Below are 288,358 nucleotides of genomic sequence, written 5' to 3'. Positions count from 1 at the left end.
GGTCGCAGGTTCGAATCCTGCCTCGGGCATGGATGTGTGTGACGTCCTTAGGTTAGTTAGGTTTAAGTAGCTCTAAGTTCTAGGGGACTGATGACCTCAGATGTTGAGTCCCATAGTGCTCAGAGCCATTTGAACCATTTGTCTCCTGACCTTTTACTCATGCTTGGCACGCAAAAATATACATTGACGGAAAAGAAAAACGCAACAACGAAAAATAATCACTGCAGAGTAATGAAATTACGGGAACACATTTGTCTAGGTATGATAGTTAAGTGAGTAAAATTGCAAGATCACGGATTAATGTAAGGGCGAGATAGGCCACTGCAAATGTGAAATGCTGGTATATTAATAACTACCGTAACCGCCAAGATATTGAATACGAGGATGCAAACATGTACGCACTGTGTTGCCATGGTGCTGGATATCAGTTTTTGGGATAGAGTTCCAAGCCTGTTGCACTTTGTCATTCAATACATCGATGGAAAATCTATTTGAGGATGATCCTGGAATTGTAATCCGATGATGTCCCATATGTGATCGATTGGACTCAGATCTTTTAACCGAGCAGGCCAGGTCAACATGGCGACACTCCATAGAGCATGTTGGGCTACAACAGCCGTATGTGGACGAGCGTTATCCTGGTTGAAAACACCTACTGGAACAACAGGCCGAATCTCTAGACTGATGTGCAAATTTGCAGTCAGAGAGCGTCGAATAATACGAGAGTGCTCCTGCTGTCATATGAACCAGCTTCTATCAGAAAACACAATGAACCTCCAACCCGCCCTCCAATGAGCTCTCGTTTGAAGTCACAAATGGCGGTTGTTTGGGGTCAGTGGAACGCGCGGTACGAGGCGTCTGGCTCGGAGCTGTCCTTGAAGTAACCAATTTGTAACATTTCGTTGTGTCACCGTGGTGCCAACTGCTGCCCACACTGCTGCTGCAGATGCGGTACAATTCGCCAGAGCCCTACGCCGGACCAACCCCACCTAGACTACAGGCCTGCGCGCACACTTGTGACGTCACATACTGATGGCCGGGTCTGTATCGAACGCTCCTGTCAAGCACTCTGCAGCTATACGAACTTTACGAGTTTCAGAGCTGGGACCGCATAGAGATTCTCGTGCTTTTCTCTTCTACATGTCCTTGTAATGAAAGTGTTGAAATTTATATCAGTGCCTAAAGTAACTGAACAAAACTGTCCTATGTTATTTTAAGATGTAAAATTATTTTGACGATTTGCCTTAAATACGCGTTTCTAGGCTTGAATACAAACTGTAATTTCTAATTCTGTCTTTTACCTCAGGAGCTACGCTTTCTTGCAGTAAAAAATCGGCAATATGCAACAACTAGCAGACGTTTTCGGTTTTAAATAAGGCAGCTGGAGCTCCTACAGAATTTAAGAATTTATTTCCCTGGTTATTTTCCTAAATTTTCCTCTCCACTTGAAAATTTGCTGATCTCACAAGAAACTCAAATCATTCGATGAAATTGAGCACCCCCTGACATAATGTTTAATAAATCAAAAAACCCGAAAAAATATTTTATTTCCCTGTTTCTCCAGAACTTTAGAACCTTAAACATGAAAAGATCGTTTCTCCTATATCCTTGATTGAAATTCGTGTCACAGAGTGCTGTTAATTTAATCATAATGCACTTACCTCGAAATTCTGTTTTCTATACTGCTTAATCTGTCCAACACTGAATTCATTAAGGCAATTTTCTAAGGTAGTTTATTGAAATTAAAATTATTTCCGAATAGCTGTAGGTATAAAACTGAACAAAATTATTCTGTAGCTCTTCCAAATAAAATTACTGGAATCTCAATAATCTGGTAGGTATGATAAGGAATAGTAGACATTTTCGAGTCACACTAATTAATATAACTATTCTGTATGACCATAGTTGCAAATATGAGAGACATTTCACAGCCAGCTTCGTATTAACCTAGCAGCAATGGTCCAGAATTAAGAAACGAATGATACTGGTATGTGATACATAACTGCTTTTAAAAACAATTGGCAAATGTGGTGCAATGGAAACAAATAACCCGCTACAAATTTTTTGTCATTTGCTTACCCTTGAATGATGTGTAGACACAAATTCCTGTATGGGAATAGCTGCAATCCAGCGATTTCTCAACTTCATACGTTTGGGAAATCGAAACATGTGCACTTTCATGCCATTTTGGGATTTATAATTTCCCTGGTAAAATGGAACGCAGCACTTGTATCCCATACTTCGAAGAACTGTAGGCGAACACTGTATAAAATATATATCACTTTCACGTGTCACACACTTTCAACACAACATACATGCCAACAGGACTGCCGACTGAAGATAACACGGCGAACAGTTTGTGACGTCACGTGCCAATATGGCCGCTGTGCGTAGGCCTTGTATCTAGAAGGCTTTGGCCGGACACGGTGGTCTCCCCCCTCGGTAGTGCCACGTGGCTATCCGGTGCTTGCCTTTTTCCGACCGTACTTTCTTGTGATCATCGCTGCCAGCAATCATGTATATTAGGTACATTTCTAGTAAGTCTTTATTCAGTATCGCAGAAGGAATATTCATCTTCGCGTAGCCCCATTAAACGACCTCTTTCAAACTCAGTAGGGTGTTGATTGTGGGGTCTTTGTAGCCTTAAAGGCGACTCGCCGCTTCCAGTCTCAAAGGTAACTAACACTCACGACCGTTACGGTGTGTATTTAAAGCAAACCTGATTAGCGTCCTCATAGTGGCGCTACTACAGTATAACCTCGTTAGCGCGGACTCGCATCAGACGAACTCGCGGTTAACGCGAAAAAAATATTGGTCCCGCCAGGAATACATTAGTTCTTATGGTATGTTTTGTCGGTTAACACGAACTTCGGTTAAGGCGAATTACGAACTCTGTTTCAGTTCCTAGCGTAATTAAATTTCACTGTAACATAAACTTACGACCTTAGAGTGTTCTAAAGCGTAATTTTTTTCCGAAATGAATGTAGGAAATGTAGCTACAAGGCTAATTATACTTACTGTTGACTCGTTTTTAACGTATCGCATGTCGGTAGCCGCGATTATCACCTCAACAATCAGTGTATGCTGTACATTGTAAGACATTCAATAATGTGTGCAGCAGCATTTAGGAACGTACTCAGTGCCAGATTTGACAGGTGTTCTGTTAGTCGTAGCCGTATCGAGTTGGAATACTGAATAAAAACTACAGTTACAACCGGTACCGTAGCATGCAAAACTGACAAAGAGGAAACCGACAGCTCTAAATGTACAGTTAAAGCTTAAGATTCTAGATGAAGTGGACCGTGGTACCAAGAAAACAACAATTGCAGAGCAGTTTGGAATACCTAAGTATACTTTATCTACGATTATTAAGAATCGAGAAAAAAATATTACTGCTGCGCCATCAGGTTCTGGAAACAAATCTAAACGACTTCGTACCGCCAAGTATGAAGACATCGAGATGTTACTGCTAGAATGGTTCAGTCACATGCGTGCATCTAACATACCTTTAACTGGCCCTGTGATTCGGTCAAAAGCAAATGAGACTGCTAAAGATATGGGCATCGAAGACTTCCGTTGTTCTGCTAGTTGGTTGTATCGATTCCAAAAGAGACATTCAATTTCATCTGTACAAATTTGTGGTGAAGCAAATAAAGTTGATGAAGGAAGTGCGAACAGCTGGTTGCATGAATTCAACCGAGTGAGGGAAAAGTGTGCCTCGTGTGATGTGTTTAACAGGATGAAACTGGATTTTTCTACAATCTTTTTCCAAATCACACCCTGGGGATAAAAGGTGATAAGTGTCACGGTGGAGCACGAAGCAAACAACGTGACTGTTGTACTGTGCTGTAATGCTGACGGCAGTGAGAAGTTCGTCCCTGGGTTATCGGTAAATCCCAGAAACCACGTTGTTTTAAAAACATAAATATGGACACTTTACCTTGCATCTACTCTCGCCACAAGAAAGCTTGGATCGATGGCACATCATTTCGCAAGTGGCTTCTTCGTTTCAACAGTCGAATCGTTGCTCAAAATAGACATGTTCTTCTTACATTGGACAGATGTACGGCCCATAACGTTCATGATCTGAACCTATCAAACATAAAGGTTCAGTTGTTTCCACCCAACGCCACAAGCCGCCTTCAGCCTTTGGACCAAGGCATAATCTGTCTCATAAAGAGAGCGTATCGTAAGCGACTTGTAAGAGCTGCAATTCGTGTTGCTGAAAACAATAGTGCAACCCCAAATTGGAATCTGCTTGACGCAATAAAAGCCATCGCAGCAGCCTGGAACTCAGTATCGCCACAACATATAGGGAAGTGCTTTAACACAGCTTGGAGACATAGCAACACTGAAGATGTCCACGAGTTAGAAGATGCCACTTCACCTGATGAATGGACAGTTCTACAGGACGTTTCGAACCATGGGATTAGTTTCGAAGAATTCATTAGCGTAGAAGACGATGTTGCCGTATGTGCTTCTGTGGAATCGGATGTGCCAAAAGCTGTGAACGAGGTGCAAGAAGGGCCATCAGAAGAAAGTGAAGAGGAAGAGAATACAGATACCATTCCACCTACCTGTCAGGAGATGTTTACAGCCTTGGATTGTTTAGAACGGTTCGCTTCAACATCCGACGTCACTGCTGGGTTTACGGACGCTATCATTACAATTGGTTGTGAAATTACAAAATATTATCGTTCCCATGAACGTCAGCGAACCATGACCGAATTTTTTCCAAGAAAGTAACGTATATAATTTGTTAGTACTTGGATTGTACAATCACTTTATAGTGTTATAAGTCTACAATAACGTGATTGTTAGTGTAGTGTATTACACATTAGTGTACTGTTGTACGTGTATACTTATTAAAATCTGTATTTCTCACTTAACGCGAATTTTTTTAACACGAACTCCTGATTTTTCGGTCCCTTCGGATTCGTGTTAACGAAGTTTTACTGTAACACCATTTTCATGCGACAGGTGTGAAATCTGAATAGACATCATCCCTGAGATGTAGAAAAACGCCTAATAACTTTCGTTAATATCACACAACTGCTTCTTGGTGTTGTGAATTTTTTCCGTCAGTGTAGTAACTATTTCGCAAATTGTGAAGGAAAAGAACTGAATTCAATATTAGCGCAAATATGTTGTTAAGCGACAGGCGACTTTATCACAGCTTAGCTGTCAGATGGTCGCAACACACATAAAAACGAGTGTAGCGAGTATTTATGTTAGATAGGTCACCAGTGAATCGTCGCCGATGTTGGGCAGGCGACACTGGAGATACACAGTGCTGCCGACGACCTCAGTGACCAGGGAAGACGAGTAGCTGTCGGAGGCGCTGTCTTCCGTGCTCTGCTCTTCAGAAGGGCCGTCCACACGGCTCAGTGACCCTGCAAAGACAACGGCCCAACGCGGCTGCTATACTAAGGACAGCGCTGGTTATTATCATGCCATCAATGTTGATGCGTCCTGTGCTGTACACCAGAAACGCCCTCAGATCACAGGAGAAGATTCCTGGCGGACTGGAATCAATCAGTTGAATGTGCCCTCATATTCATTTCCAGAAATCTAGAATGATCCCAAGAACAATAAATTGAAATTTACAAGTTGTGGTATGGTCACAAAAGAGGTTTCAGCAACCCGGGAAAATATTTGCTTTATTATAATTCTAGTCTTCGATCACAATGTTTATTTGTAACCAGGTAATTTATTTCGGTCGGTTATGACCATCTTCAGACCCGAGCAGAAGCGTGTTGCATTATAAATATCACGCCATTATATGTTATGGGTAATGATTTTGTGTAATGTAATGTAGTGGACTGATATGTATAGTGCAACACGTTTCCTCACATGCCTGAAGATGGTCGTTACCGACCGAAACTGATTACCTGATTACAAATAAATATTGTGATCCAAGACTGGAAATAACGACAACAGTGATGAAACGCACAGTTTTTACAATTAAATACTCGCATAGGATATTTTGGAGGCTAAACGGCTTTAAAACTATGTCATTTACAATGGGCCTAAAATGTTTAAAGAGTAACACACATTTTTTTCTGCTTGTGCCACAGTTTTTATTTTATTATTTTAGGACTTTTGAGTAAAACCTACGTTGAAACCGGTTTGGTCAATAATACATTGTACGTGAGTATTTGATTGTAACAAATTTTATTGTTAAAAGAAATTTTCGTTGCTGCTCGTCGTTAGACATACGGCAATGTGAATAAAACATTAAGCACAACATTAAACAAAACTACCACTTGAAGCGATGTGTATAAGTGTCTAAGAGATCATTTACTTAGTCCAAAAAAATACAACGTTCTCCTTCCTTCAAAGCGTTCTTAGAGTGGCAAAATACTCGTGAATAGAATTTCTTTCTTTATTTATTTATTTCATACACGGTGGCCTGTTGGCTGTAATTAAAATACAAACTGTACTCATGCTTGCTTATGTTACAAGGGCGTGCTGAAAATTAATGCCTCCGAATCTTTTATGTGGAAACTCTTAAACCTTTTTAAATAAAACAAACGTTACTAACATTCTGCTGCGAGCTGCCAAAAGAAACATGTGTTCACATACAGAGACACGTAAACAGGCAGAATACGGCACTGCGGTCGGCAACGCCTATATAAGACAATAAGTGTGTGACGCAGTTGATAGATCGGTTACTGCTGCTACAATGGCAGGTTATCAAGATTTAAGTGAGTTTGAAGGAGGTGTTATAATCGGCGCACGAGCTATGGGTTACAGCATCTTCGAGGTAGCGATGAAGTAGGGATTTTCCCGTACGACCATTTCACGAGTGTAACATGACTATAAGGAATCCGGTAAAACATCCAATCTCCGACATCGCTGCGGCCGGAAAAAGATCCTGCAAGAACAGGACCAACGACGACTGTAGAGAATCCTTCAGTGTGACAGAAGCGCAACCGTTCCGCAGATTGCTGCAGATTTTAATGCTGGGCCATCAACAAGTGTCAGCGTGCGAACCATTCAACGAAACATCATCGATACGGGCTTGAGGAGCCGAAGGCCCATTCGCGTACCCTTGATGAGCTCATGACACAAAGCTTTACGCCACGCCTGGGACCATCAACACCTACACTGGACTGTTGATGACTGGAAACATATTGCGTGGTCGGATGAGTCTCGTTTCAAATTGTATCGAGTGGATAGACGTGTACAGGTACGGAGACAACCTCATGAATCCAGGGAACCTGCATGTCAGCAGTGGCCGTTTGTAGCTGGTGGAGGCTCTGTAATGGTGTGGAGAGTGTGCAGTTGGAGTGATATGAGAGCCCTGATACATGTAGATACGACTCTGGCGGGTCACACGAACGTAAGCATCCTGTCTGATCACCTGCATCCATTCGTGTTCATCGTGCACTCCGACGGACTTGGGCAATTCCAGCAGAACAATGCGGCACCCCGCAAGTCCAGAGTTGCTATAGAGTGGGTCCAGGAACACTCTTCTGGGTTTAAACACTTTAGCTGCCCACCAAACTCACCAGCCATTAACATTATTGAACACAATTGTGCTGTTCAGAAGAGATCTCCACCCTCTCGTATTCTTACGGATTTACGGACGGCGCTGCAGGATTCATGGTGTCAGTTCCCTCCAGCACTACTCTGGACATCAGTTGAGTCCATGCCACGTCGTGTTGCGGCACTCCTGCGTACTCGCGGGGGCCTACACGGTATTAGACAAGTGTACCAGTTTCTTTGGCTCTTCATTGTATAACTTCATTCTTCATGTCCCCATACATCGATGTGCAACATTATGAGCACCCGTTTAATAGCGTGTTGTTCCATTTTCAAACACAGTACAACAGAGATTCTGCTAGGCATGGATTCTAAAAGTCCCTGAAAGGATTTCAGAAGTATGTGGCTCCAGATTTCTACACTCAGGTCAAGCAATTACGGGATGGTGGTTTACAGGCACGCAGCTTGTGCCCGATATAAGTTCCAATAGGTACAGCTTTGGCACATTTTCAGGCGAAGACATCAATGTGAGTTCGCTATAATGACCCTCAAACTACTGTAGCGTGAATCTGATCTTGCAACAAGGATAGTTATCCTAGTGGAAGATTCCAAATTAATAATATAAGTGTAGACCAGATGTGGCTTGAATTCAAAGAAATAGTATCGGCAGCAGCTGAGAGATTTGTACCAAATAAATGAACAAACGACGTAGCTGATCCTCCTTGGTACACAAAACGGGTTAGAACACTGATGCAGAAACAACAAAACAAACATGCCAAATTTAAACAGACGCAAAATCCCCAAGATTGACGATCTTTTATAGAAGCTCGAAATTTAGCGTGGACTACAATGCGAGATACTTGTAACAGTTTCCACAAGGAAACTTTGTCTCGAAGCCTGGAAGAAAATCCAAAGAGATTCTGGTCGCATGTGAAGTATGTTAGCGGCAAGAAACAATCAATGCCTTCTCTGCGCGATAGCAATGGAGATACTATCGAAGACAGTGCTGCCAAAGCAGAGTTACTAAGCAGAGCCTTCCGAAATGCTTTCACAAGAGAAGACGAAGTAAATATTCCAGAATTCGTCAAGTCTTCTGGTCAAGACTGTATACCAATTAGGTTCCTTTCGGAGTATGCTGATGATTTAGCTCCATATTTAACAATCATTTGCAACCGTTCACTCGACGAATGATCCGTACCCAAATCCACTAAATTATAGACCCATATCGTTAACGTCGATATGCAGCAGGATTTTAGAAAATATGTTGTGTTCAAACATTATGAATTACCTCGAAAAAACTGTCTATTGACACTCAGTCAACATGAGTTTAGGAAAAATCGTTCCTGTGAAACTGAATGATATTGATAAGGGATTTCAGATCGATTCCGTATTACTGGATTTCCGGAAGGCTTTTGACACTGTGAGCAGTGTGCTGACCACACGCCCCTCCTATCCGCATCCTCTTCTGAGGATGACACGGTGGTCGGACGGTCCCGATGGGCCACTTGTGGCCTGCAGACGGAGTGCTTTGACACTGTACCACACACGCGGCTTGTAGTGAAATTGTGTGCTTATGGAATCTCAGTTATGTGACTGGGTATGTGATTTCCAGTCAGAGAGGTCAGAGTTCGCAGTAATTGACGGAAAGTAATCGAGTAAAACAGAAGTAATTTCTGGCGTTCCTCAATGTAGTGTTATGGGCCCTTTGCTGTTCCTTATCTGTATACACGATTTGGGGGACAATCTGAGCAGTCGTTTTAGGTTGTTTGCAGATGACGCTGTTGTTTATCGACTAATAAAGTCATCAGAAGATCAAAAGAAGTCCCAAAAAGATTTAGAAAAGATATCTGAATGGTGCAAAAAGTGGCAGTTGATCCTAAATAACGAGAAGTGTAAGGTACTCCACATGGGTGCTAAAGGGAATTCGTTAAACTTCGTTTACACGATAAATCAGACTAATCTAAAAGCCGTAAATTCAACTAAATACCTAGGTATTACAATTACGAAAAACTTAAATTGAAAGGAACACACAGAAACTGTTGTGAGGAAGGCTAACCAGAGACTGCGTTTTATTGGCAGGGCACTTAGAAAATGTAACAGATCTACTAAAGAGACTGCCTACGCTACGCTTGTCCGTCCTCTTTTGCAATACTGCTACGCGGTGTGGGATCCTTACCAGATAGGACTGACTGAGTACACCGAAAAAATTCAGAGAAGGGCATCACGTTTTGTATTATCGCAAAATACGGGGAAGAGTGTCACAGAAATGATACAGGGTTTGGGCTGGACATCATTAAAAGAAAGGTGTTTTTCGTTGCGACGGAATCTTCTCACGAGATTCCAACCACCAACTTTCTGCTCCGAATGCGAAAATATTTTGTTGACACCGACCTACAAAGGGAGAAACGATCACCACGATAAAATAAGGGAAATCAGAGCTCGTACGGAAAGATAGAGGTGTTCGTTCTTTCCGCGCGATGTACGAGATCGGAATAATAGAGAAGTGTGAAGGTGTTTCGATGAACCCTCCGCCGGGCACTTAAATGTGATTTGCAGATTATCCATGTAGATGTAGATGTAGATGTAGGGGGAGGCTTCAAGCATGAAGCGATGCAGATGGTCCTCAGTACTTTTGACGTACTTCACTGCTGTCAGGATGGCTTCGAGTACCACATCAGATCCCATGGAAGCCCAACTCAATGTGCCCAGTAGCATAATTCTGCCCTCATCGTCCTGCATTTGTGTCGTGTTGCATTTCTCGTGTAGCCATTCGCCTGGATGAAGGCATGTAAAGACCCAACCATCAACCTGGTGAAAGCAGAAATGCGATTCGTTCGACAGGCAACACGTTGCTATCGATGCACGATGAAAACAGGAATGCTATGCCCATTGCAATCATAAGTGACGAGGTCGCTGGGTCAAAATAGGAACACATAGTAGGTCGTGTAACGTGGAGCTCCATGTTCTCGGCATGCTCCCAAACACTTGTGAATGGGCCACCGCTGTACTCTGCCGTGAAATCTGCCACAGATCGCTGCCTGTCCTGGATGGCAGAGTGGGGGATCCTCCTCTCTCTGCGTTTGATGATCAGACGTGGTCGCTGAACAAGAGGGTTGTCCAGAAAGTAAGTTCCGATCGGTCGCGAAATGGAAACCACTGGGTAAATCCGGTTTAGCTTTGCACAGATGTGTTGGGCAGTGTCTCTAGTATGCTCTTTTCAGTTCTGAGTGAACAGTGAGCACGTAAAGATGCGTAGGGAGCAGTGTCTCCCGCCAAGAATGAGGGCCTGGTTGGAGATTTCGCCTGAGTCATGCAACCCACATAACACAACTGTCGAGCAGTTCATTCTTCATGCCAATTCTCGGCTGCACGCTGCATGGGGCAATGAAGACGCTCCTGCAGCGTTTCCGATGAGACGTATTTGATCACCCACAATACAGTCAGTAATTAGTTCCCCCTGATTCTCTTTTCTGCTCACAAGAACCGCTGGCTATGAAGACAAAATTTTTCCACAGACAACGAGCTGCAGATCAGTGCAGATATCTGGCCGAAAGCACAGGCGGCTGCTTTCTATGACGAGGATATTGGAAAGTTGATACAACACTACGACAACACTCGAAGTTGGAGCGGCGACTATGTAGAGTAGTAGGTGGAATGTGTACCTAACTGTTGCAAATAAAACGTTTCTGGGTTTCACTGTGGTTTTCATTTCGCGACCGATCGGAACTTACTTTCTGGACAACCTTCGTCTCATAAGGGCTACGCGTTATTTCACCAGCCTTAAACCACTTTCCGTAGGTGCTCACGACAGTAGTACGCCAGCAGGAAACCAGCTTCGTCATTTCGGAGATTCTCGTTTCCAGCCGTAGCGCCACACCAACGGGCCGTTTGTCAAAACTGTTTATATCAGTGAATTTCAGCATTTGTGGACCGCATCTTCGCTATAATGACTGCCGATTAGTGTCTCTTTCGCTTACATTCTTTCCTTACTGCTTCTTGCACCCGCAACACCACCAGGAGGCATTTAGCCTCGCAATGGGGAGTGGTCAAAAATGTTTTGGCTCACCAGTGTATCTTCAGCCTTCTGCCACTACAGTTCTCCGAATTGTAGCGTGTAACATGGTGGTGTGTATTGACGGGAAGGTGTCGTCATTGAGTGACTGTAGGAGGATACAAGATGACTTGGACAGGATTTGTGATTGGTATTACCTCTTGAGTCCCGAAGATAAAATAAGTGAGGATAATTGTTTTCAGTGTTACATTCAGGATTACATTATTTGTATTTTTATTTTTTGTACAGTCCAAAATATTTTAGGTACACATATGTGGACTTCTGGTCTTAACTGGTAAATAAATAATACATTGAAAAACAGATTAAAGTTTTTGTTGACGGAGTTTTACAAAACAATTGTTTTTAGTCACACATAAATAAACATTGCACTTATTTCACAAGGTTCTTGTGCGGGATTTGCAATCTTCAAAACGACATTTAGAAGCATTCTTTGCCTCTACATATTGGGGAAGATGATCAATTTGGTCATATCGAGTTGGCTTCCTTGGCATGGAAACAACCTTTCTTCTTTTGGGTTTATTATCTTCATCTTCTCCTGAGCTGTCAGTGATCTCCTGTTCATCGAAGGTTCTTTCTTTGGAGAGTTGTGAGGCCCCTCTGACATGAGAACCCTTTATCAGTACATTGGCCACATTCAGCCTGAAGTTTATTAGGGACAGTCTGTTACACTTTGGTACTTCTTCTTTTGCACAGGTTCTTTTGTACATAATCCAGCAATTAATAATAGCTAAATCAATAAAATGGTTAAACAGTCTGATTGTCCATTTTCTTGTTCTGGTATTTGACCTGTAGTAGCCATGAATCTGTCACATAGGTCGATACCACCCATGTTACAATTATAACTCTTCACAATAGCTGGTTGTGGTACATGAATACTTCTGTTCTACGCCTTTGACCATCGCTTACAAGTAACTTGCGGCTCACTCACAACACAAGATGATATCAAAATGACAGCCTTGTTATCTTTCCATTTAAGTGCACACACCTTTTTGTCTTCCCTCACATATTCATCCCATTCACCTCTGTTTAGATCACAATCAGTTTTGAATTTTGAAGCCACATCAGAAATTCTGTTTTTCATTACAGTACCTGTTCGATATATGTTGCTGCTTAAGAGAAGCTCAACTGACTTAATGCCTGCAAAAAATCTGTCACTATATATCACATGCTGTCCATTGTTTGGAACTGTCACAGTCAACAGCTTAATTACACTTGCACCTAAACCTATTTCTAATAATTCAGTGTCAGGCACTGTTCCTTTGCCAGTACATATTATGAAGTCAAGAACTAAACCATCTGAAGATGCCAAAATAAAGTTTTTCAACCCAAGAGGATTGGGTTTCGATGGCACATAAATTCTCATTGCACATCTGCCAGAGAATGGAATCATCTGCTCGTCAATTAATAGGTACTTAGATCGTGGCAAAGCGAGACACTTATTCCTGAAAACATTAATCACCGGCCTCACTTTCCAAAGTTTGTCACTCCTATCTTGGTCACGTAAATTATTTACAAAATGTAAATGATTCCATAGCTTGAAGTATCTGCCCCGAGTCAGAGTATCACTGATGAGAGGCAAAACAAGTAGCCTACTCCAGTACATCTTGGCTTGTGGTAGCTTGAGCGTACCCATTAGAATTTCAATCCCAACAAAGGAAAGAATTTCGTTCATATTTGTGTTCAAATTCTTACTATTCCTTTGCACATGATATAGATTTGTCTGTTCTGCAACAACATTCCAAAAATTCTTATCATAATATTTGAAAAAGTATTCAGCAGGATCCCTTAACACACCATCCGTCATATCTGCGAAAATATCTTCACCTGGTTCCTTGTTTTCAATTTTTGAGCACTTCCATTTTAACTTACATTTAGGTCCACTGTCCTGCGACGAACCAGGCGTGGGGTCTTCTACTTCGATGTCTGATTGTTCAGTAGTGACTGTAGATTCAGGGACAGCCTCCTCATCTGACAACTGTTGACTCTCATCATCTTAAAGTGAACTGAAGTCACTCTCCTCCAGCATCCGAAGTACATATTCATTGTTGATTACTGAAAATAATGTCATAAATTAATTTTTGATGTTTAAATAATCGATATCGTAAACATTATATAACATTTTGCCACAATAATTGGATAATTATGAGGATTTCTTAACACAATACCATAACAACTAAACCTTCACAATGAATAAGGTAAGCAGGAAAACTTTGAGGTTGAGACCTGAAGTACACATACGTGTAATTCGACTTTCGATGTCCACTGTATTCACAATAAGAGATAATTTGAAAAAAACATATATCAATCACATTTGTGACTATTTTTACATAAGTAAAGCAAAAAATAAAGTAAAGTTAACGTATAGAATAAGGTATTATTTTGAATTACATTCAGAGCGTGTGCCGTGTGTAGCCACTTCGCCGACCCGTATCTTCAAAACATCACAGACGGCACTGCAAGCAGATTGTGGTGCGATCTGGTGGCATAGACTGAAACCACGAAGCTTCCACAAACGTGTACTAGAGGTATTTAGTCGACAGAAACTGTTCATAAGCTTTACGAAATAAAACCGCGAAGTCCACGCATGTGGACCCACGGACTGAGGAAGGTAAAGAATGGCAGCTAACTCTAAATATAGATAAATGTAAATTAATGCAGATGAATAGGAAAAAGAATGTTAGAATACTCCATTAGTAGTGTAGCGCTTGACACAGTAAATCGATTAAATATTTGGGCGTAACATTTCAGAGCGATATGAAGTGGGACAAGCATGTAATGGCAGTTGTGTGGAAGGCGGATAGTCGGCTTCGGTTCATTGGTAGAATTTTGGGAAGATGTGGTTCATCTGTAAAGGAGACGGCTCACAAAACACTAATATGACCTATTCTTGAGTACTGCTTGAGCGTTTTGGATCCTTATCAGGTAGGATTGAGGGAGGACATAGAAGCAATTCAGAGGCGGGCTGCTAGATTTGTTACTGGTAGGTTTGATCATCACGCGAGTGTTACGGAAATGCTTCAGGAACTCGGGTGGGAGTCTCTGGAGGAAAGGAGACGTTCTTTTGTGAATCGCTACTACGAAAATTTAGAGAATCAGCATTTGAGGCTGACTGAGGTACAGTTCTACTGCCGCAAACTTATATTTCGCGGAAAGATTACAAAGATAAGATAAGAGAGATTAGGGCTCGTACAGAGGCATGTTGTTGTTGTTGTGGTCTTCAGTCCTGAGACTGGTTTGATGCAGCTCTCCATGCTACTCTATCCTGTGCAAGCTTCTTCATTTCCCAGTACCTACTGCAACCTACATCCTTCTGAATCTGCTTAGTGTATTCATCTCTTGGTCTCCCCCTACGATTTTTACCCTCCACGCTGCCCTCCAATACTAAATTGGTGATCCCTTGATGCCTCAGAACATGTCCTACCAACCGATCCCTTCTTCTGGTCAAGTTGTGCCACAAACTCCTCTTCTCCCCAATCCTATTCAGTACCTCCTCATTAGTTATGTGATCTACCCATCTAAACTTCAGCATTCTTCTGTAGCACCACATTTCGAAAGCTTCTATTCTCTTCTTGTCCAAACTATTTACCGTCCATGTTTCACTTCCATACATGGCTACACTCCATACAAATACTTTCAGAAATGACTTCCTGACACTTAAATCTATACTCGATGTTAACAAATTTCTCGTCTTCGGAAACGCTTTCCTTGGCATTGCCAGTCTACATTTTATATCCTCTTTACTTCGACCATCATCAGTTATTTTGCTCCACAAATAGCAAAACTCCTTTACTACTGTAAGTGACTCATTTCCTAATCTACTTCCCGCATCATCACCCGACTTAATTCGACTACATTCCATTATCCTCGTTTTGCTTTTGCTGATGATCATCTTATATCCTCCTTTCAAGACACTGTCCATTCCGTTCAACTGCTCAAGTCCTTTACTGTCTCTGACAGAATTACAATGTCATCGGCGAACCTCAAAGTTTTTATTTCTTCTCCATGGATTTCAATACCAACTCCGAATTTTTCTTTTGTATAGGTATATAGGCATATAGGCAGTCATTTTTCCCTCGTTCTGTTTGGGAGTGGAACAGGGAGAGAAGATGTTAGTTGTGGTACGAGGTACCCTCCGCCACGCATCATATGGTGGACTGCGGAGTATGTATGTAGATGTAGATGTACCTGTATCGGTACGTGAGATACAGTGTGCTGCAGTCAAGTTAAGAATTCGAAGAGCTCGTCGATACATTGAGCCTCCCACAGCATGACAATTTGAGACCACACACGAGAGCTGGGACATCTGTAGCGGTCCGACGCCTTGGATTCACTGACAGCGATCATCCTGCATACAGTCTCGACTTTGCCCCAACCGATTTTCACCTGTTTCCATAATACCTTCGAGTACATCACTTTGGTAGTGATGATGCGGTGCAAGCAGAGGTGAGGTTGTGGATCCGCCAGCAGAGTCAAACATTCTACAGTGACGCTGTCAACAAACTGGTCTTTCGTCGGCAGGGTAACTATGCTGAAAATTTATACGTACATTCGAAGAGTTCCCCCCGCCCCCCCTCCAATGAACCGTGGACCTTGCCGTTGGTGGGGAGGCTTGCGTGCCTCAGCGATACAGATGGCCGTACCGTAGGCGCAACCACAACGGAGGGGTATCTGTTGAGAGGCCAGACAAACGTGTGGTTCCTGAAGAGGAGCAGCAGCCTTTTCAGTGGTTGCAGGAGCAACAGTCTGGATGATTGACTGATCTGGCATTGTAACACTAACCAAAACGGCCTTGCATCGCTGGTACTGCGAACGGCTGAAAGCAAGGGGAAACTACAGCCGTAATTTTTCCCGAGGGCATGCAGCTTTACTGTATGGCTAAATTATGATGGCGTCCTCTTGGTTAAAATATTCAAAAACGGTTCAAATGGCTCTGAGCACTGTGGGACTTAACATCTGTGGTCATCAGTCCCCTAGAACTTAGAACTACTTAAACCTAACTAATCTAAGGACATCACACACATCCATGCCCGAGGCGGGATTCGAACCTGCGACCGTAGCGGTCACGCGGTTCCAGACTGAAGTGCCTAGAACCGCACGGCCACACCGGACGGCAGGTAAAATATTCCGGAGGTAAAATAGTCCCCCATTCGGATCTCCGTGCGGGGACTACTCAAGAGGACGTCGTTATCAGGAGAAAGAAAACCGGTGTTCTACGAATCGGAGCGTGGAATGTCAGATCCCTTAATCGGGCAGGTAGGTTAGAAAATTTAAAAATGGAAATGGATAGGTTAAAGTTAGATATAGGGGAATTAGTGAAGTTCGGTGGCAGGAGGAACAAGACTTTTGGTCATGTGAATACAGGGTTATAAATACAAAATCAAATAGCGGTAATGCAGGAGTAGGTTTAATAATGAATAAAAAAGTAGGAGTGCGGGTAAGCTACTACAAACAGCGTAGTGAACGCATTATTATGGCCAAGATAGACACGAAGCCCACGCCAACTGTAGTAGTACAAGTTTATATGCCAAGTAGCTCTGCAGATGATGAAGAAATTGCTGAAATGTATGATGCGATAAAAGAAATTATTCAGTTAGTGAAGGGAGATGAAAACTTAATAGTCATGGGTGACTGGAATTCGAGAGTAGGAAAAAGGAGAGAGGGAAACATAGTAGGTGAATATGGACTGAGGCTAAGAAATGAAAGAGGAAGCCGCTTGGTAGAGTTTTGCACAGAGCATAACTTAATCATAGCTAACACTTGGTTCAAGAATCATGAAAGAAGGTTGTATACATGGAAGAATCCTGGAGATACTAGAAGGAATCAGATAGATTATATAATGGTAAGACAGAGGTTTAGTAACTAGGTCCTAAATTGTAAGACATTTCCAGTGGCAGATGTGGACTCTGACCACAATCTGTTGGTTATGAACTGTAGATTAAAACTGAGGAAATTGCAAAAAGGTGGGAATTTAAGGCGATGAGATCTGGATAAACTGACTAATCCAGAGGTTGTACAGAGTTTCAGGGAGAGCGTAAGCGAACAATTGACAAGAATGGGGGACAGAAGTACAGTAGAAGAAGAATGGGTAGCTCTGAGGGATGAAGTAGTGTAGGCTGCAGAGGATCAAGTAGGTAAAAAGACGAGGGCTAGTAGAAATCCTTGGGTAACAGAAGAAATATTGAATTTAATTGATGAAAGGAGAAAATATAAAAGTGCAGTAAATGAAGCAGGCAAAAAGGAATACAAACGTCTCAAAAATGAGATCGACAGGAAGTGCAAAATAGCTAAGCAGGCATGGCTAGAGGACAAATGTAAGGATGTAGAGGTTTATCTCACTAGGGGTAAGATAGACACTGCCTACAGGAAAATTAAAGAGACCTTTGGAGAAAAGAGAACCGCTTGCATAAATATCAAGAGCTCAGATGGAAACCCAGTTATCAGCAAAGAAGGGAAAGCAGAAAGGTAGTAGGAGTATATAGAGGGTCTATACAAGGGCGATGTACTTGAGGACAATATTATGGAAATGGAAGAGGATGTAGATGAAGATGAAATGGGAGATACGATACTGCGTGAAGAGTTTGACAGAGCACTGAAAGGCATGAGCCGAAACAAGGCCCTGGGAGTAGACAAAATTCCATTAGAACTACCGACGGCCTTGGGAGAGCCAGTCCTGACAAAACCTTACCATCTGGTGACCAAGATGTATGAGACAGGCGAAATACCCTCAGACTTCAAGAAGAATATAATAATTACAATCCCAAAGGAAGCAGGTGTTGACAGATGTGAAAATTACCGAACTATCAGTTTAATAAGTCACACTTGCAAAATACTAACATGAATTCTTTACAGATGAATGGAAAAACTGGTAGAAGCCGACCTTGGGGAAAATCAGTTTGGATTCCGTAGAAACACTGGAACACGTGAGGCAATACTAACCTTACGACTTATCTTAGAAGAAAATTTAAGGAAAAGCAAACCTACGTTCCTAGTATTTGTAGACTTAGAGAAAGCTTTTGACAATGTTGACTGGAATACTCTCTTTCAAATTCTAAAGGTGGCAGGGGTAAAATACAGGGAGCGAAAGGCTATTTACAATTTGTACAGAAACCAGATGGCAGTTATAAGAGTAGAGGGGCATGAAAGGGAAGTAGTGGTTGGGGAGGGAGTGAGACAGGGTTGTAGCCTCTCCCCGATGTTATTCAATCTGTATATTGAGCAAGCAGTAAAGGAAACAAAAGAAAAATTCGGAGTAGGTATTAAAATCCATGGAGAAGAAATAAAAACTTTGAGGTTCTCCGATGACATTGTAATTCTGTCAGAGACAGTAAAACTTGAGCAGTTGAACGGAATGGACAGTGTCTTGAAAGGAGGATATAAGATGATCATCAGCAAAAGCAAAACGAGGATAATGGAATGTAGTCGAATTAAGTCGGGTGATGATGCGGGAAGTAGATTAGGAAATGAGTCACTTACAGTAGTAAAGGAGTTTTGCTATTTGTGGAGCAAAATAACTGATGATGGTCGAAGTAAAGAGGATATAAAATGTAGACTGGCAATGCCAAGGAAAGCGTTTCCGAAGACGAGAAATTTGTTAACTTCGAGTATAGATTTAAGTGCCAGGAAGTTGTTTCTGAAAGTATTTGTATGGAGTGTAGCCATGTATGGAAGTGAAACATGGACGATAAATAGTTTAGACAAGAAGAGAATAGAAGCTTTCGAAATGTGGTGCTACAGAAAAATGCTGAAGATTAGATGGGTAGATCACATAACTAATGAGGAGGTATTAAATAGAATTGGGGAGAAGAAGAGTTTGTGGCACAAATTGACAAGAAGAAAGGACCGGTTGGTAGGACATGTTCTGAGGCATCAAGGGATCACAAATTTAGCACTGGAGGGCAGTGTGAAAGGTAAAAATCGTAGAGGGAGACCAAGAGATGAATACACTAAGCAGATTCAGAAGGATGTAGATTGCAATATGTACTGGGAGATGAAGAAGCTTGCACAGGGTAGGGTAGCATGGAGAGCTGCTTCAAACCAGGCTCAGGACTGAAGACCACAACAACAATAACAACAACATGAAGAATAAAGATGTGGAATGTTAATAACCTATGTTTTATTTAAAAACCTTTATGAGTTTCCACATAAAAAATTCATAGGTGTTTTATTCAGCACGCCCTCGTATTATATTCAAAGACTAATATTATTTTCCATACATCAGCAACCAATGAAACTACTCGTACATGTTACTACAGCTAACTTGATTCGACTCCCCATCACTATGATATTCGTAATCTTAAGACTACAGGCGCTACTACAGGTATCTATATCTACAACTATTATTGCACTACAAATATTTTCACTACCGTCCATCTACTCTGCACACTGTGTCTAATTGAAATACATTGTTAATTTATCCATGATAATGGTGGCTGGGCTCCGTGGCACTGAACTAAGTTGCCTTAAGGCACATAGCAACCTGCAACATTTTTTTACACTACTGGGCATTAAAACTGCTACACCAAGAAGAAATGCAGATGATAGACGGGTATTCATTGGACAAATATATTATACTAGAACTGACATGTGATTACATTTTCTCGCAATTTCGGTGCATAGATCCTGAGAAATCAGTACCCAACACAACCACATCTGGCCGTAGTAACGGCCTTGATACGCCTTGGCATTGAGTCAAACAAAGCTTGGATGGCGCGTACAGGTACAGCTGCCCATGCAGCTTCAACACGATACCACAGTTCATCAAGAGTAGTGACTGGCGTATTGTGACGAGCCAGTTGCTAGGCCACCATTGACCAGACGTTTTCAGTTGATGAGAGGTCTGGAGAATGTGCTGGCCGAGGCAGCAATCGAACATTTTCTGTATCCAGAAAGGCCCGTACAGGACCTGCAACATGCGGTTGTGCATTATCCTGCTGAAATGTAGATTTTCGCAGGGATCGAATAAAGGGTAGAGCCACGGGTCGTAACGTATCTGAAATGTAACGTCCACTGTTCAAAATGATGTTAATGCGAACAAGAGGTGACCGATATGTGTAACCAATGGCACCCCATACCATCGAATACATGCTTCCAATGTGCGTTCACCGCGCTATCGCCAAACACGGATGCGACCATCATGATGCTGTAAACAGAACCTGTATTCATCCGAAAAAATGACGTTTTGCGATTCGTGCACCCAGGTTCGTCGTTGAGTACACCATCGCAAGCGCTCCTGTCTGTGATGCAGCGTCAAGTGTAACCGCAGCTATGGTATCCGAGCTGATACTCCATGCTGCTGCAAACGTCGTCGAACTGTTCGTGCAGATGGTTGTTGTCTTGCAAATGTCCCCATGTGTTGACTCAGGGATCTAGACGTGGCTGCACGATCCGTTACAGCTATGCGGATGAGATGCCTGTCACCTCGACTGCTAGTGATACGAGGCCTTTGGGATCCAACACGGCGTTCCGTATTACCAGCCTGAACCCACCGATTCCATATTCTGCTAACAGTCATTGGATCTCGACCAACGCGAGCAGCAATGTCGCGATACGATAATCCGCAATCGCGACAGGCTACAATCCGACCTTTATCAAAGTGGTTCGCATTTCTCCTCCTTACACGAGGCATCACAACAACGTTTCATCAGGCAACGCCGGACAACTGCTGTTTTTTGTGTGATAAATCGGTTGTAAACTTTCCTCGTGTCAGCACGCTGTAGGTGTCGCCACCAGCGCCAACCTTGTGTGAATGCTCCGAAAAGCTAATCATTTGCATATCACAGCATCTTCCTTTTTTTTTTTTTTTTTTTGGTCATGAGTCTACTGACTGGTTTGATGCGGCCCGCCACGAATTCCTTTCCTGTGCTAACCTCTTCATCTCAGAGTAGCACTTGCAACCCACGTCATCAATTATTTGCTTGACGTATTCCAATCTCTGTCTTCCTCTACAGTTTTTGCCCTCTACAGCTCCCTCTAGTACCATGGAAGTCATTCCCTCATGTCTTAGCAGATGTCCTATCATCCTGTCCCTTCTCCTTATCAGTGTTTTTCCACATATTCCTTTCCTCTCCGATTCTGCGTAGAACCTCCTCATTCCTTACCTTATCAGTCCACTTAATTTTCAACATTCCTCTATAGCACCACATCTCAAGTGCTTCGATTGTCTTCTGTTCCGGTTTTCCCACAGTCCATGTTTCACTACCATACAATGCTGTACACCAGACGTACATCCTCAGAAATTTCTTCCTCAAATTAGGGACGGTATTTGATATTAGTAGACTTCTCATGGCCAGAAATGCCTTTTTTGCCATAGCGAGCCTGCTTTTGATGTCCTCCTTGCTCCGTCCGTCATTGGTTATTTTACTGCCTGGGTAGCAGAATTCCTTAACTTCATTGACTTCGTGACCATCAATCCTGATGTTAAGTTTCTCGCTGTTCTCATTTCTACTACTTCTCATTACCTTCGTCTTTCTCCGATTTACTCTCAAATCATACTGTGTACTCATTAGACTGTTCATTCCGTACAGCAGATCATTTAATTCTCCTTCACTTTCACTCAGGATAGCAATGGCATCAGCGAATCGTATCATTGATATCCTTTCACGTTGTATTTTAATACCACTCCTGAACCTTTCTTTTATTTCCATCATTGCTTCCTCGATGTACAGATTGAAGAGTAGGGGCGAAAGGCTACAGCCTTGTCTTACACCCTTCTTAATACGAGTACTTCGTTCTTGATCGTCCACTCTTATTATTCCCTCTTGGTTGTAGTACATATTGTATATGACCCGTGTCTCCCTATAGCTTACCCCTACTTTTTTCAGAATCTCGAACAGCTTGCACCATTTTATACTGTCGAACGCTTTTTCCAGGTCGACAAATCCTATGAAAGTGTCCTGATTTTTCTTTTGCCTTGCTTCCATTATTAGCCGTAACGTCAGAATTGCCTCTCTCGTCCTTTTACTTTTCCTAAAGCCAAACTGATCGTCACCTAGCGCATTCTCAATTTTCTTATCCATTCTCCTGTATATTATTCTTGTAAGCAGCTTCGATGCATGAGCTGTTAAGCTGATTGTGCGATAATTCTCGCACTTGTAAGCTCTTGCCGTCTTCGGAATTGTGTGGATGATGCTTTTCCGAAAGTCAGATGGTATATCGCCAGACTCATATATTCTACACACCAACGTGAATAGTCGTTTTGTTGCCACTTCCCCCAATGATTTTAGAAATTCTGATGGAATGTTATCTGTCCCTTCTGCCTTATTTGACCTTAAGTCCTCCAAAGCTCTTTTAAATTCCGATTCTAATATTGGATCCCCTATCTCTTCTAAATCGACTCCTGTTTCTTCTTCTATCAGACAAATCTTCACCCTTATAGAGGCTTTCAACGTATTCTTTCCACCTATCTGCTCTCTCCTCTGCATTTAACAGTGGAATTCCTGTTGCGCTCTTAAGGTTACTACCGTTGCTTTCAATGTCACCAAAGGTTGTTTTGACTTTCCTGTATGCTGAGTCTGTCCTTCCGACAATCATATCTTTTTCGATGTCTTCACGTTTTTCCTGCAGCCATTTCGTCTTAGCTTCCCTGCACTTCCTATTTATTTCATTCCTCAGCGACTTGTATTTCTGTATTCCTGATTTTCCCGGAACATGTTTGTACTTCCTCCTTTCATCAGTCAACTGAAATATTTCTTCTGTTACCCATGGTTTCTTCGCAGCTACCTTCTTTGTACCTATGTTTTCCTTCTTAACTTCTGTGATGGCCCTTTTTAGAGATGTCCATTCCTCTTCAACTGTACTGCCTACTGCGCTATTCCTTATTGCTGTATCTATAGCGTTAGAGAACTTCAAACGTATCTCGTCATTCCTTAGTACTTCCGCACCCCACTTCTTTGCGTATTGATTCTTCCTGACTAATGTCTTGAACTTCAACCTACTCTTCATCACTACTATATTGTGATCTGAGTCTATATCTGCTCCTGGGTACGCCTTACAATCCAGTATCTGATTTCGGAATCTCTGTCTGACCATGATGTAATCTAATTGAAATCTTCCCGTATCTCCCGACCTTTTCCAAGTATACCTCCTCCTCTTGTGATTCTTGAACAGGGTATTCGCTATTACTAGCTGAAACTTCTTACAGAACTCAATTAGTCTTTCTCCTCTTTCATTCTTTGTCCCAAGCCCATATTCTCCTGTAACTTTTTCTTCTACTCCTTCCCTGACAACTGCATTCCAGTCGCCCATGACCATTAGATTTTCGTCCCCCTTTACATACTGCATTACCCTTTCAATATCCTCATACACTTTCTCTATCTGTTCATCTTCAGCTTGCGAGGTCGGCATGTATACCTGAACTATCGTTGTCGGTGTTGATCTGCTGTCGATTCTGATTAGAACAACCCGGTCGCTGAACTGTTCACAGTAACACACCCTCTGCCCTACCTTCCTATTCATAACGAATCCTACACCTGTTATACCATTTTCTGCTGCTGTTGATATTACCCGATACTCATCTGACCAGAAATCCTTGTCTTCCTTCCACTTCACTTCACTGACCCCTACTATATCTAGATTGAGCCTTTTTTCATTTCCCTTTTCAGATTTTCCGGGCATCTTCTTCCTGTCGGTTAAATTTCGCGTCTATAGCACGTCATCTTCGTGGTGTAGCAATTTTAATGGCCAGTAGTGTATATCTTTGAGTAACAAACATATTATGGAATTAACACAAACAGATTTTTCGCTCCAGATACAACAAAACATTCCATCGCACCTCGGTAGGAACATCTTGATGGTTCCTTGACGACTGCAGAGGGCGCTATAGTGTTATCTGCTTGTTCACTTTTGTTTCCTGCCTCACTGGATGCAGGGGATGACTGCCCAATTCCGCAGAAGTGTCATTACGTAAAGCGCCGCCTTCCCAACTTGTACCCTTGGATGCTGAGGCAAAGATCCACAAGTTGGCTGCCGATCTACTGTTGCAGTTGCGTCCGCCGAGAGTGTGTTGTTGGCTGTTCGTCTGCAGTGGATATCGACCTCAATAGTCATTAGTGCACTGCTTGTTGGCCTTTCATGGAATCTTCCGGAAATGGTGCAGGAGTGACTTGATAAATACTATGTCGCTATGCAAGCCTTTCTTGAAATGCGTGCGAGCGGTCTGAGGCGCTGCAGTCTTGGACTGTGCGGCTGGTCCCGGCGGAGGTTCGAGTCCTCCCTCGGGCATGGGTGTGTGTGTTTGTCCTTAGGATAATTTAGGGTAAGTAGTGTGTAAGCTTAGGGACTAATGACCATAACAGTTAATTCCCATAATATTTCACACACATTTTTTGAAATGCGTGGTCAATATTACTCTCGATCAGCAATATTGTGTTCCAGTGCTCTATCTCCCTGACATAAGGTAGTTCATAACGATTCAGCTGCTTCCGAACGGCATCGACACGACACAGGCACACCGGAGACATCCCCCGAAGGTTTTTCCTCTCCAAGTTGGATACCGGTAGGTGGTTTAATGACAGTGTACCGTCAATATCAGAGTGAGTGCTGCTGACAGATTCAGCTGCCTCATCTGTTTTATGTCGAAGAAGAAGCTGCAAGTGCACCTCGCTGTTTGTGTATCATCCCATCGTCTGTCCAAGTGGAGGAGCATTTGACTGCGATATTGCTGTTTGTGTGGGGCCCATATTCCTATTGCGTTTTGGCGTTGATGGTACTCTTCTCCCTTCAGCCAATACACTGTTTCGTTCGTGTTTATAGACAGAGTGGATATGGTCAAAGTATTAGCTGAAGTCTAATTTACGCAGTATCAAAAGTACCTGTTAACCTAAGAACTGCGTGTGCTGATGTTAAAAGCAGGAGTTGCGCCCAAGCACTGACGCAGTATGCGACTATGCCATTAGTACATTGTTTCTGTTGTTTCCATAGGATGTGCTAATAATTTTGTTCCTTATATCACGCCAATATGCACACTTGCTCTATATGCACACTATAGTTTTCTAGGTCTTTCTAAACTATGGCTAGGTATCTGGAGGCGGTATTTCTTATTGTGGACCAGTTTGCTTAATTTCACTACTGAAACTGTTGAAGCGTTCGCTTTCAATAAATGTATATGGTCTGTTATGATGATGGACGTATCGTCGCCAATGTGAATGACTGGTGACCAATTCTAAATAGAAACATACAAATCTCTTCTTTGCATATACAGCAGGTTTGTCAGTGAAGTCGATAAGGAGCGGGCTCCATGGTCTGGATCTACAACGACTAAAATAAATAGAAGTCGTTGGTAAAAAATAATATATTGTACTTTACTGGTGGTACAGGAGTCTTCATAGTCAGGAGGAATATAAAAACAGAGAGCTATAGAGGCATCACATAGGCCATACATTAACTAAGCTCCTTGTTAGAGGTTGTTTCCTATCAGCTGAAGGTTGTAGTACTTTCCTACTTGACGTCCCGAGCAAGAGTGGCCGAGCGCACGCTAGAGACTTGTAGAAAGCCGCGGAGCGGCTCTAGCGGCGCTAGTCTCGACTCGTGGGTCCAGCGATACTATTACGGACCGCAGTCGATAACTGCAACTCCTAACAAGTGTGGTATCGAACGTTGATACCACATTGTCTTTTCAACCACGGCAGATAATATGACGACCTTGCCCAGCTGATGAAATTATTGAAGAAGTGTATTACATTCTTTTTCCAAATTACCTGTGGAGTTTTCCTTCCCTAGAATCATCACACTGACGGCTTTTGCTACTAAGCTACCATTGTTATTCTACAGTTTTTCCAATGCAAGATCGGGTGTCAGATGCCAGCAGCTGCAACTACGTATGGATCCCTGTGGGCAGCTATTAAGAAATTTCTCTTGTAACACTCTGTCTTAGGCATGACACAGCTACTTTACTGTTTAAGCAGTTGTTTTTAAATCAATCGAGTGTCATTTGTGAAGAATCCAAACGTCCAATTTTCTGTCGTCTCGTTTACAGTGTCTTCTGTTTCTTTCCCTCCTCTCCAATATTCTTGGGAGTTCATTCCATAGAGCAATTTTTTATGTGGCCGTCTACTTCAGATTAGCTTCTCCCACACCTTACCTATGGTCTCGAAAAAGCAAACTTCTGTAGCTCTTTGAAACAAGTAGATATATCTTTTTGCCCTTTTGCAGGATTGCAATATTCGCAGTTTGGTAAATATCTGGTATTCTTCCCTGCAGTAGATGCCAGGCTTGGAACAAATGCGGACTTTTTGCGTACGAGAGGCTCGTACGTCTTCAGCATCGTTGCCATCAGTTTTGCGCGACTTATTCGTTTACAGTTTCAAGATTTCTTTACTGCTCCTACCTTGGAAGAACCATCCCTGTTCCACCAGCTCCTTTCCTGCTTTTCTTCCACAGTTCCCTGTATTCATCATATTCATCTATTCCGATGTCATCAGGAGAAAGTGTATTCATTAGTAGTTGTGCTGATTATTGTCAGCTTCTGACATGGTCCGTTTACTAGTTTTAATGATGATAACGTTGTTGGTGATTTTCTCTATGGCAGACATTGTTATACGGCGTACTCCATGAGTCACATTCTGTACCACAAGTCGGTGTCAGCTCTCCATTGAGCCTGGTGCAAGCGGTCTTTTTTTTGTTTTCTAAAAATGGCTCTGAGCACTATGGGACTTAACATCCATGGTCATCAGTCCCCTAGAACTTAGACCTACTTAAACCTAACTAACCTAAGGACATCACACAACACCCAGCCATCACGAGGCAGAGAAAATCCCTGACCCCGCCGGGAATCGAACCCGGGAACCCGGGCGTGGGAAGCGAGAACGCTACCACACGACCACGAGCTGCGGGCGCAAGCGGTCTTTAAATTGCTGCTTAAGATCCCTGTACATGCTTATTTTTCATATTCTTTATTCCGTCATGCTGCGTCATACAATCTTCCTGCTCTTGCAAACGCGGTGAAGTTCACAAGAGCCAAGGAAAATATGTCTGCAATGAGAGAGAACCGAAGTGAGAAGAAGTAGAATAGCGATTAGTAGCATTCGTCACGCCATCATCCCAAATAAGCGATCCCAAAGACACGGGTTGACAGATGCAATTCGTTACTCTAAGAAACAATTTGTTGACTGTTAGGTATTCTGCTTTTAAAACAGCCTCTTATTGGCGTAGGTTAAGTCGATTACGAGGAAAATCCTGAAACGATAATCGCATAAAATATGTATGTTTATAGATGCTGTTTGTTTCCTCGTGATAACGTTGCATTGGTTTAGCGGTGGACTATTGCCAGGGCGTGGTGACGTAACACGTGTGGTACCAGTTCGTGGTTTAACTGTGTCCGAGCCAGCTCTGCTTCGGCTCTAAGGGTAGCGTGACGATCATTCGGTAAGCAAATTCAGCACGCTGCATAACAGGATAACTTTGACGCTTGGAAAGTTGTCGAGGAAAATCCGTGAATTCATCTTCCTTCAAAATATTCCACAGCTGCAAGCATCTCACGCCCTCTGCACGAACCACACAGTTACCTCGCCTTCGTGATAACTGACACCTACCCTTCATCAGACATACTATACAGCAGTACGATGACAAGTGAACGTCAAAAGACTGTATAACCTCATGTTTATTGAATTATTAGACTAAAACGTTTGTTGCGTAACTCATCTCTACCTGGGTTATATGCCTTTGCAACATTGTCTATGCTCACATGATTTAACTGTGACGTTGTTTCTATTTCATTCATTTCGGTCATCGTTATACCTTGCCGTCTTCCAGTGGAACTTTATCACCGCACTGAATGTCCCACTGAATAACCGTGAGGCTACGAAGATTGGCGCAGAACGATGATCCTTGTTTTCGACCGTGGCAGAAGTACCGAGGCGCCAGAGTTGCCTCTAATACGCCTTTGAAGCTCAAGTGAACATGGCCACTTTTCGGTTGACGACAATCTAATGCGAGTTTACGTCGAAACGAAATCATAAACAGTTTGAACTGGTCAGGTTTTGGAAGCATCGATATTTTACATCGACTCTGAATATCGACAGTACACATTGGATTTCAAGACAGAGTGACGTACTGGTTAAGGAGCATGTGCTGCGGAGGAGAGAATTTCAAGCCATCACACGGTCAACCGATTTCGATCTTGCAACACCCCTTTTCGTGTGTGTCCCTCTTTGTGCCCTCATAACCGCGACTAGAATACATATCGTTACAAAAGCTCTATTATCATGCTACTCACTGTGAATTGTAGCATAACGAATCGCCTGTTGAAAAGTGAGCGTAATTAACCTTAGATGTCCGCAGCTCGTGGTCGTGCGGTAGCGTTCTCGCTTCCCGCGCCCGGGTTCCCCGGTTCGATTCCCGGCGGGGTCAGGGATTTTCTCTGCCTCGTGATGACTGGGTGTTGTGTGATGTCCTTAGGTTAGTTAGGTTTAAGTAGTTCTAAGTTCTAGGGGACTGATGACCATAGATGTCAAGTCCCATAGGTCTCAGAGCCATTTGAACCATTTTTAATCTTAGATAAATAACTGAAGAGCCAAAGAAACTGGTACACCTGCGTAATATCCTGTACGGCCCCCACGAGCACGCAGAAGTGCCGCAACACGACGTGGCATGAACTCGACTAATGCCTGAAGTAGTGCTGGAGGGAATTGACACCATGAATCTTGCAGGACCGGTTATAAATCAGTAAGAGTAAGAACAGCACGTTGCAAGGCTTCCCAGATGATCTCAATAATGTTCGTGTCTGGGGAGTTTGGTGGTCAGCGGAAGACTTTAAACTCAGAAGTGTGTTCCTTGAGCCACTCTGTAGCAAATGTGGACGTGTGGGGTGTTGCATTGTACTGGTGGAATTGCCCAAGTTCGTCGGAATGCACAATGGACGCGTGTGGATGCGCGTGATCAGGCAGGATGCTTACATACGTGTCATCTGTCAGAGTCGCATCTAGACTTATAGTGGTCCCAAATTACTCAAACTGCACACACCCCACACCATTATAGAGCGTCCACCAGCTTGACACGCAGGGTCCAATGATTCATGAGGTTGTCTCCACACCCGTCCACGGTCATCCACTTGATACAATTTGAAATGAGATTCTCCGACCAGGCAACATGTTCCCATTCATCAACACTCCAATGTCGGTATTAACGGGTACAGACGAGGCGTAAAACTTTGTGTCGTGCAGTAATCAAGGGTACACGAGCAGGCCTTCGGCTCCGGAAACCCGTATCAATGATGTTTCGTTGAATGGTTCGCACGCTGACAATTGTTGATGACGCAGCATTGAAATCTGCAGCAGTTTGCGCAAAGGTTGCATTTCTGTCACGTTGAACGATTCTCCCCTGTCATTATTGTTCCCGTTCTTGTAGGATCTTTTTCCAGCCCAAGCGTTGTCGGAGATTTGATGTTTTATCGGATTCCTGATACTCACGGTACACTCGTGAAATGGTCTTACGGCAAAATCCCCACTTCATCGCTACCTCGGAGATGCTGTGTCCCATCACTCGTGCGCCGACTATAACACCAAACCCATTTAACTCCCGATAACCTGCCGTGATAGCAGCAGTAACTGATGTATCAACTGCGCCAGGCACTTGCTGTCTTATGTAGGCGTTGCGGACCGCAGCGCCGTATTCCGCCTGTTTACATGTCTCTGTATTTGAATACGCATGCCTCTTGAAAGGAGGATATAAGATGAACATCAACAAAAGCAAAACGAGGATAATGGAATGTAGTCAAATTAAATCGGGTGATGCTGAGGGGATTAGATTAGGAAATGAGACACTTAAAGTAGTAAAGGAGTTTTGCTATTTAGGGAGTAAAATAACTGATGATGGTCGAAGTAGAGAGGATATAAAATGTAGACTGGCAATGGCAAGGAAATCGTTTCTGAAGAAGAGAAATTTCTTAACATCGAGTATAGATTTAAATGTCAGGAAGTCGTTTCTGAAAGTATTTGTATGGAGTGTAGCCATGTATGGAAGTGAAACATGGACGATAACCAGTTTGGACAAGAAGAGAATAGAAGCTTTCGAAATGTGGTGCTACAGAAGAATGCTGAAGATAAGGTGGGTAGATCACGTAACTAATGAGGAGGTATTGAATAGGATTGGGGAGAAGAGAAGTTTGTGGCACAACTTGACTAGAAGAAGGGATCGGTTGGTAGGACATGTTTTGAGGCATCAAGGGATCACAAATTTAGCATTGGAGGGCAGCGTGGAGGGTAAAAATTGTAGAGGGAGACCAAGAGATCAACACACTAAGCAGATTCAGAAGGATGTAGGTTGCAGTAGGTACTGGGAGATGAAGAAGCTTGCACAGGATAGAGTAGCATGGAGAGCAGCATCAAACCAGTCTCTGGACTGAAGACCACAACAACAACAACAACAATGCCCTATATCAAATTTCTCTTTGTTCAATATCAAAATTACTTTCATAACCATGAGAGTGGACCTAACCATTTGCAAACTAGGGCCCAACAGAAGCAGTCAAAGTGCGCTAAGGCAGAATTCCTCCAGCCTGCACTGTTACTATAAATATAACTCGTATTGTTAGTGTTACTCAACCGTTTTTGTCTAGACTACCACATACCACAATCAAATTCCATTAAATTGATTAACCCAGTCAATGTAAAGTAATTCCAAGCTAGAAATGAGAGTAAAAATGTGGTTGAAGATAATATCAGCGATTGCCATATTTACCCTCTAAATTTCTTTATTAATTTTTATTCTGGAGGATTTTTTAAATGAGTAGTTGGGAATCCTATTGACTGCACTTGAGCAGAGGGCAGCAGAACAGGAGAGATCGAGCCAAGGCCGGCCATTTGGCGGCGGAGGGGAGAGGGGAAGGGCGCAGTCCTCTTCAAAGGATAGGCACAGCCACTACGTCAGGGGAAGGGGAACCAGGTAGAACTTCGGACCCGTATACTGTACGCCGGCCAAGCTCCATTGAAGAGGCGTCACACGCGTTGGCGTCCTAAATGATGGGAAGCTATTGTGTACTGTTCTTAACGTCGTGTGTCCACTGGCACTAGGTGGTGCACTGCGTGTGAACAATGATGAGGAGTACATTATCGCAATGCGCTGGCACTCTGCAGGAAGCTCGTATTCTGGGAACCGCCAGGCCCCGGATAGTGCGAATGTAAATCCTTTTCGCTTTAGTATAATTCTTTCAGCATTTTGATGTGCCACCATTTAACACACACAATGAAAATGTTTTTTTATACTCGTATCTGCACACAGATGGATTTCGATTACTTTTGTTTTGGTAGACGTGTGTTATTTGTATTCGGATGTACGTATATGTTATCAAAGAGTGTGAGTGACAGTAAATTTTCAACTGGGTAAAGTAAGGGTGACTGTGACTTGACAGTTCTATGTTTAATAAGGAGAACCATTTGTCATTCTGTATAATCTCGGCTTCTTCACAGGGAAGTTAACGGCCACTTTAAATCTTGTGAGACTTGCAAGACAAGTTGACAATAAGTGAATTTGAAATCTCGGTTAACAGAGCGATAGCGATTCCGGAAAGATAACATACGCACACACACACACACACACACACACACACTAAACACTTACGTCATCACAGAACCAGAGATGATCACACCAGAAGTTATAGAGAGTGGAAGTTATTAAACAACGGCTGTGATGGCATAAACTCTGTTCCTCTGTTTTTTGACAGGGGAGCGAGCAGGATTCCTCGCAGAGTTAAGCAAAACTTTCCAACACTGTTTGCTAGGTTACGTGCTAACTTAACCTCAACTGCCTCCTTAATAACCAATACTTGGAAATGGATGTCAGAATCTCCACGTTGTTGTACGAAGTCTGTTCAAAAAGTCCCAGAATATTCGTAATTTCGCGCCAATGATGTGTTGAGCGAAATGCGGTTGGCATCCCTGCACACGTCTGTATTTAATGTGTAACTTGCGAAAGTTTCATTGTTGTATGTCTGTTGGTTACAATTCAGTTCTGTATCGAGTGGAACTTTGTGTCGCACAGTTTGCGAATTTAGATATGGCAGAGTCAGAGGTGCAATGGGTCTGCGATAAATTTTGCCTGAAACTCAAGAAAACCTTTAAAGAGACATACCAAATGATGCAGGAGCCTACGGTGAAGAGTGCTAAGCCGTACTCGGCATTAGGAATGGTTCACACGGTTTAAAAATGGCCAGACGGAAGTTACAAATGACTCTTGTTCAGGACGCCCTTCGACGTCTACCGAGGAAGTTCATGTAAGGAACGTCAACGAATTGTGCGTGCCTACATCTACATCTACATCTATACTCCGCGAGCCACCTTACGGTGTGTGGCGGAGGGTACTTATTGTACCACTATCTGATCCCCCCTTCCCTGTTCCATTCACGAATTGTGCGTGGGAAGAACGACTGCTTGTAAGTCTCCGTATTTGCTCTAATTTCTCGGATCTTTTCGTTGTGATCATTACGCGAGATATATGTGGGCGGTAGTAATATGTTGCCCATCTCTTCCCGGAATGTGCTCTCTCGTAATTTCGATAATAAACCTCTCCGTATTACGTAACGCCTTTCTTGAAGTGTCCGCCACTGGAGCTTGTTCAGCATCTCCGTAACGCTCTCGCGCTGACTAAATGTCCCCATGACGAATCGCGCTGCTTTTCGCTGGATCATGTCTATCTCTTCTATTAATCCAACCTGGTAAGGGTCCCATACTGATGAGCAATACTCAAGAATCGGACGAACAAGCGTTTTGTAAGCTACTTCTTTCGTCGATGAGTCACATTTTCTTAGAATTCTTCCTATGAATCTCAACCTGGCGCCTGCTTTTCCCACTATTTGTTTTATGTGATCATTCCACTTCAGATCGCTCCGGATAGTAACTCCTAAGTATTTTACGGTCGTTACCGCTTCCAATGATTTACCACCTATGGCATAATCGTACTGGAATGGATTTCTGCCCCTATGTATGCGCATTATATTACATTTATCTACGTTTAGGGAAAGCTGCCAGCTGTCGCACCATGCATTAATCCTCTGCAGGTCCTCCTGGAGTACGTACGAGTCTTCTGATGTTGCTACTTTCTTGTAGACAACCGTGTCATCTGCAAATAGCCTCACGGAGCTACCGATGTTGTCAACTAAGTCATTTATGTATATTGTAAACAATAAAGGTCCTATCACGCTTCCCTGCGGTACTCCCGAAATTACCTCTACATCTGCAGATTTTGAACCGTTAAGAATGACATGTTGTGTTCTTTCTTCTAGGAAATCCTGAATCCAATCACAAACCTGGTCCGATATTCCGTAAGCTCGTATTTTTTTCACTAAACGTAAGTGCGGAACCGTATCAAATGCCTTCCTGAAGTCCAGGAATACGGCATCAATCTGCTCGCCAGTGTCTACGGCACTGTGAATTTCTTGGGCAAATAGGGCGAGCTGAGTTTCACATGATCTCTGTTTGCGGAATCCATGTTGGTTATGATGAAGGAGATTTGTATTATCTAAGAACGTCATAATACGAGAACACAAAACATGTTCCATTATTCTACAACAGATTGACGTAAGCGAAATTGGCCTATAATTATTCGCATCTGATTTATGACCCTTGTTGAAAATGGGAACGACCTGCGCTTTCTTCCAGTCGCTAGGTACTTTACGTTCTTCCAGCGATCTACGATAAATTGCTGATAGAAAGGGGGCAAGTTCTCTAGCATAATCACTGTAGAATCTTAAGGGTATCTCGTCTGGTCCGGATGCTTTTCCGCTACTAAGTGATAGCAGTTGTTTTTCAATTCCGATATCGTTTATTTCAATATTTTCCATTTTGGCGTCCGTGCGACGGCTGAAGTCAGGGACCGTGTTACGATTTTCCGCAGTGAAACAGTTTCGGAACACTGAATTCAGTATTTCTGCCTTTCTTCGGTCGTCCTCTGTTTCGGTGCCATCGTGGTCAACGAGTGACTGATAGGGGATTTAGATCCGCTTACCGATTTTACATATGACCAAAACTTTTTAGGGTTCTTGTTTAGATTGTTTGCCAATGTTTTATGTTCGAATTCGTTGAATGCTTCTCTCATTGCTCTCTTTACGCTCTTTCTCGCTTCGTTCAGCTTTTCCTTATCAGCTATGATTCGACTACTCTTAAACCTATGATGAAGCTTTCTTTGTTTCCGTAGTACCTTTCGTACATGATTGTTATACCACGGTGGATCTTTCCCCTCGCTTTGGACCTTAGTCGGTACGAACTTATCTAAGGCGTACTGGACGATGTTTCTGAATTTTTTCCATTTTTGTTCCACATCCTCTTCCTCAGAAATGAACGTTTGATGGTGGTCACTCAGATATTCTGCGATTTGTGCCCTATCACTCTTGTTAAGCAAATATATTTTCCTTCCTTTCTTGGCATTTCTTATTACACTTGTAGTCATTGATGCAACCACTGACTTATGATCACTGATACCCTCTTCTACATTCACGGAGTCGAAAAGTTCCGGTCTATTTGTTGCTATGAGGTCTAAAACGTTAGCTTCACGAGTTGGTTCTCTAACTATCTGCTCGAAGTAATTCTCGGACAAGGCAGTCGAAGAATTTCTCTCCGAGAGATTGCAGAAGAATGTAATATGTCAGGTGGATCGTGTCGTGAAATGCTGACAAAGCGTCTTGGAATGCATCGCATTTCCGCCAAGTTCGTCCCACGGCTCATGAGTCAAGAGCAGAAAGACCGCTTCGTAATCTGTGAAGAGCTTTTGCATCTCGCAAATGGTGTTCCTTAAGAGAATCATAACTGGTGGTGAGAGATGGGACTACGGGTATGATGTTGAGACTAATGCTCAAAGCTTCAAAGAAAGCTCGTCGGGTCAGGTCAAATGTCAAACCCATGCTGAAAGTTTTCTTTGACTTTGGAGATTAGTTCATTACGAATTCGTGACACGGTGACAAGCTGTTAGTCGATGATACTATCGGGACGTGTTGCGATTCCTGTGAGAGAATGTGAATAGGAAACGGCCAGAGATGTGTCTAGACAATAAAGTTGAAAATCCCGTTGAAAGGACGAAGATCTGCAACAATAGACGATATAAAGGAAAGTTCACTGACGGCGCCTCGCGCTATCCAGCAAAAGGCTTACCAAGAATGCTTCCGGAAGTGGAAATGGCGTTGGGAGCGATATATCAATTGTAGAGAATAGTATTTCGAAGGAGACCATGAACAATAAGTAAATGCTAACTGTAGAAAAATTTTGTGGACAAAGTTTCGGAATTTTGTTGAACAGACCTCGTATTCATACGATGACCGGTGCCAAGACAGTGTTCTGCAATAGCCGATATGCCCGGCTGTTGTAAGCGTATGGTCGGCCGCTGTGGCCGAGCGGTTCTAGGCGCTTCAGTCTGGAACCGCGTTGCTGCTGCGCTCGCAGGTTCGAATCCGGCCTCGGGCATGGGTGTGTGTGATGTCCTTAGGTTAGTTAGGTTTAAAGTAGTTCTGAGTCTAGAGGACTGATGACCTCAGATGTTAAGTCGCAAAGTGCTTAGAGCCTTTTGAACCATTTGTAAGCGTGTGTTAATATGTGACGCTTATGTTCAGTACACCGCTCCTCCACGGTCCTGATAGTCTCGTCTGTGTATGACATGCCACAAATGCAAGGAATACTATAGACGTCGTCAAACCAAGATCCTCCTTAACAGAACCTAAAAGCACTCTCATCTTAGATGGAGATTTTTTTCTGTTTTGTCGCACTATGAAAAATTAGCATTAGCAATGTTTTTGGGCGTTGCTCTTTCTTCGATATGTTTGGTGAGATTTTCCAGTGGTTTATTCAACATTTCATTCGATGTGTTAATAAAATACACGAGTAGTGCAGTAATTTACCGTATTACAGAATTCCAGAGCGACTGTGGGGAGTTATTTGTCTTAGTTGCTGAGTAATACTTTCCAGTCACTTCAGCGCAGAGTAAAGTTTTATAACTTTTTTAGTTATTCCAACATTAAATACGACAGATTTTTTACTGGTTCCGTTGATCAGTCACGTTTCTGCCCCTTTACTTGTCAAGGAGATTTCACTTTCATTTAAATTTTGCTGGATTCTTGCACGAACGTGGTCATTACTGGTAGAAAGATTAATTTAGGGCGGAATCCTGTTTTACTACATTCTCTTGGCAGTAAATTATCTATACTCACTTTTGTTGCTACTTCACTCTATCTCCTTCTGTTTGCACTTTTACAGTTACTACACTCAGTTCCCATATAGCAACCCCCTTTGACCTCAATTACTTAATTATTTAACGCACTCTCAGTTTCTGCTATGTCTTCTCCGATTACAGACAGTATTGGTCTTTGTGAGCAGTCGCTGGTGGACTGCCACTCACATTATACAGGCGATCAACATTAATGGTGACAATTTATCTGAGCTAGTTTTGGTTTTAGTCACTAATCACAGCCAATACTTTGCTATACACTTGAACACTAACTCGAAACTGCTATTAAATAAACTGAATTTATTCTCAGTATTGGGGGTGCTGTGAAACTGTGGCTGTATACGTTGCTATAACAATAGCGTTAGGAACTATTTAAGGAATGGTGACTTTACTAAATCACTTACCGTTATTCTTTTGTCAGCATTAGCGGAGATGACATGACTGAAAACTACTCTTATTTTGGACTTGCTTCGAGCCTAAGTTCAAGGACTGAAAATACGTCATTAGCAACAGCAGCTGTTTGTAACTGGAAAAGCGACATACGTGTTGTTGAAAAGTCATCTTCGAAACCACGCACAACGTCGCCTCTCCCACTTAACGTTACTGCTCCTTGCATTTACCAATCACTCACGTAACCTTGTTACTCTTTTTTCTTTCTTTATTACTTGAGTTGCAATATATTCCCCCGTTACCCTGCCGCATTCCTTCCTATCTTCCATAGCTCAGGGTATGAGTCCATGCAATTGTAAACTATACGTATTGCTTAGTTCGTCACAGATAGCTTATTATATCTGTCAATCTACCATGTACTTCCACTCTTCCCAAGCTTTATCACTGCCTTCAAATCCTGAAAAGACACGCTCCGTGCTTCACTTTGTTTACCCATCTACCTAAGCCCACACATATACCATACCAATTCATAAAGTTTCCTCATCTTCTCCAACATCTATGTCGTATTTTCTTCTCCGACATCTACCTTAAACTTGAGCGACAACAAGCTATATTCCCTGAGTACTTGAGAACCCTGGCGTGCTGCCCGTCTTTCTCATCTCATGCTGCCTTCTCATTTATCTCCTAATACATGTTCTTCTTCGTAGAGTTTCAGTCGCAGTTCATTCCAGGACCACGATTTCACAACATAACCTACTCATGCCACGCCACCCTAAATGAAACTATCCTTTTCTTGCCCAGCTGATATCCCATGCTCACATTCATCCTTTCAGTTCGTCTCCACATGAGTACCCCCATCGTTTCCATCATAATATCCTCCCCAATATTTCCCACATCCTAACCCCTACCTACATTCAGCAGGAAACTCCGTCGTATCATTCTCAACAAAGAGAATGTACATCGTATCATAATCTTCATCTTTTCATGAACACAAACACCTGGTTTTAGTTCTCAGATTTCTATATGAAGATTATAAATTTTATATATATATATATATATATATATATATATATATATATATATATATATATATTTTGATTTTTTTTTTTTTTTTTTTTTTTTTTTTTTTTTTTTTTTTTTTTTTTTTTTTTGCCTGAGGAGCAGAAATTTGATCTCTGCCAGACTATCCGCAGTTGGATATTACATAACGCGTAAATGAACTGAAAACTGTAATGTATGGCTGTAATGTCTGCTGTAACTATTTTCAAGTTTCGGCAGTCGAAATCGTCGTCACATATGCTGATGACATTCTGGTAGTTGTCTCAGAACATTCCAGGCTAAGCTGCAGGCAAAAGTAACATGTGCTCTATTAATGATGCAGCAGTGGTATTTTAACAATAAACTCATAGCAGCTAACCATAAGAGAAATCTTGTGCTTCTAAAAGATAGATAGCCCATTAAAAAAAGTTCTATGCCAAAAAGGAGGTATTTAGATTCGTAGGACTCAAGTGTGCAGGGATTTTGATTTACCCATAGACCAAAAAAGAATTTCCTCCGGTACACCTGAGTAAAATCACTGAGGATGTATGCAAAATCATCCACAAGTTAGCCGGAGATGGAATTGGGACCTATAAATTACTGTTGACACCTGTGAGGCAATATCAAAGACAATATGATGGATGAGAATGTGGAGAGGTCAATACGCGCAGATCATGTTGTATTACAGTGTCCTCTAAACTATGACATTAGGAGAGCCAATTCTGTAGATCTATTCCTTCACTATTCACTAACACAGACAGATTCCTCTCCTGCTGTACATAGTTTTGCCAACTAAATATCCCACAGTGAACTTGTAAGGCTCAGGGCACAAAGGAATAAAAAATATTTGAAGTGTCAAACACTTAAGATTGCCTCAGTTACATTTAGGGACATCGTTTGGTATAATTACTGTTTCCGTGTTCTTTTTGCATATGTATCTTTTTTATAATTGGATTTCAAATGTTATAATTTTTACATCATACCTTCTGTCATAAAAACTTAGTTATTGACAACTCAGTTAGTTCCACTGAGACCCACAAAACCACTGGGCTTCATTTGGGATACAAAAGTCGCATACTAGCAGTATCAGTTATGTGTGTTAAGTTTTGCCTTTTGCAGCAAAGAACTGGTTGGCAACACAGTTTGCATTTAGAACTAACTGAAAAAGGTTCATTTGTAAGGAATACATATAAATTACTTTTTGGGACGTAATTATAGGATTGAATCTTAGTGTATTTTATTTTTGATCATCATTATTTCAGTTTCCTTCCTTAGATTTTTATTCTATTATTATTATTATTATTATTATTATTATTATTACATCATACCTTCTGTCATAAAAACTTAGTTATTGACAACACAAAGTTAGTTCCACTGGGAACCACAAAACCACATCATTATTTCTTCTTGACAACTACTGAGGCTCTCATGGAGAATCCACGTACAAAACGGACCTCGTGATGGTTGGAGAAATGTCGGTATTTCGGAGAATGGATGGCTCCAAAGGAAGAACTTCCGCCTGGACAATCGGAGAAGTGGTCAATATGGAGATCTCTCAGTAGATTACGATCAAACACAACGAGATGCAAGACTAATTTGCGGACTTAGGGTTTCTCTGTGGACTCAGTTCTTTGCCAGTGTGCCGTTGGGCAGACTAACAGCCATTTCCATCTGTGTTCCTCATCACCAACCACCTGCGCCGGCCGCTGTGGTCGAGCGGTTGAAAGGCGCTTCAGTCCGGAACCGCGCTGCTGCTACGGTCGCAGGTTCGAATCCTGCCTCGGGCATGGATGTGTGTGATGTCCTTAGGTTTAACTAGGTGTAAGTAGTTCTAGCTCTAGGGGACTGATGACCTCTGATGTTAAGTGCCATAGTGGTTAGAGCTATTTGAACCACTTGAACCAACCACCTGCACCACGCAAGACCTTATGAGAGCTACACCAAATGCACTTGAAGTGTCCAATTTTTGGTCTTTTTTGTGTAAAATTTATATATATATATAATTTATGTTATATGTTATAAATATTTATAGAGCTACTCTTGTCTTCACTACTTATGTCACTAGTATGACATACTTAAAGCAAAACATATTGTTTATTACTAATTATTGGTTAGATGTAAGAGAGGGCCTATTGAATCTAAAATTTCCCCGGTACATCCACAAATTAAATGTGCGTGGCTTCCCAAAGCGAAATTTCTCCATGGTCGAAAGTCCAATTCCTCAGAACGCATTTGACTGCACCAGCAGCCATACCGAAGCGATGAGTACCTACAATGTTCAGGCCTGATCTCCTGCGTGCTGTGCTGTCTCGGGCTCTCAAAAGCTGGCTATGGATGAGCAACGTAATCACATACGCGCTGAAGTGGCATCTAACTCTTCGGATATTGTCAATAAAAGGAATTCTTGGTTTGAAACTCCCGTTTCTTGAGCCTCAGATCAGTTCCGCAAAAATAAAAGCGTGTGTCTCATGTGTCAAGTGATCTCAGTCTTCAGTGGAGACTCTACACTCCACTGCCTGAGGCACAGCTCGAAGAAAAGACATACGACGAAAATATTACAAAACAAGTAGACATCACAGAAATAAAAATTATAAAAGGAACCAAAATCATGAAGGGGCGGGTAAAATGTCATTGTGATTATTTCCACGATGGACGCAGAGCAAAACGAGGTGAATCCCTAAGGGTGAAACAGAAAAGGACCTTCTTACGGCAAGAAAGAGACCCTGGTTTTCGGTGTGATCTCTCGAAAGAGAGCAACATTTCTCAGAGCGCTGTTCTAAACGCATTTCAGAGAGTAGCAATCGCAATAAAATTAAGGCATCAGATCGGATCAAATTCTTTCGACTACGATTGCTCTTGAGGCAATAAAGGTCAAATGGGAACTTCAAACAACGCTATTATCCGATACTATAGTGGCAGTCGACGGTATGCACCTGTTAATTAAAAATTTTCATCTACATCGCAATTGGTAAATAATTGCTAAACAGTATCCCAATCTTAATGTTAAAGCTACTTGTAACGCGACAAACTGGTTAAATACTTTAAACATATCCCGTAAGAAATGTATTATTTTCTTTTTTATCATTTTTACGAAGCAATCATCATTATGTGAGAACTTTTATGTCACAAAATGTGTATTTTACATCACAGATTGAATAACTTATGCCAGTTATAACTCAAAGACTATTTGCATAAAGCTAATAACGAATCTGTCTACTATATTCATTTTTTGTGAAATAAACGGCGTTTTGGAGTTCCTGTTCTGGCTGCTTGTATCCATTACTGCTGGTGTCTGCATTCATTGTAGAACCTTTCGTCGCTACCAAATTAATTTTATTCCGATGATTTCCTGGGTTCCAGGAAAGGTATCAGTAAATTCTGAACGTATTTTTTTGAAAGCAGAACAACCGACTGCTCATCGCATCGCCTCAGGTAAGCACTGCAGTTTTAACAAGTCGAACCTGCAGATCACCTTTTATGCAGTCCGAATTAATCTTCATTATCACTTTTTACGTGGTAGTCCCTGTCACGGTCAACGAGCCTTCATGCAATAGCCACCACGGCATGATACATCAAAAGATCACAACGAGAGGTAGTATAGTATTTAATGACAGTAATTCAGCGCTGTAGAAAATTTTGTTGCACCTTTTGTGCCAAATTATTAACCACATTGTGCCTTCACATTTGCGGCGTGGCTTTCCCGAGGCAAATCTTCATTCACGCACTGCATAATTTCAGCACCGTTTAAACATTTCACTTAATTTTATCTGCCAGAAAGGAGAGATACTTTACGTAGTGTTAGTGTGACCTGGCCTCGATAGGTACACGAGTCAGCGTGAAAGCTGCTGGTCACAGTATCATCTTCCAAAATTATCCTTTCTTCTATGTCTTTTGAATTACAATCATACTGCAAAGACGCTCTGACCAAAGTAAATTACTGAAGGTATCACAAATGGTTCAAATGGCTCTGAGCACTATGGGACTTAACTTCTGAGGTCATCAGTCCCCTAGAACTTAGAACTACTTAAACCTAACTAACCTAAGGACATCACACACATCCATGCCCGAGGCAAGATTCGAACCTGCGACCGTAGCAGTCGCGCGGTTCCAGACTGAAGCGCCTAGAACCGCTCGGTCACACCGGCCGGCGAAGGTATCAGAGTCATGGACTAGCTGAGTAATGGTATTTCTATCATGAGGTAATTTGGTGAGTAGGGTTGTGAGCCAATCGCTATTGAGCATTGCAGCGCAGTCTCAGCGTTTTGCTGCTTTAGAACACACAAAGTATTCCAGCCTACTCCTGTCTGCGACTCCGGGTGGTCTTCCACGAGCAGCACTATTTGTTGCTACCACGTTCATGCTACGTACGACTGATGTAGTGACTTCCTCTGACGTTGCTTTGTGATTGTCATTCTCAAGAAACGAGTTCTAAAAATATGGTAAGAATGCAGCTAGCATTTTGACATCTTAGCGTATTATATGTTTACAGCATTTTCATATCTTCAATGTGCTTTTACTTGTGCTCAAAATTAGCATTCATTGTCCACTAAGGCAGTCAGTTGACAAGCTACATGTTACTGAATTGGGATTTCATTAATACATCCGTAACTCAAAGTCGTAGGTGTGTTGAATACATCACATTCACATTTATTTACAAAATATTTGATCAGCCGAACATCCGCAACTGAGGAACGTATTAATAGGATAAAAATCTACTTCAGTTCCCAGTAATTTTTTGTTTGTTACACGACCGGTTTCGAAGCCTGACCTCCATCTTCAGGAACTACAAAATACTTATGGAAACATAAATGTGTATCAGTCTGGCCAGTCAGTCATGAGGGGTCACATTCACGCCAAAACAAAACGCACGGGAGTGTAGGACCAGCAGCTGGGGGAACCTGCCTTACAGCCAAAACAGGCACCTGAAGATGGAGTTTTCGGTTACGAAACCGGTGGTGTAACAAATAAAAATTTACTCGCCACTGAAGAGGGTTTTTATTCTATTAACTCATTTATTTAAATGATTACTTATATGAATGCATGGTGTCAGTTCTTTCGGACATGTCCGAAACAAGAAACACCGTGCATTTATACACTCCTGGATATGGAAAAAAGAACACATTGACACCGGTGTGTCAGACCCACCATACTTGCTCCGGACACTGCGAGAGGGCTGTACAAGCAATGATCACACGCACGGCACAGCGGACACACCAGGAACCGCGGTGTTGGCCGTCGAATGGCGCTAGCTGCGCAGCATTTGTGCACCGCCGCCGTCAGCCAGTTTGCCGTGGCATACGGAGCTCCATCGCAGTCTTTAACACTGGTAGCATGCAGCGACAGCGTGGACGTGAACCGTATGTGCAGTTGACGGACTTTGAGCGAGGGCGTATAGTGGGCATGCGGGAGGCCGGGTGGACGTACCGCCGAATTGCTCAACACGTGGGGCGTGAGGTCTCCACAGTACATCGATGTTGTCGCCAGTGGTCGGCGGAAGGTGCACGTGCCCGTCGACTTGGGACCGGACCGCAGCGACGCACGGATGCACGCCAAGACCGTAGGATCCTACGCAGTGCCGTAGGGGACCGCACCGCCACTTCCCAGCAAATTAGGGACACTGTTGCTCCTGGGGTATCGGCGAGGACCATTCGCAACCGTCTCCATGAAGCTGGGCTACGGTCCCGCACACCGTTAGGACGTCTTCCGCTCACGCCCCAACATCGTGCAGCCCGCCTCCAGTGGTGTCGCGACAGGCGTGAATGGAGGGACGAATGGAGATGTGTCGTCTTCAGCGATGAGAGTCGCTTCTGCCTTGGTGCCAATGATGGTCGTATGCGTGTTTGGCGCCGTGCAGGTGAGCGCCACAATCAGGACTGCATACGACCGAGGCACACAGGGCCAACACCCGGCATCATGGTGTGGGGAGCGATCTCCTACACTGGCCGTACACCACTGGTGATCGTCGAGGGGACACTGAATAGTGCACGGTACATCCAAACCGTCATCGAACCCATCGTTCTACCATTCCTAGACCGGCAAGGGAACTTGCTGTTCCAACAGGACAATGCACGTCTGCATGTATCCCGTGCCACCCAATGTGCTCTAGAAGGTGTAAGTCAACTACCCTGGCCAGCAAGATCTCCGGATCTGTCCCCCATTGAGCATTTTTGGGACTGGATGAAGCGCCGTCTCACGCGGTCTGCACGTCCAGCACGAACGCTGGTCCAACTGAGGCGCCAGGTGGAAATGGCATGGCAAGCCGTTCCACAGGACTACATCCAGCATCTCTACAATCGTCTCCATGGGAGAATAGCAGCCTGCATTGCTGCGAAAGGTGGATATACACTGTACTAGTGCCGACATTGTGCATGCTCTGTTGCCTGTGTCTATGTGCCTGTGGTTCTGTCAGTGTGATCATGTGATGTATCTGACCCCAGGAATGTGTCAATAAAGTTTCCTCTTCCTGGGACAGTGAATTCACGGTGTTCTTATTTCAATTTCCAGGAGTGTATAAGTAATCATTTAAAGAAATGAATTAATAGAATTAAAATCGTCTTCAGTTGCCAGTAAATTTTTGTTACCCATCCGGCCGCAACGCGTTCTCTGCCCTGGCGCCGCACAGCTTCGAAAACGAATTCGCCTTACCTTGTACCAATTCTAGGCAACCAATTATCTCGATTGCATTAGCATAATGTCAGGTGCTGACCTCATCTGCCACGTGGATCGTTTGCGGACAGCTGTACTCTTTTGCATCAATGTTTATAGTTTGATTCGTAATAATTACACAATGAACTGAAGCTCCTATGATTTATTTACATTCCAATTAATGAATTCATGTTTAAAGAAACTACTATTTACACGGCATCATATGCATTTTGCGCTCTGCTCTTAGCTTAGAGTAAGAACTCTCATCCATCCTCTGCCCTCATTGGAATGTTAGTCAATGTGAGGCAAAATTGCAATCAGTATAAGCTCTTTTTTCAGAACTGCTATCAGTAGAAACCTTTGGTTATCCTTTGCTTGCTTTTCAGGTTAGAAGATAAGTGACAGCATGGAGATCAGAGGAACAGAAGAGTGCCTCCTGCTGATCATACATTCGACATGCCTGCATAAGCACAATATTCAGCGTAACTGCAATTTAAATTATCTCTCATCTTATCCTGTTATCTAATGCATTGTATGTGCTGTCTGCTAGAATATATTCTTCATAATATTCTTATATATACCTGGCTGCAGCTTTAATGTTTATGTGTTTCTTTAATGCCCGAATTTTTTCATATCTTGATAATTGACGTGTGTGGACATTATTCAGTGTAGTTCAGGATCTGAAGCTGTTATTTTCTGTTGTCGGTGAAGATCCCACTGTTTCTCACAGTTTTTATAAGATGAATGTGTTGCACAGGTGACTTACTTTTTTATTTGTACATAAAGTAGCAAATATGGAGACTTTTTACAAAGTGAGAGAAATAGTTAACATATCTGCTTGTGACATATTAGACGAAAATTCAAGTTTCATCTCTAAATTGGTTAATACTGGCATTCAAGTATCATCTGAGAAATTTTGTAATTCAAGTTGAGGTTTCTCTGTTAGTTTAAGTGATACTTAAGGTATACCCAAATGTTTTGAGGGAATGTTATATTCTGCGCCATGAACATGATGAGGTATTTGTCAGACTTTGCAGTGTTGGTGGTGTATGAACAACCATATTAAGTGAAGATAATTTTGTGGCACTGAATTTCTTTTTCGATGATTCTATTGATACTATGTGATATACTCTGAATTTTGAAGTGAATTCTAATTTCATTTTGCACTAAAATATTATTTTTCAATTTTAATTTGAAAGGTTAATTTACCAATGTGAACTGCTGTGTGGGGACCTCTCTTGAAGTTATGATTGCAAATTTTCTTTATTTAAATGTATGTATGAAATATTACTGTGCATTTAATGTACACTATTGCATGGGACTTAGGACTGAAATTTTCACTGTTGATTCTTAGGAGTTGTGTGTGTGTTATAGAGTACTCATGTGAGTATGCAGTTTATTAGTTAATAGTTGGTTGCTTCTGTATCGTTAACGAAATTTAGTAGTGAACCTCCTGTAGGATGTTCCAACAGGCAGATTGATTACAGTGGAATAATAGAGGCAAGTTTGACTGTCGGTCCCATTCTTTTACTCCGTAGTGGGAGAAATTCTAGCTTTGGCAGAGTCAGAAAGTGAATCAAAGTGCCCATCCAGTGGCCCCTTTCGCTGTTGGTCTTGAATATGACTTGTATAGAATGCAATGTATAATCATTTTCACATTTCTTAAGGATGAATTGAAATTAATGGGTACGATTATTTTATTGAAATCATTTACTCATACAAAGTGCTTACTAGACTTTGAAATTTTAATTTGTTGAATTTTTTTTAATTTTTATAACTATCGCTTTAGTTTGGATTTCAGATACAGCTAACGATCGTGCTAAGATCCTGAAACCATGTTGGTGTATAGTGACACACTGTGTAACACTTTAGTCAGTAAAAGCATTTTACAACTGTAACCAATTTGTTGACCATGAACTTTATGTTTCTATGATTTATTAACATTCCTATGTCACTAATGAGTTCATGTTTAAAGATGTGGTTATCTACGTGGCACTAAATACATTTTGCATCTGCTTTCAACTTTGGGTATGAGTTCTCAGCCACCCTCTGCAGTCATCCTGAAGGATTGGCCAGATGAAAAATCGTTTCTCAATTTTACAATAGAAAGACTATTGGCCACAGCGTACCTTCTGTAATTTTAATGTGGATGGATCCACACAACGTCGCTAAACATCCAGGATTAAGGATGAAGACTATGAAATTGCGAAAATGGAGGTAGGCAAAGATCGAAATGAAGCAGCAACAGATGAGGTGGCGTTGTTATTGTTGTTGTGGTCTTCATTCCGAAGACTGGTTTGATGCAGCTCTATCCTGTACAACCCTCTTCATCTCCGAACTGATACCTGCATCTTTCTGAATCTGCTTACTGTGTTCATCTTTTGGTCTTCCTATATGACCTTTACCCCCTACACGTCCTCCAGTATTATACTGGTGATCCCTTGATGTCCCACAATGTGTCCTATCAACCGATCCCTTCTTTTCGTCAAGTTGTACCACAAATTTCTTGTCTCTGCAGTTCTATTCAGTATCTCCTCATTAGTTACATGATCTCCCCACCTAATCTTCAACTTTTTCTGTAAACCACATTTCAAAATCCTCTATTCTTTTCTTGTCTAAACTGTTGTCCATGTTTCACTTCCATAGATGGCTACACTCCAGACAAATATCTTCACAGAGAATCTCCTAACACTAATCAGTATTCGATGTTAACAAATTTCTCTTCGTCAGAAACAATTTTTTTGCCATTTCCAGTCTACACTTTATATCCTCTCTGCTTCAGCCATCATCAGTTACCTTGCTGCCCACATAGCAAAACTTATCTATTACTCATCAACTGCTGTATGTTTCCTGATCAGAATCACCTAATTTAATTCGACTACATTCCACTATCCTTTTTTGTTATTTTGTTAATGTTAATTTTCTATCCTCTGCTCAAGATGGTGTCTATTCTCTTCAACTCCTTTTCCAAGTCCTTTGATGTCTCTGGCAGAATTAGAATGTAATCGGCAAACCTCAAAGAACCTTACTGCTTGCTCAGTGAACATATTGGACATCATCAGGGATAGGTTACAGCCCTGTCTCACTTCCTTTTCAACCACTGTTCCGCTTTCATGCCCATCGACTCTTATAACTGCTGTCTGGTTTTTGTACAAGTTATATATAGCCTATTGAAACTTTGTTTTACCTCTGATAGCTTCAGGACTGCAACGAGAGTATTCCAGTCAACATTGTTGAAAGCTTTATCTAAGTCTACAAATGCCATAATCGTAGGTTTGCCTTTCCTTATCCTATCTTCTAACAGAAGTCGTAAAGCCAGTATTGCCTCACGTGTTCCCAATACCCTCAGGATACAAATCAATCTTCCCTGATGTCGGTTTCTACAAGTCTTTCCACTCTTCTGCAAAGAATTCGTGCTAATATTTTACAACCACGACTTATTAAACTGATAATTCGATAATATTCACACTTGGTAGTAGCTGCCTTCTTTGTAATTCGAATTATTACGTGCTTCTTGAAGTCTGAGGGTATTTCGCTTGTCTCGTGCATCTTGCACGCCAGATGGAGTAGCTTTGTCAGTGGTGGCTCAGGGGCTTTATTACGATGTAGGTCTTTCAGTGTTCCGCAAAATTCTACTCACAGTAACATATCTCCCATGTCATCTCTATCTACGTACTCTGTCCTTTCTGTAGTGTTGCCTTCAAGTTGATCTCCCTTGTATAGATCCTCTATGTACTCCTTCCACGTTTCAGCTTTCTCTTCTTTGCTTGGTAATGGTTTTCCATCAGAGCTGTTGATATTCATATAGCTGCTTCTCTTTTCTCCAAAGGTCTCTATAATTTTCGTGTAGGCGGTATCTATCTTCCTCCTAGTGAAATATGCTTCTAAATCCTCGCATTAACTGTTATGGTCATTTATGCTTAGCCATTTTGCACTTCCCGGCAGTCTCATTTTTTAGATATTTTTATTCCTTTTCGCCTGCTTCATTTGTCGCATTTTTATACTTTTTCCTTTCATGAATCAATTTCAGTATCTCCTGTGCTATCCAAGGATTTGTAACAGAAGTCTTTTACTTATTTGGTCCTCTGCCGCTTTCACTACTTCATTTCCTAAAGCTACCCTTTCGTGTTCTGATGTATTCCTCTCCCCGGTTCCAGTCAATCGTTGCCTGACGCCCCCTCTGAAAGTCTCAAGAACGTCTTGTTCTTTCAAGTTATCCAGGCCCCATCTCTTTCATTTCCTACCTTCTTGCAATATCTTCTGTTTTAATCTACAATTCGTAACAAATGTGCTGACTCCACATATGCTCCTGGAAATGTCTTAACGTTTAAAATCAGATTCCGAAATCTCTGTCTTACCGTTATGCAATCAGGCTGAATGCTGTCGGTGTATTCAGGTCTCTTCCATATACACGGCTTTCCTTCGTGATTCTTAAACCAAGTGTTAGCGATAATTAGATTATGCTCTGTGCTAAATTCTACCAGGCGGCTTCCTCTTTGATTCCTTTCCCACAGTCCATATTCACCTTCTATTTTTCTGCTCTTCTTTCTGGAACGTGTCAAACAGGCGCGACAGAACTGCGAGATGGATAGATTTGACCATGTATGCTGTTCTCATACTGCAGCGGTGTTTACGTTAGTCTCGAGTCACTTTTTGTTTCTTGAACACTAATGTTTGAGTTTCAGGATTTTAATAATTTGGTTGGATTGTGATACATAGAAATTTAGTGTATCTAATCAATCATAGTCTTAGCGATTTCAATTGTTATGTAACAAATTAACAAACCGAATCATTAAGTAGGGATCTCACAAACCACACACACACACGCACGCACGCACACACACACACACACACACACACATATATATATATATATATATATATATATATATATATATATATATATATATATACATGGTGTGTGTATTTACGCTTGTACCATGTTGACGGGCCACTTACCTGGAGCTTCTACTAGGGTTCGTCCCAATATCCTGTAGAACCCGGTCCTACTAATCTGGCATACGCATAGTCCACCGCCTCCCTGCATTTCCGTCCGCCTGGAATGACCCATGATCGCACAAACGCCCAGACAGGGGCATGAAATATTGTGTGATGTGGTTGGTGTCTGTGGGGGTACTTGTTTTGGTATAGCTGTGCTGCCTCTCGGCCGTTTCCATCTTCTTGGCCTTGCACAAGCACCATCCCTGGTTGTTCCCTCCATGAATACAGACCTTACTACTGCTTACAGTACACTGCATCAGTCATCCAGCCTGGGATACACAAGGAACACACGCCACACTGTCATTCGTCAGCACCATCTACCGTGGCAACGATGAATTTCCGAACACATGTTCATAGGACCTTTTTTACTCCGTCTCCAGTCAGGAATCCGTCCTTGCAGTTTGTCGGGTTTATTAATATTTACCCTGTGTACATATATGTCTTAACACAGCATCAATGACCGAATAACGTGGCGTAGTGACTAGCACGCTGGACTCGCTTCCAGGAGGACGGAGGTTCAAACCCACGTCCGGCCATCATGATTTAGGTTATCCGTGATTTCCCTAAGCCGCTTCACGCAAATGCTGGGATGGTTCCTTTGAAAGGGCACGGCAGACTGCCTTCCCTGTCCTCCCTAATCCAATGAGACCGATGACCTTACTGTTTAATCCCCTCCACCCCCCTGCCGAAACCAACCAACCAGCAGCAACAATCAGTCAGCGGTGGCTGTCATTAGAAAACCTGCAGATCTACTTGTCGCTGAGAAACAAATAATTTGCTACTAAAAATACCTAGATGAACAGAAATTGGAAATTTTATTATAACCAAAATGCTAAAGATACAAACGATTACACGAGGCTATGTATGCGTTCATTTTCATTCTGCCTCAGTTATTTTCCTTTCATCCACATGAGTCTTTCCTTTTCTGTGTGTATTACCAATACTTGCAGTTTGTTTGCGTACTCTTGCGTCGCAAGGACTTACTTGACCAACCACTGTACTCGTAGTTTAGTCAGTCAGCCCTCTCTTCATTCGTTCTCATCAACCCTCTCTTCCTTTCCGTCACTTCTCCTGGCTTCCTCAGTAGGTATGAGGTTCCACATCGTTGAGAGTCACATTCACAGATGATTGTTCTGGATCATTAGTTTCAGCTTGAAGTCGCCCTGAAAAAGCCACAGTAAACTTTTACAGCAGAAAATATCATACTTATTGAAATATAAGGGGCGATCAAGAAGTTTCTATTTGAATACAACGCTACAGCGTATACTCAACGCATCGCGACTCCGGTGCGGGTATATAAGCACCGACATGTAGGAAAGTGGCTAGTGTGGCCTTCGAACGGAAACTTTTTGATCGCCCCTTATATTCCTGGCTATTATACCGTGGTCGGTTGAAGTTCAGAATGAAACCCAATGTTTCGTCCGCATCTCCGGAGGACATCTTCAGTGGGGGTTGTAGCTACCTCGAAGTTCGGATGAACACCCTGGTTCGCTGTTAATAGAAGTGAAATTCCGTTTCCAAGTGCTCCCGTACAGAGGCGTGACGTTACCTGTTTGGAATACACGAGCTCAGTTGGTCGGAGTCTGTTACTGACGTGCGCTGTTACTTCGACCCGTTGGTGGAATACTGTACACATCTTTATCAGCACTGGAATCCAGATATCATTCAATTGTACACCCTACTCCTTTCGATCAAGATTGTTGGGGTGGTTAGCAACTTCTATTGCTCCCTATATAGTTTTCCATGGTATCCGCTTCTGGCTGCCAATTACCTGAATTTTATAAAAACGTATCCGGCGGTCCGCTGGCTGCAGTGCGTGTTCTGCACCAGCTGATCGGTCTATTTCTCTTTTTCTGCAGTCGGACATAGAAATATCTGACCACCTAAGCTACTTTAAACGAAAGGACGAAGTTATAAAACTGAATGACATCTGAAATCTGATGCTGAAGAAGATGTGTTCCCCATGGTGACCACGAGGCAATAGCAACAGCGGACGACAGCAGCCGACAACGACCAATTGAAGAGTATTCAAACCACATGAGGCCACGCCTCTGCGCGGTAGCACGTGGAAACAGAATTTCACTTCTTAAAATGTATTCCCAGTTGTGAACAACCGTCAGCTGTATAATGGAATGATGACGATGAAAATATGTGACGGACCGAGACTCGAACCCGTATTTTCCGCTTATCGTGAGAGATCGCCTTACCATTTGGCTTCCAAGTACGTCACACGACTAGACTCAAACTTGCATATGTCGTCAACCATGTGTCTGCAACATGTACTCGCGCATCCACTACGTATGCTTGAAAGCCGTTCGCCCGGTGTCGACAGATAAATATGATATTGCAGTCCCTGTGTTATTTCAAATTATGATGCAATGTTCCTGCGGACATTGCATCGTAATTCGGGTTAACACAGGCATTGCAATATCGCATCGAATTTCACTTCTGTCAGTAGCGAGCCAGGGTGGGTACAACCCCCACAGAAGCCTTCTGCAGACTGGGACGAAACTCTGGGTTTTAATATAAAATACATCCGACCACTGCATAATACCCCGAAGTATGTTAATAAGCGTGAAAGTAATGCCAGTGATACCACACTGGCCGGCCGGAGTGGCCGAGCGGTTCTAGGCGCTACAGTCTGGAACCGCGCGACCGCTACGGTCGCAGGTTCGAATCCTGCCTTGGGCATGGATGTGTGTGATGTCCTTAGGTTAGTTAGGTTTAAGTAGTTCTAAGTTCTAGGGGACTGATGACCTCAGAAGTTAAGTCCCATAGTGCTCAAAGCCATTTGAAACATTTTTTTAAATTCCATACTTGCTTGTATTAGACGTACGTCGAAGATAGGTTATTTTTATTGCACAGATACAGAAATGCTTCCTGCCACTGCTTTAGAACAAGTGGTTTGCTGCCTGTCAGTTTAAACCCTGATTTTTGCCCTGTCTTCCTTTAATTGCTTCTGATTTCTGTTAATTGCACACGGAACTCAACACTAAGGGCTCCACATCTTTTCCTTGTATAAGCTCTTGTATTTCATGGCTAAACCTTACTCTAACACACTGCCTCTTTCATGGCTCCATTACAGCTTTACAAGATTTACCTTTCAATTTCTCTTGGATTGTTCAAATATGCTCCTGTTATAGTCCACATTTCTCACCCATATGTAACAACCATGTGTACAAGAGAATCGTATACTCTTAATCCTTTCAGACCTTAATTTTTTTTCTGGAATAAGGAAAATTTTTGTTTATGCTCTCACCCTTTAAAGTGATTTTTTAAATAATTTTATAAGCAAGATTGATACAATTATATGTGCCCATTTTTAAAATATACTTCGTACACAACGCACCATTTTATGGACAAAAATAATAAAAATTGAAATATTCAGTACTGTAATAAATAGACTGATCTTTCAATAATTATCATAATAATAATGTTCAGTTACACAACCAACAAATTCCTTGTATTCTGACAGTCATAAGCTGCTGCACATTGCTGCATTCACGTGTTGATATTTTTATAGGGATTCCCGACAATTGGAGGCAATTGTATGTGATGAAAAGATTGAACATTCACAAATGTGTAAATGAGTTTTCGGTTGAGGAATAATGTTTCTGTTGCCACTAATACACAGTAATGATTAATGTACACAATTGTAGCTAGCGGGTCTGAAAGGGTTAATTTAATTGTTCTTGCGGTTAGAGAATTCTTGAATACCTGTGTGCTTGCCCAATAGGCTAGTTTCCTGCTTGTATCTTTTCTCTAACACATTATCTCATATTATTATCGTTGGTTAAGAGGACACCTAAATAATGGAAAGAGCTGACAGCTTTAAAACATTTATTAAAGACCTTCAGCACATACGGTGTTCATCTAGCCTTGATCTCGTTTTCGTTTATGAGTTCACTTTTTGCTCCTTCTGCTTCCATATTTCGTTCATTTCTGGCCACAATTGCAGTATCACATGTGTATACATATAACTGACTAGATTTCATAATTATTGTTCCTCGCTTAGTAGAAGAAGAATGGGTAGCTTTGAGGGATGAAGTGGTGAAGGCAGCAGAGGATAAAGTAGGTAAAAAGACGAGGGCTAGTAGAAATCCTTGGGTGACAGAAGAGATACTGAATTTAATTGATGAAAGGAGAAAATATAAAAATGCAGTAAATGAAGCAGGCAAAAAGGAATAAAAACGTCTCAAAAATGAGATCGATAGGAAGTGCAAAATGGCTAAGCAGGCATGGCTAGAGGACAAATGTAAGGATGTAGAGGCTTGCCTCACTAGGGGTAAGATAGATACTGCCTACAGGAAAATTAAAGAGACCTTTGGAGAAGAGAGAACCACTCGTATGAATATCAAGGGCTCAGAGGGAAACCCAGTTCTAAGCAAAGAAGGGAAAGCAGAAAGGTGGAAGGAGTATATAGAGGGACTATACAAGGGCGATGTTCTTGAGGACAATGTTATGGAAATGGAAGAGGATGTAGATGAAGATGAAGATGAAATGGGAGATATGATACTGCGTGAAGAATTTGATAGAGCACTGAAAGACCTAAGTCGAAACAAGGCCCCGGGAGTTGACAACATTCCATTAGAACTACTGACAGCCTTGGGAGAGCCAGTCCTGACAAAACTCTACCATCTGGTGAGCAAAATGTATGAGACAGGCGAAATATCCTCAGACTTCAAGAAGAATATAATAATTCCAATCGCAAAGAAAGCAGGCGCTGACAGATGTGAAAATTACCGAACTATCAGTTTAATAAGTCACGGCTGCAAAATACTAACGCGAATTCTGTACAGACGTATGGAAAAACTGGTAGAAGCCAACCTTTGGGAAGATCAGTTTGGATTCCGTAGAAATATGGGAACACGTGAGGCAATACTGACCCTACGACTTATCTTAGAAGCTAGATTAAGAAAAGGCAAACCTACGTTTCTAGCATTTGTAGACTTGGAGAAAGCTTTTGACAATGTTACTGGAATAATCTCTTTAAAATTCTGAAGGTGTCAGGGGTAAAATACAGGGAGCGAAAGGCTATTTACAATTTGTACAGAAACCAGATGGCAGTTATAAGAGTCGAGGGACATGAAAGGGAAGCAGTGGTTGGGAAGGGAGCGAGACAGGGTTGTAGCCTCTCCCCGATGTTATTCAATCTGTATATTGAGCGAGCAGTAAAGGAAACAAAAGAAAAATTCGGAGTAGGTATTAAAATCCATGGAGAAGAAATAAGAACTTTAAGGTTCGCCGATGACATGGTAATTCTGTCAGAGACAGCAAAGGACTTGGAAGAGCAGTCGAACGGAATGGACAGTGTCTTGAAGGCAGGATATAGGATGAACATCAACAAAAGCAAAACGAGGATAATGGAATGTAGTCGAATTAAGTCGGGCGATGCTGAGGGAATTATTAGAAAATGAGACACTTAAAGTAGTAGATGAGTTTTGCTATTTGGGGAGCAAAGTAACTGATGATGGTCGAAGTAGAGAGGATATAAAATGTAGACTCGCAATGGCAAGGAAAGCGTTTCTGAATAAGAGAAATTTGTTAACATCGAGTATAGATTTAAGTGTCAGGAACTCGTTTCTGAAAGTATTTGTATGGAGTGTAGTCATGTATGGAAGTGAAACATGGACGATAAATAGTTTGAGCAAGAAGAGAATAGAAGCCTTGTGGTGCTACAGAAGAATGCTGAAGATTAGATGGGTAGATCACGTAACTAATGAGGAAGTATTGAATAGGATTGGGGAGAAGAGGAGTTTGTGGCACAACTTGACAAGAAGGGATCGGTTGGTAGGACATGTTCTGAGGCATCAAGAGATCACCAATTTAGTATTGGAGGGCAGCGTGGAGGGTAAAAATCGTAGAGGGAGATCAAGAGATGAATACACTAAACAGATTCAGAAGGATGTAGGCTGCAGTACGTATTGGGAGATGAAGTAGCTTGCACAGGATAGAGTAGCATGGAGAGCTGCATCAAACTAGTCTCAGGACTGAAGACCACAACAACAGCATACTTATCTACTTTTTTGCATCGGACTATACAGTGCTAAATTAAACAGAACTACAGAGAGACCCGAATCCTGTTTCACCTCACTCGTAAATTTGGAGCTCGTGGTCATTTTCTTGTTAACTTTTACTTCTACATTTCTGTCCTTCATTGTTAACTCAACTAACCTTCTTAGCTTGTCATAGATGCCCAAGTCTTTCAGCGATTTATACAATGCTGGTCTGTTAACAATAGGTATTTTGCGTTTTGCTGATTTTTTTCATCTCTCCTTTACATGATAGAAACTCCTTGTTTCATTCTGTTGATTTATTTCTTCTATCTCTTGAAATTTGCATGTAAACATTCCATTTTCCTACACATCCTATGAGCATTATACCTTAATTCTTTATACATCTCATTTCTTCTTGTCTTGCTCTGTAGCATTCTCAGTTTTCCTGCATCATTACGTTCTATTGCCAGTATATATTCATCATTACACCATTCATTTCTTTCTTTTCTTGTTATCCCAGTTGTTTCTTCTCCTGTACCTTCCACCACTTTCTCGGTCTTGTTCGATCTACCTTGATTTGCCATTGTTTTCTCATTGACTGTCAAGATATCTCTCACCATATGTTCTGCCCGGCGTATTCGTTGAGATTTAATAAATTTCCCTTGTATAAGCTCTTGTATTTTTACAGCTCCTGGGCCGTCAGTTTCTCTGCATGCGAAGTTGCTTTTTCTATTACGGTTTCGTGTATTACAGCTAACTTCCCTCTCATTATGGTTTTCACAGCGTAGTACTCAGGATCAGAGTTCGGGCCCCTGCAACTCTGTACACCTATGACTGACGTGGCATATCGTGCTTTTATTAACAAATGGACTACTTGGTTAATTACTCCATTCACACCTGACATCCATGAGCCAAGATGTATTCTTTGGTGTGGAAAAAGGTACTCCTGATAACTAAATTATTTCTAGCAGAAACTAATAAAAAATATCTCCATTCTCATTGCTTTCTTCACGTAATGCGTATCTCCCTGATATTCTTTCACATTTATTTCGCCCTTACGGTACATTACAGTCTCCCAAAACTAGCAGTAGGTCGTGGTGTCGTACTTTCCTAGATGTACTTTGAAGGTCTTCTGCTCTGGTTGGTATGGCACTCATAAGATACAGGGTGGTCAGCATCTCGGGACCACCTACGAAAAGCGCTGTGTGATGTCCCGCTGTAGATATGTACAATTAGACACTATGAACCAACACCACAGACGAATTTTCTATCAAAACTGACCAGTGGAGGAAAACGAGTGAGATCAGGCCGCATACTTGTCAGTTGTCGTAAGGGACTTCTGCTGTCAGTCAGGCAGACTTCTAAAACAACACAAACCTTGTGGAGGCGGTGGAACTGTTATCATAGTCGTGCCATAGCCTAAAAGTCAGTCATCATGAAAATTAACGCACAGGTGTTTATGAAAATATTTTAGACAATATGCTACTTCTTCAGTGTAGCAAATTTTTGGCTCTCCCTCCGAATTTTCCTGACACGGCGCCCTTGAATGAAGAAACCATTGCTGGGGACACTTTAAATGAGTTGTCCAAACATCTGTGTGGAAATGGAAGCCCAAGCCGAGCCAAGTTCAGTATTAAATTCCGATTAAACCTTTTTGACAGCAATATTGTCAGTGGTCCTTCTAATATCTTTGAAATGAACCGGAGTGCCTATGAGGGGGCCAAAGTAAATTGCCGAAAAAGGCATCAACAAATTTATTCATGCTTCATTAAGAACTTGACGGAAAGCTCTCCCAGAAGGTTAAAGGCTACAACCGTATCTAAAGTGCTCTGAGCAAGTTATTTGTTAGATAGCTGTCGTCCTTGGAGCGAGCAGCAATTTGTGTCTGAAGATTTTTGGGCTCTGAGTGGAGTTTTGACCATAGGCATCAATGCTGCGACTGGGCATAATGAAAGGGTGAGTGGTGAGGCGTATCATACTCACTATGTACTACGTGAACAGCGACGGTTGCTGAGCTGTTGCCTTCAGATGGAGTGCAGGTGTAGTTTCCAGATTCCACCAGCTGGATGTTGTTGATCACCAAGGTGCCCTTCAAAGCTGTACCTCTCTCTTCGATGGTGGTAATGCGTTCGTTGTGATGGAGGTGGACGATCTCCTAAGACAGGCAAAATATTATCACTCTCACATTCTGTGTATTAAATTTTTTTGGACAAGTTGTGGGGGTATACACCCCACACCAAATCAAATGGAAAATGTCATTTGAACATTCTATGGAAACGCTTCGTGTTTGAGTTATTACAGAGATAAAATTGCACAGTGACACCTTGCGTTGAACAGGAAAAACCCTGCAAGAATCCAGGATGAGTCGATGGAAGTGTAGGGCCACACTGTGCACTCATTTTGAACAGCGGTTAGATCACACAGAGGCTCCAGTGTGGCCAAACACGTCTTAACGACGAAGAAAGCAGTGGCACACCATCTCTCTGTGAAGAACCGAGGATTGCAGTAGAATCGGACGCCCTGTTGCTCGAATCCCAGCGCCGAGGCTATACAGATAAAACTGAAACCTAATCATGGGCCAGTTTTGAAAATCTGGCACGAATTTTGAACATGGCAAAGGCCGCCACCAGCTGAGTTCCACGAGTACACACATTCATTAAAAAAAACCCCTTCCCCCCCCCCCCCCCCAAACCGTGGCACCAGAAAGGCTGCTGATGTGTTAGACCAATCTAGGTGGCTCCTCACTCACATAATCACCACGAAGAAATGGTGGATATACGACTATGACCTCCAGACAAAAGAGCAAAGCAAGTAGTAGGAACACTTGGAATCATCGCTGCTTATCCAGCTGGAAATTCAGTCATCATTAGACCTGGCGATGTTGAGTGATTTTTGGGACTGTCATAGTGTGTTGCTAATAGAATACGCTTAAAGGGGGCAAAACTGTCACAAAAACTTACTACCGAAATCTGTTGACAAAGTTACAAGAAACTGTCAAGCCTTTGTTGTCCACGGAGATGAGTATGCTCGGCGTCAACGCTCCACCTCGTTCTGAACAGGATAAAGCCACACATGCTGCTTCTTCAGGGTAGCAAATTTTTGGCTCTCCCTCCGAATTTTCCTGACACAGCACCCTTGAATGAAGAAACCATTGCTGAGGACATTTTAAATGAGGCGTCCAAATGTCTGTGTGGAAATGGAAGCCTAGGCCGAGCCAAAATTAGAGAAGGTCTGATGTCTGGAGTGAAATCGACGATCTCACTCATCCAGAAGATGTTCCATTGGGTTCAGGTATGGACTCTGCGTAAGCCACTCCATTTAAGGAATGTCCTTGTTCACACAGACGGTGCCTTACGACAGAGTGCATTTTCATTCCGATGCAATCAATCATCGTCTCCCAATTGTTCCTCTATTGTACAGTAGTACATAATGCTGTAAAATGTATTCATATTCGTCTGTATTTGGCGCTTTCTTAAGCGCAAAAAGAGGACCACACCCTAACCACGAAAAACACCCTCATTACTCTTTACTTCACGGTTGGCACTGCTCATGACAGTAGGTAACGTTCTACAGGCATTTGCGAAACTCAAGTCCTCCCATCGGACTGCCAAAGAGTATAGCGTGATTCATCACTACAAACTCAATTTGCTTCTACTCATCCACTGTCTAGTAGTCTAGTACCGTCGCTTTTTACGCCACCACAAGCTTTGCTTAGCACTGACTTCAGAAAAGTGTGGCTGACTTGGAGCACTCCTTGATTTCATGCGAACCACCATCCGTTACGTTCGACATTCGCTGTCTGTCGGCATATGAGGTCTCCCTGGTCTTGATTAGCTGTGGTTGTTCCTCCGCTCTCCCACTTTGCAGTCACACCAACATTCAAACTGGGCAGCTTTAGAAGGGTTAAAATGTCCCTGATGGATATGTTGGTCAGGAGATTTCCAGTGATCTGTCCATGTTCGAAGTCACTGATCTCTTGCGATCAACACATTCTTCTGTTACTGTTTCTTTACTGCTGAAACAATCTTATCCATCTCCCCTTATACTGTCGGTTCTACATCATGTGACCTCTAGTGGACAATTCCGTATTACATAGGTGCGTTCAAATACTTTTGACCAGATGAGGTTTTTCGAACTTCCAATGACTAAACTAATTCTTCTGGTAGCCGCTACAGAAAAAAAGTTATCTTACCCGTGATTATACCATGTAACAGATATTCCCATATCTATTCATTCAGCAAGGTATCTCCAACAATGTGAATACAAATCACACGACTTTTCCTTCCCGCCTGATGTAAAATCTGTAGAAGGCTTTGGATAAGTCATCAAAACATAGATTTTGGCGAAGTACAAGATTCCCAATGTATTGTGTCTGGTGGCCACCAAATTGGATATAGTCAAATCCCGATGCTGGAAGGAACTATTTTGGCCGCAAGAGGAGGACATCTGGCTGCATAAAGTTTCTGTTCACAAATCTAATGTCCTGGACTGCATTCCAAACCTAGTCACAGTGTCTGATGGAGTGAGGTCATTCAGACACAGTTGAAGATGATGCGGTTGGTGGTCCTCTTGGTATTATTTAAGACTTGTACTTTATGTTCAGCATCAAGTTCATCTTCTTTCTACTCTCATCCATATACGCACGCCACAGTTTACACACAATTACTGAAGTCACCTACACTCAGCAGACGCAACTGACAATAAGTCCTATTTCTTAACCCCCATGGAAAGGGCCATTACGTGTTTTCCGGTTTTATTGGCGCAGATATATGTACTGTTCTGTGCTAAGCACCAGAAGCATGATGTCACAAGGGTGAGATTTCTGCATCCGTGTTATGTCCATCAGCAACACACCCAAACATATATTCGTAATATTATGTGGCACAACGTCTTTTCCACGTCTAAAATATCTTTATTATTTATCAAAACAAATGAAAGACGTCGACAGTATTGGTGCAACTTACAATATTTTCACATCTAAATTGTATTATTATTTATCTGAATGGAATCTAGAAGCGTCTGTCAATCGATTAAAAGCCTTGGCTGAATAAGTAGCTCCTGTACGGAAACGCAAGAAACATGCTTGGTGGAATGAGGAATGCGATGTAGCGATTCAACGTAGACATAAGGTCTGGTTAAATGACCAACAAATGAACTGAAGCTCCAGGGAGGAATTAATAAATGCTAGACGATCAACCACCAAAGAAATTAGAAGGGTCAAAAGGCAATTTCATAAGGATTCGCTAAAATCTATCGAGGATGCTTTCAATCGCTACAAGACAAGAGATTACTATCAGACATTCAGACAGTACCAGTCGAAATACACTCCACCTACTCTTATGATGAAGGATACAAACGGAAAGGTAGCACATAACAATTATGACAATTCAATCATACTGGCGAAATATTTCAAACAGTTATTACGTAGTGCGGAACCTGGAATTTGACCCCTATCCAAGAAATAAAACGATTTTGAAAAAGTTATACCACCACAGCCAGATGAAATACAAGCAGCGATTAACTCACTTCAGAATTATATAGCAGCAGGTGAGAACCAACTAAGGCAGAACTTTGGGAATACGCAAATGTGCAAATTTTTCTGAACTTACACGAACATGTTAATGACATCTGAAATACTGAGAAGTTACCAGAGGAATGGAATGTTGCAATAATCCATCCATTACACGAAAAAGGAGATAGATTGGATCCAAATAATTATGGGAGTATATCCCTGCTGGATATTACTTATAAAAGATTTTCCAAGGTTCTGTAGTTCAGAATTCATGAAAAGCTTGATGGTGAACTAGGCGAATATCAAGGAGGCTTTCGCCCAGGACGAAGCTGTCCTGATCAAATTATTAGTCTCAAATGGATAACGAAAAATCAAAGGGTCAGGGACAAGAAACTAATGATCACATTTGTCGATTTAAAAAAAGCCTACGATAGTATCCATCGTGATTCTCTATTGCCAATTATTAAGGAATTCGGTTTACATCAGAAACTTGTCAACCTCGTTGCAGTCAACCTTCGAAATATTAAAGCTACAGTAATGATCAGAAATGAATTCTCTGAACCTTTTGAGATTCATACTCGCCTTCGACAAGGCGATGGATTGTCTCCATTATTGTTCAGTTGTGTGCTGGAGAAAATCACGAGTGAATGGAACAAGATATGCCCACCATCTGTTAAAATTGGAAGAAAGATTCAACTTAACTGCCTTGCATTTGCAGATGATTTGGCGCTGTTAGCAAACAATGTTGATGAAGCAACGGTTCAGATAGAACAACTAGAACGATTAGTGGCAAAGGTCGGATTGCAAATTTCGTTTGAGAAAACAGAAATGATGCCCAGCTTCCCAGTTGACACATCCCATATCATACTCCATAATGATCAAAAAATTATAGTAGTAAAAAGGTTTAAATATCTTGGTGAGATTATTACCTGGAATGTTAATGAAAGAGCATCAATAGATAGTAGAACATTAAAACTTCAGCGAGCGCAGAGAACCACATGGCCAACTTACAAAAAACGAGCTCTCTCAATGAATGCTAAATTTCGACATTACTCCTCCGTCGTTAAACAGGAAGCAACATACGCAAGTGAAACACTATTCAGACTAGATACTCAAGCAGCAACTGACAAACTGCAGAAAGTTGGTAGAAGAATACTCCGAACAATTATCAGTAAGAAACACCAAGTAAATGGGCAGTGGAGACTTTCGCCCAATTCAGTAGTGTATAAAGAAAGTGAATCCATTATAGATAAAATGCGGAAAAGAAGGATTGCATTTTTCGGCCACATATCTCGCCTACCAAATACTGGAATCCCGAAGCAGCTTTTTTACTACTTCTGGAACAGTAAAACCAAAAACATCGGGTTTAAATAAGTACAAAGTGATCTGGATACACTGACCATCACAAAACACCAAATTCAACAAAGCGCAGAGGAACTGCTTCTGAAGAACAAATACACACGGCTAACATTCACACCATCAGAACGGAAGAAGTATGTCATATCTGCAGAAGAACGAGCAACCAGATCGCAGCGAATGAAGAAAATTTGGGAAACGAAAAAATTGCTGACTGCTAAGATCTAAACTTAATCATTGTAGACTCTGTTGTGTTATGTTTGATTTTAGTGCTCCAATCTGGGCGAAAACTATGTAAATAAATAAATATCTAAATACATGGAGCACAAATTTTTTTTGTTAATGAACAAAGTTTGATTTTGTACCATACTTGGTGCTAGGCACCTTGAAGCCCTAAACTTAAAATTTACACAACAATCGTTTGTATTATTGTTCAATAAGAGTGCAAAACACATATTGGATAAGATATGCTAAGAAGGAAAGTCTGTGATAGTTGACAGTTCCAAACAAAGAAATTATTTTTCTATAGCTGTACAAAAAACGTTTGCCAAAAATAACATATTAAAGCAGTATTAGTTAACAGTTCCTCCCAAGCCTAAATGAGGCTGTGTTATTGGTGGTACAAATATGAAGTGTCATAACCTGACTAAGCACCATTTTAGGGGGAAAAAGATAATTCACCATGTTGTACACTAGAAAAATATAATTGACTTTTTCGACTACTTAATATAAATCATGTTAATTACTTTTGCTCTTGGACCTATCTGGGGCAATGGGTTACTGTTGTACAAGAACGAAAGTTTGAAGAAAGCTGCAGGATTTAGGAATCGGAACTAGAGAGCCAAGGCTCTCTAAAACAGTTCAGAGACTGTATCTCAACAATCAACCAATAAATAATACCAATATGTATAGCATGATTATCCACCAACGTTACACTTTTCTGAAATTTTAGCACAACTAACCATACTAAATTGATGTGTTTTGAAGAGGTCTTTAACACAGTGGTTTACTTAAACCGCAGTATACAAATATAACTTCAGAAAGCAACTGCTACAATACTTTACACCTGGATAAATGTGCTGGCTACTTAGTTTGACTATGTCAAAAAGAATGGTTGTTAAGGCTCTACACAGATGAAAGTCAGATCTATAAAAATTCAATTTTTTGCACCAAAATAAGAAATCAAACTGTGTAAAGATTTCTTCTAAAACAGTACAAAACTCATGTGGCACTAGTGATCTAGCTTACAGGTTCGAGTGGACTTGGCAACGGAAATACTTTAATATATGTACCAATTTTTTTAAAATCAAAAAACTGTCGGTATTATTTTTTTTTGTTGGTACTACTGATTTAACTTAAAGTACACGTCTCAATGACAGAACTTTAATGTTTGAACCACATTTGAAGCAACAACTAAATTGTAACAAATTGCCCCATACATCAATATATTGTATTTGGTTATGTTACAGTTTTGTTTTATGATTATCTGTAATCAAGTATAAAATGGTGGCATATGGGACAGTCTGTTACAATTTTGTTTGACGTTTATCTATGAGTGAAAGCAAAATGATGGTATGTGAGACAAATTGTTACAATTTCATTTGATGGTTATCTGCAACTGAATTTAAAATGGCAACATATGGGGAAGTTTGTTGTGGCTTTATTTAATGCTTGTCTTTAACCAACTGTAAAACGGCACTGTATGGGGAAGTTGCATTGGGGCTAGTTTTTGTGAACATAATGTGGCTGTCTACAGAGTGCCTTTTTTACAGTTATAGAATAATAAAACAAATAATTTAGATGTGAAAATATTTAATTTGTGGCATCATTGTGCCTTACAGGAAGTGTAACACAACGATAAACCTTTTCTCGTAGCCAAGTGTAGGTTAATCCTTCTACAGCTATGGTCACACATGTATGACTGGTAGGTGGAACACCCACATGGCTATTGGTGTACTTGTGCACCTGGCACTTAAAACGTCCAGATGGATATGGGCATTCGTTTATGCCTGGCACGGGGAAGGCCTAACAGCTAAAGACATTGGTGTGAGCCTGTACATGTGACCGGGTAAAACTCGCAACAGAGTGGTGACTCGCTGATGACTGCGTTTCAACATTCCTTTCAACACTGTCATTACCTACTCTTATTTGTAAGGTTGTAAAGCACTACAGGTTTCACCTTTCCCTGGTTCCTTTCTGCTTAAGAGTCAATCTAGTAAATACAATTTTATTTCCCAGCCCACACAAGACAAAAGATCAAATGTATATAATCTGTAGGGCATGAATTACCATAATGAACTGCCACATCAGATGTTACAAAATAGAAATGTGCAACAGATGTATGCAGTATACCTGTAACACACACTGCTGACTGAAACAGAAAACGGCTTGCACAGCTAAACAAATAAAACTCGATTTCCTAATCTACAAAGTACCCTACAGAACTGACCGACCAAATTCTGCGAAAGGCGAATAGTGCAATAAAATAAGTGCAGCTTTGTAGCAACACTCGCTGCCACGTGGAACTGCAAACGTTGCGTACAGCCAAAGAAACGTAATTTGATACCCTAATCTACAAAGTACACATTATATGAACATCTGAAGTGGAATGAACTATCCTGCAGAACTGACGTATCAAATGTTGGAAAAGGCGGAAAGTGCAGCAAGAAATTAGCAGTTTTTCAGCAACACTCACTGCTGTACAGAAGGGCAAATTCTGCACACTGCCACGTACATGTAATTTGCTTGCCTATCTTCAAAGTGCGTGTGACACAAGTAAGTATAATCCGAAAAGGCGTGAGATACACTACACAACTGACGTATCAGATGTCGCAAGAGGTGAAAACTGTAGTAAAATTTGTGCAGTTTCTCTGCAACATTCGCTAATGCACCGAACAGAGGACGCTCCGAGTTTTGGGCACCTTCGCTAGAAAGCTATGTAACCTGGAACGTATTTTTCGGATGTTAATGAAATATTAAGGGGCTATAGGCATAAATTTTAACAGTTTATAGACATATAAGCTAAAGAGCCAAAGAAACTGGTACACCAGCCCAATATCGTGCAGGGCCTCGCGAGCACGCAGAAGTGCCGCAACACAACTTGGAATGCACTCGACTAACGTCTGAAGTAGTACTGGAGGTAAGTAACACCATGAATCCTGCAGGGCTGTCCATAAATCCGTAAGAGTACGAAAGGGTGGAAATCGCTTCTGAACAGCACATTGCGAAGCATCCCAGATATGCTCAATACTATTAATGTCTGGGGTGTTTAAAGGCCAGCGGAGTGTTTAAGCTTAGAAGAGTGTTCCTAGAGCCACAATGTAGCAATTCTGGACGTGTGGGGTGTCGCATTGTCCTACTGTAATTGCCCAAGTCCGTTGTAATTCACAATGGATAACACCGTGGTCTAGGGCTGCCGGCACGGTAGCTCAGCGTGCTCGGTCAGAGGGTTAGCAGCCCTCTGTAATAAAAAAAACTGAGCTAATCGATCAATGACGAACTTAAACGGATGTCTTACGACGTCCGCCCCGAGCAGATGCAACGAACAAAAGCGAACAAAATGAGACAAAAAAAAGGGGTAGCGTCTTTGATTCATAACCAAAACGTCTTCGGTCCCGGGTTCGATCCATGCCACTGCCTAAATTTTGATAAATCATCAGCATTGGCGGCCGAAGACTTCCGGCATAAGAAGTCAGCCTCATCCTGCCAACGGCCTTGTCAAAGAGGGCGGAGGAGCGGATAGAGGTTCAGGGCACTCTCTTGTCCTAGGGGTGGGAAATTGCCCCTAAAGGCGGAAGAATCAGCAATGATCAACGACATGAGGATGCAGAAGGCAATGGAAACCTCTGCATTAAAGACACGTAACGTGTATCCACAGGACATGTGGCCTGTAATTGAAGAAGTCTCATGATGATCTCTCCATTGGCAAAAGATTCCGGAGTAGTCCCCCATTCGGATCTCCGGGAGGGGACTGTCAAGGGGGAGGTTACCATGAGAAAAAGATTGAATGATCTACGAAAGGATAACGTTCTACGAGTTGGGGCGTGGAATGTCAGAAGCTTGAACGTGGTAGGGAAACTAGAAAATCTGAAAAGGGAAATGCAAAGGCTCAATCTAGATGTAGTAGGGATCAGTGAAGTGAAGTGGAAGAAAGACAAGGATTTCTGGTCAGATGAGTATCGGGTAATATCAACAGCAGCAGAAAATGGTATAACAGGTGTAGGATTCGTTATGAATAGGAAGGTAGGGCAGAGGGTGTGTTACTGTGAACAGTTCAGTGACTGTGTTGTTCTAATCAAAATCGACAGCAGACCAACGCCGACAACGATAGTTCAGGTATACATGCCGACGTCGCAAGCTGAAGATGAACAGATAGAGAAGTGTATGAGGATATTGAAAGGGTAATGCAGAATGTAAAGGGGGACGAAAATCTAATAGTCATGGGCGACTGGAATGCAGTTGTCAGGGAAGGAGTAGAAGAAAAAGTTACAGGAGAATATGGGCCTGGGACAAGGAATGAAAGAGGAGAAAGACTAATTGAGTTCTGTAACAAGTTTCAGCTAGTAATAGCGAGTACCCTGTTCAAGAATCACAAGAGGAGGAGGTATACTTGGAAAAGGCCGGGAGATACGGGAAGATTTCAATTAGATTACATCATGGTCAGACAGAGATTCCGAAATCAGATACTGGATTGTAAGGCGTACCCAGGAGCAGATATAGACTCAGATCACAATATAGTAGTGATGAAGAGTAGGCTGAAGTTCAAGACATTAGTCACGAAGAATCAATACGCAAAGAAGTGGGATACGGAAGTACTAAGGAATGACGAGATACGTTTGAAGTTCTCTAACGCTATAGATACAGCAATAAGGAATAGCGCAGTAGGCAGTATAGTTGAAGAGGAATGGACATCTCTAAAAAGGGCCATCACAGAATTTGGGAAGGAAAACATAAGTACAAAGAAGATACCTGTGAAGAAACCATGGGTAACAGAAGAAATACTTCAGCTGATTGATGAAAGGAGGAAGTACAAACATGTTCCGGGAAAATCAGGAATACAGAAATACAAGTCGCTGAGGAATGAAATAAATAGGAAGTGCAGGGAAGCTAAGACGAAATGGCTGCAGGAAAAATGTGAAGATATCGAAAAAGATATGATTCTCGGAAGGACAGGCTCAGCATACAGGAAAGTCAAAACAACCTTTGGTGACATTAAAAGCAACGGTGGTAACATTAAGAGTGCAACAGGAATTCCACTGTTAAATGCAGTGGTGCTATAGACGAATGTTGAAAATTAGGTGGACTGATAAGGTAAGGTATGAGGAGGTTCTACACAGAATCGGAGAGGAAAGGAATATGTGGAAAACACTGATAAGGAGAAGGGACAGGATGATACGACATCTGCTAAGACATGAGGGAATGACTTCCATGGTACTAGAGGGAGCTGTAGAGGGCAAAAACTGTAGAGGAAGGCAGAGATTGGAATACGTCAAGCAAATAATTGAGGACGTAGGTTGCAAGTGCTACTCTGAGATGAAGAGGTTAGCACAGAAAAGGATTTCGTGGCGGGCCGCATCAAACCAGTCAGTAAACTGATGAAAAAAAAAAAAAAAAAAAAAACGGATTCAGGTGGTCAGACAGGATGCTTACGCACGTGTCACCTGTCAGAGTCGTATCTAGGCGTATCAGGCGTCCCATATCACTCAAACACTCAAACTGCACACGTCCCATACCATTACTGAGCGTCCACCTGCTTGAACAGTCCCCTGCTGACATTCAGGGTCCATGGGTTCGTGAGCTTGTCTCCATACTCGTACACGTCCATCCGCTGCTTTCAATTTTAAGCGGGACTAGTCCGACCAGGCAACATGTTTCCAGTCATCAACAATACAACGCTGACACTTTTGCGATGACCCAGCATTGAAAAGTGCAGCAATTTGCGGAAAGGTTGCACTTTTGTCACGTTAAACGATTCTCTTTAGCCGTCATTGGTCCCGTCCTTGCAAGATCTTTCCCCGGCCGTAGCGACGCCGGAGATCTGATTTTTACCGGATTCCTGATATTCAGGGTACACTCACGAAATGGGCGTAATGGGAAAATCCCCACTTCATCGCTTCCTCTGAGATGCTGTGTCCCATCTCTCGTGCACCGACTATAACACCACGTTCAAACTCACTCACATCTTGATGACGTGCCATTGTAGCATCTGCAACCGATCTAACAAGTGCATATCTGTGTATTTGAATACGTGTGCCTATTCCAGTTTCTTTGGCGTTTCAGTGTATGTTGGTAGCGTAAATCTCAAGTTTCTGAATTTTGCAAGCACAAATAAAAATGATCTTATCTCTTTTCTAAAATAAATTTTCCTCACCCTGGGATAAACTCATACCAGAAAGCTTGAATTAGTACTGAAGCACTCATTTGTGGTTATCAGAAACTGTAACGACAGTGATCGTACAATATGATACTGATTTTATAAATAATGTTAGTGGAGAGTGGTTCTGTGCACACTGTAATATGCATTTAGCCTACAGTGGCCATAGCCTGCTGTGGTGGTCGGGCTGAGTTAACAGTACACCAGCGAGATGCACATTACACTTGCCCCCAGTAACCGGCTGAGCAGCCCTGGCAGCCGTGAAGAGGTTAAGCTGTAAGTTACTTCATTACTGATACACGTAATTTGATAAATAAATAAATAATAAACGTTTTACAAGTGAAAATTCTGTGAAGTGCACCAGTATTGTCAGTATCCTTACAAAATTCTGCTAAAAATAGGACATTTTAAATGTGGAAATAACATTGTGACACTTGACATACATTGTGTGTGTGAGAGAGTGAGAGAGAGAGAGAGAGAGAGAGAGAGAGAGAGACAGAGACAGAGAAATAGATCATATTTACTGACAAGTCAGAATTTAGAATTTTTGCTGGGAAAACCGTGTCAGATAGCTGCTAAAAAGCATTTTTTTCACTCTCCTACCACTGCATGTATGCTCCCCTCTCCATCAGATGTCTTAGTTATAGTACTCAGCACGCTCCAGTGCATACGTACGCACTGAAAATGGGCTAGAAAGTATCTTACTCTACTACTGACATGGTACGCTCTCGTCTTCCTCCAACCATTGAATTGACTTCAAGGGGAGTTGGAACGTCCTATACCGACACTGTTAAATCTAGTGACTTGGCTTCTCTGTATTTCAGGAACCACTGTAGCCACTGACATGAAACTTTTGCAGGGCATTAAACTGTACGTTCTCAGTCCATTGAACAACAATAATTGCATTTAAGCCACTGCTTTCGGAAATGCAATTTTTTAACTACGCAGTTAAATTTTTGTGTACTTTTTTGTACGTTATCCTAAATAATTTTAATTATACATAACATTATGTTCTTCTTTTAGTTCAGTAGACTCAGGATATTATGTTATTATTCCCTGAAAATTTGAATACTGTACTGGAAGTGGTTTCTGAGATTTAGGAAAAAATACAACAGAAAATGTAAATTTTCAGGAACGGCTTCTAAAGTTTCAGAAGACTGTAACTCACTTAATATATGCTTATTTTTTTATTTTTCTTCTTTTCTTCTTTGTGAACTCCTTAGTGGCCAACTGTACTGCATACTCTGCTTTATCAATGCGAACCTTGTCCATCCGTTCAAGTTCTCTGATGCAGTTTGCTCCAGTATTAATTCACATATGCTGTAGCACTTTCACCCTGCCAATGTTGCCATCATTGAAAGCTAAAAGAGCTTCACTGACCTCCCACTTTACTGTTTTCATTCCAACAAAACCATTTTTTGGTAAGCGAGTACACATAAGATTATTAAAGTACTCATTGGGGTTTTGAGTCTGACCATGCAGACATTTCTTCAGTAATTCATGATTTGCCAGATCTCTGTACACAGGTTTTATGATACCCATGACTGCTGCTGGAATGGAATTTTTATGGCTGTATGAACTGTTTGAGTATTGGACATTATGGTAATTGCACCATGAATGACGTCCAGGAGGACAAAAGGTGGTGTACTGGTTTTTCATCATAGTCTGTGGAAGAAGGTAGCCCAAACTGCCTGCTTCAGTTTCAATAAATCCTCAGTATTATTTCTAATGACCATCCCATAATACTGCTGTAGTTCATCAATCATTTTGTCTGTCAGCCTACCTCTTATGGTTTTAACATCAGAAGGTTTCATGTCTCTCAAACATTGTTTCAACTTCCTCAACCTGGTGTCCAAGCTCTTCTGAAAATGACCAACACATTCCAGTTTTGTGATAATCTTCTCACCATAAGGCTGAGTGGTTACTACACTGTTATATGCATTTGAGTCTCCATCAGCAAAGAACTTAGTGCGACACACTCCCCTTTCGTTCTCAGATCGACCAAAAATTTCAATAGGTGCAGTGGTCTCCATACCACCACTTGTTCCTTCATAATTTCTGTCACAGATATGCCTTTCTTCATTCCCTGATTTACACTTATAACAGTGTTTGGTTAAAATCTGTTACCTTTCCAGTATCAACATTGGTCACTGTAGCAACAGAATTCCTAGGACTGTAGCTACGCTTCTGCCAAATGCCATCAAAAGCTACTGGTATGTCAGTCACACCATCATTTATTTCAACAGCTTCGTTTGCAGCACCCTTCGTTGACTCACATGCAATAGATTCCACAGCAGCTCCAACAAATCCTGCAACTTGTCGATTTTACAAGGTGGGCGTCGCATATTCATCACGGCACACATTGTTTCTGCTGCAGTGTGTCCTTTGCCAATAGCTCTCAATCCATAAAACCACCTAACATTTACTTAAAAATAATTATCTTTATACTTAGCAGAATTCCAAAATAAATGATTATTTTTACAAGTGGTACAATTAATGATAACTTTCCTGGGTAGTCCATTTGATACCTCATTGCCTTCATGTAAACTAACTGGCCCTCCACATACTTTACAACACACACATTCACCTAACACCCTTGTTAGGATGTGTAAATCTATCAGAAAATAACCTAACCTACAATTTACATCACTTTCATTTTTAGAAAACTGTATCACAACGTTTTATTTTAATCTTAGAAGCACTAATAGTTGTTTCTCTAGATACTGACAAGTTTGCATGTATTTCGTTGTCTGTAACTTCACACAACACATGTTGAACACAATGTTTCCGTTTATTCGAAAATCTATTGTCAAGAAACCCACATTTCTTGAAAACATTTCGTTTTGGTTTCATACTTTGCTATTTGAAGATTTACCAATCATTTCGACACTTTTTCTCGGAAAAACGTTATTACGCGTGTTTATACTATGAAACTATACGATGATGTTTTAGACAGTGCTATCACTACGAACACGTAATTTAACCTTTATAACACAGAAATCCACAGCCTTCTATATAAAAAATTACCGATTTTATTAGATTTTGAAGTAATGCACGTAAAAATTTTAACATTTTCAACTGGTGTACATTATATTTAAAAAAATAATAATTCCCATGTGAGTTTACAAGTGATATACTGTATATATCATTTTATTCGGAAAATTGCAAATTTTATAATGAGATAAAAATCCGACAATGTGAAAAAAGTTTCCGTTCTAACTCCCCTTAACAATCGAATGACAGCCATATCTAAAGTTTGAAGTGAACTTCGAACAATAGAGCAGTTTTTCATTTATGACATTATAAGCTTCCGATGGTGCTGAGCCACAGTCATACATCATTTTTTAAAGTAATATACCGCTATTTAATTGTATATTTCTTGTGTGCAACATAGATTTCAGCTTGCACCCCATTATCCAGTACAATGCTAAAAGCAAAAATATTGTAAAACATATACATATATATTAGATACAAGCTGATATAAAACTACGAGATATGCACTTACATCTTGGACTATTAACATCATTCTGCTGTGTAATGTGCAGGATGACATATATACAGTTCAACAATGGGCTTTACATGTTACACATGGTACAAAATTAACGTCTTATAGGAATGCAGCATATTATCGTACAAACACAGCATGCCTGGGAATATCAGCCCAAAGCAGGTAAACACATGACTAGCATATACCTTTAAGATGGAACTATAAGAGTGATGTCAAAGAATGTAGACTCTATAAGGCAGATATAAGATTACTAGAGTTAGGTGTCATCAGATCATATCCAATCACACTCTTCACCTTCTTTTTCTTAATCTTATTCCACCTTCGCATAACAATATATTCCCCTGTTTCTTTTTCTCACCTTTCCCACCCCCCCTCCCCCAATTTATACGAATGTCGCTTTTTTATATTATTACTGGCGCTCGCTGTATCGTTAAGTGTGATTAATTGAATTTTGTTTTTATTTCGTTTGTTCCTTACATATATATATTTCTTATTATTAATGATCTCAAGTTTACATATAAATACAAAGATGAAGATTCACAGTGCCGCCTCAAAAGGCAATCACATATGGTCCAATGACACCTGACTCTAGCAGGCTTATATATGTGGTACTTCTACATTTTAATGTATCAGATTTTCTAGAGTCTACATTCTTTGACATCATTTTCATAGTGATAGTCTTGTGTTTACCTGCTTTGGATTGATTTTCCCAGATATTATGTGCTTGTACGATAATGTGCTGCATTCGCACAAGGTGTAAATTTTGTACCATTTATATCAATGTTAAACAAACTTGTTGAACTGAATTTATGTCATCCTGCACAGAACACAGTAAAATGACGTTAATGGTCTAAGAAGTAAGTGCATCTCTCGTAACTGTATACCAACTTACATCTAATACTTTTACCTTATGACCTATCATTTGCATGTTTTGCTTTTAGCTTTGTACTCAATAATGGCGTAAGATAACATACCATCCTGCACAGTACAGAGGAAAATACGTTAATGGTCTCAGATGTACGCGCGTATCTCGTAATTTTATATCAGCTTGCATCTAATTTTTTTTTTTAATTTTTCAGTTTTGTACTTTCTGTCATACTATTTGCACAGCCTTGCTTTTAGCATCGTACTCGATAACGGGGTGAAAGCCAAAATGTAGATTGTACACGGGATATATATAGAAGTATACAGGCAAATGGCGTTTTATACCTCAAGAAAGAGGTGTAACAAGTGGTAAGTGAAAGATCAGAATCGTAGGACGAACAGAACGACCGATCTTTGGATTCATATTCTACCATTTAACTTTTGAGACACCGACGCAAAATATTCTTTCAGTAATAACTCAAAAGCAAATCTTTTGTGTAACGACTACACATCCAAAGTTTACACAGACTAAAATGGAAGGCAGATTAAAGTTCAACGCCCAAATAACGACGAAGTCCATATAGACACAACACAAGTGCACATTGCAGAAAAATGGAGCGAGAAACTGCATGTAGCCTTTCTAACGGAACCAAAAGAACACTAAGGTAGGACCATTAAGTGTAGCCCCCGAAAAACTAAATCTGCATGGCCGGACAGGGATTTGAACGTTACTCCTCATGAATACGATTTCGTAGCCTGAACCGCATGGCCACATCGCTCGATAATCTGTCCAGCTGGTTTTCGCACATCTTGTGTCATTTATTTCATCTGTACCAAGGGCTGAACAGCAAGTTACTGTTTGTTCATTTATTATAAGTGACGTGAGGAATTATTTACTTTCGAACCGCTGTCGTTTACTTTGGGCATAACAGGAAACAATTCTCTCTTCGAAATTTCCGTTACGCGACATGCTTCAGTTTCAGGAAATTTAGAAACCCAGTCAGCCCTTTAAGGCATCGCAATCCAACGCCACTCCCATCCTCTTTATTCGATTACCCATCTAGCCGAGCAGATCCTGTTTTCCACTGAGTTACTACACTCATGCTCAGAAATTAAGGATAATGCTGATACATGGTGAAACAACGCCCTGGTGGGCGGTTGGCGGGTTTAAATCACCTCGGGCTATGACCATACGGTGCATTTGACCCGCGGTCGTCGCACGGTGGCTCTGGCAGCAGTCCACATTCGCAGAGGTGTGTTGGTGAATGTCGGTGTACAGTGCACCGAGTAAGTGCCCAGACTATGTGTTGAAAATGGCTCAAAGAACACACATTTATGACGTTATGTGGGGTAGAATACCAGGGCGACTGGAGGCTGGTCAAACACTGCAGGTCATAGCACGGGCCCTCCGTGTGCCACAAAGCGTGATCTCAGGATTATGGCAACGATTCCAGCAGACAGGAAACGTGTCCAGGCGCTGCAGTACGGGACGTCCACAGCGTACAACACCACAAGAAGACCGATATCTCACCATCAGTGCCCGCAGACGGCCACGGAGTACTGCAGGTAGCCTTGCTCTGGACCTTACCGCAGCCACTGGAACACTTGTCTCCAGACACACAGTCTACAGTCGACTGATCAGACATGGTTTATTCACCCAGAGACCTGCAAGGTGCATTCCACTGACCTTTGGTCAGAGGTGAGTTCGTAAAGCCTGGTGTTAAGAACAGAGTACTTGGTTATTGGAACAGTGCTCCCAGGTTATGTTCACAGACGAGTCAAGGTATAGTCTGAACAGTGATTCTCGTCGGGTTTTCATTTGGCGTGAACCAAGAACCAGATACCAACCCCTCAATATCCTTGAAAGGGACCTGTATGGAGGTCGTGGTTTGATGGTGTGGGGCGGGATTATAATTGGAGAACGTACACCCCTGCAGGTCTTCGACAGAGGAACTGTAACAGGTCAGTTGTATCGGCACGTCATTTTGCACCAGTATGTCCGCCTTTTCAGTGGTGCAGTGGGTCCCACCTTCCTCCTGATGGATGATAACGCACGGCCCCACCGAGCTGCCATCGTGGAGGAGTACCTTGAAACATAAGATATTAGGTGAATGGAGTGGCCTGCCTGTTCTCCAGACCTAAACCCCATCGAGCAAGTCTGGGATGCTCTCGGTCGACGTATCGCTGCACGTCTTCAAACCCCTACGACATTTCAGGAGCTCCGAAAGGCAGTGGTGCAAAAATGGGAGGCTATACCCCAGCAGATACTCGACCACCTGATCCAGGGTATGCGAACCCGTTATGCGGCCTGTGTACTTGTGCATGGTGATCATATCCCATATTGATGTCGGGGTACATGCACAGGAAACAGTGGTATTTTGTAGCACATATGGTTCTGGACGGTTTTCTCAACTTATCAACAATACCGTGGAATTACAAATCTGTGTCGTGTGTATTCGCTATGTACCTATGCTATTAGCGCCAATTTTGTGTAGTGCCACGTTGTGTGGCACCACATTCTGCAACTATCCTTAATTTGTGACCATGAGTGCAAGTCACTATTGGGTTATTCTGGGATGATTCCAATCGACAAGTCGACAACCAGTTTCTAGCCCCATCCTTCTCAAATTCAGCCGTTTACACAATGTGGTGACAAAAGTCATGGTACACCTCGTAACATCGTGTGGGATCTCCTTTTTCCCGGCGTAGTGCAGCAACTCGATGTAGCATGGACTCAACAAGTCGCTGGAAGTCCGCTGCAGAAATATTGAGCCATCATGTCTGTAAAACCGTCTATAACTGGGAAAGAGTTGCCAATGCAAGATTTTGTGCACGAACTGACCTCCAGATTATTTCCCATAAATATTCGAAGGAATTCATGTTGTACGATCTAGGTGGCTAGCTCATTCTCTCGAATTCTTCAAACCAATCGCGAACAACTGTAGCCTAGTGACATGACACATTGTCATCCATAAACATTTTATCGCTGTTTGAGAACATGAAGTCCATGAATGGCAGCAAATGGTCTCCAACGAGCCGATCATAACCATTTACAGTCAATGATCGGTTCAGTGGCGGACACAGTCCATACAATGTAAACATAGGCGGCACCACTATGGAGATACGACCAGATTTCAGGGTGCCTTGTCGACAACATAGGTTGTTGGCTTCATGGGTTCTGTGCCACTCTAGAACTCTACCATCAACTGTTACCAACTGAAATCGGGACTCATCTGATCAGGGCACGGTTTTTCAGTCGTCTAGGATCCAACCGATGTAGACACGAACCGAGGATAGGCGTTGCAGGCGATGTCGTGCTGTCAGCAAAGACACTCGCGTTTGTCTTGTGCTGCCATAGCCCGTTAAAGCCGTATTTCGCCATACTGTTCTAACGGATATGTTCGTCATAGGTCCCACAATAATGTCTGTGATCACTTCACGCAGTATTGCTTGTCTGTTAGCACTAACAACTCTACGCGAACGCCGCTGCTCTCGGTCGTTAAGTGAAAGTCGTTGGCCATTTTGTTGTCAGTGGTGAGAGCTAATGCCTGAAATTTGGTATTCTCGGCACGCTCTTGATGCTGTGGATCTCGGCATAGTGAATTCTCCAACCGTTTCCGAACTGGAATGCCCCATCTATTTAGTTCCAACTACCATTCAGCGTTCATAGTCAGTTAATTCCCGTCGTGCGGCCATAATAACGCTGGAAATCTTTTCAAATGAATCACCTGAGTGCAAATGGCAGCTACGCCAATGCACTGCCCTTTTATACCTAGCTGACACGACACTACCGCCATCCGTATATGTGCTTCTTGTTATCCGATGACTTTTGTAGCCTCAGTGTAGTATAGCACCTGTAGCGATCTCATTGTTGTGGAGACATCAACGTTAAACTTAGTTCATTTTCCTATTTCCACCATCCAAAGGTCACACAGCGGAAGAAGGCGTTGTTAAAGCAACCCACATCTCCAGCATTTCGCGTCCACTCGATGTTGACCTCCGATGTAGGAATGGGGTCGAGGACACACATCAGGCTGACGGAGTCACCATCCACAACGGATCTGGTACGCTCCCCCAAAATCTCCGGCTCTGGAATAAAGAAAATAAACCTTTAGATTACTGGAATCATGTCAACACACACTGCAACATCTCGTCTTTCATAAACAGTCTTCCAGATGCGAAATTGATCGAGGCGTTGCTATATCTTTAGGTATTCTGTTTCGTTATTTAGAAGGTACTCTCTGATTTTCCCGTACATTCTACCATCTAACAGGGTGCTGACCCACCTTTTCCTTGTGAAACAGCTGCAGTTATTAGGTTGGTGCATAAGTTCGTAGCGTTTTTGTTTTACATGTTAGTATTCCGATTGCTATGGGTTTATTTACCGATTGTCACTTTCTGTTTTTAGTACACTGTTGCTATTTGAGTTTGCACATTGGCATTTTGTCATTTGTAGATAGTGAGTGGAGGTGTGGACGGTAGAAAATTGAGTGCCAAATGGAGAAATCGGAACGTTTCCGACATATTTTTCTGTTTGAGTTCAGTTGAGGTGCGACAGCAGCGGAGGTAGCCAGAACATTTGCGTCGTGTATGGGGATCATGAAATTGGACAGGGCACGGCAAGAAAATGGTTCTCTCATTTTAAGAGGATCTTTTTGACATTAGTGACTCCCCACATTGAGGAAGACCTTCGGGGTTCAATGAAAATCGTTTAAATGCGTTAATCCACAATGATCCACGTCAGTATACTTGAAAACTGTCAAATCTGATGAACCGTGATCATTCTGCCATCGTGCGACATTTGGATGCAGCGGGGAAGGGTCAAAAAGCGGCTGTACAGGCACAGCATCCTCTAAGTCAGAATCACAAAAATCAGAAGGTAGTCTTATGTGGGTCTTTGCTTGCCCGTCGTCAATTGGATCGTGAACAACACCAACCCTTCCTATCCTGTGTCTTCATGTTAACGTAAGGAAAATAAAGGATCGTTGAACTCAAAAAAGGCAGCAACGCCCCGAACAAAGAGCTGTGCGTATCCACAGAAGATAATGTTATGCATCTGGTGGAACAGTGACTGTGTGGTGCATACGAATTGCATCCCCGAAGTGTAGCCATCACTGCGGACATTTATTGCCAACAACTGAGACGTCTTGTAGACGCAGGTCCGAGAACAACGGAACGAAGACTGCGTGAAGTGTGGCACTCGACGACAACGCTCGCCCGCATTCTGCTAGACTGAGAAGAAACACTGTACAGGAAATGGATTAGGAAACCATTCCGCACCCGCCTCATTCACCTGATCCGGGACGCTCACATTTTCACCATTTACGCTCTCTATGGAACAACCTTGAAATAACTTCCTTTATGGATGAAAATGCGCTCCGATCATGGCTCGACGAATTTTTCGCCTCAAAAGCACGTGATTTCTACAGTCGCGGGACCGAAAAATTACACCAGCGTTGGCTTTCTGTTCTAGATATTTGAGGAGAATATATTATTGATGACTTAAGTCACTGTTACATACAGGGTGTTACAAAAAGGTATGGCCAAACTTTCAGGAAACACTCCTCACACACAAAGGAAGAAAATATGTTATGTGGACATGTGTCCGGAAATGCTTAGTTTCCATGTTAGAGCTCATTTTATTACTTGTTGTGACTGAAATTTTCCCACCACCGAGGGCAGCACGTACAACTCGGCCATGTCGCGCATGTCAACACCTGACGCATGCGCTGTAGGATACCAGTACATTTCGCATGCGCGAGATTCGGCATAAATACCGCGACTGCACCTGGGCTCTTCAGTAGTTGTGTACTCACCTGATGATGGCCGGACGTCTCTGGGCTGAAATATCGTGGCAGAATGTCGACGGGATCCGGCTGCATACCCGGAAATTATTAGAAGACATTTTATTACTTCTCTTCAAATCACATTAATCATGGAATGGAAACACACAGAAACAGAACGTACCAGCGTGACTTCAAACACTTTGTTACAGGACATGTTTAAAATGTCCTCCGTTAGCGAGGATACATGCATCCACCCTCCGTCGCATGGAATCCCTGATGCGCTGATGCAGCCGTGGAGAATGGCGTATTATATCACAGCCGTCCACAATACGAGAACGAAGAGTCTCTACATTTGTACCGGGGTTGCGTAGACAAGAGCTTTCAAATGCCCCCATAAATGAAAGTCAAGAGGGTTGAGGTCAGGAGAGCGTGGAGGCCATGGAATTGGTCCGCCTCTACCAATCCATCGGCCACCGAATCTGTTGTTGAGAAGCGTACGAACACTTTGACTGAAATGTGCAGGAGCTCCATCGTGCATGAACCACATGTTGTGTCGTACTTGTAAAGGCATATGTTCTAGCAGCACAGGTAGAGTATCCCGTAAGAAATCATGATAACGTGCTCCATTGAGCGTAGGTGGAAGAACATAGGGCCCAATCAAGACATCACCGACAATGCCTGCCCAAACGTACACAGAAAATCTGTGTTGATGACGCAATTGCACAATTGCGTGCGGATTCTCGTCAGCCCACACATGTTAATTGTGAAAATTTACAATTTTATAACTTTGGAATGAAGCCTCATCCGTATAGAGAACATTTGCACTGAAATGAGGATTGACACATTGTTGGATGAACCATTCGCAGAAGTGTACCCGTCGAGGCCAATAAGCTGCTGATAGTGCCTGCACACGCTGTACATCGTACGGAAACAACTGGTTCTCCCGTAGCACTCCCCATACAGTGACGTGGTCAACGTTACCTTGTACAGCAGCTGCTTCTCTGACGCTGACATTAGGGTTATCGTCAACTGCACGAAGAATTGCCTCGTCCATTGCAGGCGTCCTCGTCGTTCTAGGTCTTCCCCAGTCGCGAGTCGTAGGCTGGAATGTTCCGTGCTCCCTAAGACGCCGATCAATTGCTTCAAACGTCTTCCTGTCGGGACACCTTCGTTCTGGAAATATTTCTCGATACAAACGTACCGCGCCACGGCTATTGCCCAGTGCTAATCCATACATCAAATGGGCATCTGCCAACTCCGCATTTGTAACCATTGCACTGACTGCAAAACCACGTTCGTGATGAACACTAACCTGTTGATGCTACGTACTGATGTGCTTGATGCTAGTACTGTAGAGCAATGAGTCGCATGTCAACACAAGCACCAAAGTCAACATTACCTTCCTTCAACTGGGCCAAGTGGCGGTGAATCTAGGAAGTACAGTACATACTGACGAAACTAAAATGAGCTCTAACATGGAAATTAAGCGTTTCCGGACACATGTCCACATAACATCTTTTCTTTATTTATGTGTGAGGAATGTTTCCTGAAACACCCTGTATATCTGTTGTAGTTATTAAACTTATGGAAAAAGGTTAAGAACTTACGCAGCAACCAAATAGTTCTGGAAAAATGCTCCATCGGCGCTTGGTACGCGGCTAGAAGTAGAAAGTTCCAGATGTATGAGCTCAGAACTTACAGTTCATGGAGACCGCAAGCAAGTGGTTTGGTGCACCTCAGCGACGGGATGGTTTTGCTCTGTACGGCTCGTTACCGGCAAGTTTGGTTGTGTACAGACACATTCCGACGCAGAGAGATACAATACTTTAAAGTCTGCTCCATAGATTAAACTGAGAGGACTGTAGGATATAATCTCTGTAATGTTCATATTGGATTCTCTTTTGTTTCATACTCAAAGAAGGAGTTAAGATACACTTTCGATTATCACCTTGTAGGGGATGGGTAATTTTTGGTGTGTGCTGACAGGCTGCCATCTTGTTAGTATTTATGGTTTGTGCGATGGGCAGAGAAAGTCTTATTGTGTTGTGAATAAAAAATAGTGAAAATTTTCTAAGTTTTACGAAAATTATTTAAAGCGACATAGCATTGTATTCCTTTGTTTCCACCGTCTTCGTGAAGGAAACCGATGCCGACTTACGAAGGTACACACGGTCAACAAAGATGGCGACTAATGAATTAATATTGTGGCAGAAGGGCTAATTCTACGTCTAAGGTGAGAACTCTGAATAAATCAGCAACGACGTAGAATTGAAAAATATTGCTAATCGGAATTGTAAATTATATTACAGGAAAATTTCACGCAGCACTGAATTTGTCCGCATTCAAGCCAGTCAATACAGTATGTAAAAAAGGATTTCAAAAATTCTAAAGTTAAAGTTCCATATCCATAATTTTTTCTCTTTTCAAAAAAATCAATAAATTTATTTTTTTATTTATTTCGCCACAGTTGCTATGTTATCGAAGCAAATTCATTAGAATGCTCCTAATGAACTGTAGTAGATTCTGGTACTGTGAAATGGGCAACTGTCGTGCTGGAAGTCTTCTTGTCCGACGGGAAAAAGTTTCGGCTTGAGGCGATATGTGTAATAAGCAGAAATACTGACCATAGGTTTCACACTGCTATGTGTGAAACGCATGTTACCTTAGAGAGCTGATGTAAACCCTCCCACTGGCATCTTACTGTCCCTCTAGGCGTACGTACTCCCCTAAATAAATGTGTTGAGCAGCGTTCGTCTGGAACACCGTCACCTGTCCAATTTCAACAGATACTGACGACAGCAGCAAACAGTCATACAAAATGGCTGGACAGATCCAAGTAGCGCTTTCGCCTCCCCACACAAAATCTTTCATATTGTTTTTCCCTGTCCCATGCAAATTCTACATGGGCTATCCCTAGTCTGTTTTGTGAGTCATTTTTGTCGAAAGAGACCTATGTAGAATCCTTTGGATACAAATTGTGGAGGACAATAGTTAATGATGAATGAGACGAGCCTTATGCTGTGTGGAATATCCTGGAAACTCGAGATAACGAACAATTGAATTATACAAGGAAGACGATAAAAAAAGTTCCCGTCGTTCAATGCAGCTCTCAAAATTGAACATTTTTGTCTCGAGAAATTTTATGGTATGTTATACCAATATAATCAAAACATTTTGTATGGATGAAACGCTGGACAGCGCTTTAGGGAAAAACGGATGGTGAACAAGATCTTAGCACCTTTCCAGTCTTGTAGTGAAGAACATTAAGTAGATGTTGCACTGTAGTTTCAATTACTCTAACATGCAGTAAAAGACTTTGTAGAAGGATAATCAACCTCTAACAAAGTTTCTAGCTTGGTTGCAACAAGATGGATGGTTGGCTCATTTTTCCATGCTGAGTAGATGTATTTAATATCAGCCTTCACCTGAACAGTGCATTCGGAACCAGAGAGGTGGCTGCTATGGAAGTCAGACTTGACTTTCTTTGATCGAGGTCTGCTGCAACGGAAGACGAAATTAAGACAGAATTTAGAAAATAAGCCTCTTTGCTGACTCAGCGTCAAACAAAGCCGCATTTGTGTTTAGATCTGAGTTCGTTACTTCTCGAATATTTTAGTAACAGGTGTCTGCGAGGAAACTGGACAATAATAACTATTGCCATATTTGCGATTTGGTTTAAGAACGTTACATTTTAATGCCTGGAAAATTCGGTGTGTTCGTTATGTATTACATATACTGCTAATGACATGATTAAATTAGAGTAACTTCTTAGAAATCTATTACAGATACAATCAAAACATTATGAGATTTGAATTTTCAGCACTTTTATTCATGTTAATTTCAGTAAGCGATGTTGCAGTTATTTAGGGTTGTGTAAATGTGTCTAAAAGGCATTTTCATTCCATCCCTTTCGTCTTCAATTAAACTATTTGTTCTTGCCTTTGCTAATATCTTTACAACGTAATTATTCAAATTATTTCAGTTTTTGAAGTATTAGATGCAGTACATTCATTCCGTTTATGTTTTATACCAGTTTGTGCACTGGCTGTTTGATATATTTCTCATCTCACTACAGTTAATATAGTTTCAAATGTACTATTAACATTATTAATTTGTCAAGATACGTCTAATACAGGACCTTTCAGTATGTTTTCCTTAATATATTGCGCAAGTGTATGTAGAAAGTAAGAGCTTCTCAATAAGTATTGGATTGAGCAGTTCATCTGGCTGTGGTTTACTAGTTTCTTTTTTTATGGTACTGCTGGACAGTTCTGTGATAGTTCCTTTCAAATACTGATGCAAATTTCAATTAGATTTTACATTACCATCTCATTCCTAACCAGCTCTTTTGTCCTGTTCTTAATCTTTGTACACTCCTGGAAATTGAAATAAGAACACCGTGAATTCATTGTCCCAGGAAGGGGAAACTTTATTGACACATTCCTGGGGTCAGATACATCACATGATCACACTGACAGAACCACAGGCACATAGACACAGGCAACAGAGCATGCACAATGTCGGCACTAGTACAGTGTATATCCACCTTTCGCAGCAATGCAGGCTGCTATTCTCCCATGGAGACGATCGTAGAGATGCTGGATGTAGTCCTGTGGAACGGCTTGCCATGCCATTTCCACCTGGCGCCTCAGTTGGACCAGCGTTCGTGCTGGACGTGCAGACCGCGTGAGACGACGCTTCATCCAGTCCCAAGCATGGTCAATGGGGGACAGATCCGGAGATCTTGCTGGCCAGGGTAGTTGACTTACACCTTCTAGAGCACGTTGGGTGGCACGGGATACATGTGGACGTGCATTGTCCTGTTGGAACAGCAAGTTCCCTTGCCGGTCTAGGAATGGTAGAACGATGGGTTCGATGACGGTTTGGATGTACCGTGCACTATTCAGTGTCCCCTCGACGATCACCAGTGGTGTACGGCCAGTGTAGGAGATCGCTCCCCACACCATGATGCCGGGTGTTGGCCCTGTGTGCCTCGGTCGTATGCAGTCCTGATTGTGGCGCTCACCTGCACGGCGCCAAACACGCATACGACCATCATTGGCACCAAGGCAGAAGCGACTCTCATCGCTGAAGACGACACGTCTCCATTCGTCCCTCCATTCACGCCTGTCGCGACACCACTGGAGGCGGGCTGCACGATGTTGGGGCGTGAGCGGAAGACGGCCTAACGGTGTGCGGGACCGTAGCCCAGCTTCATGGAGACGGTTGCGAATGGTCCTCGCCGATACCCCAGGAGCAACAGTGTCCCTAATTTGCTGGGAAGTGGCGGTGCGGTCCCCTACGGCACTGCGTAGGATCCTACGGTCTTGGCGTGCATCCGTGCGTCGCTGCGGTCCGGTTCCAGGTCGACGGGCACGTGCACCTTCCGCCGACCACTGGCGACAACATCGATGTACTGTGGAAACCTCACGCCCCACGTGTTGAGCAATTCGGCGGTACGTCCACCCGGCCTCCCGCATGCCCACTATACGCCCTCGCTCAAAGTCCGTCAACTGCACATACGGTTCACGTCCACGCTGTCGCGGCATGCTACCAGTGTTAAAGACTGCGATGGAGCTCCGTATGCCACGGCAAACTGGCTGACACTGACGGCGGCGGTGCACAAATGCTGCGTAGCTAGCGCCATTCGACGGCCAACACCGCGGTTCCTGGTGTGTCCGCTGTGCCGTACGTGTGATCATTGCTTGTACAGCCCTCTCGCAGTGTCCGGAGCAAGTATGGTGGGTCTGACACACCGGTGTCAATGTGTTCTTTTTTCCATTTCCAGGAGTGTATCTTGGTATCGTTGTTTTCTACGGACACGTGTCAGAACTGTATGGTTTTATATTATATATTTCATTAGGTGTTCACCATGGTCAGCCACTGCAGTATCATAAGTTAAACCTTATTTTTTTACTATAAAAACTGTGTATGAAAATTTTGTCTATCTGAAAATGGGTCCCACTATGTCACTTTAAACATGTTCAAAGATTCACTATTGCAATCAGAGTGTAACACCAAAACAATGTTTACAGGTTTTGTTAAGATCTTATAAAATGGTATTCTGGTATGCATATGGACTAAGGAAGGTTTCACAGCATTATTAATGGTTTCCATTGTTTATGTATACCTGGTCGCTTTTTCAGCTATATTTAGATAGATTGTAGCATAAATATGTGAATGTGTTCACTCTTCCCAGAATTTTATTTTTCAGACAGATCTTACTCCGACTTGTGTATTTTCCACAAATGGCCATAGATTTTTATCTTTCATATAATCTGTAAACTGTGTAGAGAATGCAGCATGTCCTCAAAAAATGCTAAAAGAGCTGAATCATTTGAAACATGTAAAGTATCTAGCTTCATGTTTATGTCGATGCTATGGAATTCTGTAGCATTCTTGATTGATTTTATTCATATAAATAATAAACAAGTGTGTTGTAAGGTTGCATCTCCATCACACTCCAGCATGGGTTCTGCTCCACTCTCATAATTGTCCTCTTTCTTGAAACAGATTAAATTTGTTGAAACATTTTGTATATACTTTCAATGAGTTATTCTGGGATATGATCAAGTCCCAGAATTTAAGTTTGTTTGTTTCTGTTGACTTCATCAGCAGCTTACTTGAAGTCAACAAAGGCAATATGTGTTTCTAGCTTACAGTCTCTATGTTCTCTGTTGGAATTTTTTAAGAAAAATTGCGATCGCAGCATTATCTTTCTTTATAAAAGCCAATTTGTTTCTCACCCATGATTCTTACACAATGGCTGTGCATTGTATTTTTGATGATGATAGATACGCAGCACCACAAAAACGGCTACATGCGCCAATCAGGTGCCTGACAGGAAACGTGGGAAACGAGTCATATTTGTGGTTGCTGGCCACGTGTTGGAGGGCAGTCCGCAGCCCAGGCGCTGTCTTGGTTTTCAGTCTTCCGACAGCACAGGCACTCATAAGCGTCTGAAACTTCTTAGAGAACAGATGGCTTTATGCAGTCGGCCTTCGCTTCTCTTATTTATAGTTTCTTAAGGAATGGATGGCGTAAGTCACCCGTCATAGACTCTGCTCGTCTGGACCTGCCACGAACTAATTCGGACGTGAACCACCTCCTCTCATGCTTTCTATTCCCTTTATCTCATGCGACCTCCTGGAGCCTCATTCAACCCTTTCTCCCACACCAGATGATCCCATCTGTAAATCTAGTTTCAGAATACACCCAAATGCTCAGTGTATTTCTCTCTTTGATTTCCAGCCTCTCTTTGGACTCTCCTTCTCTCCCACCCCGGCAAAGTTCCACGTTACTCGTCTGTACAGTTGACTTCATCAAGAAAGTTACAAAGATACAAGATTTTAGCTCAGCAGAGCGTGGAAACTGGCGTTGGGCGGGAGGGGGGGGGGGGGGGAGGGGGGTAAGACATTATAGGTCGCAGAGAAAAAAAAACCTGCCGAGTGCACACTTATGCGTGCCTGAAAGCACGACAGCTACGCTGGGCTCGAACAGCTTGCCAAAAGCATGCACATGAGAGTGTGATTTACTGCGGGGCTTCTCGTCCCAAGCAGCATCATGATGTTCGTTCTTCAGCAATAACGTCGGACGTCAACATCCACTGCTGTAACATAATAAGCCCCATCCCTTCCGATGCATCAGCGCCTGCTGAGCTAGCAGATAAACTGTCTCGCTGCTACAACTCTCCAGTCATATACACGGTCCAGTCACATTAATTTGACCACCGCCTATGTTCGGCGGCAAAGTGGAACAGTCACACCCAGACGGCAGGAGGTAGTACTTGCAGTGGAGGATATACACGGTGGTCGGAAATTCCCGTTACAGACTTCTACGACTTTAGAGGGGAGTGACTACGTCATATTATGAATGGGAACCCATGTCCGGAAACGTCATCCAACGAGACAACAGAGCGTCAAAGTTATACGCGCGGGCGTCTGTTAATGTACGTATACATGGGGTGATTCCGTGATGATGTTACAGACTTTCTAGGATGATGGAGAACGACAAGTGTACTAATTTGAAGTAAGGATCCCTGTACTGGAAGCGAACGAGTGGAAAGTTATAAACGGAAACCGCTCTGATACCTCTGACAGATGAATACATATACCGGTTCTTGTGTTGCGAAGAGTTTAGGGTTGGTAACTTTCAGTGATGGTGGTGTGGACAAAAACGAGAAAATATGTCCAATAAACGTGGGCTCTAAAGTGCGTAGCCGAACAGCTATGAACACCTGCTCACATTAGCGAAGATGAACGAATGGTCATAGCTCCTCAGGTATGCAATTTAAAGCCCACGTTTATAACTTTGAGGCTCTTTAGTCTTGTTGGATGACGTTTCCGGACATGGGTTCCCATTCAAAATATGACGTAGTCACTCCCCTCTAAAGTCGTAGAAGTCTGTAACGGGAATTTCCGACCACCCTGTATAAAGCGCGTCTGGAAGAAGCGGAAAACATGGAAGCATTTCCGAAACGACTTAGTCCGTAATTTTTCGTGTGAGGCCGTGGTTAAAACATGCCGTGAATGGCAAAATGGCGCTATCCAAAACCGGTACTGATGCAGGTGTGCTGCACCCTGCGCTAACATGGCAGGTGTTAACGTTGGCTGTGGAGATGTGTACGGGCGAACGTGCGAGCAACTGCCGAGCAACTGATGGGTGAGATGAAACATAGGCTACCGACAGTGTCTCCTCAACGACCTTTCAGCGAACGTTGCTGGGTACGGGCCACTGCATGCATCTCCTTTATGCGCTCATGCTGAATGCTTCTCGTTAGTGACGAATACTGGAACTTTCACGCTAGTACCGTCAAAAAAGGATGTATCTATCCTTGGGGATGATGTCCACCCCTACACGCACTTTCTTTTTCCTCAGCACGGTGGCATTCACCAGATTGGAGCTCGTCACACAGCTCACAGTGTACGTGCGTTGTTCGAAGAGCGCCAGGACGAGTTTACCGTACTCCCCTGGCCACCTAATTCCCCGAATTTAATCCCAAACGAGAATATGTAGAACGACCTCGATAGGACTGTTCAAGCCATGGATCATCAACCGAGAAACGTAGCGCAACTGGCCACAGCACTGGAGTCGAACGGCTCCACAGCTCTGTCGGTACCTTTCAGAAACACACTGACTCTCTTCCTGAACGTCTCGCAGCGGTACACACTGCAAAAATATGATTGTTCAGGCATCTGACTAGACAGTGTACACTGAGGTGACAAAAGTCATGTATCTGCGATATGCACATAAACAGGCGACGGTGGTATCGAGTACACAAGGTACCAGTTTTGGATAGCGCCATTTTGCCATTCACTGCAAATTTTAACCACGGCCGCTCAGGAAAAATTTACAGACTAAGTCGTTTCGGAAATGCTTCCACCCTTGGCTCGAAAGTCAGAGATCAAGCCCGTTTTGACGTCAGATAAATCGCGCCGTTTTTACACTATAACAGGTGCCCTGTTTTCCGCTTCTTCCAGACGCGCTTTATAAAGGTTGGTCGGAAATTCCCGTTACAAACTTCTACGACTTGTAAAGGGGAGTGAGTAGAAGGACAGATTAAGGCCATACGACATGGAATGGTAGTTCGAGCTAGACGCATGGTTGTCCGGGCGGGAAGGCGCGCCGGTCCCCGGCACGAATCCGCCCGGCGTATTAGCGTCGAGGTCCGGTGTGCCGGCCAGTCTGTGGATGGTTTTTAGGCGGTTTTCCATCTGTCTCGGCGAATGCGGGCTGGTTCCCCTTATTCCGCCTCAGTTACAGTATGTCGCCGATTGCTGCGCAAACACTTTCTACACGTGCGCGTACACCTCCATTACTCAACCACGCAAACATTGGGGTTACACTCGTCTGGTATGAGCCGTTCCCGGAGAGGTTGGGGGGACACTGGGGCCTGAACCGCACAATAACTCTAGGTTCGGCGTGGGGCGACGAAGGGGTGAGTGGAATGCTGTAGCCTTTTTTGGGATTGTGTACCACTGAGGCTACGGCGGGGATGAAGCGTCTCGGTCGTTTCTAGGTCCCCAGTTCCATACAATACAATACAATACAATAGACACATGGACAATAACGAGATTTTCACTCTGCAGCGGAGTGTGCGCTGATATGAAACTTCCTGGCAGATTAAAAATGTGTGCCGGACCGAGACTCCAACTCGGGACTTTGCCCTTCGCAGGAGAGCTTCTGTAAGGTTTGGAAGGTAGGAGGCGAGGTACTGGCAGCAGTAAAGCTGTGAGGACGCGGCGTGAGTCGTGCTCGGGTAGCTCAGTTGGTAGAGCACTTGCAAAGTCCCGAGTTCGAGTCTCGGTCCGGCACACAGTTATAATCTGCCAGGAAGTTTCACATGGACAATACTTTTCGGAAATCGTTTGTAAATTTAATAAACCGCGATCCACAGCGTCAAAAGCGTGCCGAGAATGCCAAATTTCGGGCAGTACCTCTCACCACGGATAACACAGTGGGCGGCGGCCTTCATTCAACGGCCGAGAGCAGCGGCGTTTGTGTCTAGCTGCCAGTGTTAACAGACAAGTAACACTGAGTGAAAGAAAAGCAGAAATCCGCGTGGGTCTTACGACGAACGTATCCGTCAGGACAGTGCGTCGTAATCTAGCGCTAATGGGATATGGCAGCAGATGACCGACGCGAGTGGCTTTGCCAACAGCGCGACACCGCCTGCAACGCCTATCTTGGGCTCGTCACTATATCGGTTGGACCCAACACAACTGGTAACCAAGGCTTGGTCACATCAGTCCCGATTTCAGTTGGTATGAACCGATGGTAGGGTTCGGGTGTGGTGCAGACCCACGAAGCCATGAACCTAAGTTGTCAACATGACAAGGCAGTGTGCTAGCTGGTGATGGCCCCATAATGGTGCGGTCAGTATTTACATGGAATGAATGAGTTCCTCCAGTCAAACTGAACCGATCATTGACTGGAAAAGGCTATGTTCGGCTACTTGCAGACCATTTGCACCTATTTGTGAACTTCGTGTTCCCAAACAACGATAGAATAATGTGGATGGCAATGCGCTTTGTCATCGGGACACACAATTTTTCGTGAGTAATTTGAGGAACATTCTGGAAAATCCGAGCTGATGAACTGGCCATCCAGAGCTCCCGACATGAAACCCATCGAACATTCAGAACATAATCGAGAGGTCAGTTCGTTCTGTACCGGCAACTCTTCCGAGATTATGGACGACTACATAGGTAGCATAATTCAGTATTTCTGCAGGGGACTTCCAATGACTTGAGTCCATGCCACGTCGAGTTGCTCCCCAACGCCAAACAAAAGGAGATCCGACTCGATATTAGGTGGCATCCCATGACTTTTGTCACCTCGCTGTATAATACGCTACTGGCCATTGAAATTGATACACAAAGAAGTAATGAAGATGATAAACGGGTATTCATTGGACAAATATATTATACTAAAACAGACATGTGATTACATTTTCATGCAATTTAGGTGCATAGATCCTGAGAAATCAGTACCCAAAACAATCATCTCTGGCCGTAATACCGGCCTTCATACGCCTAGGCATTCTGTCAAACAGAGCTTGGATGGCGTTTACAGGTACAGCTGCCCATGCAGCTTCAACACGATACCACAGTTCATCAAGATTAGTGACTGGAGTATTATGACGAGCCTGTTGCTCGGCCACCATTGAGCAGACGTCTTCAACTGGTGAGAGATCTGGAGAATGTGCTGGCCAGGGCAGCAGTCGAACATTTTCTATATCCAGAAAGGCCCGAACAGGACCTGCAACACGCGATCGTGCATTATCCGCTGAAATGTAGGGTTTCGCAGGGATCTAGTGAAGGGTAGAGCCACGGGTCGTAACACATCTGAAATGTAACGTCCACTGTTCAAAGTGCCGTCAATGCGAACAAGAGGTGACCGAGACTTGTAACCAATTGCACCCCATACCATCTCGCCAGGTGATACGCCAGTATGACGATGACGAATACAAGCTTCCAATATGCGTTCACCGCGATGTCGCCAAACACGGATGCGACCATCATGATGCTGTAAACAGAACTTCGAGTCATCCGAAAAAATGACGTTTTGCCATTCGTGCACCCAGGTTCGTCGTTGAGTACACCATCGCAGGCGCTCCTGTCTGTGATGCAGCGTCAATGGTAACCGCAGCCATGCTCTCCGAGCTGATAGTCCATGCTGCTGCAAACGTCGTCGAACTGTTCGTGCAGATGGTTGTTATCTTTGCAAACGTCCCAATCTGTTGACTCAGGGATCTAGACGTGGCTGCACGATCCGTTACAGACATGCGGATAAGATGCCTGTCATCTCGACTACTAGTGATACGAGGCCGTTGGGATCCAACACGACGTCCGTATTACCCTCCTGAACCCACCGATTCCATATTCTGCTAACAGTCATTGGATCTCGACCAACGTGAGCAGCAATGTCGCGAGACAATAAACCGCAATCGCGATAGGCTACAATCCGACCTTTATCGAAGTTGGAAACGTGATGGTACGCACTATGCCGTCTTACACAAGGCATCATAGGAACGTTTCACCAGGCAACGCCGGTCAACTGCTGTTCCTATATGAGAAATGGGTTGGAAAGTTCCCTCATGTTAGCACGTTGTAGGTGTCGCCACCGGCGCCAACCTTGTGTGAATGCTCTGAATCGCTAATCATTTGCATATCACAGCATGTTCTTCCTGTCGGTTAAATTTCGCATCCGTAGCACGTCATCTTCGTGTTGTAGCAATTGTAATGGCCAGTAGTGTAGCTACGAAGTATATCAAACAGAAGAGTAAGACACATGTCGTCACTAAAGCTTAACAGTGTCAGCGATCATTAAAAACATGCTACAAATCGTTGACAGAAGATAACTTCGGCGCTCCCGATAGTTGCAACTAAGGAAGATGCACAACTGTCCGTTTGACATTTTATGTAATTCCCCCGACCACACACCACCATTCCAGCAGTTATTACGTCCATACTGTCTCATGCAGCATAGATAATAGATACTGTAAACTGTGCTCGCAATTGCGTTTTCATTGGGATCTATTATTTGGAATTAATGGCGATGACGTTGAAAGTATCTGGCCCATGAAAGTCGATCTTATTTTGATCGAAGTAAGGTAATGCAGACCCCAGAAAATTAATCCACGACTGGAAGAAATTCAGTGACAGTACGTGGGATACAATTATTGGCATTCACAGTACGTAAATCACATGATATAGCCATGAAACTGATATAAAATTTCGCAAGAGAAGGAAGTAAAACTTGAATAGTGACAGGGAGAAGAATCTGTTGTTTTATGAATAGCGATGGTTCTGAATGAACACACGATGAGGTGACTAGTGAATGTAACCCCTGGTTGTTGTGGAAGCTGGTGATCGGTCGGGTATTGAGAAAGATGAGACCAAAACAGCCCCCACAGTTTGCACATACGCAGATTTTCCATGCTACTGGCACCCTAATGATGTTTTTTAGGGAAAAAAGAATTGACAAAATTGAAGGTATAGCGACAGAGGTCCATAACATTGAGGACACTTACTAGTGAATCTGCTTCAAAAATACGAGTTTTTTTTGCCATCTTAAATCAATATTTAGAGCTTTATGAACAAATTGGTAGTTAAATGAATCGATTTAGTCATCGGGAACATCTTTTAAAACAAATTTAAATATATGCCTGTATATGTCAACGACCGTGTTTCCGCTGCGGTCGGATGTCAAATGGAGTCATTATTATTTGCGTTACCTAGAAGCGTGAGACGCGGAAAGAAACAAGGTTTCACAGTACAATTGAAGAAAAGTAACGGAAAGAGTTTAATTTGTAATTACAATAGACGAAAAAGCAGCTTTTCTCTGAGTTCCTTTAATTCGTTTTTCGGTTTGTATTTGCGTCTGTGAGAGCGTTTTTCCCTAGCAAAGTAAGGGTGTATCGAGTTGAAATTAATATCACGTACTAAGGTCTGTGGTCGCTTGGCGGTGTAAAAGTTTTAAGCTTGTAAGTGAAGGCAGTGAGGAGTTATGGTCATTTATGTCGCATGTTTTCAAACACGAAGAGAAGAGACGCACCTTCTAGCCCAGTAGCTTAGTTTGCTTTGACTCTGCAGATGTTCGTGAATCGTTTAATGTATGCGATTGTCTCGCTGTCTCTTGTTTGAACTGGTCGCGTTATAACGGATCTGGTATTGAATCAGGGAAACCGTGAAACGAAAAATTCCGCACGTGGCCCCAATACCATGAGAGTACGAGCATTAGATGCAGTTACTTGCTTTAATGATGGGTCAGTCAGCAGATGTAATTCTTTAGAGTTCTTGAGAAATGAAATATTCCCCATCCGGCTCCAACACCATGAGATTAGGTGCAGTTATATTCTTTAATAATTGGGGTCAGTTAGCAGATGTGATGCTTTAGAGTTATTGGGACCAATATGAGACAAGCACTGATGGCAATTGATTGCTTGAGAGTGGCCGAAGGCGAAAAATGGGCTCTTGAGGCAACTAAAGAGGCCACGACAGCAAAGAAGAGCTATAAAAGGAAGAGAGAAGATGAGGAACACAAAATCCAAGAATATAATGCAACTGGAGGGCTCTAAGAACAAAAGAGGTGAGTAACAGATGAAATGTACCTTTAAATTGAATTTCCCAACAATCAAATTTCCTGACATTTTTATTTTACGCAAAAAGAAAAAACAATTTGAGCTAGAGGTCTGAAATTTTTGGTGATATTTCAGGATACCATTTGGAGAAAAGTAGGCTACAGGCACCAGCTTACTATCACCAGGAGGAAAAATATACCCTTATTAATTATAAAAAATTACCTTAATTTTGATTGTGTAATTTATGTATTTATAGTATAAAAACTATTGATTGAAATCATTTGATTCAATTCTGCTTGTTAGATAACAATAACAAAAATGTGATCACAAAGTTTTAAGCACCTAGTTGATAAGTCTATAGACTTCGAACATAGATTGGCAGGAAAAATTTTAAATTACTGACCGACATAAATGTTTATATAATAAAGTTTATATCAAAGCTATTGTGATTATTCTTATACCAAAATCTTCATCCTTAAAACACTTTCATTGTCCTAAAATATCTTTGTATTCAGAGTTCACATTATGCAGTTAGACCCTCATAAACTTTATGAAAATTGCTACTGTTTTTCCAGCGGTTTACTGGCAAGTTACCTTGAGACTGACGAGACTGTAGCGATTATAAACATCCTATAATAACGGGTATGTAATACAATAAACTACAATGTGCGTATGAAAAACTGGGGACCACGCATGATGTGTATCACATTTGTTGACTACAAACCTGATTTCGAGGAGGAACATTCCGGAATCTTGTATGGCGAAAGCTTTGCATATTCTGAAGGCTTTCTACAGTGGCTAGACGAAACGTACCACGTGATTATAACTGACGTGTAGCTACCCACGGAAACCCAGTATGGGTTGTAATTACCGTATGGTAGTGAAACCTGGTAGGTTTGCTTACACGTTAATGCGGAACCGATTTACGATGGAAAAAAATTGGTTCCACTTATGGTCACCAGGCGCAACTCCGGCGCTGTACAGCATTTCGGCCGGCCGAAGTGGCCATACGGTTCTAGGCGCTGCAGTCTGGAGCCGCGAGACCGCTACGGTCGCAGGTTCGAATCCTGCCTCGGGCATGGATGTGCGTGATGTCCTTAGGTTAGTTAGGTTTAACTAGTTCTAAGTTCTAGGGGACTAATGACCTCAGAAGTTGAGTCCCATAGTGCTCAGAGCCATTTGAATTTGAACAGCATTTCGTCGACGTCTACGGGGCTCAGACTGAACAAACTTTGTTAAGTGGCGGTTAATAATAAAATTAACTTGTGTCTTTCTTACTTATTTGACCTTTTCTGCCCATGTCCTGTTATTAATTCATTACATAAGGAACATTGCCGTACATCTTTCTTGCATTCACAGCGCCAGATTTGCACGTGGTGGCCAAAATTGGAACTAATTCTTTTCCCATCGTAAACCTCTTCTGCATTAGTGCAATGGAACATCTATAAAGTTTCGATGCCATACGATAATTACACTATAAAGTGTGAGTAACTGCACTTTAAATATAACCACCTGGTAAATCCACAACTACAACCTTCACACAAATGTAATTAAAATAGAATGGGAATGAAAGTGAAGTTGCACAAGAAAATATGAAAACCCTACTGTCGAGGGGAAAATTGGTGGCATTTGTTTTTACATACAATCAGGGTCTGATCATTACCGATTGTAACTAAATCGACAAAGAAGTAGTCCTTAGTACGTAACATTACTCGTCTGCTTCCACAGAATGTTGGAATCGACGTGACCAAGAGAAAAGTGCTGGTACACCAGGAAGATGCGGCTGTTCACACAACAGTCGCCGTGCTGCGAACGGCACAAGCGCTCTTTCGGACTACTCTAATACCCACCCTGTCCACAGATTTAGACTCGTGTGATGTTTTAGCTGAATTTTAATCACAAACAACTGCTTGAGAGCTGAGAAAAAATCATCTATTGAAGGACGTATCTTCTCTGAGAACAAGAATTGCGAAGAGTCTTTGTAAAGGGCTAAAAAATAATGAAATCTCACATAACTTAATCAACTAAGTGCAGAGTATACTAGACTGAAAATAAATATCTGCTTTTATAAAATAATAATTTAATATTTCTAACCTAACTGGTCATTCCAGCCTCAAACAAACTTACCGACGACAGAGAAATGTATCGTGTGTCGGCCGTTTGCCACACCGGGGAAATAACAGTAGTAGATGCCCGAATCCTCCTTTAGCACTGAACTTATCTTCATATCCAGTGTATCAGACTGATTGTTCATCACTCCGCTGACACGGTCAAACGTGGTGCTTGTGTCCGTCTCGAGTCCATCCCGAGTAAATACCTGTTGACAAGATTGATATAATCACCTGACTTAATGGTGATATGCGATGCAAGTTGTTATTAGTATAGAGAGGCTGTTGTGAGACACTGACATATCGACATTACGTATGTTTACAATGTAATTTTATAGTGAGCAGCACATCGCCAAGCAGTTATCATGTAGGTGGAAAACACATGTCCTATGAAGACTGTGACATTACACACAGAAAGCTCGCGCCTGAGATGTGTATGGCCCGCCGTCTGTCAGTGTGAAACCGCTAGCGCACTTTGATGCGTCGAACTGTCTAGTGACGGTATTGGGGTGTTCATGTGCACGGGAAACCCAGGACAGGAAGATGGCGCCAAGTCTACTGTCTTTCTAATGTGTAGGTGTACCTGATTACAAACATAGTTGCAGAGTGCACTATATGTCACGTTAAAAAGCAGGATGCAATGATCAGTTGAATACCAATTTTATGCAGGTCACATACAAATCACTAAAAACACGTACACAAACTGAAAAAAATACATAAAAGACAAATAATTATGAATTAATAACAATTTAAAAAGTGTCACAACTGCGAACAAAATGTCAACTTAATGAGATCTTCGAGACTCATCTCGACACACAGGCACACACATGCACCCGCACATCCTTGTCAGCATTCAAATATTTCATTAAGAAATGATGATTATTTACAGATCAAGACAAAATTAATCAAAAAGATAAGATAGCTGCAAGTAACAGGAATGTGGTATGTTCAAGCAGACGTTAGTACACACAAATCTATATTTTTGGTTGTTTTTAGTTTTTAATAGTTTTTCCCACGTTCGAAAGAGTGCTGATACCTTAACTGTCTGCTTGATTAATGAAAACCGCACCAAGTGCTACTGAGAACTTTACTGAGTCCACCACCGATTTCGGTCTTTACATGGGGCGAGGTAGCGCAGTGGTTAGCACACTGGAATCGCATTCGGGAGGATGCCTTTCAAACCCATGTCCGGAAATCCTGATTTTTCCCTAAAACGTTTCGCACAAATTCCAGGGTGGTTTCTTAGAAAGGGCAAGGCGATTTTCTTCCACTTCCTTCCCTAACCCGAGCTTCTACTCCGTATCTAACTGCCTCATTGGCGACGGGACGTTAAACATTAATTTCCTCCTCGGCTTTTACGTTAAGCCATTTTCATGTGCTTTTCAAAATCGACATAAATCTGATAGACGAATAAATAATGTATATAATAGAAGACGAAAAAACTTGGCTCACACATGTACAGTGTAAGTATAAATAGATGATACACTTAAGCACCAAAGAAACTGGTATACGCACACGTATTCATATGAAGAGATGTGTAAACAGGCAGAATACGGCGCTGCGGTCGACAACGCCTAAGTAAGACAAAAAGTGTCTGCCGCAGTTGTTACATCGGTTACTGCTGCTACAACGGCAGGTTGTCAAGATTTCAGTGAGTTTGAACGTGGTGTTATAGTCAGCGCACGAGCGAAGTGCGGATTTTCCAGTACGACCATTTCACGAGTGTACTGTGAATATGACGAATCCGGTAAAACATCAAATCTCCGACATCGCTGCAGCCGAAAAAAGATCCTACAAGAATGGGGCCAACAATGATTGAAGAGAATCGTTCAACGTGACAAAGTGCAACCCTTCCGCAAATTGCTGCAGATTTCAATGCTGGGCCATCAACAAATATCAGCGTGCGAACCATTCAACGGAACATCATCGATATGGGCATTCGGGGCCGAAGGCCCATTCGTGTACATTTAATGATTGCACGACACAAAGCTTTACGCCTCACCTGGTCCCGTCAACACCGACATTGCACTGCTGATGAATGGAAAGATATTGCCTGGTAGGACCAGTCTGGTATCAAATGGTATCGAGCGGGTGGACGTGTGCGGGTATGAAGACAACCTCATGAATCCATGGAACCAGCACCCGCGCGGGGTAGCCGCGTGGTCTATGGGCCTTGCCACGGTTCCCGCGGCTCCCCCCGTCGGAGGTTCGAGTCCTCCCTCAGGCACGTGTGTGTGTGTTGTCCTTAGCTTAAGTTAATTTAAGTTAGATTAAGTAGTGCGTAAGCCTAGGGAACGATGATCTCAGCAATTTGATCCCACAGGAACTAACCACCAACAAACATGGGCCCTGCATGTCAGCACGGGGATGTTCAAATTGATGGAATCTCTGTAATGGGGTGGGGCGTGTGCGGTTGGAGTGATATGGGACCCCTGATAGGTCTAGATACGACTCTGACGGGTGACACGTAGGGAAGCATCCTGTCTGATCACCTGCATCGCCGCGCGGAGTGGCCGCGCTGTTTTGAGGCGCCATGTCGCGGGCTGCGGGGCTCCTCCCGCCTGAGGTTCAAGTCCTCCCTCGGGCCTGGATGGGTGTGTTCTTCATAGCATAAGTTAGTTTAAGTAGTGTGTAAGTCTAGGGACAGATGACCTCAGCAGTTTGGTCCCTTAGAAATTCACACACACATTTCACCTGCATCTGTTCATGTCCATTGCACACTCCGACGGACATGGGCAATTCCAACAGGACAATGCGACACCCCGCGATTCCAGAATTGCTACACAGTGGTTCTAGGAAGACTCTTCTGAATTTAGAAACTTCCGCTGGCCAACAAACTCCCCAGATACGAACATTATTGAGCACATCTGGGATGCCACGCAACGTGGTTCTCAGATGACATCCTCCAACCCCTCGTACTCTTACGGATTTATGGACAGCCCTGCAGGATTCATGGTGTCAATTTCCTCCAGCACTACTTCAGACATTAGTCGAGTCCATGCCACGTCGTGTTGCGGCTCATCTGCGTGCTCGTGGTGGCCCTACACGATATTAGGCAGGTGTGCCAGTTTCTTTGGCTCTTCTGTGTAAAAGATTGAGCAGTGCAACAGTAATTCCAAATAATGAAAAAGAACAAGTCATGTGGATTTTAGAAAAAATGATATGCTCAATGACATCGTGAGAAAAGTGGGGACGTAAGGATTACAATCTCCAGATAAAAGGCTGTAACAGATCGTGCAGACACGTCTCGATCCCTGAGTCAACAGATGCGGCCGTTTGCAAGACAACAACCATCTGCACGAACAGTTCGACGACGTTTGCAGCAGCATGGACTATCAGCTCGGAAACCATGGCTGGGGTTATCCTTGACGCTGCATCACAGACAGGAGCGCCTGCGATGGTGTATTCAACGACGAATCTGGGTGCACGAATGGCAAAACGTCATTTTTTCGGATGAATCCAGGCTCTGTTTACAGCATCATGATGGTCGCATCCGTGTTTGGCGACATCGCGGTGAACGCACACTGGAAGCGTGTATTCGTCATCGCTATACTGGCGTATCAGCCGGCGCGATGGTATGGGGTGCCATTGGTTACAAGTCTCGGTCACCTCTTGTTCGCATTGACGGCACTTTGAACAGTGGACGTTACATTTCAGATATGTTACGACCCGTGGCTCTACACTTCATTCGATCCCTGCGAAAACCTACATTTCAGCAGGATAATGCACTACCGCATGTCGCAGGTCCTGTACGGGCCTTTCTGGATACAGAAAATGTACGACTGCTGCCCTGGTCACCACATTCTCCAGCTCTCTCACCAACTGAAAACGTCTGGTCAATGGTGGCCGAGCAACTAACTCGTCACAATACGCCAGTCACTAATCTTGATGAACTGTGGTATCGTGTTGAAGCTGCATGGACAGCTGTACCTGTACACGCCATCCAAGTTCTGTTTGACTCAATGCCCAGGCGTATCAAGGCCGTTATTTCGATCAGAGGTGGTTGTTCCGGGTACTGATTTCTCAGCATCTATACACCAAAATTGCGTGAAAATGCAATCATATGTCAGTTCTACTATAATATATTCGTCCAATGAATACCCGTTTATCATCTGCATTTCACCTTGGTGTAGCAGTTTCAATGGCCAGTAGTGTAAATTCATTCTTAGTAACAATATGCTTAGTCGCTGCTGCTGCATGCTGCTGCGCATTGCTGTAACCCACATGGCAAAGGGCAGTCATCTAAAGAGGTGAGTGCAAAACAGAGACCTTGACACACTACAACATGTCATGTACTCTAATCCAGTAAATTCCGTTCCACAAGTCAGATTCTGTATCACTTGTAATTTCTTGTTTAAAAACGCAGTCAGATAGCTTAGGTATCCATTGTTAGAGGTTCATTTGTTCGTGTAGTTTTCCATATTCAAATACGCAGTCAAATAGCTTACCCAAATATTAGTTTTAAGTTTTCATGTAACAATCTGCTGAGGGCTTAAGTGACAGTGAAACTGACACTCATACAAAACGCACACAGTGTCAATCAGGTTAGATTCCGTTTACTGATATGTCAGGTTCCTTATCGAGTCACTTTTCATTAACGAACGTATGTATATTTGTTGTAGCTACACACATATTAGTTGCATATACGTTACAATCTTCAACTTGCACTTGTTTCTTTATCCCTAATCCCCAAATAATACTACAATCGGTAGATAGATAAGCATATATATGAATGTTGTTAATTTTTTTCCTTCTGAAACAAAACTGAGTTTTAAAATAATTAACATGCTAACTTCACTAAATTAGTACACAGGTTTCATTTTAACCTAACGGTTAACAATATTCCAATTAAACTACAAGGTTTATTGAATTTTAACTTATTATTTGATTAAAATCTTAAAAATATTGAGCTGGAAGTATGTGTGGCTCACACGATAGTCATGTACTGAGAATGCGGCGCATCGGTACTAAAATGTTGCCAATCACTGTTTTAGATGCCACTACTACATTTGACTGTTACGAACTGAATGAAACACTACTGACCGTTTCGAAACTCCGTCAGTTTCTTGAGGGTACAATGCGAATACAGGAAACCATATGGGTTCCTTATTTCTAGACTTTCAAAGAGATTGAAAGTTTACCGTCTAACCTCCTTGCCTAGGGACGCCAGATGAAAGTTGATGTCGTCAAGCCCTGAATGAAAATTGCGCAACGGATAACTGGGGAGGGGAACTTGAGAGCGCTACCTAGAGATCGTGCCCTTTCTGTGCGATACTAGGCAAGGGGCTGGAGGGCTCACACGCTGATGTGTGGGTCCCTGCATTCTATAACTTTTATTTTAAATAAATTCCTTTAATTTGACTTCTTTGTGATTTTTAAGGTATATTAAAGATTGATGACAGTTGATTAACTATTTATTTTAAACATTATCACTCGACTTTACAGCGATTGCAGCAATTGTTCCAGTTTACAGATATTACAATTTTACAACTTATAGCTCGGGTATATAATATACTAATCTGCACGCACATTTCTACGGGTAAGACGGAATTGCGTTGGCCAAATGTATACCACCAAAGTCTCCCAATATTTTACATAGGACATTCACTATGTGAGGGGGATAACGGGCAAACTGGGGACCATATACTTTAACACAGGGGGTCAAATTTCCGGAATTAAACGAGCGCATTCATTTCCTTACACAATCCGAAACTGGAAATAAAAGAATTAGTACAAATATTCAAATACCTCTCTTCCATTCGTGAACATTGAGACAGACGGACTGAGGGCACGTCTGCTCACTTACTCGTCTTCTGTAACCCTCCTTGAATATGGCGGGCACCCGGAGGTCTTCCTGGGCCCCGGTGGAGGGGGTGGTCGAACCACTTGGCCGTGACCAACATCTCCACCCCAAATCTTATGACACTGGAAAGTCTTTGATTTTTACCTGCCTGTGCTGTCTCTCTGATCCCCTACCCAGGAGTAAGGTTGGCACTACTATACTACAGAACTACTTCCCAACAAAGATTTGGCCCCGCTTTACGGAAATGTGTGAGGAGGTTAGGAAAGATCATCTGCAGATTCACATTCACGTGCAAGAAATGCATAATACACAACACATATAAATAGGTATTATGAAGCCTGATACGTTTCTTTCCACCCGTCCACATGGGTTCTCTTGCACCCGCGGCCGGCCGCGCCGTGTAATAAAATTGGCTGCGGAGCCGCCTCTGTTTCTATTTCCCGGTGCGAGCGAGCAGCGGATCCTGCTGCTTATACAGCGGAAACTACTGTACCGTTTCAAGATGTCTATTCAACATTGTCGCAGTGCACATCTTCCTTTGTTTGATACTAGATTATGGACTTCTTGACAGATTACATTAGCCTGCGTGGAGAACCATCAACTTACAAAGAAATAAAATATTATGCGCTCATGGCAATTAACGGCATGCTACGTGGTGCCAAGTAGCTAGTTGCAGTCGCCTAATATTCACAGAAGATACATTTATCGATTGCAAAACTGCCCAAATATATATATTTTTTTTTTTGTAGCTACTTAGTATGCGATAAAACTCGCCACTGTCTAACAGAGCTCCGTCGCACATTTAACGAAAATCAACATACAAGTGAAAAACAAACGCTGAACGATGCAAGAATCAGTGTAAGGAGAACAGTGGGAGAAGCATTCAATGAAAGTAAAGTTTTGCGAACCCACCTCAGTAAAAGTTTTTGTCTTAATATCGCTAAGCATGTCGAAATCATCTACCCAGTCACTCAGTGACAGTGTGGTCAAAACGGTTTCACTGTGGAGAATCATAATACGATTCCCCGTTTCAGTCATCATACAAATGCCCAAATTGCACATGCTGAGATAAGTGATCGCGGAACAGAAAAGCGGTTACAATCGCTTAAAAGTGGAAAGCCATGTGGACTAGATGAGATCTCTCTAATATTCTACAGTGATTACGTGAAAGAACTTGCTCCGTTTCTAGCAGCATTATCGTAGATGCACGTAACTGAAAGCCTATATCACTCACCTATTATGACGTTTTTAGAGAACTAAAATCTCCTCTGCATAAGTCATCTAGGATTTCGAAAAAAGAGATCTTGTGAAACTCAGCTCGCTCTGTTCCCCCAGCGCTGTAGACATGGGCGCTAGGTTGACTCTATGTTCCTTGACTTCAAGAAGCCATTTCGCACAGTTTCTCATCGAGGTTTAGAGGGAAAAAATACGAGCACACAAATATCTGACAAGATTTGCGACTGGATACAAGACTACCTTGTACACAGAACTCAACACGTCGATCTTAACTGGAAAAAAAATCAACAAATCTTAGGGTGATTTAGGGTGCATCCCAGAGAAGAGAGAAGAGAACCGTTACTTTTTGCCGGCTGCTATGGTCGAGCGGTTCTAGGCCCTTCAGTCCGGTACCGCGCTGCTGCTACGGTGGCAGGTTCGAATCCTGCCTCGGGCATGGATGTGTGTGATGTCCTTAGGTTAGTTAGGTTTAAGTAGTTCTAAGTCTAGGGGCCTGATGACATCAGATGTTAAGTCCCATAGTGCTTAGAGCCATTTGAACCGTTAGTTTTTACAATATATATTAGGTTGGTGCATAACTTCGTAGCGTTTTTGTTTTGTATGTTGTTATTGCTTTCTATGCGTTTATTTATAGATTGTCATTTTTATTTTTAGTTCATTGTTGCTATTTGAGTTCACATATTGCCATTTTGTCTTTTGGAGATAGTGAATGGAGCTGTGGACGCTAGAGAATGGAGGCAGCCACAAACATCTACGCCGTGTATGGGGATAATGCCATTAGACAGAGCAAGTAAAAGTTTCCTTGTTTGAAGAAGGATGGTTTTGACATTAGTGGCTCTCCACGTTCAAGAAGACCATCGAGTTTGATGAAGATGACTTAAAAGCATTAATCCACAATGATCCACGTCAGGGTACTCGAGAACTAGCAAATGTGATGAACTGTGATCATTTCACCACCGTGCAACATTTGCATGCAGTGGGGAAAGATTAAAAATCGGGTGTGTGGGTACCGCATGCACCAAACCAAAATCACAGAAATCAGTGGGTGGCCATTTCTGCATCTCTGTTTGCTAGTCATCTATTGGCACGTGAACAACAACGACCATTCCTATCCTGTATCGTTACAGGTTACGAAAAATGGTGTCTTTATGCTAACATAAGGAAAATAAAGACGGTTGAGCCCAAACAAAGCAACAACTCCCCATATAAATTACCTGCATGCATCCATAAGGATAATGTTATGCACCTGGTGGAACAGCGACGGTGTGGTGTAGGCCTACTACGAATTGCTTCCCACTGCTGACATTTATTGTCAACAACCAAGTCGTCTTGCAGACGCAATCCATGAAAACGACCAGCAAGACTGCTTGAAGTGTGGGACTCGACGACAACGCCCGCCCGCATGCTGCGAGACTGACAAAAAACATTATACAGGAGTCGGACTGGGAAGTCTTTTCGCACCCACCTTATTCACCTGATATTGCACCATCAGATTTTCACCTTCTCCACTCTCTCTATCGAACAACGTTCAAGGATGAAAATGCGCTACGAACATAGCTCGATGAGTTCTTCGCCTCAAAATAACATGATATCTACAGTCGCGGAATCGAGAAATTACCGCAGCATTGGCAGACTGTTATAAATAGTGAAGGAGAACATATTATTGACGACTAAAGTCTGTGTTAGCTGTACCTATTGTGAAACCTCCTGGTCCTGGCGGTGGTTCGAGTCCTCCCTCGGGCATGGGTGTGTGTGTTTATCCTTAGGATAATTTAGGTTAAGTAGTGTGGGACTGATGACCTAAGCACTTAAGTCCCATAAGATTTCACAAACATTTGAACATTTTTTTTGAAACTTCCTGACAGATTAAAACTGTGTTCCGGACCGAGACTTGAATTCGGGACCTTTGCCTTTCCGCGGGCAAGTGCTCTACCATCTGAGCTACCCAAGCACGACTCACGCCCCTTCCTCACAGTTTTACTTCTGCCAGTTATCTCGTCTCCTACCTTCCAAACTTCACAGAAGCTCTCCTGCGAACCTCCTGCGAAGCTGTGAGGACGGAGCGTGAGTCGTGCTTGGGTAGCTCAGATGGTAGAGCACTTGCCCGCGAAAGGCAAAGGTCCCGAGTTCGAGTCTCGGTAAGGCACACAGTTTTAATCCGCCAGGCAGTTTCATATCAGCGCACACTCCGCTTGCAGAGTGAAAATCTCATTCTGTACCTGTTGTGTTTAGCAAAGTTATCGGAAAACGCTACAAATGGCTCTGAGCACTAACTTCTGAGGTCATCAGTCCCCTAGAACTTAGAACTACTTAAACCTAACTAACCTAAGGACGTCACAACGTCCATGCCCGAGGCAGGATTCGAACCTGCGACCGTAACGCTCGCGCGGTTCCAGACAGAAGCGCCTAGAGCCTCTCAGCCACTCCGGCCAGCGAAAAACGCTACAAACTTACACACCAACCTAATATAAACGATCTAGTAGGTCACTCGGAAGGTCCCAAAAACTGTTCGCAGATGATGCGTTTGTCATTAAGAAGGTACCAACTTCAGAAAATCTTAGCGAACTGCAAGAAGTCTGTAGAGAATTGATGACTGGTGCAGTGACTGGCAGTTGACCATGAACGTACATAAATGTAGCAAAATGCTCATACATACAAGAAGAAATACACTACTGCGCAATTGCACTACTGCTGGAAAACTTATCAATACACTGACTGCTGTAAAATTGCTAGGGGTAACCACATAGTGCGACTTGAACTGAAATGACCACATGAATCAAAACTAGGAAAGGCGGATGCTAGATTGAGATTTATAGGAAGAACCATCCGGTCTCCGTAGCGTAGCACTAGCGTTACTGCCTACCACGCAGAGGGGCCCGGGTTCGATTCCCGGCAGGGGACTGGGTGTTGTGTGCCCTTCATCATCATTGACTCGCAAGTCGCCGATGTGGCGTCACCTAAACAGGGCTTGCAATACGGCGGCCGAACTCCCCCGAATGGGGCCTCCCGGCCAACATTGCCATACGATCATTTCATTTCATAGGAAGAATCTTAGGGAAACCGCGAAGCAAGTTGCTTATAAAACAGTTTGTACAGGGGATCTCAAGTTGATTCCGTATTTCTATATTTCCGGAAAGCTTTTGACACCGTTCCTCACAAACGACTTCTAATCAAGCTGCGGGTCTATGGGGTATCGTCTCAGTTGTGCGACTGGATTCGTGATTTCCTGTCAGGAAGGTGACAGTTCGTAGTAATAGACGGCAAATCATCGAGTAAAACTGAAGTGATATCAGGTGTTCCCCAGGGAAGCGTCGTGGGACCTCTGCTGTTCCTGATCTATATAAATGACCTGGGTGACAATCTGAGCAGTTCTCTTAGGTTGTTCGCAGATGATGCTGTAATTTACCGTCTAGTAAGGTCATCCGAAGACCAGTATCAGTTGCAAAGCGATTTAGAAAAGATTGCTGTATGGTGTGGCAGGTGGCAGTTGACGCTAAATAACGATAAGTGTGTGGTGATCCACATGAGTTCCAAAAGAAATCCGTTGGAATTCGATTACTCGATAAATAGTACAATTCTAAAGGCTGTCAATTCAACTAAGTACCTGGGTGTTAAAATTACGAACAACTTCAGTTGGAAAGACCACATAGATAATATTGTGGGGAAGGCGAGCCAAAGGTTGCATTTCATTGGCAGGACACTTAGAAGATGCAACAAGTTCACTAAAGAGACAGCTTACACTACACTCGTTCGTCCTCTGTTAGAATATTGCTGCGCGGTGTGGGATCCTTACCAGGTGTGATTGACGGAGGACATCAAAAGGGGGCAAAAAAGGGCAGCTCGTTTTGTATTATCACGTAATAGGGGAGAGAGTGTGGCAGATATGATACGCGAGTTGGGATGGAAGTCATTAAAGCAAAGACGTTTTTCGTCGCGGCGAGATATATTTACGAAATTTCAGTCACCAATTTTCTCTTCCAAATGCGAAAATATTTTGTTGAGCCCAACTTACATAAGTAGGAATGATCATCAAAATAAAATAAGAGAAATCAGAGCTCGAACAGAAAGGTTTAGGTGTTCGTTTTTCCCGCGCGCTGTTCGGGAGTGGAATGGTAGAGAGATAGTATGATTGTAGTTCGATGAACCCTCTGCCAAGCACTTAAATGTGAATTGCAGAGTAATCATGTAGATGTAGAACTCATTCTCCAGTATTGCTTATCAGCCTCGGACCCTTACTGGGATGGATTAACACAAGAGACGGGCAATATCGATCGAAGATCGGCACTTTTTTTATGTGGTCGTCTAATCGCCGCGGGAGTGTTACAGGCACGCTTAAGAAACTCCATTAGCAGTCACTACTGGAGGGGGTTTGTGTGGCATGGAGAAGTTTACTGTCAGAATCGCGAAGAGTAGGACTACATTACGGCGGGACCAAAACGTTTCCTTTCAAAGGCCGAACAGTACAGAATTGGCATCCTAATCCAAAAAAAAATCGCAGTGAGGATTGAGGCAATCATCACATCGACGCATTAGGCTGAAACACCATGACCTGCCGCGCGAAGAAGTCCGTAACTGCCTGCTGCACACATCGTACAACAGGAATCGTCGGCCCTTCACGACCTTTCTTAAGGGAGTGAAGGCTTGAGGTAATCGGATGGGGAGAGATCAGGGCTATAGGGCGGGAGCTCGAGTAACTCCCACAAGAGTTGGCGTAACTTCAGCATTACGGCATTTGCGATGTGGGGATGTGCGTCGTCATGAAGTGTCAGCATCTCTTGACGCACCATTCCACAACGGCGGTTTTCGATAGACATGCTGTAACATAAACTTTCTTTATTCTGCGGTGGATGTCTACCGGTCTTTGTCTTGCGGCAGCCAAGGAAGAATAACATCACGTTGGTCCTGTTTGGGCGTATTTGGTAATAATGTCGCCAAAGTTCACGTTTGCGCATTTACTGCACGCACGTCGGTGCTTACACACATGCATCTGAGTCGCGCTACTTTTCAGGTGCGCTGCAGCAACGCTATCAAACGGAAACTTCTTGATCGCTCCTTATATTACTTATTCCCACATACGTCTTGCGAAATTACAATCTATATCTACATGTACATCGATATTCTGCAAATCACATTCAAGTGCCTGGCAGAGGGATCATCAAACTGAGCCGTCCCCTTAGAAAAATTAGTGAATTACTGTGCTGATAAACCTCTTACGTTACTTGATTTTCAAACAGCTGAGCAAAACTGAACGTACTCAGACATTTCTCTCTTTACGTATTCTGATCATCACTAAACTGACATAGGCCTACAATATTTTTAGCGCAACGCAATCTGACTTTCAATAATCCCTACAAAAGAATGGCCCTGACTAACAATAGCCGGCCGTGGTGGACGAGCGGCTCTAGGCGCTACAGTCTGGACCCGCGCGACCGCTACGGTCGCAGGTTCGAATCCTGCCTTGGGCGTGGATGTGTGTGATGTCCTTAGGTTAGTTAGGTTTAAGTAGTTCTAAGTTCTAGGGGACTGATGACCTTAGAAGTTAAGTCCCATAGTGCTCAGAGCCATTTGAACCATTTTTGAACTAACAATAACCTATACCTTTCATGAATCACTTACCTCACAAAAATCTTCGTTACTCGAACTACTGCAATACAGCGGGCGCCACTACAGCCAGCTAAGTAAAAGATTCTAACTACTGAAGGCACTAACTACTGATAGGCATAGTTAGCAAATGAAAGATTTTGATAAGGAACAAACAATGTATTTACCTTAATAATGTTCAAAAGCCATCATATATATGTATCAGTTCATGATATCCAATAATACAAATTTACTCTTTCTGACGGACACACGTCCAGATCGTCCGTACTCAAAATTCTGCCATCCCTCTCCTCACATCCACCACTGTAGGCGGCTCACCTCCAACTGCGCAACGCTTAACGCTGTTCACATCCAACTGCCCAACACTACAATAGAGAATATTTCAACAATGCCAACCAGCCACAGATTGCACACAGCACAGCCAGTGATTTTCATACAGAGCGCTACATGGCGTTACCAATATAAAAACCTGAACAGGCTACTTACAAAACCACCTTCACAATTCTCTATTATTTCAATCTCGTATAGCGCGCGGAGAGAACGAGTACCTATATCTTTCCGTACGAGCTCTGATTTCCCTTATTTTATCGTGGTGATTGTTTCTCCCTATGTAGGTCGGTGACAACAAAATATTTTCGCATTCGGAGCAGAAAGTTGGTGATTGAAATTTCGTGAGAAGATTCCGCCGCAACGAAAAACGGCTTTCTTTTAATGATGTCCAGCCCAAATCCTCTATCATTTCTGTGACACACTCATATTTCGCGATAATATAAAACGTGTTGCCCTTCTTTGAACTTTTTCGATGTACTCCGTCAGTCCCATCTGGTAAGGATCCCACACTGCGCAGCAGTATTCTGAAAGAGGAAAGTGTTCTGCCAGTAAAACGTAGTATTTGGTTAGCCTTCCCAACAACATTTTCTGTGTGTTCCTTCCAAGTTAAGTTTTTCGTAATTGTAATACCTATATATTTAGTTGAATTAATGGCCTTTAGATTTGACTGATTTATCATGTAACCGAAGTTCAACGGATTTCTTTTAGCACTCATGCCTCTGACCTCACACTTCTCGTTACTTAGAGTCATCTGCCCATTTTCGAACCATTCAGATATATTTTCTAAACCGGTTTGCAATTTGTTTTGATCTTCTGATGACTTTATTAGTCGATAAACGACTGCGTCATCTGCGAACAACCTAAGATGGCTGCTCAGATTGTTGCCCCCAAATCGTTTATATAGATAAGGAACTGCAAAGGGCCTATAACACTACCTTGAGTAACACCAGAAATCACTTCTGTTTTACTCGATGACTTTCCGTCAATTACTACGAACTGTGACCTTTCTGGCAGGAAATCCAGTCCCATAACTGAGACGATATTCCATAAGCATGCAATTTCACTACAAGCCTCTTGTGTGGTACAGTGTCAAAAGCCTTCCGGAAATCCAGAAATAGGGAATCGATCTGAAATCCCTTGTCAATAGCACTCAACACTTCGTGTGAATAAAGAACTAGTTGTGTTTCACAGGAACGATATTTTCTATACCCATGTTGACTGTGTGTCAATAGACGGTTTCCTTCGAGGTCATTCATAATGTTTGAATACAATATATGTTCTAAAATCCTGCTGCATATCGACGTTAACGATATGGGCCTGTAACTTAGTGGATTACCCCTACTACCTTTCTTGAATATTGGTGTGACGGATCTCTCGTCGAGCGAACGGTTGTATATGATTGTTAAGTATGGAGCTAATGCATCAGCGTTCTCCGAAATGAAGCTAATTGGTATACAGTCTGGACCAGAAGACTTGTCTTTGTTAAGTGATTCAAGTTGCTTCACTACTCCGAGTGTGTGTGACCACAAAGTGAAAATTCGAGAAATTAGAACAAGGTTTACCATCGAACATTCTTTCCAAGCGCCATTCGTGAATGGAATAGGGAAGAGAGGATCAGTAAGTGGTACCGTAAGTATTCTCCACCACACACCGTCAGTGGAGTACAGACGTTGTTGAACGCGTAGATGTAATGAAGTCAACTATAGGAATGTATCAGCGTTTAGCTACGCATTTCTCATTCATTGGGTTTCCTAAGGACCATGAGACGTATGAAACATCACACCACAAAACCGTTTCGGTAGCGTATTTACCCGTGAAAGGTGGAGGTTCCATGTTTGAGTATTGGTCCGGTACATAACGTAGCCAACTAGAAAGTACCAAATCGCCGAACTGCTGTATAGATTGACAATTAACTCTGGATGGCTGTTCAGTAACAATTCTCTTCAAACCTACAGGTATTTAATAAAGATTAACGTTTCTTTTACGGAACAAGAAATAGCTAGTAAATAGTAGAGAACATGGCCTGTTACATAACTGTACAGCAGCACGAAACTTTGTTTGCTCTAGTTCGAGCCAAACAAGTTCATAATTGTGCAACACAGGAAATTCAGGATCTAAATCGTGTAACCTAAGAAATGAGCGTCCACAGCTGACGCGTAAGAGAAAACTGACGCAAATTTTATAATAAATTGTTAAAAGCAATAAAACTGTTTCCATATGCAGAAGAAACCATTTTCACAATTGTTGGTACATCAGAGTCACAAACATAAGTCTCTCAGCCGTGCTACGATAAATAGTCGCGTGACGACTTTAAATTTGATCTTTGTCCGAGAATGCGGAAGTCTGTGTAGGCTGTCAGGACGTGTAGTGGACCTCAGTGTGTGGCTAGCAGGGCTTCGAGGCGGGGCAGGGCTTGCGATGGTGAAATTGCTGCGTCTACTTGTGAGGCGCCGATGGTGGCGTGTAGTGGGTAAGATACTGATGTGAGACATGCGGGACACGTTCTTGTGTATGCGAGAAGATGTTCGCAGTTTTCGTCCTGTCAACTGTGAGTCTTCCATGAATCGGTGAGCGCCATGGCCACGACCGCTCGTGTCTACGCCGGCATTTGTCTGTCCAGACATCGCCCTAGACTTTTGTAGCGTATCGACTGTATACAGTAAAAAAAATACGTCAGAGCAGACGTGAGTCGCAACAGAGCAAGCCGCAGGAGCAAAGCAAAACACGGCCGACTGGCGTTGCGGAGTGGAGCCAGTCGGGTGCGATAAAACAACAGCCGATGCTGCATTACGTTAGCAGTAGGATGGAAGCCTCTCCTCACTTGCCGCCATGGGAGTGTTTGGAGTAATTGCCTTAAACCCAAAACGAACATAGTCTGGCTGCTACAGGCGCAGGTTCGAATCCTGCCTTGGGCATGGATGTGTGTGATGTCCTTACGTTAGTTAGATTTAAGTAGTTCTAAGTCTAGGGGACTGATGACCTCAGATGTTAAGTCCCATAGTGCTTAGAGCTATTTGAACCGTTTGAACATAGTCTGGATCCTATAAGTACTAAGCCAGTCATGTACTAAAGGATTCTCATCTCAGTATCACAGCCTACGCCACGGGCCTATGACACCGGGAGCGACATCCTGGAATGCAATTCGTGGTCCACTGTTCAACCACGGGACGGGGCAGCCTACCCGCTCAGTGGAAAAAGTTCACGGCTATCGCCAGCTGCGCCCCCGCGCTGTCATCACGGTCGCAGCTGGAAACGTCGCTCAAAGTCTCATCCGAGTTACGCCATTGTGAAATCAGCAAAGCTGGACATCTATTGTTTCGCATGAGAGGCAAATGGATGCCTTCCCAAGCTGCTCCAGACATTCTACGGCTGAGCGCTCCATCTTCAGGCCACAAGTGGCCTATCGGGACCATCCGACCGCCGTGTCATCCTCAGCTGAGGATGAAGATAGGAGGCGAGTGTGGCCAGCACACCGCTCTCCCGGTCGTTATGATGGTTTTCTTTGACCGAGGCAGATACTATTCGGTCGAGTAGCTCCTCAACTGGCATCACGAGGCTGAGTGCATCCCGAAAAATGGCAACAGTGCATGGCGGCCCGGATGGTCACCCATCCAAGTGCTGGCCACACCCGGCAGCGCTTAACTTTGGTGATCTGACGGCAACCGGTGTATCCACGGTGGCAAGGCCGTTGCCTCTATGTCTGAGGGATGGAATAAAAATTAATTAATCGTATCTACAGTCGGCCTGATGTCTCATTTCACTCTCCATGGATAACAATCCAAGGGTCATTCAACATTAATGTAACGTATCGACCGCATTCGGTTAAAATATACGCCAGTCGGCTAGATTTGCTTTGCAACACATTACACTCTCGTCCACCTGCGGCTCTGGCACAGTTTTTGACCAAATATGGTCGGCACAGCACAATATTGTGAATACATTTTTAAGTATTTCTTGGTGATTTTTATGCTGCTTAACATTCCCAAATTGTTTACAGAACCTCTCATGTTGGTGTGTAAGTCAATACGCCTTGGGCTTTTAAGACGTTTTTAAATTAAAAGGTGTTAATGCTTATATATTGTACTGAAGTGTGTTTCTTCCCAAGTGACATATTTTACGTGAAGAGGTATTTTCTAAATCTGGCTTTTATTATGACACTGCGGTATTGTAAGGCACCACCTTAGTCCTTGTGAGTTTGCACACGGAGAGATTAAGCTGTTTTTGGGTGTATTGTTTACTGTATAGCTCTTGGGCGGGGTTTCCTTACGTTGGGTTTTGTAGCCTCTGCACTGTCTGCTGCTTTTGTGACTGATATCTAACACTGTTTTAATATAGTCATCTTTGTTTTTAAATTATTTACTGTATGTTATAGAAAGCAGAGGTCTCAGTACACCCCAGGTTGTGTGTGTTGTAAGGTATCCCTATATTTTCTTGTGGTGACATCAGAGTGGCTCTGGTGTGTAATAATTCTGATTTCGTCAGGCAGCATCTTAGTCCTTGTATGTTCACGTACAGCGAGCGTAAGCTACTGTTTTGAGTGTATTATTTAATGTTCACTACTGGCCATTAAAATTGCTACACCAAGAAGAAATGCAAATGATAAGCGGGTATTCATTGGACAAATACATTGTATTAGAACTGACATGTCATTACATTTTCACGCAATTTTGGTGCATAGATCCTGAGAAATCAGTACCCAGAACAACCACCTCTGGCCGTAATAACGGCCTTGATATGCCTGGGCATTGAGTCAAACAGAGATTCGATGGCGTGTACAGGTACAGCTGCTCATGCAGCTTCAACACGATACCACAGTTCATCAAGATTAGTGACTGGCGTATTGTGACGAGCCGGTTGCTCGGCCACCATTGACCAGATGTTTTCAATTGGTGAGAGATCTGGAGAATGTACTGGCCACGGCAGCAGTCGAACATTTTCTGTATCCAGAAAGGCCCGTACAGGACCTGCAACATGCGGTCGTGCATTATCCTGCTGAAATGTACGGTTTGGCAGGGATCGAATGAAGGGTAGAGCCACGGCTCGTAACACATCTGAAATGTAACGTCCACTATTCAAAGTGTCGTCAGTGCGAACAAGAGGTGACCGAGACGTGTAACCAATGGCACCCCATACCATCACGCCGGGAGATACGCCAGTATGGCGATGACGAATACACGCTTCCAATGTGCGTTCACCGCGATGTCGCCAGAAACGGATGCGACCTTCATGATGCTGTAAACAGAACCTCGATTCATCAGAAAAAATGACGTTCTTCCATTTGCGCAGCCAGGTTCGTCGTTCAGTACACCATCGCAGGCGCTCCTGTCTGTGATGCAGCGTCAAGGGTAACCGTAGCCATGGTCTCCGAGCTGATAGTCCATGCTGCTGCAAACGTCATCGAACTGTTCGTGCAGATGGTTGTTGTCTTGCAAACGTCCCTGTCTGTTGACTCAGGGAACGAGACGTGGCTGCACGATCCGTTACAGCCATGCGGATAAGATGCCTGTCATCTCGACTGCTAGTGATACGAGGTCGTTGGGATCCAGCACGGCGTTCCATATTACACTCCTGAAACCACCGATTCCATATTCTGCTAACAGTCATTGGATCTCGAACAACGCGAGCAGCAATGTCGTGATACGATAAACCTCAATCGCGATAGGCTACAATCCGACCTTTATCAAAGTCGTAAATGTGATGGTACGCATTTCTCCTCCTTACACGAGGCATCACTACAACGTTTCACCAGGCAACGCCGGTCAACTGCTGTTTGTGTATAAGAAATCGGTTGGAAACTTTCCTCATGTCAGCACGTTGTAGGTGTCGCCATCGGCGCCAACCTTGTGTGTATGCTCTGAAAAGCTAATCATTTGCATATCACAGTATCTCCTCCCTGTCGGTTACATTTCGCGTCTGTAGCACGTGATCCTCGTGGTGTAGCAATTTTAATGGCCTGTAGTGTATTCCGCTTGGGTGGTGTTTGCTTAAGTTAGGTTTCATAGATTCCTTTTGAGGCTGATATTTTACCTCATCTGTTTTAACATAGTGGTGTCTGTGTTTAAAGTTATTTACAGTATGTTATACGAGGGCTGTTCAGAAAGTAAGTTCCGATCGGTCGCGAAGTGCAAACCATTGTGAAAATCCGATGGTGTTTTGCACAAATGAGTTGGGTGGTGTCTCCAGTATGCCCATCGCTGTTTCAAGTTCTGAGTGAACAGAAAGAAAAATAGTGTCTCCCGCCAAGTATGAGGATCTGATCAGAGATTTTGGCTGATATCGTGCAGCCCACATAACGCAACTGTCAAGCGTTTCGTTTGTCATGAGAATTCTCGGCCGCACTCTACAGGGGCGATGAAGATGCTCCTGCAGCGTTTTCGATGGGAACTGTTTGATCACCTACAACATAGCCCATAATTGGCCCGTCCTGACTTTCATCTCTATTCACATGAACTGCTAGCTATGGAGGTAACATTTTGGCACAGACAACGAGCTGTAGACCTGCGTAGTGAATTGGCGGAAAGAACAGGCGGCTGCCTTCTGTGACGAGGGTATTGGAAAGTTGGTAAAATGCTATGACAAATGCCTTAAGTCGGAGTGGCGACTATCTACAGAAGTAGCTGTAAGGTATAGCTAACCATTGGAAATAAAACAGCTTTGATTTTCACAGTAGTTTCCATTTCACGACCGATCGGAACTTACTTTCCGAACAGCACTAGTAGAAGGCGGAGAGTCCAGTATTCGCCAGGCTGCCCATGTTGTAAGGCATCCCAATATATATATATATATATATATATATATATATATATATATATATATATATATATAGGGTGAGTCACCTAACATTACCGCTGGATATATTTCGTAAACCACATCAAATACTGACGAATCGATTCCACAGACCGAACGTGAGGAGAGGGGCTAGTGTAATTGGTTAATACAAACCATACAAAACTGCACGGAAGTATGTTTTTTAACACAAACCTACGTTTTTTTAAATAGAACCCTGTTAGTTTTGTTAGCACATCTGAACATATAAACAAATACGTAATCAGTGCCGTTTGTTACATTGTAAAATGTTAATTACATCCGGAGATATTGTAACCTAAAGTTGACGCTTGAGTACCACTCCTCCGCTGTTCGATCTTGTGTATCGGAGAGTACCGAATTACGTAGGGATCCAAAAGGAAAGGTGATGGACCTTAGGTACAGAAGAGACTGGAACAGCACATTACGTCCACATGCTAACACCTTTTTATTGGTCTTTTTCACTGATGCACATGTACATTACCATGAGGGGTGAGGTACACGTACACACGTGGTTTCCGTTTTCAATTACGGAGTGGAATAGAGTGTGTCCCGACATGTCAGGCCAATAGATGTTTAATGTGGTGGCCATCATTTGCTGCACACAATTGCAATCTCTGGCGTAATGAATGTCGTACACGCCGCAGTACATCTGGTGTAATGTCGCCGCAGGCTGCCACAATACATTGTTTCATATTCTCTGGAGTTGTAGGCACATCACGGTACACATTCTCCTTTAACGTACCCCACAGAAAGAACTCCAGAGGTGTAAGATCAGGAGAACGGGCTGATGCGTCCTCCACGTTCTATGAAACGCCCGTCGAACATCCTGTCAAGGGTCAGCCTAGTGTTCATTGCGGAATGTGCAGGTGCACCATCATGCTGATATCACATGCGTCGACGCGCTTCCAGTGGGACAGTTTCGAGCAACGCTGGCAGATCATTCTGTAGAAACGCGATGTATGTTGCAGCTGTTTGGGCCCCTGCAATGAAGTGAGGACCAATGAGGTGGTCGCCAATGACTCCGCACCATACAATTACAGTCCACGGTCGCTGTCGCTCTACCTGTCTGAGCCAGCGAGGATTGTCCACGGATCAGTAATGCATGTTCCGTAGATTCACTGCCCCGTGGTTTGTGAAACCCGCTTCATCGGTAAACAGGTAGAACTGCAACGCATTCTCTGTTAATGCCCATTGACAGAATTGCACTCGATGATTAAAGTCATCACCATGTAATTGCTGATGTAGCGACACATGAAACGGGTGAAAGCGGTGACGATGCTGTATGCGCATGACACTACTTTGACTCAGTCCACCGGCTCTCGCAGTATCCCGTGTTCTCATGTGTGGGTTCATGGCAACAGCAGCTAACACACCAACTGCTCCCGCTTTTCCTGTGACGGGCCTGTTACGGACCCGTTTGCGTCCTACGACCATATCTGTTGCATACAGTTGGCAGTAGATGTTTTGCAATGTGCGGCACGTTGGATGCTCTCTGTCCGGGTACCGATCTGCATACACCCTGCAGGCTTCAGCTGCATTTCGTCGACACTCGCCATAGATTATCATCTCCGCCTTTTCAGAGTTCGAATACACCATGGTCACAGTTCCGACAACACTACACTATCACAGACGTCTGGTAACACGGTGTACTACAGTTGGTCTGCGTGCGGAGACGAATGCAGAAAAACAATAGCAGCAAGCGCTACATGCGGACACTGCGACAGCTAGACCAAACCACAACAGTGCACTACAGCCACACTCGTAAACACGGTCGTCATCGTAAACATGTCCCTGCAGATGCTGCTCGCCGACCGTGGACCGTGTTTGTTACAACACGCAACTGAACGTCGGAGGTTTCAAGCGCCAACTTTAGGTTACAATATCTCCGTATGTAATTAACATTTTACAATGCAACAAACGGCACTGATTACGTATTTCCTTATATGTTCAGATGTGCTAACAATACTAACATGGTTCCATATAAAAAAAAGTAGGTTTGTGTTAAAAAACATACTTCCGTGCATTTTTGTATGGTTTGTATTAAACAATTACACTAGCCCCTCTCCTCACGTTCGGTCTGTGGAATCGGTTCGTCAGTATTTGATGTGGTTTACGAAATATATCCAGCGGTAACGTTAGGTGACTCACCCTATATATATATATATATATATATATATATATATATATATATATATATATATATATATATATATATATATATATATAATGTTGGGATAACGCTGCTCCACCTGTGTTTTTGGCGTTTCTAAAATTGAAGCCACACTTCACAATTATGAGGCAGAAAGTTGTTGGTTTCTGTTATCTGGTATTACCTCCCATGGATGGGAGAACCTTGGAAATTTATTTTTATAATTTTTGCTGGAGTTATTAGTCTCTTTCATATTGATTAATTTTATTAGGCTTGATTAGATATTTAAATCATGAAAGTTTTTTCTTAATTAACACTGTATTTAATTACTGAATTTTATTATTTTGATGAAGTTTTAAATTATTTTGAAAGTCACAAAATTCAACATTTCAATCTTCTCTTTTTTAATCAATGTGACTTGCTTTAATTGAAACAGTTGTGATTTTAATAAATTATGTTGACATTTATGAACGTTACCAATGATGTTCGATCCCTTATGGCCCAGTCCTTCCTTCCAAAAAAGAAAAAAAAAAAACCTCGAGAAATGCGATACAAACTCCTTAATAAAGACGACTTTTGAAGATGATGTGATTAGACTAACTAGGTCATTCTCGCATTGAAAAGAGAGTGAAGTGTAAGAGCGTAAAAATCATTAGACAATGTTAAATTAATAGAGAAGTATTTCAGAAGCATTTGATTTAGTTGAAGATCCGTTAGCAAAATCACATACAGCTGCAGAAGATGCAAGTGTGACGGAAAGATAGCCATGTAGTGCTTCTGTGGAAACATTTCTCACTACTGATACCAATTTGTTAACTGTCTTGACAACAAATATGACTGAAGAAATGTTGAAACAGGTAAGGTGAAATGCTTCCGCTCAAGACATTTGGATATAAGTGCATAGATGCATGACACTTGTTCCCCGTTCTTTCATTTTAAGAAAAATTTCATTGATGATATTGGTATCAATATACCGTACGTAAACTTGAAACTTTGACAATTGATTCGAAGCAACAAGTGAACAACGACGGTACGAATAATTGTAAAATATCTGATTTATTTTTTAATAAACTGATACACGGTCTGTGCTTTTGAGAGGGATTTCTAAAGCAAAGAAAAAGAATATACTTCGCAAGAGGAACTTACGTTAAGTTCGAAAGAACAAAAAAAAATATTCTAAGGATTTCAAGGAGGAGGATAAAATAATTTGCAATTTTGCAAAAAGCAGATTCATATGATCAAAGTGAATAGCAGATGGAAAGCTACCAAAATGATAGACATGCTTTAGTCTGAAGTTAACAATGTTTCAGACAAGAAATTTAGTATGAAGCTGCTTCCTATGACATCTGCCGTGATGTATTCTGACTACAATGAAGCAAAATAGGATATGGGTACCTGAACAATACGTTCCCTATGACAGAAGGAACTTTAAGGTTTTTGAATTGTTACTGTCAACACACATTGTTAGATAGTAGATAGAAGTACTGTTGAAGCGTTTGGTAAAGGAACTATAAATACCGAAACAACAGTAAAGGGAAATTATTAGAAACTAACGATAGACTTACGGTATGTACAAAAACTAATGGAAACGTATCTTCCGTAGTTGCTTTAAAAGACAAGAATATAGCTAGATATGTCGTCTGTGGAAAATGCGCTCTTAAAATTGGTTCAAATGTCCAACTTGAGTGGATTACCCTTTCGCTTCAGAGACTTATTCAAAGTGACTACGAGAAGTGTTAAATGTCAATTTTCTGTTGTAGGAAATGCACTCAATCAACAACAATTACAGCAGTTGCATCATGAAAGATTTGAACATCAGAGTAAACATCAGTTGATAGAAAATATCTGCAAGGAGATGAATGTCAACTGGACCTGCACTTTGACTTATGTGAAGATTTTGTTTATGGTAAACGTCATCGACTTCCCTTTGGAATAAGACAAAAAAGCTACCATGCTGGGAGAGCGTCATACAGATACTCGTAGCCTATTTCAAAGCTCTGTGTCTGGATATAGTTTTTTGTGTTTTTGAAATTTTTGTTTCGTAGGAGCAGTATCTGATTTTGTTCGTAAACCGAGGTAATTTATAGCTCAAGCAAAGATTGTTGTTTTAGGTGTTATGATTCTTTTCAGTGATAGTGGTGGACAGTCAGACAACAACGTGGTTAGAGAGGTTCTACACAAAGAGGGCATAATTCACCGTCTGACATTTTTGTGTACTGCACAGCAAAATGGCTGCTGTTTGAGTGAGAATCGTACCGTTTTGGAAACAGACTGAGCAGTGATGAATGTTCACAGTGATATTCCAGGGTGTTTTATTCGGCCGAAATGATACGTCCAGCAGCTTACATTTCACATCGAATACGATCTTCCATCGTTTCTGGATTATCTTCATATGAATTGTGGTATTGAGAGAAACCTGAGACAAAGCCTTTGCATATAGTAAGATCTGTTTGCATGCTAGTGTTCCCAAGGAAAGGAGAAAGAAGATGGACCAGAAAGCCGTAAAAGTAATTTTTCTTGGTTGTGATGACATGAAAGGTTATCTTATTTGGTCAACAGATGACAAGAAGTTAATCCCATACGAAATTTCATTTTTGAAGAAAATACTTTACTTTAGCAGGTAGACGAGCTTGTTACAGTAGCTATGAATAATCCTGCTGAAGAATTCCAAGACTCGATAATTCTCAAAAAGCTATTTAAACTGAAGACAACGACATGAGGAAATAAATGCTATGAGAAAATAAATGGGAGAATATAGTTACGTGATTGATGAAATCTCCCATAAGATGTGAAGGTTATGTAGTTTCTACTTTACAGATTGTGAAGAGCCACATATATTTCAAGTAGCTATGATGTAAGATCAATAAGACAAGTAAAAGAGAGCAATGGATCAAGAAATAAAAACATTGCAGGACAAGTAGACTTGGGTTTTTCAGCTACTTCCTTTAGGAAAAAGACCCGACAAGCCGTTGGAAGCCCCTGCAGAAATACTGAGCCTTGCTGGCTGTATAGACGTTCATGACTGCGAAAGTGTTGCCGGTACAGTATGTTGTGCACGAACTGACCTCTCGATTATGGCACATAAATGTTCGATCGGATTCATTTCGGGCGATCTGGGTGGCCAAATCATTTGCTCGAACGGTCCAGAATTATCTTGAAACCAGTCGTGAACAATTGTGGCCCAGTGACATGTCGCATTGTCATCCATAAACATTACATCGTTGTTTGGGAACGTGAAGTCCATGAATGGCTGCAAATAGTCTCCAAGTAGCCGAACATCATCATTTCCAGTCAATTATCGGGTCAGTTGGACCAAAGGACCCAGTCCATTCCATATAAACACAACCCACACTACTACGGATCCACCACCAGCTTGCACAGTGCCTCTATGACAACTCGGCTCCATGGTTTCGTGGGGTCTGCGCCAAACTCACGTCGGTCGTCTGCTGCCATAGAACATTAACGCCAGATTTTGCCGCACTGTTCTAACGGATACGTTCGTCGAACGTCCCAGATTAATTTTTGCGGCTGTTTTACACAGTGCTGCTTGGCTCTTAGCATTGACAACTCTACGCAAAAGCCGCTGCTCTCTGTCGTTAAGTAAAGGCCGTCGACCACTTTGTTGTCTGTGATGAGAGGTAATGCCATAAATCTGGTTATTCTGCACACACTGGACGCTGTGGATCTCGGAATATTAAATTACATACCGATTTCCGAAATGGAATGTCCCATGCGTCTAGATCTATCTACGAGGTGCATTCAAGTTCTAAGGCCTCCGATTTTTTTTCTAATTAACTACTCACCAGAAATCGATGAAACTGGTGTTACTTCTCGACGTAATCGCCCTGCAGACGTAAACATTTTTCACAACGCTGACGCCATGATTCCATGGCAGCGGCGAAGGCTTCTTTAGGAGTCTGTTTTAACCACTGGAAAATCGCTGAGGCAATAGCAGCACGGCTGGTGAATGTGCGGCCACGGAGAGTGTCTTTCATTGTTGGAAAAACACCAAAAGTCACTAGGAGCCAGGTCAGGTGAGTAGGGAGCATGAGGAATCACTTCAAAGTTGTTATCACGAAGAAACTGTTGCGTAAAGTTAGCTCGATGTGCGGGTGCGTTGTCTTGGTGAAACAGCACACGCACAGCCCTTCCCGGACGTTTTTGTTGCAGTGCAGGAAGGAATTTGTTCTTCATAACATTTTCGTAGGATGCACCTGTTACCGTAGTGCACTTTGGAACGCAATGGGTAAGGATTACGCCCTCGCTGTCCCAGAACATGGATACCATCATTTTTTCAGCACTGGCGGTTACCCGAAATTTTTTTGGTGGTGGTGAATCTGTGTGCTTCCATTGAGCTGACTGGCGCTTTGTTTCTGGATTGAAAAATGGCATCCACGTCTCATCCATTGTCACAACCGATGAAAAGAAAGTCCCATTCATGCTGTCGTTGCACGTCAACATTGCTCACACGGTCAGCCATTTGGTCGTCCGTCAGCATTCGTGGCACCCACCTGGATGACACTTTTCGCATTTTCAGGTCGTCATGCAGGATCGTGTGCACAGAACCCACAGAAATGCCAACTCTGGAGGCGATCTGTTCAACAGTCATTCGGCGATCCCCCAAAACAATTCTCTCCACTTTCTCGATCATGTCGTCAGACCGGTTTGTGCGAGCCCGAGGTTGTTTCGGTTTGTTGTCACACGATGTTCTGCCTTCATTAAACTGTCGCACCGACGAACGCACTTCCGACACATCCATAACTCCATCACCACATGTCTCCTTCAACTGTCGATGAATTTCAATTGGTTTCACTCCACGCAAATTCAGAAAACGAGTGATTGCACGCTGTTCAAGTAAGGAAAACGTCGCCATTTTAAGTATTTAAAACAGTTCTCATTCTCGCCGCTGGCGGTAAAATTCCATCTGCCGTACGGTGCTGCCATCTCTGGGGTGTATTGACAATTAATGCGGCCTCATTTTAAAACAATGCGCATGTTTCTATCTCTTTCCACTCCGGAGAAAAAAAAAATCGGAGGCCTTAGAACTTGAATGCACCTCGTACAATTCCGCGTTCAAAGTATGTTAATTCCCGTCGCGTGGTCATAATCACGTCGGAAACCTCGCCACATGAATCGTCTGAGTACAAATTACGATACCTGCCCCTTTATATCTTGTGTACGGGATACTATCGCGATGTGTATATACGCATATCGCTATCCCATGACTTTTATGCCGGCCGGAGTGGCCGAGCAGTTCTAGGGTCTACAGTCTGGAACCGCGCGACCGCTACGGTCGCAGGTTTGAATCCTGCCTCGGGCATGGATGTGTGTGATGTCCTTAGGTTAGTTAGCTTTAAGTAGGTCTAAGTTCTAGGGGACTGATGACCTCAGAAGTTAAGTCCTATAGTGCTCAGAGCCATTTGAACCATGACTTTTATCATCTCATTGTATATCAGTAGTGGGTACAGAGAAACAACTGGCAGACATCTGGACTAAACTGTTCCTGACAGCTAATATTTCACTTGTTACTCAAGAGTCTGAACGCCGACAAGAGTATATTGGTACTGCCTGCCGATAAAGGAAAATCGATCGTCATAATGAAAACCTAAGCTCATGAGCAGAAGAACCGCGACATATTAGATCCAACGACTTACAGAAAACTAAGCGCAGATCCGACGCATCGGATCATACGAAATACGAATCGGTTAATCAAGGCGTCTTTCCTCTCGGCGGAGATGCAGAGGAACCTGCGTTACATAGAAGCCCCATCACCTTCGCTGTATAGATTACCAAAGATCAATAGGAATAATGTTCCATTAAGACCTATTGTTAGCCCCCCTGGCACACCGACGTATAAACTGGCGAAGCACTTGGCCTCTCTGCTCCAGCTGCAAATGGGGAAGACTGACACATACTAAAGGACTCAGGATATTACTTTCAGATACTGAAGAAACTAAAACTTGGACCACACGACATCCTGATAAGCTCTGATATTGTTTCTTCGTTTATGAAAGAGCCACTCAATGACTCTATGGAGAACTTCGGTTCCATTTTCGCGCAAGACATCACCAAGTTCTCATGAATATCTCACCACGATGTGAGCGTGTGGGTGCTATGCTGTCATTCTGCGCAACGGATTAATCTGAGATGTACCCTTTACCCTGTGTCTCCTGCAAGATGCAATTTCCACCCCCACACTACTACATAAGTCAGACAGACGCTTATAACGTTCTAAAGAGAAATGCCTGAGAAACTTTCAGCAATAAATATCTTCTCGAGTCGTCCGCTGTAAGTAAATGACACAAAAATTCACAAAATTTCTTATGTAACTAGTGAGATACTTGGGTAATGGAGTAGTGCTAGTTAGTGTAAGTAAACATGAAACTAACGAAAATTATTTATTTTGCAAAAATTCTGAGAAACCACAATGACACTTTTAGTTATGAACTCAACAAGTTATTTCCGGGTTCTTTTCGGAATGTGAAGTTACCTCTCGAGGATAGGATTCGCTAATGAAATTTCTATATAAAGTTTAAGATGGTTATTTACTTGGCAGAATGGCTGAGAGCCGCGCCTACTCAACTTGAATAATTATCCGTTAGAATGTTGCTAGGTACGGTCGAGGCTGTCGTGTGTGAAATGCAGTGAAGTGTACTGTTGTGGAGGAAATATGAGGCTCGCAAGAGCTGTAGCGCACAATACGGTAAGCTGCGATGACTGCTGTCTGCGCCGCTCGCTGCTGACACATAACTCCCGTCCTATCTGGATTGACTTCGCCAATCAAACTCTCCCTATGCCTTGAAGTCAAGGACTCCTATTCGCCCCTAGTCCAACTATTGGCGTGGTACACCGGTCAGATAACCAGTCCACCGCGATGCCACTCAATTCGCTCGCAGGCGTTTAACTATAACTCTGTCCGCTCACGCCGCACAACAAGTGTGGCGGCCAACACAGTGAACAATGCTTAATCGCAAGCACTCAATATAGAGTCGCACTTCGATTCGCTCTTGACAGAGGTGCTCTCCCAGTGATGTTCTGAGGAGAGACTTGTTCCTCGCTCTTTGAGTACACGTACGAGGGCACATACTCTCATTATGTGTTCTCACTCCAAGAGCGACAGCGAAACGGCCCCTCTCCACACCAGACGTGAAGGAGTATATCTTTCGGTCTCTTCCATCACTTCTTAAGCTCAAGGCGCCAGGAATATCGTCTGCCAATCAGCATTGCTCTTCTAAAACGGGAGAATGACGTTTCGTTTAAGGCGACCAATCCAGAAATCTGTAGCACCGGCGTTTGGCGTTTGCGGTCTCCCTGTGAAAACCTCTGAAACTCCATGCTATGTTTGCAAACAATGCGTAGGCTGGGCGCTTCCACACAATGTAGCGGAATTTGCTTTTAAGCCAAACACGGGGTCGTTCTCCCTTTCACTCGGACAAATGCTGTCTGCTCTACGGGCAGTCGCCAGCCGTCGTAGATAGGTTGACTCGTACTCTGAAGAGTCCGGCCCCACGGCGTGCGGTTTGCCTCTCCTGAACTAAAAGCCCCTGCGACCATCGTGTCTTGACTGTGTGTGGTTACGTCAGCCTCGAGTATTTCAATCTCGGTGCGCACTTACGATTTACTAGTTATTTGCATATCGTTTACATGAATTCATACAACATTGACTTTATCTTATCGAGTTTGGGTTCGAATGAAACGTCTTGATGTGCGGAATATGATTGTGAGGGCGTAATATGTAAGCAATGAAGGTCAGGAGACCACGACGTCTTACAACGAGCTATTTGACATGGTATGGCAGCTTCTATGAACTGCTGGAAGGCGTCGCCACGAGTAGTCCTCTTAGTCCACTGGCGGCCAACATCTTCGTGGAACATTTTGAAGCACAAGCACTGGACTTGGCACCTTGTAAACCTACGGTGTGGTACAGGTACGTCTACGATACCTTCTTTGTGTAGAGCCATGGTGAGGAACAGCTCTGTGACTTCCTAAGACATTGGAATAGCCTCCATGCCAATACAATATTTACAGTGGAACTAGAAATGGAATAACAGCTACCCTTTCTCGATATGCTGGTCACAAGGGATGGTGAAAACCTGGGACACAGTGTATATCGAAAACCGACACTCACGGACATATACCTGCATAGTCTATCAAATAACCACCCGAGTCAGAGAAAGAGACATGATTAATACGCTCGTAACGCGAGCAAGACAAATACGAGAGCTGCAGCACCTCAGACAAGAGATGCAAAACCTGAAAAGCGTTCTGTGGAGCAATGGGTACTCCACCAGCTATATAATAAGTGTAACAAAGGTCATACATTCGCAGAGTGACGGACAGAATCAGCCTCGTAATACGCAGACATGGCGTAAAGACTATCTACAAACCGTCAAAGAAGATCAGAGAGAATCCCAGTTCGGAAAACGTGAAAAGGTATCCACTTCCAATGTCGGGAATGTACGCGCATATCTTGTACACGCGGAAAAGTTTGTACTGGAATGACTGGACGATCAATCAACACCAGTATCACTGAACATAAGCGGCGTTGCAGATTGTGGCAGGTGGAGAAATCTGCTGTGGCAGAGCACGCGCCGTGTGAGACGGACCACGTAGTAAATAAAATAAATGTCGTGTGACTAGGGCCTCCCGCCGAGTACAACTTTCGCCGGGTGCAAGTCTTTCGATTGGACGCCAGTACGGCGACTTGCGCGTCGATAGGGATGAAATGATGATGATTAGCACAGCACAACACCCAGTCCCTGAGCGGAGAAAATCTCCGACCCAGCTGGGAATCGAACCCGGGCCCTTAGAATTGACATTCTGTCGCGCTGACCACTCAGCTACCGGGGGCGAACGGACCACCTAGTAAAATTCGCCGACACGGGAGGTCTGGCGGTAGCGAAATGTTCAAATGTGTGTGAAATCTTATGGACCTTAACTGCTAAGGTCATCAGACCCTAAGTTTACACACTACGCAACCTGGATTATCCTAAGGACAATCACACACACCCATGCCCGAGGGAGGACTCTAACGTCCTCCGAGACCATGACTGCAGCGCCTAGACAGCTCGGCTAATCCCGCGCGGCGGCTGTAGCGAAGAGCTATGACACCCGGTTGTCCAGAGAAGCTACAGAAATACACAAACATGAGAATAGCTTCAACAAGAAAGAAGAAAACCTCAAGATGAACGGATCTTGGATTCCCGTGCTGCAGCGAACGACCTTTGCTCGTAGCAAGAGGAGAGCCGCACAGGGAATGATCATGGAAAAGCCCTTGGACGTTGGCGCGTCAGGCAAATACACCTGCGGCCGCGAGCTCGACTCCAGGCTACCACCGGGAATGCAGAGTGAAGTTTTGACAATGCCAACCACTCGTACTGGCGAAACGTCAGAAAATTATCAAACCAATGTCGGCCGAAGAATCCGAGATTGAAGCCAACAGACAGTTTTTCAGTATGGGAATTACTGCATGCAGAAGACTGGAAGACACTTCTTTTATTTAATAACCCGACTACAATTACAAACTCTGTAGACGGATGGGTCACATGGTTTGCACAAAGAGGGATGGAGAATACTTTGCCAGTGTCACGAATGAGTGATTTGCCTGCCAACAGGCTCCAGCCGTTGCTTACCCTGTTAAATGACAACGTTGGGGTGAGCGCAAAGTTGGGCCACTGTTTCTGCATCTAACTCTACCTAGACTAATTCAAGGGAACATTTGTTGAAGGTGACTTCTAACAGCCGTCAAGTAATGTATGAAATGGATGTTTGACCATCAGCTCCTTTTTTATTTAAAACCCAAATATCGACCGGTTTCAGTCACAGACCAACTTCACGGCTAAGGGTTAAAACAGTTTAGGCCACAACATCTCATCTATCGTGGCCATGTATCATATATATAGCATGGTGATGATGTGGCGCAGACGAATAGCGAAATTCTGCATGAACCGCTGAATTTTGGGAATACCGATGCTGTTGATGACCTCCTGAATGGCTGTTTTCAGCTCAGCAGTGGTTTTGGGGATATTGCTGTATTGCAGTCGAATTTCCGGGAGAGAATATGTTGTGGATAGATGCACTCCACTCAACCACATATGGATTGCAACTGGCTCGTTCTGGCTTTTCTCCACTTTTCGCTTCTTTATTGTAGGCTGTTTTCAGGTGTGTGCACTCTTCAGAACTCTCGAACTTGGATGTGTCAAATTATCCCCAACGTATGTTGCCAGATTCACAGTGTCTGCTTCTACACGCGAGCTAAAACAAAGCTCACAGGCAGCGCCATTCTCAGTTGGTTAGTCACTAAGGGTATCGTGTAAGAATGGTGCATTGACAATTGGTAAGGATTTGTCTAATGCGCAACTGTTTAAACTAGATGCTAGCTGTGTTAAACTTACTCAAAATTTTTGTTCACGGAGCTGGCTCAAAAATGTTCAAATGTGTGTGAAATCTTATGGGACTTAACTGCTAAGGTAATCAGTCCTTAAGCTTACACACTACTTAACCTCAATCATCCTAAGGACAAACACACACACACCCATGCACGAGGAAGGACTCGAATCTCCACCGGGACCAGCCGCACAGTCCATGACTGCAGCGCCCTAGACCGCACGGTTAATCCCGCGCGGCGCGGAGCTGGTGAGATGTGATAATAAAACCGTTACAATCCTCTATTTTAAGCTAGAATTTTGATGTTTCCAATTAATTGTGTGTTATATGTGATTGTCTCGGGGTTTTGGAAGTTTATGTGATGCTGCATGTGCTAGTTACTTCATGAAGCGTTGTTTTAGACTTGTTCATTGCCATTTTCTTGTAATTTTTGTCACTGAGGTGGAAGTGCCATCTTCAAATATTATGGATCTTGAATGAACAGCTAGAAGAAATTTAATTGGCACACAAATGAGACCATGATAGCTGACACCTTGGACAAATCTATTCTCCGGATGAGCGTCGTATCCGTTGTGTGCAATATTTAAGTCCGTGGTTAACAAGGGCCACATGTAACTGGCTACCTGTAAGCTGCGAAGCAATGTTCATTTCCAGTTACTTATTTATGGATATCGCTGTGGCTTGCAGTTATTTGATTTCGTATCTCAGAATTATTATGGAAATGGAAGAGGATGTAGATGAAGCTGAAAGGGGAGATATGATAGTGCGTGAAGAGTTTGACAGAGCACTGAAAGACCTGAGTCGATACAAGGCCTCGGCAGTAGATAACATTCCATTAGAACTACTGACGGCCTGGGAGAGCCAGTCCTGACAAAACTCTTCCGTCTGGTGAGCAAGATGTATGAGACAGGCGAAATACCCTCAGACATCAAGAAGAATATAATAATTCCAATCCCAAGGAAAGCAGGTGTTGACAGATGTGAAAATTACCGAACTATCAGTTTAATAAGTCACGGCAGCAAAATACTAACGAGAATTCTTTACAGACGAATGGAAAAACTAGTAGAAGACGACCTCGGGGAAGAACAGATTGGATTCCGTAGAAATATTGGAACACGTGAGGCAATACTGACCCTACGATTTATCTTAGAAGAAAGATTAAGGAAAGGCAAACCTACATTTCTAGCATTTGTAGACTTAGAGAAAGCTTTTGACAATGTTGACTGAAATACTCTCTTTCCAATTCTGAAGGTGGAAGGGGTAAAATACAGGGAGCGAAAGGCTATTTACAAATTGTACAGAAAGCAGATGGCAGTTATAAGAGTCGAGGGGCATGAAAGGGAAGCAGTGGTTGGGAAGGGAGTGAGACAGGGTTGTAGCCTATCCCCGATGTTATTCAATCTGTATATTGAGCAAGAAATGAAGGAAATGGAAGAGGATGTAGATGAAGCTGAAAGGGGAGATATGATAGTGCGTGAAGAGTTTGACAGAGCACTGAAAGACCTGAGTCGATACAAGGCCTCGGCAGTAGATAACATTCCATTAGAACTACTGACGGCCTGGGAGAGCCAGTCCTGACAAAACTCTTCCGTCTGGTGAGCAAGATGTATGAGACAGGCGAAATACCCTCAGACATCAAGAAGAATATAATAATTCCAATCCCAAGGAAAGCAGGTGTTGACAGATGTGAAAATTAGCGAACTATCAGTTTAATAAGTCACGGCAGCAAAATACTAACGAGAATTCTTTACAGACGAATGGAAAAACTAGTAGAAGACGACCTCGGGGAAGAACAGATTGGATTCCGTAGAAATATTGGAACACGTGAGGCAATACTGACCCTACGATTTATCTTAGAAGAAAGATTAAGGAAAGGCAAACCTACATTTCTAGCATTTGTAGACTTAGAGAAAGCTTTTGACAATGTTGACTGAAATACTCTCTTTCCAATTCTGAAGGTGGAAGGGGTAAAATACAGGGAGCGAAAGGCTATTTACAAATTGTACAGAAAGCAGATGGCAGTTATAAGAGTCGAGGGGCATGAAAGGGAAGCAGTGGTTGGGAAGGGAGTGAGACAGGGTTGTAGCCTATCCCCGATGTTATTCAATCTGTATATTGAGCAAGAAATGAAGGAAATGGAAGAGGATGTAGATGAAGCTGAAAGGGGAGATATGATAGTGCGTGAAGAGTTTGACAGAGCACTGAAAGACCTGAGTCGATACAAGGCCTCGGCAGTAGATAACATTCCATTAGAACTACTGACGGCCTGGGAGAGCCAGTCCTGACAAAACTCTTCCGTCTGGTGAGCAAGATGTATGAGACAGGCGAAATACCCTCAGACATCAAGAAGAATATAATAATTCCAATCCCAAGGAAAGCAGGTGTTGACAGATGTGAAAATTACCGAACTATCAGTTTAATAAGTCACGGCAGCAAAATACTAACGAGAATTCTTTACAGACGAATGGAAAAACTAGTAGAAGACGACCTCGGGGAAGAACAGATTGGATTCCGTAGAAATATTGGAACACGTGAGGCAATACTGACCCTACGATTTATCTTAGAAGAAAGATTAAGGAAAGGCAAACCTACATTTCTAGCATTTGTAGACTTAGAGAAAGCTTTTGACAATGTTGACTGAAATACTCTCTTTCCAATTCTGAAGGCTGAAGGGGTAAAATACAGGGAGCGAAAGGCTATTTACAAATTGTACAGAAAGTAGATGGCAGTTATAAGAGTCGAGGGGCATGAAAGGGAAGCAGTGGTTGGGAAGGGAGTGAGACAGGGTTGTAGCCTATCCCCGATGTTATTCAATCTGTATATTGAGCAAGAAATGAAGGAAATGGAAGAGGATGTAGATGAAGCTGAAAGGGGAGATATGATAGTGCGTGAAGAGTTTGACAGAGCACTGAAAGACCTGAGTCGAAACAAGGCCTCGGCAGTAGATAACATTCCATTAGAACTACTGACGGCCTGGGAGAGCCAGTCCTGACAAAACTCTTCCGTCTGGTGAGCAAGATGTATGAGACAGGCGAAATACCCTCAGACATCAAGAAGAATATAATAATTCCAATCCCAAGGAAAGCAGGTGTTGACAGATGTGAAAATTAGCGAACTATCAGTTTAATAAGTCACGGCAGCAAAATACTAACGAGAATTCTTTACAGACGAATGGAAAAACTAGTAGAAGACGACCTCGGGGAAGAACAGATTGGATTCCGTAGAAATATTGGAACACGTGAGGCAATACTGACCCTACGATTTATCTTAGAAGAAAGATTAAGGAAAGGCAAACCTACATTTCTAGCATTTGTAGACTTAGAGAAAGCTTTTGACAATGTTGACTGAAATACTCTCTTTCCAATTCTGAAGGTGGAAGGGGTAAAATACAGGGAGCGAAAGGCTATTTACAAATTGTACAGAAAGCAGATGGCAGTTATAAGAGTCGAGGGGCATGAAAGGGAAGCAGTGGTTGGGAAGGGAGTGAGACAGGGTTGTAGCCTATCCCCGATGTTATTCAATCTGTATATTGAGCAAGAAATGAAGGAAACAAAAGAAAAATTCGGAGTAGGTATTAAGATCCATGGAGAAGAAATAAAAAACTTTGAGATTCACCGATGACATTGTAATTCTGTCAGAGACAGCAAAGGACTTGGAAGAGCAGTTGAACGGAATGGACAGTGTGTTGAAAGGAGGATATAAGATGAACATCAACAGAAGCAAAACGAGGATAATGGAATGTAGTCGAAATGAGTCGGGTGATGCTGAGGGAATTAGATTAGGAAATGAGACACTTAAAGTAGTAAAGGAGTTTTGCTATTTGGGGAGCAAAATAACTGATGACGGTCGAAGTAGAGAGGATATAAAATGTAGACTGGCAATTGCAAGGAAAGCGTTTCTGAGGAAGAGAAATTTGTTAACGTCAAGTATAGATTTAAGTGTCAGGAAGTCTTTTCTGAAAGTATTTGTATGGAGTGTAGCCATGTATGGAAGTGAAACATGGACGATAACTAGTTTAGACAAGAAGAGAATAGAAGCTTTTGAAATGTGGTGCTACAGAAGAATGCTGAAGATTAGATGGGTAGATCACATAACTAATGAGGAGGTATTGAATAGGATTGGGGAGAAGAGGAGTTTGTGGCACAACTTGACTATAAGAAGGGATCGATTGGTAGGACATGTTCTGAGGCATCAAGGGATCACCAATTTAGTATTGGAGGGCAGCGTGGAGGGTAAAAATCGTAGAGGGAGACCAAGAGATGATTACACCAAGCAGATTCAGAAGGATGTAGGTTGCAGTAGGTACTGGGAAATGAAGAAGCTTCCACAGGATAGAGTAGCATGAAGAGCTGCATCAAACCAGTCTCAGGACTGAAGACCACAACAACAACATCTCAGAATTTGTAATAGTTAATACATGTTAAGTAGCCAGTTTGCATTGTATTTACTGTTCCCTCTACCAATCAGTGTAACAAAAGTTTTTATTGAGAAAACTCCTGTTTTGGGCAAAAACACATCAACAGTTGCGACAATGAAGTAATAAAGGAAATTCGAAAACATTTTATCTGAAACAGGTTGTTGTTTACTCATTTCGTACACCAGTTTTAAATCTGTGTGAATTTACTTTACAACCATTCATTTCTCTTGGCAGTTTGCTAAAGCTTGGGATACAAAAATACAGTACATGTTCTAAATTATGAAGGAAAAGATTTAACATCTGTATTATTTGTCGTGTCCATATATTGTTAAGAGACAGCCAGACTTCTGGCAGGTTGGTTCGCTAATGTCGCCCCAACTGTCAGCCCATAACAACTTACACAAAATGAGTCTAGCGACTATTTAAGTTAGACTGTGGCTCACCAATGAATTGTTAGTGTCGGGCATATTACACGGGAGATAGGCAGTGCTGCCGACAACCACCGTCACCACGGAAGACGACCGTTCTGCGCTCTGCTCGCCAGAAGAGCCGTCTGAACCTGGAAAGGAAATGCCCCAACGTAATGACGCTTTTGGTTATTATAACGAAATCACGGTTTGAGTGTCCTATGCTCTACACCAGGAAATAAAAATGGCTCTGAGCACTATTCGACTTAACTTCTGATGTCATCAGTCCCCTAGAACTTAGAACTAATTAAACCTAACTAACCTAAGGACAGCACACACTTCCATGCCCGAGGCAGGATTCGAACCTGCGACCTTAGCGGTCGCTGGGCTCCAGACTGTAGCGCCTAGAACGGCGCGGCCACTCTGGCCGGCACCAGGAAACACCTCCGGGGTGGCAGGAAAAGATAACAACATAGTCCTGCCGGATAGCTAACAAGCAGACAAATGTGACCACAGAGTTTTACTCATTTCTTTAAATGCAGAAGCGTGACAAGAGAAATAATATAAATATTATGCAATGATGGTGATTTATATAACATTTTTCAATAATTTTCATGCGTTTATTCATGGAGTATTCTTATTTTCTGGTGTGAATAGTGTATCCTTGGGCGAATTATGTAATTGTGTTACATAATCAATATCCACTTCAGGAATATATCCATGATTAGAATCATTCTTCACTTTCTTTCTATTTCTCATGTTGTTGTTGTTGTGGTCTTCAGTCCTGAGAATGGTTTGATGCAGCTCTCCATGCTACTCTATCCTGTGCAAGCTTCTTCATCTCCCAGTACCTACTGCAACCTACATCCTTCTGAATCTGTTTAGTGTATTCATCTCTTGGTCTCCCTCTACGATTTTTACCCTCCACGCTGCCCTCCAATACTAAATTGGTGATCCCTTGATGCCTCAGAACATGTCCTACCAATCGATCCCTTCTTCTACTCAAGTTGTGCCACAAACTTCTCTTCTCCCCAGTCCTATTCAATACCTCCTCATTAGTTACGTGATCTACCCACCTTATCTTCAGCATTATTCTGTAGCACCACATTTCGAAAGCTTCTATTCTCTTCTTGTCCAAACTAGTTATCGTCCATGTTTCACTTCCATACATGGCTACACTCCACACAAATACATTCAGAAACGACTTCCTGACACTTAAATCTACACTCGATGTTAACAAATTTCTCTTCTTCACAAACGATTTCCCTGCCATTGCCAGTCTACATTTTATATCATCTCTACTTCGACCATTATCAGTTATTTTACTCCCTAAATAGCAAAACTCCTTTACTACTTTAAGTGTCTCATTTCCTAATCTAATTCCCTCAGCATCACCCGATTTAATTTGAGTACATTCCATTACCCTCGTTTTGCTTTTGTTGATGTTCATCTTATATCCTCCTTTCAAGACACTGTCCATTCCGTTCAACTGCTCTTCCAAGTCCTTTGCTGTCTCTGACAGAATTACAATGTCATCGGCGAACCTCAAAGTTTTTATTTCTTCTCCATGAATTTTAATACCTACTCCGAATTTTTCTTTTGTTTCCTTTACTGCTTGCTCAATATACAGATTGAATAACATCGGGGAGAGGCTACAGCCCTGTCTCACTCCTTTCCCAACCATTGCTTCCCTTTCATGCCCCTCGACTCTTATAACTGCCATCTGATTTCTGTACAAATTGTAAATAGCCTTTCGCTCCCTGTATTTTATACCTGCCATCTTCAGAATTTGAAAGAGAGTATTCCAGTTAACATTGTCAAAAGCTTTCTCTAAGTCTACAAATGCTAGATACGCAGGTTTGCCTTTTCTTAATCTTTCTTCTAAGATAAGTCGTAAGGTTAGTATTGCCTCACGTGTTCCAACATTTCTACGGAATCCAAACTGATCTTCCCCGAGGTCCGCTTCTACCAGTTTTTCCATTCGTCTGTAAAGAATTCTCGTTAGTATTTTGCAGCTGTGACTTATTAAACTGATAGTTCGGTAATTTTCACATCTGTCAACACCTGCTTTCTTTGGGATTGGAATTATTATATTCTTCTTGAAGTCTGAGGGTATTTCGCCTGTCTCATACATCTTGCTCACCAGATGGTAGAGTTCTGTCATGACTGGCTCTCCTCCCAAGGCCATCAGTAGTTCTAATGGAATGTTGTCTACTCCCAGGGCCTTGTTTCGACTCAGGTCTTTCAGTGCTCTGTCAAACTCTTCACGCAGTATCTTATCTCCCATTTCGCCTTCATCTACATCCTCTTCCATTTCCATAATATTGTCCTCAAGCACATCGTCTTTGTATAAACCCTCTATATACTCCTTCCACCTTTCTGCTTTCCCTTCTTTGCTTAGAACTGGGTTGCCATCTGAGCTCTTGATATTCATACAAGTGGTTCTCTTCTCTCCAAAGGTCTCTTTAATTTTCCTGTAGGCAGTATCTATCTTACCCCTAGTGAGACAAGCCTTACATTTGTCCTCTAGCCATCCCTGCTTAGCCATTTTGCATTTCCTGTCGATCTCATTTTTGAGACGTTTGTATTCATTTTTGCCTGCTTCATTTACTGCATTTTTATATTTTCTCCTTTCATCAATTAAATTCAATATTTCTTCTGTTACCCAAGGATTTCTATTAGCCCTCGCCTTTTTACCTACTTGATCGTCTGCTGCCTTCACTACTTCATCTCTCAGAGCTACCCCTTCTTCTTCTACTGTATTTCTTTCCCCCATTCCTGTCAATTGTTCCCTTATGCTCTCCCTGAAACTCTCTACAACCTCTGGTTCTTTCAGTTTATCCAGGTCCCATCTCCTTAGATTCCCACCTTTTTGCAGTTTGTTCAGTTTCAATCTGCAGTTCATAACCAATAGATTGTGGTTAGAATCCATATCTGCCCCTGGAAATGTCTTACAATTTAAAACCTGTTTCCTAAATCTCTGTCTTACCATTATATAATCTATCTGATACCTTTTAGTATCTCCAGGATTCTTCCAGGTATACAACCTTCTTTTATGATTCTTGAACCACGTGTTAGCTATGATTAAGTTATGCTCTGTGCGAAATTCTAGAAGGCGGCTTCCTCTTTCATTTCTTCCCCCCAACCCATATTCACCTACTATGTTTCCTTCTCTCCCTTTTCCTACTGACGAATTCCAGTCACCCATGACTATTAAATTTTCGTCCCCCTTCACTACCTGAATAATTTCTTTTATCTCGTCATACATTTCATCTATTTCTTCATCATCTGCAGAGATAGTTGGCATATAAACTTGTACTACTGTAGTAGGCATGGGCTTTGTGTCTATCTTGGCCACAATAATGCGTTCACTATGCTGTTTGTAGTAGCTAACCCGCACTCCTATTTTTTTATTCATTATTAAACCTACTCCTGCATTACCCCTATTTGATTTTGTATTTATAACCCTGTAATCACCTGACCAAAAGTCTTGTTCCTCCTGCCACCGAACTTCACTAACTCCCACAATATCTAACTTTAACTTATCCATTTCCCTTTTTAAATTTTCTAACCTACCTGCCCGATTTAGGGATCTGACATTCCACGCTCCGATCCGTAGAACGCCAGTTTTCTTTCTCCTAATAACGACGTGCTCTTTAGTAGTCCCCGCCCGGATATCCGAATGGGGGACTATTTTACCTCCGGAATATTTTACCCAAGAGAACGCCATCATCTTTTAATCATACAGTAAAGCTGCAGCTCTATTTCTCATGAGGTACTAAATTCAAATTCTGTATAATACACCTATATAAAAGCATCAAATGCATGTAGATTATTGACATCAACATGGATTGATAATTTGCTTCTTTTCTTGAGTATTAATTTTTTTTTATATATGCCAACTGAATAATAATTAATCATATATCTGTTGCTTGTGAACTTATCTTTCCCAGCACCATGATAATCCTTCTCTCATACATTCCTCAAGAATTAAAAATCAAACTGTAACTATGTAAAGATTTCAATAGCTGTTTGGTTTTTTCTTTATTGCATCCCATCACAATCTTGGTGCAGTATATCATATTTTCAAATCATTGTGGTTTATAGGTGTTTCTCCAATTTTTTCAAACATATTAGCTAATAGCAAACCATCAGTTATAAACATAAATTTTAAGTTCTCCAAAATTCTTTGTATGAAAATTTCTCATATACTTTTAGCAGGTTTCAATTCTTACCAGTTATATCATATTCATTCAGCTCAATGAAAAATTCACTGCAAGAATTATACTCCCATTTCTGAATATTGTGAAACGCCAGCTGCAAAAATTTTTTGGTGACAAGGAAAATTTGTGCTAGACTGGAACAGGATTTCCCACTTTACATGAGCAGTTACCTTAGCTGCTTCACATATCCGAGCACTCTTCCTGGACAGACACGAACTTCCACATGTCACCGTTTTGTCTACATGCTTCAATCACACAGATACTGTGAATCCCATACAGGGAAAGATCTGTAATTAAAGTCTTGGCCTTACTTTGAGACATGAAATACTATATTGCAACGGCTGTGTTGGACTTGATGAACTCTGCAATGTCCTTCAGTCAAGCATGCATGTGTGTGTGAGTATAGGAAAACGGTGACATACAGATGTCCGGGTCTCTCTGGGGAGCATGTTCAGATAGCTGAAGCAGTTAAGGCGACCACTATTGTAAAGCCGAAAATGCAAGGTCGAGTTCTGATCCGGAACAAATGTTCATTGTCACCAGTAAATTATGCAACAACAGTCCGTCATATTCGCAAATGCACATATAAATCTTGTATTTAACAAAGATGACGATCGCAGCAGAACCCATACCTCCAAACATGCGTGCATGTATGTAGGACATTGCAGTGTAAATTGAAAGAAGTAAGGCACTGCAGTATAATATTTCATAGGTAAAAATGAGGCCACGACTCTAAATCATTTGTCTCATTCTCCATGGATTTCAGAGCAGCTTTGACGGTATAGGACGCAGACAAAATGGTGACACAAAATGTTTTTGTCTGTTCGGGGAGCGTGCTTATATAGTTGAAGTGGTTAAGACAAGCACTACTGTAAAGAAGGATATCCGGGTTTGATTGTGGTCTGGCACAAATTTTCGTTGTCAACAATAAATTTCGCAGCTGGAGTTCACTGTATTCGCAAATGAAAATACAATTTTTGTATTTCATCCAACTGACGACTGCAGCAGTGCCTGTTCTCTCTGACATGCATTCATGCATGTAAGAAACACATTGCAGAGTACATCGAACCAACATGACCACTGCAATATAGTATTTCGATCCTAATAAGAAGGCCATATCTTTAATTATATGTATCTCCCTGTATGGGATTCACAGCACCAGTGCAAGTATAGGATGTAAACAAATCAGTGTCATATAGAAGTCTAGGTCTGTCCTGGGAGTGTGCTCAGACAGCTGAAGCAGTTAAGGTGACCGCTCGTATAAAGTGGGAAATCCACTTTCAAGTCCAGGTCTACCACAAATCTTCATTGTCACCAATAATTTGTGCAGCTGGAGTTTCAAAATATTCGCAAATACGTATATAAGTCTTGTGTTTCATGTGGCTGATCATCACAGCAATGCATGCATATCTGAAGCACAGTGCAGAGTACCTCAAACCAACACAGGCACTGCAATATAGTAGTCTTTAATGGCAGAGATTCGTCACATGCTTGCATTTCTGCAGTTAAACCAAGGTATTCTTATATACTGGAAAATATGTTCTAATATTTTTCATTAGTTCTTCTGATGAATTTGACAGTTATTTGCCTAAAGATGAAGATATAAATGTTAAAGTGAGTATAAAACGTATCGTTTTATGGCATCAGCCTGTTTTTGATAAATTTATGTGTTTCACTTCAGTATTTGGTTTTTTTTTCACATCCAACTTTTCTCTTGCAAAATTTTGTGCACGACAACCAGATTGATTCCGAAAATGTAATGGAAGGATTCTTCAGTTTCGGATTCTAGTTATATCAGGGTGATGGCATTAAGTCTCCAATTAAATGAACATAATGATATATTCTTTTTGTATAAATTGTAGCAGAGGGAAAAAGTTCTTTGACTTTTTGTACCTGTGTTTTTCCATGGAAGTTAAAGGTTTGATGCTAACATCTGTGAAGACAGCCATCCAGTTTCTTTCTTAATTTTTTTAAAAAATATTCATGTGCATTTTCTACTTTATACATAACATTTTCTCTATAATGAGCATTATGCACAAACTTGGCTGTTTAATATTAACTGAGTAAGATTCATTTGGTTTAATATATATCTAATACCATTATTTTATCATTGGTGACTCAGCCTGCATGATTCCTCACTGGAAATAACAGTAATTTTACATACCGGACTGTCTTAATAGATTATATCTGTTAACTGGCAGTTGCTCTGTCCATTTATTGAATCACCAAATTTGATTATTATTTAAACATTGACGGAACAATTGCTATGAATCACAGAAATGTGTCAATAAGAGCATGGACTTTTAAAAATACAAATTTGTAACTTGGAACCTAGTGGATCAAGCACTATTCAAGTCATAAATTTCATTCATACTCAGAAAACTATTCAAACTAGAAATTAATGAGAAATATTGAGACAGAGATACAACATTTTGTAAAAAAAATCATGGTATTCCTGACAGTGAGAAAAACCAGATAAATTTGTTGGTAAATGTAATGATGAAATGTTGAATTAGTGAAAGAGGAAAACCAGTATTCATTGAACGCAATGATTTGGAAACATGAATCATGTAAATTGTATATACGATACTGCATTTAGGAAATGTTAACACTGACCATCTGTAGTGGAAGTACAAAATAATCCTTGATATCCATTATAATGATTCGTTCAGAATAATGTGCTTGTGAAAGATGTCTCTGTATTCTTAGGTGAATGGCTAGAGAAAATTTGACAGTTCTGTATTACTTCTTTAAGAAAATGTATGTGTAACTGCAAAATACTCTTTTAAATTTTTTTTGCAAAAAGTGACTATTGTAGCACAACAATTAAGGAATGACAAAATTTTTCATCCATGCATTGCATCCATTTGGACCACTATTAATGTCTCTCTGGAAATTTTATTTTCTGAAGGGTTATCATTCTAGATTTTAAGAAATAATAATTTGTGAAGACAATGACTTCTATTACAAAAATAAAAGAAGGGTACAACTGCGATATTTTTTAATGTGTGGCACTGAAAAAAAAGAGATTAATTGTATGTCAAACATTGCAGCCAGACTCTTTCTCAATAACTGAAATTCGCTAAGAACTCAATATATTTCAAATTATTTTATAAGATTAATAACGTTTCTTAATTATTTTAGGCACTGTCTGCAATTAAAATATCAAGTAAAATCATTATTTGATGTAACCATTCATATTGAACAGTATAGTTTCATTGAATACAAAATAAAATCCTTTAAATACATGCTCCCCACCATTTCCCCTTCTATCAGCAATATTCAATGGCTTTTGGACATTATATCAGATGTTGTGGAAAAACAAAAGTATTTCAACTAAGCAGTTGTATAACATCTTCAGCAGCGACTTTGCGTATCAGTAAAGGTAAGGTAATATACTCATATATGCCTGCTTCTTTGTTATAAACATGTCTGTACAAATTTTAGGGTTTTATATAACATATTATTTCGAAATTTTTCCATCAAATCTTCCAGTCAATCTCCCACAATTACTTCACTGTGGCCTACGTGTCTGATAACACATGTAACTGTCGGCATCACCCTATGCTTTTCACCTTCGCTGATAAAACCGGCTACACACAGCACCCAGGTGACCTTTAAAAAAGCAGTGTCAACATCAACTGAGATTCAGTATTTCGGTTTAGTTGAGCGTGGAAACAAGCGTTGACTTCGAAAGACACCATCGGTTATAGAGGAACGAATCTGCCGAGACCACATCTAGTGGTGCCTGAAACGACACCTACGCTGGGCTGTAACAGTTTGCCAAATGCACATGCTCGTGTTTGCGGCTTACTGCGGGACTTCCCGCCCCAAGTACCGTAGGACTGTCTTCATTTCTCCAGCATGGACGATGGATATCAAAATCCCCTCCACCATTCTCAGGGCACTAAAGCCTGTCTACCGAGCTAATATACGAGGGGGAGATGGAAAATAAGTTTCCCTTGTTGACTGTGGTCAGAGTTGTGTGTGAAAGGAAAAAAACGAAAATGTCACATTAAAGATAAGACATGTGTATATTTTTCTACATAATTTCCAAGTACACTGAGACATTTGTCATACCACTTTATAAGCTTCAAAAAGCTTTCCAGGAAAAAATCAGGGCATTGCATACGGAAGAAGCGTTGAACGGCTTGTTTAACATCAGCATTGCTGCCAAAACGCCTTCCGCCGAGAGTCTTCTTCAAAGCAGGAAACAGATGGAAGTCGCTTGGTGCGAGATCCCGACTGTAAGGCGGATGGTGTAGGCGCTCCCAACCAAGAGTTGCAATATGGTTTTGCGATGCCGTCGCCGTGTGTGGTCTCGCATTCTCATCCAACAGCAGAACGCCAGATCTGAGAAGGCCAGGCCGCTTTTCCCGAATCACCTCTTTCAATTTCGACAGAGTGGCACAGTACCGCGCAGCATTGATGGTTGCACCCTCCAGAAAGTCCAGCAGCAAAACTCCATTGGCGTCCCAGAAAACGGAGACTAGCACTTTACCTGCAGACGCAGTGCTTTTGAACTTCTTACGGACAGGTGATGACGGATGTTTCCATTCCATGGATGTGTAATGGTGGACCCACGTTTCATCCCGTGTCACAATCCGAAACAGAATGTCATTGCCAGAGTCATGGTAAGGCATGAGCTGTTCCAGACTGAACGCCATGCGTTATTCCATCTGTGTCGGGGTCGTTTGGCGCGGCATCCATCGTGCTGACACCTTCCTGTATGAAAGAATGTCGTGGATGATTTTGTGAGCTCGTTCATGTCCGATTCCAAGTTCTACCGCTACTCCATCGATGGTGATACGCCGGTTCGCTTTAATCATGTCGTCCACCTTCTTGATATTTGCATCTGTAGTGGCCGTGAGCGTCCGTACAGGTCGCGGTATGTCCTGCACTTTCTGACGTCCGTCACTGAATTGCTGGCACCATCTCCGCACCATTTGCCTTGACATCACACCTGACCCATACACTTCAACAAGGCGGTCATGAATTTCTGTGCCTGATACTCCACGTGCCCATTAATAGCGGATAACAGCTCTCACTTCCGCCTGTGATCCACGACTCCAAAACGCACCTTCTCTCCATAACTCCGGGAAAAGACTGAGCGGCTGGACTCCGCTTTGCGCAGGCACTGCGACAGCGCCATCTGCTTGATCGCGGTCCACCTCTACCCAGTAGTGTATCGGTGTCTTGCACGTGCGCTGTGTCGTCTTTCGCCCATGTAACACAACTCTGCCCACAGTCGACAGGGGAAACTTATTTTCCAACTGCCCCTTGTATAAATCGTCTCGTTGCTACGACTTCCCACAGCCATGTCTAATGATACCGAAAATATCAAAGTGAAGTCTGAGAAACACATACATACTTCTACTTAAGGGTAGTGGACAAGTTCTAAAATGTACAGAATTCTACCAAACCAGTAAAAGCAAGGTACAATTCAGTACTGAAGTTTGTCTCGAAATTCCTGGTACTCGTAGCTGAAGGTAACACACAACTGTATAGCCGAAGTGGTATTTAATTTCCACGACCACACGAACATCATCCCTGAGATCCGTTCAAACAGTGGAGCATTCAAACAGCAGTCGAGAATGCATCAGACAGTGTAAATGATAATAAGAAATGTAAATTGTGATGGCACATGTGTTTTCATTGGACTCTGCAATGTGTGGAGACCATAGAAGTCTTTCTTATTTTGTTCGATGTGATGTAATGCAGAAGGCAAAAAATTGATCCTTGACTATATCACATCCAACGGCAGTACGTTTCCAAGTTGACAAAACTAAACTGTGATTCTGGCTACAATGATTGGTATTCGTGGTACACAAATCACAGAATATTGCCAAACTTGCTTAAATTACCCAAGTAAATTTTACATAGTGGCAGGTGGAAAAGATGGTTGTTGTATAGATAGTGACGATCGTGACTGAAGACTCATCGAGGTGACTGGTTGCTGTGGAAGATCATCACTGGTCGGCTATTGAGAATCAAGAGATCACAATAGTTTGCGCAATGGCAGATCTCCACACTACTGAAATTGTTTTATTTCTTATGGGAAAAAGAAAGGATAGAATTCAACGTATGGTGACAGAATACCGTAATATTAAGACTGATGAGATTGTAGTGATTATAAACATGTTACAGTAACAGGTGCATAAGATACTAAACCTCGTTCTGCATATGAGAAACTTGGGACCACACATGATGTGTGTCGGATTTGTTGACTCCAAGCAACAAATTTTCGAAGAGGGACGTTTCAGAAATTTATAAGGGTAGAACACAGCAACATCTGAAGCATTTACTGAGTGGCTAGGTGGCATGTATATCCGTAACTACAACCTACACACAAAACTGGGCGCGAAATGTTGGCAGCAGGTTCAGCTCTCACTTCGCCGTTCTCCGAGTAAATGGGCGGTGGGGTGGGGAAGGGTGGGGGGAAGTAGTGTAAGGTGAGTGTAGTGAGAATGCTTACTACTGCAGATAGACCGTTTTTAATGTAAGATGTTTTCCGTGCAGGAGGAAACGGTAGAGAGCATCTGAATCGGCAATTTAGATTGCGTTTTCCTACTTCGATGTGTCCGCATCGTGACACTGCGCGTGATTTACTTCACAAATTCCACATAAAAGGTTCAGTTCATGATGTACCACGAACTGGTAGGTCCACAATTTTAACAGAACGGAAGCTTGACGACATTTCGGACATCATGTTGTGGAGTCCAACAAAATCAGTAAGGAGATTAACGCAAGCGGCTAAATTCACTCGTACCACAGCACATAAGGCTGTAACCAAAGAACTGGGGATGTATCCACATAAAATTACTGCTGTGCAGCAATTAAATTGTATGAAGCATGCGAAACGAATAGCGTATTGTGAATTGTTTCAGCGATTTGTTAACCGACATGGAGTTGGTGTTTCAGATCGAACGTTTTCCACTGATGAGTCTTGGTTACACCTAGCTGGCTACATTAATCCTCAAAATTCACGAATTTTGTCATCATAAAATTCACGTGTTGTATGCAGAGAAAATCGGAATTTGTGTTGCCATAACGCGAGTGCGAATTACAGGGCCGACATTTTTCGATACTACCGTCATTTCCGACATCTATTATTCCTATACCATTCATCCATTTATTGTTCTGCTGAATGAAAATAAGATCAAACAATCATTTATCCAATAAGACAACGCTACTGCTCATATTGCACACCAGTGTGGAAAGAAAGTAATTACGAAAGGCCTCTGGCACCGGCGCTCACCTGATCTGTCTCCGCCCGACTATCCCGTTTGGGATGCTGTCAAAACATTTGTGTAACAAAATAATCCAAAGAAAATAGATGAACTGAAGATAGCGGTAATTGATTGTCTGCATTCGATTACACGTGAAACATTGGTAAAGCTGTTCGCAAACAAATGTGAACGTGTTGAATTATGCCTTCAAGAAAGAGGAAAACATTTCCAGCACCTACTGTAATACTGGTGATTAGAGTGTATTTAATTGTAATTAATCTAATATAATTAAGGTCATTGTTACGATTGTAATAATGTTGAATCCAATCCACCAACGTAAATGCAACCACTAACAGTGAATCTCGGACTCTAGGCCATACAGCGACATGAATGCGCTGCCAACTTTACGAGTCCCGCACGCCGAGACACGTGGAACTCGCCGTTGAGGTAAAACTTTGCGGATGCACTGTAAAATCGTAACAGAATGGTGATGAAAGTGAAGTTGCACGGGGAAATACAAAAACCCTTTGGTCGACGGGAAAATTGGTGGTATTTGTTTTTTAGAGACACGCAGGGTGTCATTGTTGTTGATAGTGATTAAATGGACAAAAATGGAGTTCTTAGTACGACACTTAATTCATCCGCTTCCATAGAGACTTGGAATGGACGTGACCAAGATCGGTGAAGAAAATGTGTCCTTACACCAGGAAGACGCTTCTGTTCACACAACATCCGAAGGACAGCAGATTTCAAAAAGATCAGGAGCGAACTACGCCAATCCAAACTTCCGACCACCTAAGGATAAAAAGGAAATCGGTATAAGACATTATGGAGATGAATGTTCTAAATCAGCTGCAATAAGATAATATGTTTTTTTAATGACAGGCCAGTTTCGAGTTAGTGCCATTATCAAGTCGTCCTCTAAATAACATTAGTAAGATTATTTGTATAAAAACTGTGGCTGTTTTACATTTGCGCTGGTACTTACGTCTAGTTGGAAGTGACGACCGTATTGCACCTATAGTAAAGTCTTTCTGTCATGTCTCGGTAAGTATAACAGTTCTTGCAGTGATCGAAACGTAAAAATACGTATTTGTCAGATGTTCTGACAATTCAGTTGTGACATTTCTTTACTATGATGCTATATGTTTACAAAGTATATACAGCTTACCAGAGATGACGTTAACTATCGTTGTTCTTATTTTCTTTTAAAATTTATCTATGGTCCGTGTGAGTTTTGTTTACCATTTGAGTATGTCTTTTCGTGTTCTATATAATTAAAGTTTTCTTGATAGTATTTATGTTTAAAATCTGTGTGTTCAATTAGAACTTCTTGTTCGTGTTCTTTAAGTCTGGTGTTAAAATTTCGTCTGATCTGGCCAAGAGACATTGTTGCAATCGTCACTATATATACATATATGAATAGATTTAAAGAACACACTAGAAACAGTGATAGTAATCCATCAAGCTTCTGTTTACACCTGTAATATCAACACCACAAAGCGAAGAAAGATGAAACTGCGCTAGAAATGTTACACAAAGTTCCGAAAGGACTTACGATGAACGTTCTCGAAGAACTGGAAATTCATATTCATACAAGGAAACATCCACAAGACATTTTAAATGAACACACAGATTTTAAGGAAAAAACTTTGTTGACATAACAGAACAAGAAAAGACATAGTCAAATGATAAACAAAACTCACACGGATCATAGATAAAATTTAAAGGAAAATAAGAACAACGATGTTGTTGTTGTTGTTGTTGTTGTTGTCTTCAGTCCTGAGACTGGTTTGATGCTGCTCTTCATGCTACTCTATCCTGTGCAAGCTTCTTCATCTCCCAGAACTTACTGCAACCTACATCCTTCTGAATCTGCTTAGTGTATTCATCTCTTGGTCTCCCTCTACAATTTTTACCGTCCACGCTGCCCTCCAATGCTAAATTTGTGAACCCTTGATGCCTCAGAACACGTCCTACCAACAGGTCCCTTCTTCTTGTCAAGTTGTGCCACAAATTCCTCTTCTCCCCAATTCTATTCAATACCTCCTCATTAGTTATGTGATCTACCCATCTAATCTTCAGCATTCTTCTGTAGCACCACATTTCGAAAGCTTCTATTCTCTTCTTGTCCAAACCATTTATCGTCCATGTTTCACTTCCATACATGGCTACACTCCATACAAATACTTTAAGAAACGACTTCCTAACACTTAAATCTATACTCGATGTTAACAAATTTCTCTTCTTCAGAAACGCTTTCCTTGCCATTGCCAGTCTACATTTTATATCTTCTCTACTTCGACCATCATCAGTAATTTTGCTCCCCAAATATCAAAACTCCTTTACTACTTTAAGTGTCTCATTTCCTAATCTAATTCCCCCAGCATAACCCGACTCATTTCGACTACATTCCATTATCCTCGTTTTGCTTTTGTTGATGTTCATCTTATATCCTCCTTTCAACACACTGTCCATTCCGTTCAACTGCTCTTCCAAGTCCTTTGCTGTCTCTGACAGAAATACAATGTCATCGGCGAACCTCAACGTTTTTATTTCTTCTCCATGGGTTTTAATATCTACTCCGAATTTTTCTTTTGTTTCCTTTACTGCTTGCTCAATATACAGATTGAATAATATTGGGGACAGGCTACAGCCCTGCCTCACTCCCTTCCCAACCACTGCTTCCCTTTCATGCCCCACGACTCTTATGACTGCCATCTGCTTTCTGTACAAATTGTAAATAGCCTTTCGCTCCCTGTATTTTACCCCTTCCACCTTCAGAATTTGAAAGAGAGTATTCCAGTCAACATTGTCAATAGCTTTCTCTATGTCTACAAATGCTAGAAACGTAGGTTTGCCTTTCCTTAATCTTCCTTCTAAGATAAGTCGTATGGTCAGTATTGCCTCACGTGTTCCAACATTTCTGCGGAATCCAAACTGATCGTCGCCGAGATCGGCTTCTACCAGTTTTTCCATTCGTCTGTAAAGAATTCGTGTTAGTATTTTGCAGCCGTGACTTATTAAACTGATAGTTCGGTAATTTTCACATCTGTCAACACCTGCTTTCTTTGGGATTGGAATTATTATATTCTTCTTGAAGTCTGAGGGTATTTCGCCTGTCTCACACATCTTGCTCACCGGATGGTAGAGTTTTGTCGGGACTGGCTCTCCCAAGCCAGTCAGTAGTTCCAGTGGAGTGTTGTATACTCCCAGGGCCTTGTTTCGACTCAGGTCTTTCAGTGCTCTGTCAAACTCTTCACGCAGTATCGTATCTCCCATTTCATCTTCATCTACATCCTCTTCCACTTCCATAATATTGTCCTCAAGTACATCGCCCTTGTATAAACCCTCTATATACTCCTTCCACCTTTCTGCTTTCCCTTCTTTGCTTAGAACTGGGTTTCCATCTGAGCTCTTGATATTCATACAAGTGGTTCTCTTCTCTCCAAAGGTCTCTTTAATTTTCCTGTAGGCAGTATCTATCATACCCCTAGTGAGATAAGCCTCTACATCCTTACAATTGTCCTCTAGCCATCCCTGCTTAGCTATTTTGCACTTCCTGTCGATCTCATATTTGAGACGTTTGTATTCATTTTTGCCTGCTTCATTTACTGCATTTTTATATTTTCTCCTTTCATCAATTTAATTCAATATTTCTTCTGTTACCCAAGGATTTCTACGAGCCCTCGTCTTTTTACCTACTTGATCCTCTGCTGCCTTCACTACTTCATCCCTCAGAGCTACCCATTCTTCTTCTACTGTATTTCTTTCCCCCTTTCCTGTCAATTGTTCCCTTATGCTCTCCCCGAAACTCTGCACAACCTCTGGTTTAGTCAGTTTATCCAGGTCTCATCTCCTTAAATTCCCACCTTTTTGCAGTTTCTTTAGTTTTAATCTACAGTTCATAACCAATAGATTGTGGTCAGAGTCCACATCTGTCCCTGGAAATGTCTTACAATTTAAAACCTGGTTCCTAAATCTCTGTCTTACCATTATATAATCTATCTGATACCTTCTAGTATCTCCAGGATTCTTCCATGTATACAACCTTCTTGAACCAAGTGTTAGCTATGATTAAGTTATGCTCTGCGCAAAATTCTACCAGACGGCTTCCTCTTTCATTTCTCTCCCCCAATCCATATTCACCCACTATGTTTCCTTCTCTTCCTTTTCCTACTCTCGAATTCCAGTCACCCATGACTATTAAATTTTCGTCTCCCTTCACTACCTGAATAATTTCTTTTATCTCATCATACATTTCATCAATTTCTTCATCATCTGCAGAGCTAGTTGGCATATAAACTTGTACTACTGTAATAGGCATGTGTTTCGTGTCTATCTTGGCCAAAATAATGGGTTCACTGTACTGTTGGCAGTAGCTTACCTGCACTCCTATTTTTTTATTCCTTATTAAACCTACTTCTGCATTACCCCTACATGATTTTGTATTTATAACCCTGTAATCACCTGACCAAAAGTCTTGTTCCTCCTGCCACCGAACTTCACTAATTCCCACTATATCTAACTTCAACCTATCCATTTCCCTTTTTAAATTTTTTATCCTATCTGCCCGATTTAGGGATCTGACATTCCACGCTCCGATCCGTAGAACGCCAGTTTTCTTTTTCCTGATAACGACGTCCTCTTGAGTAGTCCCCACCCGGAGATCCAAATGGGGGACTATTTTACCTCCGGAATATTTTACCCAAGAGGACGCCATCGTAATTTAACCATACAGTAAAGCTGCATGCCCTCGGGAAAAATTACGGCTGTAGTTTCCCCTTGTTTTCAGACGTTCGCAGTACCAGCACAGCAAGGCGTTTTGGTTAGTGTTGCAAGGCCAGGTCAGTCAATCATCCAGACTGTTGCCCCTGCAACTACTGAAAAGGCTGCTGCCCCTCTTCAGGAACCACACGTTTTTCTGGCCTCTCAACAGATACCCCTCCGTTGTGGTTGCACTTACAGTACGACCATCTGTATCGCTGAGGCACGCAAGCCTCCCCACCAACGGCAAGGTCCATGGTTCATGGGGGTAGAAGAACAACGATAGGTAACATCATCTCTGGTAAGCTGTAGATACTTTGCAAACATGTAGCGTTAAAGTAGAGAACTGTCAGAACTGAAGTGTCAAAACAATCTGACGAAAACGTACTTTTACGTTTCGATCACTACAAGAACAATTATACTTACCGAGACTTGAGAGTAAGACTATAGATGCAGTATGGTCGTCACTTCCAACTAGACGTAAGTACGAGCGCAAATGTAAACGTAAAACAGTCACAATTTTATATATACTAAGATGGTATCTGTTCTTTCGGACATGTCCGAAAGAAGAGATACCATCTTAGTATATATATAGTTAAGACTCACCGGCCGTAGTGAGGGACAATATGTTGAGAATGTGGGTTTCGCGGGAGGCGTGCCAGAGATAAATCCCTGTAGTCGCGCTATCCTCTGTGTCCTCGGCGGCTCAGATGGATAGAGCGTCTGCCATGTAAGCAGGAGATCCCGGATTTGAGTCCCGGTCAGGGCACACATTTTCATCTGTCCCCGTTGACGTATGTCAACGCCTGTAAGCAGCTAAGGGTGTTCATTTCATTGTAATTTAGTCACAATTTTTACACAGACAATCTTACTAATGTTACTTCACAGGTCACTTGATAATGGCAATAAGCCTGAACAGGCCTGTCATGTAAAATTTTAAAAAACATGTTACCTTATTGCTGCTGATTTGAACTATTCATTTCCATCGTAGGAAGGGGGAATTTTTATAGGAAATTTGTACCTAAATTTGCCCAGCTGGTCGCCCCCTTGAATCAGTTACGTAATAAATTGCGAGCGTTTCACTGGACTGAAAGCCGACAGGCAGCCTCTGACGCGTTGAAATCCGTCGTAAATGACGTTCCTTTCCAGGCCATGTCAGCTTTCTGTCACGCATTCATAGTCCAGACCCATGCCTCTAATTCAGGCGTCGTGGCAGTTTTGCTGCAAGAACAAGGCGGTGAAAAACGGCCTGTGTCGTATGCCTCCAGATCTATGTCTCCTGCCGCGGTAAAATATTCGGTCTATGAATTAGAGGCATTAGCAGTCCCTTTTGTGCTAAAAAATTTCAAATTGTGTCTTGAGAATCGGGAGTTTTTCCCTTAAAAACGATAATCAGGCTTTTAGCTAGGTCCTTGCTCGACCACATCAAACAGGTCACATTGACGTTGCGACATCCGTATTTCAGCATTCCATTTCTTCGTCAAACATGCAAGAGGCTCCTACAGTCCGGTAGCCGGTGCTCTAAGCCGTATGTTCGCAGAGGTAACATCGAACAGATCGAGGGCAGGGCTTGGGTTTGCACCGTATTAGCAGACGAGAAAAAGCCCTAGTCTTCAGGAGACGAAATAGAGAGTAGTCGTTGGGCAGGAAGGCCTGCTTCCGAGCTGCAAAAAAGGTTATTGTGTTATCTTACTCGTGGTGTTAACAGGTTGAAAATCTGTCTCTGTGTTTACAGGAGTCCCTGTGTCGCGACGTCACGAAGGGGTGGGGGGGGGGGGGGGGGGGGGTGGCGGGGGGGGGACATACAAGAATACAAGACAATTCAGAAACTTGAGGAAGATATGACTTGCCCATGCCTTGTTGCCTTGCCAAGCGAAATTGCAGCACACGCAACGGTTTTATTCACTCCACATTCATTTAGAGTCAAATTTGATGATGAAATGGTTAACCAGTTAAAGGAAAGAGCAGTAAGCCCCAGCTATAATGACTTGAGGAGAATGAATATTGCACATTATGTGCATCGGACCAAATTCAGGATACAGTCAGACTAAGCCTTAGTAGCAAAAGTGCAAAATAATTCTCTATATCCCCCTAAAATTAACTTACGTTGATGGAGTAAAGTCATGTAGCGTTATACAGGATCAATACATGCTTTCAACATGATTTTTATTCCAGTATATACAGATTTGCGCAAAGTTATCCATTAATGCAGGGTTTGTTTGTTCTCTTAGTTGATTAAGTACATAAATGCTTACAGTCATGCATTATTCCTCCAAGAAAAAGTGCTTCTATTACAATTATAAAAGAAAATATCTTGTTTAAGAGCGACTCTTTGAAAGTGTGACACTCAAAGAAATGAGACCGGTTGTAAGTCAAAAGTAGCAGCCAGACTGTTTCTCTATAACTGGAGTTCTGTGAACATTGTTGCCTTCCATTGCTGCCATAAATCAACTATGCTCTGGGTTTCAAGTGATGAAGTGCTACCAACAGTATTCATAATTCAATCATTTAATATACAATATACTTCAAATTACTGTTTGGAAATTAGTAATACTTTTGTTAATTACTTTAAGCACTTTCTCTGAATTAAAATACTAAATAATATTAATTGTTGATGTAAACATTCATATTAAACTGTACAGAATCGTTTTTACAGAAACATGATTACAGGTACACAATATACCTAAGTACGTTGCATGAAAAAGCTGGGATCATGAAGAAGAGCGCCGCATTTGTTGACTAAGTGAGAAATTTTCGAATAGAGACATTTCTGAATTTCGTATGGAAAGAGCTTAGCATGATCTGAGGGATTTCATCAATGGCTACACGAAATTTGTATTCACATATGCAGGCTACTCTGTAATTAAAATAGAATGGGTATGAAGGAAGTTACACAAGAAAATATGAAAACCTTATTGTCAAAGGGAAAAATGGTGGCATTTGTTTTTAGAGACAAGCTGCTTGTGACTAAATCGACAAAAGTATAATTCTTATTACGAGACATTACTAGTCTGCGTCCACAGAGTGCTGTAACTGGCGTGAGCAAAGCTAGCAAAGAAAAAAAAATCTGTTACACTAGGAAAATGTGGCTGTTCACACAAGAGGCACAGTGATGCGAAATGCACAAGCACTAGTTCACCGTGGTCTAGTAGCCACCCTGTCTGCAATTTAGACATACGTGGTTTTAATTGTATCTTAATCATAGTAATTGCTTGGGGTTGAGGGAAGGGAGGGGTTACCTGTACTGGGAACAATTACTATGAAGGGATAGGAATAAACGTGACGGATTAATAAATATTAAAATTTCACTGAATGTAATCAGCTGAGTTGAGATGACATCAGACAGTAAAAGAAATGTATGTTTTTGTAAAATAATAATTAATATTATTTGCCAAACTGATCATTCCAGCGTCATACGAACTTACCGATGACAGAGAGATATACCGAGTGTTCCTCGGTCGGTATGCCAGGGACAGAGCAGACATAGACGCCGGTGTCATTAAACTGCACGGAGAATATCTGCAGAACCGTCTCACCAGTTTCTTTGTTACTTGCAATGAAGAAACGCCTGTTGGTGGTGTCGTAGCTTCCATGCTTCCATTCCACCTGTTGACAAGATTCATACAGCCACATCCATTAAATAGTGTTGTTTAATGGAGTAGTTGATATTAGTGTAGAATGACCGTTATTAGAGACTGACACAATCAAAGTTGTACATGTCCCAATGTAACTTAACAATGAGCAGCAAATCGCCAAGACAAGCAGCGTGTAGCTGGAAAACACAAAACATATGAAGCTATTTACGAAGCCTATAAGATTACATACGGAGTGCATGGGCCAGAAGTGGATCTGTTCCGTCATCTGTCAGACAGTGAGAGTAAAACTACCTGAGCACTTGGGTCTATCAAACTAGCTAATGGCTGAATTGCGGTGTCACATGCTTGGGGACTCTAGCCGAAGAAGGTGGGGGTTAGGCTACTGTGATTTTATTATGAGCATGTACTGTGGATACCAACATACGTACAGACATACACTGCACCTCACAGCGAGCTCGATGCACTGATCAATGCAATACCAAGTTTAAAGGGGTCGCATAAAATCATCAAAGATACGTAAACTGAATTAAGACATAATGGACAAACCATTATAAATTAATTTCAGTTTGATAAAACCTGGCACAGCAGTGATTAACATGACAGCTTAAGGAGCTCATCAAGACACGTCTGGAGATACATACATACATAAACAAGTTTGTTAGCATTGTATAACTCAAGTGACTTATCACTACAATAATTCATTTTCTTGATTTTCAAACTGATCCCAATTAAAGCAGGCGGCATCCTTTTACTTTGGGACTTACGTTATAGTGGCGTTGTGGCATTCCCACTTGCCACTCCATTATCCTCTACTCATTGTTCACGTGTTCGAATCCACAGCTGGCGGTGAAGAAAGCCGACAGGGACATTGAGACAACTTTAGAAGATACCAGATAATCAGACGTTTGCCTGCTGAGCTAGGAAAGTGTAACGTTCCCTGGCAAACTCACACTATTAATAAACTAAAATTTAATTGTACCATATACGCCGCTATAAAGCAATTTGTAAATACTGTAATTATTTAACAAAAAATATTATTGAATTGTGTGTAAAGGACATTCATTATTATTGCAATATTTTCTGTAGTAATATTCTTTCTGTATTTAGGATGGTAATATTTCTATATTCATAATATAATTGCGAAATATGTCAATATCTGCGATAACAAAAATGTGAAATTCAGCCACAGACAAAAATAATGTTATATGATTACAAAGAGATGTTAATAGTCAGCAGTAGTATAAAAGCACCACGTACTGAGTATTCTTTGGTCATCCTCTTTTAGAGCTGAAAGCGATAGGAAGCTGTGAAAAAGCGTTTTATGAATGGGTAGACGTCTTTTGTCTGTAGCTAGATTTAGCCGCCATTAGAGGAGAAATTACAAACTAATGTGAGTTGAATATTTGTTGTGGTTTAAATATATTATAATTTATCAAAAGTGTGTATTATTAATGTAAATTAGCTTGCCCATGTCATCTATAATATTTCTTTAAAGAATTTTCAGCATTTTTAGCGGTGTTGCTGGGCTGTGCCGCGATCGAACGATTTGCAGCGGCGGCACATTTAAAAAATTGTTCCGCTAAGAAAAATTAACCAAACCCGTAAATCGGGAACAGATAAAAATTAGCAGTGAATTAAGAAAATTTTCTTCTTTTACAGCGATCCTGAGACTTACGGATTTTAAATTAGTTCACATTTGTGCATTCATAGGAGGATAGTTAATGTTGAAATTTAACAATTTTGGTCCTTTCAAATAACTTAAATGTATAGGGATGTGTGTTTTATCAGTGATAATTAAACGTCGGCTTGACAATATTTAACCGTTTTCTGCTAATAGAGACAGTCTTGTGTTCCATAGCTAACGCCGGGAAAGAATTCAGTAAATATTTAAAAAAAAAAAACACTGCAGTTAGAAAATGTGTGCCAAGGCCGAATTATGTAAAGGATTTAATTCTCAACTAAATATTCTTTATTATTATTCTGGATTTACAATGTGAGTACATTTTTCCAGCACCTATTCTAGATTACAGTAAGTCACTAATTATTGTTCTCCACTCTTCTCTATTTGTCCATAAATCTTCAGGAATGTTGTTCTTCCTCATTGCTGACTGAACTCCCTGTATCCATGTATCAGGTGGTCGTCCCCTTTTTCTTCTTCCAATTGGTACCCAGTCGATTATGCATTTTGGTAGCCTTTCCTGTTCCATTCGTCTGATGTGTCCATACCATTTAAGTTGTTTGTGCTCGATGAAATCAATAATTGAATTTTTACATTTCATCTTGTCTCTGATTACTTCATTTCTTATTCTTTCTCGTCTTGATATTCTTGCTGAACGTCTCCAGAAATCCATTTCTGTGGCTAATAATTTTGATTTCAGTTGCCATTTTGTTGTCCACACTTTTGAACCATATGTAATAATGCTCCTAACTATTGATTTAAAAATCCTTATTTTGTTATCAGTTGTTATGTGTTTGTCCCAGAGAATTCCATTCAATAAAGAGATTGTCGTCTTTCCAGAATTTATACTTGATCTAATTTCTTCGTCCTGTTTCCCATCATTTGTAATTTTCACACCTAAATATTTATATTTCTCAGTAGCTGTTATTGTTCCCATCCCTTCTTCTAATATTAAGTCTCCATTCACTCCACCAATTACCATGTACTTTGTTTTATTCATGTTTACATTTAGACCTGATTTTTTATATTCTTGAATCAATTTTCTGGTCATATACTCTATGTCCTCATAGTGTTGGGCTATAATCAGTTGGTCATCTGCAAATTGTAACGAGTATATTGTTCTATCATTTATTCGTATTCCCATAGCGTGACATTTTTTCTTCCAATTCTGTAAAGTTACTTCTGTATATATTTTATACAATGTCAGTGAGATGCTACATCCTTGACGTAATACTTTTGTGACTTGGAATCCATGTGATAGATATTTACCAATTTTTATTTTTGAAATAGAATTTTTATTGTCTCTAAATATTCTTAATCAGTTAATATGAGTTCACATAATTTTAAATGTACTTAGTTCCGTGTAAATGAATTTTTTATTACCACACGTAAATGAGAGGTTCTACAACAAAGTTCGTTCATACGTACAGAAAGAAAGAAAGGCAAATTAACTAAAAGCAAAAAATTTAAAAAAGGTAACTGATTATTTACTTTTATTCTTTAATGAAATTCCATTTAAAAAGGCAAATTTCATTAAATTGGCGCCCAACGTGGGGCCCGAATATGCAGTGGCCACAAAATACCCATGAGATAACTAGGGAATTATTGTAGTCGAACTTTGTTGGAGAACAACCAATAATTTTTTTTTCATGTATTGTATGTATTGCCTAACCAATATTGTGTGGTAATACCTGTATATGATTTTTTGCATGAGAACACTATATACCCAGAGGCAAGCTGAAGAAGAGAGCTCATTATATCGAAAAATTAATTACCTACCACAATACCAGGGGGCAGCTGCACCCAAGATAGATCACCAAAAGGTAAAGCTACAGTGTAGTTGTGCTGTGGGTAGTAAAGTAGCCTCAGTGCAGTGTTCTCGGATCATTAGTGGTGTGCTTGTTGTTAGTGTTTTTTTTTTAAATAACAGGACATTTGAGTAGTTAGTCATTGTAGTATATAATAAGTGTGTGTCAACAAATGACCATTTCTTGTGTGATTATGTCAGTGAAACCTGAGTGTTAGGATATTTAGTTCAGATTTTGTTTCTTTTGTTGACTATGGTTAGATTGCGTAGTCAGAAAGATATCAACATGGATAATGAACAACAGTTAGCAAGTAGTGATACCGAGTTAGAAAGTGGGGCACAAAGTAATGTTAGTAGCGTAATTCAGGAAGTACCATGTGAGAATCTGGGGGCAGAAGGGCAAGAAATGTTGCCACTGCCAGCCAGTGATTCAGTTGAAAGTAGAAATACTGTGCCACGCACAAGCACTAGACACGGACCAGAGAGTGGTAAGGTGTCAGAAGTGCAATCATTAAGAGTTATGTTCGAGCGCATGCTCAATTTCCAAGATGAATTTGTACGTAAACAAGCAGAACGCGATAAAGAACGTGATGCTAAACAAGCAGAACGCGATAGAGAACGTGATGCTAAACAAGCAGAGCGTGATCAACGCTTGAATGAGAGAGACTTGCAGTTAATGCAATCTTTGGAAACTATGCAAAGTGAGATTGTTAGTTTGAGACAAAACTACGAAACCATACCCAAAGCGGTGCAAGAACTGAGCGACAGAGTAGATAATATCCAGGTGGTTAACGCCAGTATCGTGGGTGAAATTAGTGTACTGGCTAACAGGATGGAACAATTAGAAATTGACACAAGTCAAGTAATTGAGCACAAAATGTCCGAACAAGTGCACAAAATTGAAAACGAATTTATAAAAAAAATAGATGAGAAGGTGCACGCCGCGATTGAAGCCAAAGACGTAGGCTCCAATGCGGAAGTGCAGGACCTAAAAAAGGCGGTACACACTGACATTCCGCTGTGGCAGCGGAATGTCAACCGTCGTCTTGCAGAGCTGGAAACCAGCTTGCTGCACGGCGACGCACAGGCGTGTGTCACGCCAGCCAGGTCCAACAATGATAGGCATATAAATACAGCAGTAAAAAATTGCGACTGCGAAACAGAACAGGCAACCAATGTTAGCGAAACAAATAAATGTCACTCCAAAATAGTGATTGAAGAAAGCCTGATTAGAAACCGACAGTTTCAGATATTTACAACGGAGAAGAAATCTGTTCACCCTGTAGTGTTTATCAAGGGATTTAGAAATATTTTGCCTAGCGTTTGGAGTCATACACAGAAAATACAGTTCGTTATGTCTTACATACAAGGAGATGCTGCATTATGGGCAACCGAAGCAGCTGACAGTTGCGACACATATAAGAAATTTGAAAAGGCATTCTTGGCCAAATATTGGTCAACATGTATTCAGGAGAGATTACGGAAAGAGGTATATAATCCAGAGCCGTATTCTCCACGATTAGGCAATTTGCGAGAATATTTTGAGAAGTACATTAATAAGACCCGTTACTGGGACGAGCAGATTTCATCCCGGGATTTGATCAGACTTTTGAAATCACACTTGCCGATACACGTAAAGGAAAAACTTATACACGTACTGGAGAACGACATAGAACAATTCTTGTCTGTTCTGGACTCAATTGACCTGATTCAGGAGGATGTTAAGGCAGCCTCTGAACAGGCTAGAAGTAACGGAAACGGTTACAGAAATGGTCGAAATAACACGCCTCCACCAAATAATGGAAACGGCGGAGGTAACAATAGGAGACAAGATTATGTACAAAACGGGAATAGAGGTAGAGACGGGAACGGCAATAGTCCGCCGGTGAATAATGACCGGAAAAGGAGGTCTGATGACCGATATGAAACAGCCCCACCAAGCAATAGTAGTTGGAAAAATGCCAGGGGGCCGTGGAACAGTAATACCTATAACGATGCAAACCGAACTTGGCCACAGAGCCAGAGGCCCAGTCCGGACCGGCAAAACAGTGAAAGATATGACAATAACCGACCGCCACCACAAAATGCGCCAATTGCGCAACCGTGGCGGCCGACGCAACACAACTTACACATAGTGGAGGTCAGCGACACAGAGCAGCCACACCCATCCACCAGTAATAATCCAACAAACTAGATTCAGCCGAGATACGCTCTCCATCGTCGGCTGAGGTTTGGAGTGAGAGCAGCCCGACACAGAACAAAACATCGGGAATCTGTATCCTCAGGTATAATGAAGGGGTACAGATGGGACATGAATTAATAACTGAACCATCCACGTGCATAAAGGAGCACAAGGACAAAGTACAAGCGATAATAGAGATCAAAATTAACAATATTGATGTGCAAGCAATCGTAGATACAGGTGCTACTGTCAGTGTCATGAGTATGGACTTATTCAGAGTACTGGGGAAAGAAAAGCGTATGCTGACTTTTCCTGTAAACAATTGCAGTCACTGGAGCCATCAGTGCACAGCGACAAATAATTAAACTCCAAGTGCGGGTAGAGATGTATATAGGGGGAGAAGCCATAGCGTGCTCATTCCTGGTAGTAAAGGGTTTAAAGGTAGCCTGCATTTTGGGGGTAGATTTTTTGAGAGAAAGGGACGCAGTAATCGACCTTTCTCGGGGAAAATTACGAGAGTTTGATGAACGCGGGTAGGAGGATAGAATTGTCCATGCTCAGATCTGAAGAGGTAACTGTGCCTAATTGTAATGCTATTAACATAAAATGTAGGAATCAGTGGATACTACATTTAGACAATCATTGTTTCGGACAAAATCTCTATTATCCAGACGTACAAAGTGATCAATTAAAAGCAAATGTGGACGCACTTGTGAGCAAAGTATCACAGTCCGAAAATTTGAACTCAGTGCAACAGCAGGATTTGGTACAGTTATTATCTAATTATGCAGATGTATTTTCAGAACGACCAGGAATTGTTAAGGGATATCAGTACAATATCGAGGTGAAACCTCACAAAACCTACTGTCGAGCCTCATACTCCATTCCTTAGTCCAAGAAGGAAATAGTAGCTATCTCTTAGCAGATCCCCAATCACGGAGAGTACGGGGACTGTATCCGTGTAAGGATGTAAAAATATTCCTACAGTAAATGACTAAATGTCCTATGTGTTATGTGTAAAAAAGATACACCATTCTTTTGAAAATGAATGAACATTAATGATGTGTGATCTTAGAGATAATGTATTAGTGTAGAAGTATTTAGTTATAAGAATATGATTGACTTTCTCTTTTGTTTATGAATATTTGTGTTATGTCTTCTTTTAATTAGTGTTAGCTTAAACATGCTCTAAATGTCTGCACAGATAACCTGATTAGTACAATTATTTATAGTGTTAAATTGTGACAGAGTTAAGTGAGGAGGAGCATTTTAGTAGCGATTAGTTTGGGTACTGCATAATTTTCTATATGTGTGTCAAACTTGAAATATTTCTTGGTACAATCTTTTCTATTATATATGTATGTATGTATATATGTGTAGCTGTCAGATTGACAGATTCGAACCCAGAATAATATCAGTAATATGAGACCCTGAGAACTTTATTTTCAAACCAGTGTTATCAAAGAGAATAATGCACCCAGTAGTGACCCGAGGGCACCATGGGAGGCAAACTTATTGCAAATTTAAGTAACGCAAAGTTACGCACAAAGAAGCTTCAATTGAAGCATGTGCAGATTCAATCAGTAAAAAAGAGCTAGCCTGATACAGTCCAAGTCAATTTTAGCCTACAAAGACTACGCTGTAGTTACGTAGGACCTTGCAAGTAAACTGAGACATAATTTCAAAGGAGTTATTGAACAATATGCCTTAATCCGGCTGGAATGCACAAATAAAATCTACTCGAACATAAATATAGATGATTTTTGGGCAAACTAATACGAAGTTTTAATATTTGTTACCATGTACGCAAATATCACACACCTTGGTAAAGAGCGAACAAAGAAGTTACGAATGTGCTGTTATAAAAATCGCACAACGGACATTGTAAATAAAAAAAACTTAAACAAAAGTGCAGTATTGTGTGGCAGAGACGGACAGTGACTGTTAAACCTGCAGCAATACGTCACGAAGTTGTTTTGAACAAACAATAAGAAACTGTATCATCGCCGTGTGTGCAAGTGAACAAGGAACTAGCACGACACGAACAGTGAGCCGATAACGGACGGTGAACCAAGTTAGTGTCAAACTATAACTCTTTGTGTGTCAAGGGACGCCAGAAAAGCGCATTGACTACAGAGATACATTTTGTCCTAAGGTGAAAACTTGCGTGTGACTAATGACAAGTCATGACATGGTGAAAAAATATTGTGTGCCCATAAAACGTGTTACTATGACAACGAAACACTGTGCAAACCAGACTAGTGAAGGCTTACTGAATAATAACTGCCAATAACTGTGTGCGTTTTTTCCCACAGCAGGAAAAATGCCCATAAGGGTAGTACACTGTTTGTGAACTTGTTGCATGTTTGCTGGAGCACTGCAAGAAGATGTCACACGGGCGAGCTGATATACAACGCGCATCCGGCTACCTCAGCCATGCAGCGGCCGCAGCAGCCCGTAGCAGACCAGACAGCCACACGCCTCTCCGCGCCGTAGCTGTCAACACCGGGGGCGGTGACCTACACGGAGCCGACGCGCCGCGCCGAGCGCCGCTCAACAATTACTCCGCACCGCTCACCAACCACAGCATTATTGACATATTCCAAAATATTTACACAAACTGCATAACATGTCAATGACTCCATTTTTGATAAACATTGAACATTTATTATGTATATCCGTAAACTGATAAGAGAAAATGAACACTAACAAGTGTAGGAGATGGATTTGTAACACGTAGGTAGTGGGAACATTATAAAAAGTGACGTTGTGCTAAGTGATTTCAAAAAACTAAGTGATGTATCCTAGGACAAGTGACCTTGCAGTACATCGCAAAAATTGATAATAACGAGTTGTTAATCACACACAAAAGCTTTCGTTGAACTGTATGTGACTGTGATATTATGTAACCATTGATGATAAACTGCTATATCAATTCAAAAGAATGACTGTTAAAGAGACAAGATTAATCATGAACCAACTGGGATGGCTGGGCTCCGGCACAGTTTTGCCCAGCTTTCCTGTCTGCCTTCGCCCAAATGGGGGAGCCATGAACATATATAACCCTGGGACTGATTAAAAGAGCCAGTCCATAAAAAAAATACAGAATTGTAAAGAATGTCACTGGCACCATTGTGTCAAAGTATAAAAACTCTTTGCCAAATGCTGCCAGGGGCCAATGTAATGTTCCCTGGCAAACTCACACTATTAATAAACTAAAATTTAATTGTACCATATACGCCGCTATAAAGCAATTTGTAAATACTGTAATTATTTAACAAAAAATATTATTGAATTTTGTGTAAAGGACATTCATTATTATTGTAATATTTTCTGTAGTAATATTCTTTCTGTATTTAGGATGGTAATATTTCTATATTCATAATATAATTGCGAAATGTGTCAATATCTGCGATAACAAAAATGCAAAATTCAGCCACAGACGAAAATAATGTTATATGATTACAAAGAGATGTTAATAGTCAGCAGTAGTATAAAAGCACCACGTACTGAGTATTCTTTGGTCATCCTCTTTTGGAGCTGAAAGCGATAGGAAGCTGTGACGAAGCGTTTTATGAATGGGTAGACGTCTTTTGTCTGTAGCTAGATTTAGCCGCCATTAGAGGAGAAATTACAAACTAATGTGAGTTGAATATTTGTTGTGGTTTAAATATATTATAATTTATCAAAAGTGTGTATTATTAATGTAAATTAGCTTGCCAATGTCATCTATAATATTTCTTTAAAGAATTTTCAGCATTTTTAGCGGTGTTGCTGGGCTGTGCCGTGACCGAACGATTTGCAGCGGCGGCACATTTAAATAATTGTTCTGCTATGAAAAATTAACCAAACCCGTAAATCGGGAACAGATAAAAATTAGCAGTGAATTAAGAAAATGTACTTCTTTTACAGCGATCCTGAGACTTACGGATTTTAAATTAGTTCACATTTGTGCATTCATAGGCGGATAGTTAATGTTGAAATTTAACAATTTTGGTCCTTTCAAATAACTTAAATGTATAGGGATGTGTGTTTTATCAGTGATAATTAAACGTCGGCTTGGCAATATTTAAGCGTTTTCTGCTAATAGAGACAGTCTTGTGTTCCATAGCTAACGCCGGGAAAGAATGCAGTAAATATTTTTAAAAAAACCACTGCATTTAGAAAATGTGTGCCAAGGCCGAATTATGTAAAGGATTTAATTCTCAACTAAATATTCTTAATCAGTTAATATGAGTTCACGTAATTTTAAATGTACTTAGTTCCGTGTAAATGAATTTTTTATTACCACACGTAAATGAGAGGTTCTACAACAAAGTTCGTTCGTACGTACAGAAAGAAAGAAAGGCAAATTAACTAAAAGCAAAAAATTTTAAAAAGGTAACAGATTATTTACTTTTATTCTTTAATGAAATTCCATTTAAATAGGCAAATTTCATTAAAAAAGATACAGGAGATAACTGCTGGATCTTTTGTTACAAACTGGTCAACGCATCCCTTCACATGTAACAATTTGCAAATAACAACTTGCGTTTTTAGCGTGTTGGACAAACAAATGTGTCATGGCAGGAACATTCCACATCTCAAACTAATTAGTTGATTGAACCTCCCAAAACAGTGTTTGAACAAGAAGTTAATATTCACATTAACGTCATGCCTTCTGCGGAAAAACATTAACAGAGGCAAAACTGAAAGGATAAAACAAGTTCGAAAAAATTTCTGAAGGCAGAAATACATCGTTGTTTATGATATTTCATTCATGAACTCTAATCCATTTTATGATCTTTCATGCCTATTGACATTTTACTGATTCTCGGGACATAAAAATGTCTACAGGGTGTTACAAAAAGGTACAACCAAACTTTCAGGAAACATTCCTCACACACAAAAAAAGAAAATATGTTATGTGGTCATGTGTCCAGAAACGCTTACTTTCCATGTTAGAGCTCATTTTATTACTTCTCTTCAAATCACATTAATCATGGAATGGAAACACACAGCAACAGAACGTACCAGCGTGACTTCAAACACTTTGTTACAGGAAATGTTCAAAATGTCCCCCGTTAGCGAGGATACATGCATCCACCCTCCGTCGCATGGAATCCCTGATGCGCTGATGCAGCCCTGGAGAATGGCGTATTGTATCACAGTCGTCCACAATACGAGCACGAAGAGTCTCTACATTTGGTACCGGGGTTGCGTAAACAAGAGCTTTCAAATGCCCCCATAAATGAAAGTCAAGAGGGTTGAGGTCAGGAGAGCGTGAGGGCCATGGAATTGGTCCGCCTCTACCAATCCATCGGTCACCGAATCTGTTGTTGAGAAGCGTACGAACACTTCGACTGAAATGTGCAGGAGCTCCATCGTGCATGAACCACATGTTGTGTCGTACTTATAAAGGCACATGTTCTAGCAGCACAGGTAGGGTACCCCTTTGAAATCATGATAACGTGCTCCATTGAGCGTAGGTGGAAGAACATGGGGTCCAATCAAGACATCACCAACAATGCCTGCCCAGACGTTCACAGAAAATCTGTGTTGATGACGTGATTGCATAACTGCGTGCGGATTCACGTCAATTGGGCCAACTGGCGGTGAATCGAGGTAGTACAGTACATACTAACGAAACTAAAATGAGCTCTAACATGGAAATTAAGCGTTTAGGACACATGTCCACCTAACATCTTTTCTTTATTTGTGTGTGAGGAACGTTTCCTGAAAGTTTGGCCGTACCTTTTTGTAACACCCTGTATATTACTAGCTTAGTTCCCGTTGGTTCGCTCGCACTGTATGGTCTGCAGAGGTTTTTTTAATTTAATTTTTATGTTGTTCACAAATTACAAAAAAATGGCTCTGAGCACTATGGGACTCAACTGCTGAGGTCATTAGTCCCCTAGAACTTAGAACTAGTTAAACCTAACTAACCTAAGGACATCACAAACATCCATGCCCGAGGCAGGATTCGAACCTGCGACCGTACGGTCTTGCGGTTCCAGACTGCAGCGCCTGGAACCGCTCGGCCACTCCGGCCGGCTGTGGTAGCTGGAGTCCACAGTTTTTGCGTTCTTGTGGAGATATTTCCACAGCAACTTTCATCCCCTTACAAATATTTCGTCGTGCGGAGTGGCCGCGTGGTTTGAGGCGTCATGTCACGGACTGCTCGGCCCCTCCCGCCTGAGGTTCGAGTCCTCCCTCGAGTACGGCTGTTGGTGTTGTTCTTAGCATAAGTTAGTTTAAGCTGTGTGTAATTCTAGGGACCGATGACCTTGGCAGTTTGGTCCCTTAGGAATTAACACACATTTGAACCAATATTTCCGTATATCTAACAGAGAAGTGAAATACCAATATTAATAAATTTAGCTTTAAACCGTTTATTATACAACGAAACATTTCATTAAAAATTTTCATCCCTTATTGCATATAATTCTGAATTTCCAGAAATACTGAAACACATACTTCTTATTTCTAATCGAGAAGACAAATACGAACTGTCGTAGATGTAGCCATAGAATCCTTTAGTACTTTTTAAATAATTATTTAGTTTCAGAAAAACTTTGACCACCTGTTTTGCCCCCTTAGCGTCTGCATTTCCACAAACACCGAAGCACGTATTTTTTATTTTCTGACTGAGAAGCTATGTACCAATTTTCGTAGTTGTGGTTTCAAAATTCCCTTAACAGCCACATACTTTCAAAAAGCTTTTCATCGCCTATTTCACCCCCTTAGTGGTGAAATTTCGGACAATCCCTTCTTAAACGATGCCTACAATATAAGAGCCATACCCTCTCCAAACTTCAAATTTCTATCCTCCGCGGTATGGGATGGGCGATGATGAGTTGGTGAATCAGTCTGACCATATTTCATCCCCTTGGGGGTTGAACCCTCCCCCCCCCCCATGAACCATGGACCTTGCCGTTGGTGGGGAGGCTTGTGTGCCTCAACGATATAGATAGCCGTACCGTAGGTGCAACCACAACAGAGGGGTATCTGTTGAGAGGCCAGACAAACGTGTGGTTCCTGAAGAGGGGCAGCAGAATTTTCAGTAGTTGCAAGGGCAAGAGTCTGGATGATTGACTGTTCTGACCTTCTAACACTAACCAAAATGGCCTTGTTGTTCTGGTGCTGCGAACGGCTGAAAGCAAGGGGAAACTACAGCCGTAATTTTTCCCGAGGGCATGCAGCTTTACTGTACGATTACATGATGATGGCGTCCTCTTGGGTAAAATATTCCGGAGGTAAAATAGTCCCCCATTCGGATCTCTGGGCGGGGACTACTCAAGAGGACGTCGTTATCAGGAGAAAGAAAACTGGCGTTCTACGGATCGGAGCGTGGAATGTCAGATACCTTAATCGGGCAGGTAGGTTAGAAAATTTGAAAAGGTAAATCGATCTTTTAAAGTTACATATAGTGGGAATTAGTGAAGTTCGGTGGAAGGAGGAACAAGACTTTTGGTCAAGCGAACACAGGATTATAAATACAAAATCAAATAGGGATAATGCAGGAGTAGGTTTAACAATGAATAAAAAAAGAGGAGTACGGGTAAGCTACTACAAACAGCATAGTAAACGCGTTATTGTGGCCAAGATAGACACGAAGCCCACGCATACTACAATAGAACAAGTTTATATGCCAAGTAGCTCTGCAGATGATGAAGAAATTGATGAAATGTATGATGAGATAAAAGAAATTATTCAGGTAGTGAAGGGAGACGAAAATTTAATAGTCATGGGTGACTGGAATTCGGGAGTAGGAAAAGGGAAAGAAGGAAACATAGTAGGTGAATATGGATTGGGGCTAAGAAATGAAAGAGGAAGCCGCCTGGTAGAATATTGGGCAGAGAATAACTTAATCATAGCTAACACTTGGTTCGAGAATCATGAAATAAGGTTGTGTACATGGAAGAACCCTGGAGATACTAAAAGGTATCAGATAGATTATATAATGGTAAGACAGAGATTTAGGAACCATGTTTTAAATTGTAAGACTTTTCCGGGTGCATATGTGAACTCTGACCACAATCTATAGGTTATGAACTGTAGATTAAAACTGAAGAAACTGCAAAAAGGTGGGAATTTAAGGAGGTGTGACCTGGATAAACTGAAAGAACCAGAAGTTGTACAGAGTTCAAGGGAGACCATAAGGGAACAATGCACAGGAATGGGGGAGAGAAATACAGCAGAAGAAGAATGGATAGCTTTGAGGAATGAAATAGTGAAAGCAGTAGAGGATCAAATAGGCAAAAAGACGAGCTCTAGTAGTAACCCTTGGGTAACAGAAGAAATATTGAATTTAATTGATGAAAGGAGAAAATATAAAAATGCAGTAAATGAAGCAGGCAAAAATGAATACAAACGTCTCAAATATGAGATCGACAGGAAGTGCAAAATAGCTAAGCAGGGATGGCTAGAGGACAAATGTAAGGATGTAGAGGTTTATCTCACAAGGGGTAAGATAGATGCTGCCTACAGGAAAATTAAAGAGACCTTTGGAGAAAAGAGAACCACTTGCATGAATATCAAGAGCTCAGATGGAAACCCAGTTCTAAGCAAAGAAGGGAAAGCAGAAGGGTAGAAGGAGTATATAGAGGGTTTATACAAGGGCGATGTACTTGAGGACAATATTATGGAAGTGGAAGAGGATGTAGATGAAGATGAAATGGGAGACATGATACTGCGTGAAGAGTTTGACAGAGCACTGAAAGACCTGAGTCGAAAAAAGGCCCCCGGAGTAGACAACATTCCATTAGAACTACTGACAGCCTTGGGAGAGCCAGTCCTGACAAAACTCTACCGTCTGGTGAGCAAGATGTATGACATAGGCGAAATACCCTCAGACTTCAAGAAGAATATAATAATTCCAATCCCAAAGAAAGCAGGTGTTGATGGATGTGCAAATTACCGAACTATCTGTTTAATAAGTCACAGCTGCAAAATACTAACGAGAATTCTTTACAGACGAACGAAAAAACTGGTAGAAGCCGACCTTGGGGAAGATCAGTTTGTATTCCGTAGAAATGTGGGAACACATGAGGCAATACTGACTCTACGATTTATCTTAGAAGAAAGATTAAGGAAAGGCAAACCTACATTTCTAGCATTTGTAGACTTAGAGAAAGCTTTTGACAAAGAGGATTGGAATACTATCTTTCAAATTCTGAAGGTGGAAGGGGTAAAATACAGGGAGCGAAAGGATATTTACAAATTGTACAGAAATCAGATGGCAGTTATAAGAGTCGAGGGGTATGAAAGGGAAGCAGTGGTTGGGAAGGGAGTGAGACAGGGTTTTAGTCTATCCCAGATGTTATTCAATCTGTATATTTAGCAAGCAATAAAGGAAACAAAAGAAAATTTCAGAGTATGTGTTAAGATCCATGGAGAAGAAATAAAAACTTTGAGGTTCGCCGATGACATTGTAATTCTGTCAGAGACAGCAAGGGACTTGGAAGAGCAGTTGAACGGAATGGACAGTGTCTTGAAAGAAGGGTATAAGATGAACATCAACAAAAGCAAAACGAGGATAATGGAATGTAGTCAAATTAAGTAGGGTGATGCTGAGGGAATTAGATTAGTAAATGAGACACTTAAAGTAATAAAGGAGTTTTGCTATTTGGGGAGCAAAATAACTAATGATGTCGCAGTAGAGAGGATATAAAATGTAGACTGGCAATGGCAAGGAAAGCGTTTCTGAAGAAGAAAAATTTGTTAACATCGAGTATAGATTTAAATGTCAGGAAGTCGTTTCTTAAAGTATTTGTATGGAGTGTAGCCATGTATAGAAGTGAAACGTGGACGATAAATAGTTTAGACAAGAAGAGAATAGAAGCTTTCGAAATTTAGTGCTACAGAAGAATGCTGAAGATGAGATGGGTAGATCACATAACTAATGAGGAGGTATTGAATAGAATTGGGGAGAAGAGGAGTTTGTGGCACAACTTGACAAGAAGATGGGATCGGTTGGTAGGACATGTTCTGAGACATCGAGGAATCACCAATTTAGTACTGGAGGGCAGCGTGGCGGGTAAAAATCGTAGAGGGAGAGCAAGAGATGAATACACTAAGCAGATACAGAGGGATGTAGGCTGCAGTAGGTACTGGGAGTTGAAGAAGCTTGCGCAGAATAGAGTAGCATGGAGAGCTGCATCAAACCAGTCTCAGGACTGCAGACCACAATAACAACAACAGGGGTTGAATTTCCAAAAACAGTGAAACACGTATGTCTTCTACTCCAAGCGAAAAGCTAAACATCAATTTTCAAAAAATTTAGCTTTAAAAATGCTTTCCCAATGAAATATTTTCATGAAAAGTTTTGTCCCCTATTTCGCATCTTAGTGGTTGAATTTCCAAAAACAGTCACATGCATGTGTTTAATTCTAACAGAGAAGCCAAATACAAATTTTCATAGATTTAGCTCCAAAAATACTTGCACAATGAAATATTTCCATAAAAACTTTCATTTCCCGTTTCACCCCCGTAGGGGTTGAATTTCCAAAAACAGTGAAATACGTATTTTTTATTTCTAATTGAGCAGCCAAATTTAAATTTTCAAAGATTTAGCTTTAAAAATGCTTTCATAATAAAATATTTCCATAAAAAATCTCATCCGCTATTTCACCCCCTTAGGGCTGCAGTTTCCAAGAACAGTGAAACACGTATGTTTTTATTTGTAAACGAGAAATCCATACTAGTGTTCACAGATGTATCTTTGAAAATATTTTAGTAGTTCTTTATAATTATATACTTCCAAAAAAAGTTTTCACCCACAACTTCACCCTCATAGGGTAGGCTTTCGAAAGATGCTGAAACGCGTATTTCTTTATTTCTGACCGAGAAACCAAATACCAGTTTTCATAGGTCTAGCTTCAAAATTGCCTTAATAACGACATTTCTTAAAATAAAAAACCTTCATCCCCTATTTTGCCCCCTAAAGGCCGCAATTTTGTATCGACTGAACTATATACTATATGATCAAAAGTATCCCGACACCCCCAAAAACATACGTTTTTCATATTAGGTGCACTGTGCTGGCAGGTACTCCGTATCAGGGACCTCAGTAGCCATTAGACATCGTGAGAGAGCAGAATGGGGTGTCCCGCGGAACTCACGAACGTGGTAAGGTGATTGGGTGTCACTTGTGTCATACGTCTTTACGCGAGATTTCCACACTCCTAAACATCCCTAGGTCCACTGTTCCCGATGTGATAGTGAAGTGGAAACGTGAAGGGACACGTACAGCACAAAAGCGTACAGGCCGATCTCGTCTGTTGGCTGACACAGACCGCCGACAGTTGAAGAAGGCCGTAATGTGTAATAGGCAGACATCTATCCAGACCATTACACAGGAATTCCAAACTGCATCGGTATCCACTGCAAGTACTACGACAGTTAGGCGGGAGGCGAGAAAACTTGAATTTCGTAGTCGAGCGGCTGCTCATAGCCACACATCACGCCGGTAAATGCCAAACGACGCCTCGCTTGGTGTAAGCAGCATAAACATTGGACGATTGAACAGTGGAAAAACGTTGTGTGGAATGACTAATCAAGGTACATAATGTGGCGATCCGATGGCTGGGTGTGGGTATGGCGAATGCCTGGCGAACGTCGTCTGCCAGCGTGTGTAGTGCCAATAGTAAAATTTGGAGGTGGTGGTGTTACGGTGTGGTCGTGTTTTTGATGGAGAGGGTTTGCACCTCTTGTTTTTTGCGTGGCGCTATCACAGCACAGCCGTACATTGATGTTTTAATCACCCTCTTACTTCGCACTTGTTGAAGAACAATTCTGGGATGGCGATCGACGCCTCTGGCAGGATGGTTACACGACAATAACATCCCTGTAATGGACTGGCCTGCACGGAGTTCTGACCTGAATCCTATAGAACACCTGTGCGATGTTTTGGAACGCGGACTTCGTGCCAGGCCTCACCGACCTACATCGATACCTCTCCTCAGAGCAGCAGTCCGTGAAGAATGGCCGGCCATTCTCCAAGAAATCTTCCAGCACCCGACTGCATGTATGCGTGCGAGAGTGGAAGCTGTCATCAAGGCTAAGGGTGGGCCAACACCATACTGAATTTCAGTATTACCGATGGAAGGTGCCACGAACTTGTAAGTCATTTTCAGCCAGGTGTCTGGATACTTTTGATCACATAGTGTAAGTCAGATCTCCACTTTCACTAAATTTCAAGTTTCTGTTGATAGCGGTTTTGGCTGAGCGATGATGAGTCAGTCAGTCAGGACATTGCCTTCTATACAGGGTGGTCGGAAATTCCCGTTACAAACTTCTAGGACATGTAGAGGGTAGTGAGTACATATCATTTTGAATAGGAACCCATGTCCGGAGGACGACGGTTCAATCCTGCGTCCAGCCATCCTGACTTAGGTTATCCGTGATTTCCCTAAATCGCTATAGGCAAATGCCGGGATGGTTCCTCTGAAAGGGCACGGCTGACTTCCTTCCCCGTCCTTCGCTAATCCGATGAGACCGATGACCTCGCTGTCTGGTCTCCTTCCCCAAACAACCCAACCCTCCATGCGCGGAAACGTGTCGTTTCCTTTCTACGACAGTTTCAATGCAGGTGATTATCTCATCCACAGGAATGTACTTAGGTGTGACCCAGTACAATTGTTGCAATCCATTTGAAAAGAATACTGACTCGTTCCGTTATTACTTACGCATCTGCATTACAATGTACACCATATGGTATAAATTAATCGACAACAACAAGAACCCAGCATCTACGGCAACAGCCGCAACGTACCGATGCCTTACAACAGCGGCTCGATGTGGCGACCATCAACGTCGTTATACACATTGTACCTCCGAAGCCTGTTCTGGTACACTCTCTCCATCCCACCTGGTGTGTGGTCAGTGTCTTGTGCAACGGCTAGAACTCGTGCCAGCAGATCTTCCTCTGTCTCTATAGGTGCATCATAAATTAGGCTCTTCATACGACCCCACAAGAAGTAGTCCATAGGGGTTAAATCCGGCGATCGTGGCGGCCACGCGGTTGGATCACCACGGCCTATCGATCTTTCACCATGCCGTCTGCTGAGATGTCTCCGGACAGCCAGTGAAAAGTGAGGTGGTGCTCCATCATGCTGAAGCCACAATTCCTGACGGACATTCAGTGGCACAGCTTCCAAGAACCGGTCCGTTACGTGTCGTAGGAAGGCTAAGTATGCGGGGCCAGTGACCTTGGATGGAATGAGGTATGGTCCAATCACATGACTGTCCAGAATACCTGCCCACACGTTAATTCCAAACCTCTCTTGAAATTCCTGAACATGCGTGGCATGAGGGTTTTCGTCCGCAAGACATGGCTATTTCGAGCATTCCGGAGACAATCCCTTGTTGACCTACATTCATCTGTGAAGAGAAGTCGACGTGGAAACAGGGGCGCGTCGATGGAACGGTGCAGGAACTACGTGCAGAAGGCGACGCGTTGAGGAAAGTCAGCTGAACCCATAGCGAGTACCCTTTGTAAGCGGTACGGATGTAATTGTTGCTCATGCTGGACGTCCAAGACGGTACTGTGACTAACAGCCATTGCACACGCAATTGTTCGCGAACTATCTGATGGGCTGTCTTCAGTGCAACGCAGTACACCTTCTTCAAATTCGGGAGTGAGGCGTCGCCGTGGAGCACCACAGTGGTGGTGGTGGTGGTTAGTGTTTAACGTCCCGTCGACAACGAGGTCATTAGAGACGGTTAGGGAAGGATTGGGAAGGAAATCGGCCGTGCCCCTTCAAAGGAACCATCTTGGCATTCGTCTGAAACGATTTAGGGAAATCACGGAAAACCTAAATCAGGATGGCCGGAGACGGGATTGAACCGTCGTCCTCCCGAATGCGAGTCCAGTGTGTTAACCACTGCGCGAGCACCACAGTCCTGCCTCCTCACGGAGAAGGTACCCGTTTCTCGTAGCAGTTGTGTAACTTAGGCAAACAGTTTCTGCGATGGAGTGTGACGGTGTGGTAAACGTTCGTGATGCAGCCGACTAGCAGCTCTTCCTGTACCTGCAGCTTCGCCATACTCAAGGAGCATGTCTGTGTATTCCGCAAACGTGTACTGCACCGTGTTTCCTCTATCGGTGACGCACAGGTATTGACTCGGTCTAACAGCAAAGCGGACAATAAGTCACATCTGGGGATCGTTTGACTACACGTCATCGTGTCTACCCGTTGCATACCAGGACAGGGAACTCTGAGACTTACTACCCTCTACAACTCCTAGAAGTTTGTAATGGGAATTTCCGCCACCCTGAATATAGAGAGATTAAACGGCTAACTGGTGCACAGTATACAGTCCCAGTTGCAGGTTAACTACACTACTGGCCACTAAAATTGCTACACCACGAATATGACGTGCTACAGACGCGAAATTTAATCGACAGGAAGAAGATGCTGTGATATGCAAATGATTAGCTTTTCAGAGCATTCACACAAGCCTGGCGCCGGTGGCGACACCTACAACCTGCTGACACGAGAAAAGTTTCCAACCGATTTCTCATACACAAACAGCAGTTGACCGGCGTTGCCTGGCGAAAAGTTGTTGTGATGCCTCGTGTACGTATGAGAAATGCGTACCATCACGTTTCCGACTTTGATAAAGGTCAGATTGTAGCCTATCGGGATTGCGGTTTATCGTATCGCGACATTGCTGCTCGCGTTGGTTGAGATCCAATGACTGTTAGCAGTATATGGAATCGGTGGGTTCAGGAGGGTAATACGGAACGCCGTGCTGGATCCCAACGGCCTTGTATCACTAGCAGTCGAGATGACAGGCATCTTATCCGCATAGCTGTAACGGATCGTGCAGCCACGTCTCGATCCCTGAGTCAACAGATGGGGACGCTTGAAAGACAACAACCATCTGCACGAACAGTTCGACGACGTTTGCAGCAGCATGGACTACCAGCTCGGAGACCATGACTGCGGTTACCCTTCACGCTGCATCACAGACAGGAGTGCCTGCGATGGTGTACTCGACGACGAACCTGGGTGCACGAATGTCAAAACGTCATTGTTTCGGATGAATCCAGGTTCTGTTTACAGCATTATGACGGTCGCATCCGTGTTTGGCGACATCGCGGTGAACGCACATCGGAAGCGCGTATTCGTCATCGCCACACTAGCGTATCACCCGGCGTGATGGTATCGGGTGGTATTGGTTACACGTATCGGTCACCTCTTGTTCACATTGACGGCACATTGAACAGTGGACGTTACATTTCACATGTGTTACGACCTGTGGCTCTACCCTTCATTCGATCCCTGCGAAACCCTACATTTCAGCAGGATAATGCACGACCGCATATTGCAGGTACTGTACGGGCCTTCCTGGATACAGAAAATGTTCGACTGCTGCCCTGGCCAGCACATTCTCCAGATCTCTAACCAATTGAAAACGTCTGGTCAATGGTGGCCGAGCAACTGGCTCGTCACAATACGCCAGTCACTACTCTTGACGAACTGTGGTAGCGTTTTGAAGCTGCCAGGGCAGCTGTACCTGTACACGCCATCCAAGCTGTTTGACTCAATGCCCAGGCGTATCAAGGCCGTTATTACGGCCAGAGGTGGTTGTTCTGGGTACTGACTTCTCAGGATCTATGCACCCAAATTGCGTGAAAATGTAATCACATGTCAGTTCTAGTGTAATATATTTGTCCAACGAATACCCGTTTATCATATGCATTTCTTCTCGGTGTAGCAATTTTAATGGCCAGTAGTGTAGTTCCGCTGTCTCCCATCACAAAATTCTTGCCCTGCACAATTTACGAAACAGTCACTACACGGAAAACCCCGATCCCGCCCCACCCATTCCAATGATTCTTTAAAGCATCGAACTCTCATGTATAAACCACTGTCAAACGACTTATTTACTTTACAAATAAATTAATGTGTTAAACTGGTTTCATTAGACGTTTTCAGTTGGTGAGAGATCTGGAGAATGTGCTGGCCAGGGCAGTAGTCGAACATTTTCTGTATCCAGAAAGGCCCGTACAGGAGCTGCAACATGAGGTCGTGCACTATCCTGCTGAAATGTAGGGTTTCGCAGAGATCGAATGAAAGGTAGAGCCACGGGTCGTAACACATCTGAAATTTAACGTCCACTCTTCAAAGTGCCGTCAATGCGAACAAGAGGTGACCCAGACGCGTAACCAATGGCACCCCATACCATCACGCCGAGTGATACGCCAGTATGGCGATGACGAATACACGCTTCCAATGTGCGTTCACCGCGAAGTCGCCAAACACGGATGCGACCATCATGATGCTGTAAACAGAACCTGGATTCATCCGAAACAATGACGTTTTGACATTCGTGCACCCAGGTTCGTCGTCGAGTACACCATCGCAGGCACTCCTGTCTGTGATGCAGCGTGAAGGGTAACCGCAGCCATGGTCTCCGAGCTGATAGTCCATACTGCTGCAAACGTCGTCGAACTGTTCGTGCAGATGGTTGTTGTCTTTCAAGCGTCCCCATCTATTGACTCAGGGATCGAGACGTGGCTGCACGATCCGTTACAGACATGCGGATAAGATGCCTGTCATCTCGACTGCTAGTGATACAAGGCCGTTGGGATCCAGCACGGCGTTCCGTATTACCCTCCTGAACCCACCGATTCCATATACTGCTAACAGTCATTGGATCTCAACCAACGCGAGCAGCAATGTCGCGATACGATAAACCGCAATCCCGATAGGCTACAATCTGACCTTTATCAAAGTCGGAAACGTGATGGTACGCATTTCTCCTACGTACACGAGGCATCACAACGAAGTTTCACCAGGCAACGCCGGTCAACTGCTGTTTGTGTATGAGAAATCGGTTGGAAACTTTTATGTCAGCACGTTGTAGGTGTCGCCACCGGCGCCAGCCTAGTGTGAATGCTCTGAAAAGCTAATCATTTGCATATCACAGCATCTTCTTCCTGACGGTTAAATTTCGCGTCTGTAGCACGTCATCTTCGTGGTGTAGCAATTTTAATGGCCAGTAGTGTACCCGCCCATTGGTGCGCTAGTGTCGCTCCAACTGCCACAAGGTAGCAGCTCACTCAAAAACGAGTATTTAAGTTAAAGTGTGACTCACCTGTGAAACTTTGTCGCTGGAGGACAGGGGGCACTTGATGACCATAAAGCTGCCGACGGCAGCTGTCACCGTGGAAGAGTAGTTGCTGCTGGAGACACCGACTTCCGTGTTCTTTCCCACAGAAGAGCAGTCCGCGAAGCTCAGTGACCCTGGAGAGAGAACGGACCAACACATGTAAGCTAAGGACAACATTGGTTATTATAATGTGCTTGTTGGAACGTCCTATGCTGTACATCATCACAAGCCTCCAGTGCGCTGGGAGAAGATAATAACATAAATATGGAGTGTGAATTACACCATATAACTGACTGACACATGCAGTGACGTGTAAAACTGTCCATACAAGCCTGACTTACCCCATAAGAATGAAATGTCCTCGTCCTTGCAAAGCTACTCTTAGAATGGCACAATGCTGGTGACGAGAACTTATTATTTATTTATTTATTACTCTGTAACCTATTACCTATACTTTAAACACAGGCTGTACTCGCTCTTACGTACAGGGCGTGGACAAAATAATGTGAACACCACACTACATGGTACATCTTGTTGTAAGATGGCACCGGTGCGTACGTGTAAATAGTGTTATTCTAACTGATGGACCCATTTTCAAAAGTTCGATTTATTCAATTACAAATCCAAAATGAACAAGTTTTATACCAATGAAAAGAGGACGTTTCAAGGTTTTTTTTTCATAATGTTCGATATCAATTTAATACACTACTGGCAATCAAAATTGCTACACCGCGAAGATGGCGTACTACAGACGCGAAATTTAATCGATTTCCAACTTTGATAAAGGTCGGATTGTAGCCTATCGTGATTGTGGTTTATCGTATCACGACATTTCTGCTCGCGTTGGTCGAGATCCAATGACTGTTAGCAGAATATGGAATCGGTGGGTTCGGGAGGGTAATACGGAACGCCGTGCTGGATCCCAACGGCCTCGTATCACTAACAGTCGAGATGACAGGCATCTTATCCGCATGGCTGTAACAGATCGTGCAGCGACGTCTCGATCCCTGAGTCAACAGATTGGGACGTTTGCAAGACAACAACCATCTGCACGAACAGTTCGACGACGTTTGCAGCAGCATGGACTATCAGCTCGGAGACCAGAGGTGGTTGTTCTGGGTACTGATTTCTCAGGATGTATGCACCCAAACTGCGTGAAAATGTAATCACATGTCAGTTTTAGTACAATATATTTGTCCATTGAATACCCGTTTATCATCTGCATTTGTTCTTGCAGTAGCAATTTTAATGGCCAGTAGTGTATATTTAATAATTTGTAATTAATTAGTTTTTAATAATTATTTCATAATTAGAAATGTGATAAATGTTATAAACCTTCAATGTGGCTACCGTTGGCTGAACGGCAAATATCGACGCGGTAGCCAAACGCGTCCCACACGCGCGAAAGCGTATCTGCTGTTACCGAGTGCACGGCAGCTGTGATCCGGTTCCGCAGATCGTTCAGAGTGGTTGGTAGAGGCGGGACGTAAACAGCTTCCTTCACATAACCTTATAAGAAATAGTCCCAGATTGTGAGATCAGGAGATCTCGCTGGCCAGAAGAGCAGAGCCAGGTCAAGTCCCCTACGACCGATCCAGTGCTGAGGAAGGGAGTCATTCAAAAAGCCTCGTACATCACTGTGGCAATGGGGCGGAGCTCCATCCTACTGGAGAATGAAGTCCTGGGAATCTTCCATAACCTGAGGGAACAGCCATTGTTCCAACATGTCCAGGTACGTGATCCTGTTACAGTTTTTTTTTTTCAAAGAAAAATGGTCCGTAAACCTTTGTACGGGATACGACACAGAACACGTCGAGCCTCGGTGATTCTCTTTCGTGTTTCAAGGTGAATGTGGACTTTCCAAACCCCATAGGCGTACACTGTGTCTGTTGACTTTTCCACTAAAGTGGAACGTCGCTTCATTGCTAAAAATTATACGCCGCAGAAATGCGTCATCCTCCATTTTTGCTAGCACGCAACCACAAAATTCAAGTCGCTTCTCTTTGTCACTGGGGTCGAGAGCCTGTCCTTTCCATACAGTTGGCTGAGGTATTCTAAGTTCTCGAATGGCTGACTTACTGAGACTGCGCATAAAACTTTCTCGAATCCGTCGGACATCATCCTCTGACAACGCCGTCGGTCTGTGCTGTTACCTTTGCACACACTCCTAGTCTATTTAAATTGCTTAAACCAACGGCTAATGCTTTTGCGAGTTGCTGGTTGAATACCGAATTTGGTACGAAATCCCCGCGCTGCATTGCAATTTGCGACTCACTTTTCGCGAACTCAAGAACGCAGAAAACCTTGTGCTCCACAGGTGCCATTTCACTCACAACTGACAGTGAAATGCAATGACGGCCCTATTGCCGCGCGAACTCAATCGGCCGCTTCTGAAACCATCACCGCTCGCCCGCCGCCGCCTGCCAAAAACTTCGAAACTTCCTCTTTTCATTGGTATAAAGCTCGTTCATCTTGGATTTGTACTTTAATATATACGAATTTTTGAAAATGGGTCCATCATTCAGAATAACCCTGTACTTCGACTTGGCTGCAGTGCGCAACTGACGTGACAAGCGTCGGAAGTTTCCTACCAGTATATTATACACTTTGTTCTGCGACAGTGAACACCAGTGGTCAGTGAAATGTGTGACACTTCCAAAATGTGCTACTCGTTCGTGTACGGTTAGCGGGAGCATCTGAGACGAAAACTGTTGAACTGTTTAACGTTTCACGGGCGACAGCATCCACGGTAACGACGGGGTACACGAAACACGGCAAAACGTCGTTGGCGAAGAGGAATAGCGAACGGAAGTCGAAGTTTACTGCGAGAGACCGACGAGTATTCAAAAGGACTGTGACCGGACAACACAAAACTACTGCGGCAAAAGTGATTGCAGAGCTCAACACTCATTTTGCGTGAAAAATGAAATGATCGTATGGCACCGTTGGCCAGGAGGTACCGTACGGTTTCGGCCGACTTGTTGGATGCAAGTCTTATTTCACGTGAAGCCACACTGGGCGACTTCCGCATCGATGATGATGGGGACAACCCGGGCCCAGGCAAGCACGTTACCACTCAGCTTTTCTTTTCTCTCTCTCTCTCTCTCTCTCTCTTTTTTTTTTTTTTTTTTTTTTTTTTTTTTTTTTTTTTTTTTTTTTTTTTTTTTTTTTTTTTGTAACGTGTCATCCTTGCGCAGGGTCCATGCTAATCTTCTCTGTATCGTTCCAATTTTAGTATATGTACCGTCAAAGCGAGTACAGCTAAGCAGGCGGACACTCATTTTAGTGGGAGGCAAGCACGTTACTACTCAGCTAAGCAGGCGGACACTCATTTAAGTGATACTGTGTCGACAAAACTACTACGGGAGGAACTTCACAAGGCTAACACTCATGGAAGGGGTGCAGTTGCGAAACCCTTACTGACGGAAGCCAACGTAATGCTGCGAAAGAAATGGCGCCACGATCATAAAACCTCTACACTTGATGACTGGAAAAATGTGGTACGGTGCGCTGTATCATCGTTTAAATTGTTTCCCACAAACAGCTGAGTTTATTTATGGAGACCACCAAAAGAAGCTTACGATCCGGCCTGCCTGCTTCCTACAGTCAAGCTTGGCGAGATTCAGTTACGATTTGGCCGGCTACGTCGTGGTATTCAGCTGGTCCCACCATTACGCTCACTGCCCGGATTTGTGCAAATGAATATCTCGACATCCTCGACACTGAAGTGCTTAGAAGGGAACCTCCCCATCGCACCTCCCTCAGATTTGGTTATAAGTTGGCACAGTGGATAGGCCTTGAAAAACTAAACACAGATCAATCGAGAAAACAGGAAGAAGTTGTGTGAAACTATGAAAAAAATAAGCGAAATATAGAAAGTGAGTAGTCCATGGGCAAGATAGGCAACATCAAGAAGTAAGTGAGGTCAGGAGTGCCGTGGTCCTGTGGTTAGCGTGAGCACCTGCGGAACGACATGTCTTTGGTTCAAGTCTTCCCTCGAGTGAAAAGTTTATTTTTGCAAAGTTATGATCTGTCCGTTCGTTCATTGACGTCTCTGTTCATTGTAATAAGTTTAGTGTCTGTGTTCTGCGACAGCACCGCAAAATCGTGCGATTGGTAGGCGAAAGGACGTGCCTCTCCAATGGGAACCGAAAACATTTGATCGCAAGGTCATAGGTCAACCGATTCCTCCACAGGAAAACACGTCTGATATATTCTATACGACACTGGTGACAGCATGTGCGTCACATGACAGGAATATGTTGTCGACCCACCTAACTTGTACACTTGGCGAATGGGTAAAAAGATTCTTCTACGCTACCCGATTTAGGTTTTCTTATGGATGTGATAATCACTCACAAAAAAGTGATGAAAAAGAAGAGGTTGTCACATAAACTGAATATATGAAATTAAACTCTTCACTCGAGGTAAGACTTGAACCAAGGACCTCTCGTTCCGCAGCTGCTCACGCTAACCACCGGACCACAAAGCTACTGAGCTGACGGCTCCCATGATGTTGCCCATCTTGGCATGGACTACTCAGTTTGTATATTTTGCTTATTTTTTCATAGTTCCATACAACTTCTTCCTGTTTTCTCGATTGATCTGTGTTCAGTTTTCCAAGGCCTATCCACTGTGCCAACTTATAACTAAATCTGAGGGGGGTGCGATGGGGAGGTTCCCTTGTTAGAATAACTATAATCCCTTCATCATAAGAATAAATTTGATGTAAACAAATACAAACGCGATGATTGGTCAAAAGCCGTAGCACACGTACGCTCTTGGAAGTAGGTCCAACATATGTATTAGACATATTATTACTAAGTTACGGTAAATGAAACTTTATGATATTAAAACGTATTAACGGCCATTAACGCTTTTGTTAATCACGCTTTAGCTATGTAGTTTTTATTTTAAAAATCGTGTACTGTCACAGCCTCTGCAGCGTTGTGCTCTGATTGTCGCGCTGTTACTGCGCAGTATAAAAATGGTTGAGGCTGGTTTCTGTTCCGTAGTGAAACACGCACGTGGAACATGGTTAAAAAGTAGGCTGCAGTTGTTGACACGGTCTCGTAAACTGACGTACGACCGGGAGAGCGATGTGCTCACCACATGCCCCTCCATATCTGCATCCAGTGACGCCTGTGGGCTGAGGAAGACACGGCGGCCAGTCGGTACCGTCGGACCTTCATGGCCTGCTCAGATAGAGTTTAGTTTTTTTCTTTTTATCGGCAGCTTTCTGTCAGGCTGCCGTCTATTCGATTTAGTCTTGATAACGATGTTGGGGAGTTTCTCTTTCGGCAGGCTATTTCATACGTCGTACTCGATGGGTCAATATTTGCGTTTTCGCCACGAATCGGTTTCAGCTCTCCAGTCTTCCCTGCTGCAAGTGGTCTTCAGATTTCCTCTTCAGATTCCCGTAAGTATCTCATTATTATACTCTTTCTCCCATAATGTGGCGAGATATTATCATCTTGCCCTTTCAAACTGGCCAGAGTTCACACGTGCCATGGACTGAGAGTCTCCAAAGTCTGAGAACCAAATTGGGAAAGAAAAACAGCGATCAACAATACTCCTCCCAACAGCAACCAAAATTAGCACCGAGAGGGACGCAGGTCGAGAGATTAAATTCGCCACTCCGAGAATTCACTTGTTTGGTGTTAGACTTCTTCTGTGATAACTGCTTATTACAGCCGTGCGTCATCGGCTTTCAGGGTCAAATCTATTAGGAGGAAAACCCTCAAACGATAACAGTACAAAAATAAAGATGTGAAGTGTCACTAGATGCTTTTTGCTTCCTCGTGATAACCCTGCGCTGCATTAGCAGTAGACTACTAATGGTGTATAGATATGTCGTATCACGTTGCCGAACGACAGTACTCTCCCTCGCGCATCTGAATAATTATAGGACTCGCATTGTAGCATGACGGTAATGTAAGAAAGTCCAGTACGTTGCGTAACAGGGTAGTCTACAATTGTTCTACCGGAATATCCCCGTATTCGTCTGCCCTGAAACTACTGCCGGCCGTGGTGGCTAGACGCTTCAGTCTGGAATCGCGTGACCGCTACGGTCGCCGGTTCTAATCCTGCCTCGGGCATGGATGTGTGTGATGTCCTTAGGTTAGTTAGGTTTAAGTAGTTCTAAGTTCTAGGGGACTGATGACCACAGTAGTTAAGTCCCATAGTGCTCAGAGCCATTTGAACCATTTTTTTGAAACTACTCCAGAGATACAAACACCTCTCACATTACATGAGGAGCAATACCTAAAAGTTACTTTGTTTTTATGCTCTTTCACAGTGGGTGGTAAATGCCTTTCACGACACATATTGAGGAGTAGCCCGTTGACAGGTGAACGTCAAACAGCTGTATTTTCTCATCTGCACAGAAGAATCAGGCTAAACCATCTGTTCCGATGTAGATGGAAGCTGCATTTTCCGTGCTCATATTCTTTACCTATTAGATTGTTACTATTTGATTTATTTCCTACATCTTGGTTCCTTATGATATTTTCACTAGAATCTGATGTGTCACGACAATAAATATCTCACTGAACAAAGGTGATACTATGATGATTGATACAGTACGATGATCCCTGTTTTCGACGGTGGCAGAGGTCACCGATGTGCCACAACTGGCTTTCAGACGCCTCTGAAACTCGGTTTGACCAGGTCACCTTTCATTTCACGACTTTCTGACGCGTGTCTACCTCGATAAGAAATCAGAAACAGTTTGAGCTGCTCATGTTTGGAAACGATCGTTACGTTTCACATCGACCTCGAACGTCAACAGCACACATTCAGCAGGGATCAAGACAGAGGTGCAAGGCGGTTAGGGCACAGGAATTGGGGAACAGAGTATTTCAAGTTACCATATGAGCCCCTCCACTTGGGTCTTGTGATACTCCTGCTCGCATGCGTGTCTATGCTCTTGTGTCCTAATGAACCCACAAGCGTAACTTTTATTCCAAAAATTCTGTGACCATGCTAGTCATTCTGAACTGAAGCTTAACGATCTGCATAATGATTATCAGAGGTAGTTTCCTGAATGGGAAACACTTCCGTTAGGCATGCTGATTTGTTGAGCGACGAACTTCAGTAAATTTCAGTTTCGATAAAAACAACATAAATGAGAATACCATATGGTTCAAATGGCTCTGAGCACTATGGGACCTAACACCTGATGTCATCAGTCCCCTACATCTTAGAACTGCTTAAAGCTAACTAACCTAAGGACATCACACACGCCCAAGCCCGAGTCAGAATTCGAACCTGCGACCGTAGCGGTCGCGCGGTTCCAGACTGAAGCACCTAGAACCGCTCGGCCACACCGGCCGGCCTGAGAATACCATGGGCCCTACCATAACTGAGTAGTTTGGTAAAGTAATAAGCGGTAAGAAATCATATTCCAACATCAAAGTTTCTTCCATAGGCGTGAGAGTGACCCTAGCCGTCTGCAGATTAGGCTCCAACAACTATACTAGATTTGAACTAACGCGCAGTTAGCTCATCGAACATTGTTAGTACAGAAATAGCTCGTTAGTGGTTTCGCCAGTGCGTTACTACTCTGGTCTAAGCTACCTGCCCAACATTAATAGGTGTGCAGCAATAATTAAACGAAGTAAATAAAATAAAAAATAAATACTGTCATGTGTTATGCTCACGAGCTTACGTAGTGTCCCTAAAACGCTCTTGCGAAAGCCACGGCGGGTTTACTCCTCCCTTTGTTCCCAAATGAGCAAGATCTCCATCTCTCGTGTCTACGATGTAGACAGAACGTCAAGTTACCTTCCCCATTGCATATTTAATCTGTCACCTTTGAGCCCTCACTTCTTCTGTATTGCTGTTCCATTTTGCCAACCCTTTGGTGGAAGGGCAGTGGACAGCGCCCATTTCTTAGAGAAGTGCACCAATTTGTAAAGAGATAATATCAAATTCAGGAAGAGACTGAATAACAAGAATTTTTGTACGACTTATTTCATAAGTGATCGCTTAATCGCTGCCACGTAGAAGAGATAAACGCACACGTCTTCCTATCATAAGTGAGTATTATATTTTCAGACTGTACATGTTCGACCGTAACTCTCAAGGTGGGCTGTACATGAGATATTACAGCATTTCGTCGTTGCCGTTTGTTGGACCAAAATGAATGAACGGAGCACTCCATCTCCAGAGTCGAGCAGACACTGGACATCTCACATGTAGCTGTTTGAAAAGCAACAGTATCTCCATTTTTGTAAATACACTGCCTCCAGGCGAACTCCCATAGTCAGTATGAGCGTTTGTCTGGAACCAGCGGTCTCTACGTAAACCCTACCTCCTCCCCCACCTCATTATCAGACCGTAGATGATATTCGTCTCGTTTGGTCTCCGGATACTATTTATTAGAGTGCTTATGGTAAGGCTTCCAATCTTCATATTGATAAGCGAAAAGAGTTTAAACACCTTCCAAAAAAACAACTAAAAAGCACTTCAGAGCAACACTAGACCAAAAAGTTGGATCCGTAACCACACTGTTAAAAAGGAATTTTAACATACTTTTCGGAAAATATATGCAGCAACTCGACAGGGAAATAGGTTAACGAAGGCAAGTGTAACATTGCATCACTGGAAGTCAGTAGCACTCAGAAGTAATAGTGTGATAATAGTAACATGTATGAAAAATGATTAACATACAAATAAGATGCTTCAGGAACGCACATATGAAGGCTATTTATAAAGTAATGAATAGCTATTTCACAAATAAATAAAAAATAAACAAAATTTCTTAACAAATAAATGTAAAAAGGATGACAGAAACGTATCCACACAGACCATACTGTGTAGTACAGAAGAGCTTCTCGATACAAATTGTTATTTATAAAACCAGTTACTGAGATCATAATGAATTTTAAGAATGTTAACACATAGTAACAAAAAGTTCGTGAAGTTATGATAGCAATGAATTGGTTATTCTGAGAGACGTGTTTAACAGAACAGGTTTTTCTCCTGCATTCTTTCAGTCACAAAGCTGCAAAATTGGACATTCTTCCAGAATGAGATTTTCACTCTGCAGCGGAATGTGTGCTGATATGAAAATTTCCTGGCAGATTAAAACTGTGTGCCGGACCGAGACTCGAACTCGGAACCTTTGCCTTTCGCGGACAAGTGCTCTACCAACTGAGCTACCCAAGCACGACTCACGCCTCGTCCTCACAGCTTTACTTCTGCCAGTACCTTGTCTCCTACCTTCCAAATTTTACAGAAGTTCTCCTGTGAACCCTGCAGAACTAGCACTCCTGAAAGAGCAGAAGAGCTACTGTAAAGTTTGGAAGGTAGGAGACGAGGTACTGGCAGAAGTAAAGCTGTGAGGACGGGTCGTGAGTCGTGCTTGGTTAGCTCAGATGGTTACCGGCACGATAGCTCAGCGTGTTCGGTCAGAGGGTTGGCTACCCTCTGTAATAAAAAGCTGAGGGAATCGATCAACGAAGAACCTCAACGGGTGTCATGAGACGTCCGCCCTGACCAAATACAAGGAACAATATACAACAAAATGAAATCAACAAAAAAAAAATATGGTAGAGCACTTGCCCGCGAAAGGTGTCTCGAGTTCGAGCGTTGGTTCGGCACTCGCTTTTAATCTGCCAGGAAGTTTCAGTTTGGATGTAACTGGCTCGGCAAGTTTGAAAAGGTGTCAAGCTGCAACGACTACATGTCATAACAATATATAGAAGTAACTGTGTGTCAAATTATTGGTAGTTCCCCACATAGTATTTTTGATGTAGATTACTTCGATGCGTAACCGGTAAGCATATTCCACTACCATACAAAAAGTAAATGTTTTTATGTTAATAATATGAACATGTATGCACCCACTGAACTATGAAATAAAGTAAGGAAATATACACGAAAAATCTTGTCATTTGCCATTAATATTAGATTTATACTGAAAATTGTAAATGTAACATATTAAGAAACATTCAGTGAAACACCATATACATAATTATGCGCCATCATTTATATACTCACCGAAGCGGAGGAACGGAATAAATTTTAAAAAGGCTTAATCAAGCTTTGATGCCATCTATAACACCATATTCCCTCCACAACTACATATCTAGTTACATTAATGATTTATTGCATTACTGTTATTCTTTCTAGTTTTTAATATTGATTAACATAACTGAAGGTGAACAGAATGAGTTTTTGAAGTTACATTGGCACAAGGCATTCGAGGGTCAGTATATGATTTAAGCAAGGTGGGAAATTTCCGAAAACTAGCCTGAATCTGCTTTCAACAACCTAGGACAGAACCCAGGATGTCCTTGTCTCTCTACTTCATCATATAACTCTGCAATCATGACAGATGGACAGTACAATTCGTACCTCTACGACTGCATTGGCACTTTGTTGGGCACCATTGGGTTAGAAGAAGTCCCAGTTCTTCTTGATACCGTCTCTTGTCCCCTTTTCCAGCCCGAAATATGGTATTTACTTTTACGAAACATGCGCTTGGGCACACAGATAAGTGTAGATGTATACACGGCCGTGTTGTTCAGAGTCTACAGCAAAAGTTGTGCCGTGTAAAACTGATTGTAAAACTTGCAAGCCATCGCGGGTTTTATTTGTCCACATACAAATGGTAAACTACTGTTGTGGTACCGTGGTTCGTCAAGGGGAAGGGACATCGCTGAGTGGGATTCTGGGTAGATGACGGGCACGCATGCTGCTACTATGTTTATGTTATGCGGGCAGCTCGCCTGTCACGGTGTTGGATCAGGTCCTTTCTGCAGCTCGATACGGAAATGACCAGGTTTGGTGAGGGCGTTTTCTGCTAAGTTATCTGAAGCTTCGTGTCAATCTTCACTGCAAAGCACCGTCGAAACCGCCGTCTGGCTAAGGAAGTGGCACAATTTCCCCTGAAAAGTGTGTAAAAAGAAACGAAGATAGTCTAGTCGTCGTTAAAGTCACAGTATTTCCCGTTGGTCCCGGCAGTCTTGAACGCGACAGTTTCATAGTATCGCAGACAGTGCTTAATGGAAATTCGTGAGAATGCTGTAAAGGTTAAAAAAGTCGCACTCGGATTCTAGGAGGGGACAATAGCCACACCTAGCTGCGCATTGAGAGGGCCTATGACTGTAAGCCACTCACTGCAGATTCTCAGTAACAGTCAATAAATGACACTTTACAGTGCACGCCACAGGTGTGAAACATGAATGTATTATGAAAAACAGGATACGAGACTGCTTAATGAATCAACTTTCGCGGATGCAGCTGTGCTTTTAATGGATTATTAAGTCTTCAACGGCTGTGTAGTTGGCACTGCAGATACGTTACACTGCCTCAGAAGGAGAGGTGGACTCTTCGACGCACTAATTGCGATCAGCTTTTGCATGCTAGTCGGGGATCACCCGACAGCATCTCCCACGAAATATCTTTCAAGAGGACCGCGTCTACTTGTCATCACCGATTTCATCCAGATTTATGGCACATTGGACTTGTCCAGATGTGAATGTGATGGAGGTGGATGCTTCAGAAGAGCAAGCATTTAGAGAAAATAGCAGTTTAGGCCCTGGCCGGCCGAGACATGTATTGGTTGGTTGATTGATTTGCGGGTGGGGACCAAACAGCGAGATTATCGATCCTATCGAATTAGGAAAGGATGGGGAAGGCAGTCGTTTGTGCCCTATTAGAGGAACCATCCCGGCATTTGCCTGAATCGATTTAAGGAAATCACGGAAAATGCTAAATCAGGACGCTCCCGAATGCGAGTCCAGTGTGTTATCCACAGCGCCAGCTCGCTCGGTGAGGCATCAATCTTTTATGTTAGCATAGTCTCCAGGAAATAAAGTTCAGAATACTGTACTTTTTTATCGGTTTGGTCTACTGATGATGGCATGAAATAAATTACGTCTTCTTTCTTTTCTGCTCGTTTTCTTTCTTTCCAGTAGTTTCCCATCTTTTACCTACGTTCTTCTCTTCTTGCTTCATAAAGAGCGTTAACAGAAAAGGCAACGGAACATTTGGGACCGAAAATACATTTCCAGGGAAGGATTATAAGGTGTACGTGAGAATTTCGTACAAAAATTTAGATACTTTTGTTATTTTACGGTTGATGACATAGAGGAGTGATATTCATCGTCGAACTTGAGGAAGCAGTAGTTTTCTTAGCATCTTGCATACTTTATAAACGCAGCATTATGACAAGCACATGGTTGTTTTAAAGTTTCTAAGAAAAACAAACTTGGTTTATATTGATAAAAGGTTGGCTATCAATTTACAGATTGGCAGCAAGCCACGTGTAATGGAAGATTTCGCCAAATATTGACGAACGTAGCTGGCGGTATACACAAAGGTGACAAAGGTCATGGTATACCTCTTAATATCGTGTCGCACCTTCTTTTGACCAGCATAGTGGTGGGCATGGACGTTGTTGGATGTCCTCTGCAGAAATAGTGAACCATGCCGCCTCTCACCATCATCATAAGTTGTTGTGCTCATTGCTGAGCGTCGTGGCCCTATGAACCAAGCGTCTCCATCCTCCTGAAGAGGTAGACCGGAGATCTCATTGATTTGATCTATCTATCTGCTCGTTGCTCTTCCTCTTGGTCTCGTGCCGTTGGTATTTCCTTGCAAAATTATTTTCTCTAGATTTTCTCCCTCTCTTCTCACAATATGGCCAAAGAATTGTAGATTGTTTTCGGCAACTCGGATAGAAAGGCGTCTGGAGATATCGAGTTGTTCAATAATGGACACATTTGTTCTTCTTTCGGTCCATTTTATGCGTAGCATCCTACGCCAGCACCAAAGCTCAAACGCGTCAATGCGCTGTTTGTCTCTGGCCTTGAGTGTCAATGTTTCGCAACCATAAAAGAAGACAGAAAACACGAGTGTTTCGACTAGCCGGATATTTGTGCTATTTATTATTGCTCTGCTCTGCCACATATTGGTGAGCTTCTTCATAGCCACTCGCCCTTTCGTGATCCGTCTTCTTACCTCATATTCACATCTTCCCGTGCTGCAGATGGTTGACCCACAATAGATGAAGGAATGCACGACTTCCAGTTCCTTTAATGACCTGTCAGCTGGATCTGTTACTCCTGATCAATTATCAAGAACCGGCCGCTGCAGCAGAGTGGTTCTAGGCGCTTCAGTCCGGAACCGCGCTGCTGCTACGGTCGCAGGTTCGAATCCTGCTTCGGGCATGGATGTGTGTGACACCCTTAGGTTAGTTAGGTTTAGGTAGTTCTAAGTCTAGGGGACTGATGACCTCAGATGTTAAGTCCCATAGTGCTTAGAGCCATTTGAACCATTTTTGAATAAACATGATGGTTGGTTGGTTGGTTGTTTTGGGGAAGGCGACCAGACAGCGTGGTCATCAGTCTCATCGGATTAGGGAAGGATGAGGAAGGAAGTCGGCCGTGCCCTTTCAGAGGAACCATCCCGGCATTTGCCTGGAGTGATTTAGGCAAATCACGGAAAACCTAAACCAGGATGGCCGGACACGGGATTGAACCGTCGTCCTCCCGAATGCGAGTCCAGTGTCGAACCACTGCGCCACCTCGCTCGATGAATAAACATGAGTTTGGACTTGCTGAGACTGATGTCCAATCCATATTCTACACTAATGTTCTTTACTCTTGTTAGTAGCCCAGCAAGTTCATCTTCGCTGTTGGCTAAAAGCACAGTGTCATCAGCAAAACGAAGGTTGTTGATAGTTCTCCCACCAATTGAGATGCCTTTGCTCCGACCATCAAGAGCTTTCCTAATGACATGTTCCGCATAGATGTTGCACAGTTGTGGGGATAGGACACAACCCCGTCTCACACCTTTTGATACTCTGAATGAATCGGACGCGCCAGCACTTGTCTTTACAACTGCGAAGTGGTTATTGTATAGACTTCTAATCAATGCTATCAAGTGAGGTGGGATACCGAACTCTGCAAAAACCTGTCAAGACTCCTTTATAGCCGTCATAAATGCGAAACCGTTGCCGATGCAGGGTTTTGTGCACAACCTTCCCCCTCGATTACGTCCCATATATGTTCGATGGGATTTACGTCGGATGATCTGGGTGGCCAAACCATTCGCTCGGGTTGCCCAGAACGTTCTTCAAGCCAATCGCGAACAGTTGTGGCCCAGTGACATGGCGCATTGTCATGCATAACAGTTCCATCATTGTATGAGAACACGATGTCCATGGAAGGCTGAAAATGGTCTCCAAGTAGACGAACATTACCGAGGACCCAATCTATGCCATGTTATCGCAGCATACTCCATCACGGAGCCACCACCAGCTTTTACAGTGCCGTGTTGACAGTCTGGCCCATAACTTCGTGGGGTCTGCACCATAATCGAATCCCACCATCAGTGCTTACCAACTGAAATCAGGACTCATCTGACCAGGCCACGGTTTGCCAGCTGTCTAGGGTCTAACAGATATAGTCACAAGCCCAGGAGAGGCACCGCAGGCGATGTCGCGCTGTTAGCAAAGGCACTCGCATCGGTCATCTGCTGCCACAGCCCCTCAACACCAAATTTTGCCTCACAGTCCAAAAGAATACTTTCTTTGTACGCGCGACATGCATCTCTGCGGTTATTTCACGTGTTGCTTATCTGTTAGCATTCACAACTCTACGCAGACGCTGCTGCTCTCGCTCGTTAAGCGAAGGCCGTCGGCAATTGTGTTGTCCGTGGTGAGAGGCAATACCTGAAATTCGGTATTCTCGGCTCACTCTTGACACTGTGGCTCTCGGAATTCTGAATTCGCTAACGATTTCCGAAATGGAATGTCCCTTACGACTAGCACATCTACATCTACATCTACGTGATTACTTTGCTATTCACAATAAAGTGCCTGGCAGAGGGTTCAGTGAACCACCTTCATGCTGTCTCTCTACCGTTCCACTCTCGAACAGCACGCGGGAAAAACGAGCACTTCAAATGATCATTTCTCTCTATGTAGGTGAGTGCCAACAGAATGTTTTCGCAATCGGAGGAGAAAACTGCTGATTGAAATTTCATGAGAAGATCCCGTCGCAAGCAAAACCGCCTTTGTTTTAATGATTGCCACTCCAATTCACGTATCATGTCTGTGACACTATCTCCCCTATTTCGCGTTAATACAAAACGAGCTGCCCTTCTTTGTACTTTTTCGATGTCATCCGTCAGTCCCACCTGATGCGGATCTCACACAGCACAGCAATACTCCAGAATAGGGCGGACAAGCGTGGTGTAAGCACTCCCTTTAGTAGACCTGTTGCACCTTCTAAGTGCTCTGCCAACGAATCGCAGTCTTTGGTTTGCTCTACCCACAATATTATCTATGTGATAGTTCCAATTTAGGTTATTTGTAGTTGTACTCGCTAAGTATTTAGTTGAATTTACAGCCTTCAGATTTGTGTGACTTATCGCGTAATCGAAATTCAGCTGATTTCTTATAGTACTCATGTGAATATCTTCACACTTTTCCTTACTCAGGGTCAATTGCCACTTTTCGTGCCATAAACCCTACTGCAAATCGACGTTAGTGATACAGGCCTGTAATTCAGCGGATTACTCCTACTTCCCTTTTTGGGTATTGGTGTGACTTGAGCAATTTTCCAGTCCTTAGGTATGTATCTTTCTGTAAGCGAGTGGTTGTATATAATTGCTAAATATGGAGCTATCGCATCAGCATACTCTGAAAGGAACCTGACTGGCATACAATCTGGACCGGAGGCCTTGTCTTTATTAAGCGATTTAATCTGCTTTGTTTCACCGATGATATCTACTTGTATGTTTCTCATCTTGGCAGTTGTTCTTGACTGGAATTCAGGAATATTTACTTCGTCTTCTTTGGCGAAGGAGTTTCGGAAAACCGTTTTTAATAACTCTGCTTTAGTGACACTGTCATCAGTGACTTCACCGTTGTTATCGCGCAGTGAAGGTATTGATTGCATCTTGCCACTGGTATGCTTTATGTATGACCAGAATCTCTTAGGGTTTTCTGCCAGATTTCGAGACAGAAAATTACAATTTCGCGTTCAAAGTCTGACAATTCCCGTTGTGCGGCCACAATAACGTCGGAAATCTTTTCACGTATATCACCTCAGTACAAATGACAGTTCCGCCAATTTACTGCCCTTTTACTTCTTGTGTACGCGATGCTATCGCCATCTGTATACGTGCATATCGCTACCCCATGAGTTTCCTCACCTCAATGTACAATGCAACGTGTTTAGATGCAGTCTTCTCGGGATGTGGTTTCTTTTTCTCTCTTGATTGGATAGCAGCAGTTTTGAGCTTTATGATCAAATTCTTTACCTGACAATAAAAGTATACATCACAGGCTAGCGGAGAGCATTTGATGGGGATCAATTTAATATTGGATCTGGGAAACATCCTTCAGGTTGAAAAATCCGGTTGTATAATTGTTGATTTGTTTATCCTTGTCACGAGTCAATCAACAGAAGACATTTGTTCTCCGGTTCGTAGGGTTTCACCAAATCAGTCAAAAATTTTCTGTATAAGCCTGCTCTAAGTTTCCCAGATTTTGACGAAGGAATAACGACATTCCTACATATATCTGCGTATTCGTCAACAATTTTTTTGAATCATCGGTCCAAAAGAGCCAATACTCTCTTGTAAGCATGCAACAGTTTTCCAGAAATTGTTATACCATATTGCGCTGTATGCTAGTGGGTGGCTTTCTTCATATTTACATTTATTTTCAGTGTGAGTAACGTAAAAACTGAAGACTAAAATAGAAAATTAATTAAAAAGTTTCCGCCTAGGTTCTCGAGCCCACGAACCTCTGGTTACCGTTTTGTACATTTCCCGGTGAATCAACCGATGCCTGGAAAGTAAGCAAACATGTCTCGCTCAATCTGCGCTGGAGATGCTATGTTTTTCCAAACGCTTGGCCATCTGGATTTAGCACTTCTGTCACTTTCATTTCTAGCCAAGTCCTGCATACACCATAAATTTTGAGGAAATTGGTGATGATGAGTACGAGCGGTCCTCTTGTTAAATCATTACGTTTCCAGGCTAACGTCAAGACGCAGGATCCGTTTTGGTCCAAGTTGATCCGTTGATGCAGACGAAAATACAAAAAAATTACTACATGTTTTCGATTCGCAACTTAATAGAAGATTTAGCAACTGTGATCTGTTGTAGATGTATTTGAGGAGGAAACAGGCGGAGCGATCTGTTGTAGATATGTTTCACGAGGAAACTGAGGCGGTGCCAAGAAAAATGGTGAAGGCTAAGGTCAGGTCAACTTCTTTCAGTGTGCCTGGATTCTAATTGCGCTTTCTGTAATTTTTTTTCTTACTTTTTGATAAGGTGATGGAAGATGTCCAAAAATTTATATACTTTAAATAAACTTGACTGTGAACAATAAAGCCAGTGGTGCCTGCCAGTCTGTCGTGTATCTGATCGCCTGTGCAGATTGTATTTATTTGTGTTTTGATGTGTTGTTTTTTTCTCTCAAGAAACACATTATCCCTTTTTTTAGGGGCTGTGAAGATGGATAAACGGCCAAAAATGTTACGCTATTATCGCTGATATCTCTCTCCCTTTCTCTCTCTAATAACAGCGTTTTCATTTTTTTCAAATCATCTAATATACTACCGCAATATAACAGATGGACACATGATCGTTAACGGAGTTCATTAAACGACGTGTAACAGATAAAAAGCTCGTAAATATTATCAGAAATTTCCCAATGCTAGCTGACACAGTGGGTAAAATTTTTCCGCCCAAGTACACTCCCCTGTGTTCGGTACGTGCTGTTTATTGCTTCCGCAATTTTAGAAAATTCATTCATGTTGCATAACTTACATGCACTTCTAGGATAAATCCTGAACTGCGTTATCTAGTTGATCCATTGCCTTGTACGCAATTAGTTGTCAACCTCAGCCCAGCAAACAAGCTGCGTGAAAAGCCTCAAAGGTGGGTCAACAATGGTAATCGGATGCTTTTATAGATCGCCTGGGTCAGGAGCTGTATGGCCAGAGCGTTAAAGAGAGAACTTGCAGAATGTCATAAATAAGTTACCTGGTATAATAATAGGAGATTTCAATTTGCCTGGTATACAATGGGAGCGTAATGCGATCAAAACTGGTGCCAAAGACAGGAATTTGTGTGACATTCTGAATGTCTTGTCCGAAAATACTTTCAAATAGATCGAGAACCAACTCGTGAGGATAAAGTCTTAGACCTCCTAGCAACAAACATACCTGAACTTTTCAAATCAGTTAAGGCAGAAGAATGCATCAGTGATCATAAAGCTGTGACAGCATCAAAGACTACGGGTGTTATAAGGACTGTTGAGAAAGGTAGGAAAATATTTCCGTTAATCAGGAGTGACAAGATACTAATTGTACAGCATCTGAATAGCCAGTATCAAACATTCAGTTCTTAAAACGAAGATGTGGAGCACAAGTGGATAAAATTCAAAAGCATCATTCAATACTCCACAGACAAGTATGTTCCGAGCAAGGTTTTATGGGATGGAAAAGACCCACCTTGGTTTAGTTGCCCTGCAACAAAGTTGTTACGTATAGAAAAGAACTTCATCAGCCAGACAAAAGCTAAGCGACGCGAAAATGAATCTTCAATCAACTTGAAACTAAACTGATCTGACCAAAAATTCTTAGAAGTTTTCGTCTCACGTTAAACCAGAAAACGGATCAAAATCATGTACTCAGTACTCAGTGAGTATACTGGCACCGAAATGGAAGATGACAAAGAGTAGTCCGAAATAGTGAATTTGGCCTTCCAAAACAGCTTCACCGCGAAAAATCGTAATAGGATGCATCCTATCAATCACTTCATGAATGCCAAAACTGGAGACATTGAGATAAGTGTTCGCGTAATAGAAAAGCAGCTGCAATCGATTAGTAATGGAAAGGCACCAGGACCAGATGAGATACCTGTGAGATAAGATTGTGCGACAGAACTTGCTCCCCTTCTAATAGCAGTTTATAGTAGTTCGCTGGAGCAATGAAGAGTACCTAGCGACTGGAAAAAGCGCACATCATTCCCGTTATCAAGAAGAGTCGTAAGACCGTTGTTCATTATTATAGGACAATATCGTTGACGTCAAACTGTTGTAGTATTATGAAACATGATTTATGCTCACGTGTAATGACGTTTCTGTAATGACGTTTCTGCAGCCGGCCGCGGTGGACGAGCGGTTCAAGGCGCTTCATTCCGGAACCGCGTGACTGTTACGGTCGCAGGTTCGAATCCTGCCTCGGGCATGGATGTGTGTGATGTCCTTAGGTTGGTTAGGTTTAAATAGTTCTGAGTTCTAGGGGACTTATGACCTCCGATGTTAAGTCCCAGAGTGCTCAGAGCCATCTGAACCATTTGAACGTTTCTGCAGAATTAAAATCTCCCGTCTGAAAATCAATATGGATTCCTCAAACAGGGATCTTGTGAAACTCAGCTCGCTCTGTTCCTCCGTGAGATCCACAGTGCTGTAGCCAACGGCGCTCAAATTGATACCATGTTCCTTTACTTCAGGGAGGCTTTTGACACAATCCAGAGCTGCACATTAGCTAAGATAAATACGAGCTTGCCGAGTACCGTACCAGATTGTTGACGGGGATCAAGACTTCTTGCAGATAGAACTCAGCACGTCGCTTTGAAAGAAACAAAATCGACTGATATAAAGGTTATTTTCAGAGTACCGTGAGGAAGTTCCATAGAACCATTACTGTTTACAATGATATGGTAGCAAGCGTCGGAAGCTACATGAAGCTGTTGCGGTTATCTTGAAGAAGGTAGCATTGTCAGAATACTTAATCGGACTGCAGGATGTCCACGCAGAGAACAGATAAAGGGTGAAAGATCCAGCAGTTGGCCCTGAACGTAAATAAATGTAACGCATTGCACATATTTAGGAGAAGAAATAAGATGTTGATGAGGTCCCATACTCCGAGGACCGTTGGGGACGATGCGGGAGACCCGTACCGCTGACTAGGCAAGGTCGTAGCGGAGGTGGTTTGTCATTGCCTTCCTGAAACAAGGGATGAATGATGATGATGACGACACAACACCCAGTCATCTCGAGTTAGGAAAAATCGCTAACCCCGCCGGGAATCGAACACGGAATCCCGTGCGCGTGAAGCGAGAACGCTACCGCAAGACCACGAGTAATATACGGCTGTACAATTACACAATTAATGACAAAAAAAGCTGAAAACAGTATCTACAGTAAAATATATACATGTAACTATCCGGATCGATCTTAAGTGGAATGATAACATAAAACAAATCTTAGGAAAATCAGATGCCAAATTGAGATTCATAGGAAGTACCTTACGGAAATGTAATTCATAACAGAAGAAGTAGCTTACAAAACACTTTTTCGAACGATTCTGAAATATTGCTCAACATTCTGGGAGCCTTACTACGTTAAATTAATAGAAGATTCAACAAAGAGCGAAGCGTTTCGTTCTCGGAGCATACACTCGGCGCAAGAGCATTACGGAGGTGCTCAAGATACTCCAATGGCGGACGCGTCAAGAGGGATGTTGCAATCACGTAGAGGTTTACTACTGGTGTTCCGAGGGCATACGCTCTGCGGTTAGTCGAAGAACGCATTACTTTCTCCCTCACACATATTGCGAAATGACTACGAGGAGAAAATTCGAGAAATTAGAGCTAATACAGAAGCTTACCGACGACCATTCTTCCCAAGCGCCGTTCGCGAGTAGAACAGGTAAAGGAGGATCAGACAGTGGTGACAGAAGTACTTTCCGCCACACACCGTCAGGTGACATTCGGACTTTTGATGTAGATGTAGAGATAAACGTAGGTTTCAAACGATGTTTACTCACGCATAGGACCGAGCACGGTGGCGCAGTGGTTAGCACATTGGATTCGCATTCTAGATGGTTCAAATGGCTCTTAGCACTATGGGACTTAACTTCGGAGGTCATCAGTCCCCTAGAACTTAGAACTACGTAAACCTAACTAACCTAATGACATCACACACACCCATGCCCGAGGCAAGATTCGAACCTGCGAGCGTAGCGGTCGTGCGGTTCCAGACTGTAGCGCCTAGAACCGCTCGGCCACGCATTCTAGTGCACGACGGTTCAAACCCGAGGCCAGCCATCATCATTTAGGTTTTCAGTGATTTCCCTAAATCGCTTCACGCAAATACCGGGATGGTTCCTTTGAAAAGGCCACGGTCGACTTCCTTGCCCATCCTTCCCTAATCCGATGGGACTGATGACCTGGCTGTGTTCCCTCCCCCAAATCAACCAATTTACGTTTGGTACGTTTTTCCTAAAACTTTTCGACAAAATTCATCATTACATTAGTCTTTTGGTTGAAGTCAGACTAAACAATATCAAATTTAAATTGCAACCAAAAGCCGAATGATTTAAAATCAACGGAGCTATATACGCATTTCACGAATAAAGAAAACATTTGACAGTTTGAACAAAAATAACAAAGGCAGCAACTGAACTTTCTCTTGAATCACAAAACATTGTTAGAACTGACGACGAATTACAAAATTTTCTTACCAGTATTTATGTGTCTGGAACATTAATAAATATCGTAATTGCGCTGGCTCAGGAATGACTTCCATGCTACTAGAGGGTGCGTGAAGGGTAAAAACTGTAGATGAAAACAGAGATTTGAATACGTCCAGCAAATACTTGAGGACGTAAGTTGCAAGTTATACTCTGAGATGAAGAGGTTGGCACAGGAGAGAAACTCGTGGCGGGCCGGATCAAACCAGTCAGAAGACCGATGACTCAAAAAATAAAACAAAAAGAAGAAAAATCGGACTCTCCGATGGGCACTTGGAGTTTCATATTCAATTGCAATAATGTTACTGGTCTGGTAATAACATGAAATACGAGATAATGGAATCTAGAACTATCTCGACCTAATTCATAGTTAGTACAATGTTTATTGCGATTGATGTCTATGTCGATGAAATGTAGTACATTTCTTTGGAAGTAGGAAGGTAAAGAGGGTCTAATTCACCTGTTTTTTAGAAACCACCGGAAAAGCACAATCAGGTCCGCTGTCATGCACTTCGAATGCTCTGTTTAGACCTTTGTAACATTGAGATGTAGTGATACTGAGAAATCCTGGTGGACTAATTTGTAAACGATATGTTGTTTCTGTTTTAACACTTCATATTCACAACAATTGACGCTACACTTCTTGTAACGGCCCGCAGCTGTGAGGAAAGCCGGTGAAACGACATAGCTGGAAGGGAAAGAAGGTGTTATACTCCTCCGAGTAATCAGATGACCTCGCAGCGAATCAGCGGCGAGATAGTAACGTTAAGGTATCAATTTTCAGCTCGTCTGTGTCAAAGACAGCGCTGCCTCAGACATCTGGTAATATTTCGCTGTCCATAAGTCACGGCTCACATATGCTGGACACGCCTAAATCTAGAAGGTGTTGTAGAACACTATACCTGTGACCACGAGGGCAGCAAAGGCGAGAAACGTGCTGGAAATGCGGGCCATGGCGGTGAGTTGCGAGTGACGCATCTTGCTGGAAGTCGGCCATTTATACCGTCGAATCCTGGAGAGGCTATCTGCAGACTGACCTTCGCCAGATGACAGCATCAGTGTCCACCACACATCGTGCCCGCGTCCAACGAGATACACGGGCTGTGCAACGTACATCTGACGTCACACTGGCCTGCTTGTGCGCCACAATTCGCGAACGCTCAGCTCCGTGCACGGCCCATGGGAAATAAATATTTGATTGATACCCCCTAAAGGTCTTAATTTTGTCGTGTATTATCGAGAACTTGCATGCATTTAAACACGCAGTCGAGAATTATTAAACTTGTCTGAAATAGTTAGTCGCTCCCCGCCCGAGACGTCTGCTGACACTCGTAAGACCTACGGTGTCACGTGCTGTGGCGTAAGCGCCACGATCTGTCTTTCTCGTGGGCTTCGGCATAAGTCTCAGTGACGTCATGTTCGCCGAATCGGTGTGAACTGAGGCTGTGCAATTTCAACGGAAAAGTGAATTTTTATGTGCGATATGTACTTAGAAATAACAAGACGTCCATTTTTCATAATATAACAATGACAATTATATGCGTTAATTAGAATATATTTGATGAAATTCTTATTTAAATGACGTTGGTATTCGGACTGAAAATGAAAAAAATAATGAGCGAAGGAGATTCTAATCAGCGATCACAGTCTCGAGTAAAGCAGATTTTTTCCATGTTTGTATATTTTACGCTTCACGTAAATGCTCGTAGAACATGCGCCTTTGTTTAAAAATTTTCATCGGCCCAGAATCAAAATCAGGCCCCTCACATGATGTGCGAGCATTCTATCGCACAGACACGCCACCCACCGAACAACTGTCCTTCTTTTAGGGTATTAAAAAAGCTCGTAAAACAACAAATATAAAAAATTAGCGAATCCGGAAATGCTTCGCAATTGCTAAATATCTAAGGGAATTGGATATATGTCTTAACCTCCTTCTCTCTCTCTCTCTCTCTCTCTCTCTCTCTCTCTCTCTCTGTCTATCGCCTCCTTCCCCTTTTCTGTGTCCATTTACTCCTTCCCCCTCTGTCCATCTCCTCTTCCCTCTCTCCTTCTGCCCTTGAGCCTTGTTTATTGTTGTAGCAAATTCAAAGTCTCATAACAGTATTCTATGATAAACTGAAAAGCCATTAATTCAACTTTCCTGTTTTCTGTGAAAACCGACTGCGAGGAAGAAACCAGAACAGCACATAAGATTTGTATCCAATTTTTAGTCAATACATACATAATGAGAAAGAAAGTATATGGGAAAAACTATTTGCTAATAACTTTTTGTCTAACATTTTAAATGCCCTGCTGTCATAGTTAAAACTGACAACGAAAAAGAAAAGAAAACCATACATTTTGAGAACTTGACATAGCAAAGTTTTTATTTTTCGCAGTCGGTTTAACAGAAAATCTGTATAATAAACCTATCTTTACTCATGGGTGATGCTGTATTGTAACATATCACAATAAATAAAAAAAAATGTGCTAAGTAGTGCTTCAGGTTGGATCCCTTAAAGTGTTATCTAATACGAGTGCGTTCCCGTTTCGTATCGTTATAGTTTTTGCACCGCTTAATCAGCGTTGGTATACCTGCTATTTCGGCGTTGGTGTCTTAGTAGTTATTACCCCAGGATAGCTGGGAAGCTTTTGGTGTGCGCAGTCCTCCCGTGCCGGGCCCCTGGCCATGCCAGGCGGACCCGCGTCCACTATGGAGAAGCTCGCGGAGCAGCCTTCGTCGCGACCCTCCGACTCTTGCACCGCCGCCCTTCGGGGAGAACCGCGTCCGAAACGCCGCTCGTCCCGGCCTCCCGTCGCGCACAATGCTCCGCCCACCTCGCAACGGGCGAAGGATCGCTTGAATCGCGCCAACCGCCACAAATCGCCGGTGGACACCACCGGCACTGAAACCGATCATTAAGACTGTTCACAGTCGCGTGTCAGGGTCCGTTCATCCGCGTCGTCGTCGTCGTCCGACGATTCACCCGACCGCCTAGTAATTGATCTTTCTCGTAGTGAGGCGGCGAACACATCGGCTCTGTCTGACCACCACCCGGCTGTACCTGCACCCCCCTCTACGCCGTCCCGCCACCGTGGCGAGTCTTCTGGACACGCTGACCCAGTCGGAAAGTCCTCTGGCCGTCGCTCCAGACGCCCCTCGGCCCACGCGGGCTGTGGTGGCAGCAGATCGTGTTCCGATACCCCCCTGCCGGGGGACGCCGCAACGGATGGTCCTGTGGATGAGGACATGGCTCATGCTCCCGACCCTCCTTCTCAAGAGATCCCGTCAAGCCCTCTGAAGAAAGAGAAGATACCCCCCATTGTGGTATATAATGTCACTAATTATACGAAACTGAACACTGAGCTCCAGCGGCTCATTGTCGGCCAATTGAGAGCTGTTTACCAAAATGATCATGTGAAATACCTGCTTGACAGTAGAGACGACTATGTTACCATTCTAGATTTCGTAAAATCAAAGGCGATGCCTTACTTTACCCACCAGACGTCGGGTAATCACCGCACCAAAATCGTCATCAATGACTTGCCACCAGAGGTTACGGCAGAGGAGGTCAAGGAGGAACTGCTTCGATTTCGAAGATCCTTTGGTCCACCAGTATAGCAAGAGGAATCCTGAGACCAGGGCATTGATCCCCTGCCCTACCCATGTCGTCTCCCTTTCCCAGAGGGAGGACATAGAGCGGATTTACCAAATCCAGTATCTTCTGTACACGAAAGTCCGGATTGAATCGTACGAGGGCCGCAACGGGCCAGCCATCTGTCGCAAATGCCAACGTTTACGACATACTGGGAATTACTGCTCCCTGCCGTTGCACGGTGTTAAGTGTGCTGGCCCACATTTAGTGGAGAACTGCACACTCCCTGCTTTGGAGAAACCTATCTGTGCCAGATCTTTGGGAACAACGCACGATCCCCACCACATGGCATCCTGGAGGGGGTGCCCTGTTTACCAGAAGGCACTGAAGTCTTCTCGTCCGCCCAAAAAGAAACCAAGAACAAATCGACCTCCCCCACCGCTATGGGACATGATCAACTATCCTGTTTTGCGGGGTCAGCCTGGTGCACTGTCCTCAGCAGCCACTCTGGTACCAGCCACTCAGGCACCAGATGGTTCGATGGCTCCTGTGCCCCTTCCTGCCCAGACTCCCACGACATCCTTTGCTGCTGCAGCCCGGTCTCTTCCTCATTGTCTGTCTTCCATGACGGCTCCCACTGCTCACCAACTACCGGAGCCAGCTGCAGCTCCCTCCAGTCCATCTGTGGCTCTATCTCAGCCCTCTGCCCCTACCCCCACTCTGCCTACTACTACACCTGCACCTGCGCGCCGTAGGGGTAAGCAGACCACCGGGGACCCTCCCCCAGTGGTGGAGACTGATGCGTCCTTTCGGGCGGACATGCACGAAATCCTCCAGGTCATCTTCTTTTCCACAAAACCCCACATCCGGGCTGTTATTCGTGACACTGCACAAAAAATCCGTCAGTCGGAGGACGGGCTCTCCAAGGTCATTGCCCTAGTGGAAGGGCTTAGTCAAATATTGTTGTAATGGCGAATGGACCTCCACACCACCACCAGCCCCCTCGGGATCTTGTACTTGCACTTTTAATGCCAATGGTATAAAACGTATGAAGACGGAATTGAACATTCTCCTCCATGACTATCGTGTAGATGTTTTACTGGTCACAGAAACACGCCTCAAACCAGCAGACGATTTCCGCCTTCGCAACATGGTGTGTTACCGCTCTGACCGCCTCAACCGCCGTGGTGAAGGCACAGCTGTATTCCTTAACAAAGCTCTTGTCCATACCCAAGAGACTCTCCAGCCAATGGAACACATAGAGACCACAGCAGTTACCATCTCCACATGCCTTGGTGCCATTACCTTTGCAGCAGCGTATTTGAGCCCAAACAAGCCACTGCTGGAAGCAGACCTCCACACATTGCCATCCTTCGACAGGCTCATCATTGGGGCAGATCTCAATGCCAAGCACCCAACTTGGCATTCTCGCGTGTCTAACCCCAAAGGCCAGCTCCTCCTTGATTTGGAGGATACTTTAGCACTCTCAGTCTATGGCCCCCACGAACCTACCCTGCCAGCCAGACGTTCTGGATGTGACCATCTTCAAAAACATCACCACTCAGTTTTCACTGGAAGTTCTCCACGAACTGGCCTCTGACCATGAGCCAGTACTCTTGCACCTCACCAATGCTGCCCTTTCATTTGATGTTCGCTCCACTGCGACCCTCACCAATTGGGACAAGTTTACCAGGGTACTTAATAACACCACTCGACACGACCTCGATTTGACAACACTGGCCAATATAGTCCGTGCTGTGGATTACCTTACCGCCAAAATACAGAAAGCAGTGAAACTCTCCACCTCCACTGCACCTCGAAATTTAACACTCCTGGACGACTTGCCCCCTCTGTTACGAGAGCTGAAGGTGCAAAAGAACCGCTACCGCCGGAGGTGGAAGCAGTTTCGTGACCCTCAGGACAAACGCCAAATGAGACGCCTCCAACGCGAATTCAGCCACCGGCTCGCCGAATGGAGGTCTGAACAGTGGGAGGACAGGATGTCCACTTTCCTACTCCACCAAAAATCTGACTGGGCTGTCATTCGCACCCTGCGGCGTTCTAAGCCAGCGACTGCCCATCCTATTCGCACAGCAGTGGGCTTGTCATATGATACCCTGAAAATTGTGGAAACGCTGGCAGATGCGTTCGAGGCCCAAAACCGCCCTCTGGTCCAGGACCTTTCTCCGAGCGAACTACAGGAAGAACATGAAGTCCTGACAGCTGTTGCTGCTTTCCGCAACCGCCCACCCCAGTCTGCTCCCCTTCTTACGTCCATGGCAGAAATTCAGCGCATCCTTCGACGGAAACCTGGCCAGTCGGCCCCTAGATTGGACGGAATTTTAAATGAACATCTTTGCCACCTTCCCCGCACACCACTCATTTTGTTCACCAAGATTTTAAACTGTTGTCTCACATCTGACCTTTTCCCCCCTCAGTGGAAACAAGCCAAGCTGATTGAGATCCCCAAGAGGTTCAAGGACCCTACAGTCCCCACCAACAACAGGCCCATCAGCCTCCTAAACACTATGGCGAAGGTCCTTGAATCTGTGATCCTTCACCGACTTTCCCAACCTCTTGCGGCAGCTGGGACGATCCGTCCTGAACAGTCTGGATTCACCTCCCACCTCTCTGATGAACTTCAGGTCCTACGGATCACTGAACACGTCAGCAAAGGCTTCAACACTGCCAAGTCGACAGCTGCCGTTTTTCTGGACTTGCAAAACGCCTACGAGAAGATCTGGCAAGACAACCTCGTACACAAGATGCTGACACAGACCCCTATACCGGATATTTATGACAAGATCGTGGATGACTTCCTCCGTGGTAGGACTTTCCTAGTGGCTCAACGGGGAATGCGTTCTGGCATTCGCCAATTGTCGGCAGGCACTCCGCAAGGATCGGTGCTATCTCCCATCTTTTTTAATATCTATGATATGCCGGTCATCCCCGAGTGCCACCTTGCACAATACGCTGACGACACAGCACTATACACCACTGGCCGCATTACTGATGCCGTCGTCGCCCGCCTCCAGCGACAGGTGGAGGCCACTATCACCTGGTGCCGGACAAACAAAATAGCTCTCAATGCCGCCAAAACTACGGCAGTTTACTTCACGAAACGGCGCCCAGTCCTCCGCCGCAATGATTGCAGGTGTGCAGGTGCCCTCGTCCCCGACAACCACCTATCTCGGGGTCCAGATGGACCACAAGTTGCTCTTCCACTGTCATGTGGAGTATGTCACCAACAAGGGGCAAAAGCTAATCAGGGCTTTGTACCCGCTCTTTCGCAGTAGGAAACTTAACCTGCATACCAAGCTCCGCATTTACCGAACAGTTATCCTGCCTGCCCTCACGTATGGATCTGCTGCATAGGCCACGATTAGTGTCACCAGGATGTGGACATTGCAGCGCCTGCAGAACAAGGTGCTCAGGTGGAGCCTGCACGCCCCGCCACTCACGAGAATTGTCACTCTCCACGAGGAAGCGGATATCGTCCCCCTAAAGACGACCATACGCAGCAACGCGCGGCGGCTCTATGAGAAAGTGGATGCCTTGCGGGACACTGTCCATGGGTTACGACACGTTGGGACCACACTTCCACGCCGCTGGCATCGGCATCCGGTTCCCCTAACCATCCTAGAGGAATCGGATTCCGACCATGGCTAACAATAAGTCTGGCACGCCCACCACGGACGCATCCTTTGGCGGGACTAGCCCCCATTCTACGTCCAATACTTTCCAATCATACCTGCCCACATTAGGCTAAATTTTTCTGCCTGACTCATGTAGTACTGTCACCGTCAGAGGGTGGTACGGGACTACAAGTCCCACCGCCACACCTCCAAAGTGAACTGCAGTCACTGCCCTGTGGATAAATTTACTGCCTCACCAACACAGTTAAACCGCAATAGACCGGTGATGCTGTATTGTAACATATCACAAAAAAAACTTGGTAAGTTACATCATTGGAATGCAAATGCGACCTCCTGACTCGTTTCAGCGCCATGGTGAATCTCGAGTAATGACGTCATCTGGCAGCCACTGCTGCTTGTTTGCAACAGTAACTGTCAGTTCTTCTATCAAAGGCGTGCATTTAAGCTAGTGTTACGTGTAAGTTTGTGTGTATTTCTTGTCCTGCCGAGTGTTCAGTTGGAAAGGAGTTTGTTTCGTTAGTCTTGTAGCTTCTCTCTTGGAATTATGTCTACAAATACCTTGTACTGTGCAGTTGGTGAATGTAGTAACAGCGGAAGTAAGACTAAAGGCGTAATTTATCATTATTTTCCAAAAATTGTTAAACTACAGCGTAAGTGGATTGCTCGTTGTAAACGAGAGGACAAAATTAATGTTAATAATGCAAGAATTTGTTCTGAACATTTTTGTGAAAGCGATTACAAACGAGACTTGTAGAATGAATTGCTAGGTCTACCTACACGGAAATTGCTACAGGATAATGCTGTTCCGTCTAAAAAATACCAAACTGGCACGGAAATATATTCGAAGTTCCAGGTCCTAGCACCGCGAATGTTACCAGTAGCGTTCTAACAGAGAGAGAACGTCGCTGTGACACTAGAACAGTAAAAAAAGAGCACTCTCAACGTTGAACACTTTATCCCCGAAGAAAAGTAAGCTGGACAAATTCATCAACACAGACATTATTACTGATCCGCTAATTTCACTTGAAGACCAGGAAATTCAAGGACTGAAGAAAAAATTGGTTAGTTTGAAGACTAAAAATGGTCGACTGAAACAAAGAATTAAGTCAATGAGATAAATTATAAAGCAAGCTGCATCTACAGGGTGTTACAAAAAGGTACGGCCAAACTTTCAGGAAGCATTCCTCACACACAAATAAAGAAAAGATGTTATGCGGACATGTGTCCTGAAACACTTAATTTCCATGTTAGAGCTCATTTTAGTTTCATCAGTATGTACTGTACTTCCTCGATTCACCGCCAGTTGGCCCAATTGAAGGAAGGTAATGTTGACTTCGGTGCTTGTGTTGACATGCGACTCATTGCTCTACAGTACTAGCATCAAGCATATCAGTACGTAGCATCAACAGGTTAGTGTTCATCACGAACGTGGTTTTGCAGTCAGTGCAATGTTTACAAATGCGGAGTTGGCATATGCCCATTTGATGTATGGATTAGCACTGGGCAATAGCCGTGGCGCGGTACGTTTGTATCGAGACACATTTCCAGAACGAAGGTGTCCCGACAGGAAGACGTTCGAAGCAATTGATCAGCGTCTTAGGGAGCACGGAACATTCCAGCCTATGACTCGCGACTGGGGAAGACCTAGAACGACGAGGACACCTACAATGGACGAGGCAATTCTTCGTGCAGTTGACGATAACCCTAATGTCAGCGTCAGAGAAATTGCTGCTGTACAAGGTAACGTTGACCACGTCACTGTGTGGAGAGTGCTACGGGAGAACCAGTTGTTTCCGTACATGTACAGCGTGTGCAGGCACTATCAGCAGCTGATTGGCCTCCACGGGTACACTTCTGCGAATGGTTCACCCAACAATGTGTCAATCCTCATTTGGGTGCAAATGTTCTCTTTACGGATGAGGCTTCATTCCAACGTGATCAAATTGTAAATTTTCACATTCAACATGTGTGGGCTGACGAGAATCCGCTCGCAATTGTGGAATCACGTCATCAACACAGATTTTCTGTGAACGTTTGGGTAGGCATTGTTGGTGATGTCTTGATTGGGCCCTATGTTCTTCCACCTACGCTCAATGGAGCACGTTATCATGATTTCATACGGGATACTCTACCTGTGCTGCTAGAACATGGGCCTTTACAAGTACGACACAACATGTGGTTCATGCACGATGGAACTCCTGCTCATTTCAGTCGAAGTGTTCATACGCTTCTCAACAACAGATTCGGTGACCGATGAATTGGTAGAGGCGGACCAATTCCATGGCCTCCACGCTCTCCTGACCTCAGTCCTCTTGACTTTCATTTATGGGGGCATTTGAAAGCTCTTGTCTACGCAACCCCGGTACCAAATGTAGAGACTCTTCGTGCCCGTATTGTGGACGGCTGTGATACAATACGCCATTCTCCAGGGCTGCATCAGCGCATCAGGGATTCCATGCGACGGAGGGTGGATGCATGTATCCTCGCTAACGGAGGACATTTTGAACATTTCCTGTAACAAAGTGTTTGAAGTCACGCTGGTACGTTCTGTTGCTGTGTGTTTCCATTCCATGATTAATGTGATTTGAAGAGAAGTAATAAAATAAGCTCTAACATGGAAAGTAAGCGTTTCCGGACACATGTACACATTACATATTTTCTTTCTTTGTGTGTGAGGAATGTTTCCTGAAAGTTTGGCCGTACCTTTTTGTAACACCCTGTATAAAACGTAATGTGTCTCGCACTAAGAAGCACAAATGTGTATGCTCGGATGTGAGAAATACACTTTCTCAGTGTAGGACAAATTCGCTATCTGTTAAAGAAGAGGAAGCAAGTAAAGTGTTGCTCAGAGGACATTGTAGATGCTCTTACATTAAGAACTTTGTCTCCCAAAGCATATACGTACCTGAGAAGGAAGAATTTTCCTTTTCCCTGCAGGTCAACACTCCAGATATGGACGAAACAGTTCAAGTGCCAACCAGGTATTTTGAAATCAGTTTTGGAGTTAATTAAAGGTAGATCAGGAATGTTCACATCATTAGAGGCGATTGATATCCTAAGCTTCGACGAGATGAGCATTGACGGTCGTGTGACTTACTACGATTCGTCCGGCGATGTAGTACTCGGACTACACAGCAATGTCCAAATCGTCATGGTTCGCAGCTTGTTTTCAAAGTGGAAGCACTCAGTGTATTATGACTTTGATGTTGCAGTGTCTAGTGATTTGTAGCAGAATGTCATAAAAGAAGTTGAAACAGCAGGAATCCATACAGTAGCTGTTACGTGTGACATGGGACCAAAATATATAAATGTGTGGAAGCAACTTGGTGTTCTACATCCAAGACATTTTTTTCAAACCCTGTTGATCATGGCAGAAAAGTTTGGGTTATTTTTGATGTTCCACATTCGCTAAAATTATTAAGAAATCATTTTCTTGATGATGGAATCACTTTGCCTGAAGGTACTGTGATTACAAAAATTGTTATAGAAGATCTTCTTCGACATCAGAAAGGCGATCTTTCGATCAATCACCACATATCGGAGGTTCATCTTAACGTTAGTGGACGTGATAGTCCGAAGGGCTGCACAGCTATTTTCACGTCGCACTGCCCAAGCTTTGAGATATGTTCTGTATCAAGATCGAGAAGGAAGCTTCATTGAGCCGGTGAACGATGTTTTCGATGTGCTGAACTCGAGATACCCTCAATATGAGAAAGCTCCCCTTAGAAGTGGTTACGGGTTTAATATCAGAAGTCAGGAAAACACTCTAAAAAGATTCCTTGAGATGTGTTCTAATACGCGAGTAGGAAAAAGAAACAGTCTTCTCCCGTTTCAGAAGGGATTCATTATATCAATAAATTCACTTTTTGGACTTCAGAATGATATGAAAAATTCCGGAGCTACTTATATATTGACAGCCAGACATAATCAAGATTTTCTGGAAAATTTCTGTTCTAGAATCCGTGGCCTTGGTGTCTTCTACAACAATCCCGCACCTTTCGAGGTGAAAACAGAATTCGTTTATTGATACTGACTGGAAGTGCAAGTGAAATACCTTTGTCTTCTGGTGCTTCGACTTCAGAGGACAGAAATGAGAATTCTGCTACTGAAAACTACCCGACACCTGCTGATGTAACTGAGGAAGATTTTGCACGTTTTCTCTCGAGTGACTGATATATCAGAGTAACTGATAAATCGTTTGACGTCCCTACAGATGACGAAAACTTCCTCTCAGATTTCGAGCTCAGTGATTCAGCGTGCACCAGTGAAGATGTTAATGATGATACTTTAAAATATCTAGCAGGATACATAGCATTCAAGTGCAAAAACGTTGACAGTGCTTTGGGAAATACAGCAGGGCAGTGTGCTGTTGATACAGAATTAAGTCTGAACCAAGACTGGGTTACTATTATTTCAAAAGGGGGCCTCATTTCTCCCTCTACTGACTGGTTTGCTAAAATACGTGAGTTAGAAATTATATTTGCTGCTTTTCATTGATCAAATATTTCTCATTGTAGTAGAGTGATGGCAACCTTAGCAGATCATATACGTGCGAAATTTCCCGAGCTTAATGGCAAAATAGTTCAATTATATGTCAGAACGAGAACTTTTATATGGATTAGGCATTTAAACAAAAGCGCCAAAACTGATTCAATGAAACGGAATTCGGCAAGGAAGAATCGGCTCTGGTCAGCGACGCCTTCAGCATCTTCGACGTAGCTTCTGCGTCAGCTTTGTAAGGTAAGTTTGGAGATTATTATCTTTTTATATACAAAAAATGTGTAAAATAGGCAGTACCCAATTGTAAAACATTTACCGTAGTCAGATGCCTAAAACACGAGCATGAATGCGGATGCGAACATCGACCACTAGTTTTGCGTGGCGATATATCATCATTGCTACTAATATTTAAATCATTTCTTTCGGAAACCTTGTATATAATATTAACATGAAGTGTGTTCAAACCTGTGAGCGCGAAACTTCTAGTTATATGAGAAGAGAAGAGACGTGAAAAAATTATTTTGCAATCCCCCATACTCTACTAACGGAGACTGCTGCCGTCTGGCTGCCGGGTGACGTAACAAGTCGCTGACCAATGAGAGCGCACTAAACGAATCTGGCATACCTTTTTTATTCAATGTTCCTTGATTTATGTAAAATGTGTTCTATAATGAACAACCTTTCCAGTATTTACCCGAATGTTTCTTTAGAGAGTAGTGCAGAAAATTAAAGTAGTTTGGTTAATAACTTTCCGAGACTTGGTAACAGCGTGTTCCAGTCATATATATTAAGAAATTTATAACCTATGCGAGTCCAAATGTTCATGAGCGATCCATGCAAGAATGTGAAAATAATTGGTTCTTCTCGAGTTTTTTGGTAGCAACTTTAAACACTGACCTGTGTTTATATAGCAGTATAGATTGCAAAAATCTTATTACCGTGTGGTCTGTTTGTTAGATGCCTTTGGGCGAGATGTAATTAGTACCGTTTTGTTTTCAGGGTTACTTCTGGAGCGAAACGTAAGAAGCTGTAAAACGCATTCTTCATTTAACTCTTGTTACTGATCCTTTGTAAGTACGCCTGCACAAGATAGCTGACTTCTATCGTCAATAGTCCTATCACTTCATGTCCTTGGCACAGTCCCGTGGAGTAGACAAGCAGATAACCATCTGCGCTGTCCTTTCTTTTATGCCTTGAATAAGCCCTGTTCCTCTTATCTGATGTGGGTAACACATACTTGAGAAATACTCTAGTGTGTTTCGTAAGTAATCTCCTTTGTAGACTGACTGCCTTCCAACATAAAGACGGCTGTCAATTATAATTCTATTTCACATATCCTCAAATGTTTCCATCCAGGTTTTGTATGATCTGAATGATTCCAGATGTGACTACTTGAAAATGTAGTTATAGTGTACTATCTTTTTCTTGCAGTTATTGAAGTAAAATTCTACATTACTGAACACTGAAAGAAGGTTCTCAATCTTTACAGCACATTGAAAGCTTATGAAGGTGAGACTCAGTATCTGTGCAGCTTTTCCTGATAGCACAGTCGTCACCAGCACTAAATTATTCGGGGGAGGGAGGGAGAGAAGACTCAGTAGATAGGGTAAAGATCACAAAAGGACGGCCAGCCTAAACGGGAGATCTCCTTGAAAAAAATCTGAAAAAAGTAAGACCTAAAATCACTTTTTGGAGCCACAGACTGTATGTTACTACGGTTCTAAAGCCTGGGTTAGAAGGTACTTTGCGATTGCTGAGTGCAAAAAAAGTTATATGATATTAACATTTAAATTTACCGATTGTTTGTTTGGTTATTATGCGCAGCTCGTGGTCTCGCGGTAGCGTTCTCGCTTCCCGAGCACGGGGTCCCGGGTTCGATTACCGGCGGGGTCAGGGATTTTTCCTGCCTCGAGATGACTGGGTGTTGTATCGTCATTCATCCCCATTACGGTCGGAGGAAGGCAATGGCAAACCACCTCCACTAGGACCTTGCCTAGTAAGGCTGCGCGGGTCTCCCGCGTCGCTCCCCTACGCTCTGTAAAGGATTATGGGACTCATCATCATCATCATCATCATGTCCAAAACGGAACGGCAATAGTCCTAAGTTACTTCAATACGTAAAAGCTTCGTTCGTGCAAAATTTCGACTCAGTCGGTTGACTCAAACAGTAACATACGAAGTCCTCTACATATTTAAATATTATATTAGTTTGAAGATTAAAACCATTTTCAGAAAATGAAAATAATCCGACAGAAATCATAGTGTATTTCTTAGATTAAAGTACAGACGTCTCTTTTAAAAACGCTGAAACCTTTTAGGTTACAAGAGTACCCTCAAAAAATTCACGATGCGTGGTTTTCTTGCACTGAGTAACGTGGGCGAAGCCGTGATGGGTGAATTGCTACATCATGATAAACATTTTCTGGTAAAGAATCATGGGTAAATAATATGTGTAGAACATAACAGGCTCTATGCTATATTTAAATCTGCTTGAAAAGTACCTGATAAATTCCTATCAACTAGGTCTTCTACCACAATGTAGAGGTAAATCTGAATAAATTGGAACACATTTTGTAATAAATAATTACTTACCATCATTCCTGTCCCTAAAAAAAAGGCATTATTGATGCAATGCCCTGAACTCTCTTCATAGCAATTCCTCTTGACACATACCTTGGCTATAGCTACTGTTGCACCAACACGTGACTATAGGTGGCTGTCGTGCGACGTTCGATTGTTAACCATCTGCGTCATGGCCACCCTTCCTACAAACTTACAGCAAAATGAAGATTCATGCTTATCCACCCAGCTCCATAACGTATAGTCTTACCAACAAGAGTCATTAAAAGTTGAAATGTGAATAATATAAGTGTATCTGATTTCCTGGCACGTTAGTAAATCCTGAAAATCATTAATTCTTATGGCACAAGAGCTTTTAGTGTGTGTAATTACCTAAGCTTGGTTATATTCGTTTAAAGGTCATTTTTTGTCAATTAACACTGAAAAAACTGATACTGTTTTTTTAATGATGACAGCCATGCCATATAATACATCATTTTATATATAACAGCATCATATGAGTTTTATATTGATGTTGTCTGCGAGTTCATTAATATACGAGATGAACAGCAAGAATTCCTACACATTTCTCTGGGCCAGGGTGTGGTTATTTCTGTTTTCCGTCTAACGCGGAAAGCTGCGCTCTCCGTAGAGTGAAATCTACAGTTCGGTCACTTTATTTTTATACCTGATGATTGTAAGAAGGCTGTTTACGTTTTTATGCTGGTAACGCTATATGAAAATCACTGGCTGTGCTGTGTGCAGTCTGTGGCTGGTTGGAATTGTTGGAACATTCGCTATTGTAGTGTTTGGCAGTTGGATGTGAACAGCGCGTAGCGTTGCGCAGTTGGAGGTGAGCCGCCAGCAGTGGTGGGTGTGGGGAATGGGATGGCGGAGCTTTGAGAGCGGAGGATCTGGACGTGTGTCCGCCAGAAAGAGTAAATTTGTAAGACTGGATGTCATGAACCGATATATATATAATGACTTTTGAACGCTATTAAGGTAAATACATTGTTTGTTCTCTATCAAAATCTTTCATTTGCTAACTATGTCTATCACTAGTTAGTGCCTTCAGTTGTTAGAATCTCTTATTTAGCTGGTAGTAGTGGCGCTCGCTGTATTGCAGTAGTTCGAGTAACGAAGATTTTTGTGAGGTAAGTGATTCATGAAAGATATAGGTTATGTTGGTCAGGGCTATCCTTTTGTAGAGATTATTGAAATTCAGATTGTGTTGTGCTAAAAATATAGTGTGTCAGTTTATTGATGATCTGAATAAGTAAAGAGAGAAATGTCTGTGAACGTTCAGCTTTGCTCAGCTGATTGAAAATCAAATAACGTAAGGGGTTTATCAGCACAATCATTCATAAATTTTTCTACGGGGAGGTTTCATAATGTTCATGCTAGCCAACGGCCTTGCCGCAGTATTAACAGCAGTTCCCATCAGATCACCGAAATTAAGCGCTCTTGGGCTTGGCTAGGACTCGGGTAGGTCGCTGTCCAGGTCTACCGAATGCTGTTGGCAGGCGTGGTGCACTCAGCCCTAGTGAGCCCAGTTGAGGAGCTACGTGATTGAGAAGTAGTGACACCGGTCAGTAAAACTGACAGTCAGGAGAGCGGTGTGCTGACCACACGCCCCTCTGTATCCAAATTCCTTGATGCCTAAGGTCTGAGAATGGCACGGTTGCTGGTTGGTACGGTTGGTGTTGGTTTTTGTTTGAATATGAGTGTGCTGTTGTTAATAAGCGCTGGAGAGGTGCTTATTGTAGTTGTATTAAATAATTTGAAGAAAGGACAAGCTGCTGAGACATATACACTACTGGCCATTAAAATTGCTACACCAAGAAGAAATACAGATGATAAACGGGTATTCATTGGACACATATATTATACTAGAACTGACATGTGATTACATTTTCATGTAATTTGGGTGCATAGATCCTGAGAAATCACTACCCAGAACAACCACCTCTGGCCGTAATAACGGCCTTGATACGCCTGGGGATTGAGTCAAACAGAGCTTCGATGGCGTGTACAGGTACAACTGCCCATGCAGCTTCAACACGATACCACAGTTCATCAAGAGTAGTGACTGGCGTATTGTGACGAGCCAGTTCCTCGGCCACCATTGACCAGACGTTTTCAGTTGGTGAGAGATCTGGAGAATGTGCTGGCCAGGGCAGTAGTCGAACATTTTCTGTATCCAGAAAGGCCCGTACAGGACCTGCAACATGCGGTCGTGCGTTATCCTACTGAAATGTAGGGTTTCGCAGGGATCGAATGAAGGGTAGAGCCACATCTGAAATATAACGCCCACTGTTCAAAGTGGGTCGCTCCTGTTTCCTGTCTGTGATGCAGCGTCAAGGGTAACCGCAGACATGGTCTCCGAGCTGATAGTCCATGCTGCTGCAAACGTCATCAAACTGTTCGTGCAGATGGTTGTTGTCTTGCAAATGTACCCATCTGTTGAATCAGGGATCGAAACGTGGCTGCACGATTCGTTACAGCCATGCGGATAAGATCCCTGTCATCTCGACTGCTAGTGATACGATACGAGGCCGTTGGGATCCAGCACGGCGTTCCGTATTACACTCCTGAACCCACCGATTCCATATTCTGCTAACAGTCATTGGATCTCGACCAATGTGAGCAGCAATGTCTCGATACGATAAGCCGCAATCGCGATACGCTACAATCCGACCTTTATCAAAGTCGGAAACGTGAAGGTGCGCATTTCTCCTCCTTACACGAGGCATCACAACAACGTTTCACCAGGCAACCCCGGTCAACTGCTGTTTGTGTATGAGAAATCGGTTAGAAACTTTCCTCATGTCAGCACGTTGTAGGTGTCGCCACCGGCGCCAACCTTGTGTGAATGCTCTGAAAAGCTAGTCATTTGTATATCAGAGCATCTTCTTCCTGTCGGTTAAATTTCGCGTCTGTAGCACGTCATCTTCGTGGTGCAGCATTTTTAATGGCCAGTAGTGTATTACGGCAGGAGATAATAAAGTCGCTTACATCGTCGTCAACATCCATTTCCCGGAGGAATGTGAAATAAATATCACAGACGTTCTAAGTGCTGTTATATGTAAACAGGAAGTTTTGGTCTGCATGTTCCCACACCCTTTTGTTTCTCACTGGATGCCAGGAAAAATTCCTGGAGAAAGTTGTATGATTTGAATGTGCAATTCATCATAAATGAAACTGGAAAAACCGTATGGTAGACTTGCTAAGATGCTCCTCATTTTAAGTGCACCAAAGACTTTATTAAATTATATGTCGAGTTCATGGAAAATATGTAAAATATAGTTTATATTACACAACTAAAATTCCCATGCTTTCGGTGGTTATATATTAAACCACAAAATAATCAAAAACCAGAGAGATGGTTGGTGTTCTGGCGTAACCACAGGCGCCGGTACGAATATGCGGAATGCAAGAGCAGAGAAGGCGGTGAGGAAACATCGGCCAATGGTGCGCGGAATTGGACCGCGCCGTGCCAAGAGCCACACCTGGAAGGAGAGAATGTTAAGTTCCGCTCCTGCTAGCCTCGGCCGCTCAGATCGGCCCGAGTCTGCAACGGACATTTGTGCTACGCTATCAGATCGTCGTGATCCTATCAAGTGCTAACTTGGACTTCATGTATTACAATAACTTTACTGTTTTCATGTCGCCCCTCGTTTGCGACTACTACTTGTAAATCTCCAAAGTTAAGTACTGTCAATTTGCTTTCTAGAAATAAAACTACTAATGTTATTTGTTTAATTGTTGTATAGCGTTCCTAGAACGCAACGTCCTCTAGGCAACCTATAAGCAACGAGTGGGCAAGATCCTACAGTTGGTATTTCTAATTTCTAACAATCTGTTTTATACCGGTTTCGCCTTGGCCAGTGCACATCGTTGATCGTGTCCCGAGCTCAGTCAGTTCCTTGCTTTTGTTTACAGCACCACCCTAGTCGCAATTACACTTTCGCTCGAATGAAACTAGAGTTCTTAATACTTTTTTCTAATAATCGTGGATACTCGTCTCCAATCTTTCTTTGCGTCCAATCTTTTTTCAGTGTTTTTCTTCGCGGAGTCCAACAAATTATGCTTTGGCTTGAAATTCGCTATCTAAAATATATTGCTTCCTTCAATGGAAAGGGTCTTAAAACGCGGGCTTTTACTTGTCGACGTTAAATGCTGACCTAGATCATGTGCGAATGGCCATTTTTCACTTTTGGTGTCGAGCATCATTATCAGTACTGGGAATATCGAAATGCCCTGAACTTCAGCCGAGCGTTGATAAAGCTCCAGTCAGGAAAGGAAACCGGCAAGTTTATCGTGTGCTGTCAAGCTATTCACCACATTTCCTTGTAAGCCAACGTTAAGCGAATTTCTTTCCTCGAGGAAACCCGAGAGATACGCCACTTTCGAAATAACTATATATTATTTACTTTGGCATGTAATTCTTCCTCCTTTCCTCCTCAGCGTTTCCAGGAATAATGCAATCTCTTGTCGAACATCAAACAGCCACGTGACATACACCGTACTTCTTTGTAGAATAAAAGCACATCGAATTTGACTTCGTCAACTTTATGCAGTTCTTTGAGAAGTGTTTGTTGGACTGTCTCGCCTGTGGTTTCCAGTCTTCTCTACCTGAATGAGTACGTTTCAACAAACCGAGTGAAACTGTTTTCAGTGCCAAGCACAACGATGTATCATGCAGGATCTGAATGTCGCATTTGGAGCAACTTCTATCACCAATATATGGAATCCAGAGCGAACCCTCAAATTAGAAGGTGCTCCGTCCGTACATACACGTAACAACTCCGACAAATCCACCTCATTTTACTCAAAAAAATTTTTCATTGATCTGAAAGCTTCTTAGCCGCGAGATTTGGAGAACCAGTACTCTTCTTTGAAGCGTCACCTGTTATGTATCGGACATAGACACGCAGCTGGAAACAAGACAGAACACTGGTAGAATCGCATAACCCTATTTCGTTCAGTACCATGTCCAAAATATCCAAACTCATTTTCTCGATGCGACGTCTGACTGTGTTATTAGAAAGAGATACCTTCACTGTAAATTTACGGGCTGATAGGCCGTGGTCGATGCATAAAACTTTCTCCTAGCATTTCGTTTCCGACTGCGGGAGACATCTTCAGAGGTAAAGCGGCAAACTGCAAGCAGAACTCGAGAGAGCGCCGAATATACGAGGGTTGGAACTTTAACAGTGACAACTATTTATTTACAGCTCGTATCGAATAGATACACGCTTCAAAGTTTTACTGACCTTCAAAGTAGTAACCAGCATTGTGTATAACCCGTTGCCAGTGATGTGGAAGTCGTAGGATACTCTTGGCAGCCCGGTTGTGTTGATAGTTCGAGCGGCGCGGACTATTGCCCAACGAATTTGTAGCAGTTCTGAAGCGAATGCCGTGAAGTGTTTCCTTCAGTTTAGAAATCGAATTGAACTTACGAGGGCTTAAGTCAGGCGAGTGCAGTAGGTGGTATAGCACTTAGCAGCCACATCAGCCAAACAAATCAGTAATAGCTTGCACTGTACGTGCTAGAGCAATGTCCTGCAAAATGATGGTCAGGTCCTGCAGAAAGTGTCATCACTTCTGTCTCTATCCTGTTCATTCTTGGAACACAACCTACGACCAGCTTACAGACAGAAGCGATGACACTTTCTGCAGGACCTGACCATCATTTTCCGTAAACCCACAGCAACGGACATTATCATTCCCAAATCCTCGAACCACCCATACGCACAAAAGCAAGCAGCGCTTCGACACATGCTCCATAGACTCAACAGTACCACTCACCAAAGAATGCTACCAGAAAGAACTGGACATAATAATGCAGATAGCACAAAATAATGTTTACAATAATAACACAGTCACAAAGCTAAACAACAAAATTAAAAGTAAAATAAAAGCAGAAAGCTCCAAACTACAGAAAACAACACAACAGAACCAAAAACAAACACGCAGTCCCGTAACAACTACACAGGATAATCAGAAAAAGATGAAAGGAAACACAAGACGCTACACAATAACATACAAACACAAATTCACCCATGAAATCACCAACATATTCAAAAGACATGGAATAAACATAGCATACACAACAGACAATTCTGTAAAAATATACACCCCAAAACTGACAAAAAACAGAAAGCAGGTATTTATCAGCTACAGTGTAACACTTGTGAAGGCACATACATAGGGCAAACAGGGAGAACATTTGATGTCAGATACAAAGAACACATGAGAGCCTTGAAATATGGGACAAACCACTCCACATTTGCAGAACACCTAAGAGAAAATGACCACAAACCCACCACTAGAGAATATGACATGAAAATAATTAGAATCAACAATAAAAAACACCTCCTAACAATGCAAGAAAATTCCCACATACAGAAAACCAAAGCAGAGGTGAAAATCCTGTTGAATGCCCAAGTACACATGGCAAGCAATTCATTATTTACACTAATAGATAAAATAATAGAACAACGTTCGCAAAAAGTATTAATATAGTAATACTGTCCAATATAATAATAGAACCCAACATCTCTACACTCACTCATCCATGAACCCCTCCACAGAATATTGAAACGAAAAGTCAAATCAGCATTCAACAAAGTTTTCAACCACTCGTTAACAGCTAGTACACGCCCCCCTTCTCCTCCCCTCCCCCCCCCCCCCCCCCACAAACTTGTCGGCTCTATCCCTCCCTCTCTCTCTCACTCATAGACACACACGGTATAAACATCATAAATAGAAGTTAGTCTCGAACATATACTTTGTTATGTTGCAACAAATAGGTAAATATACCAAAGAAAATGAAACACGTAATGGAGTCGCAATATTTACGTTGTGAAAAACAGTGTACGACGAAATATTTGTATCGAGTGACAAAAGTACAATAGTCCACCACAAAAAAGAGTAAGAAACATGGTGAACAGTGTGTGGAAGGCGACAACACAAAGATGTGATTATATGGCAGTGATAAAAGTAGTAGTGCGACCTCCAGACCAGATGTGAGGAAACGCAGATCAGCAAATCGTAAGTAATGTAGGCGCCCCGGTGGTCCCGGTCGCCTACGGTGAACTGGAAGCCGAGCGGTGACCTCCTCAGTTGTCAGGATGCCAGGGAATGACTGTGGACGCGTCAGAAACGCCAAAGAAACATTATTAATTCATGATACCTTTATTCCTGCCGAGTACAATGTGGCCCACAAAACACAGGCTGGCTGAGCTTCGTGATATCAACGACCTTCCCCGAGTCCTCACTGACTCGGAGCGATGACACCAGCTCCGGGCCGCACCGGTCTTGCTACCGCAGCGCCGCGTGCTGTGACGTAGCGATGGAATACCCTTGCTTCGGCCGCATGTGGCTGGCGGCTCCCGGCTGGCCGGCCGGCTCGTTGGTGGGTGGACAGCAGGCCGCTAAGCGTAGGAGGCTCCGGGTTGGAGTCCCGGCGCTGTCGGCACGAGAGGCGTTCTCGTAGTGCGGAGTGTACTCTGTCCCACCCGGTCTTCTTCCCTACTCCTCCTGGTGGCTCGTCCGCAGTGGACGTGTGGAATGGGCTGCAGTCCCCCAGCGTCATCGGCTCACCCGGTTGTGACGGCGGATGCACAGGCCCTAGGCCCCGCATGATTTCGACGATGGCTCACTGATGTGGTCAGCATTGGCGGCGAGCGAGTCTGCCGCGATGTCTGCTAATCCTGGGTTGATGATTGACAGCGGCAGCAGAGAGGACCAGAGCTGGTACTGTCCCCTCACATCTGCTGATGGATGGGCCGCCCTTACTGCAACATCTCCTTAATAAAGATCAACATGTAGATCACCGAGCTGAGCACTACGCAGCGTCCCAGTACACATCTAACCGCAAGTGCTTTGTTGCTATCAAAGCTGGCGTATGTAAAGGAAGCACGAGCGACGTCCTGATGTCATGCTCGTTAGTAATGAACGCATTCGTTCCATTTATGCTGCTGATTTATCTGTCGTCCCTTAGTGTGTCCTTGTGACAGAGTTATGTGTTGTTATGGCAGACTTACGCGAAGTTATGAAATGCAGTACAGCTGACGCTATACCTCTGTCTTACACTCTACAAAAGTCTCCGTCTAACACAAACCTGTGTGCTAAGCAATACTCTCTTACCTGTTGTGTGTAACCAGGCCACTGCCCCTGCGTGACAACACATTCCGATACATGTGCAATCCTCTTACCTCTTGGCTAACCTACTGCCTCTGGCTCTCGGCATAGGCAACGAAACTTTGACAATATTCCACGTTTCCAACTCTTTACTATTCCCTGACACTACAGTAATTACTTTTTTTTAAAAAATCGCGAAGTGAAATGTTTAATAATCTAAAACTAATACAACTGTAACGTTATAGATCCCACTGATGATGCCTTAGAGCAGGAGAAGGCGAATCACGTATAGGATAAATAAAGTAACTAGCAGCAGGAAAACGAAGTTTTATTTACAAAACAAGTCTTCTTGTGTTCAACCAGATGAGTGTTCACACTTCTTTTCGTAATATCAATATAAACGAGTCCACAACCACAAGGAACTTTATGTACACCCGGTGTACCCAAAGAATATCGTATATCTTTTGAGATCTTAAACATTCTTTTATTTTCCTGGTGGGTCTGAAGATAGTTTCGAAACCATACGTGCTCAAGACTTTGCCAACTGACCCGTAATCTTACTAATGCACGAAAGGAAAACTTTCTTCCTGGGTGTCTTGTTCCTCGTTGGTCCTGATTCTCTCCCTACGGAAAAGTGCTCGATATATCTCCTTGTTTGAATAACTATTCTTCTTGAATGTCGACCGTAGATGTTCAAACTCATCTTCTAAATAAGAGATATCTTGTTTTATTCACACCATGCTGTCTTAGAAATAGCTTCGCCACACCTCCTAAGTAAGTTTTGAGATCTGCTCGTATTGTATGCGAGTTCTTGGTTTCTGTTATTCGAAATGAGATTTGGTGTGCAGTTTCAAGACAATATTCTGATGACTGGAAAAAGTAGCCTGATGAATCTAAGCGTAAACTTCTCAATTATGCTACATTGCGTCTGAGAAATTCAACGTCTTTTCCAGCGAACTCTGCGTATCTTCTTTCAAAGCGTTCTTGTATCTTTAATGTCGTATATACGGGTCAATATTTTGCAGTGAAAGGCGACAAGTGAAAATCTCACTGCTCCGCCATGCAGAATACAGCCTGACGAGTCACAACATTCCAAAAATTATGTAAGCCACTTTCTGTTCGCAGACGGGGTCACCCCATGACTGCCTGTATTCGCGTTTTGGCAATGTGTTCTCATTAAGTGTGGAGTGAAACCGCAAAAAACTGCCCATTTTATTAACTTATCAGATTTTGCCGTAGGGATTTTGAAATTTACTGTAGACGTAAAACCAACATAAGACGAAGGTGACCAAACTTACTTCTCACAGCAGTCATTCACTTCACATGGTGCCCACTCTTTTTCGTTGTAATTTATTTTTCTTTCTTTTTTTTTCCTCTCTAAATCACGTGAACTCGATGTGACATGTCTGCCACAATAAACGCTCAGTGAATAACATTAAATCAGTATAACAGCCCTAGTCATGAAGACCTGTGCCATTATTTAGTAGAGGGCAACTAGACCAGACCAGAGTAAAATATGTAAATGTGACTGCGAAAACCGTCGCCTGAATTGACTGGCAGATGATCAACGGGGCCGTGTTGGCGTTTGTGCTCCCTCAGAGTGCGGTGGTCAGTCGCCTGTGGAATCGTCAGTCTCCAGCTCGAGAATGGAGGCTGCTTGTTGGCTCCTTGAGGTTATTGTTTGCTACTCTTTCCTTAAACTAATGAAACAATGAATTCTCAGAGGCATTGTTTGTCCCTGAATACAAGCCGTGGCGAGCCACCAAAGCGCTAAACAACATGTATTTATTTCTTCAGATAATTAGCGTGCAGCATTAGCGGGCGCTGGTGTGAGCCAACCCACCTGGTAGTTGGGCATCCTCTGTACAACAACATACGGGGTAGTTGGAAATGAATTTCGGAATTTGATAATACTGCCTTGCCAGTTGACTAGCCCACTATTTCGCTCTTCTCCCATCACTCATCAACTATTTGAAATTAATATTTTTCTAGCTTGTATTTGAAATTAATATTTTAATTGGAATAAAAAAAAGTATGGAATTGGACTGTTACATGCGTTCGCCTCCCCACCCCCTTTCCCCTAAGTTCTGTAAGTCCCTCCAGATACCTGTACGTCATGCTCTCCGCCTCGAATTCCGCATCCATTTACCTTCCCCCACATCGATCCTTTACCATCTCATGAAATTCCCACAATACTCACACTGCATTGGTGAAGAACTTCCGGAGATTTAAGAGGAGCCGCGCAATCCGTGACATGGCGCCTGAAACCGCGTGGAAACTCCGCGCGGCACATCGGTATTCACTTGCTTTGGTGAACTGTTAACTGCAATTAACCATTTTCAGATTGAGGTATTCCGACTGCAGTTGAGGAGAACCAGACCACTGCAGCGTGTTTGGCTGTCACTCGACCACACTCTGTACCTTTGATAGAATTCACGAGTGATTTTTGTCCTGTTTGATGTTCAAATATATACACATCAAAAAACGTTTTGCATCATCTCGGTTCCGTGCGTTCCGGTACCTATACAGAAAATTGGAACAGAGATCAACATAAACATCATTTACGCCCTTTTTATTGCTCATGAAAACCACACATTGCATGTTGTACCACCACACACACAGACCTTCAGAGGTGGTGGTCCAGATTACTGTACACACCGGTACCTCTAACACCCAGTAGCACGTCCTCTTGCATTGATGCATGCCTATATTCATCGTGGCATACTATCCATAAGTTCATCAAGGCACTGTTGGTCCAGATTGTCCCACTCCGCAACGGCGATTCGGCGTAGATTCCTCAGAGCGGTTGATGGGTCACGTCGTCCATAAACAGCCCTTTTCAATCTATCCCAGGCAATTTCGATAGGTTTCATGTCTGGAGAACATGCTGGCCACTCTAGTCGAGCGATGTCATATCCTGAAGGAAGTCATTAACAAGATGTGCACGATGCGGCTGCGAACTGTCGTCCTTCAAGACAAGTGCCTCGCGAATATGCTGCCGATATAGTTGCGCTGTTGGTCAGAGGATGACATTCACCTATCGTACAGCCGTTACGGCGCCCTTCGTGAACACCAGCGGCGTACATCGGTCCCACATAATGCCACCCCATAACAGCAGGGAACCTCCACCTTGCTGCACTCGCTGCGCATTGTGTCTAAGGCGTTCAGCCTGACCGGGTTGCCTCCAGACACGTCTCCGACGATTGTCTGGTTGCTGGCATATGCAACAATCATAGGTGAAGCGAACGTGATGCCAATTCTGAGTGGCCCATTCGGCATGGTGTTGGGCCCATCTGTACCGTGCTGCATGGTGTCGTGGTTGCAAAGATAGACCTCGCCATGGACATCGGGAGTGAAGTGCGCATCATGCAACTTATTGCTCACAGTTTGAGTCGTAACACGACGTCATGTGGGCACGAAAAGCATTATTCAACATGGTGGTGTTGCTGTCAGGGTTCCTCCGAGCCATAATCCGTAGGTAGCGGTCATCCACTGCAGTATTAGCCCTTGAGCGGCCTGAGCGAGGCATGTCATCGACAGTTCCTGTCTTCTCTCTGTATCTCCTCCGTGTCCGAACAACATCGCTTTGGTTCGCTCCGAGACGCCTGGACACTTCCCTTGTTGAGAGCCCTTCCCGGCACAAAGTAACAATGCGCACGCGATCGAACCGCAGTATTGACCGTATATTCATGGTTGAACTACAGACAACCTGAGCCTCGGTTGTTTACATCTTGACATCTGTGAACAAAGGGACTGTGTCTGTGATACAATATCCACAGTCAACGTCTATCTTCAGGAGTTCTGGGAAGTGCGGTGATGCAAAACGTTTTTTGATGTGTGTACAAGCTGTGTCTGATAATTCCTACTTGCGCAGTTTCTTGTGAGTGTGTTCCACAGTGATTATTTCTTTTTCTCATTTTCGATATCAGACTGCATCAGAAAATTAATTATTGGATCATGAATGTACAAGGCATAGCTTAATCTGACTACTTAACTCAGTAGAAGAATTCATAACACAGCAGCCCACTTGCAACCTCACTGCTGTTTTCCAATCAGAAAAATAAAGAGACCTTGGAGAAAAGAGAAGCAGCTCCACGAACATTAAGTCTCAGACGGAAAGCCAGTACTAACCAAAATAGGGAAAACTGAATGATAGAAGGAGTATAAAAAAAAGACTTGAAGACAACATTATAGAAAGGGATCAGGAAGAAAATGAAGATGAGATGAGACATATGATATTGCGAGAATTTGCCAGAGCACTGAAGGACCTAACTGGAATAAGGACATTTAAGTAGAGACATTCCCTCAGCTCCTTGGCCGTCCCAGCCATGACAAAACTATACCAACTGATCTACAAAGAATAGGAGATGGCGGTATATCCTTAGATTTTAAGGAGAATGTAGGAACGCAATTCCAAAGAAGGTAGATCCTGACAGGTATGGATATCATCTATCCGTTTAATAAGACGCGGTGCCGAAATACCGATACAAAAATTACTTGCTGAAGAATGGAAAAACTGGTAGAAACTGACGACAGAGGAGTTCATTTCCGAGGAAATAAAGGTAAAAGTACTGTAACTGATAAATTATCTGTATTATGTTTGGGTGTTAGGCTGCGTCATTACAGAACATTAAAACCACCATGAACCTATACTTCCCACATCTACATCTATACCCGGTAAACCACTGTGTAATGCATGGCAGAGTGTACGTTCCATTGTACCGGTTATCAGGGTTTTTTCCCATTCCATTTACATATGGAACGCAGGAAGAAGGTTTGTTAAAATGCCTCTGTGTGTGCTATAATTAATCTTCTCCTCACGATCGGTATGAGAATGATACGTAGGGGGTTGTAACATATTCCTAAAGCCATCATTTACAGCTGGTTCTTGAAACATTGTAAGTTTTCTTTCTCGGGATAGTTAACGTCTATCTCCAAAAACCTGCCTTTTCAGTTTCTTCAGCATCATTGTCACAATCTCTCAGGGGCGAAACAAGCCTGTGACGATTCGTGCTGCTGTATATGTTGCGTACTCCCTGTTAATCCTATTTGGTATGGATTCCTCACATTTGAGCAATATTCTAGAATTGGTAGCACGAGTGATTTGTAAGCAACCTCAATTGCAGACTGATGGCATTTCCCTTGTATTCTAGGTATTCCACGAGGGTGAGTCAAATGAAAACCTTAAATATTATTTATTGTGCAGAAGTGGTACAAAGTTGTATCACTTTTCAACATAATCTCCCCCATGCTCAATTCAAGTCCTCCAGCGCTTACAAAGTGCATAAATTTCTTTAGAAATAATCCTTTTGGTAGTCCGCACAACCACTCATGCACCGCGTGGCGTTTCTCTTCATCAGAACGGAACTTCTTTCCTCCCATTGAATCCTTGAGTGGTCCAAACATATGGAAATCACTTGGGGCAAGGTCTGGCGAGTATGGTGGATGAGGAAGACACTCAAAATGCAGGTCTGTGATTGTTGCAACTGTTGTATGGGTACTGTGGGGCCTTGTCATGTTGCAAAACGACACCTGCTGACAGCAATCCACGTCACTTTGATTTGATTGCAAGCTGCAGATGATTCTTTAGGAGATCTGTGTGTGATGCACTGGTGACAGTGGTCCCTCTAGGCACGTAATGCTCCGAAATGACGCCTCTTTCGTCCCAAAAGAGAGCCAGCATAACCTTCCCTGCAGATGGTTCTGTTCGAAACTTCTTTGGTTTTGGTAATGAGGAATGGCGCCATTCCTTGCTCGCTCTCTTCGTTTCCGGTTGGTGGAAGTGAACCCAGGTTTCGTCCCCAGTAACGATTCTTGCAAGGAATTCATCACCTTCTCGTTCAAAGCGCCGAAGAGGTTCTTCACAAGCATCAACACGTCGTTCTCTCATTTCAGGAGTCAGCTGCTGTGGCACCCATCTTGCAGACACTTTGCGAAACTGGAGCACATCATGCACAATGTGGTGTACTGTCCCCGTGACTAATCTGTAAACATGCTGCAATGTCATTCGGTGTCACTCAGCTGTTTTCCTTCACTAAGGCTTCAACTTCTGCAATGCTCTGTGGAGTCACAACTCGTTGTGCCTGACCTGGACGAGAAGCATCTTCCACTGAAGTCACACCATGTGCGAACTTCCTACTCCACTCGTAGACTTGCTGCTGTGGCAAACATGCATCACCGTACTGAACCTTCATTCGTCGATGAATTTCAATAGGTTTCACACCTTCACTACGCACAAACCGAATAACAGAACGCTGTTCTTCCCTGGTGCAAGTCGCAAGTGGGGCGGCCATCTTTATACTGATACTGCGACGGTACGTGTGCGTCTGTACTATGCTGCCACCTACAGGCCATTTTGCACGCTGTTTGTAGCACGCTTACCAACTTACAGGATATCGGAGCGAAATTTCGATTTGTTATTACAAATTTACGGTTTTCATTTGACTCACCCTCATATCAATAAACCACCTGCTTTACACACGACTGCACGTATATGATGGTTCTATTTCATATTCCTACAAAGTGTTGCACCCAGGTATATGATCCCGGCTGTGAAATGGAAGATGACGTAGATGAATCTTATATGGGAGATATGATACTGTGAGAAAAAATTGACAGAGCACTGAAAGACCTAAGTCGAATCAAAGCGCAGGTGTAGGCGGCGCTCCGTCGGAACTACTGACAGCCTTGACAAAACTTTTCCATCTGGTGTGCAAGATGTATGAGACAGGCGAAATAGCCTTAGACTTCAAGTAGAATGTAATAATTCCGAATTCCAAAGAAAGTAGGTGATGACAGATGTGAATATTACCGAACTATGAGTTTAATAAGTCATTGTTACAAAGTACTAACACCATTTTTTTTATAGAAGAATGAAAACACCGGTAGAATCCGACTTCGGTAAGATCAGTTTGGATTTCGGAGAAATGTAGAAACACGAGAGGCATTGCTGACCCTATTACTTATCTTAGAAGATAGTTTAAGGGAAGGCAAACTTACTTTGTAGCATTTGTAGACTCTGAGAAAGCTTTTGACAATGTTGGCTGGAACACCTTCTTTGAAATTCTGAAGATAGCAGGGGTACAACATAGGGAATGAAAGGCTATATGCTACTTATAAGAGTCGAGGGGCATGAAAGGAAAGCAATGACTGAGAAGGAAGTGAGATAGGGCTGCAGCCTATCGCCAGTGTTATTCAGTCCGTATAGTGAAATGAAAATGAAATGATCGTATGGCATTGTTGGCCGGGAGACCCCATTCGGGGTTGTTTGTCACTTGTTAGGACGATATCGTTATAGGCATGAGTCATCGACAGATGTCACCAGCTGACATGGACCTGAGTTACAGAGCTGCACGTAGTTGTACTAGGAGGCGGCAGAGGTCAGCAGTTGACAGACAGTGCTAGCAATCGTAGTCAAAACAATGTTGTAAAGTTATGTTTGATTAATATTTAATGTATTTGCATAATTATATATATATATATATATATATATATATATATTATTGTTTTATATGTGTAGTAATTAGCAGTGTGAGTGTTGTATGAGTGAAGAAGAACAGAAGTAAATGAAAATTGTTTTGTTTGTTCACGAAGTACCAGTTAAACTATACAGGGGATTTACTATCCTTAAATGTGCAGCCAGTTTATGGTACTAATAAATCGAGAGTAGAACACAAATTAATCAGTAATTTCGGAAGGAGTAATTTTATATTTGATACTTTTCTAAATTTATTTGTTTAGCAATTGTCATAGAAAGAAATGTTTTACTATGATTGGTCATTGAAGTAAAGTGCGGGTTAGCGCGGGATAATACTGCGACCTGATTTGCTGTTTGTGACATCAGCCAATCGGAAAAATGCGGGCTCGCGCTGATCTATGCTGGGAACAAAGCCTTTGGTGTGATCTAAGTCAGTCGGGGCTGAGGGTTCGAACCAGTGACATCTCATTGAAAGCAGCTCCGACGAAAGTACTGTAAAATCGCGGAAAATGCTAATTACGAGTTCGCGAAGTAGTACAAAGCGTATTTAAGTGAACGGTATAGTGGAAGTCGTGTGGAATTTCGGACAGAATATCAAAATTATTGCTTTTGACTGTTAGTTAAAACCACGTGGCGTGTTGTGCAATCTAAGACTGGAGCAGGTATTACGTGTAGAGCAGAGTGCACAACATTTGCACGAGCATTTTCATAACTAAACGATCAAGTGAACTCTATTAACTTCGGTAACGGGTGTAAATACCATGAACAGGCGCCCGCATCTCGTGGTCGTGCGGTAGCGTTCTCTCTTCCCACGCCCGGGTTCCCGGGTTCGATTCCCAGCGGGGTCAGGGATTTTCTCTGCTTCGTGATGGATGGGTGTTGTGTGCTGTCTTTAAGTTAGTTAGGTTTAAGTAGTTCTAAGTTCTAGGGGACTGATGATCATAGATGTTAAGTCCCATAGTGCTCAGAGCCATTTGAACCATTTTTGAACCATAAATTGGCTACGTGTGTGATTGTGGTGTGCGTGGGAACTTTACATTGTGTAGACACTTAGTACGGACTTGGCAGTATTAACTGTGATCTGTATTGTAAAAATACACCTGAAAATTTACATTGCCAAGTTAAAACTTTTTATTTCAGTAGCCAGCCACATCCCGTTTACCGGACAATTCTATGTATGTTGCGACCTGCAATAGACAGTAGTGGTCTAGTATTTTCTACTACAGCTTTTAGCTAGACAAATGAACATTGCTGGACACTGGCAGGGCGGTAAAAAGAAACGCGCCGCGCCGCAGGCCGCCATATTGCAAGTCCTTTTCAGGTGACGCCACTTCGGCGACTTGCGATTCAATGATGATGAAGGACGCACAACACCCAGTCCCCTGCCGGGAATCGTACCCGGGCTCGCTGCGTGGTAGGCGGTAACGCTTCCTCTACGCTATGGAGGCGGACAATCCGTACAGTGAGGAAGCAGTAAAGGAAACCAAAGAAAATTTTGGAGTCGGAATTAAAGTTCGGGGAGAAGAAATAAGAACTTTGAGGTGTGATGATTGCATTGTAATACTGTGACAGAAAAGGATTTGGATGAGCAGTTGAACGGAATAGACAGTTTCTTAACAGGACGGTAGAGGATGGATGTAAAAAAAGCAAAACAAGGATAATGAGGGTAATGGAATGTAGTCCAAATAAATCAGGTGATACTGAAGGAATTAGATAAGGAAACGGGACACTTAAAGTAGTAGATGAGTTTTTTTTTGGGGGGGGGGGGGGGCAGCTGAATAACTGACGATGGCCGAAGAAGTGAGGATATAAAATGTGGACTGGCAATAACAAGGAAAGCGTTTCTGAGGAGAAGACATTTGTTAACATCGAATATAGATCCAAGAGCTAAGAAATATTTTCGGAAAGTATTTGTTTGGACTGCAGTCGTAAATGGAGGAGAAACATCGATGACAAACTGTTTAGACAAGAACAGAATAGAAGCTTTTGAAACGTGGTGGTATAGGAGAATGCTAAAAATTAGGTGGGTGGTCACGTAACTTATGAGGAGGTACTGAACAGAATTGTAGAGAGACAAATTTGTTGCACAACTTGACTAAATCGGTTGATATGATACATTCTGAGACATCAGTGAATCACCGATTTAGAAGTAGAGGGAAGCGTGGGGGGGGGGGGGGGGGGGGGGTAAAAATTGCAGAGGGAGACCAAGAGATGAATACAGTAAGCAGATTCATAACGATGTAAGTTGCAGTAGTAATTCGGAGATGAAGATGCTTGCACAGGATAGATTAGCATGAAGGGCTGCATCAAACTAGTGTTAGGATTGAAGACCACAACAACGACAATGACCTGGTCCGAAACTCAAAATATTTTTATTCAAATTGACAGTTGCCATAGAAGCCTACAGTTTTAAATAATATCTACACTATTACTCTGTAATGAGCCACCGCAGACTTTGGGCAGGATACACTAAAATACTCCGAAAACGTCACTGAATAATTCTCGAAACTTCTTCGGTGGAGTTCGGATTCAGACTACATTTTGTTCTGTGCCTGTGTTACACCATCTGTTGTACAATATTCGTGGGCACACTTCGCTTTCTGCCTCGCCGTTTGAGGCTGCTGGAAACGGTGTCCACACCGTTACCGAAACGTGGCCGGTCTATGGAGATAAGGCTGGACACTGTGGAACACGGAGCTACGGTTCCAGACGCGAGCGGTGGGCGCCGGGCTGGACGGCGGGTTGGGTTATTTATAGGCAATATAGCGGGACGCGGCGGAGGGCGACGCATCGGCGCTCCTAATTTAACCTGAGCTACGGTGGCTATTCCGCTGAATAAACTGCGCCCCCTGCCGTTCATCACGCACAATCCGGACGCGTGCGCCTCCGCGGCCGGAAATCTGATACCCCAGCAGCCGACGATAAGCCGTCAGCCCCGGCGAGATAGCGGGAGGCGTAGCTTTGAAGCCTATCGATCTTCCGGAGACCTACCGATGTGTCTCGCACAGTCTGCAGGCCGCCTAATCGCTGGCCGATCTTACACAGAATTTCTAAATTTACACTACTGGCCATTAAAATTGCAACTTACGAAGATAACGTACTACAGACGCGAAATTTAACCGACAGGAAGGAGACGCTATGATATGCAAATGATTATCTTTTCAGGGCATTCACACAAGGTTGGCTCCGGTGGCGACACCTACAACGTGCTGACATGAGGAAAGCTTCCAACCGATTTCTCATATACAATCAGCAGTTGACCGGCGTTTCCTGGCGTAACGTCGTTTTGATGCCTTGTGTAAGGACGGGAAATGCGTATCATCACGTTACCGACTTTGATAAAGGTCGGATTGTAGCATATCGCGATTGCGATTTATCGTATCGCGACATTGATGCTCGCGTTGGTCGAGATCCAATGACTGTCAGCAGAATATGGAATCGGTGGGCTCAGGAGGGTAATACGGAACGCCGTGCTCGATCCCAACGGCCTCGAATCACTAGAAGTCGAGATGACAGGCATCTTGTCCGCATGGCTGTAACGGATCGTGCAGCCACGTCTCGATCCCTGAGTCAACAGTTGGGACGTTTGCAAGACAACAACCATCAGCACGAACAGTTTGACGACGTTTGCAGCAGCATGGACTATCAGCTCGGAGACCATGGCTGCGGTTACGCTTGACGCTGCATCACAAACGGGAGCGCCTGCGAAGATGTACTCAACGACGAACCTGGGTGCACGAATGGCAAAACGTCTTTTTTTGTATGAATCCATGTTCTTTCTGTTTACAGCATCATGATGGTCGCATCCGTTTTTGGCGACATCGCGGTGAACGCACATTGGAAGCGTGTATTCGTCATCGCCAAACTGGCGTATCACCCGGCGTGATGGTAGTGGGCGCCATTGGTTACACGTCTTGGTCACCTCTTGTTCGCATTGACGGCACTTTGAACAGTGGACGTTACATTTCAGATGTGTTACGACGCGTGGCTCTACCCTTCATTCGATCCTTGTGATACCCTACATTTCAGCAGGATAATGCACGACCGCATGTTGCAGGTCCTGTTCGGGCCTCTCTGGATACAGAAAAAGTTCGGCTGCTGCCCTGGCCAGCACATTCTCCAGATCTCTCACCAATTGAAAACGTCTGGTCAATGGTGGTCGAGCAACTGGCTCGTCACAATACGCCAGTCACCACTCTTAATGAACTGTGGTATCGTGTTGAAGCTGCATGCACGCCATCCAAGCTCTGTTTGACTCAATCCCCAGGCGTATCACGGCCGTTATTACGGCCAGAGGTGGCTGTTCTGGGTACTGATTTCTTAGGATCTATGCACCCAAATTGCGTGAAAATGCAATCACATGTCAGTTCTAGTATAATATAATTGTCCAAAAATACCCGTTTATCATCTGCATTTTTTTCTTGGTGTAGCAATTTTAATGGCCAGTAGTGTATTAAAATTTTAAATTAGTGTCCATTTTCACAAAATGAAGGAACCGCAACAGTTGCTGAACCGATAATACAGTGGTCAAAATAAATCTTGCATATTGCCGATACTTTGTCTTGAACGTTTGATCCCAAAATACGCTATTATATCAACACATTAGCTTGTGCCTAACGTGATTCTAGCAGAAACAGTCCATGCTTCTACCCTGAGCAGGCAGTGTGAGCAGAATACAGCAAACGTGTCACCTGTAAAAATTGCACGACTTGCGCTCATTACAAGAGTTGTGTTGCTTCGTTTCAGTTCGGACAACAATAACACAGTGGACAACAAAATTTTAAGTCTACGGGTCTATTTAGATACACGTGATGTTGAGGTACTTATCCTATAAATGATTTTGTTTGAATAGACTCTGGTTCTCATGACAATCCGTTCTATAAAAAATACGCGTTTTTCTACTAATCTACCCTCAGAAGAAAGGTAATTGGACTGAATAGGGCTTGTGACTCAATATGGCCTAGTGCCTTTGTCTTGGTAACTATTGCAGGAATCCGACAGATGGCACTCCTGGGCTTTTAAATTTAATGGGTCCTCCACTGTACCAACCAAAAGACTGGCGACTTTTCCTAGATAGCTCAAAATAAGTTTTAAATGTGTGTTACTGCATAACGGAAGTAAATTAGCTTGGAACACGATAGCTCATTCAATTACTCTTCAGGAAGAATATCAAAACGTTAAATTTGTTTTAGAGACAGCTTCATTTCATCAACATCAGTCGTCAGTGTGTGTAGATAAAATAACGGTGAATTTTTTATTATCTCAACAAAGTGGATACACTAAATCCCCCTGTTTTCTTTGTCTGCTGGACAGTCGTGCGAAAAACGAACATAGGAGCAGGAAAGACTGGTCGCCGTGAATGAACCTGTCTATACGAAAAGATAACATCGTTCATGAACTGTAGGTCAGTCGGGAAAAAATCATTCTTGCGTCACCCCATATTAAACTTGGGCTTGCAAAACGGTTTCGTAAAGCTGTACAGATAAATGGTGATTGCTTCAAATATGTTTGTCAGTCATTTCCTGGTCTCAGTATAGAATAGTTAGAAGCAGGAATTTTTGATGGGCCACAAATCCGTACTCTTATAAACAACGATGATTTCACAAGCCACATGATTCAAGTTGAATTGGAAGCACGGACAAGCTTTGTATCAGATCAAAATTGTTAAGGCTTTCGTGGCCACTTGTTGATAAATTGCCTATTGGCCTCTGTCTCGGGTTCCTCGGCCAACGTTCTTCTGAGGATTTTACTGACGTTTTGCCGGAACGAGAGGCTGGCACCGTCAAAGCTTCACCCCTCCATTGCTGGTGGTGAACTGGAGCCGAGCTCGCGGCTGCAAATTATATGTACCTGGTGCGCCAACGTCCGAGGGCTTCTCTGCGGTCATTTCCTGTGCGGTTCTCCTCTTGCTACCTGCGACGGTCGTTCGCGCATTACAGAAAAGACGGATTAGTGTTTCTCTACAGCCAGAACTTCCATGTCGGTGAATTTTACTACGTGGTCGGTCTCACACAGTGTGTGCTATGCCACAGCCTATTTCTCAACCTTCCCCAACTTGCAACGTCGCTTACGTTCTTTGATCCTGGTGTTGATTGATCGTCCAGTCATTCCGACATAAACTTTTCCGCATGTGCATGGTATGCGGTATATTCCCGACATCTCAAGAGGGTCCCATTTCTCCTTTACCGATCTGAGACACTCTTTGATCTTCTTTGTCTTTGAAAGTCGTCTTTACGCCGTGTTTGCGCAATATACCACCGATTCTGTCCGTCACTCTGGGAATGTATGGCAGAAAGGCCGTACCCGACATTTCTTTTTCTGATTTGTCACTCCGCCAAGTGTTGGGCATTGTTACACTTCTAATGTAACTTGTCAAGTACCCATTGCTCCTCACAACACTTTTCAGGTGAAACTGCAGAACCATCTGAGAGTTCAGTGTATAGTTTTCATCTCCCTTCGTCTATTTGACAGATTAACGAAGATGGAGGACAGTTCATTTCAAAGGCTTGATTTTTCGGGGCATGCTAGGACACGCCCAAAAAGTCGATTGAGCAGAGAGATCTTCCTTCGAGCTCCGTTTGAAAGACGTAGCGAAAGGCCTCGAAATGACTGCGCATTGAACGTTCTCTGCTATTAAAATATTATCACAGTTTAATTAATTTTTGACAGTCGGATTGTTTAGTTAGCAGCAGAACTCACATCCATTGACCGTATTCGCTTGTAAGAATGGCAGCACTATTTAACCAATACGACCACTGTTAAAGTCATTACTACGAGCATCTACTATTAACGAATGGGATACTATTGAATGATAATTGTACAAGTCAAGTTACACGACACTAAAATTTATCAGTAAGTATCAGTCACTGTAATTTCTAACTCTTACAAGCATGGTGTTGATCTCATATTTCTACCTTTCACACACGTAAGTCCATTAACAGCAATATTGCAATAATCAACATTACATACGTTCTGCGAAATTCACTCGCAATATCATTTTGCGTCTCCCCTGTCGACTAACTGTGTTACACCTGCTTTCATGTCTTTAACACAGCCACACACACGTCCATGCTCTCGCCACAGAGTGGAGAGACTCATAACGGATGAACGATGCCTGTCGGTCGCACCAGCAATACTGCAGTTCAAAGAGAACCAACGGCAGAAAAAAAGGTACACCGCCGTGCCTATACATTTACATCTTACAGCCTCTTTGGTCTATCTTATTGTGTCTACCAACCTTAGAAAGCAGACTCATCCCCATTGACGACAACAATAATTTTCTTCGGCTATTCTAAATTGCAGATTTAGCACTGTCACGCACTATTAACATGGATTATCTTATCTGTCAGACTGTTCACGAGAAACTGTGCCGTTTCCTTGGCACGGCGCCATTTTCGATGCCGCCCTTCAATGAAGCCGGATACGAACTTCCGCACAACATAACCGCAATAGTGTCATCCATCTTTTTTTTATCGCTTCCGTGTACAGTCCTTACTGAGCTGCAAAAGAAGGCCGGTCCGAAAAACCAGGCACATGCTGTCAGCCGTAAATGGCCAGTACACTTCTTCCTTACCATCGTCAAAATATATATGACTGTAGTATACCTGGTCACCATCCGTTATCGAATTCCACCACTGATACTTCTTTCTTCCTGCTTCACAACTTAATGACAATTGTAGTTTAGCTTTAATTCGCACACAAACAAGACCTGTCGTAGCTTGGTGAGACTACCTGTAGTTTCAGACGGCAGAGTGATTTTGGTAGACCCTGAAGAATGTCGTAGGTTTGCTCGTACGTGTACTTAGGAAGAGGAAAACAGTGTGAGATTTCAACAGCAAGAATTTGAGTCATCTCTAATTCTATGGAATGGATCACAACGAAACATGCAATCTTACAATTAGAATTTGGAACCCAGTTGGCACGCGAACACAACTTCGTGTCTAATTGGGGAAAAAGGACGGCCTTGGTTCAGTCCTGGACTGCTAACTCTTCATTCTTCACTTTTCATAAACGACTATTAAAAATTATTTTCAAGTGAAGGATGAGTCAAAAAATACAAGAGAACATTAAAAAAGTTAATGCGCTTACAATTTTTGAAAAATATTTTTGTTTCCTTTACAAATTAAACTGAGTTGAAAATATTCTAATTTTGTTTCCAGTACTAAGTGCAGTGTGTAGCTTCTTTTATTAATTATTGCCTGAAACAGAGACTGTTACTTGCTCTGTGTGTTATCGTTTAGTATTCTTTGGTGTTCATTTGTTTTGCTAGCGTTGGCCGGAGGTGGAAGTTTATTAACAGCAGTCAGTTGCATAGTCTAATGCACCAGTTATGATTTTTATATTGTTAAATTTTTTCCCGGGAATATTGAATTTTGGGTCCCATAGAGCTATGGTTCGCCGGAGACAGATTACAATAACTCGAATTAGATCAACGTTAGTACTCGCAGCTTAACTTCCAATTGTTTTGAAAAGGGAGTCGCCATAGGCGCTATAAATGCCACAGGTACGACTTTGTGTCATGTTTACGTCAAAATGAAAATCTTTACGTATCATCTGAAGCTCAGTTGATGAAGATCTGATTTAGAACTGTACACAGGCGAAGTAAAAGAAATTGTTGAACAGGTAGTGGACCTTGGCTGCTGGTTAATCAGGAAGAATTTACTTTATTATGTTTCACACAACTGGCCAATTTAGGCCTTACAGGTCTTTCTTAAGTGATGTAGATACCAACAACATGTAACATAAGTGACTATTATTAAATTTCTTATTCATTCCACTGTCTCCGTTTTGCGAAGAATCACAACTATGGCTATCACGATATTTCAGAATTTTTATTTGCCACCTGAGTTCGATGATGTTCGTCGAGGGTTCATGCGATTCGATGATGAGGTGCACTGTCATACAGGTAGATCAAGTCACCGACCTTTCCCTGTTACACACATTCAGATACACAAACGTACTCTAGGATGCAGTCTTAGTACTGTGTCTGTTAAGAAGATCAGTGACACAGCCATACACAGAAAACGTATCACATGGCAAGGGCAGCCTCCAGAGGACAGATACATAGCTATGGTCAGACACTGTGGAGGGCACACACAACACAGACTGTTTCATACTTCCAGCAGACATAACTCAAATAATTCCTAAGTGGGTATCAATCCATTACACAGTGAGAAAGTATCAGCGTCAGTATCGTCGCTGGCAACAAAGGATCAACAGTACCTGAAGACAGCATGAGGACTATGTGTACAGCCGCTGCCAAGAAGAGAGAAAAACGGACATTCTACAAGAGATTGCAGTTAGTGGTCACTGGATTCGGGACCAGAAAGAGCTAAAGACTGCTAAGTGGAAATGAACACTGAACTAGTGACATGCACCTTCTTCATACAAAAATCAAGTTGTGTGATACTTCTAAAAACAAATTGTTGTAAATTGCTGCTAATTTGTGTTGCCAACGTTCTGTTCGTAGTGCTATCTAATCCTATTTGTCCCTGTGACCAGCCAGTATAGGTGCTACGTATAAGCGAGCTATCACGTAGCAGCAAATATGAGGGGCGTTCAGAAAGTAAGCTCCGATCGGTCGCGAAATGGAAACGACTATGAAAATCCGATAAAGCTTTGCACAGATGTGTTGGGTAGTGTCTCTAGTATAACCCCAATTAGCATCACGTCGCTCTTCTCATTTCTGAGCTCGCAGTGAGTGCGTAAAGATGTCTAGAAAATAGTGTCTGCCGCCAAGTACGAGGGCCTGGTGAGAAATTTCGCCTGAAGCTATGCAGCTAACATTACATAACTGTCGTGCTGTTTCGTCTTCACGACAATTCTCAGCCGCATTCTGCAGGGGCAATGAAGATGCTCCTGCATCGTTTTCAAATGGAAATGTTAGATTGCCCACAATACAGTCCGCAATTGTCTCCCCCTGAGTTTCATCTCTGGTCACATGAACCGCTGTCTTTGAAGACAACATTTTGACACAGACAACGAGGTGTAGGCCAGCGTGGAGAATTGGCGGAAAGCACTGGCGGCTGCCTTCTATGATGAGGCTATTGAAAAGTTGGTACAACGCTATGACAAAAGTCTAAGTCAGAACAGCGACTACGTAGAGAAGTAGCTGAAAGGTGTAGCTAATTGTTACAAGTAAAACATTTCTGATGTTCACTGTGGTTTCAATTTGGCAATCAATCGGAGCTTACTTTCTGAACAGGCCTCGTACTTTCGGAGGTAGAGGATCTCTTCTTTTCACATACTGGTATTTGACTGAAAATTTATTTGGCGAATAGAACGCCCAAAAACAAAATGAAATTACCTCTAATCCACCGGTTCCGACCAAGTTTTACAGGAGATTTTTACTTGGTTGTAAGGCAAAAGCCAGAACTGGAATTCCATCTTGAATATTACAAATTGCGACCCTCTCTTTCTCTCCACCAGTTCGTTTGCAATGTGGCAGAAAAGATTTGGGCTCGTCAGTGATAAGTATCTCGAAGAGCCCGCTCTCTCCTTCAGGGTATGGAATGAAATACGAAAAAAATAAATACCTTCAGACAAATGTCTGGATAACCATATACAAGGTGTTTCACAACTGATATTAGAGGCTTCCAGGCGTTGTAGAGGGCACTTGGTAGTTAAAGTTTTGATAAGGAACCCACGTCCGACAATGTACCGTTTGGATGTAAATAAGTTTGAAGATCGTATCACTTTGAAGTCTCCCACTTCACGGTATGATGCACACAGCGGAGACAATGAGCTCTAAGTGCTCTGAGGGAACTGCTCCATATGCCGGCCGAACTGTACGGTGCAGAAGGTTTATGCGCAAAGCAGGTTTTCATACACATGGGCCGAGCGAGATGGCGCAGTGGTTAGCACACTGTACCCACCATTCAGGAGAACGACGGTTCAACTCACTTCCAGCCATCCTCAATTAGGTTTTCTGTTATTTCCCTAAATCGCTTCGGCCCGCATCTCGTGGTCGTGCGGTAGCGTTCTCGCTTCCCACGCCCGGGTTCCCGGGTTCGATTCCCGGCGGGGTCAGGGATTTTCTCTGCCTCGTGATGGCTGGGTGTTGTGTGATGTCCTTAGGTTAGTTAGGTTTAAGTAGTTCTAAGTTCTAGGGGACTGATGACCATAGATGTTAAGTCCCATAGTGCTCAGAGCCATTTGAACCATTTTTTTGTGGCTTGGCATCTTGCCACTACGAGTACCTCGTTTGCTAAAGCATTTATGGAAACAAACATCCTCCACCGATGACAAAAAAAAAGCTCTGAGCACTATGGGACTTAACTCCTGAGGTCATCAGTCCCATACAACTCAGAACTACTTAAGCCTAACTAACCTAAGGACATCACACACATCCATGCCCGAGGCAGGATTCAAACCTGCGACCGTAGCGGTGGCGCGGTTCCAGACTGTAGCGTCTAGAACCGCTCGGCCACTTCGACCGGCCCCACCGATGGCATCCTCCTATTTAACACGTAGACCACGATAACCATATGTGAATACTGATAGCGAAAATGTATGCAGGGAAAATTTTTAAAATCAGCAATAAAAATTCCCGGTTCCCCATAGACTGGCGATGTGGCCTGCACAGATGTCTTGAACCGTTCACGAAATGAAACGAGTACAAGTTTTAGCTGAGTTATCCAGTCTGTATACATGAGCAGGATGTCTCATTATCTTGACCACTCGAAAATCTTTATGTTCGGAAGTACAGTAAAACGTGCATCGAGCTAATGCTTAACTGCCAGCGGAACATTAATCAACATTATTTTCTTTCATGTAACTTGGTTCGTTATGAAAATATGAACGGCAGTAAGTCGTTTTTGAAATAGCACCTTTTAATTTTTATTTGGTAATATACTTCCTCTCCTAAAAACCCGTACTAAAACGTATCACTGTGTACAGTTCACATATGGACAGTTCAATACGAGATTGACTTTGACTCTCCTGTAATAGCAAACAGTGTAGTATCTGAGTTAACTTAACTCGTCTACTCGCTGAGATGACAGTAATGAAACAGAGAAACACGGAAAATGCACACTGGTTATTCAGTCAACCGCCTTCAGTTGAAGATTTTTGAGAATACAATATACACCAACGAAAATAATGCGGAAATACGACTCATATATGGGGAATGTAAGTTATCAGAACAGTAATTACAATAATGATTTCTTATTTGCAAGACTGGTACATTTACAACAGTACTTACATTCTCCATAAACGACCTGCATTTCTGCCTTCTCTTCTCACGTGTACATAATATCCACAAAAACCTTCAACTAGAAATGGTTGACTCAATAAGCGATGAGCATTTTCCTTGTGTTTCCATTTGTTCACTGCGGACTCCAACTAGTGGGCGAGTTACGTTACCCCGGGTACAGGGGAATCAAAAACAGTTTTGTGTTACGTTTTTAGTAACATCATGTTTACGTGAATGGTGCACTGTGATACGTTTTCGTATAGGTCTTCAGTAGAGGAAGTGAATTACCAAATAATGGTAGAGGGTGCTATTTCAGAAAATAATTACTGCTGTACATATCTTCGTAATCAATAAAATTACAAGAAAGGTGGTTCTAAATCTGAGGCGGGTGTTGGATAAGCCTTATTTTCCCCTTCTAGTGGCGCCTGCCAAATGTTTCCGCTTCCACCTCCATCTTTTATCTCCACGGCGGAGCTACAGGCCATCAGGGAAGTCATCCATTATAGTACCCGGACATTCAGGTTCGTCCTGGTACTTACGGACTCTCAAAGAGTGCTGCAGAAATTGCAACATCCCCCATTTGATAAACAGACCAACAGGTATTTTCTGGACGTCTTGGTGGCCATAAAAGACGAGCAGACCGTGGGCATTGCAGTTCAGTTACTCTGGATTAAAGGACATCATGGCATTCTTCACAATGAAACTGCTGACCGCCTTTTCAAGCGGAGTACTATAGAAGGCTAGTTACACCCAACGCCCATCCCCTATACGGATCTCACATCGACGATACGGAAGGCTGCTTACCACACTTGGAACTGTGAATGGCATCTCTCTTAGCACTTTAACAGAGGCCACCTGGCGGCCATGCAACTAAACATTCTTCTCGACCATGGTTCGCCTCGGTGCAGCTTCGTAGACGTCATGTAACTTCTGTCATTTGCATGAGGTTGTGACACGGTGTTAAACCCGCGCTCCTATATCGCTTGGTGATTATCACTTCTGGACACTATGATAAGGACTCAACGGCAGAAGCGGATCTTAAACACGTCGTATTGGCTTGTTCCAAGTACACAACTTCAGAGTCAGACTTATATGTGCAGCTGGTTCCGAGAGGTTACCCCCTCCTCACAAGTATTTCTGGTTTACTCCACCGTTTTGATAAATATAACTTGCTCACAGACTATTTCAAGGCCACCGGCATCCAAATTTAATTTATGAGCTGCAGGAGTCTTCACTTCCACATGGAGTCAGTCTGGTTCGTAATGGGATGCGTAATTTTGTGTTTTAATTTGCGTACAGACCTTAATTTAGACATTAACTTTTCATTATTGCTCTCTTGTGCATTTTATGTCCCTGTTCTGCTGGAACTATTGAACATACCGTTGGTCGTATTGTGTTTGTCATTTTGGATTCTTCTTTTGTTTTAAGTACGTCTGTCTGTGTGCTACATTTCTCATATTGTTGTACACTGAAGAGCCAAAGAAACTGATACACCTACCTAACATCGTGTACGGCCCCCGTGAGCACGCAGAAGTGCCGGAATACGACATGGCGTGGATTCGACTAATGTCTGAAGTAGTGTTGGAGGGAACTGACATCGTGATCCTGCAGGGCTGTCCATAAATCCGTAAGACTACGAGGGGTTGCGATCTCTTCTGAACAGAACGTTGCAAGGCATCGCAGAGATGCTCAGTAATGATCATGACTGGAGAGTTTGGCGGCCAGTGGAAGGTTTAAACTCAGAATAGTGTTCCTGGAGCCACTCTGTAGCAATACTGGATGTGTGGGGTGTCGCATTGTCCTGCTGGAATTGCCCAAGACCGCCGGAATGCACAATGGGCACGAACGGTTGCAGGTGATCAAACAGGATACTTACGTACGTGGGCACCTGTCAGAGGCGTATGTAGACTTACAAGCGGTCGCATATCATTCCAACTTCACACGCCCCACACCATTACAGAGTCTCCACCAGCTTGAACAGTCACCTGCTGATATGCAGGGTCATTGGATTCGTAAGGTTGTCTCTATACCCGTACACGTCCATCCGTACACGAGACTCGTCCGTGCAGGCAATATGTTTCCAGTCATCAACAGTCCAATGTCGTTGCCGACGGGCCCAGGCGAGGCATAAAGCTTTGTGTGGTGCAATTATCAAGGGTACATGAATGGGCCTTCGGCTCCGAAAGACCATATCGATGATGTTCCGTTGAATGGTTCGCACGCTGACACTTGTTAATGACTCAGCACTGAAATTTGCAGCAATTTGCGGAAGAGTTGCACTGCTATCACCTTGAACGATTCTCTTCGGTCGTTGTTGTTCCCGTTCTTGCAGGATTTTTTCCTTCAGCAGCGATTTCGGATATTTGATATTTTACCGGATTCCTGATATTCTCGGTACATTCGTGAAATGGTCGTACGGGAAAATCCCCACTTCATCGCAACCTCGGAGATGCTGTGTCCCATCGCTCGTGCGCCGACTGTAACACGTTCAACCTCACTTAAATCTTGATAACCTGCAGTAGCCGATCTAACAACTGCGCCAGACACTTGTCTTATATAAGCGTTGCCGACCGCAGCGCCGTCTTCTGCCGGTTTACATATCTCCGTATTTGAACACACATGCGTATGCCAGTTTCTTGGTGCTTCAGCATATGAAGTTATCTGCAATTTTATTCTTCGGGTATAACTGTACTTAATGTATGATGTACAGTGTTTGCCCTTTAAAGCTTTCTCTTTTACTATAAGAGCGTATGCATGCTTGTCATAATGTTATTGTGTAGCTCTGTTCGTAATTCTGCTCCAATGTCACTGCCATCACTGCCGCCGGCTGTTTGGGGTTGGTCTAATTGGGCTTTTATTTTACTTTGAGAGTGTGTTCGTGTGCTAACTTCGTACTTTTCTGCTTTCTGCATTATTGCGATTATGTTTCTTTGGCACTTTGTAACCGTTTTGGCTCTTTCGTTCTCGTAATCCAAAGCAAAAAGAAAGAAATTTAAATATATATATATATATATATATATATATATATATATATATACATATATATATATATATATATATTCAGGGCAGTCAAGCTGATTAATGTCACCCTGGTACCTGAACAATATTTTCTTGATACACTTTTTATTTTGCTTCTGCACAAAATGTTTTTGGGGTGGTGAAGATAAATGAGACAACCTTATATACACTCCTGGAAATGGAAAAAAGAACACATTGACACCGGTGTGTCAGACCAACCATACTTGCTCCGGACACTGCAAGAGGGCTGTACAAGCAATGATCACGCGCACGGCACAGCGGACACACCAGGAACCGCGGTGTTGGCCGTCGAATGGCGCTAGCTGCCCAGCATTTGTGCACCGCCGCCGTCAGTGTCAGCCAGTTTGCCGTGGCATACGGAGCTCCATCGCAGTCTTTCACTGGTAGCATGCCGCGACAGCGTGGACGTGAACCGTATGTGCAGTTGACGGACTTTGAGCGAGGGCGTATAGTGGGCATGCGGGAGGCCGGGTGGACGTACCGCCGAATTGCTCAACACGTGGGGCGTGAGGTCTCCACAGTACATCGATGTTGTCGCCAGTGGTCGGCGGAAGGTGCACGTGCCCGTCGACCTGGGACCGGACCGCAGCGACGCACGGATTCACGCCAAGACCGTAGGATCCTACGCAGTGCCGTAGGGGACCGCACCGCCACTTCCCAGCAAATTAGGGACACTGTTGCTCCTGGGGTATCGGCGAGGACCATTCGCAACCGTCTCCATGAAGCTGGGCTACGGTCCCGCACACCATTAGGCCGTCTTCCGCTCACGCCCCAACATCGTGCAGCCCGCCTCCAGTGGTGTCGCGACAGGCGTGAATGGAGGGACGAATGGAGACGTGTCGTCTTCAGCGATGAGAGTCGCTTCTGCCTTGGTGCCAATGATGGTCGTATGCGTGTTTGGCGCCGTGCAGGTGAGTGCCACAATCAGGACTGCATACGACTGAGGCACACAGGGCCAACACCCGGCATCATGGTGTGGGGAGCGATCTCCTACACTGGCCGTACACCACTGGTGATCGTCGACGGGACACTGAATAGAGCACGGTACATCCAAACCGTCATCGAACCCATCGTTCTACCATTCCTAGACCGGCAAGGGAACTTGCTGTTCCAACAGGACAATGCACGTCCGCATGTATCCCGTGCCACCCAACGTGCTCTAGAAGGTGTAAGTCAACTACCCTGGCCAGCAAGATCTCCGGATCTGTCCCCCATTGAGCATGTTTGGGACTGGATGAAGCGTCGTCTCACGCGGTCTGCACGTCCAGCACGAACGCTGGTCCAACTGAGGCGCCAGGTGGAAATGGCATGGCAAGCCATTCCACAGGACTACATCCAGCATCTCTACGATCGTCTCCATGGGAGAATAGCAGCCTGCATTGCTGCGAAAGGTGGATATACACTGTACTAGTGCCGACATTGTGCATGCTCTGTTGCCTGTGTCTATGTGCCTGTGGTTCTGTCAGTGTGATCATGTGATGTATCTGGCCCCAGGAATGTGTCAATAAAGTTTCCCCTTCCTGGGACAATGAATTCACGGTGTTCTTATTTCAATTTCCAGGAGTGTATGTGTGTGTATGTGTGTGTGTGTGTGTGTGTGTGTGTGTGTGACAGACAGAGAGATAGTTTCCATAAAATTTACCGCGAGAACCTCTCAAGAGCCTCTTTATTCAAAAGCTTCAGCCTTTGGCAGTGACAAAACAGCCCCCGACCCTCCACATTTGTACACGCTGTGTTTCTTTTAGCAGGCGCGTGACGCGAGACGGTATGTCGATAAGGCAGGCCCTGATTAATGCAGCGGCAGTCCTCTCGTCACCGGCTACGCTGTTTCTGGGTCACACACACACACACACACACACACACAAACACACACACACACACACACACACAACGCACAGCGCTCACCTGGTCGCCGCAACATCCGGCTGCATAGCCGAAATTACAGTGCGCCTAGAGGCAGTTCCTAGCTGCATCATTTCCGCGCTAACGCTACAAGGGCGAGCTGGAAAGCTTTAGTCTTGCAAAGAATGACTGTTTTTTTTTGTAACCCATAGCCATCACATTAAATGGCAACGAATAAGCGTAGATTTACAAAGCATCACTCGTGCGAAACTCAGCTTGCCCCTCCCTCACATGTTGTACTACGAACTGTGGATGAAGGGCAACAATCTGATACCACATTACTAGATTACCGGAAAGCACTGGATTCGGCGCCCCTTTGCGGGCTGTTAACGAAGGTACGAACATTGGAGTAAGTTCACTGATATCTGAGTGTAGCGAAGACTTCTTAATAAACAGAATCTAGTTTGTTGTTCTCTACGGCGAGTGTTCACCACGGACAAGGGTATCGTCAGGAGCGCCCGAGGGAAGTGTGACAGGACCGCTGCTGTTTTCTATATACACTACTGGCCATTAAAATTGCTACACCACGAAGATGACGTGCTACAGACGCGAAATTTAGCCGACAGGAAGAAGATACTGTGATATGCAAATGATTAGCTTTTCAGAGCACTCACACAAGGTTGGCGCCGGTGGCGACACCTACAATGTGCTGACATGAGGAAAGTTTCGAACCAATTTCTCATACACAAACAGCACTTGACCAGCGTTGCCTGCTGAAACGTTGTTGTCATGCCTCGTGTAAGGAGGAGAAATACGGACCATCACGTTTCCGACTTTGATTTTAGCCTATCGCGATTGCGGTTTATCGTATCGCGACATTGCTCCTCACGTTGGTCGAGATCCAATGACTGTTAGCTGAATATGGAATCGGTGGGATCAGTAGGGTAATACGGAACACCGTGCTGGATCCCAACGGCCTCGTATCACTAGCAGTCGAGATGACAGGCATCTTATCCGCATGGCTGTAACAGATCGTGCAGCCACGTCTCGATCCCTGAGTCAACAGATGGGGTCGTTTGCAAGACAAGAACCATCTGCATGAACAGTTCGACGACGATTGCAACAGCATGGACTATCGGCTCGGAGACCATGGCTGCAGTTACCTTTGACACTGCATCACAGACAGGAGAGCCTGCGATGGTGTACTCAACGACGAACCTGGGTTCACGAATGGCAAAATGTCATTTTTTCGGATTGTTCGGTTGAGATCCAGCACGGTATTCCGTATTACCATCCTGAACCAACCGATTCCATATTCAGCTAACAGTCATTGGATCTCGACCAACGCGAGCAGCAATGTTGCGATACGATAAACCGCAATCGCGATATGCTACAATCCGACCTTTATCAAAGTTGGAAACGTGATGGTATGCATTTCTCCTCCTTACACGAGGCATCACAACAACGTTTCACCAGGCAACGCCGGTCAACTGCTGTTTGTGTATGAGAAATCGGTTGGAAAGTTTCCTCATGTCAGCACGTTGTAGGTGTCGCCACCGGCGCCAACCTTGTGTGAGTGCTCTGAAAAGCTAATCATTTGCATATCACAGAATCTTCTTGCTGTCGGTTAAATTTCGCGTCTGTAGCACGTCATCTTCGTGGTGTAGCAATTTTAATGGCCACTAGTGTATTATTTGAAGTCTCCTGAGCGAACGCACCAAGTTTCCATCACTTCTGACAGATTGCGTAGCTTTAGGACAGTTCAGAAAGGCGTATGTAGGTGATGTACGTTACAAAGCAACGTGCCGTCATTGAATTTCTCACTGCACAGAAAAAAACCTGTGGGGAATATTCAGAAACGCTTGTGCAAAGTCTAAGGAGCATTGCTGTCGACAGAGGTAAAGTTAGTCGCGGAGGGTGAGGTCATCGGAAGGCGGTTCGGTGGAGCTCCACGATTTTCAGAGGCCGTTAGACCATTTACGGCTGTCACACCTGACACATCTGACCTAGCCCTCTCTGACTTCTACATCTTTGGACCGTTATAGTATGTCACACGTGGAAGACATTTTGACGACGATGAGGAGTTGATTCACACAGTGAAGCACTGGCTGCGAGACCAGGACAGGGGTTGGTACCGACAGCGCATACACGCCCTTGTTTCGCGCTGGAGGAAGACCGCAGAATGGGATGGAGATTACGTGGAAATATAGGGTGTGTAGATAAAACACCATTTTCTCGTGTGTGTAATTCTCATTATGTTTGAAACCTTCCCGTCTCCTCTGTACCTTTTGTGTTACGAAACCTTCCCTTCTACAATAACCCAGTGAAACCTTCCCTTAGGATTTCTATCTCTTGCTTAATAGTAACAAATGAAATCTTCCCTTTGAAATTAATTCTCTTTCTCAATCTTCGCATACAAATTTAAATGCTGCTTATTAAAAGTTATTTTCTGATTATTTCGACGAAACATAGAATGTGTCGTCGTCGTGGCCCTCAGTCGTTACCTGCAATAACCCAAAAAAACTGTTCCTTACCTTTTTTACTGTTACTGGGTCGCCATCTGACTGCTACATCGAACTGCGACGTGAATATACTTACTCTGTTTTACTATACTCTATTAGCTGCTGGTGAGCTGTCATAATAAGTGGCTGTATTTATTACCAAAGGTGACTTTTTTCTTTAATAGCAAAACTGACGTTATTGTTTAATTAATTTGACTGGTACGTAATTCATAGTTAAACTTTTTCTCGACAACAATAAAATTTTTCAAAGTTTTACGTTGATTGTTTTTGGGATGGATTATAATCAGTAATGCAATATTGCTGGCAAAAATTAATTATATTCTGAATGAAATGATTTTACAGACGTTCAAATGGGACTTACTTTTTACAGTAGTCTTACAACTAGCATTGCGCAAACATACCTTCAGTAGTCTTGAGTTTCTCAAAAAAATAATTCAATAATATTAGTTGCTCTTATGATAATAGTTAGCTAATGTCTCTGTACATCCGTTTATATTCTCTTGTAAATCATAGCTGGCGGCTGGCAGGCACACCGCTCCTCTCAACCTCTAGCTTCAGACCTGCCACCGACTCGCTTCACTTCTCGCTTACTACTGACTTCCTAGGAACGCTAAAGTGCAGTCTCTCCCGCCAACAATGCTTCCTGGTGCAGACAGTCCTTGCTACCATTACAAAATGTATCAATGCGCAGTCTTTCCCGCTCTTTTCTTAAAGTGTATCCATACGCGGTCTCTCCCGCCTTTTTTAAAAATTATATCAATGTGCGGTCCCTCCTGCCAACAATACTTTGATGTAGACATTCCCTGCTACCACAGTTATTTCCAACATGACGAATATTAATTATTCCTACTTAATCCTATTAATAAAACATAAACATCTTTCATAAATTGTGGTTTGGCAATAGACGATAGAAATATACACGTCTTACATGTTCAATAAAGAATTGTTGAAGAAAAAAATGCGGTGCCTTACTTTCCGGGCAACCCTCGCACATAAAAGATTTGGTGGACAGGCTGGGCAGCAATCTGCGGCTGTTTGCTGATGATGCAATGGTGTACGGTAGGATGTCGAAGTTGAGTGACTGTAGGAGATACAAGACGACTGTGACAAAATTTCCAGTTGGTATGATGAATGGCAGCTAGCTCTAAATGTGGAAAAATGTAAATTAATCCGTGTGATCAAACCTGTAAAGTTCGGATACAGTATTACTAATGTCCTGCTTGACACAATCAAGTCGTTTAAATGTTTGGGCATAACGCCGCAAAGCGGTATGAAATGGACCGAGCGTGTGAGGACCGTGTTAGGGAAGGCGAACAGTCGTCTTCGATTTATTCGGTGAATTTTAGGAAAGTGTGCTTCACATCTAGAGGAGACCGCATATAGGACGCTGGTGCGACTTACTCTTGAGTACTGCTCGAGTGTTTGGGATCTCTACCAGGTCGGATTGAACGAAGACATCGAAGCACTGTTTAAAAAAATTTAGAGAGCCACCGTTTGAAGCTGACTGCCGAGCGATTCTACTGCCTCCACATACATGGCGCATAACGACCGCAAAGACAAGATACGAAAAATCAGAGCCCATACGGAGGCAAATAGACAGTCGTTCTTCCCTCGTTCTATTTGCGAGTGGGACAGGGAACGGAATGACTAGCAGTGGTACATGGTAACCTCCGCTACGCACCGTACGGTGGCTTGTGGAATGATGTAGATGTAGATGCAGATATAATAATAGAGAAAATGACACTTCATTTAGTGATACAGAAACAGAAGATGAAGCGGACAGGCGCTAAGACAAACCAACGTACTACATAACGTAGTTAAAAAATAAAAAAAAGCGTGTAGTAACATTAAAAATAAAAATGCATACAAACACAGCCACATAGAAACTTACGAATGGAGAAAATGCTGGTCATAAATGCATAGTTCGATGACGCCATTCCGATATCTGCCTTCTTGAGAGGAGCCGTAAAGAACTGGCAGTAAAGACTGCCATAGTACTTGTTTTTAAAATGTATTTCATAACAATCTGTAAACAGTTGCAGGCTGCCTATGCCCAAAGGTTATTTTAAGGTTGTAGACACTTAACAGAATTCACCACGCGTTGTGTAACAGCAACAGAAAGTGATTGACTTTCGTTGCTTAAGCGTCACTTAAAAAGTGCAACTAAATTAGGAAACAAGAAATATCAACAATCAACACATCTCTGTACTACGACAGTAAGTAATTACCTTTAATATACAGCCAGATTACACATAAAACTTGTAATCTCAAACAGAGAGTGTAAGGCTAAACACATATCCGAGGCTTTGCCTTTCGATCTTTGACGGTAGTAAGCAATCCATCCTTCCCATCTTTCTTTCATTCTCTTCCAAGTTACTAACACTTTTACTTAATATACTCTGTTTCGTTTAAATAATTTGTAGCTTATATTTTCCTTATCTTTCTTCGTAATTCATTATTGTATCTTTGATCTTTCTTAGCTAAAAGCAATATTTGCGCGTAATGTTGAACAGTTTATATTATTACATGACGAAAATTTTAAAATATACGATCCATTTTAAAATACCAGGTAACAGCTCCTTAACTATGTAATACATGACATGCAAAAGGTCCATAGAGCTTTTTTTTTACTCACTCTCTGAAATTAGTATTTAGCGTATTTTCATATTCTGGAGGGCCTGACAAATAGCCACCTGCAACGGTTAATAAGTTCTCATTGGTTGTCATTCAGTGCAATAGCGCAGGATCAGTATATGAGGTAAAACAAAAGGAAAATGTTCATGGTTTTCCGTAACTATATGCTTACAGTTGGGCACAAAATTATTATTTCAGTAAAAATCGGTTTCTCTACACCAATAGCTATACGAATTTGAGATAAATTCAGGTAAAATATGTTTATATCAATGAGAATAACATGTAATGCGGCTTCTTATGTTTCAGATTCATACGAGCTGGCAAAATGCCATAACAAATACACAACACTAGCATTTACTTGGTATCGCTTTTAAATAATACTACGAACTTTCACTTATACGTTTTATTACATCTCTAAAATAATTAATCGCAACCCAGTGACTGTCTACGAGTCACATTTATGTATATGCAATTTTCATCTTTTTTGCTATGCTAAAAACCCCCGAACGCACTTTAGCAATCTCATCTTGTTACAATGTCTTTAGCTGAATAGGCGTATGTGAGGCAAGAGCATACTCGTGCCATTGTAAATAATGTGAGTAAACAAGCTATCACGATAACGGAAATCATTAAATGTAAGGTACTTCTTACTTAAAAATTCAGCATTTCTGCCGGCACCAGCTGTTACGAAGTTTTATGTGTATTGTTTCGTTTTTTAACTGATGAGCCGAACGATCAAGCAACTAGCCACTTTGTCTCGGAGTTATCTTCTTATTGAAATTGAACCTGCTTGTTATGGCAATGTTGTCTTTGACTTTACCTGTGGTTTTGAGTTATTGTTCAAACTTTTTTTTTATCATCCACGTCATCAGATCCTTCACGTAAAGAAGATCAGTATGGGAATATTTTCCAGAACATTTCAAATTTTTATTAGAAGATTTAGAGCCTCCTCAGGGATTGCCACTTGAACGTTGGTGAAGTTTGTGCGTCTCAGTGATCCACTGACCTATTCTGGCGGGAGTAATGATCCTGGTAGAGTCACCTACTTGGTGAAATTCCAGATAAATTGTAGTCCTCCCTAGGCGACTCCCTTCTTAGGAGTATGTGTATGGCAACCATATGGGGCCTTAGCAGATATTGCTTCCCCTGTATTTTCTCCTGTCGGCCTCCCGTGGCTAACTTCTGGTTTTATCGACCCCGATGGAATTAGGTGTCGAGGCCTGAGCGTGTCTTTCATTTTCTATTTTCTACTCTTATTAGGTTTTGCAAGGATGCCTAAATGTGGCAGTCCCACCGCCTAGTTACCCTGGTTATAGGTCGGTTACCTGAAACGGGGGAAATAAAAGATGGAATGATGCTTAGATGACGACTAGGACTATGAAAAGAATTAAGAGTAACCGATGCAATAAATTGTTGAAGATCAGTATTGGGCGTAATGGGGCCCCTTACGGATATGGCGGCTAAGAAGGGGAAGAAATCCAGTGTGCACTCGGTGTGCATTCCGGGTGGAGTCATTCCTGATGTGGAAAGGATCCTTCCGGATGCCATGAAGAGCACAGGGTGCAGCCAGCTGCAGGTGGTGGCACATGTCGGCACTAATGACGTGTGTCGCTTTGGATCTGAGGAAATTCACTCTGGATTCCAGCGGCTATCTGATTTGGTGAAGGCTGCCGGTCTTGGTTACGAGATGAAGGCAGAGCTCACCATCTGTAGCATCGTTGACAGAACCGACTGCGGACCTTTGGTGCAGAGCCGGGTGGAGGGTCTGAATCAGAGGCTCAGACGGTTTTGCGACCGTGTTGGCTGCAGATTCCTTGACTTGCGCCATAGGGTGGTGGGGTTTCGGGTTCCGCTGAATAGGTCAGGAGTTCACTACACTCAGCTGGCAGATACACGGGTAGCGGAGGCTGTGTGGCGTGGACTGGGCGGTTTTTTAGGTTAGAAGGCCTCGGGAAAGTACGGGTTGGGCTCCAATCTCAAAAGGTGCATGGCAAATACAGGACGTGCTTCGATCAAGGAACAGTCGGAATTGTGGTTGTAAATTGTTGTAGTTGTGCTGGGAAAGTCCCTGAGCTTCAAGCGCTAATAGAAAGCACAGAAGCTGAAATCGTTATAGGTACAGAAAGCTGGCTAAAGCCTGAAATAAGTTCTGCAGAAATTTTTACGAAGTCTCAGGCGGTGTTCAGGAAAGATAGATTAGGCAGAATTGGTGGTGGAATGTTTGTGTCTGTCAGTAGTGTTTTATCTTGTAGTGAAATCGAAGTAGATACTCCGTGCGAATTGGTATGGGTGGAGGTTATACTTAACAGCCGAACTAAGTTAATAATTGGTTCCTTCTACCGACCACCAGACTCCGATGATATAGTTGCTGAACAGATCAGAGAAAATCTGAGTCTCGTAACAAATAAATACCCCACTCATACGGTTATAGTTGGTGGGGACTTAAACCTTCCCTCGATATGTTGGCAAAAATACTTGTTCAAAACCGGCGGTAGGCAGAAAACATCTTCCGAGATTGTCCTAAATGCTTTCTCCGAAAATTATTTCGAGCAGTTAGTCCACGAACCCACGCGAATTGTAAATGGTTGCGAGAACACACTTGACCTCTTGGCCACAAACAATCCAGAGCTAATAGAGAGCATCATGACTGATACAGGGATTAGTGATCCCAAGGTCGTTGTAGCTAGGCTCAATACCGTTTCTTCCAAATCCACCAGAAACAAACGCAAAGTAATTTTATTTAAAAAAGCGGATAAAGTGTCACTAGAAGCCTTCCTAAGGGACAATCTCCATTCCTTCCGAATTTACTATGCAAATGTAGACGAGATGTGGCTCAAATTCAAAGATATAGTAGCAACAGCAATTGAGAGATTAATACCTCATAAACTGGTAAGAGATGGAACTGACCCCCCATGGTACACAAAACAGGTCCGAACGCTGTTACAGAGGCAACGGAAAAAGCATGCGAAGTTCAGAAGAACGCGAAATCCCGAAGATTGGCTAAAATTTACAGAAAATTTACAGACGCGCGAAATTTCGCACGGACTTCATTGCGAGATGCCTTTAATAGGTTCCACAACGAAACATTGTCTCGAAATTTGGTAGAAAATCCGAAGAAATTCTGGTCGTATGTAAAGTACACAAGCGGCAAGACGCAGTCAATACCTTCGCTGCGCAGTGCCGATGGTACTGTTACCGACGACTGTGCCGCTAAAGCAGAGTTATTGAACGCAGTTTTCCGAAATTCCTTCACCAGGGAAGAAGAATGGAATATTCCACAATTTGAAACACGAACAGTTGCTAGCATGAGTTTCTTAGAAGTAGATACCTTAGAGGTTGCGAAGCAACTCAAATCGCTTGTTTCGGGCAAGTTACAATAGCTCCCTACTTAGCAATCATATACAACCGCTGGCTCATCGATAGATCTGTACCTAGAGATTGGAAAATTGCGCAGTGTTTAAGAAGGGTAGTAGGAGTAATCCATCGAACTACAGACCTATATCACTGATGTCGGTTTGCAGTAGGATTTTGGAGCATATACTGTATTCAAACATTATGAATCACCTCGAAGGGAACGATCTGTTGATACGTAATCAGCATGGTTTCAGAAAACATCGTTCTTGTGCAACGCAGCTAGCTCTTTATTCGCACGAAGTAATGGCCACTATCGACAGGGTATCTCAAGTTGATTCCGTATTTCTAGATTTCCGGAAAGATTTTGACACCGTTCCTCACAAGCGACTACTAATCAAGCTGCGGGCCTATGGGATATCGTCTCAGTTGTGCGACTGGATTCGTGATTTCCTGTCAGGAAGGTCGCAGTTCGTAGTAATAGATGGCAAATCATCGAGTAAAACTGAAGTGATATCAGGTGTTCCCCTGGGAAGCATCCTGGGACCTATGCTGTTCCTGATCTATATAAATGACCTGGGTGACAATCTGAGCAGTTCTCTTCGGTTGTTCGCAGATGATGCTGTAATTTACCGTCTAGTAAGGTCATCTGAAGACCAGTATCAGATGCAAAGCGATTTAGAAAAGATTGCTGTATGGTGTGGTAGATGGTAGTTGACGCTAAATAACGAAAAATGTGAGGTGATCCACATTAATTCCAAAAGAAATCCGTTGGAATTCGATTACTCGATAAATAGTACAATTCTCAAGGCTGTCAATTCAACTAAGTACCTGGGTGTTAAAATTACGAACAACTTCAGTTGGAAAGACCACATAGATAATATTGTGGGGAAGGCGAGCCAAAGGTTGCAAGGTTGGTTTCATTGGCAGGACACTTAGAAGATGCAACAAGCCACTAAAGAGATAGCGTACACTACACTCGTTCGTCCTCTGTTAGAATACTGCTGCGCGGTTTGGGATCCTTACCAGGTGCGATTGACAGAGGACATCGAAAGGGTGCAAAAAAGGGCAGCTCGTTTTGTATTATCACGTAATAGGGGAGAGAGTGTGGCAGATATGATACGCGAGTTGCGATGGAAGTCATTACAGCAAAGACGTTTTTCGTCGCGGAGAGATCTATTTACGAAATTTCAGTCACCAACTTCCTCTTCCGAATGCGAAAATATTTTGTTGAGCCCAACATACATAGGTAGGAATGATCATCAAAGTAAAATAAGAGAAATCAGAGCTCTAACAGGAAGGTTTAGGTGTTCGTTTTTCCCGCGCGCTGTTCGGGAGTGGAATGGTAGAGAGATAGTATGATTGTGGTTCGATGAACCCTCTGCCAAGCACTTAAATGTGAATTGCAAAGTAATCATGTAGATGTAGATCTACATGTAGCGGCATGGAACGCAAGGGGCCTACAGAGAAAAGAACATGGACTAACTATAGAACTGCTGACGGTAAAAACTGATGTAACAGTAATAACTAAAACAAGAAAGAAACCAAACTGAATGAACGAATCATGTTTTGTTGTACAGCGGAGTAGATATGAGAAAAAGAGCAAGAACTGGTCTTGATGTGATGGTAAAGACGGGTTTTAAAAACAGCATTCATTCATACAATTCGGTTAATGAAACAATTATACATCTAAAACTCAAATTAAAACATAATATTAACATCATGGATATATATGCACCCGAGAAAGGCAGAAAAGAAGAGACACGCGAGTTTTATCGTGCCCTGCTGTCTGTGATGGATAAGCTAGATCTAGTTGCGAGCACACCACATTCGCCTAGGATTTTAACGCAAAGTTAGGAAACACGCCGTCAAAAGAGATACTTGGAACTAATTGAAAAGATTATGAGAATTGGAATGGCGAACAGTTAAGATACTTCGAAACTACCTGAGGATAATAAATGGGAAATATCTATAACTTCACCTGGTGTGCAGGAGGAAGCAAATCAGTCATTAATTATATCCTCACAAATTACAAAACCACATCTTTGGTACAAGATACTAGAGTATAACGAGGGTACTGTATACATTAGGACCACTTCCTGGTAGCATGTAAAATAAAAATACCAAGGTAAAAGTGTTCACTTTAATACTTATACACCAAAAGATAATGTCTTAGAATACATCTTCTGCACGGTTTCAGCGTGAAGCATCCATATTAACGGAGACTGGATGACAAGTTAAGAGATTCAACAGTAAACCAAAACATAAATGAATAATGAAGAGAACTTAGTGATGTAGTATTAAAATCATCTGAAGATGCAATAGGAAAGAGGAAGACATGTACGAACACAAGGAGGATCCACCTCTGGATTGAGGGGCTAACAAAGATGATTAGGAGAAAAAAAGATGCTTATTTAAAATATCTTAATACCAAAGATAAACGAGAAGAGTGAAAAGGCATAGTTACGAGGCATTCCTTGGAGATTTAGAATACGATATCCATGGAAAACAGATAGGAGCTTATAAAATAATAAAATTTATAAATAAAGAGGAAAAAGGTAACCTACAATGGAATAAAATCTCCAAAGGCTGGCCGGGGTGGCCGAGCGGTTCTAGGCGCTACAGTCTGGAACCGCGCGGCTGCTAAGGTCGCAGGTTCGAATGCTGCCTCGGGCATGGATGTGTGTGATGTCCTTAGGTTAGTTAGGTTTAAGTAGTTCTAAGTTCTAGGGGACTGATGACCTTAGAAGTTAAGTCTCATAGTGCTCAGAGCCATCTCCAATGGAACGCGGCTAGCCTACTTCCAAAACCTATGGAAAGGGAAAGCAGAAAATATTGTAACAGCCCGACCATATATGAATGTAGATCCAGTCTCCTTGGAAGAACTGAAAGATGCAATAGGGTGGGTTCCTGAGAAATAGAAAGTGTCCAGCAGAAGACAAAATAAATTAGGAGCTTATCAGATAGGCTCATGAAAATCTTAAGGATATGCTTCTGAGTTTTATAAATCTATGGTGGAAGAACGGCGATGTTCCGAAAGGTTAGCAGAGTTCAATAAATTTGTCAGTATTTCAAAACGGCTAAGTTTGTAAACTGTTTTTGTGCCGCCATGGTTAAAGTATACCGTGAACGGAAAAATGGCGCTATTTGAAACCAGTGATGAGGCAACTATGGTGCACCAAGGGCATTAGATGACAGGGGTGAAGTACATCTGTGGAGGTATGTAGTGAAACTTTTTTATTTAAATGAGTGTGGCTGTACTTAAATTGCTGACTGACTGAGACCCACAATATCCTAGCGCAACGCAATCTGACTGCTCAAAAACAGGTTAATCTGACTTCAAATAATTAATTCAAAAGCTAATAGTCATGTGGTTAACAAATGAGAGATTTTGTTGCAAAACAAAAAATGTTTTTTTTTTTGCCTTAATAATGTGACTTCCAGTTCAGACACGAATATAAATCGTCATTGACATCTAGTACAAAGGTATATAATCATGAATAATATTCAATCTCCAAGTCGAACATGTACAGATCGTTAGCCTACGTTTATGCTTTGGACCTCTGCCCTCCATCAATGCTAACTTCTCACATCTAACATCCATCACTGCTGGCTGTTCACCTCCAACTGCCCAACAGTACTTCCATCACTGCTGGCGACTCACTCCCAACTGCCCAACACCACTGGCGATTAACTTCCAACAACGAGTCCAACCAGCCACAGAGTCTCTTACAAAGAAAGCGCAGTCAGAGATCCAATGCAAAGCGCTACACAGCACTGCCAACACAGAAGCAGCCCACTTACAGTAGTGGCGAATAACGTGCAACTGTTGTAAGACATTGTGGTCGCCTGACCTTCATTGCTTACATATGCCGCCCTCACAATCATATTCCGCACATCAACACGCTTCATGCGAACCCAAACTCTATAAGATAAAGTCAATGTTGTATGAATTCATGTAAATGATACGCAAATAACAAATGCGCACTGGGGTTGAGATACTCGAGGCTGGCGTACACACACACATTGAGGACACAACGGTCACAAGAGCTTTTAGTTCGGGAGAGGCAGACCACATGCTGAGAGGCCGGTCCGTTCACTTCAGAGGATGATTCAGCCTATCTACATTGGACAGTGTTTGCCCGAGTGAAAGGGAGAACGACCCTGTGTTCAGCTTAAAAGCAAATTCTGCTACATTGTGTGGGAGCGCCCAGCCTACACATTCTTTACAAACATAGCACGCAGTTTCAGAGGTTTTCACAGGGAGACAGCAAACGCCAAACGCCGATGCTACAGATTTCCGGATTGGTCGCCTTAAACGAAACGTTATTCTCCCGTTTTAGAAGAGCAATCGTAATTGGCAGATGATATTCCTGATGCCTTGAGCTGAAGGAGTAATGGAAGAGACCGAAAGATATACCCCTTCACATCTGGCGTGAAGAGGCGCCGTTCCATTGTCGCTCTTGGAGCGAGGAAAAAGTCTCTCCTCAGTACTTCACTGGGAGTGCACCTCTGTCTAGAGCGAATCGGAGTGCGACTCTATATTGAGTCCTTGCGATTAAGCGTTGTTCACTGTGTTGGCCGACACACTTATTGTGCGGTGTGAACAGACAGAGTTATAGTTAAACGCCTGCAAGCAAAGTTTTGAGTGGCATTGCAGTGGACTGCTTATCTGACTGGTGTACCACGCCAATAGTTAGACTAGGGGTGAATAGGAGTCCTTGACTTCATCAAGGCGTAGGGAGAGTGTGATTGGCAAAGATCAATCCAGATAGAATGAGAGTTATCTTATTTGTCAGCAGCAAGTGGCGCAGACAGCAGTCATTGCAGCTTACGGTATTGTGCACTACAGCTCTTGCAAGCCCCATATTTCCTCCACAACAGTACACTTCACTGCATTTCACACGCGACAGCCTCGACCGTACCTAGTAACATTCTAACGGATAATTATTCAAGTTGAGTAGGTGCGACTCTCAGCCATTCTGCCAAGTCAATAACAATCTTAAACTTTGTATAGAAATTTCATTAGCGAATCCTATCCTTAAGAGGTAACTTCACATTCTGAAAAGAACCCGGAAACAACTTGTTCAGTTCATAACTAAAAGTGCCATTGTGATTTCTCAGAATTTTTGCAAAATAAATAATAATTTTCGTTAGTTTCATGTTTTTCTTACACTAACTAGCATTACTCCAGTACCCAAGTATCCCACTAGTCACGTAAGAAATTTTGTGAATTTTTGTGTCATTTCCTTACAGATGACGACTCCAGAAGATATTTATTGCTGAAAGTTTTTCAGGCATTTCTCTTTAGAAGGTTAGGAGCGTCTGTCTGACTTCTGTAGTAGTGTGGGGGTGGAAATTGCATCTTGCAGGAGCCACAGGGTAAAGAGTACATCTCAGATTAATTCGTTGCGCAGAATGACAGAATAGCAGCCACAAGCTCACACTGTTGAGCAAGTCATAGCGCAGATGAACCAAGGGGCTACGTATGGGCTGTCGGCGCCTTGGTTCATTCACCCACGCTGCCTGCTGTTCATCGGTGACGAAGTTTGGATTTTGCGCGCCAATACCGTAACTGAACAACCGCTGAGTCGCGAACGTGACCATGTCAGATGAATCACGTTTTATGCTGAGTCGGGCAGATGGCCATTGCCGTGTATGGCCCTGCAACAACCGTCCAGGCTTCTCCATCCCGTGCGTCGTTAACACAATTGTATCTTCCCTGCTACGCATTCCACCAGCGGTTTGTGACGTTGTGCCTCAAGCCTGCCCCACTCTACAATACAAGTTACAATTCGTCCCTCCAAAGTTACACGTCGCTGATAATCAACGTTTCGGTTATACATCGTCTACAAAGAACCATAGGCAACTCATTCTACGCAAAGTGCACTACCTCTCATTTGCGTATCCACGTTGCCTAAGAAAAGTGGATAAGCAACGACCTTGTTCTATCAACGTATGGTGCGGTATTATCAAGAACTGCATTTTTGGCATCTTTGTTTTCTCTGTTTTATTGGCGCCACTCTAAACAGCCTCAAGTGTACGTACTTCTGAGCAGAAACGACGCCGCGATATTGGAGGACATCCCATTGAACATATCGCAGTTGCTATGGTATCACTATGATGGGTGTCTCCGATATCCACACAGATAATCACTTTCCCTATGTAACATTTGATGATCGGTGGATCTACACTACTGGCCATTAAAATTGCTACACCAAGAAGAAATGCACATGATAAACGGCTATTCATTGGACAAATATATTATACTAGAACTGACATGTGATTAAATTTTCACGCAATTTGGGTGCATAGATCCTGAGAAATCAGTACCCAGAACAACCACCTCTGGCCGTAATAAAGGCCTTGATACGGCTGGGCATTGAGTCAAACAGAGCTTGGATGGCATGTACAGGTACAGCTGCCCATGCAGCTACAACACGATACCACAGTTCATCAAGAGTAGTGACTGGCGTATTGTGACAAGCCAGTTGCTCGGCCACCATTGACCAGACGTTTTCAGTTGGTGAGAGATCTGGAGAATGTGCTGGCCACGGCAGCAGTCGAACATTTTCTGTATCCAGAAAGGCCCGTACAGGACCTGCAACATGCGGTCGTGCATTATCCTGCTGAAATGTCTGGTTTCACAGGGATCCAATGAGGGGTACAGCCACGGGTCGTAACACATCTCAAATGTAGCGTCCACTGTTCAAAGTGCCGTCAATGCGAACAAGAGGTGACCGAGACGTGTAACCAATGGCACCCCATACTATCGCGCCGGGTGATACGCCTGTATGGCGATGACGAATACACGCTTCCAACGTGCATTCACCGCGATGTCGCCAAACACGGATGCGACCATCATCATGCTGTAAACAGAACCTGGATTCATTCGAAAAAATGACGTTTTGCCATTGGTGCACCCACTTTCGTCGTTGAGTACACCATCGCAGGTTCGCCTGTCTGTGATGCAGCGTCTAGGGTAACCGCAGCCATGGTCTCTGAGCTGATAGTCCATGCTGCTGCAAACGTCGTCTATCTGTTCGTGCAGATGGTTGTTGTCTTGCAAACGTCCCCATCTGTTGACTCAGGAATCGAGACGTGGCTGCACGATCCGTTACAGCCATGCGGATAAGATGCCTGTCATCTCGACTGCTAGTGATACGAGGCCGTTGGAATCCAGCACGGCGTTCCCTATTACCCTCCTGAACCCACCGATTCCATATTCTGCTAACAGTCATTGGACCTCGACCAACACGAGCAGCAATGTCGCGATACGATAAACCGCAATCGCGATAGGCTACAATCCGACCTTTATCAAAGTCGGAAACATGATGGTACGCATTTCTGCTCCTTACACGAGGCATCACAACAACGTTTACCAGGCAACGCCGGTCAACTGCTGTTTGTGTAAGAGAAATCAGTTAGAAACTTTCCTCATGTCAGCACGTTGTAGGTGTCGCCACCAGCGCCAACCTTGTGTGAATGCTCTGAAAAGCTAATAATTTGCATATCACAGCACCTTCTTGGTGTCGGTTAAATTTCGCGTCTGTAGCACGTCATCTTCGTGGTGTAGCAATTTTAATGGCCAGTAGTGTATGTTATTGGAAACACGAAAGGGCCTGCACCCTCTCTAGGCTTTACAGGTCTACACTTAATTGTGGAGAAAACTAAAACAAGACGTTGTAATGATACAGTTATATAGGTTTTTTGTTCCCTAGTGAAATATAAACGTCTAACATGAAGTTAGTAATAATATTAATTTAAAGCTGTTGCTGAGTAATGGGAGAAGGGGTACGAATGGGAAAACATTTATTAATAAGTTTGGAATAAAATTGTTTCAAGTAATCGCCAGAGTAGCTATCATCAGCTTTGCGTTCGAGATCATGTAGAACGTGTGAAACATTTTAATCCGATGCAGGCGCGGAGCAGTAGTTTACAGCGCACAGCTTACGCAACCCGCCTTTGTCTCGGAAGAAAGGAGAAAATTTTTAAATTGTAACATATTGTGATTGCATTGTATTCGTTCAAGATCGACGTGTTTGTAGTTGCGCCAGGCTGGGGACGATGTGGGTCTCCTTCATTATTTTTCAAAGACTTTTAGTAAACTTTTATTATGAGGTGCAGTACCCACACACATCAATCAACGTTTTGCGTCACCCTGATATGTCATCGGGGTGTATCGCTATTTCGAGTCTTCCTGCAGCGATCGAAAGGTCACACACACAGTTACCAAGAGCGCTAACTATTGGTGGGGCGCTGCACTCGAATGAATTGCAGCTACTCCCGATTTGACCAAAGCAGGAAAAGCCCTCCGAGTATTTTATCCCAATTTGATTCATGTGACGTACTTTGTCCATGGAGCACTTCTCCTTGCTGAAGAAGTACGTTCCACGTTTGTTAACGTAAATAAACTGATTTCATCCACAAAAAAAGTGTTTCTAAAGGCTCCTGCTTGCATAAGACCTATTAAAGAAAAACTATCAAATGTGCCTTTTCCTCCCGAGCCAGTGGTAACTCGTTGGGATACGTGGATCGAAACTGTGTTGCTTTTTTGCAACGAACATTTCGAGGCCATTAGAGGGGTAGTTAACGACTTCGATAGTGTGGAGGCTTTGGCAGTTTGCCAGTGCAAGGAAGTTTTAAATGATTAAAAAGGACATTGCTGTGCTTAGCATTCATTTTTTCCATATACCTGCAAGTATTAAAAAGCTTGAAACTCAAGGTTTGGCGTTGAATTAATCTATTCGATTAATGAATAAAATTATTCTAGTGAACTCCTCATTTCCGGAGGTACTCCCAAGAAAACTTAAAGAAAAGTTGAAAACTTTTTAAACAACAACCAGGCTTTAAAACCTTTGTGCGAAATTGGTAGTTTTATTAGTGGGGTGGTTAAACTTTTACCAGAAACAATAAGTGTCAACATAGCACCTAAATTCAGATACTACCTAGTTACCTCAGTTGATGTAGAACGGCCCTTTTCTGCTTATAAAAATGTTTTGAGTGATCGAAGACACGATCTTACTACCTAACATTTGGAAAAGTACTTGGTCGTTTATGTTTACAATAGTAGAAAAACGTAAAATAAATTGTAAATGATGCTTTGGAAACATACTATTAATTAAAAGTTAATGCTGTTCAAAATAATTCATTATTGTATATTGTTTTTAAATAAAATATTACTGAATTTTTGAGCGTGTCCCTCTGCTTGCGACATGTCTCAATTGTTTCGCTAGGACTCACTCGCATGGCATCCGCTTGTTACCGACAACAATAGCAAAGAAAGAACAATTCTTGAAACACGGTATGCGTCCCCATATTGCAAATTTTTAGAAAATAATCCCAGAAAGGCCCCCTTCCTAACCTTTACCAGAGAGTATTGAGAAAATACCAGCGTTCTAAATGTATCCATTTTTCGCGTGGCCAGCGTTGTACCTGGTAATTGATATGTACAGGTTCGACTTTGAGATATAATGCACGCAGTGACTACCACGTTTCTTTCCTTTTTGATCTTGCATATTTCGACACTTTTCATGCTTTTTTAAGCATTTATCATGCATATCTTAAGGTTTTTATGAGGCATGTTCCGGCCTCTAGTGATAAGATCTGCAGTGCTTCGGCAGACTGGAAGATTTGAGCCTGGTGTAGGCATACCACTGTCGGTTGGAGCCCTCCCCCTCCCCACCCCTCCCCCCCCCCCCCCGCCCCTGCCTACCACTCCAGAACCAGCTGCAGGCGGCGCCATTAGTGAAAACAGGCGGTGCGTCAAAGAGAACAGCTCCTAACGCGATTCCTTTGCCAGTCGCCGACGCTTGTTCAAGCCCAGTTCCCCCTTACGCCGACTTCTGCGACGGCTAACATGAATTCTGCTCCAATAACAACCTCTGCAACAGCAAAAGACTCGGTTGTTCCTGAGGTAGCAAATTCCATCAGGAAACAGTTACACAGGTCATTAGTAGGGAATAAATCTCAGCCAAGCTTTCTTCCTGTTCCACTGACTCCTCCTAACGGAGAATTGTTCAGCGGGACGAACAGTAAAATCCATCCAGCAGATTTCCTACAAACTTGATGACGCTGTGTGTGTCACAGTCAGTGTCAGTCATCGGCGTCTACTAGGCGTGTTTTTTTAAGTAAGTACCGTTTTGAAATTTAAAGAAAGACGTGCTAAGATATCTCAATAATTTTATTTTTGTATGAAAGCCTGTACCTTAATCTACTTTTCTACATAATTTCCGTCAATATTGAGGCACTTGTCATAATGTTGTATCAGTTTTTTAATACCCTCCTCATAGAAGTCTGCCGCCTGACTTGTTAACCACTGCATCACCACTGTTTTGACTTTCTCATCGTCTTGAAGACGCTGACCGCCCAGGTGTTTCTTCAAGTGCAGGAACAGATGGTAGTCCCCGGGCGCAAGATCGGGACTGTACGGAGGATGATCTAGAGTTTCCCCTCGAAAAGATGCGATGAGATCTTTGGTCTGATTCGCCGCATGTGTCTTGCAGCAAAACGATGCCCTTGCTCAACTCCATGGACTGTTGCACTGATTCTGGTGTGACGTAGGCCACCCATGTTTCATCGCCCGTAACATTTTGGCTTAAGAAATCATCACCGTCGTTGTGGTACCGCCCAAGGAAAGCCAATGCACTGTCTAAACGTTTGGTTTTGTGCACATCCGTCAACATTTTCGGTACCCAACGTGCGCACAATTTTCGGTAATTTAAGTGCTCGGTCATAATGCCATACAAAACACTACGAGAAATATTAGGAAAGTCGTCCCGCAAGGAGGAAATCGTAAAGCGTCTGTTTTCTCTCACCTTATTGTCCACTTCCTGCACCAAACTTTCATTAACGACCGAAGGACGCCCACTCCGTTGTTCATCACGCACATTTGTGCGGCCATCGTTAAATGCTCTCACCCACGTTCTTACCATTCCATCACTCATAATGTTTTCCCCGTAAACTGCACAGATCTCACGATGAATGTCGATCGCTTTTAGGCCTTAAGCACTAAGAAATCTTATAACAGTCCGTACGATACAGTCGGCGGGACTCACGATTATCGGAGGCATCTTAAACACTCAGTACACAACGTAAACAAGGAAGAATCAGACTGTAATGACGTCAGTGCGTAGATTAAGGTACAGGCTTTCATGTAAAAATAAAACTATTAAGATTTTTGAATTTCGAAACGGTACTTACTTAAAAAACACGCCTCGTATTAAAAATATGAACGGCAGTAAGTCGTTTTTGAAATAGCACCTTTTAATTTTTATTTGGTAATATACTTCCTCTCCTAAAAACCCGTACTAAAACGTATCACTGTGTACAGTTCACGTATGGACAGTTCAATACGAGATTGACTTTGACTCTCCTGTAATAGCAAACAGTGTAGTATCTGAGTTAACTTAACTCGTCTACTCGCTGAGATGACAGTAATGAAACAGAGAAACACGGAAAATGCACACTGGTTATTCAGTCAACCGCCTTCAGTTGAAGATTTTTGAGAATACAATATACACCAACGAAAATAATGCGGAAATACGACTCATATATGGGGAATGTAAGTTATCAGAACAGTAATTACAATAATGATTTCTTATTTGCAAGACTGGTACATTTACAACAGTACTTACATTCTCCATAAACGACCTGCATTTCTGCCTTCTCTTCTCACGTGTACATAATATCCACAAAAACCTTCAACTAGAAATGGTTGACTCAATAAGCGATGAGCATTTTCCTTGTGTTTCCATTTGTTCACTGCGGACTCCAACTAGTGGGCGAGTTACGTTACCCCGGGTACAGGGGAATCAAAAACAGTTTTGTGTTACGTTTTTAGTAACATCATGTTTACGTGAATGGTGCACTGTGATACGTTTTCGTATAGGTCTTCAGTAGAGGAAGTGAATTACCAAATAATGGTAGAGGGTGCTATTTCAGAAAATAATTACTGCTGTACATATCTTCGTAATCAATAAAATTACAAGAAAGGTGGTTCTAAATCTGAGGCGGGTGTTGGATAAGCCTTATTTTCCCCTTCTAGTGGCGCCTGCCAAATGTTTCCGCTTCCACCTCCATCTTTTATCTCCACGGCGGAGCTACAGGCCATCAGGGAAGTCATCCATTATAGTACCCGGACATTCAGGTTCGTCCTGGTACTTACGGACTCTCAAAGAGTGCTGCAGAAATTGCAACATCCCCCATTTGATAAACAGACCAACAGGTATTTTCTGGACGTCTTGGTGGCCATAAAAGACGAGCAGACCGTGGGCATTGCAGTTCAGTTACTCTGGATTAAAGGACATCATGGCATTCTTCACAATGAAACTGCTGACCGCCTTTTCAAGCGGAGTACTATAGAAGGCTAGTTACACCCAACGCCCATCCCCTATACGGATCTCACATCGACGATACGGAAGGCTGCTTACCACACTTGGAACTGTGAATGGCATCTCTCTTAGCACTTTAACAGAGGCCACCTGGCGGCCATGCAACTAAACATTCTTCTCGACCATGGTTCGCCTCGGTGCAGCTTCGTAGACGTCATGTAACTTCTGTCATTTGCATGAGGTTGTGACACGGTGTTAAACCCGCGCTCCTATATCGCTTGGTGATTATCACTTCTGGACACTATGATAAGGACTCAACGGCAGAAGCGGATCTTAAACACGTCGTATTGGCTTGTTCCAAGTACACAACTTCAGAGTCAGACTTATATGTGCAGCTGGTTCCGAGAGGTTACCCCCTCCTCACAAGTATTTCTGGTTTACTCCACCGTTTTGATAAATATAACTTGCTCACAGACTATTTCAAGGCCACCGGCATCCAAATTTAATTTATGAGCTGCAGGAGTCTTCACTTCCACATGGAGTCAGTCTGGTTCGTAATGGGATGCGTAATTTTGTGTTTTAATTTGCATACAGACCTTAATTTAGACATTAACTTTTCATTATTGCTCTCTTGTGCATTTTATGTCCCTGTTCTGCTGGAACTATTGAACATACCGTTGGTCGTATTGTGTTTGTCATTTTGGATTCTTCTTTTGTTTTAAGTACGTCTGTCTGTGTGCTACATTTCTCATATTGTTGTACACTGAAGAGCCAAAGAAACTGATACACCTACCTAACATCGTGTACGGCCCCCGTGAGCACGCAGAAGTGCCGGAATACGACATGGCGTGGATTCGACTAATGTCTGAAGTAGTGTTGGAGGGAACTGACATCGTGATCCTGCAGGGCTGTCCATAAATCCGTAAGACTACGAGGGGTTGCGATCTCTTCTGAACAGAACGTTGCAAGGCATCGCAGAGATGCTCAGTAATGATCATGACTGGAGAGTTTGGCGGCCAGTGGAAGGTTTAAACTCAGAATAGTGTTCCTGGAGCCACTCTGTAGCAATACTGGATGTGTGGGGTGTCGCATTGTCCTGCTGGAATTGCCCAAGACCGCCGGAATGCACAATGGGCACGAACGGTTGCAGGTGATCAAACAGGATACTTACGTACGTGGGCACCTGTCAGAGGCGTATGTAGACTTACAAGCGGTCGCATATCATTCCAACTTCACACGCCCCACACCATTACAGAGTCTCCACCAGCTTGAACAGTCACCTGCTGATATGCAGGGTCATTGGATTCGTAAGGTTGTCTCTATACCCGTACACGTCCATCCGTACACGAGACTCGTCCGTGCAGGCAATATGTTTCCAGTCATCAACAGTCCAATGTCGGTGCCGACGGGCCCAGGCGAGGCGTAAAGCTTTGTGTGGTGCAATTATCAAGGGTACATGAATGGGCCTTCGGCTCCGAAAGACCATATCGATGATGTTCCGTTGAATGGTTCGCACGCTGACACTTGTTAATGACTCAGCACTGAAATTTGCAGCAATTTGCGGAAGAGTTGCACTGCTATCACCTTGAACGATTCTCTTCGGTCGTTGTTGTTCCCGTTCTTGCAGGATTTTTTCCTTCAGCAGCGATTTCGGATATTTGATATTTTACCGGATTCCTGATATTCTCGGTACATTCGTGAAATGGTCGTACGGGAAAATCCCCACTTCATCGCAACCTCGGAGATGCTGTGTCCCATCGCTCGTGCGCCGACTGTAACACGTTCAACCTCACTTAAATCTTGATAACCTGCAGTAGCCGATCTAACAACTGCGCCAGACACTTGTCTTATATAAGCGTTGCCGACCGCAGCGCCGTCTTCTGCCGGTTTACATATCTCCGTATTTGAACACACATGCGTATGCCAGTTTCTTGGTGCTTCAGCATATGAAGTTATCTGCAATTTTATTCTTCGGGTATAACTGTACTTAATGTATGATGTACAGTGTTTGCCCTTTAAAGCTTTCTCTTTTACTATAAGAGCGTATGCATGCTTGTCATAATGTTATTGTGTAGCTCTGTTCGTAATTCTGCTCCAATGTCACTGCCATCACTGCCGCCGGCTGTTTGGGGTTGGTCTAATTGGGCTTTTATTTTACTTTGAGAGTGTGTTCGTGTGCTAACTTCGTACTTTTCTGCTTTCTGCATTATTGCGATTATGTTTCTTTGGCACTTTGTAACCGTTTTGGCTCTTTCGTTCTCGTAATCCAAAGCAAAAAGAAAGAAATTTAAATATATATATATATATATATATATATATATATATATATATATATATATACATATATATATATATATATATTCAGGGCAGTCAAGCTGATTAATGTCACCCTGGTACCTGAACAATATTTTCTTGATACACTTTTTATTTTGCTTCTGCACAAAATGTTTTTGGGGTGGTGAAGATAAATGAGACAACCTTATATACACTCCTGGAAATGGAAAAAAGAACACATTGACACCGGTGTGTCAGACCAACCATACTTGCTCCGGACACTGCAAGAGGGCTGTACAAGCAATGATCACGCGCACGGCACAGCGGACACACCAGGAACCGCGGTGTTGGCCGTCGAATGGCGCTAGCTGCCCAGCATTTGTGCACCGCCGCCGTCAGTGTCAGCCAGTTTGCCGTGGCATACGGAGCTCCATCGCAGTCTTTCACTGGTAGCATGCCGCGACAGCGTGGACGTGAACCGTATGTGCAGTTGACGGACTTTGAGCGAGGGCGTATAGTGGGCATGCGGGAGGCCGGGTGGACGTACCGCCGAATTGCTCAACACGTGGGGCGTGAGGTCTCCACAGTACATCGATGTTGTCGCCAGTGGTCGGCGGAAGGTGCACGTGCCCGTCGACCTGGGACCGGACCGCAGCGACGCACGGATTCACGCCAAGACCGTAGGATCCTACGCAGTGCCGTAGGGGACCGCACCGCCACTTCCCAGCAAATTAGGGACACTGTTGCTCCTGGGGTATCGGCGAGGACCATTCGCAACCGTCTCCATGAAGCTGGGCTACGGTCCCGCACACCATTAGGCCGTCTTCCGCTCACGCCCCAACATCGTGCAGCCCGCCTCCAGTGGTGTCGCGACAGGCGTGAATGGAGGGACGAATGGAGACGTGTCGTCTTCAGCGATGAGAGTCGCTTCTGCCTTGGTGCCAATGATGGTCGTATGCGTGTTTGGCGCCGTGCAGGTGAGTGCCACAATCAGGACTGCATACGACTGAGGCACACAGGGCCAACACCCGGCATCATGGTGTGGGGAGCGATCTCCTACACTGGCCGTACACCACTGGTGATCGTCGACGGGACACTGAATAGAGCACGGTACATCCAAACCGTCATCGAACCCATCGTTCTACCATTCCTAGACCGGCAAGGGAACTTGCTGTTCCAACAGGACAATGCACGTCCGCATGTATCCCGTGCCACCCAACGTGCTCTAGAAGGTGTAAGTCAACTACCCTGGCCAGCAAGATCTCCGGATCTGTCCCCCATTGAGCATGTTTGGGACTGGATGAAGCGTCGTCTCACGCGGTCTGCACGTCCAGCACGAACGCTGGTCCAACTGAGGCGCCAGGTGGAAATGGCATGGCAAGCCATTCCACAGGACTACATCCAGCATCTCTACGATCGTCTCCATGGGAGAATAGCAGCCTGCATTGCTGCGAAAGGTGGATATACACTGTACTAGTGCCGACATTGTGCATGCTCTGTTGCCTGTGTCTATGTGCCTGTGGTTCTGTCAGTGTGATCATGTGATGTATCTGGCCCCAGGAATGTGTCAATAAAGTTTCCCCTTCCTGGGACAATGAATTCACGGTGTTCTTATTTCAATTTCCAGGAGTGTATGTGTGTGTATGTGTGTGTGTGTGTGTGTGTGTGTGTGTGTGTGACAGACAGAGAGATAGTTTCCATAAAATTTACCGCGAGAACCTCTCAAGAGCCTCTTTATTCAAAAGCTTCAGCCTTTGGCAGTGACAAAACAGCCCCCGACCCTCCACATTTGTACACGCTGTGTTTCTTTTAGCAGGCGCGTGACGCGAGACGGTATGTCGATAAGGCAGGCCCTGATTAATGCAGCGGCAGTCCTCTCGTCACCGGCTACGCTGTTTCTGGGTCACACACACACACACACACACACACACACACACAAACACACACACACACACACACACACACACACAACGCACAGCGCTCACCTGGTCGCCGCAACATCCGGCTGCATAGCCGAAATTACAGTGCGCCTAGAGGCAGTTCCTAGCTGCATCATTTCCGCGCTAACGCTACAAGGGCGAGCTGGAAAGCTTTAGTCTTGCAAAGAATGACTGTTTTTTTTTGTAACCCATAGCCATCACATTAAATGGCAACGAATAAGCGTAGATTTACAAAGCATCACTCGTGCGAAACTCAGCTTGCCCCTCCCTCACATGTTGTACTACGAACTGTGGATGAAGGGCAACAATCTGATACCACATTACTAGATTACCGGAAAGCACTGGATTCGGCGCCCCTTTGCGGGCTGTTAACGAAGGTACGAACATTGGAGTAAGTTCACTGATATCTGAGTGTAGCGAAGACTTCTTAATAAACAGAATCTAGTTTGTTGTTCTCTACGGCGAGTGTTCACCACGGACAAGGGTATCGTCAGGAGCGCCCGAGGGAAGTGTGACAGGACCGCTGCTGTTTTCTATATACACTACTGGCCATTAAAATTGCTACACCACGAAGATGACGTGCTACAGACGCGAAATTTAGCCGACAGGAAGAAGATACTGTGATATGCAAATGATTAGCTTTTCAGAGCACTCACACAAGGTTGGCGCCGGTGGCGACACCTACAATGTGCTGACTTGAGGAAAGTTTCGAACCAATTTCTCATACACAAACAGCACTTGACCAGCGTTGCCTGCTGAAACGTTGTTGTCATGCCTCGTGTAAGGAGGAGAAATACGGACCATCACGTTTCCGACTTTGATTTTAGCCTATCGCGATTGCGGTTTATCGTATCGCGACATTGCTCCTCACGTTGGTCGAGATCCAATGACTGTTAGCTGAATATGGAATCGGTGGGATCAGTAGGGTAATACGGAACACCGTGCTGGATCCCAACGGCCTCGTATCACTAGCAGTCGAGATGACAGGCATCTTATCCGCATGGCTGTAACAGATCGTGCAGCCACGTCTCGATCCCTGAGTCAACAGATGGGGTCGTTTGCAAGACAAGAACCATCTGCATGAACAGTTCGACGACGATTGCAACAGCATGGACTATCGGCTCGGAGACCATGGCTGCAGTTACCTTTGACACTGCATCACAGACAGGAGAGCCTGCGATGGTGTACTCAACGACGAACCTGGGTTCACGAATGGCAAAATGTCATTTTTTCGGATTGTTCGGTTGAGATCCAGCACGGTATTCCGTATTACCATCCTGAACCAACCGATTCCATATTCAGCTAACAGTCATTGGATCTCGACCAACGCGAGCAGCAATGTTGCGATACGATAAACCGCAATCGCGATATGCTACAATCCGACCTTTATCAAAGTTGGAAACGTGATGGTATGCATTTCTCCTCCTTACACGAGGCATCACAACAACGTTTCACCAGGCAACGCCGGTCAACTGCTGTTTGTGTATGAGAAATCGGTTGGAAAGTTTCCTCATGTCAGCACGTTGTAGGTGTCGCCACCGGCGCCAACCTTGTGTGAGTGCTCTGAAAAGCTAATCATTTGCATATCACAGAATCTTCTTGCTGTCGGTTAAATTTCGCGTCTGTAGCACGTCATCTTCGTGGTGTAGCAATTTTAATGGCCACTAGTGTATTATTTGAAGTCTCCTGAGCGAACGCACCAAGTTTCCATCACTTCTGACAGATTGCGTAGCTTTAGGACAGTTCAGAAAGGCGTATGTAGGTGATGTACGTTACAAAGCAACGTGCCGTCATTGAATTTCTCACTGCACAGAAAAAAACCTGTGGGGAATATTCAGAAACGCTTGTGCAAAGTCTAAGGAGCATTGCTGTCGACAGAGGTAAAGTTAGTCGCGGAGGGTGAGGTCATCGGAAGGCGGTTCGGTGGAGCTCCACGATTTTCAGAGGCCGTTAGACCATTTACGGCTGTCACACCTGACACATCTGACCTAGCCCTCTCTGACTTCTACATCTTTGGACCGTTATAGTATGTCACACGTGGAAGACATTTTGACGACGATGAGGAGTTGATTCACACAGTGAAGCACTGGCTGCGAGACCAGGACAGGGGTTGGTACCGACAGCGCATACACGCCCTTGTTTCGCGCTGGAGGAAGACCGCAGAATGGGATGGAGATTACGTGGAAATATAGGGTGTGTAGATAAAACACCATTTTCTCGTGTGTGTAATTCTCATTATGTTTGAAACCTTCCCGTCTCCTCTGTACCTTTTGTGTTACGAAACCTTCCCTTCTACAATAACCCAGTGAAACCTTCCCTTAGGATTTCTATGTCTTGCTTAATAGTAACAAATGAAATCTTCCCTTTGAAATTAATTCTCTTTCTCAATCTTCGCATACAAATTTAAATGCTGCTTATTAAAAGTTATTTTCTGATTATTTCGACGAAACATAGAATGTGTCGTCGTCGTGGCCCTCAGTCGTTACCTGCAATAACCCAAAAAAACTGTTCCTTACCTTTTCTACTGTTACTGGGTCGCCATCTGACTGCTACATCGAACTGCGACGTGAATATACTTACTCTGTTTTACTATACTCTATTAGCTGCTGGTGAGCTGTCATAATAAGTGGCTGTATTTATTACCAAAGGTGACTTTATTCTTTAATAGCAGAACTGACGTTATTGTTTAATTAATTTGACTGGTACGTAATTCATAGTTAACCTTTTTCTCGACAACAATAAAATTTTACAAAGTTTTACGTTGATGGTTTTTGGGATGGATTATAATCAGTAATGCAATATTGCTGGCAAAAATTAATTATATTCTGAATGAAATGATTTTACAGACGTTCAAATGGGACTTACTTTTTACAATAGTCTTACAACTAGCATTGCGCAAACGTACCTTCAGTAGTCTTGAGTTTCTCAAAAAAATAATTCAATAATATTAGTTGCTCTTATGATAATAGTTAGCTAATGTCTCTGTACATCCGTTTATATTCTCTTGTAAATCATAGCTGGCGGCTGGCAGGCACACCGCTCCTCTCAACCTCTAGCTTCAGACCTGCCACCGACTCGCTTCACTTCTCGCTTACTACTGACTTCCTAGGAACGCTAAAGTGCAGTCTCTCCCGCCAACAATGCTTCCTGGTGCAGACAGTCCCTGCTACCATTACAAAATGTATCAATGCGCAGTCTTTCCCGCTCTTTTCTTAAAGTGTATCCATACGCGGTCTCTCCCGCCTTTTTTAAAAATTATATCAATGTGCGGTCCCTCCTGCCAACAATACTTTGATGTAGACATTCCCTGCTACCACAGTTATTTCCAACATGACGAATATTAATTATTCCTACTTAATCCTACTAATAAAATATAAACATCTTTCATAAATTGTGGTTTGACAATAGACGATAGAAATATACACGTCTTACATGTTCAATAAAGAATTGTTGAAGAAAAAAATGCGGTGCCTTACTTTCCGGGCAACCCTCGCACATAAAAGATTTGGTGGACAGGCTGGGCAGCAATCTGCGGCTATTTGTTGATGATGCAATGGTGTACGGTAGGATGTCGAAGTTGAGTGACTGTAGCAGATACAAGACGACTTTGACAAAATTTCCAGTTGGTGTGATGAATGGCAGCTAGCTCTAAATGTGGAAAAATGTAAATTAATGCGTATGATCAAACCTGTAATGTTCGGATACAGTATTACTAATGTCCTGCTTGACACAATCAAGTCGTTTAAATGTTTGGGCATAACGCCGCAAAGCGGTATGAAATGGACCGAGCGTGTGAGGACCGTGTGAATTTTAGGAAAGTGTGCTTCACATCTAGAGGAGACCGCATATAGGACGCTGGTGCGACTTACTCTTCAATACTGCTCGAGTGTTTGGGATCTCTACCAGGTCGGATTGAACGAAGACATCGAAGCACTGTTTAAAAAAATTTAGAGAGCCACCGTTTGAAGCTGACTGCCGAGCGATTCTACTGCCTCCACATACATGGCGCATAACGACCGCAAAGACAAGATACGAAAAATCAGAACCCATACGGAGGCAAATAGACAGTCGTTCTTCCCTCGTTCTATTTGCGAGTGGGACAGGGAACGGAATGACTAGCAGTGGTACATGGTAACCTCCGCTACGCACCGTACGGTGGCTTGTGGAATGATGTAGATGTAGATGCAGATATAATAATAGAGAAAATGAAACTTCATTTAGTGATACAGAAACAGAAGATGAAGCGGACAGGCACTAAGACAAACCAACGTACTACATAACGTAGTTAAAAAATTAAAAAAAGCGTGTAGTAACATTAAAAATAAAAATGCATACAAACACAGCCACATAGAAACTTAAGAATGGAGAAAATGCTGGTCATAAATGCATAGTTCGATGACGCCATTCCGATATCTGCCTTCTTGAGAGGAGCCGTAAAGAACTGGCAGTAAAGACTGCCATAGTACTTGTTTTTAAAATGTATTTCATAACAATCTGTAAACAGTTGCAGGCTGCCTATGCCCAAAGGTTATTTTAAGGTTGTAGACACTTAACAGAATTCACCACGCGTTGTGTAACAGCAACAGAAAGTGATTGACTTTCGTTGCTTAAGCGTCACTTAAAAAGTGCAACTAAATTAGGAAACAAGAAATATCAACAATCAACATATCTCTGTACTACGACAGTAAGTAATTACCTTTCATATACAGCCAGATTACACATAAAACTTGTAATCTCAAACAGAGAGTGTAAGGCTAAACACGTATCCGAGGCTTTGCCTTTCGATCTTTGACGGTAGTAAGCAATCGACTTATCCATCCTTCCCATCTTTCTTTCATTCTCTTCCAAGTTACTAACACTTTTACTTAATATACTCTGTTTCGTTTAAATAATTTGTAGCTTATATTTTCCTTATCTTTCTTCGTAATTCATTATTGTATCTTTGATCTTTCTTAGCTAAAAGCAATATTTGCGCGTAATGTTGAACAGTTTATATTATTACATGACGAAAATTTTAAAATATACGATCCATTTTAAAATACCAGGTAACAGCTCTTTAACTATGTAATACATGACATGCAAAAGGTCCATAGAGCTTTTTTTTTACTCACTCTCTGAAATTAGTATTTAGCGTATTTTCATATTCTGGAGGGCCTGACAAATAGCCACCTGCAACGGTTAATAAGTTCTCATTGGTTGTCATTCAGTGCAATAGCGCAGGATCAGTATATGAGGTAAAAAAAAAAAGGAAAATGTTCATGGTTTTCCGTAACTATATGCTTACAGTTGGGCACAAAATTATTATTTCAGTAAAAATCGGTTTCTCTACACCAATAGCTATACGAATTTGAGATAAATTCAGGTAAAATATGTTTATATCAATGAGAATAACATGTAATGCGGCTTCTTATGTTCCAGATTCATACGAGCTGGCAAAATGCCATAACAAATACACAACACTATCATTTACTTGGTATCGCTTTTAAATAATACTACGAACTTTCACTTATTCGTTTTATTACATCTCTAAAATAATTAATCGCAACCCAGTGACTGTCTACGAGTCACATTTATATATATGCAATTTTCATCTTTTTTGCTATGCTAAAAACCCCCGAACGCACTTTAGCAATCTCATCTTGTTACAATGTCTTTAGCTGAATAGGCGTATGTGAGGCAAGAGCATACTCGTGCCATTGTAAATAATGTGAGTAAACAAGTTATCACGATAACGGAAATCATTGAATGTTAAGGTACTTCTTACTTAAAAATTCAGCATTTCTGCCGGCACCAGCTGTTACGAAGTTTTATGTGTATTGTTTCGTTTTTTAACTGATGAGCCGAACGATCAAGCAACTAGCCACTTTGTCTCAGAGTTATCTTCTTATTGAAATTGAACCTGCTTGTTATGGCAATGTTGTCTTTGACTTTACCTGTGGTTTTGAGTTATTGTTCAAACATTTTTTTTATCATCCACGTCATCAGATACTTCGCGTAAAGAAGATCAGTATGCGAATATTTTCCAGAACATTTCAAATTTTTATTAGAAGATTTAGAGCCTCCTCAGGGATTGCCACTTGAACGTTGGTGACGTTTGTGCGTCTCAGTGATCCACTGACCTATTCTGGCGGGAGTAATGATCCTGGTAGAGTCACCTACTTGGTGAAATTCCAGATAAATTGTAGTCCTCCCTAGGCGACTCCCTTCTTAGGAGTATGTGTATGGCAACCACATGGGGCCTTAGCAGATATTGCTTCCCCTGTATTTTCTCCTGTCGGCCTCCCGTGGCTAACTCCTGGTTTTATCGACCCCGATGGAATTAGGTGTCGAGGCCTGAGCGTGTCTTTCATTTTCTATTTTCTACTCTTATTAGGTTTTGCAAGGATGCCTAAATGTGGCAGTCCCACCGCCTAGTTACCCTGGTTATAGGTCGGTTACCTGAAACAGGGGAAATAAAAGATGGAATGATGCTTAGATGACGACTAGGACTATGAAAAGAATTAAGAGTAACCGATGCAATAAATTGTTGAAGATCAGTATTGGGCGTAATGGGGCCCCTTACGGATATGGCGGCTAAGAAGGGGAAGAAATCCAGTGTCCACTCGGTGTGCATTCCGGGTGGAGTCATTCCTGATGTGGAAAGGATCCTTCCGGATGCCATGAAGAGCACAGGGTGCAGCCAGCTGCAGGTTGTGGCACATGTCGGCACTAATGACGTGTGTCGCTTTGGATCTGAGGAAATTCTCTCTGGATTCCAGCGGCTATCTGATTCGGTGAAGGCTGCCGGTCTTGGTTACGAGATGAAGGCAGAGCTCACCATCTGTAGCATCGTTGACAGAACCGACTGCGGACCTTTGGTGCGGAGCTGGGTGGAGGGTCTGAATCAGAGGCTCAGACGGTTTTGCGACCGTGTTGGCTGCAGATTCCTTGACTTGCGCCATAGGGTGGTGGGGTTTCGGGTTCCGCTGAATAGGTCAGGAGTTCACTACACTCAGCTGGCAGCTACACGGGTAGCGGAGGCTGTGTGGCGTGGACTGGGCGGTTTTTTAGGTTAGAAGGCCTCGGGAAAGTACGGGTTGGGCTCCAATCTCAAAAGGTGCATGGCAAATACAGGACGTGCTTCGATCAAGGAACAGTCGGAATTGTGGTTGTAAATTGTTGTAGTTGTGCTGGGAAAGTCCCTGAGCATCAAGCGCTAATAGAAAGCACAGAAGCTGAAATCGTTATAGGTACAGAAAGCTGGCTAAACCCTGAAATAAGTTCTGCAGAAATTTTTACGAAGTCTCAGGCGGTGTTCAGGAAAGATAGATTAGGCAGAATTAATGGTGGAATGTTTGTGTCTGTCAGTAGTGTTTTATCTTGTAGTGATGTCGAAGTAGATACTCCGTGCGAATTGGTATGGGTGGAGGTTATACTTAACAGCCGAACTAAGTTAATAATTGGTTCCTTCTACCGACCACCAGACTCCGATGATATAGTTGCTGAACAGATCAGAGAAAATCTGAGTCTCGTAACAAATAAATACCCCACTCATACGGTTATAGTTGGTGGGGACTTAAACCTTCCCTCGATATGTTGGCAAAAATACTTGTTCATAACCGGCGGTAGGCAGAAAACATCTTCCGAGATTGTCCTAAATGCTTTCTCCGAAAATTATTTCGAGCAGTTAGTCCACGAACCCACGCGAATTGTAAATGGTTGCGAGAACACACTTGACCTCTTGGCCACAAACAATCCAGAGCTAATAGAGAGCATCATGACTGATACAGGGATTAATGATCCCAAGGACGTTGTAGCTAGGCTCAATACCGTTTCTTCCAAATCCACCAGAAACAAACGCTAAATAATTTTATTTAAAAAAGCGGATAAAGTGTCACTAGAAGCCTTCCTAAGGGACAATCTCCATTCCTTCCGAATTGACTATGCAAATGTAGACGAGATGTGGCTCAAATTCAAAGATATAGTAGCAACAGCAATTGAGAGATTAATACCTCATAAACTGGTAAGAGATGGAACTGACCCCCCATGGTACACAAAACAGGTCCGAACGCTGTTACAGAGGCAACGGAAAAAGCATGCGAAGTTCAGAAGAACACGAAATCCCGAAGATTGGCTAAAATTTACAGAAAATTTACAGACGCGCGAAATTTCGCACGGACTTCATTGCGAGATGCCTTTAATAGGTTCCACAACGAAACATTGTCTCGAAATTTGGCAGAAAATCCGAAGAAATTCTGGTCGTATGTAAAGTACACAAGCGGCAAGACGCAGTCAATACCTTCGCTGCGCAGTGCCGATGGTACTGTTACCGACGACTGTGCCGCTAAAGCGGAGTTATTGAACGCAGTTTTCCGAAATTCCTTCACCAGGGAAGAAGAATGGAATATTCCACAATTTGAAACACGAACAGTTGCTAGCATGAGTTTCTTAGAAGTAGATACCTTAGAGGTTGCGAAGCAACTCAAATCGCTTGTTTCGGGCAAGTCTTCAGATCCAGAGTGTATACCGATTAGGTTCCTTTCAGATTACGGTGATACAATAGCTCCCTACTTAGCAATCATATACAACCGCTCGCTCACCGATAGATCTGTACCTACAGATTGGAAAATTGCGCAGTGTTTAAGAAGGGTAGTAGGAGTAATCCATCGAACTACAGGCCTATATCACTGATGTCGGTTTGCAGTAGGATTTTGGAGCATATACTGTATTCAAACATTATGAATCACCTCGAAGGGAACGATCTATTGATACGTAATCAGCATGGTTTCAGAAAACATCGTTCTTGTGCAACGCAGCTAGCTCTTTATTCGCACGAAGTAATGGCCACTATCGACAGGGGATCTCAAGTTGATTCCGTATTTCTAGATTTCCGGAAAGATTTTGACACCGTTCCTCACAAGCGACTTCTAATCAAGCTGCGGGCCTATGGGATATCGTCTCAGTTGTGCGACTGGATTCGTGATTTCCTGTCAGGAAGGTCGCAGTTCGTAGTAATAGATGGCAAATCATCGAGTAAAACTGAAGTGATATCAGGTGTTCCCCTGGGAAGCATCCTGGGACCTCTGCTGTTCCTGATCTATATAAATGACCTGGGTGACAATCTGAGCAGTTCTCTTCGGTTGTTCGCAGATGATGCAGTAATTTACCGTCTAGTAAGGTCATCTGAAGACCAGTATCAGATGCAAAGCGATTTAGAAAAGATTGCTGTATGGTGTGGTAGGTGGTAGTTGACGCTAAATAACGAAAAATGTGAGGTGATCCACATTAATTCCAAAAGAAATCCGTTGGAATTCCATTACTCGATAAATAGTACAATTCTCAAGGCTGTCAATTCAACTAAGTACCTGGGTGTTAAAATTACGAACAACTTCAGTTGGAAAGACCACATAGATAATATTGTGGGGAAGGCGAGCCAAAGGTTGCAAGGTTGCGTTTCATTGGCAGGACACTTAGAAGATGCAACAAGCCACTAAAGAGATAGCGTACACTACACTCGTTCGTCCTCTGTTAGAATATTGCTGCGCGGTGTGGGATCCTTATCAGGTGGGATTGACAGAGGACATCTAAAGGGTGCAAAAAAGGGCAGCTCGTTTTGTATTATCACGTAATAGGGGAGAGAGTGTGGCAGATATGATACGCGAGTTGCGATGGAAGTCATTACAGCAAAGACGTTTTTCGTCGCGGAGAGATCTATTTACGAAATTTCAGTCACCAACTTCCTCTTCCGAATGCGAAAATATTTTGTTGAGCCCAACATACATAGGTAGGAATGATCATCAAAGTAAAATAAGAGAAATCAGAGCTCTAACAGAAAGGTTTAGGTGTTCGTTTTTCCCGCGCGCTGTTCGGGAGTGGAATGGTAGAGAGATAGTATGATTGTGGTTCGATGAACCCTCTGCCAAGCACTTAAATGTGAATTGCAGAGTAATCATGTAGATGTAGATCTACATGTAGCGGCATGGAACGCAAGGGGCCTACAGAGAAAAGAGCAAGGACTAACTATAGAACTGCTGACGGTAAAAACTGATGTAACAGTAATAACTAAAACAAGAAAGAAACCAAACTGAATGAACGAATTATGTTTTGTTGTACAGCGGAGTAGATATGAGTAAAAGAGCAAGAACTGGTCTTGATGTGATGGTAAAGACGGGTTTTAAAAACACCATTCATTCATACAAGTCGGTTAATGAAACAATTATACATCTAAAACTCAAATTAAAACATAATATTAACATCATGGATATATATGCACCCGAGAAAGGCAGAAAAGAAGAGACACGCGAGTTTTATCGTGCCCTGCTGTCTGTGATGGATAAGCTAGATCTAGTTGCGAGCACACCACATTCGCCTAGGATTTTAACGCAAAAGTAGGAAACACGCCGTCAAAAGAGATACTTGGAACTAATTGAAAAGATTATGAGAATTGGAATGGTGAACAGTTAAGATACTTCGAAACTACCTGAGGATAATAAATGGGAAATATCTATAACTTCACCTGGTGTGCAGGAGGAAGCAAATCAGTCATTAATTATATCCTCACAAATTACAAAACCACATCTTTAGTACAAGATACTAGAGTATAACGAGGGTACTGTATACATTAGGACCACTTCCTGGTAGCATGTAAAATAAAAATACCAAGGTAAAAGTGTTCACTTTAATACTTATACACCAAAAGATAATGTCTTAGAATACATCTTCTGCACGGTTTCAGCGTGAAGCATCCATATTAACGGAGAATGGATGAAAAGTTAAGAGATTCAACAGTAAACCAAAACATAAATGAATAATGAAGATAACTTAGTGATGTAGTATTAAAATCATCTGAAGATGCAATAGGAAAGAGGAAGACATGTACGAACACAAGGAGGATCCACCTCTGGATTGAGGGGCTAACAAAGATGATTAGGAGAAAAAAAGATGCTTATTTAAAATATCTTAATACCAAAGATAAACGAGAAGAGTGAAAAGGCATAGTTAGGAGGCATTCCTTAGAGATTTAGAATACGATATCCATGGAAAACAGATAGGAGCTTATAAAATAATAAAATTTATAAATAAAGAGGAAAAAGGTAACCTACAATGGAATAAAATCTCCAAAGGCTGTCCCGGGTGGCCAAGCGGTTCTAGGCGCTACAGTCTGGAACCGCGCGGCTGCTAAGGTCGCAGGTTCGAATGCTGCCTCGGGCATGGATGTGTGTGATGTCCTTAGGTTAGTTAGGTTTAAGTAGTTGTAAGTTCTAGGGGACTGATGACCTTAGAAGTTAAGTCTCATAGTGCTTAGAGCCATCTCCAATAGAACACGGCTAGCCTACTTCCAAAACCTATGGAAAGGGAAAGCAGAAAATATTGTAACAGCCCGACCATATATGAATGTAGATCCAGTCTCCTTGGAAGAACTGAAAGATGCAATAGGGTGGGTTCCTGAGAAATAGAAAGTGTCCAGCAGAAGACAAAATAAATTAGGAACTTATCAGATAGGCTCATGAAAATCTTAAGGATATGCTTCTGAGTTTTATAAATCTATGGTGGAAGAACGGCGATGTTCCGAAAGGTTAGCAAAGTTCAATAAATTTATCAGTATTTCAAAACGGCTAAGTTTGTAAACTGTTTTTGTGCCGCCATGGTTAAAGTATACCGTGAACGGAAAAATGGCACTATTTGAAACCAGTGATGAGGCAACTATGGTGCACCAAGGGCATTAGATGACAGGGGTGAAGTACATCTGTGGAGGTATGTAGTGAAACTTTTTTATTTAAATGAGTGTGGCTGTACTTCAATTGCTGACTGACTGAGACCCACAATATCCTAGCGCAACGCAATCTGACTGCTCAAAAACAGGTTAACCTGACTTCAAATAATTAATTCAAAAGCTGGCCCTGACTAAAGAGAAATCCTAACAATAACCTATACATTTCATTAAGCACTTACCTCAGAAAACTCTTCATTACAAGAAATACTGCAATACAGCGAGCATCAATACTGCCAGCTAAATAAATATTCTAACTACTAAAGCCACTAACTACTAGTAGTCATGTGGTTAACAAAGGAAAGATTTTGTTGCAAAACAAAAAATGTTTTTTTTTACCTTAATAATGTGACTTCCAGTTCAGACACGAATATAAATCGTCATTGACATCTAGTACAAAGGTATATAATCATGAATAATATTCAATCTCCAAGTCGAACATGTACAGATCGTTAGCCTACGTTTATGCTTCGGACCTCTGCCCTCCATCAATGCTAACTTCTCACATCTAACATCCATCACTGCTGGCTGTTCACCTCCAACTGCCCAACAGTACTTCCATCACTGCTGGCGACTCACTCCCAACTGCCCAACACCACTGGCGATTAACTTCCAACAACGAGTCCAACCAGCCACAGAGTCTCTTACAAAGAAAGCGCAGTCAGAGATCCAATGCAAAGCGCTACACAGCACTCCCAACACAGAAGCAGCCCACTTACAGTAGTGGCGAATAACGTGCAACTGTTGTAAGACATCGTGGTCGCCTGACCTTCATTGCTTACATATGCCGCCCTCACAATCATATTCCGCACATCAACACGCTTCATTCGAACCCAAACTCTATAAGATAAAGTCAATGTTGTATGAATTCATGTAAATGATATGCAAATAACAAGTGCGCACTGGGGTTGAGATACTCGAGGCTGGCGTACACACACACATTGAGGACACAATGGTCACAAGAGCTTTTAGTTCGGGAGAGGCGGACCACATGCTGAGAGGCCGGTCCCTTCACTTCAGAGGATGATTCAGCCTATCTACATTGGACAGTGTTTGCCCGAGTGAAAGGGAGAACGACCCTGTGTTCAGCTTAAAAGCAAATACTGCTACATTGTGTGGGAGCGCCCAGCCTACACATTCTTTACAAACATAGCACGCAGTTTCAGAGGTTTTCACAGGGAGACAGCAAACGCCAAACGCCGATGCTACAGATTTCCGGATTGGTCGCCTTAAACGAAACGTTATTCTCCCGTTTTAGAAGAGCAATCGTAATTGGCAGATGATATTCCTGATGCCTTGAGCTGAAGGAGTAATGGAGGAGACCAAAAGATATACCCCTTCACATCTGGCGTGGAGAGGCGCCGCTCCATTGTCGCTCTTGGAGCGAGGAACAAGTCTCTCCTCAGTACTTCACTGGGAGTGCACCTCTGTCTAGAGCGAATCGGAGTGCGACTCTATATTGAATCCTTGTGATTAAGCGTTGTTCACTGTGTTGGCCGACACACTTATTGTGCGGTGTGAACAGACAGAGTTATAGTTAAATGCCTGCAAGCGAAGTTTTGAGTGGCATTGCAGTGGACTGCTTATCTGACTGGTGTACCACGCCAATAGTTAGACTAGGGGTGAATAGGAGTCCTTGACTTCATCAAGGCATAGGGAGAGTGTGATTGGCAAAGATCAATCCAGATAGAATGAGAGTTATCTTATTTGTCAGCAGCGAGTGGCGCAGACAGCAGTCATTGCAGCTTACTGTATTATGCCCTACAGCTCTTGCAAGCCCCATATTTCCTCCACAACAGTACACTTCACTGCATTTCACACGCAACAGCCTCGACCGTACCTAGTAACATTCTAACGGATAATTATTCATGTTGAGTAGGTGCGACTCTCAGCCATTCTGCCAAGTCACTAACAATCTTAAACATTGTGTATAAATTTCATTAGCGAATCCTATCCTTAAGAGGTAACTTCACATTCTGAAAAGAACCCGGAAACAACTTGTTCAGTTCATAACTAAAAGTGCCATTGTGATTTCTCAGAATTTTTGCAAAATAAATAATAATTTTCGTTAGTTTCATTTTTTTCTTACACTAACTAGCATTACTCCAGTACCCAAGTATACCACTAGTCACGGAAGAAATTTTGTGAATTTTTGTGTCATTTCCTTACAGATGACGACTCCAGAAGATATTTATTGCTGAAAGTTTTTCAGGCATTTCTCTTTAGAAGGTTAGGAGCGTCTGTCTGACTTCTGTAGTAGTGTGGGGGTGGAAATTGCATCTTGCAGGAGCCACAGGGTAAAGGGTACATCTCAGATTAATTCGTTGCGCAGAATGACAGAATAGCAGCCACAAGCTCACACTGTTGAGCAACTTATAGCGCAGATGAACCAAGGGGCTACGTATGGGCTGTCGGCGCCTTGGTTCATTCACCCACGCTGCCTGCTGTTCATCGGTGACGAAGTTTGGATTTTGCGCGCCAATACCGTAACTGGACAACCGCTGAGTCGCGAACATGACCATGTCAGATGAATCACGTTTTATGCTGCGTCGGGCAGATGGCCGTTGCCGTGTATGGCCCTGCAACAACCGTCAGAAGGGTCCAGGCTTCTCCATCCCGTGCGTCGTTAACACAATTGTATCTTCCCTGCTATGCATTCCACCAGCGGTTTGTGACGTTGTGGCTCAAGCCTGCCCCACTCTACAATACAAGTTACAATTCGTCCCTCCAAAGTTACACGTCGCTGATAATCAACGTTTCGGTTATACATCGTCTACAAAGAACCATAGGCAACTCATTCTACGCAAAGTGCACTACCTCTCATTTGCGTATTCACGTTGCCTAAGAAAAGTGGATAAGCAACGACCTTGTTCTATCAACGTATGGTGCGGTATTATCAAGAACTGCATTTTTGGCATCTTTGTTTTCTCTGTTTTATTGGCGCCACTCTAAACAGCCTCAAGTGTACGTACTTCTGAGCAGAAACGACGCCGCGATATTGGAGGACATCCCATTGAACATATCGCAGTTGCTATGGTATCACTATGATGGGTGTCTCCGATATCCACACAGATAATCACTTTCCCTATGTAACATTTGATGATCGGTGATCTACACTACTGGCCATTAAAATTGCTACACCAAGAAGAAATGCACATGATAAACGGCTATTCATTGGACAAATATATTATACTAGAACTGACATGTGATTACATTTTCACGCAATTTGGGTGCATAGATCCTGAGAAATCAGTACCCAGAACAACCACCTCTGGCCGTAATAAAGGCCTTGATACGGCTGGGCATTGAGTCAAACAGAGCTTGGATGGCATGTACAGGTACAGCTGCCCATGCAGCTACAACACGATACCACAGTTCATCAAGAGTAGTGACTGGCGTATTGTGACAAGCCAGTTGCTCGGCCACCATTGACCAGACGTTTTAAGTTGGTGAGAGATCTGGAGAATGTGCTGGCCACGGCAGCAGTCGAACATTTTCTGTATCCAGAAAGGCCCGTACAGGACCTGCAACATGCGGTCGTGCATTATCCTGCTGAAATGTCTGGTTTCACAGGGATCCAATGAAGGGTACAGCCACGGGTCGTAACACATCTCAAATGTAACGTCCACTGTTCAAAGTGCCGTCAATGCGAACAAGAGGTGACCGAGACGTGTAACCAATGGCACCCCATACTATCGCGCCAGGTGATACGCCTGTATGGCGATGACGAATACACGCTTCCAATGTGCATTCACCGCGATGTCGCCAAACACGGATGCGACCATCATCATGCTGTAAACAGAACCTGGATTCATTCGAAAAAATGACGTTTTGCCATTGGTGCACCCACTTTCGTCGTTGAGTACACCATCGCAGGTTCGCCTGTCTGTGATGCAGCGTCTAGGGTAACCGCAGCCATGGTCTCTGAGCTGATAGTCCATGCTGCTGCAAACGTCGTCGATCTGTTCGTGCAAATGGTTGTTGTCTTGCAAACGTCCCCATCTGTTGACTCAGGGATCGAGACGTGGCTGCACGATCCGTTACAGCCATGCGGATAAGATGCCTGTCATCTCGACTGCTACTGATACGAGGCCGTTGGAATCCAGCGCGGCGTTCCCTATTACCCTCCTGAACCCACCGATTCCATATTCTGCTAACAGTCATTGGACCTCGACCAACACGAGCAGCAATGTCGCGATACGATAAACCGCAATCGCGATAGGCTACAATCCGACCTTTATCAAAGTCGGAAACATGATGGTACGCATTTCTGCTCCTTACACGAGGCATCACAACAACGTTTACCAGGCAACGCCGGTCATCTGCTGTTTGTGTAAGAGAAATCAGTTAGAAACTTTCCTCATGTCAGCACGTTGTAGGTGTCGCCACCAGCGCCAACCTTGTGTGAATGCTCTGAAAAGCTAATAATTTGCATATCACAGCATCTTCTTCGTGTCGGTTAAATTTCGCGTCTGTAGCACGTCATCTTCGTGGTGTAGCAATTTTAATGGCCAGTAGTGTATGTTATTGGAAACACGAAAGGGCCTGCACCCTCTCTAGGCTTTACAGGTCTACACTTAACTGTGGAGAAAACTAAAACAAGACGTTGTAATGATACAGTTATATAGGTTTTTTGTTCCCTAGTGAAATATAAACGTCTAACATAAAGTTAGTAATAGTATTAATTTAAAGCTGTTGCTGAGTAATGGGTGAAGGGGTACGAATGGGAAAACATTTATTAATAAGTTTGGAATAAAATTGTTTCAAGTAATCGCCAGAGTAGCTATCATCAGCTTTGCGTTCGAGATCATGCAGAACGTGTGAAACATTTTAATCCGATGCAGGCGCGGAGCAGTAGTTTACAGCGCACAGCTTACGCAACCCGCCTTTGTCTCGGAAGAAAGGAGAAAATTTTTAAATTGTAACATATTGTGATTGCATTGTATTCGTTCAAGATCGACGTGTTTGCAGTTGCGCCAGGCTGGGGACGATGTGGTTCTCCTTTATTATTTTTCAAAGACTTTTAGTAAACTTTTATTATGAGGTGCAGTACCCACACACATCAATCAACGTTTTGCGTCACCCTGATATGTCATCGGGGTGTATCGCTATTTCGAGTCTTCCTGCAGCGATCGAAAGGTCACACACACAGTTACCAAGAGCGCTAACTATTGGTGGAGCGCTGCACTCGAATGAATTGCAGCTACTCCCGATTTGACCAAAGCAGGAAAAGCCCTCCGAGTATTTTATCCCAATTTGATTCATGTGACGTACTTTGTTCATGGAGCACTTCTCCTTGCTGAAGAAGTACGTTCCACGTTTGTTAACGTAAATAAACTGATTTCATCCACAAAAAAAGTGTTTCTAAAGGCTCCTGCTCGCATAAGACCTATTAAAGAAAAACTATCAAATGTGCGTTTTCCTCCCGAGCCAGTGGTAACTCGTTGGGATACGTGGATCGAAACTGTGTTGCTTTTTTGCAACGAACATTTCGAGGCCATTAGAGAGGTAGTTAACGACTTCGATAGTGTGGAGGCTTTGGCAGTTTGCCAGTGCAAGGAAGTTTTAAATGATTAAAAAGGACATTGCTGTGCTTAGCATTCATTTTTTCCATATACCTGCAAGTATTAAAAAGCTTGAAACTCAAGGTTTGGCGTTGAATTAATCTATTCGATTAATGAATAAAATTATTCTAGTGAACTCCTCATTTCCGGAGGTATTCCCAAGAAAACTTAAAGAAAAGTTGAAAACTTTTTAAACAACAACCAGGCTTTAAAACCTTTGTGCGAAATTGGTAGTTTTATTAGTGGGGTGGTTAAACTTTTACCAGAAACAATAAGTGTCAACATAGCACCTAAATTCAGATACTACCTAGTTACCTCAGTTGATGTAGAACGGCCCTTTTCTGCTTATAAAAATGTTTTGAGTGATGGAAGACACGATCTTACTACCGAACATTTGGAAAAGTACTTGGTCGTTTATGTTTACAATAGTAGAAAAACGTAAAATAAATTGTAAATGATGCTTTGGAAACATACTATTAATTAAAAGTTAATGCTGTTCAAAATAATTCATTATTGTATATTGTTTTTAAATAAAATATTACTGAGTTTTTGAGCGTGTCCCTCTGCTTGCGACATATCTCAATTGTTTCGCTACGACTCACTCGCATGGCATCCGCTTGTTACCGACAACAATAGCAAAGAAAGAACAATTCTTGAAACACGGTATGCGTCCCCATATTGCAAATTTTTAGAAAATAATCCCAGAAAGGCCCCCTTCCTAACCTTTACCAGAGAGTATTGAGAAAATACCAGCGTTCTAAATGTATCCATTTTTCGCGTGGCCAGCGTTGTACCTGGTAATTGATATGTACAGGTTCGACTTTGAGATATAATGCACGCAGTGACTACCACGTTTCTTTCCTTTTTGATCTTGCATATTTCGACACTTTTCATGCTTTTTTAAGCATTTATCATGCATATTTTAAGGTTTTTATGAGGCATGTTCCGGCCTCTAGTGATAAGATTTGCAGTGCTTCGGCAGACTGGAAGATTTGAGCCTGGTGTAGGCATACCACTGTCGGTTGGAGTCCTCCCCCTCCCCTCCCCCCCCCCCCCCCCCCGCCCCTGTCTACCACTCCAGAACCAGCTGCAGGCGGCGCCATTAGTGAAAACAGGCGGTGCGTCAAAGAGAACAGCTCCTAACGCGATTCCTTTGCCAGTCGCCGACGCTTGTTCAAGCCCAGTTCCCCCTTACGCCGACTTCTGCGACGGCTAACATGAATTCTGCTCCAATAACAACCTCTGCAACAGCAAAAGACTCGGTTGTTCCTGAGGTAGCAAATTCCATCAGGAAACAGTTACACAGGTCATTAGTAGGGAATAAATCTCAGCCAAGCTTTCTTCCTGTTCCACTGACTCCTCCTAACGGAGAATTGTTCAGCGGGACGAACAGTAAAATCCATCCAGCAGATTTCCTACAAACTTGATGACGCTGTGTGTGTCACAGTCAGTGTCAGTCATCGGCGTCTACTAGGCGTGTTTTTTTAAGTAAGTACCGTTTTGAAATTTAAAGAAAGACGTGCTAAGATATCTCAATAATTTTATTTTTGTATGAAAGCCTGTAACTTAATCTACTTTTCTACATAATTTCCGTCAATATTGAGGCACTTGTCATAATGTTGTATCAGTTTTTTAATACCCTCCTCATAGAAGTCTGCCGCCTGACTTGTTAACCACTGCATCACCACTGTTTTGACTTTCTCATCGTCTTGAAGACGCTGACCGCCCAGGTGTTTCTTCAAGTGCAGGAACAGATGGTAGTCCCCGGGCGCAAGATCGGGACTGTACGGAGGATGATCTAGAGTTTCCCCTCGAAAAGATGCGATGAGATCTTTGGTCTGATTCGCCACATGCGGACGGGCATTGTCTTGCAGCAAAACGATGCCCTTGCTCAACTTCATGGACTGTT

At 42.9% G+C, this 288,358-nt stretch overlaps 1 protein-coding gene and 1 non-coding gene across 2 annotated transcripts; both read right to left on the bottom strand.

The window, feature by feature from the left end:
• Positions 1-50,567: 50,567 nt before the first annotated feature.
• Positions 50,568-198,120, bottom strand: LOC124596088. The gene is made up of 8 exons (XM_047135082.1): positions 197,994-198,120; positions 175,565-175,713; positions 152,639-152,819; positions 133,031-133,146; positions 95,878-96,067; positions 77,345-77,469; positions 57,751-57,922; positions 50,568-50,934 (listed from the first exon to the last, which is right to left on the bottom strand). The coding sequence occupies exons 1-8, from the start codon at positions 198,067-198,069 to the stop codon at positions 50,852-50,854; spliced, it is 1,092 nt and encodes a 363-aa protein (XP_046991038.1). The 5' UTR covers positions 198,070-198,120; the 3' UTR covers positions 50,568-50,851.
• LOC124596738 lies at positions 178,732-178,838 on the bottom strand. Its single transcript, XR_006978377.1, has one exon. It is a non-coding gene; the product is annotated as a U6 spliceosomal RNA (small nuclear RNA).
• Positions 198,121-288,358: the final 90,238 nt, after the last annotated feature.

Source organism: Schistocerca americana, chromosome 2, assembly GCF_021461395.2.
Source record: "Schistocerca americana isolate TAMUIC-IGC-003095 chromosome 2, iqSchAmer2.1, whole genome shotgun sequence".
Taxonomy (NCBI): domain Eukaryota; kingdom Metazoa; phylum Arthropoda; class Insecta; order Orthoptera; family Acrididae; genus Schistocerca; species Schistocerca americana.
The sequence above is the reverse complement of the archived record's forward strand: the minus strand, read 5'-3'. Positions and strand labels throughout refer to the sequence as shown.

What these genes read in the sequence shown, in the direction of transcription:
- LOC124596088 (XM_047135082.1), bottom strand. Translation starts at nt 198,069, where the DNA reads ATGCGTCACTCGCAACTCACCGCCATGGCCCGCATTTCCAGCACGTTT. An exon ending in TGCTGCCCTCGTGGTCACAG is followed by an intron (nt 175,714 to 197,993) that starts GTATAGTGTTCT and finishes TTCTCTCTCCAG; the next exon opens with GGTCACTGAGCTTCGCGGAC. An exon ending in GGTATATCTCTCTGTCATCG is followed by an intron (nt 133,147 to 152,638) that starts GTAAGTTCGTAT and finishes TTTCCTTTCCAG; the next exon opens with GTTCAGACGGCTCTTCTGGC.